A 249720-nucleotide genomic window follows, 5' to 3' on the forward strand; every position below is an offset into this window, starting at 1 on the left:
AGATCATGCAACAGTCTCTTGACACAGGGGTTGTACCGACAGACTGGAAAATTGCAAACGTAATACCGATCCACAAAAAGGGAGACAAAACCGAGCCAGGTAACTACAGACCAATAAGCCTGACTTCTATTATATGGAAACTTATGGAAACTGTAATAAGATCCAAAATGGAAAATTACCTATATGGTAAAAGTATCCTGGGAGACAGTCAGCATGGTTTTAGGAAAGGGAGATCGTGTCTAACTAACCTGCTTGACTTTTTTTGAGGATGCAACATCGACAATGGATAATTGCAAAGCATATGGCATGGTTTATTTAGATTTTCAGAAAGCTTTTGACAAAGTCCTGCTAAAAGATTAATTCTCAAATTGAATGCAGGTGGGATTCAAGGAAATGCATGCACATGGATTAGGGAGTGGTTAACATGTAGAAAACAGATTAGAGGAGAAAACTCAAAATGGAGCGAGGTAACCAGTGGTGTACCACAGGGATCAGTATTAGGTCCTCTGCTATTCGTAATCTACACTAAGGATTTAGATTCTGGTATAGTAAGCAAACTTGTTATTTACAACAACACAAAAATAGGAGAAGTGGCAAACACTGTTGCAGCAGCAAAGGTCATTCAAAATGATCTAGACAGCATTCAGAACTGGGCAAACACATGGCAACTGACATTTAATACAGAAAAGTGTAAGGTACTGCACGCAGGCAATAAAAATGTGCATTATAAATATCATAATATGACACCTATTGAAACAGAAGTGCAGCGCTTAGAACACATATACAAATAGAACTAATCCACTCTTCTATTAAACTGTGAACTTAGTGTTTGATTGAATCCATCTCTGTGTTTGTATAGCCTGGAAGCAGGCATCAGTGCCTTGCATAGCTGCACACACTGCCATAATTCACACTGACCACAAGAGGGAGCCAGAGCACCACTGCTGTTTATAATGTATTAACACAGTAATAAGACAATTGACATAGGCATCAGTTACCTCCCCAGTCAGCCCAGTTCTCCCATTGTTAACACAAACCTCCTCACATCCAGTCATCTAAACACTACAGTGTGGTCTGTGTCTGTATATGAGCAATACTGAAATTGAAGAAGGAATTTATGAAAAATACCAAGGAGTTTATGTTGACTCAGAAATGTCGTCATCTAGACAATGTGGGGAAGCTATAAAAAAGGCCAACAAGATGCTCGGATATATTGTGAGAAGTGTTGAATTTAAATCAAGGGAAGTAATGTTGAAACTTTACAATGCATTAGTAAGACCTCACCTAGAATATTGTGTTCATTTCTGGTCACCACATTACAAAAAGGATATTGCTGCTCTAGAAAGAGTGCAAAGAAGAGTGACCAAAATTATCCCGGGTTTAAAAGGCATGTTGTATGCAGACAGGCCAAAATAATTTAATCTATTCAGTCTTGAACAAAGAAGACTACGCGGCGATCTGATTCAAGCATTAAAAATCCTAAAAGGTATTGACAATGTCGACCAAAGGGACTTTTTCGGCCTGAAAAAAGAAACAAGGACCAAGGGTCACACGTGGAGATTAGATAAAGAAGCATTCAGGAGGCACTTTTTTACACAGAGAAGTGTGAGGGTCTGGAACCAACTCCCCAGTAATATTTTTGAAGCTGACACCCTGGGATCCTTCAAGAAGCTGCTTGATGAGATTCTGGGATCAATAAGCTACTAACAACTAAATAAGCAAGATGGGCCAAATGGCCTCCTCTTGTTTGTAAACTTTCTTATGTTCGAGAAGGGGGAGTATTTAAATGCTGTCCAAATGCTCACTGACATTAATCGATAAACTTGACCTTGTTATAATACAAGTTAATACAGACAGCACAGTGAGTCTTTAGAGCAAGGTCAATTCTAGCACATCATGATAATACAATACACACATTTGTGATTTGTTTCCCCAAAGTTGGAGAGTAATTCATTAGTAGAAGTGAAAGATGAGAGATGGTCCAGGTTCAATAACCAGTTTAATGTAGGGAGCACACAGTAAAGTAAAAGCAGGGTTTGCCATAACGCCTCCAGCATCCCATCATGCCTCTTGGTTTACCCACAATATGCAAGTAACAATTACCTGGGAAAGAGCAACGTGCTTCTGAATGGCTAAACCGATGACATTATAGAAACAATCAGGCACTTTCTCCTTTACTAAATATGCAATGCAGAAGAAAGAAGAAATACATGAATCCTCCCTTGCCTGTTAAGAGTTCTTTGTTGTCAATAAAAAAGTGCTTTTTGAATGATTTCAGTGGTGGCAGTTTGACAAGAATACATGTCATGTGAAATAAACCAGTCCAAAACGAGACATTGATGCTAATAGTTTTATTGCTTAAAAAGCTTTACAGAAAGAGACAGGCTTTTACCCAGTTTCATGTAACAGCAGATAGTGTTGTTTTGGCAGGACAGCATTTATACTGGTCAACAGTTGGAGCATTTGTTGTCATGAATGCAAATAAAGAGATTTTTAAATAATTGAGAGATGAAGAAAATCTCTATATAAACACAATGTTTTTGTCAGTCTGTGAACAAGGCCTGTCACGGGACACTTGTGACATCACAGGGTGGCTGTGAGGAGCTGGGAGAAGAAAGGAGTCTACTGGTCAAACCTGACTCGGTGCAGTGATTATGAGCTGGGGCAAATCAATCAAGCACGCTCTCCAAGTAACGCTTTGTATATGTGCCCATGTGCAGCTGTGTTTCTATTCAAACATGTGTGAGCATGTGATCTCACTGAGAATCTGAGACTACATGTTAAATAAGGACACCTTTCCATACTTTCCATATTATATATCCTTGAAGAGATTGACCAAATGCACAACAGAGAGCAGCTGTTTTAAACAAACTGGGAATGGCCTGATAGAAATAAGTATGGGTGCTGTAGCTGTGTGTTTGGAGAGGGACCACAACAGAAAGGTTACAGCCATGCTACAAAAGAAGGTTGCTGGTGTGTTTAAGCTTTGCTTGCAGGTCTGCTGTCAGGTAAACTCCAGCACTGTGATCCCTGGGCGCTGCTGCTTCTCAGTAGTGCTGGCATCGCCTGCAGTGGTAGGTACGCCAGTCTGAAACCAATTGAAGACATTATCAGCAACCTGGGCAGAAAAGCTATTGTTCTGATCCATACCCTACAGAGCATTGCACAGCTAGGTAATGGGATTGTGGGGTGGTAATGGTCAGCATTGTCTAATAATATAGACAATCAGTGTCACACTGAGCTGCAGAATTGAACTCCCTCCCATGTGTAGACAGCATCCTCCACACTCTTTGTATTGCACTCCTTTGAATTACAAATTTGAGTAAAGCTTTGTGTAATTCAGCATGCAATTTCACAATCCCAAAGGGTATGGAATCAACTGCTAAACTGTGGAGCCACCACAACCTCGCAATATAATCCTATCAATAAAAAACACGGAAACCCTCTATACTAGTTCAAATGCCAAACATGCTTCTGAGGTTTTATTCAGAGCAATCCTAGATCAAAGCTCCTTTGTTTTAACCCCTGCTTTTATATTTTGTTTCACTGAAATGACAAAAGCATACTCACAGCGTGCGCAGCGGTACCCATGATGGTAGTAGAAATAGTAGTGATAGTGATGAGCTACACAAAAAAAGAAAAGATAATTAGGAACAGTCTATTTTTAACACAGAGCTTCTTAAACCCACTGCCTTCCACACTGTAGCCCAGAACTCAACCCCCTGAGCTACCCAGGGACAGTGGCCCAGTGGTTAATGAAAAGGGCTTGATACCAGGAGGTTCACATCCCGGCTCAGCCACTCACTCACTGTGTGTGACCCTGAGCAAGTCAAAACGTAAAACTGGAGTCCTATTGTAAGTGACTGCAGCAGAAGTTGTTGATGCATAGTACACCCCCTAGTCTCGAAGGCACTTTGGAGAAAAGCGACTGCTAAAAGACTAATGAATAAAAAAGTAATACTCAGATCCACAAGCATGCACATTGCCTTCCACTCTGCAGGGCACCACTTTCTCTAAACACTGAGCTATCAAACCCATTAACTCCTATACTACAGCCCAGCACTAACCACTAAACTGCTCAAACCCACTACCTTCCACACTGCAGCTCTGCACTCTAGTCACTGTGTCACTGAAGCCTCTCAGCAAAGCTACACTGATAAACAATTCATACCCTGATTGAAAATAATAAATAAAACCCACTGATTGCTGCATAAAATAAAGTAGAATCCATTTACTTACCATAGTAGCATCTGTACCTTACTGTGAAAGATACAAGTGATATATTGAGTTCAATCCATTTGAAGTCACTGCAGTGGCTGCTTTGTACAAGAATGGGGCCTCAGTAGTGTATTAGAGAGCTATATATTTCAAAGGAGTGTCTCTCTATTTGTACATTTCTATTATTGGCAAAATCCAAAGACAGGGCTCCTTCTTTATATCCCCTCCCACAGGATACAGAACACCTCACTAGGTGAGTATGTATTAAATAAAGATGGCATTTCATATTAAGAGCAGCTAATTCATACTATTATACAATAATACCCCATTCCATATTCTCAACATCAGCTGTAGGAGGCCCCATTGTTAACATGTATTCATTTCTTGTGACGCGCACAGTACATGTGTATTGTATTGTAGTGTACAGTCACATTTTTATTAAAATATCAGATTCACACTTACCACGAGCACAGATGCTATAATCTGGAAATGAAATAAACATACACCATTAAATACAATTTAAAAATATATATACAATTCATTTCTACATATTAATGTACCATAATAAAATAAAATACTTACAACAGTAAGCTGTTCCAAAGAAAAAGAAAAACAGAAACAGTGGTTATTGGATTTAATAGTTCACTTTATATTCATGTTTGAGTTCCATTTACTGGAATGTTTTCTGTTCCTCTGAGAATATAGGTTGATTTTGATAGCTGTTACAGGCTTAATGAAGACACCAAGGGGCACATTTCAAAGTGTTTCCTCCAGTCTGTCCAGAACTATGAAACCACTCCATGGTAGAATATGTTGTAATACTGAAGTGTTTCTCAATGTCTTCAGTCAATTGACCTTCAGTCTACAATCCATGCAGTTCACCCAAACCAGGAGCCAGCTCCAGAGAGACACACACTTACTTCTGTAGTATCTTTTGGACAGGGCATCCTTCTTCACTACCATGGACTGTGTCAGGACCACTTCAGAATCCACTTCAGGAGACAGAAAGCACGTGAAGATCATTAAACAAACAGTAGGTTGCATCCCTTCTATTTAAACACAGACCATGTTGAGGAACTCTCCAAATCTGGATTAGGATTTCAATGTACATTAAAGAAGATTGCTGAACAGTAAGGAGCTTCAGATTTCATTTTGTTAGAGTGTGTGTTACAATGTTTTCACCTGAGTTCAGGAGCTGCTCTTCAGTTCTAGTTGCCTGTCTTAGATATATGTACATAATATAGGCTGAATCAGTCAAAGTGTCTTTATAGAAGAGCCAGTGACTGGATCACGCTTCCTTCTGCTTTCAATTCACTGCTATGCACTAGATGGTGATGGCACTTACTAACAGAAAGATATTTCAGTCTGCATTACATATGAAAAGAATCACACAGACTTATGCACAAAACAACTGTGGTCAACTATGAAAGGCGCTATATAAAATAAACATTGACTGATAAAAAGGTAAGGGAACAAGACAACCTTTTAGTCAAGTTATTATATCTCAGTTGGGCGATCCTTCTTACTGACATTTAAGGTGATCAATTAATACAATACGTCTTATTAAAGGTGCTGCATCAACACATTTAAATGCACATGTTAAATGCAAACAGATGAAATATTTTCAAAGTGTATATCCCTCAAGCTTTGTGTTTTCCTCTTCCACTTCAGTGTGACAGACAGACAGACAGACAGACAGGCAGACAGACAGACAGACAGGCAGACAGAAACACACTCAACAGAAGAAGCTATAGGCCATCTGTACTCACTGTCAGCTCTTTTCTCCATCATATTGTCTCCTATCAGGTAAAACAGAAATAGGTTTATACAGTTAGACGTACATTAGGAAACAGATCTGGGCATTTTGTGTTAGTGCCAGTAGAGAAACAGCAGCTAAATGTGCTCAGATTCACTGGGGTTTGGCCTTAAGTCTATCATCTGTAATTCACAATGTGTTCCTCTTGAAGGTTTAACGTTGTACCCACACACTACCCAGACGTGCTTTTCAAAGGACTCACCCAACTCCCGCTCTCCTTTGAGTCCATCACTGTCCAGTTCAGCATCACTGTCACCTGAATCCTCTGCCTCTGGAACAGGGAGAAGAGAGCTTCATGAAGCAATGAAGGATTCCCTCCTGCAGTGCATAGCTTCATAGGACACTCAACACAGGGAGGCAGAGAGTGCCCTATTACATTGCAATGCAGAGCTGTGAGGTTTAACCAGGAGATTTCTGGATATACAGTAGCCCTTGATGTTATGCATGATTAGCGATGTTTAGTCAGGTTGAGTTTCTAAACAAATTGTGTGGTCTGTGCAGGACTGTGCTTTTTTGTCATTGCTTAACTTAAATCCTGCAAATAAGAAGCTTTCTTTCTTTCTTTCTTTCTGTTTGTTTCTCTTTCTTTCTTTCTTTCTCTCTTTCTTTCTTTCTTTTTCTTTCTTTCTTTCTCTTTCTTTCTTTTTCTTTCTATCTTTCTTTCTTTCTTTCTTTCTTTCTTTCTTTCTTTCCTTACCCAGCGCTCTCTTGTTCTCCAGTGCTCCTTCCTGCTCCTCTGAGTCTTCCAAAGTGTTGCTGAGATCTGTAAACACAGGCTGTGGTTACATTTTTAATGAGAGCAGTCCTGTGTTGTATCCAGTGCTATGAAAGGAATGACAGCATGGAATGGAGAATGCAAACGGACCGATTAGGAAAACTGGGATTTTTTAAAATTTTATTAAGATTTTTGTATCTGTATTGAAAACATGTAATTATGGTCATAAAATTCTGCACTTTTGTTAATAACTGCAACAGTGTAGAATAGTTGAATTAATATTATATAAATAAACCACTTTAAAGTGCCACATATTATATAAGGCAAGGAAATGTAATAAATCAACTTGCAGTAAACAGTTTGCATTTTTAATATCTCTTAAATAAATTATTATATTAAATATGCTGTATAAAAAGTGGTTTGAATATTAGCACAATAAATGAAAGAGCAGGTCTATATGTTTCAAGGATATGTATATTTTGTGAAAAAGGTAAATCAAACTGAATGAACATTTTAAAATCTCAGTGTATTTTATTCACACCCTGCAATGGTTTATTGAAGAGATGAGCAGGAGGCAAGATCGACTCGAAGGGAAATTTCAAATGCAAACCTTGATTTGTTTCCCCCCCCCCAATATATTTAAATATTTACTGTTTATGACTGTTTCATTTCTAATAAGTTCTTATAAATGATAAGAAACGATGAGTTGATTTGGCTATTCACGTGGATAAGCCACAGCTGCATTTTACAGTACCAGGGAATCCTTCTGGTCTGAAGCAGCCTCTTAATAAGGGGTCCCCATGGTGGGAGGTGGTTGATGCAACACATGGGAGTTTTCAAGTTCTTTAAATGCTGTGTCTTATTCTAGTGGAGTACAGGCTCATCAAATCAATCCCCAAGACAAGTAGACAAACCTCTGTGTTGAGAATATAGGATTGAGTTCTGGAAGAATGGATCTTACCCAGTTCTCTCTTGCTGGCCTGGTAATCATCATCTCCCAGCTCTTCAGAGTCATCAAGGAGGCTCCTTGCATCTGCACACAGAGGAAATGGAGGGGGTGGAATCATTCTTTTAAATGGCAATGTACAAATTAAGAACAAAGAAGGATATTCTTATGGTAAGTTGATTATTCAATGATGCAGCATTGAGGAAAAGCCTGCCTTCTCCACTATGTTATCTCATGGAAGACTGTCTGCTATCTCCCTACCCTTCTGTTATTCTGATGAAAGTCAGTCAATGCCATCTCTTCCCCCATTTATTTTACGTTGAAGGCAATCAATGCAATCCCTCCCTCCCTCCCCATGTTACTCAGAAGAAAGGCAGTCTTACCAGCCCCTGACAGAAGACATGCTGTCAGGACCGAGAGGAGAATGGCTCTTGTAGTCCAGGCTTTCATCTTGACAAGGTGCTGATGCTGCTTTTCCACTCTTCAGCTGCTCTGGTCCCTCCACCCTGCTCTGTTTTATACCCTCTCCCAGGCAAATACACTCCTTCACCACTAAACCCTCATCAAGAACCCTTTCTTTTTCAACACTGTGATACTGTGTGATGCCCTCCTCTTCCAAATTTCAATACTTCACTTGAAAACTATTTCCTCTATACCCTATGATCCAAATCTATTGACACAGTGTCAGTGATCTCCATTGTTCTCTTAACACAGTGCAGGATCAGTGCTGGGGTCAGCAGGTGCAGACAGGGGGCCCCATATACAGTATTAAAGGCAAAAGAATGATTAGTTATCAGTCATGCAAAATGAAGCATTCTCTGGAATTTCATATCTACAGTACAGTACTGCAAACACCTGGCTCACAAACATGTTCATTATACCAGGTGTTGTGGTTGAGCTGCTTCTTTCATTAGCAAATCAGTCAGCTGCTGTACGGTGTGGAGTGCATGTTTCTTATTGAAACATTTCACAATTGTATTACTAAGTCTCTTTTTAGAAGGAAAAAAGTAGGATTGAAATACACAGTGGGTGTGAGAGAAAGACCTTGGTGTTGTGATAGACTCATTTCTACCAGCAACGGGGAAGCAATCATAAAGATGAAGACTAATCCCGGGGCTTAAAGGAACGAGCTGTGAAGAGGGTACTGAATTTGTTTAGCTTGAACACAGAACAATTAGGCAGACTTGACTGAAGTCTTTAAAAACTTGAAAGGTGTTGACAAAGTTAATCCAAACTAATACCTCAAGCATAGCACTGACACCAGGGTCAGAGGGCACTGTTGGAAATTAAGTGTGGATAGCCATAGGACAGAGGGTAGGAAACACCTTCTCACAGAGTATGGTGAGGGGATGGAATGGGTTACCAAGTCATGTTGTTAGGGCTGGGATCCTTTAAGACCCGACTTAACAGGTTTGAGATCAATCAGCTGCTGCACTGATGGGCCGAATGCCCTCCCTGGTTCTGTGTTCTGAATTCTGGATCTCCAGTGTGCTGGCATTGATTGGTAACTCCTCTCCAGAGTCAGTTGTTTTCCTTGTACACTCAACCAACCCTAAATATGCTGAGAGAACAGTTGAGGGAACTAAATCAATTCAGTCTGGAACAAAAAAAAGACTAGAGACTAAAGCTTTTAAAAAGTTGGAGTTAACTGTAGTCACTCTTTCAAGCACAGCAGAGAGACCAGGACTAGAGTACACAGTTATAAGTGGAGACAGACTTAGGACAGAGGTTAGGAGACACATCTTCTCAAAGTAAGTTACTTAACCTCCTTGTGCTCCGTCCTTCGGATGAGATGTAAAACCAAAGTCCTATTGGAAGTGACTCTGCAGCAGAAATTGTTGGTGTATAGTTCATTCCCTAGTCTGTGTAGTTGCTTTGGATAACAGCGTCTGCTAATTGACACATTTATTATTACACCCAGTGTCAAAAAGGGCTCGGGTTGATGTGCTCCTCCAACTGGGCAACATCCCTTGCAGTGGAGTTAACAAACAATCAACAGACAAGGGAACTGAATCTATTTAGCATGGAACAAAGAAGGATTAGAGAAGACACTTCTCACAGAGTTGGGAGTGTTTGAAATGGGTCACTAGAATGGTGCTGCTGCAGAGTCATTAGGATGTCTTTAAAAGCCAACTAGATGAAAGCCAGGGATCAGTCAGCTACTAGAAAAGTATTGATGCATTAAATTCCCTGATTTTGTTCATAACTTTTCTTATATTATTAAATCAATGCCCTATTGTAAGTGACTGCATATAATGCACAGTTCACAGCCTACCTCTGTAAAGCACTGTGAGATGGTGGTCCACTATGAAAGGTGCTATATAAAAATAAAGATGTTATTATTATATTATTACAAGCTAAAAAGATTATTATTTATTTATTTCTTAGCAGACGCCCTTATCCGTCTTACAACATTTGGAATTCAAAGAGAAAGAATAAATATGGTGTTTAACTTGTAATGCAATATATGAACATGTGAGCCTCCACACCTTGCATTACACTCAAATGCAGGTGCATAAGCTTCTATATGAAACCAAAGGAGTAACTGCACCTGCACAGAAAACAGCACATACTCAAGTATAAGCGCATGCGTCAATTCCTAGTGAGTATACGGTAATAAAACTAAACCTGATCTCACTGCTAAACATTACTACAGTACTAGCTTCAATAGTTCCTTTAAACAAACCTCTCCCAATTCCAATAATATGACATTATTAGTACATAAATAGGTTACTTTTTAATTAACCAACCATTAAGAACACAATGAACAATGTTTGATAGTTTTAATGAGCTCGTTGCTAACAGTTACTAGACTAAACAAACAGCACTTCAAATGAAGCGTGACCACTGCTCCCACTGAACACCTGATTGTGCATTTCAAAGGAACTTTGATGGATATCACATCACTGATGCATGTGCTGAAATATGGAAATATAAAAAGCAAATGTGTCACCAGTAGTTCAATTGCTTTTTGAGTAATGGCTTCTTTCTTGCCACCCATCCATACAGGCCAGCTTTGTGTAGGGACCGGCTTATTGTTGATGTGCGATACCATTCCTGTTATTCTACATTGCAATTATCGGTTAACGCTGTGTCTGTGTTCCTATGAACAAAGTGAAGGAAAAGGCATTTTCATATGAACATCTTTTTATTCTACGTCCTGTACAAAACAAGCCTCAGTGCTGCTGGTCTTTCTCACCTCCTGTAGCCTCACACTGGAGCATTGCATCCACTTCTACCTCCCTGTCAATCACCATCATGACTGCCGTTCTGCCTTTGCATTGTTCTAATGCAAACATCCATTTCTCTACTGCAAACATGCTTAGAAACCAAGCCAGGAGACTTGCAGTCTTAGCAAAGTGTCTAAGGAATGTCTTTTTGTTACCTGATACTGTACTGTGAGAACGGTTTTGAAGGAAACGGTCAACGCAGAATACAAGTTTCAATGTGTCAAATACAATGAGCAGACAAGCGACTGCAGCAGGATAGCCTGCTTATTCTCAAAGCAGTTTCATTTAAACACGTGATTTACACAACTCAAACTTTTTAAAGTGCAGCAATATGTTTTTTGTACAAACTCCACCTGTGTAATAATCATTAGCAACAACACTGGAAGCTTACTTGTGCAACGTCACGTGAACTGTAGATATAAATCCAATAACATCCCTTGTAGTATTAAAATACATTTGTAATGGTGTGGCTCTCCCTATTGTATGTATCCTGTGCAAACTCATCTCTGCTCTTAAATAATAACCTGTATTAGTAAATGTTTATAACCAGTATGAGCGACCGTTTCCTAATTCCGTTTAACCATCAGCTGAACAAAGTACTTTATTTAGAGACTCAATCTAGAGACTCAATAAAATGATACAATTCAGTTGACACCTTACTGTGTTGTATTTACTTCCTCCAACTTCAACCCTTAATTGAACTTGTGGAACCACTCGGGTCCAAAATCTTACAGCGGATTGGTGCAGGCAGGGTGCTGCTGCCGCCCCTTTATTCACACAGTGAGGTCTGGAAAGATCGTGTAAATGTGTGTGTGTGGAACAAGAAGGAAACGGGACTAAAGCAAAAGAACGAGCAGCGAATGCGCCGCGACTGTACCAAAGACAAACTCAACAGCACTGGAGCGGAATACAATGAAACCATTTATCTAACAATAGATTCGCAGTCAAACAGTTCAATCAAACACTGAAACCCCATGTGCTGCTGCCTGTATGTTGATATTAAATCACAAATCATTATTCTAACCCTCTGCAATATGGTCTGTGACTGTCTCAGTGGGACTCTATACAAGACATCACTTTACCAGAAGGATACCATTGAAGGCTCTTAAATTAGACTGGCTAAGATTTACCAATCTAGTACTTTATTAATTTCTAGACTACCTATTTAAATATATAAAATAATACAATGCCTTGATTAGACTCCTTCTAGCCAATATTAGGACAGAACTGTGTTATTAACAACGCTTATAATAATCAAACACTTTAAAACGTGTCCGAAGAGAAATTCTAACCAAGATCTTTCCAACAGAAGGTAGTTTAAGGTGCTGGATTGACCAAGCAATACCACACAATAAAATCAATCTTACCTTGAAATATTAAAGGCTGTTTAATGTCTGCATCTGCAGCGTTTATACACCCTCGCACAGCTTTCAGCTCGTTCTCTGATATTTCCAATCTCAGCTTCATACTTTCATTCTCTTTCTCCTTTTTTTCCATTTCCACTCTGAATTCAGTGAATTTGCTGCCGACAGCTTTAGTAATCGCACACAAGACGGTGTGTAGAGCCGCTTTCACTGCGTGCTCGATGGTAGAGGCGAGCTCGTCTTGAAAGAGCGACACGGACACGCTGACGCGTCCATCTTCACTGGTTTGAGTTTCACACTGGTCTAGCGGAATCCTCTTTTCAATCAGAAACACCGCCTGCGGTTTGTATTTAGTAATATTTATTTTTTACTGTAGCCTTCCCATTCAAATATATTCATCACTTCTTCTGGTGTGATAAAGAAAGAACACAAACAACATGCTTTGCAAGGAGTAACTTTACTTTGGTCTTTCAGAATCGCGCAGAGCTCTGCTGGAGCTTCAACGCGTTTGTTTCTCAGTAAATCATCTCATTGAAAAGCTCGACTTGTCTGTAGCTGCGACTGACGCGCTCCGCTCTGTGTGTGAAATTCAACACAGAAAAGGGATGCTTTCCTTTTCACGGAACTCCGTGCAGGTAATAAACAAACACAAAACTCACAAATTATTAGAAAACATTTCATCCCAGCCTAAATCCTTTAAACAGCAGGAGACAGCGTGTTGTAAAATCATCACTGACTGCAGCCACCTCTCCACACAAACAAAACAAACCTCTCTATTTCCTGAACTGAAATGAAAGCGTCACTAGCAGAAGGCGGGTCTGGTTGGAGTCATCGCTTATTATTGGCTGTAGAAACACTCTATCCCCAGCATGTGAGCCTGATTGGCTGTAGAAACACTCTATCCCCAGCACGTGAGCCTGATTGGCTGTAGAAACACTCTATCCCCAGCACGTGAGCCTGATTGGCTGGCCTCCCTGTCGGAGGCGGTTATGAAACTGGATGCCAGAGTTCGCCATGTTGGCTCTTTCAGCGCTGTGTTCAATGCGATGCATTCAGGCGCGTTAAGTAAGTGAGCCGCTCAGAAAGCACACGGAGCTGAATTTAAATGACTTAACGCTCTGCTACAGGAGAGCGCTGAGCGACTTTTAAAAATGGAGAATAATAATGATTTGCTTGTTTGTGTTTCTGAGGTGATGGTTGATGAAATGGCCCCGTGTGAAGTTACTGTCCCCTGCTGGACCTCGCTGAGTTCGGCGCTCTGTTTGGACTGAACCTCATATCTGTCTGTGTTTAATACCGACAATACCGACGTTAATAATGAACATTATAAATAATATTAATACCACAAACCTAATAATAATACATTAATAACTATAAAACAGCTCTACATTTAAAAAAGAAAAATGAAATTAAATAATACAAATTCGAAAACAACCATTTGTGGAGTAGTGGTTAGGGCTCTGGACTCTTGACCGGAGGGTCGTGGGTTCAAATCCCGGTGGGGACACTGCTGCTGTACCCTTGAGCAAGGTACTTTACCTAGATTGCTCCAGTAAAAACCCAACTGTATAAATGGGTAATTGTATGTAAAAATAATGTGATATCTTGTAACAATTGTAAGTCCCCCTGGATAAGGGCGTCAGCTAAGAAATAAATAAATAATAATAATTTTTACATTATTGTCTACATGCATCATCTCAGATAATTACAGTGTCATTTATCAGACCCTTCGGCGTTGTCTTTTGAAGAATTAAACCTGCCAGATCGAACGCAGACTAACATTCAATTAATCAATCTATCTATTAATCATATATATTTTCTATAGCGCCCGATATGCGCTTCACAAAATCTACTTAAAAACAACAAAATATCTAATTGTAAGCCTGGTCGAACAAAATAAGTCTTCAGTGTAATTTTAAACAAAGAGCGCTTTCCACGATTTAAGATGCTTTAGAGAGACAGAATATTGGAATTGGCAGCCGAAACTGGGGGATAAAACTACCTGTGATCAAAGTGGGCAGAAAAGTTGCATACTTTGCATACCGTATTTGGGAGAAAAGAAAACGGATCATCTCTGATTTGCAACGTTTCCATGGTTCGGCCCGGCCACTGCCGTGTGACAGGTTAAAACGATGTTCAGTTTTTTTTTTTCTGCTGCTTGGTAATTCAGTCATGAGACAGCTGTAGCAGAGTGGCGCAGCGGAAGCGTGCTGGGCCCATAACCCAGAGGTCGATGGATCGAAACCATCCTCTGCTAGCTTGTTTTTCTTCTGTTAGCAAAGTAGTTTTATTTAATATTAACTGAAGCAATTAATTAATATTACATATCGTAATCAAGGATGATATAATGCGCAAAGATACTTGTCTCATAAGAGCTGAAATAAATTATAGCGCTTTGATATTTACTAACGGATTGTTTAGAAATGTACGTAAGTATATTACAACTATTCTAAAAAAGAATGTTATCTCGAAAAAGTAGGCTTGACAAGCCGAAATTGCTCAGCTGGGAGAGCGTTAGATTGAAGATCTAAAGGTCCCTGGTTCGATCCCGGGTTTCGGCAAACAACAAGACGATATTGGTTTTGTATTATTTTGAACTAAAAAAAACAGAGCACATTAATTCTTCAGCGTAATTGGATGAAATAACATCGTATCAGAGTGCCATTTTCTAATGTGATTAAGAAATGCAAAAAACATCGTCCCTGGGTGGGCTTGAACCACCAACCTTTCGGTTAACAGACGAACGCGCTAACCGATTGCGCCACAGAGACCAACCTGTTAAGCAGCCAAAGCATACGGGAGTGATGAGCAAGGCGAGATACTGCAGAACGTGATCGAGGGAGCAGAACTCATCAGAACCATGAGATCACATCTAAGAAGAAATCAACACGGGGCAGGAAAGTCTATGTAATCGATTATGGAAGCACAGCATATGTCGTTTTGTTAGATAACACCCTGGGAGACAACAGAGCAGTGTGTGTAAATAGCTACAATGGAAACCATATACTTACGACTTAATTTTGATACAGAACTGTGGTCATGTGTAATCTGTTTTCATTATGATAAGAAAACTACAGTTCAGTGGATTATATTTGGAATCTTTGGTTCTGTCATTCACTTTTTTCTCAAATAAGATGACAAATTAATAGCTCAGTTGGTTACAGTGAAAGACACCTCGAAAAGTCAGCCCGGCTAGCTCAGTCGGTAGAGCATGAGACTCTTAATCTCAGGGTCTCTGAATGGAGGCGTGGGTTCAAATCCCACTTCTGACAGTTGACTTTTACTTATTTTTAAAAATAATAAATTTCAGCACTCAATACCATTTTAATTTCCATTTTAAATCGGACTAAAATAGTGTTCCTAACACAGATTGCATTTTTGTTGTAAACAGACTACTTGTTAACGTCACTGAAAAATATTTTGTGTCCAAACATGTTATTTAACTTGATTGTTTTAAAATTCCAAATAACATATTACTTTGAAAAACATCTCCGTCGACCACTGGATCGTGGTCTCAGGCTGGGACGTGGACCATTGAGAACAGTATAAACCATCTATTACTAGACGCAGCTTACAGGAGAAATGCCCTCGTTTAACATGCTAGGATGATCGACTTCGGCATTCTCCAACTGCTGTTTACATTTTCTAACACGTTATGAGGAAGAACAATATTTTGGTGTCCAAACATGTGTTATTTAATTTGATTGTTTTAATATTCCAAATAACATATTACTTTGAAAAACATATATTTTTTAATACAGTCCTATTTGAGTATTTAAAATATGGTTATATTCAAATGCCAGAAACGGTGTGTTAATTTAACGGAGCGCCTAACGCCGCTCGGAACGTTCGCATTTTTAAATCCTAACGGTCTCTCCTCAGCTGAGCGGAATGTTCACGAGCCGGTTGCCTAGCAGCGTCTCCCCCTCCTTCTCTGCCCCGTTCAAATTTAGCTTCGTTATATTAGCGCAATTCTTTACTTACTTTTACAAATTAGCTTATTAGGGGCTTCGTGTTTTTAAGATGGTTCAGGTGCAGTCCGGACAGACTGACTGGAGCATCATTACAGTATACCGCACTGCGCTCAGCTCAGTGTGGCCGCTGATACACAAAATAATGAACGACTGTTTAAATAAATCACATGTATTGCTTTTTAATGCTAAATATGTATCTGGTATTCTAAGTATTATCAACAATTAATAATTCAGCTCTATTCATATTCAGAATGTAATACAGTATTAAAACTATCAAACTGACTGGAAACATGGAACACATTAATTGCGATCGATTCGATACCAATAGGATTACATAAGAGCTGTTGTGTATAGACAATGTCATAAACGCCGAAATGAACACGGACGGTCTTTATTAAGGGCTGAATCGTTTAGATGTTCGAGAGATCTAGGTGTACTGGACAAATCTACTGGATTTTTTCCAAATCGTAAGTGTACCGCCTGTGATAATACATTTAAAACTAAGAAAATGCACAAGCCATACAACGAAAAAAAAGAGTACAGTATCTTACAAGTGATTGTGCTTCAGCTCATGTCATTAATGTGATTTCTTGTCCTAGCCATTTGCAATATGATGGTAAAACTACTAGACAGTTACAATTGCGCATTAATGAGCGAACATAAAAGTTCAATTAGGAGAAAATATATTCATCCACCACTAGCAAGACATTTTGTAGATGCCAAACATTCCGTTTCAGATCTTAAATTCTGTGGCATACAAACATTTTCAAGATCGCAGTGGTGGTAATGTCACGGGTGACGAATGTGTTGATTATTATTTTATTCAGTGTTATCACTTATGATTTTTGAATTTTAATTGGATTGGTTTTCCTTTTTTTGCACAGTTTGTTTATTTGAATTATTGTTTTATTTTTGAGCATTAGATGCATTTTAATGTGTATTTGTTCACTTAACCATACGTCATCCACTCTCTGGTCCAGACCTCCTCTTAGGGCTCCTGTCGAGACGCCTGTTTGGGCAGCCCGCTCCATAGGGTGCTGCGCTTCAGCTGAAGTCCTCAGGAGAGATCCTGATATCCTGACATAAACCACGAACGCAAAGGTTCTTGTCAGTACCTCTTTTCAAATGTCTTCATTCGCCAAATTCCGCAGTCCTCCCAGAGTGAGTCTACGGAAAAAAATAACAAAACGAAACTGACACTGTCCGTGCACAAAAAACCCCAACCACTCGCTGTCTAATCTCGTCTTCTTTATTTTCGTTTACTTCCCTCAGCTTCTCTCTCTTTCCTATTCCGGTATCTCCTCGTTCCATGCTCCCAGTCTCTTAGTTCCTCACCCTTTTTATACCTCAAAGCCCTTCTAATTCCAGGTGTGTACAGGTACCTGCAATTGTTTGGGGCGGGACCTGAGGTCCGTGTGCACAGTGCTTCTGATAAACAAAACAAAAAATACTTTAATTACGAACTCCGTTTCACCCGTGCACCAAACAAAACAGACAAATAATAATCAACACAGCAAAAACACAGTGCAAAGCAAACAGAAAATTATGAAAATTATGAAAAGAAAAAAAAAACGATCTAAATAAAATGTTCACACACGATCTAAATAAAATATTCACACAATACTAATTAATACGTGCAGAAAATAAATAAATAAACACAGGCATATGATTCCCAGCCAATACAACTCTGTTTATGCCCACGTTTCAAATAATGAAATTTCTAAAAGCAAATCGTATTGTTTTATGTTTTCTTTACTTTAAAAGCTGAGAATCAAACACACTTCCGACAACTTCATAGCCCTGCTGGCTACGAACAAGTATTGAGTCGGCTGTTTCCCATGACCCTGGTGATACCGCGTGTTTTCCTAGTATCAGCGTCGGCATTACCATGTGTTTGGCATGCTTGCTGTACACTCTAGCATTGCATAACAAGCTGCCATTACAGCTGGACTTCGTGGCGCAACGGCAGCGCGTCTGACTCCAGATCAGAAGGTTGCGTGTTCAAATCACGTCGAGGTCAAAGCCGCCTTTGTTTATATTCCGCACTATTTCATTTTTTAACGTGTTTGAATTTGACTGTTTCCGGACATTTATTTATACAATTTAGCCTATACAACATATTGATTGTATAGCGATCAAACAGATATTTATTGTATTGCGATTCATTTGTATGTTTCATTTGATACAGCACAATAAACTAAAGTGAATCCAAAATTACTGTTGACCAGTCTTCATTGACACAGTTGGGTAATAAAGTCATATTAACACTTCCTTGCATGAGATAGTGAAAATGTGTGTAACCTTTCAGTAAGTATTTTAAATTCATTTGGGAAGGTTTAAGATTGTGAAGAAGTTTAAATATGCTGCGTATTTGCGCATTGGGAACTTTGCATAATGACGTTTTTATTAATGACACTTTCTTACGGACAGTAGTCAGGGTGATGATACAAGACCAGAGCCAATAAACCTGCTATTTGCTTGTCCTTTCACTACCATATTCTATTGTGCTTGTTCAGAATACGCGTGAATCCTGAAAACATCTCGTTAATATTTAAACAAAGCCAGCAGTCACTTTATTGATCACCCTGTGGATTAACCGCTATTGGAATACAGATGATTGTGTTAAAGATGTTAATAGACTTTCTATGTACACGTTTTAGAGCTAAGCGTTTCTTGAGGCAGTTCAAGCGCGGCACTTTCAGGCAACCAGTTCCAGTGTTTGCCTTTTGGACTTACTCTGGAAGGAATACAAAAAAAAAAAAAAAAAAAAAAGCATTTGTTGAGAACCGCATTTGGGAGAAAACTTAACAGTTTCGAAATTGTAAAGGCTTCGGATTCTATTATAGTGTTGCCGAGCTGTTGAACGTTTTTCATTACAGGTTTACTGGATTGCCAAAAAGAATGCTATCTCGAAAGATCAGTCTTGTCACGCCGAAATAGCTCAGTTGGGAGAGCGTTAGACTGAAGATCTAAAGGTCCCTGGTTCGATCCCGGGTTTCGGCAAACAACAAAACGATATTGGTTTTGTATTATTTTGAACTAAAAAAAACAGAGCACATTCATTCTTCAGCGTAATTGGATGAAATAACAGCGTATCAGAGTGCCATTTTCTAATGTGATTAAGAAATGCAAAAAACATCGTCCCTGGGTGGGTTTGAACCACCAACCTTTCGGTTAACAGCCGAACGCGCTAACCGATTGCGCCACAGAGACCAACCTGTTAAGCAGCCAAAGCATACGGGAGTGATGAGCAAGGCGAGATGCTGCAGAACGTGATCGAGGGAGCAGAACTCATCAGAACTTGAGATCACATCTAGGAAGAAAGCAACACGGGGCAGGAAAGTCTATGTAATCAATTATGGCAGCACAGCATATGTCGTTTTGTTAGATAACACCCTGGGAGACAACAGAGCAGTGTGTGTAAATAGCTACAATGGAAACCATATACTTACGACTTAATTTTGATACAGAACTGTGGTCATGTGTAATCTGTTTTCATTATGATAATAAAGCTAGAGTTCAGTGGATTATATTTGGAATCTTTGGTTCTGTCATTCACTATTTTCTCAAATAAGATGACAAATTAATAGCTCAGTTGGTTACAGTGAAAGATCCCTCGCAAAGTCAGCCCGGCTAGCTCAGTCGGTAGAGCATGAGACTCTTAATCTCAGGGTCGTGGGTTCGAGCCCCACGTTGGGCGTCCTTTTTAAATACAAATTGAAGATGTTTCTTCGAGACAACGGAGCAAAGTCTGATTCTGTTCACATTGTATACAGTATTGCAACAAAATTACTTATTGGTCATTGTCAAATAGCAATTGCTATTGTAAAATGCGTGCATCGTTTATAGCTATAACGATATTGAAATAAATCATGTTACTTTTTTGGGTTGACTTCAATCCGTTTCTTTTTTTTTAGAATTGTCTTAACATCATTCATGGAGCATCAGTTGGTATGTGCGTAATAAACCCAATCGGGCCTTGATACGACCATCTAGTTTGTGCTGAAATAAATAATGCGGTTTTCTACATGAACAAACGCAGCTTGTCACAACGGCCGAGTGGTCTACGTCGCCAGACTCAAGGACTCTGTCTTTCTAAAGAATTGTGTGTTCTGGTCTCTGAATGGAGGCGTGGGTTCAACTCCCACTTCTGACAGTTGACTTTCACTTATCTTTAAAAATAATAAATTTCAGCACTCAATACCATTTTTATTTCTATTTTAAATCGGACTAAAATAGTGTTTCTAACACAGATTGCATTTTTGTTGTAAACAGACTACTTGTTAACGTCACTGAAAAATATTTTGTGTCCAAACATGTTATTTAACTTGATTGTTTTAAAATTCCAAATAACATATTACTTTGAAAAACATATCCGTCGACCACTGGATCGTGGTCTCAGGCTGGGATGTGGACCATTGAGAACAGTATAAACCATCTATTTCTAGACGCAGCTTACAGGAGAAATGCCCTCGTTTAACATGCTAGGATGATCGACTTCGGCATTCTCCAACTGCTGTTTACATTTTCTAACACGTTATGAGGAAGAACAATTTTTTGGTGTCCAAATATGTGTTATTTAATTTGATTGTTTTAATATTCCAAATAACATATTACTTTGAAAAACATATATATTTTTTAATACAGTCCTATTTGAGTATTTAAAATATGGTTATATTGAAATGCCATAAACGGTTTGTTAATTTAACGAAGCGCCTAACGCCGCTCGGAACGTTCGCATTTTTAAATCCTAACGGTCTCTCCTCAGCTGAGCGGAATGTTCACGAGCCGGTTGCCTAGCAGCGTCTCCCCCTCCTTCTCTGCCCCGCCCTCTCGCCTTCTCTCGTTGTACCAGCTAGGAGTTCAAATTTAGCTACGTTATATTAGCGCAACTCTTTACTAACTTTTACAAATTAGCTTATTAGGGGCTTCGTGTTTTTAAGATGGTTCAGGTGCAGTCCGGACAGAATGACTGTAGCATCATTACAGTATAGCGCACTGTGCTCAGCTTTGTGTGGCCGCTGATACACAAAATAATGAACGACTGTTTAAATAAATCACATGTATTGCTTTTTAATGCTAAATATGTATCTGGTATTCTAAGTATTATCAACAATTAATAATTCAGCTCTATTCATATTCAGAATGTAATACAGTATTAAAACTATCAAACTGACTGGAAACATGGAACACATTAATTGCGATCGATTCGATACCAATAGGATTACATAAGAGCTGTTGTGTATAGACAATGTCATAAACGCCGAAATGAACAGGGACGGCCTTTATTAAGGGCTGACTCGTTTAGATGTTCGAGAGATCTAGGTGTACTGGACAAATCTACTGGATTTTTTCCAAATCGTAAGTGTACCGCCTGTGATAATACATTTAAAACTAAGAAAATGTACAAGCCATACAACGAAAAAAAAAGTGTACAGTATCTTACAAGTGATTGTGCTTCAGCTCATGTCATGTGATTTCTTGTCCTAGCCATTTGCAATATGATGGTAAAACTTCTAGACAGTTACAATCGCGCATTAATGAGCGAGCATAAAAGTTCAATTAGGAGAAAATATATTCATCCACCACTAGCTAGACATTTTGTAGATGGCAAACATTCCGTTTCAGATCTTAAATTCTGTGGCATACAAACATTTTCAAGATCGCAGTGGTGGTAATGTCACGGGTGACGAATGTGTTGATTATTATTTTATTCAGTGTTATCACTTATGATTTTTGAATTTTAATTGGATTGGTTTTCCTTTTTTTGCACAGTTTGTTTATTTGAATTATTGTTTTATTTTTGAGCATTAGATGCATTTTAATGTGTATTTGTTCACTTAACCATACGTCATCCACTCTCTGGTCCAGACCTCCTGTTAGGGCTCCTGTCCAGATGCCTGTTTGGGCAGCCCTCTCCATAGGGTGCTGCGCTTCAGCTGAAGTCCTCAGGAGAGATCCTGATATCCTGACATAAACCACGAACGCAAAGGTTCTTGTCAGTACCACTTTTCAAATGTCTTCAATCACCAAATTCCGCAGTCCTCCCAGAGTGAGTCTACGAGAAAAAATAACAAAACGAAACTGACACTGTCCGTGCACAAAATAACCCCAACCACTCGCTGTCTAATCTCGTCCTCTTTATTTTCGTTTACTTCACTCAGTTTCTCTCTCTTTCCTATTCCGGGATCTCCTAGTTCCATGCTCCCAGTCTCTTAGTTCCTCACCCTTTTTATACCTCAAAGCCCTTCTAATTCCAGGTGTGTACAGGTACCTGCAATTGTTTGGGGCGGGACCTGAGGTCCGTGTGCACAGTGCTTGTGATAAACAAAACAAAAAAAATACTTTAATTACGAACTCCGTTTCACCCGTGCACCAAACAAAACAGACAAATAATAGCACACAGCACAGCAAAAACAGTGCAAAGCAAACAGAAAATTATGAAAATTATGAAAAGAAAAAAAACGATCTAAATAAAATGTTCACACACGATCTAAATAAAATATTCACACAATACTAATTAATACGTGCAGAAAATAAATAAATAAACACAGGCATATGATTCCCAGCCAATACAACTGTGTTTATGCCCACGTTTCAAATAATGAAATTTCTAAAAGCAAATCGTATTGTTTTATGTTTTCTTTACTTTTAAAGGTGAGAATCAAACACACTTCCGACAACTTCATAGCCCTGCTGGCTACGAACAAGTATTGAGTCGGCTGTTTCCCATGACCCTGGTGATACCCCGTGTTTTCCTAGTATCAGCGTCGGCATTACCATGTGTTTGGCATGCTTGCTGTACACTCTAGCATTGCATAACAAGCTGCCATTACAGCTGGACTCCGTGGCGCAACGGTAGCGCGTCTGACTCCAGATCAGAAGGTTGCGTGTTCAAATCACGTCGAGGTCAAAGCCGCCTTTGTTTATATTCCGCACTATTTCATTTTTTAACGTGTTTGAATTTGACTGTTTCCGGACATTTATTTATACAATTTAGCCTATACAACATATAGCGATCAAACAGATATTTATTGTATTGCGATTCATTTGTATGTTTCATTTGATACAGCACAATAAACTAAAGTGAATCCGAAATTACTGTTGACCAGTCTTCATTGACACAGTTGGGTAATAAAGTCATATTAACACTTCCTTGCATGAGATAGTGAAAATGTGTGTAACCTTTCAGTAAGTATTTTAAATTCATTTGGGAAGGTTTAAGATTGTGAAGAAGTTTAAATATGCTGCGTATTTGCGCATTGGGAACTTTGCATAATGACGTTTTTATTAATGCCACTTTCTTACGGACAGTAGTCAGGGTGATGATACAAGACCAGAGCCAATAAACCTGCTATTTGCTTGTCCTTTCACTACCATATTCTATTGGGCTTGTTTAGAATATGCGTGAATCCTGAAAACATCTCGTTAATATTTAAACAAAGCCAGCAGTCACTTTATTGATCACCCTGTGGATTAACCTCTATTGGAATACAGATGATTGTGTTAAAGATGTTAATAGACTTTCTATGTACACGTTTTAGAGCTAAGCGTTTCTTGAGGCAGTTCAAGCGCGGCACTTTCAGGCAACCAGTTCCAGTGTTTGCCTTTTGGACTTACTCTGGAAGGAAAACAAAAAAAAAACAAAAAAAAAAAAAAAACATTTGTTGAGAACCGAATTTGGGACAAAACTTAACAGTTTCGAAAAGCATTTGTAAAGGCTTCGGATTCTATTATGGTGTTGCCGAGCTGTTGAACGTTTTTCATTACAGGTTTACTGGATTGCCAAAAGGAATGCTATCTCGAAACATCAGTCTTGTCACACCGAAATAGCTCAGTTGGGAGAGCGTTAGACTGAATATCTAAAGGTCCCTGGTTCGATCCCGGGTTTCGGCAAACAACAAGACGATATTGGTTTTGTATTATTTTGAACTAAAAAAACAGAGCACATTCATTCTTCAGCGTAATTGGATGAAATAACTGCGTATCAGAGTGGCATTTTCTAATGTGATTAAGAAATGCAAAAAACATCGTCCTTGGGTGGGTTTGAACCACCAACCTTTCGGTTAACAGCCGAACGCGCTAACCGATTGCGCCACAGAGACCAACCTGTTAAGCAGCCAAAGCATACGGGAGTGATGAGCAAGGCGAGATGCTGCAGAACGTGATCGAGGGAGCAGAACTCATCAGAACTTGAGATCACATCTAGGAAGAAAGCAACACGGGGCAGGAAAGTCTATGTAATCAATTATGGCAGCACAGCATATGTCGTTTTGTTAGATAACACCCTGGGAGACAACAGAGCAGTGTGTGTAAATAGCTACAATGGAAACCATATACTTACGACTTAATTTTGATACAGAACTGTGGTCATGTGTAATCTGTTTTCATTATGATAATAAAGCTAGAGTTCAGTGGATTATATTTGGAATCTTTGGTTCTGTCATTCACTATTTTCTCAAATAAGATGACAAATTAATAGCTCAGTTGGTTACAGTGAAAGATCCCTCGCAAAGTCAGCCCGGCTAGCTCAGTCGGTAGAGCATGAGACTCTTAATCTCAGGGTCGTGGGTTCGAGCCCCACGTTGGGCGTCCTTTTTAAATACAAATTGAAGATGTTTCTTCGAGACAACGGAGCAAAGTCTGATTCTGTTCACATTGTATACAGTATTGCAACAAAATTACTTATTGGTCATTGTCAAATAGCAATTGCTATTGTAAAATGCGTGCATCGTTTATAGCTATAACGATATTGAAATAAATCATGTTACTTTTTTGGGTTGACTTCAATCCGTTTCTTTTTTTTTAGAATTGTCTTAACATCATTCATGGAGCATCAGTTGGTATGTGCGTAATAAACCCAATCGGGCCTTGATACGACCATCTAGTGTGTGCTGAAATAAATAATGCGGTTTTCTACATGAACAAACGCAGCTTGTCACAACGGCCGAGTGGTCTACGTCGCCAGACTCAAGGACTCTGTCTTTCTAAAGAATTGTGTGTTCTGGTCTCTGAATGGAGGCGTGGGTTCAACTCCCACTTCTGACAGTTGACTTTCACTTATCTTTAAAAATAATAAATTTCAGCACTCAATACCATTTTTATTTCTATTTTAAATCGGACTAAAATAGTGTTTCTAACACAGATTGCATTTTTGTTGTAAACAGACTACTTGTTAACGTCACTGAAAAATATTTTGTGTCCAAACATGTTATTTAACTTGATTGTTTTAAAATTCCAAATAACATATTACTTTGAAAAACATATCCGTCGACCACTGGATCGTGGTCTCAGGCTGGGATGTGGACCATTGAGAACAGTATAAACCATCTATTTCTAGACGCAGCTTACAGGAGAAATGCCCTCGTTTAACATGCTAGGATGATCGACTTCGGCATTCTCCAACTGCTGTTTACATTTTCTAACACGTTATGAGGAAGAACAATTTTTTGGTGTCCAAATATGTGTTATTTAATTTGATTGTTTTAATATTCCAAATAACATATTACTTTGAAAAACATATATATTTTTTAATACAGTCCTATTTGAGTATTTAAAATATGGTTATATTGAAATGCCATAAACGGTTTGTTAATTTAACGAAGCGCCTAACGCCGCTCGGAACGTTCGCATTTTTAAATCCTAACGGTCTCTCCTCAGCTGAGCGGAATGTTCACGAGCCGGTTGCCTAGCAGCGTCTCCCCCTCCTCCTCTGCCCCGCCCTCTCGCCTTCTCTCGTTGTACCAGCTAGGAGTTCAAATTTAGCTACGTTATATTAGCGCAACTCTTTACTAACTTTTACAAATTAGCTTATTAGGGGCTTCGTGTTTTTAAGATGGTTCAGGTGCAGTCCGGACAGAATGACTGTAGCATCATTACAGTATAGCGCACTGTGCTCAGCTTTGTGTGGCCGCTGATACACAAAATAATGAACGACTGTTTAAATAAATCACATGTATTGCTTTTTAATGCTAAATATGTATCTGGTATTCTAAGTATTATCAACAATTAATAATTCAGCTCTATTCATATTCAGAATGTAATACAGTATTAAAACTATCAAACTGACTGGAAACATGGAACACATTAATTGCGATCGATTCGATACCAATAGGATTACATAAGAGCTGTTGTGTATAGACAATGTCATAAACGCCGAAATGAACAGGGACGGCCTTTATTAAGGGCTGACTCGTTTAGATGTTCGAGAGATCTAGGTGTACTGGACAAATCTACTGGATTTTTTCCAAATCGTAAGTGTACCGCCTGTGATAATACATTTAAAACTAAGAAAATGTACAAGCCATACAACGAAAAAAAAAGTGTACAGTATCTTACAAGTGATTGTGCTTCAGCTCATGTCATTAATGTGATTTCTTGTCCTAGCCATTTGCAATATGATGGTAAAACTTCTAGACAGTTACAATCGCGCATTAATGAGCGAGCATAAAAGTTCAATTAGGAGAAAATATATTCATCCACCACTAGCTAGACATTTTGTAGATGCCAAACATTCCGTTTCAGATCTTAAATTCTGTGGCATACAAACATTTTCAAGATCGCAGTGGTGGTAATGTCACGGGTGACGAATGTGTTGATTATTATTTTATTCAGTGTTATCACTTATGATTTTTGAATTTTAATTGGATTGGTTTTCCTTTTTTTGCACAGTTTGTTTATTTGAATTATTGTTTTATTTTTGAGCATTAGATGCATTTTAATGTGTATTTGTTCACTTAACCATACGTCATCCACTCTCTGGTCCAGACCTCCTGTTAGGGCTCCTGTCCAGATGCCTGTTTGGGCAGCCCTCTCCATAGGGTGCTGCGCTTCAGCTGAAGTCCTCAGGAGAGATCCTGATATCCTGACATAAACCACGAACGCAAAGGTTCTTGTCAGTACCACTTTTCAAATGTCTTCAATCACCAAATTCCGCAGTCCTCCCAGAGTGAGTCTACGAGAAAAAATAACAAAACGAAACTGACACTGTCCGTGCACAAAATAACCCCAACCACTCGCTGTCTAATCTCGTCCTCTTTATTTTCGTTTACTTCACTCAGTTTCTCTCTCTTTCCTATTCCGGGATCTCCTAGTTCCATGCTCCCAGTCTCTTAGTTCCTCACCCTTTTTATACCTCAAAGCCCTTCTAATTCCAGGTGTGTACAGGTACCTGCAATTGTTTGGGGCGGGACCTGAGGTCCGTGTGCACAGTGCTTGTGATAAACAAAACAAAAAAAATACTTTAATTACGAACTCCGTTTCACCCGTGCACCAAACAAAACAGACAAATAATAGCACACAGCACAGCAAAAACAGTGCAAAGCAAACAGAAAATTATGAAAATTATGAAAAGAAAAAAAACGATCTAAATAAAATGTTCACACACGATCTAAATAAAATATTCACACAATACTAATTAATACGTGCAGAAAATAAATAAATAAACACAGGCATATGATTCCCAGCCAATACAACTGTGTTTATGCCCACGTTTCAAATAATGAAATTTCTAAAAGCAAATCGTATTGTTTTATGTTTTCTTTACTTTTAAAGGTGAGAATCAAACACACTTCCGACAACTTCATAGCCCTGCTGGCTACGAACAAGTATTGAGTCGGCTGTTTCCCATGACCCTGGTGATACCCCGTGTTTTCTTAGTATCAGCGTCGGCATTACCATGTGTTTGGCATGCTTGCTGTACACTCTAGCATTGCATAACAAGCTGCCATTACAGCTGGACTCCGTGGCGCAACGGTAGCGCGTCTGACTCCAGATCAGAAGGTTGCGTGTTCAAATCACGTCGAGGTCAAAGCCGCCTTTGTTTATATTCCGCACTATTTCATTTTTTAACGTGTTTGAATTTGACTGTTTCCGGACATTTATTTATACAATTTAGCCTATACAACATATAGCGATCAAACAGATATTTATTGTATTGCGATTCATTTGTATGTTTCATTTGATACAGCACAATAAACTAAAGTGAATCCGAAATTACTGTTGACCAGTCTTCATTGACACAGTTGGGTAATAAAGTCATATTAACACTTCCTTGCATGAGATAGTGAAAATGTGTGTAACCTTTCAGTAAGTATTTTAAATTCATTTGGGAAGGTTTAAGATTGTGAAGAAGTTTAAATATGCTGCGTATTTGCGCATTGGGAACTTTGCATAATGACGTTTTTATTAATGCCACTTTCTTACGGACAGTAGTCAGGGTGATGATACAAGACCAGAGCCAATAAACCTGCTATTTGCTTGTCCTTTCACTACCATATTCTATTGTGCTTGTTTAGAATATGCGTGAATCCTGAAAACATCTCGTTAATATTTAAACAAAGCCAGCAGTCACTTTATTGATCACCCTGTGGATTAACCGCTATTGGAATACAGATGATTGTGTTAAAGATGTTAATAGACTTTCTATGTACACGTTTTAGAGCTAAGCGTTTCTTGAGGCAGTTCAAGCGCGGCACTTTCAGGCAACCAGTTCCAGTGTTTGCCTTTTGGACTTACTCTGGAAGGAATACAAAAAAAAAAAAAAAAAAAAAAAAAAAACATTTGTTGAGAACCGAATTTGGGACAAAACTTAACAGTTTCGAAAAGCATTTGTAAAGGCTTCGGATTCTATTATGGTGTTGCCGAGCTGTTGAACGTTTTTCATTACAGGTTTACTGGATTGCCAAAAAGAATGCTATCTCGAAACATCAGTCTTGTCACACCGAAATAGCTCAGTTGGGAGAGCGTTAGACTGAATATCTAAAGGTCCCTGGTTCGATCCCGGGTTTCGGCAAACAACAAGACGATATTGGTTTTGTATTATTTTGAACTAAAAAAACAGAGCACATTCATTCTTCAGCGTAATTGGATGAAATAACTGCGTATCAGAGTGGCATTTTCTAATGTGATTAAGAAATGCAAAAAACATCGTCCCTGGGTGGGTTTGAACCACCAACCTTTCGGTTAACAGCCGAACGCGCTAACCGATTGCGCCACAGAGACCAACCTGTTAAGCAGCCTAAGCATACGGGAGTGATGAGCAAGGCGAGATGCTGCAGAACGTGATCGAGGGAGCAGAACTCATCAGAACCTGAGATCACATCTAAGAAGAAAGCAACACGGGGCAGGAAAGTCTATGTAATAGATTATGAAAGCACAGCATATGTCGTTTTGTTAGATAACACCCTGGGAGACAACAGAGCAGTGTGTGTAAATAGCTACAATGGAAACCATATACTTACGACTTAATTTTGATACAGAACTGTGGTCATGTGTAATCTGTTTTCATTATGATAAGAAAACTACAGTTCAGTGGATTATATTTGGAATCTTTGGTTCTGTCATTCACTTTTTTCTCAAATAAGGTGACAAATTAATAGCTCAGTTGGTTACAGTGAAAGACACCTCGAAAAGTCAGCCCGGCTAGCTCAGTCGGTAGAGCATGAGACTCTTAATCTCAGGGTCGTGGGTTCGAGCCCCACGTTGGGCGTCCTTTGTAAATACAAATTGAAGATGTTTCTTCGAGACAACGGAGCAAAGTCTGATTCTGTTCACATTGTATACAGTATTGCAACAAAATTAATTATTGGTCATTGTCAAATAGCAATTGCTATTGTAAAAAGCATGCATCGTTTATAGCTATAACGATATTGAAATAAATCATTTTACTTTTTTGGGTTGACTTCAATCCGTTTCTTTTTTTAGAATTGTCTTAACATCATTCATGGAGCATCAGTTGGTATGTGCGTAATAAACCCAATCGGGCCTTGATACGACCCCCTAGTGTGTGCTGAAATAAATGTAAACCCCCCCTCTACCAGGGTCCTCGTGTTTTGTTCTCTTTCTTTGAACACGCTCACACAGGGGTCTGGGGTTCTTTTCAGGGTCTCGGTTTATTCACCAAAATTAGTAAGAAAGAAGAATTGGAGAGAGAGGTAACACAAGGGAAGGGTACAAATGAATAGAGCAGGTAAAGATAGAAATAGGGTTTTGTTTTAAAGATAGGTGAACAATCTTATACAGAGGAAGAGGGTGGTGGCGGCCTCTGTAAGAAACAGATACACATTATCATTCAGGGCCTGCCATCTCCCCACATGTTACATCATCTCTTGTCAAACAGTCAAATTTAACATGTTCTATACACACATTTAACTAAATCAATAATAGCGAAATCTTACTTTTATTACGTGAAAGTATACACACCCGCTATTTCTCTTTTCAGGTTTCCAAGAAACTGTGCGCAACCGCTGCTTCAACATACAGCTCTTTCTCCATCCAGAGATATTCGCGCTCTGCCGAAACTGTTCTGATGCCCTCTCTTTTAACTCGGTGCCTTAAAGGGATAGTCCTGCATTTGGCCGATATAAAAAAAACACTTGCTTTTAACCACCCGGTCACACTCTCTCCTGCTATTAGTCAGAGTCCTCTATGACTATCCTAGCCCTGGGACCTGAGAGCTTCTCTACAAGCACCTGTTCCACTTCACAAAGTACTTGCGCAATGAACTCACGGTTAGTAACCTCCAGACCACCTAGTGCTGTTTGTGGCTGTCTAAATGGATTTCTATGCATGCCCGCCCTAGTCCTTGAGGATCTCCTAGGAGCGGGTTTGGGTGCGACCCCTGTAGCTGACTCAACACATTTCTGCCTGGCCGCGCTCGTGGTCTCTACCGGTGTCACTACAGGAGGTTGACCTATTACTGCACCCTCATTCTCTGATGAATCAGACTCCATCCCCACCTTTGGTTGAGGTGGTAGCACTGATTCTGCCTTTCCGTTATTTCCTGCAAAATCATTACACGCCCTTAACTCAGACTGATGGACTCTCCTAACCTTTCCTTCCCCCACTGACACTATAGTACACGTAGTACCCTGTATCTCTGTGATCTTATACACATCAGGACCCCAGGCATCCTGTATCTTGTTGCGCCCTAGCGGTCTACTCCTCACATACACGTATTGACCTAGTTGAAGGGATGTGGGCATCACTTTTTCATTGTGACCACGCACTCTATTCTCAGCTTTCAGACGGAGATACTCCCCTGCTTTTCGGTGCGCATCCCTTAACCTTTCCTGATGCACGCACAACCAATCAGTCACTGTACTAGCCTCCTGTTCCTCAGTTTCACCCAAAATGGCATCTACCGGCAACCTCGGATTTCTTCCAAACAACAGTACATACGGTGAGTACCCTGTTGATGCATGCAGAGTCACATTATACGCATACAACAGCTCAGGTAAGTGTTCTGGCCACTTTTTCTTCTTCTCAGGAGGCAGAGACCTAAGGAGATCGTGCAAGGTTCGATTAAATCTCTCACATTGCGCATTACCCTCTGGATGATGGGGTGTCGAGCGCGTCTTTTTAACTCCGTACAGTCTGCATAGCTCTGAAATGACTTCACTCTCAAAATTTCTACCCTGATCTGAGTGAATCCTTTCAGGTACTCCATATCTCTGAAACCACTCTCTCACTAATGCTTTAGCGGTGGTCACTGCTTTCTGATCCCTTGTGGGAACAGCCTGAGTAAACTTTGTAAACACATCTGTCATAACTAGAACATGCTCTCTACCATCACTAGCTGGTTCTATCATAGTAAAATCAATGGCGAGTACTTCTAGTGGACGGGAGGCTAGGAAGTTGGTCATCGGTGCCTGTACACGTGGGTGAGGTAACTTAGAAAGCGTACAGCGGTGACACTGCTTCACCCACTTCTCTACATCCCCCCACATTCCTACCCAGAAACACCTGTTTTGCAACAAACTCCATGTCCTCTCTATTCCCTGGTGTCCCATTTGATCATGCAGACTCCTCAAAACTGTGTCTCTCAGAGACTCGGGCAACAGCAACTGACGTCTCTCACCAGACCTAGTATCCTGCACTACGCGATACAGCAGCCCATCTTTCTGTTGAATTTTATCCCACTGCTTCAGTAGCAACTGAGCAGTGCGGCTTAATCTTTTCCGTTCCCTACTGTCCGGTTTTCTGTTCATATCCCAGTACTTTGAAAACTCCCTCAACGCTGAATCGGAGGTCTGAAACCGCTTTAAATCAACCTTTGAGTAGCCTGGTAAGGCTGGCGTCTGTGCCCCTGGCGCCATCTGCTGGCAGTTTACATCCTCATTTGTCACCAATTGCATCTGCTTTACATCTAAAATAGAGCACAGGCCTACACACAATTCTGGTTCAACAGCGCTTCCTCTGTATTCTACCTGAAACAAGCTAACGTCACCTTCATCTGGGTCTCTCTCCTGGGTTTCTCCCCCCACAGGATAACGGGACAGTGCGTCTGCAGCTCTATTACTCTTACCGGGTCTGTACTTTACAGTGAAGTCAAACAGAGCTAATTGAGCTACCCACCGCTGCTCTATAGCCCCCAGCTTAGCGGTTTTCAGATGGCATAACGGGTTGTTGTCCGTTAACACAACAAACTTAGACCCTATCAAGTAACTCCTAAATTTCTCTGACACTGCCCATTTAAGAGCTAGCAACTCTAACTTCATGCTACTGTAATTACGGTCATTTCGCTCTGTGGGTCTTAACCTCCTACTAGCATAAGCTACTACCCGGCGCCCACCTTCCTGTTCCTGCGAGAGTATTGCACCTAATCCTTGGTGACTGGCATCAGTCTCCACTACAAAAGGCCTATTGTAGTCAGCAAAACCTAACACTGGGGCTTTTGTCAAACACTGCTTCAATTCCATGAAGGCTCGTTTACAGTCTGCTGTCCACAGCTGTCCAAACACCTTGGGCTCAAGCTTAACAGCACCCCGACTATTGCAAACGTGCACCAAGTCATGCAATGGTCCTGCAATCTTTGCAAAGTTATGAATAAACCTCCTATAATAACTAGCAAACCCTAGAAACGACCTTAACCCTTTCACAGAGTTCGGCGTTTCCCAACTTCCCACTGCCGACACTTTTTCAGGGTCAGTAGAGACTCCTGCCGCTGAAACTAAATGACCCAAATATCTCACCTCAGTCTGCAGACAATGGCATTTCTCTGGTTTCAGTTTCAATCCTGTCTCCTTTAGTCTAGCCAATACAATATACAATCGGTGCAGGTGCTCCTCAAATGATGTAGAATAAACCAATACATCGTCTAAATAAACTAGCAGTATTTCAAAGATCAAATCACTCATAGTAGCTTGCATTAACCGCTGGAACGTAGCGGGAGCGTTGCACAGACCAAATGGCATTCGGGTATATTCAAACAAACCAAACGGAGACACAAACGCTGTTTTCTCCTGATCCTTATCATGCATCGCTACTTGATGATATCCGCTAGCCAAATCCAGGGTTGAAAAGAACTGTGCCCCATGCAGAGCATCAAAAGATTCATCTATTCTTGGAAGTGGGAACGCATCTCGCTTGGTTTTAGCATTTAACTTCCTATAATCAACACACAGCCTCATTTTCCCATCTGTCTTCCTAACCAGTACAATGGGCGACGCGTATGCGCTGGAACTGTTCCGTATTATGCCCTTCTCTAATAGCTGTTTGATGTGATTTTTTACTTCCTGATATTGCAGGGGGTGGATCCGCCTGTATGGCTGAGCGACTGGGACGTCATCGATTAACGTAATCTCATGCTTCACAGTATCACAGTATCCCAAATCCTCATCACTAACTGCAAAAACATCAACATATTTCCTCAACAACTGCTCTAGACGTTGTTTTTGTTCCGGCGTCCCTCCTATCTTTACCTGCTCAATCATCGATTCGGTACCCTTATCACCAACTGCACTGTTCTGATTACACACCACGATCTGATCTACATTGGCCAAAATCCTGTGAAATTGCGGCTACATCTTTAACAACAAGAAACCCACAATTTGGTAAAACATTTCCCATGGCCTCAACATCTAATTCTAAGTAGCCCAAATAAGGGATTTCTAACCCATTTGCTGCTGTCAGGCGAAGCCACCCTGCAGTCTGTAACAAATCAGTTCCATCCGACAGAAAATGTTCCCTGAAGAACGTCTCTGATACTGTACTAACCTGACTCCCAGTGTCTAACAGACACGGCACCAATACCTGACCAATCTTAATGTTAACTATAGGGCATGTCCCTACTGCTCGTTGTATGACCTGCTCCTTCATCGCTCCCGTTCTGTTAGTGGAGCCAAATAATACCCCTGACGTATCTCTACTCTCTACTGTGCTAGACACTGCATCTCCCGCTATCATAGCACTTTCAATCAAAGCTGATATATTTCGTTTTGCTGGCCGCTGCGGGCAATCTTTAGCAATGTGGCCCTCCTCCCTACAACGAAAACAAATCGGTTTCCCGTCATCTGTATATTTGGGACGCTCTTTTGCAGTTGACTGCACCCCCTTACGACTGCTACCTAATGCTAAGCTCGTTACAGCCTCGGTCAGCTTCTCTAGTGCTTTGCCCTGGCTCTCCATTGCTTTCACCACGTCCTGAAGTGTTACTGTCCCTGCCTCTCTCTCTCTCACTGTCACCCCAGACACCTGAGAGTCAGTACTGACATCCACTACACTGGTCGCAACCGTTTTAGAAACAAAAGGTTTATCCTCCTCCTCAGCCCACAATGTTGCTTCCTCACGTACTTCTAAGAAGGTAATTTGAGGTTTCTCCCTCACAATTCTTTTTAAAGCTTTTCTCAGGGACGTATCTCTGATCCCCTCTACAAACTGGTCACGTAAAACATTTTGTTCACAACGCTCTTTTGCCAAGCGTCTCTGCACACTACCAAACAACTGTGAAAGCACATGTGAATACTCACGTATGGTCTCACTGTCTTTTTGCTTCCGTCCATAAAAAATTCTCCATGATTGAGGCACGGATCTCTTTTCACCAAATACCTCCACTAGAACGCCTAACATCTTCCCCGGTCCCAATGACGCAGTTACCGTACGCATTTTGATTTCCTCTAGTGCGGACCCCTCTAACAGGGACATGATAAAATCCACCTGCTCGTCTTCCGACATCGACCTGGCCCGTACTAAACGTTCAACTTCAGCGACAAACTCATCAACCGGTCTATCATCGCCCCTCCGCCCTGTGAAAGGGCGAATTTTCCTTTCCCTTGGGATATACAAATATGGACGCGGCGGGGCCGATTGCACCCCCCTGTCTAAAGCCTTTATTGCCTCCATTGCTTCATTGTGCCTACCCCTCAATTCCTCTAACTGTTCTTCTACACTTGCCATCTTAACACGATGTCTATCACACTCACAGTTTTTTTTTTTTTTTTTTTTTCCTTTTCAATTATTTTCAGCTACACCTAGAATACTACAATCCTTAGCTAAGTAATCACGACACAATTATTTCAGTCTTTACTTTAGAAATACACAGTCCCTTTTTTCTTCTGTAGTCCCGGTCCTACTGCCACCTCGCTGTCCTCTTCGGCCTCCGCTGAATTTCCCGCGCCGCTCGCCAACTCCGATCACCTCAGACCCTCGGCAGCCCGGTCCTTTCGTCCGACACTCCAGTCTATCACAGCCTCACGGTCTCCTTCACGACGTCTGCTCTTCACCGTCCAATCCACCCTCTAACACCGAGACCCCACTCCTGGTACCAAATGTAAACCCCCCCTCTACCAGGGTCCTCGTGTTTTGTTCTCTTTCTTTGAACACGCTCACACAGGGGTCTGGGGTTCTTTTCAGGGTCTCGGTTTATTCACCAAAATTAGTAAGAAAGAAGAATTGGAGAGAGAGGTAACACAAGGGAAGGGTACAAATGAATAGAGCAGGTAAAGATAGAAATAGGGTTTTGTTTTAAAGATAGGTGAACAATCTTATACAGAGCAAGAGGGTGGTAGCGGCCTCTGTAAGAAACAGATACACATTATCATTCAGGGCCTGCCATCTCCCCACGTGTTACATCATCTCTTGTCAAACAGTCAAATTTAACATGTTCTATACACACATTTAACTAAATCAATAACAGCGAAGTCTTACTTTTATTACGTGAAAGTATACACACCCGCTATTTCTCTTTTCAGGTTTCCAAGAAACTGTGCGCAACCGCTGCTTCAACATACAGCTCTTTCTCCATCCAGAGATATTCGCGCTCTGCCGAAACTGTTCTGATGCCCTCTCTTTTAACTCGGTGCCTTAAAGGGATAGTCCTGCATTTGGCCGATATAAAAAAACACTTGCTTTTAACCACCCGGTCACATAAATAATAAGGTTTTCTACATTAACAAACGCAGCTTGTCACAATGGCCGAGTGGTCTAAGGCGCCAGACTCAAGGACTCTGTCTTTCTAAAGAATTGTGTGTTCTGGTCTCTGAATGGAAGCGTGGGTTCAAATCCCACTTCTGACAGCTGACTTTTACTTATTTTTAAAAATAATAAATTTCAGCACTCAATACCATTTTAATTTCCATTTTAAATCGGACTAAAATAGTGTTCCTAACACAGATTGCATTTTTGTTGTAAAAAGACTACTTGCTAACGTCACTGAAAAATATTTTGTGTCCAAACATGTTATTTAACTTGATTGTTTTAAAATTCCAAATAACATATTACTTTGAAAAACATCTCCGTCGACCACTGGATCGTGGTCTCAGGCTGGGATGTGGACCATTGAGAACAGTATAAACGATCTATTACTAGACGCAGCTTACAGGAGAAATGCCCTCGTTTAACATGCTAGGATGATCGACTTCGGCATTCTCCAACTGCTGTTTACATTTTCTAACACGTTATGAGGAAGAACAATTTTTTGGTGTCCAAATATGTGTTATTTAATTTGATTGTTTTAATATTCCAAATAACATATTACTTTGAAAAATATATATATTTTTTAATACAGTCCTATTTGAGTATTTAAAATATGGTTATATTCAAATGCCAGAAACGGTGTGTTAATTTAACGAAGCGCCTAACGCCGCTCGGAACGTTCGCATTTTTAAATCCTAACGGTCTCTCCTCAGCTGAGCGGAATGTTCACGAGCCGGTTGCCTAGCAGCGTCTCCCCCTCCTTCTCTGCCCCGCCCTCTCGTCCTCTCTCGTTGTACCAGCTAGGAGTTCAAATTTAGCTTCGTTATATTAGCGCAACTCTTTACTAACTTTTACAAATTAGCTTATTAGGGGCTTCGTGTTTTTAAGATGGTTCAGGTGCAGTCCGGACAGACTGACTGGAGCATCATTACAGTATACCGCACTGCGCTCAGCTTTGTGTGGCCGCTGATACACAAAATAATGAACGACTGTTTAAATAAATCACATGTATTGCTTTTTAATGCTAAATATGTATCTGGTATTCTAAGTATTATCAACAATTAATAATTCAGCACTATTCATATTCAGAATGTAATACAGTATTAAAACTATCAAACTGACTGGAAACATGGAACACATTAATTGCGATCGATTCGATACCAATAGGATTACATAAGAGCTGTTGTGTATAGACAATGTCATAAACGCCGAAATGAACACGGACGGTCTTTATTAAGGGCTGACTCGTTTAGAAGTTCGAGAGATCTAGGTGTACTGGACAAATCTACTGGATTTTTTCCAAATCGTAAGTGTACCGCCTGTGATAATACATTTAAAACTAAGAAAATGCACAAGCCATACAACGAAAAAAAAAGAGTACAGTATCTTACAAGTGATTGTGCTTCAGCTCATGTCATTAATGTGATTTCTTGTCCTAGCCATTTGCAATATGATGGTAAAACTTCTAGACAGTTACAATCGCGCATTAATGAGCGAGCATAAAAGTTCAATTAGGAGAAAATATATTCATCCACCACTAGCTAGACATTTTGTAGATGGCAAACATTCCGTTTCAGATCTTAAATTCTGTGGCATACAAACATTTTCAAGATCGCAGTGGTGGTAATGTCACGGGTGACGAATGTGTTGATTATTATTTTATTCAGTGTTATCACTTATGATTTTTGAATTTTAATTGGATTGGTTTTCCTTTTTTTGCACAGTTTGTTTATTTGAATTATTGTTTTATTTTTGAGCATTAGATGCATTTTAATGTGTATTTGTTCACTTAACCATACGTCATCCACTCTCTGGTCCAGACCTCCTCTTAGGGCTCCTGTCCAGACGCCTGTTTGGGCAGCCCTCTCCATAGGGTGCTGCGCTTCAGCTGAAGTCCTCAGGAGAGATCCTGATATCCTGACATAAACCACGAAAGCAAAGGTTCTTGTCAGTACCTCTTTTCAAATGTCTTCATTCGCCAAATTCCGCAGTCCTCCCAGAGTGAGTCTACGGAAAAAAATAACAAAACGAAACTGACACTGTCCGTGCACAAAAAAAAACCCAACCACTCGCTGTCTAATCTCGTCGTCTTTATTTTGGTTTACTTCCTCAGCTTCTCTCTCTTTTCCGGTATCTCCTAGTTCCATGCTCCCAGTCTCTTAGTTCCTCACCCTTTTTATACCTCAAAGCCCTTCTAATTCCAGGTGTGTACAGGTACCTGCAATTGTTTGGGGCGGGACCTGAGGTTCGTGTGCACAGTGCTTGTGATAAACAAAACAAAAAATACTTTAATTACGAACTCCGTTTCACCCGTGCACCAAACAAAACAGACAAATAATAATCAACACAGCAAAAACACAGTGCAAAGCAAACAGAAAATTATGAAAATTTAAAAAAAAAAAAAAACGATCTAAATAAAATGTGCACACACGATCTAAATAAAATATTCACACAATACTAATTAATACGTGCAGAAAATAAATAAATAAACACAGGCATATGATTCCCAGCCAATACAACTGTGTTTATGCCCACGTTTCAAATAATGAAATTTCTAAAAGCAAATCGTATTGCTTTATTTTGTTTTCTTTACTTTTAAAGCTGAGAATCAAACACACTTCCGACAACTTCATAGCCCTGCTGGCTACGAACAAGTATTGAGTCGGCTGTTTCCCATGACCCTGGTGATACCCCGTGTTTTCCTAGTATCAGCGTCGGCATTACCATGTGTTTGGCATGCTTGCTGTACACTCTAGCATTGCATAACAAGCTGCCGTTACAGCTGGACTTCGTGGCGCAACGGCAGCGCGTCTGACTCCAGATCAGAAGGTTGCGTGTTCAAATCACGTCGAGGTCAAAGCCGCCTTTGTTTTTATTCCGCACTATTTCATTTTTTAACGTGTTTGAATTTGACTGTTTCCGGACATTTATTTATACAATTTAGCCTATACAACATATTGATTGTATAGCGATCAAACAGATATTTATTGTATTGTGATTCATTTTTATGTTTCATTTGATACAGCACAATAAACTAAAGTGAATCCGAAATTACTGTTGACCAGTCTTCATTGACACAGTTGGGTAATAAAGTCATATTAACACTTCCTTGCATGAGATAGTGAAAATGTGCGTAACCTTTCAGTAAGTATTTTAAATTCATTTGGGAAGGTTTAAGATTGTGAAGAAGTTTAAATATGCTGCGTATTTGCGCATTGGGAACTTTGCATAATGACGTTTTTATTAATGCCACTTTCTTACGGACAGTAGTCAGGGTGATGATACAAGACCAGAGCCAATAAACCTGTTATTTGCTTGTCCTTTCACTACCATATTCTATTGTGCTTGTTCAGAATACGCGTGAATCCTGAAAACATCTTGTTAATATTTAAACAAAGCCAGCAGTCACTTTATTGATCACCCTGTGGATTAACCGCTATAGGAATACAGATGATTGTGTTAAAGATGTTAATAGACTTTCTATGTACACGTTTTAGAGCTAAGCGTTTCTTGAGGCAGTTCAAGCGCGGCACTTTCAGGCAGCCAGTTCCAGTGTTTGCCTTTTGGACTTACTCTGGAAGGAATACAAAAAAAAAAAAAACATTTGTTGAGAACCGCATTTGGGAGAAAACGTAACAGTTTCGAAAAGCATTTGTAAAGGCTTCGGATTCTATTATGGTGTTGCCGAGCTGTTGAACGTTTTTCATTACAGGTTTACTGGATTGCCAAAAAGAATGCTATCTCGAGACATCAATCTTGTCACGCCGAAATAGCTTAGTTGGGAGAGCGTTAAACTGAAGATCTAAAAATCTAAAGGTTCTCAGGCTGGGATGCGGACCATTGAGAACAGTATAAACGATCTATTACTAGACGTAGCTTACAGGAGGAATGCCCTCGTTTAACATGCTAGGATGATCGACTTCGGCATTCTCCAACTGCTGTTTACATTTTCTAACACGTTATGAGGACGAATACAAAGTTTGACACTTTCCTTGTAAGTGGGGGTAAGCACAAGTTATTTTCAGATGTAATGTCTTTATTTAAGCTCAGTCTAGTCCTGCGTAGTGAAAATCACATTACTGTTTAAAGTGTTCTTAAATTGTTTTAACATTAGCAGTGATCCATTTGAAATTTGCTTAATGATTTAAACAACTGAACTTATTGTCAGCTCGGTGCTGAGAAGAAAACACTCCCACTCCTCCTGGTGGATACCGAGACCAATCCCTTCAAAACATGTTTCCCTCTGGAAATGATCCTTTCAAATATAGTCTTATCTTTTATTTGCAGTCCGTCACCCCCAGCTGGCAAGCTCTACTTCATATGATACAATGACTGGGCAACAACGAGGTGTTCCATTAACAATACAAACTAACTTGAGACAGCCAAGTCGTTAAAGCATACCTTAAGAGTGTCATGTGATACAAAAGCAAGTTTTGGCATTTTTGCATTGCCTGCCTCGCCAAACAAGCTCGAGCCACAGCACACAGCGCTGCTGCATCGGGACACAGAGGTGGATTTTAAAGCGACTGAATCAACGAGCTGAGACTACTTTTTGAAAAAAATGAAAACATGCCTCTCGTCGAAATATATGCTATTTAATTAAAAAAATGTTTTGAATTTGCAAATGGCAGACTACATTGCCTTGCCCCCCCCCCCCCCCCCCCCCACAAAAAAAACACAATCTGAATTGCTCATATCAAGCTGCGATGTAGCCTATGAGAATCGCAGACACAATTCGAGGGGAATTAGCTCAAATGGTAGAGCGCTCGCTTCGCATGCGAGAAGTAGCGGGATCGATGCCCGCATTCTCCAAATAGTTTTAACGTATCTGCGTATTTAGTCCCAACGCATTATGGAGATAAATACAAAGTGTGACAATTCTTTGTAACAGAGACGAATTTGTAATATTCCCCAGACTGAAAAACTGCAGTGCACCGTCCGTCGTATGTCTTCCGAGAAGCACAAAGGGAGATTATTTATTTATTTATTTATTTATTTATTTATTAGCAATTAAAGAGTTTGTATTAATTGAGAATAAAAATAAATGGCTTGAAGTTTGTTTCATTTGTAACGTGTTTATAATGAAATATCGGTTTTTGTGTTTTTAACAATCATTGTACTGTATACTAGCTACTGCTGCATGTCCATGATTTTGTTCCTCAGCTTCCCATATGGTCTAGCGGTTAGGATTCCTGGTTTTCACCCAGGCGGCCCGGGTTCGACTCCTGGTATGGGAACGTTCTTGTTATTGTCATTTTGTTACAGAACTGTGGTCATGTGTAATGTGTCTTCAATATGATAATAAAGCTACAGTTACTCGATATATATATATATATATATATATATATATATATATATATATATATATATATATATATACAGAATGATGCAAATGTATTTGACTCTATTCACATTCCCATCGCGTGGAACCATCGCAGTTTGTTTTTAAATTATATTAATCCCTGGTCAAGACAAAGTCTCTCTGGGGTGGGACGATCATTAGAATGCGGATGTAAGGTCTCCGGTCCCATCATAGAAGCAAGATAGTTTATTCACCAATAAATACCTACACATTTATTTATGTTTCTTTTGTTGGTAAATTAACACATTATTGCATTCTGTCATGTCACGCTGTGCACTCTAGGATTGCATAACAAGCATGCACTACGCCAGGACTTCGTGGCGCAACGGTAGCGCGTCTGCCTCCAGATCAGAAGGTTGCGTGTTCAAATAACGTCGAGGTCAAAGCCGTCTTTATTTCTATTCCACTATATTTCATTTTTTAACGTGTTTGGATTTGAATGTCTCCGGAGATTTATTTATACAATTTAGCCTACACAACATATTGATTATAAAGCGCTACTTCCTGGGGGGGAGGGGGGAGTTCAGTTCAATCAAGTTCCAGTCTCTCTGCCATTATCTTGCGCTGCTGTGTTTGTTCAGGTAAAAAGGGCGTGACCAGAGTGGTATGGGCAATCCCGTTAGGTAGCTTGCATGTCAATCTCTCCTTCTTTTCTATTTATACACCCAGCACTGCTTCCGCCCTTCGTCTGTGTTTGTTTTTGGTCTGTGTTTGTTTTTTTTGTTGTTCGCTCCTTTCACTGCAGGTCATTTCTCTGCTCAGCGCTGGTAGACAGTATCAGCTATTTTCCTACCTGCTCAGGTGATTCTTTTCATCATTCAGCTTTTGTATTTTTCTGCAGGAGCTCCATCGTTAGTCTTTTCTGCTCCCTCCAGTCTCCAGTGCAGCTACAGCGCCGTTCAAAGCGCAGCGTCATTCTCAGCTTGCTCTGCGTTTTCATCAGAAAGACTGTTCCGACGTCACCGCTGCACTGCAACTCTTTCACACCGGCGCCTCACAGACCATGGTTACCACGGCAACGCCTCATCGAGTGACTACTGGGAGTGGTAAGTTGCCATGGCGACCAGGCAGCTTTAACAGGCAATGCGAGCCTGTGCCTCACTACTGCAATCTTCTGGCTCCTGCTGCTGCGCTTTTGCAACATGAGAGCTTCAACTCGCCGAATTATGACATCTAAATACTGCAGGCTCCTCTTCTAGACCTACGTTAACTTACTTATATCATCACTAACTGTTCTAAAGCAAACATTTTATCCATTGACACGGATTTTAATCGCAATAACCAAATATATGCTACCCTGCTTCACTGAAGCCAATAGTTTCAATTCCAATCGCAACCTCGAGATGGCAGCATAACACCACAAACTACATAATTTAAACTGATTTGCTATCGCTGCGAATCTCGCACACTCCAAACTTTCTATCAATTCCTGCAGTTCGTTGTCTTTCCGAGGGATTCTCAGTCCCGTCCTGCCTCAACCTCTTTTGCTTCATATATTAACTTGATTATTTCAAATCAAAACCCCTCCCTTCGAGGATCTGGTCATGAAGCCATGCTTATCTGCTTTCTGAGATGTTAAGAATCCACCGTCACATTAATTTTCCAGCTTCCTTGCATCAGGCCATTCCTGCAACCTTCTTGCTCCCGGATTTGCACTTCCTCATTTGCCCCCAACTTCATCAAGGCACTTTATACAACTTTCAAAGTCCATTTCATTCAATTTGAGCTTCCAGGCACATACGGAAACTATGTCCTACGATTATCAACATTTCAGTCAAGTGTCGTCCAACACCGCAATAGACAATACACTCTTAGACTGCTCCTGATCAAATCAATAGGTTTTGCAGCAGCCTCCGAGCAACGCATTCTCATCCTCTCAGGTTCTGCAGAGGCCTCAGATCTACGCATTCTTCATCTCTGCCCAAAGGCAGACCCATCTCCGACATCATCTTAAACGCCTTAACTCTCAAATACCAATTTCCACTGCATTCAGCTGCTCTCTGCTCTCTACAGCAGGCCACTGCACACTACTGACAGCATTCCATCGTTTCTCTGTTTCTGTCTGTCCTAAACGGAGGGGGTTCTCTGTTTTTGTCTCTCCTAAACGGACCCGAGACACTTTTCCTAAGCTCTCCACGCTGCCCAGCTGACAGCTTAGCTGCCTGAGGATGCCGCACTGAGTTGCGAAGGATCTGTCCTTTTGTCCTGTTGGTCCCCTTCCTGTCTCTTGTTCCACTAAATGCCCAGCAGCCAGAGGATGCTGCTTGACCCGTCGGGAGCGAGTGTCAGATTGTTGTATGTTATGTGTTTAAACTTTGCTCTTTCTCTCTCACTTTTACGTCACACCTCTCAAGCCCTCGTAGGCAACCAGTGAAATGTGAGGTGATGTGAATAGAGACAAATACATTGCATCATTCTGTGTATATATATATATATATATATATATATATATATATATATATATATATAAATAATTTCAAGTAACTGTAGGTTTATCATTATAATGAAAACACATTACACATGACCACAGTTCTGTAACAAAATGACAATAACAAAGACTTTCCCATACCGGGAGTCGAACCCGGGCCACCTGGGTGAAAACCAGGAATCCTAACCGCTAGACCATATGGGAAGCTGATTAACAAGCTCCTGGACATGCAACAGTAGCTAGTATACAGTACAATGAGTAAAAAACCACTAATTCATTACAAACATGTTACAAATTAAAGCAAACTTCAAGCCATTTATATTTATTCTCAATTAACACAAACTCTTCAATTGCTAAAAAATATAAAAAAATCTCCCTTTGTGCTTCTCGGAAGGCATACGATGGAGGGCGCACTGCAGCTTTTCAGTCTGCGGGAATATTACAAATTAGCAGACTGCTTTAAAATACACATGTAGGGCGGGCGACTCTGTTACAAAGAATTGTCACACTGTATTTATCTCCATAATGCGTTGGGACTAAATACGCAGATATATTAAAACTATTTGGAGAATGCGGGCATCGATCCCGCTACTTCTCGCATGCTAAGCGAGCGCTCTACCATTTGAGCTAATTCCCCTCGAATTATGCCAGTGATTCTCATAGGCTACATCGCAGCTTGATATGAGCAATTCAGATTGTCAGATTTTTGGCAATGTAGTCTGCCATTTGCAAATTCAAAAAATAAATGGATTAACTAAATAGCAAATATTTCGACTAGAGGTGTTTTCAATTTCTTTAAAAAGTAGTCTCAGCTCGTTGATTCAGTCACTTTAAAATCCACTTCTGTCCCAATGCAGCAGCACTGTGTGCTGTGGCTCGAGCTTGTTTGACGAGGCAGAAATTAAAATGGTATTGAGTGCTGACAAGAGTTTGGTATCAGCTGTTGATTTCCTTGAAAATCTTTTATAATAAAATGAACACATTTATTCATTTTAAAAATAAGTAAAAGTCAACTGTCAGAAGTGAGATTTGAACCCACGCCTTTATTTGGAAACCAACACACACAATTCTTTACAGTCCTTGCTTGTGCTAGAGTGCTGAAGCAAGGTAGTTTTTGTAGTTTGACAGGTTGGTCTCTGTGGCGCAATTGGTTAGCGCGTTCGGCTGTTAACCGAAAGGTTGGTGGTTCAAGCCCACCCAGGGACGATGTGTTTTCCATTTCTTAATCACATTAGAAAATGGCACTCTGATACGTTGTTATTTCTTCCAATTACACTGAAGAAAAAAATGTGCTCTGTTTTTTAGTTCAAAATAATACAAAACAAAAAAATTCTTGCTGTTTGCCGAAACCTGGGATCAAACCAGGGACCTTTAGATTTTCAGTCTAACGCTATTTCGGCTTGACAAGACTCCATTTTCGAGATAACATTATTTTTTAGAACAGCTTTAATATAATTAAGTACATTTCTAAACAATCCGCTAGTAACAAATATAATCTCAAAGCGCTATAATTTATTTATGGAGATAGAATATCCTTTTTGATTCACATTGTAATAGTTTTTGATCGAGATCACCACCACCGCGATCTTGAAATGATTTTTTGTATGACACAGAATTTCAGATCTGAACCGGAATGCCTGGCATCTACAGGCATCTACAAGAACTCTGTCTTTCCAAAGAATTGTGTGTTCTGGTCTCCGAGTGGAGATGTGGGTTCAAATCCCACTTCTGACAGTTCAATTTTACTTATTTTTAAAAGGAATAAATGTGTTCATTTTACTATAAAAGATTGTTTCAAGGAAATCAACAGCTGATACCACACTCTTCTCAGCACTCAATACCATTTTAATTTCCATTTTAAATCCGACTAAAATAGTGTTCCTAACACAGATTGCATTTTGTTGTAAACAGACTACTTGTTAACATCACTGAAACATATTTTGTGTCCAAACATGTTATTTAACTTGATTGTTTTAAAATTCCAAATAACATATTACTGAAAAACATCTCCGTCGACCACTGGATCGTGGTCTCAGGCTGGGATGTGGACCATTGAGAACAGTATAAACCATCTATTACTAGACGTAGCTTCTAGCTTACTCTAGAAATGATCCTTGCAAATATAGTCTTATCTTTTATTGGCAGACCGTCGCCCCCACCTGGCAAGCTCTTCTTCATATGATACAATGACTGGGCAACAACGAGGTGTTACATTAACAATACAAACTAACTTGAGACAGCCAAGCCGTTAAAGCATACCTTAAGTTTGTCATGTGATACAAAAGCAAGTTTTGGCATTTTTGCATCGTCTGCCTCGTCAAACAAGCTCGAGCCACAGCACACAGCGCTGCTGCATCGGGACACAGAGGTGGATTTTAAAGAGACTGAATCAACGAGCTGAGACTACTTTTTGAAGAAATTGAAAACATGCCTCTCGTCAAAAAACTTGCTATTTAATTAAAAAAATGTTTTGAATTTGCAAATGGCAGACTACATTGCCTTGCCCACCCCCCCCCCCCCCCCACAAAAAAAAAAAAATGACAATCTGAATTGCTCATATCAAGCTGCGATGTAGCCTATGAGAATCGCTGCCACAACTCAAGGGGAATTAGCTGAAATGGTAGAGCGCTTTGCTTAGCATGCGAGAAGTAGCGTGATCGCTGCCCGCATTCTCCAAATAGTTTTAACGTATCTGCGTTTTTAGTCCCAACGCATTATGGAGATAAATACAAAGTGTGAGACGCCCGCCCTACATGTGTATTTTAAAGCACAGTCTCCTAATTTGTAATATTCCCCAGACTGAAAAACTGCAGTGCGCCGTCCATCGTATGTCTGTCCATAGAAGCAAGATAGTTTATTCACAAATAAATACCTACACATTTATTTTTGTTTCTTTTTTTGTTAAATTAACACATTATTGCATTCTGTCATGTCACGCTGTGCACTCTAGGATTGCATAACAAGCATGCACTACGCCAGGACTTCGTGGCGCAACGGTAGCGCGTCTGACTCCAGATCAGAAGGTTGCGTGTTCAAATCACGTCGAGGTCAAAGCCGTCTTTATTTCTATTCCACTATATTTCATTTTTTAACGTGCCTGGATTTGAATGTCTCCGGACATTTATTTATACAATTTATACAATTTATTGATTATATAGCGACAAACAAATTTCAATCAAGTTCCAGTCTCTCTGCCATTATCTTGCGCTGCTGTGTTTGTTCAGGTAAAAAGGGCGTGACCAGAGCGGTATGGGCAATCCCGTTAGGTAGCTTGCATGTCAATCTCTCCTTCTTTTCTATTTATACACCCAGCACTGCTTCCGCCCTTCGTCTGTGTTTGTTTTTGGTCTGTGTTTGTTTTTTTGTTATTCGCTCCTTTCACTACAGGTCATTTCTCTGCTCAGCGCTGGTAGACAGTATCAGCTATTTTCCTACCTGCTCAGGTGATTCTTTTCATCATTCAGCTTTTGTATTTTTCTGCAGGAGCTCCATCGTTAGTCTTCTCTGCTCCCTCCAGTCTCCAGCGCAGCTACAGCGCCGTTCAAAGCGCAGCGTCATTCTCAGCTTGCTCTGCGTTTTCATCAGAAAGACTGTTCCGACGTCACCGCTGCACTGCAACTCTTTAACACCGGCGCCTCACAGACCATGGTTACCACGGCAACGCCTCATCGAGTGACTACTGGGAGTGGTAAGTTGCCATGGCGACCAGGCAGCTTTAACAGGCAATGCGAGCATGTGCCTCACTACTGCAATCTTCTGGCTCCTGCTGCTGCGCTTTTGCAACATGAGAGCTTCAACTCGCCGAATTATGACATCTAAATACTGCAGGCTCCTCTTCTAGACCTACGTTAACTTACTTATATCATCACTAACTGTTCTAAAGCAAACGTTTTATCCATAGACAAGGATTTTAATCGCAATAACCAAATATATGCTACCCTGCTTCACTGAAGCCAATATTTTCAATTCCAATCGCAACCTCGAGATGGCAGCATAACACCACAAACTACATAATTTAAACTGATTTGCTATCGCTGCGAATCTCGCACACTCCAAACTTTCTATCAATTCCTGCAGTTCGTTGTCTTTCCGAGGGATTCTCAGTCACGTCCTGCCTCAACCTCTTTTGCTTCATATATTAATTTGATTATTTCAAATCAAAACCCCTCCCTTCGAGGATCTGGTCATGAAGCCATGCTTATCAGCTTTCTGAGATGTTAAGAATCCACCGTCACATTAATTTTCCAGCGTCCTTGCATCAGGCCATTCCTGCAACCTTCTTGCTCCCGGATTTGCACTTCCTCATTTGCCCCCCACTTCATCAAGGCACTTAATACAACTTTCAAAGTCCATTTCATTCAATTTGAGCTTCCAGGCACATACGTAAACTATGTCCTACGATTATCAACATTTCAGTCAAGAGTCCTCCAGCACCGCAATAGACAATACACTCTTAGACTGCTCCTGATCAAATCAATAGGTTTTGCAGCAGCCTCCGAGAAACGCATTCTCATCCTCTCAGGTTCTGCAGAGGCCTCAGATCTACGCATTCTTCATCTCTGCCCAAAGGCAGACCCATCTCCGACATCATCTTAAACGCCTTAACTCTCAAATACCAAGGCTGCCTGACCCTTCGGGAGCGAGTGTCAGATTGTTGTATGTTATGTGTTTAAACTTTGCTCTTTCTCTCTCACTTTTACGTCACCCCTCTCAAGCCCTCGTAGGCAACCAGTGAAATGTGAGGTGATGTGAATAGAGTCAAATACATTGCATCATTCTGCAGTAACATTGCAGCAGTAACTGTAGGTTTATCATCATAATGAAAACACATTACACATGACCACAGTTCTGTAACAAAATGACAATAACAAAGACGTTCCCATACCGGGAGTCGAACCCGGGCCACCTAGGTGAAATCCAGGAATCCTAACCACTAGACCATATGGGAAGCTGATTAATGAGCTCCTGGACATGCAACAGTAGCTAGTATACAGTACAATGATGGTAAAAAACCACTAATTCATTACAAACACGTTACAAATTAAAGCAAACTTCAAGCCATTTATATTTATTCTCAATTAACACAAACTCTTCAATTGCTAAAAAATATAAAAAAATCTCCCTTTGTGCTTCTCGCAAGGCATACGATGGAGGGCGCACTGCAGTTTTTCAGTCTGCGGGAATATTACAAATTAGCAGACTGCTTTAAAATACACATGTAGGGCGGGCGACTCTGTTACAAAGAATTGTCACACTGTATGTATCTCCATAATGCGTTGGGACTAAATACGCATATATATTAAAACTATTTGGAGAATGCGGGCATCGAGCCCGCTACTTCTCGCATGCGAATCGAGCGCTCTACCATTTGAGCTAATTCCCCTCGAATTATGCCAGTGATTCTCATAGGCTACATCGCAGCTTGATATGAGCAATTCAGATTGTCAGATTTTTGGCAATGTCTGCCATTTGCAAATTCAAAAAATAAATGGATTAACTAAATAGCAAATATTTTGACTAGAGGTATGTTTTCAATTTCTTCAAAAAGTAGTCTCAGCTCGTTGATTCAGTCGTTTTAAAATCCACCTCTGTGTCCCGATGCAGCAGCACTGTGTGCTGTGGCTCAAGTTTGTTTGACGAGGCAGAAATTAAAATGGTATTGAGTGCTGACAAGAGTTTGGTATCAGCTGTTGATTTCCTTGAAAATCTTTTATAATAAAATGAACACATTTATTCATTTTAAAAATAAGTAAAAGTCAACTGTCAGAAGTGAGATTTGCACCCACGCCTCCATTTGGAAACCAAAACACACAATTCTTTACAAAGTCATTGCTTGTGCTAGAGTGCTGCAGCAAGTTAGTTCGCTTTCAAGTCGAAAATTACCATCAAGGAATGGGACATTGCCGTCAGGCAGTAGGGATTGGCTGAGCTTTATGTCAAAGCTGCCGATAGGCCTCCGCGCAAGCTGCCGTGTAAGCCCGCCCCCCTGGGAGCTTACTATACGCAGCGCGCGGAGAGTCACTTCCTCTTTTGCCTTCAGCATCAGTAGCGGTAGGACTTAGAGCTATTTAACTGATTGTACTCACTAAAGCTCAGGCTTGAGAAGCTGGTTTATCCCCTTCTCCGTGTTTATTTCAGTCATACTCTCCGGAGTTATTATTGTTTATTATTATTGTTATTGTATTATTATTTAGGATTATATATTGTTTAACATTATATATTCCTTTTCGCTTTGCTTCGGCATCACGTTCTTCATGGTCTCCCCGTCTTTCCTCTGTTCTTAATTATTATTGTGTGGGTTTTTTGTATATATATATTTTGTATATATATTTATATTTTATTGTATATATATATATTGTTATATATATTGTATATTGTGTGTTCGGACGCGTGTTGCGTTGGCCTTGGCCCACGCGCATTTTGCATCCTCGGTCTAGCTTAGGCTAGACCGTGTGTGTGTGCGGGTAGTCTGCTCTGCAGTCTTCCCCCGCGCGGCGCGTTCCCACCACGTGGTATTGCACTACACTCCCTTACCTTCTGCAGCGTCCACAAAAAAAAAAAATCCCTTCACTATACAGAGGAAGACAACCACCAACGTGCAAAATCCACAGCACCTTTCAGGTAGGTATTGCACAGCATCAGACACTGTACCAGCACTTAGCGTCTCCGCTTGGCGGGTCAGCTGACGCTTAGGCGTCTGTGCTAGCGTTCCACGCTCGGTACTCGCGCATCAGCGCTCGCGCTCCGGCGCTTTTGGTGTCAGCGCTTGTGCGCTTGGTGCAGCGCTTCGGCGCTTTGTGCAGCGCTTCTGCGCTTGGTGCTTAGTGCTTCTGCACTTGGGGCTCAGTGCTCGACGCTCGACGCTTCGGCGCTAGGTGCTCGACGCTCGGTGCACGTTCCATCAGCTCTTGGTGCTCGGTGCTCGACACTCGGTGCTCGACGCTCGACGCTTCGGCGCTCGACGCTCGGTGCTCGACGCTTGGCGCCTCGACGCACGCACCCTCGACGCTCGACGCACGCACCTCGGTGCTCGACGCTTCGGCGCTTGGTGCTCGACGCACGCACCCTCGACGCACGCACCTCGGCGCTCGACGCGGCGGCGCTTGACGCACGCACTTCAGGTGCTCGATGCTTGGTGTCTGACGCTTAGGCGTCCGACGCGCGCACCTCGGCGTTTGACGTGACAGTGCTCGACGCACACTCTTTGGTGCTTGACGTCAATACTAGACGCTTCGGCGTTCTACTATGTCTGGGTTCCACCGTTGCGTGACCTGTCAGGCCAAGTTGCCTGCCAGCGACCCTCATGAAGACTGCGTCGCATGCTTGGGGCCGGACCATGCCGCATCTGCCCTGGCAGATAGGGCATACTGCCAGCTATGTGCAGGGTTTCAGACACGCACCCTTCGCCAGAGAGCGAGGAAGGCAGTTGGAGGTCGTTCCCCATCCTTGGGCTCGTCCCACACCGTCTCGGCCCCACCGTCATCGATCGTGTCGCTGCCGGCGACGTCTCAGCTCCCTCTGAGCCCATCTTCCCAGCTTACAGCTGGTCAGAGATCTCCAGCCAGGCGTGCTCGGGAAAGTTCCCGTTAGTCCCTCCTCTCGCGGGGCACGCCCCCGTCGGGAGTCTCGATCCAGGTCTCGATCGCCTTGCCGGAGAAGGCACTCTCGCTCCCCTCTGAGGGGTAGGCGTTACCAGGACACATCTGGGGTGGCTGAGCTCACCTCCAAGATGTCACAATTTATGGAGCTCATGATGGGACAACAATCCCTCCTTATGACCCTATCAAATGTGGCGCCTCGGGCCCCAGAGCTAGTAACCGGACCCAGCACTAGTCAGCTGACGGTTCCTCCACCAGTGCCCCAGGAAGTAGAGTGGGACGCAGATGCTGTCTCAAGGGACGCATCTGATGCAGACCCGCTCTTTGAGGACACAGAGCCTGAGGTGGCATCCCAGCACTCTGGGCAGGACGACCCTGAAGTGCTGGATACTAATGACCCTATCTGGTCAGTGGTGGAGAGGGCAGCCCGTCACTTAGGCGTGGATTGGCCTGCGTCAGAGCCAACACGACGCTCTTTATTTGAGTTGCCATCGGCTCCGCCGCTTCAGTCCAGGATGCTCCCGGCATTCCCGGATTTTATTAAGGAGGTGCAGTCCACCTGGGGAGCCCCGGCCTCCGCCCCGGCGACTTCTCGCAAGGCTTCGGCTTTTACCATGCACGGGGCGAGCGAAGCTGGATTAGCGTCCTTTCCGCCAGTGGGCGCCGCGTTCGCCGTGCTAGTAAAGGCGCCGACATTATCGGGGCTGGCTAAGGACCATTCCTGCCCTAACAGGCTGTGTAGGATTACGGAGGCCCACCTAAAAAAGGGTTATGCCGCGGCTACAGAGGCAGTTAGACTGTCTAACGTGGCCAGCCTCCTGACACTCTACCAGGCGGCGCTGATTCGCGACCTGCCTGAGTCCCCATCTGTCGGACTTAGAACCGAGCTGGGTGCAGTTGCACAGCTTTTGGTTAAGCTGGCTCAGCTGAATGTGCGAGCACAGGGCAGGAGCATTGCTTCCCTTGTAGTGGCAAGGAGGCAGCTCTGGCTCTCACAGGCCAGTGTACAGGAGCCTGATAAGGCCCCGTTGCTAGATGCTCCTATATCCCCGGGGCACACGTTTGGCCCAGCGGTGGAGGAGATGCTGCAACGCTCCGTCAAGGCGCGTGAGGCGTCGCAGCAGTTGGCTAAGATGTGGCCAAGCAAGCCTTTCCAGCCAAGGCGGCCGCAGGAGCGCCAATGGCGCAGGGCGCCGCCGCAGCAGCAAGTGCACCCACAGGGCAGTAAAACCGCCCCTTTGGGGGTTTCAGCACGCAGCCAACCTGCGTTTGCAAGACCGCAGCGTGGAGGGTGGCGCCCCAGAGGAGGTAGCAGACCACGCCCTCGTGGCTCTGGTCAGGCCCCTCGTGAGCGAGTGCAGCCTAAGCAGCCCTGAGAAACCCTGGCAGCCATTAACCCACCCCTACACTGTTACACAGCTTCTGTTCTGGCAACAATGCACCAACGACATCTGGGTGCGCAAGACTATACTCACCGGGTACACCCTTCAATTCCGGTTAACCCCCCCCCCCCCCCCCCTTCAGGGGAGTGGGGGTAACTGCAGTGAAGGACTCGGTTCAGTCCTCAGCTCTAAATGCAGAAATACAGGCATTGCTCAAGAAGCGTGCCATTCAACTAGTAGACCCTGCTCTGACCGACCAGGGGTTCTACTCCAAGTACTTCCTAGTGCCAAAAAAGGACGGCGGGCTCTGCCCTATTTTAGATCTGCGACTACTGAACAAATACCTACGGGTGTTGTCGTTCAAGATGCTTACGCACAGGCACATTGTCCAGTCTGTCCGGCAGGGCGACTGGTTTACCACCGTAGACCTCACAGATGCATACTTTCACGTTCCCATCTGTCCGGGTCACAGGAAGTACCTACGTTTCGCATTTCAGAGCAGGGTCTACGAGTTTTGTGTCCTGCCATTCGGCCTGTCTCTAGCTCCTCGAACCTTTTTGAAGTGTATGGACGCCATTTTAGCCCCCTTGCGGGCTCAAGGCATCCGACTGCTGAACTATCTGGACGACTGGCTCGTCTGCGCGCAGTCAAAGGAGCAGTTGGCACAGCACACAGTGATGGTTACAGACCATCTTCAGCGGCTAGGTCTGAAGGTCAATTCAGAAAAGAGCCGCCTCGTGCCGAGCCAACAGACCGAATTCTTGGGTCTGCATCTGGACTCTGTGTCCATGGAAGCGACCCTGTCGACACAAAGAGTTGCCTCACTGGAGCGGTGTCTCTCCCTATTCAGGTTGAGAGAAACAGTCAGCATGGAGCTGTGTCAGTGCATGCTGGGGTTGATGGCTGCTGCCTCGCAAGCCCTTCCTTTGGGCTTACTACACCAGAGACCTCTGCAGGCCTGGTTCAATGCCTTCGCGTTGCATCCGCGGAGAGACAAACACCGCAGGTTGAGGGTATCCCGAACCTGCTGGGAAGCACTGCGCTGGTGGAAAGTTCCGTCGAACATCCGCCAGGGTGTACGCTTGGGTCCCATCTTCCGAAGGGAGGTTATTACGACCGACGCTTCCAACCAAGGTTGGGGAGCAGTCTGGAACGGGTCGGGGACTCGCGGAGTGTGGTCAGGACCCTGGAGGTCGGCCCACATCAATGCTCTGGAACTCAGAGCGGTGGACCTTGCCCTGCGGCACTTCTTGCCAGTGCTTCTAGGCAAGCACGTGTTAGTGCGGTCAGACAACACCACGGTAGTGGCGTATATCAACCGCCAGGGCGGCTTGCGGTCCCCCGGTCTTCACCGGTTGGTAACACGGCTGTTGCTTTGGGCTCAACCGCGTTTAGCCTCTCTGCGGGCGGTTCACCTACCGGGCAGAGTCAATTACGCAGCGGATCTCCTGTCCAGAGGAGGTCCTCTTGCAGGCGAATGGCATCTTCACCCTCGGGTGGTAGAGCGAGAGACCACGCACTGCCCCCTATGGTTCTCGGTGAAGGACCTCGACAGCCCCCTAGGAGTCGATGCACTGGCTCACGAATGGCCGCCAGGGCTCCTGTACGCATTTCCACCGATTCCGATGCTCCCCGCCTTCTTGGAGAAGGTCAGGGTAGAGCAAGCGACAGTGATCCTGATCGCTCCTCGGTGGCCTCGGAGGATATGGTTCCCGAGTCTAGTGCAGTTGTTGCACGGTCGCCCGAGGGAGCTCCCTCTGCGAGCGGACCTGTTGTCCCAAGCCCAAGGAGGGCTATGGCACCCGAACCCCAAGCTCATGCAGCTATGGGCTTGGCCCCTGAGCGGGAGCGCCTGTCAGCCTTAGGGCTTTCGACGGCGGTTATATCCACCATTCAGAGTGTGAGAGCGCCCTCTACTCGGTCGCAATATGCGTATAAGTGGCAATTGTTTCAGAGTTGGTGTCTGGCTGAGGGCCATGACCCGGTCTCCTGCCCTATGGCAGTGATATTACAGTTTCTGCAGAAGCTGTTAGATGAGGGTAAGTCTCCCTCTACACTTAAAGTGTATTTGGCCGCTATTTCGGCTTGCCATGTACGCATTGACGGGTTATCACCTGGTTGCCATTTCCTGGCATCTCAGTTCCTAAAGGGCGCAAGACGCTTGCGGCCTCCAAGGTCGACCAGTTTACCGTCTTGGAGCCTTGATGTGGTGCTAGAAGCCCTTACCAAGGCACCGTTCGATCCTCTCCACAGTGTGGATATGAAGTTCGTGTCTATTAAGACTGCGTTTTTGCTGTCAGTGGTATCAGCAAAACGTGTGGGCGAGTTACATGCACTCTCGGTGCATCCATCATGTACTCGTTTCGCAGGAGACGGTTCTAAGGTCTCCATGCGTCCAAATCCGGCCTTTTTACCCAAGGTCCTGCCTCAATATCCCCGTTTCACATGAACCAAACAGTCGAGTTGATGGCGTTCCATCCTCCTCCTTTTTCTTCCCCAGAGGAAGAGCGGTTACACATGCTCTGCCCTGTGCGGGCATTGAGGTGTTATATTGATCGCACAAAGACTGTGAGGCAAACAGAACAGCTGTTCATATGCCATGGTTCTAAAACTTTGGGTCAGCCGCTGTCTAAGCAACGCCTTTCTCATTGGATAGTGGATGCTATTCAGTTAGCATATGATACTATGGGCCTTCCGCCACCAGGGCAGTTGAAGGCACATTCCACTAGGGGTATGGCAACATCCTGGGCCCTCTTTAGAGGGGTGCCGATGTCTGACATTGGCGCTGCAGCCAGTTGGGTTACAACTCATACATTTACGAGGTTCTACCGGTTAAATGTACTGGAATCCTCTGCTCCGTCATTTGGAGCATCTGTGTTGCACTCTATGACGCCTCAGGTTGCGGACGTCTAGAGTGGTTGACAATATGGTGTGACTATTCCACCTTGGGACAGGTGTCATTGCGAGCATAGACGCTGAGGCGCAGCTCCGCATATGTGTAGATCTACTGCCTACGCAGTTGCGTTATGACGTAAGGCTGTCCTACTGCCGAGAATCCTCTCTCGCGACGGCTTGGGTACACTGTTCCCATACCTTGATGGTTATTTTCCACTTGAAAGGGAACGATAGGTTGCGGATGCAACCCCGGTTCCCTGAAAGAGAAAATAACCATCAAGCCGCCAGGTCGCTCTGGAGGCCTTCACGGCCTGAAGGGCAAAAGAGGAAGTGACTCTCCACGCGCTGTGTATAGTAAGCTCCCAGGGGGGCGGGCTTACACGGCAGCTTGCGCGGAGGCCTATCGGCAGCTTTGACATAAAGCTCAGCCAATCCCTACTGCCTGACGGCAATGTCCCATACCTTGATGGTTATTTTCTCTTTCAGGGAACCGGGGTTGCATCCGCAACCTATCGTTTTATTGGATAACACCCTGGGAGCTCGACAGAACAGTGTGTATGCATATTGCTAAAATGGAAACCAAATATACACGATTCAAATGGGAATCGTATTCAGATTTTAAGCACAAATTAGATAGACTTCACAGTGCAAAGGAGGAAGGCAGACAATGCAAATGAGGCAACTGGCTCCTACTTTTTAAATCATACGAGAAACTTGAACCCAATTAAGCTTTTAACCGCCTGCAGTCTGGAATGAGTTTGAAATGTTGTTGTAACACCTCACTGGGCAACAGCAATTGCATTATATGAAAGCTCCTGTTAATTTGTCAGCGGCACAGCTACCGGTGCCACTCAGAGTTGGAGGGAGACGGTCGGCCACTTGCCCATAAAACAATACTTTCAGGGATCATTTCTATAGCGATTTGCTAGCAAAATGCGTTTTTAAAGTGTTTGGACTCGCTATCCACGAGGAAGAGTGAGAGTGTTCGCTTTTGAGCGTGAAGGAGACAGTGAGTGTTGTTTTTGGCCAACTGCTCCCTGTTATTGATGACCCCTCCAGTGTTCCTTAGGGGGCTGGAGGAAGCGGACACGTTCTGAGTGGGTATCTTGCCTAAAGGTACTCAAGACGAACTACAGTTGCAAAGCACTGCTGCTTTTTCGACGATTGATTAAAACTATCAATCTGACTGAAAACACGGATCACATTAATTGTGATCGGTTTGATACCAATAGGCTTACATGACAGGTATTGTGTATAGACAAAGTCATATACACAGAAATGAACACGGACAGTGTTTATTAAGGGCTGACTCGTTGAAACGTTCGAGAGATCTCGGTGTACTGGACAAATATACTGGATTTTTTCCATGTCGTAATTGTGCCGCCTGTGATAATGCGTTTGAAACTAGAGATAATGTGAGACAATGTCTGTTACTGGCGGATTGTTTACAAATGTACTCAATTATGTTACAACTTTTGTGTCTACGAAACATATCTGTAACATTTATGTAATGCCTGTGTGGTTTTTTCATGAAGTTAATTTGCTAACAGACTGTTCTGATTTGTTTCTAACCGTGAAGCGATCGCTCTGTTTGCCGTATATTTTCTTTCTGTAAGAGGAGTGTCCTTGTGATCCCATATAGAATGCGACGAAACAGGTCGCCCTCCTTAATATAAACAGATAAAGAATAAGTTCACGCACACCCCAGGTGATTTACTGCAGCGTCAGACATTGGAGGTTCAGCAGTGTACTGCAGTGTTGGGCAAAGTCGACGGTGTCAGTCAGGATGGCCGAGCGGTCTAAGGCGCTGCGTTCAGGTCGCAGTCTCTCTGGAGGCGTGGGTTCGAATCCCACTTCTGACAAACCTTTTTGTTCATTTATTTCTTAAAACGTCCACCGAATGCTTTGTAATTTGATTTGTTTTTCTTGTTAGTATTCGAATCACAAGGTCGTTAAATGAGAGAAAGTCACCGCAAGCCTGCACCTCACCACATCCTTCACACTGTTAAACTGCCTCATTATGACGAGGCCTCTAATTATGCCTTTCCGATACTTTGAATGTGTTATTGTTGAGTTTAACATGAGAACATCTTAGTAGAACAATCATAATGTCCGCAGGACTTATTTTCCTCGGCTTCTAGTAACAAGCTTTGAGTGTGTGGCCGGTTAGCTCAGTTGGTTAGAGCCTGGTGCTAATAACGCCAAGGTCGTGGGTTAGATCCCCGTACGGGCCACGGCTTTTCTTCTTTAAAGAAACCACAGCATTTGTAATGGTGCCAAAATGAACAATCTTTAACAAAATGAACCGAAGCGATATGAAGTACAACCAGTAATATTTCAGACTTCCTGAGCTTTAAACATGTATTAACAATGAACACATACAATCAATTAAAAACAAAGCTTACGTAGTGGGCAGGATTCGAACCTGCGCGGGGAAACCCCAATGGATTTCTAGTCCATCGCCTTAACCACTCGGCCACGACTACATGCTCGCTCGGTTGTTTGTGAAAATCTCCAAAAGAAGTAAACGAAACCCGCAGTAATGCTGTAGATGGCAGTATAGGCTAACTAATGAACCGAAGTCAAATGCCTTTGTTGAAACTGTCAGATTTGTACAAGGCAAGCACACGTGGGAAATGTAAATACAATATAATTTTTGTTAACGTTCATAATAATGAATACATCTTTATTTCAAAATACGTAGCTATTTAACTGATCTTTTCAAAAAAACACCCCCATCCACAAAACAAAGTAGTTATTTATTTCAACTGAAAAATTGACTTGCTTCATGGCTGTTCCCAGAGCACTCGAGCACGTTCTGGCTAGCGTGAGCGGACTTAGCAGATAACAAGATCTACAAAATATCACATGCTAATAAAACATACCATAATTATGTTCGTTTTTATTATACATGGTGACTTACAGAGACTAGGGTGTGTGAACTATGCATCAGCTGCAGTGTCACTTACAGTTACATCTCACCCGAAAACGGGGCACAAGAAAGTTAAGTGACTTGCTCAGGGTCACACAATGAGTCAGTGGCGGAGGTGGGATATGTATCGGGGGACCTCCTGGTTACAAGCCCTTCATCTTTAAACACTGGACCATGCAGCCTCCTATAACAAAATCACACCCCAGATTTGACTCCCACCCACAATCCCTGGCATAGAAGGCCAGTGCCTTATCCATTAGGCCACAAGGGCTGACACGATAAACACAGTTGGTAGTACTAAAGAAAGAGGGAACAATAGTATCGTGGTTTAATACATCATATCCAAGCCATCGTTGGTGTTCAAACACAGCAGAGTGTTACATTGGGAAAGGGCCGTACTTTTCAGTACGTATTTGATATTCATGTGGGAAGATTTAAGATTGTGAAGAAGTTTAAGTATGCTGCGTATTTGCGCATTGGGAACCTTACATAATTAGGTTTTTGATTAATGCCACTTTCTTACGGACAGTAATCAAGGTGACGATACAAGACCAGAGCCAATAAAGCAGTTATTTTCCTGTCCTTTCATTACCATATTCTAGTGTGCTTGTTCAGAATATGCGTGAATCGTGAAAACATCTTGCCAATATGTGAACAAAGCCAGCATTCACTTTATTGATCACCATGTGTATTAACCGCTATTGGAAAACAGATGATTGTGTTAAAGATGTTAATAGATTTTTAATGTACACGTTTTAGAGCTAAACGTTTGTTGAGACAGTTCAGGCGCTGTAGCAGTGTTTAACTATTTCCTGGATGTTTGCCTTTTGGTCTTACTCTAGAAAAAGTAATAATAATACTAAAAAGTAGGCAAAACCATTTTTTGAGAAACCGCATTTGGGAGAAAAACTAACAGTTTGGAAACGCATTTGCAAAGGCATTGGATTCTATTGTGGTGTTTCCGAACTGTTGAACGTTTCTCATTACATGCAGGTTTATTGGCTTGACAAAAAGGCGATTGACGAAAAGAATGCTGTCTCGATAGAAAAATCGCGTCAAGCTGAAATAGCTCAGAGTTAGACTGTAACTGTCTCTGCTTCGATGCTGGGTTTTTGCAAACAGCACGACTAGGGTTTTTTTTTTTTTAATTAATTTTTTGAATTAAAAAAACAGCACATTTTTTCTTCAGTGTAATTGGAGGAAATAAAAACGTATTATAGTGCAATTTTCTAATGCGATTAAGAAATGCAAAAAGCATCATCCCTGCGTGGGCTTGAAACACCAACCTTTCGATTAACAGCCGAACGTGCTAACCGATTATGGTGTTTTATTGGATAACACCCTGGGAGCTTGACAGAACAGTGTGTATGTATATTGCTAAAATGGAAACCAAATATACACGATTCAACTGGGAATCGTATTCAGATTTTAAGCACAAATTTGATAGACTTCACAGTGCAAAGGAGGAAGGCAGACAATGCAAATGAGGCAACTGGCTCCTACATTTTAAATCATACGAGAAACTTGAACCCAATTAAGCTTTTAACCGCCTGCAGTCTGGAATGAGTTTGAAATGTTGTTGTAACACCTCACTGGGCAACAGCAATTGCATTATATGAAAGCTCCTGTTAATTTGTCAGCGGCACAGCTACCGGTGCCACTCAGAGTTGGAGGGAGACGGTCGGCCACTTGCCCATAAAACAATACTTTCAGGGATCATTTCTATAGTGATTTGCTAGCGAAATGCGTTTATAAAGTGTTTGGACTCGCTATCCACGAGGAAGAGTGAGAGTGTTCGCTTTTGAGTGTGAAGGAGACAGTGAGTTTTGTTTTTGGCCAACTGCTCGCTGTTATTGATTACCCCTCCAGTGTTCCTTAGGGGGCTGGAGGAAGCGGACACGTTCTGAGTGGGTATCTTGCCTAAAGGTACGCAAGACGAACTACAGTTGCAAAGCACTGCTGCTTTTTCGACGATTGATTAAAACTATCAATCTGACTGAAAACACGGATCACATTAATTGTGATCGGTTTGATACCAATAGGCTTACATGACAGGTATTGTGTATAGACAATGTCATATACACAGAAATGAACACGGACAGTGTTTATTAAGGGCTGACTCGTTGAAACGTTCGAGAGATCTCGGTGTACTGGACAAATATACTGGATTTTTTCCATGTCGTAATTGTGCCGCCTGTGATAATGCGTTTGAAACTAGAGATAATGTGAGACAATGTCTGTTACTGGCGGATTGTTTACAAATGTACTCAATTATGTTACAACTTTTTTGTCTACGAAACATATCTGTAACATTTATGTAATGCCTGTGTGGTTTTTTTCATGAAGTTAATTTGCTAACAGACTGTTCTGATTTGTTTCTAACCGTGAAGCGATCGCTCTGTTTGCCGTATATTTTCTTTCTGTAGAGGAGTGTCCTTGTGATCCCATATACAATGCGACGAAACAGGTCGCCCTCCTTAATATAAACAGAAAAAGAATAAGTTCACGCACACACCAGGTGATTTACTGCAGCGTCAGACATTGGAGGTTCAGCAGTGTACTGCAGTGTTGGGCAAAGTCGACGGTGTCAGTCAGGATGGCCGAGCGGTCTAAGGCGCTGCGTTCAGGTCGCAGTCTCTCTGGAGGCGTGGGTTCGAATCCCACTTCTGACAAATCTTTATTGTTCATTTATTTCTTAAAACGTCCACTGAATGCTTGGTAATTTGATTTGTTTTTCTTGTTAGTATTCAAATCACAAGGTCGTTAAATGAGAGAAAGTCACCGCAAGCCTGCACCTCACCACATCCTTCACACTGTTAAACTGCCTCATTATGACGAGGCCTCTAATTATGCCTTTCCGATACTTTGAATGTGTTATTGTTGAGTTTAACATGAGAACATCTTAGTAGAACAATCATAATGTCCGCAGGACTTATTTTCCTCGGCTTCTAGTAACAAGCTTTGAGTGTGTGGCCGGTTAGCTCAGTTGGTTAGAGCGTGGTGCTAATAACGCCAAGGTCGCGGGTTCGATCCCCGTACGGGCCATGGCTTTTCTTTTTTAAAGAAACCACAGCATTTGTAATGGTGCCAAAATGAACAATCTTTAACAAAATTAACCGAAGCGATATGAAGTACAACCAGTAATATTTCAGACTTCCTGAGCTTTAAACATGTATTAACAATGAACACATACAATCAATTAAAAACAAAGCTTACGTAGTCGGCAGGATTCGAACCTGCGCGGGGAAACCCCAATGGATTTCAAGTCCATCGCCTTAAACACTCGGCCACGACTACATGCTCGCTCAATTATCTGTGAAAATATCCAAAAGAAGTAAACGAAACCCGCAGTAATGCTGTAGATGGCAGTATAGGCTAACTAATGAACCGAAGTCAAATGCCTTTGTTGAAACTGTCAGCTTTGTACAAGGCAAGCACACGTGGGAAATGTAAATACAATATAATTTTTGTTAACGTTCATAATAATGAATATATCTTTATTTCAAAATACGTAGCTATTTAACTGATCTTTTCAAAAAACACCCCCATCCACAAAAACAAAGTAGTTATTTATTTCAACTGAAGAATTGACTTGCTTCACGGCTGTTGCCAGAGCACTCGAGCACGTTCTGGCTAGCGTGAGCGGACTTAGCAGATAACAAGATCTACAAAATATCACATGCTAATAAAACATACCATAATTATGTTCGTTTTTATTATACATGGCGACTTACAGAGACTAGGGTGTGTGAACTATGCATCAGCTGTAGAGTCACTTACATTTACATCTCACCTGAAAAACGGAGCACAAGAAAGTTAAGTGACTTGCTCAGGGTCACACAATGAGTCAGTGGCGGAGGTGGGATATGTATCGGGGGACCTCCTGGTTACAAGCCCTTTATCTTTAACCACTGGACCACACAGCCTCCTATAACAAAATCACACCACAGATTTGACTCGCACCCACAATCCCTGGCATAGAAGGCCAGTGCCTTATCCATTAGGCCACAAGGGCTGACACGATAAACAAAGTTGGTAGTACTAAAGAAAGAGGGAACAATAGTATCGTGGTTTAATACATCATATCCAAGCCATCGTTGGTGTTCAAACACAGCAGAGTGTTACACTGGGAAAGGGCCGTACTTGTCAGTACGTATTTGACATTCATGTGGGAAGATTTAAGATTGTGAAGAAGTTTAAATATGCTGCGTATTTGCGCATTGGGAACCTTACATAATTAGGTTTCTGATTAATGCCAGTTTCTTACGGACAGTAATCAAGGTGACGCTACAAGACCAGAGCCAATAAAGCAGTTATTTTCCTGTCCTTTCATTACCATATTCTAGTGTGCTTGTTCAGAATATGCGTGAATCGTGAAAACATCATGCCAATATGTGAACAAAGCCAGCATTCACTTTATTGATCACCATGTGGATTAACCGCTATTGGAAAACAGATGATTGTGTTAAAGATGTTAATAGATTTTTAATGTACACGTTTTAGAGCTAAACGTTTGTTGAGACAGTTCAGGCGCTGTAGCAGTGTTTAACTATTTCCTGGATGTTTGCCTTTTGGTCTTATTCTAGAAAAAGTAATAATAATACTAAAAAGTAGGCATTAACCATTTTTTGAGAAACCACATTTGGGAGAAAAACTAACAGTTTGGAAACGCATTTGCAAAGGCATTGGATTCTATTGTGGTGTTTCCGAACTGTTGAACGTTTCTCATTACATGCAGGTTTACTGGCTTGACAAAAAGGCGATTGACGAAAAGAATGCTGTCTCGATAGAAAAATCGCGTCCAGCTGAAATAGCTCAGTTGGGCGAGCGTTAGACTGTAACGGTTCCTGCTTCGATACCGGGGTTTTTGCAAACAGCACGACTAGGGGTTTTTTTTTAAATTAATTTTTTGAATTAAAAAAAAAACAGCACATTTTTTCTTCAGTGTAATTGGAGGAAATAAAAACGTATTATAGTGCAATTTTCTAATGCGATTAAGAAATGCAAAAAGCATCATCCCTGCGTGGGCTTGAAACACCAACCTTTCGATTAACAGCCGAACGTGCTAACCGATTATGGTGTTTTATTGGATAACACCCTGGGAGCTCGACAGAACAGTGTGTATGTATATCGCTAAAATGGAAACCAAATATACACGATTCAACTGGGAATCGTATTCAGATTTTAAGCACAAATTTGATAGACCACAGTGCAAAGGAGGAAGGCAGACAATGCAAATGAGGCAACTGGCTCCTACATTTTAAATCATACGAGAAACTTGAACCCAATTAAGCTTTTAACCGCCTGCAGTCTGGAATGAGTTTGAAATGTTGTTGTAACACCTCACTGGGCAACAGCAATTGCATTATATGAAAGCTCCTGTTAATTTGTCAGCGGCACAGCTACCGGTGCCACTCAGAGTTGGAGGGAGACGGTCGGCCACTTGCCCATAAAACAATACTTTCAGGGATCATTTCTATAGCGATTTGCTAGCGAAATGCGTTTTTAAAGTGTTTGGACTCGCTATCCACGAGGAAGAGTGAGAGTGTTCGCTTTTGAGTGTGAAGGAGACAGTGAGTGTTGTTTTTGGCCAACTGCTCGCTGTTATTGATTACCCCTCCAGTGTTCCTTAGGGGGCTGGAGGAAGCGGACACGTTCTGAGTGGGTATCTTGCCTAAAGGTACGCAAGACGAACTACAGTTGCAAAGCACTGCTGCTTTTTCGACGATTGATTAAAACTATCAATCTGACTGAAAACACGGATCACATTAATTGTGATCGGTTTGATACCAATAGGCTTACATGACAGGTATTGTGTATAGACAATGTCATATACACAGAAATGAACACGGACAGTGTTTATTAAGGGCTGACTCGTTGAAACGTTCGAGAGATCTCGGTGTACTGGACAAATATACTGGATTTTTTCCATGTCGTAATTGTGCCGCCTGTGATAATGCGTTTGAAACTAGAGATAATGTGAGACAATGTCTGTTACTGGCGGATTGTTTACAAATGTACTCATTTATGTTACAACTTTTTTGTCTACGAAACATATCTGTAACATTTATGTAATGCCTGTGTGGTTTTTTCATGAAGTTAATTTGCTAACAGACTGTTCTGATTTGTTTCTAACCGTGAAGCGATCGCTCTGTTTGCCGTATATTTTCTTTCTGTAAGAGGAGTGTCCTTGTGATCCCATATAGAATGCGACGAAACAGGTCGCCCTCCTTAATATAAACAGAAAAAGAATAAGTTCACGCACACACCAGGTGATTTACTGCAGCGTCAGACATTGGAGGTTCAGCAGTGTACTGCAGTGTTGGGCAAAGTCGACGGTGTCAGTCAGGATGGCCGAGCGGTCTAAGGCGCTGCGTTCAGGTCGCAGTCTCTCTGGAGGCGTGGTTTCGAATCCCACTTCTGACAAACCTTTTTGTTCATTTATTTCTTAAAACGTCCACCGAATGCTTTGTAATTTGATTTGTTTTTCTTGTTAGTATTCGAATCACAAGGTCGTTAAATGAGAGAAAGTCACCGCAAGCCTGCACCTCACCACATCCTTCACACTGTTAAACTGCCTCATTATGACGAGGCCTCTAATTATGCCTTTCCGATACTTTGAATGTGTTATTGTTGAGTTTAACATGAGAACATCTTAGTAGAACAATCATAATGTCCGCAGGACTTATTTTCCTCGGCTTCTAGTAACAAGCTTTGAGTGTGTGGCCGGTTAGCTCAGTTGGTTAGCGCGTGGTGCTAATAACGCCAAGGTCGCGGGTTCGATCCCCGTACGGGCCATGGCTTTTCTTCTTTAAACACAGCAGAGTGTTACTATTATTATTATTATTATTATTATTTATTTCTTAGCAGACGCCCTTATCCAGGGCGACTTACAATCGTAAGCAAAAACATTTCAAGCGTTACAATACAAGTAATACAATAAGAGCAAGAAATACAATAACTTTTGTTCAAGTAAAGTACAAGTTTGACAAACCACAATTCAATAATACAGCAGGTAATAGTGACAGTTACATCAGTATATGATTAAATAGTGATAGTTACATCAGGATGTGAGTAAATACAAAGTACTACAGGTTAAAAACTTGGCAGATTACAGTATTCTGAGGTACAGGATTAAATGCAGTAAAATAGGGGCTGATAAGAGCAAAATAAAGCACATTTACATGAAGGGTGATAGTGTCCCAGGATACAAACAGAGGAGTTCTACAGGTGCTCTTTGAAGAGGTGAGACTTAAGGAGGCGCCGGAATGTGGTCAGGGACTGGGCAGTCCTGACATCTGTAGGAAGGTCATTCCACCACTGCGGAGCAAGGGTGAAGAAGGAGCGGGCTTTGGAGGCAGGGGAGCGTAGCGGTGGTAGAGCTAGTCTTCTAGTGCAGGCGGAGCGGAGAGGTCGAGTGGGGGTGTAGGGAGAGATGAGGGTCTGGAGGTAGCTGGGTGCAGTCTGGTCAAGGCATCTGTAGGCTAGTACAAGAGTCTTGAACTGGATGCGAGTGGTGATCGGGAGCCAGTGGAGCGATTGGAGTAGTGGACTAGCGTGGGCGAAGCGAGGCAGAGAGAACACCAGGCAGGCAGCAGAGTTCTGGATGAGCTGGAGCGGACGGGTGGCGGACGCAGGGAGGCCAGCCAGGAGGGAGTTACAGTAGTCTAGGCAGGAGAGTACCAGGGCCTGGACCAGGAGCTGGGAAGCATAGTTGGTGAGGAAGGGTCGGATTCTTCGGATGTTGCTCAGGAAGAATTGTCAAGTGCGTGCCAGAGTGGAGATGTGCTGGGAATAAGAGAGGCAGGGGTCCAGGGTGACTCCGAATCTTAGCTGAGGAGGAGGGAGAGAGTGTGGTAGTTTCCAGAGGAACAGTTGTTACAAAAAAGTTAGTCTATAATATTAATCCTAACAGAAACAATAGGCTTCCCAGCCATCAGCTTGGAAGCAGAATGGAGATCAAATCGGACGAATAACAAGTGCAAAATGGAATGCGGAAATCAATGTAAAGGCAGTTTAAATAAGAGCAGCTGCAATACATTAAATAGAGTTATATTTAAGAGCAAGTAGTAACTGCAGTAGAGTATTTAATTATGGATGGACCAAACTTGCAGGTCGCCACTGTCACATTTTCCAGGAAATCACGGCTAATACTGAGAAAGAAAACAGATGAGAACCTAACAGAAAACTAGTGAAAAACACTGCATTGATTACCTGAACTTGTCAAATGTAGCCTACTGAATTGCTGAATTGTTGGGGGGAGAATGGCGCATCCAGCTGAGGCGCTTCATCTGAAATGCAGCGTGTGCCCTATAGCCTGGAGATCGCTGGTTCCAATCCAGACTATGCCATCTCCGAGGGGGCGGCGCACAGTTGGCCGACTGCTACCCGGGTTGGGTTGTCTTAGGTCAGCTTGGTAATCATTGTCTCAACAAGCTCCAGCAACTCCTGTGGCGACCGGTTGCCTGCGAGTTGTGGGCGGAACTGCGTTTCCTCCAACACCGCTACAGCCAGGTGCGGTTGTCTTTGCTGTTGCAGTGTGACAAGAGGAGGGTGGCTGACGGCGTTTGTTTCAGAGGATGCGCATGATGAGTCTTCGTTCTGCCGAGTCGATACGGGAAGTTGCAGCAGCGCCATAAACAAAACAATTGGATATTCCAAATTGGGAGATTTTTTTAAATATTACAACAAAAAAATTAAATAGTTAAGCTTCAAAAAATCTATTTTTGACTGAGCGAGTTAAGTGTGTATGGTAACCTGACAACACAACACGTTGAAAACACAGAAAAGACGCTGAGAAAAAAAAAAGTTTCCTATTTTCTGTTTAATTAAGAAAATACAATAAAAAAAGATTATTCTCTTACTTGTCTTCCTGCCATATCGTCTCTTTTTTGGTCAAATATTGAATATATTCGTATTCAATTTCAAACGACTGTTCTTTGTTCCCATGATGCATCTGTGATGGGCTGGGTTTTAGCGATCAAGATAATTTCTGATATTTTACAGTGGCTGGACTTTATAATAATAAAAAAATGAAAAAGGGTAACGAGCGACAAATGCATTAATTTCTGTCGATTTGTTCTATTTTAATGGGTTATAATTTTACAAATTTAAAAGACATTCATTAAGAAAAGATAAAACTAATTTAATAACCTTTAAAAATTATGTTTTTATTGACAGAAATATATTTGATGTATGTGTGTTTGGCATGAAATCAAATAAAGTCCCATTGGATTTTGCTTGAAAAGAGGAAACACAAAAGGTGTTTTTTTTAGGTTTTTTTTTTAAATAAAGCATTTATTCAACATGTTTTTTTTTACAAAAATACATAAAAATACAACACAATACAACACGGAATGTTTTTTTTTTTTTTTTTGTTAAAAGAATGACAAAAGTTAAAATATTTTTTCGTTTTTTTTTTCTGTTTGTTGTTGGGCTGCCATCTTGGTAAGAGCTTGTCAATTGTCGCATGTGAACACATTCCCTACCAAAATGTCCAGTACAGTACAGTACCGTGCTGTTAGATTAGACTGGACTGTATTGCATTAGCTGGCTCTCATATCTCCAGTACAGTACCGTGCTGTTAGATTAGACTGGACTGTATTGAATTAGCTGGCACTCAGATCACCAGTACAGTACCGTGCTGTTAGAATAAACTGGACTGTATTGCATTAGCTGGCTCTCATATCTCCAGTACAGTACTGTGCTGTTAGATTAGACTGGACTGTATTGCATTAGCTGGCTCTCATATCTCCAGTACAGTACTGTGCTGTTAGATTAGACTGGACTGTATTGAATTAGCTGGCTCTCAGATCACCAGTACAGTACCGTGCTGTTAGATTAGACTGGACTGCTGTTTTTAAAATCCATAAAATGTTGTAAATCTTAAATTCCTGAGATCTAACACTTATGAAAATGAATGAACAAAATAAACAAATAAATACATAAATGAAAAAATCAATACACAACTTTATAAACAAATTCCTAAAATTACACAAATTCAGTCAATCCAACACCTTTAAAAAAAAAGTACAAAGTAACACAGTAACGCAGGTCTATAGGAAACTCAACACTGCAGAGCTGCACAGAGCAGGTCTATAGGAAACTCAACACTGCAGAGCTGCACAGAGCAGGTCTATAGGAAACTCAACACTGCAGAGCTGCACAGAGCAGGTCTATAGGAAACTCAACACTGCAGAGCTGCACAGAGCAGGTCTATAGGAAACTCAACACTGCAGAGCTGCACAGAGCAGGTCTATAGGAAACGCAACACTGCAGAGCTGCACAGAGCAGGTCTATAGGAAACTCAACACTGCAGAGCTGCACAGAGCAGGTTAAAAGGAAAGAGAGATCAACACTGCAGAGCTGTACAGAGCAGGTCTATAGGAAACTCAACGCTGTAGAGATGCACAGAGCAGGTCTGTAGGAAACTCAACACTGCAGAGCTGCACAGAGCAGGTCTATAGGAAAGACAAAATTTCATTTTTTTATATAAATTTTTCGATTAGTTCCTTTTAAAACAGTGCTTTCCCTGGGTCTCTCTCAAACGCTTTCAATGAGACTCCCTATTTCACAGCAGTTTCAATAAGACTCCCTATTGCACAGCAGTTTCAATAAGACTCCCTATTGCACAGCAGTTTCAATAAGACTCCCTATCGCACAGCAGTTTCAATGTGACTCCCTATTGCACAGCAGTTTCAATAAGACTCCCTATTGCACAGCAGTTTCAATGAGACTCCCTATCACACAGCAGTTTCAATAAGACTCCCTATTGCACAGCAGTTTCAATAAGACTCCCTATCGCACAGCAGTTTCAATGTGACTCCCTATTGCACAGCAGTTTCAATGTGACTCCCTATTGCACAGCAGTTTCAATAAGACTCCTTATTGCACAGCAGTTTCAATAAGACTCCCTATTACACAGCAGTTTTAATGAGACTCCCTATCGCACAGCAGTTTCAATAAGACTCCCTATCACACAGCAGTTTCAATAAGACTCCCTATCGCACAGCAGTTTCAATAAGACTCCCTATCACACAGCAGTTTCAATAAGACTCCCTTTTGCACAGCTGTTTTAATGAGACTCCCTATTGCACAGCAGTTTCAATGAGACTCCCTATTGCACAGCAGTTTCAATAAGACTCCCTATTGCACAGCAGTTTCAATAAGACTCCCTATTGCACAGCAGTTTCAATAAGACTCCCTAATGCACAGCAGTTTCAATGAGACTCCCTATTGCACAGCAGTTTCAGTAAGACTCCCTATCACACAGCAGTTTCAATGAGACTCCCTATCACACAGCAGTTTCAATAAGACTCATTATCGCACAGCAGTTTTAATAAGACTCATTATCGCACAGTAGTTTCAATAAGACTCATTATCGCACAGCAGTTTCAGAGCAGAGCTGGTCTATAGGAAACTCAACACTGCAGAGCAGTGATTGAATCGTAATATCTTTTCAATATAGACTTTAAGGGGAAATTCACAAATGCTCTTCACATGGTTTCAGGAAAAAGAAAGTGAAGGGTGAGAGTGAGGGAGAGAGAGAGGAGAAAGAGGGACGCATCTGGACAAACGCCTCTGGATTTCCCGTTTGCTTCTTTCAAACAATCCAACTTGTAACAACGAATAGTGGAGTCTTCGTTTTCATATTTCTCCCAGTAGTCTTGCTCTTTAACTTTTGTCAATGTGGACTCAGCTTCGTAACTTTTGGTTTGACTTTTATCTGGACTGATGTAACTGTTGTCTTGCTGTTGTCCTTTCTTTCCATCCAAGCCTTTAGATTTGTCCGAATTCCCACCGCTTGCCTTGCCCGATTTGGGGAACCACCATCTCTTTCTGGTGCTGAAGGTGTAAGTGACGCGGGCTCTCGGATAGTAAGGCATCATGGGGCAGGGAGCGAAATCGATTTCTCTCAAGAACCTCAAATCTAGACCTTTCCTCTCCTCGGGACCGGCGCAGAGGAGCTCGGAGCTGGAGATCCAGACCTGACGGAACCATTCCCAAAGAGGGCGGGCCTGGCAGGAGCAGCTCCAGGGGTTTCCGTTGAGTCTGAGGAACTGCAGGGACGAGAGATCGGAGAGGGCCGAAGCAGGGAGGTCTGTTAGGGCGTTGTTGAAGAGGAAGAGGGAGGTGAGGTGACCCAGGTCAATGAAGGCTTTGTGGTTGACCTGTCGCACTCGGTTCTCGTGGAGGAGGAGCCTGTCCAGGTTGACCAGCCCTCTGAAGACATTTTCAGACAGGACTCGGATTTGGTTGCCGTGGAGGAAGAGGTGAGTGAGATTCACCAGGTCTGAGAAGAGATTGTCCTGAGAGGGGGAGAGAGAGGGAGGGGGAAGGGGAGGGACAGAGATTGATATTTGGCACATGAAAATTCAGTACTACCAAAAAGTTGTATGTTAAATTATGAAATTAAAATTATTTGTGTTATAGCTCTCCTGTATGTATCTGCCTCCTGTCACCCCTTCCCCCCCAGGAGCAGGGTTGAGACAGACTGTATTAGATAGGTAGAGGGGGCTATCCAGGAGCAGGATTGAGACACACTGTATTAGATAGGATAGAGGGGGCTATCCAGGAGCAGGGTTGGAGACACTCTATATTAGATAGGATTGGGGGGGGGCTCCAGGAGCAGGGTTGGAGACACACTGTATTAGATAGGATGGGGGGCTCTTCAGGAGCAGGATTGAGACAGACTGTATTAGATAGGATGGGGGGCTCTCCAGGAGCAGGGTTGGAGACACACTGTATTAGATAGGATGGGGGGGGGATGGGGGGGGCTCCAGGAGCAGGGTTGGAGGCGCACTGTATTAGATAGGAGGTTTCTCTCTCTCTCTCTCTCTCTCTCTCTCTCTCTCTCTCTCTCTCTCTCTCTCTCTCTCTCTCTCTCTCTCTCTCTCTCTCTCTCTCTCTCTCTCTCTCTCTCTCTCTCTCTCTCTCTCTCTCTCTCTCTCTCTCTCTCTCACCTGGATGTGTTGCAGCAGGTTGTCCTGCAGGTAAAGGAACTGCAGGCTGTAGAGTTTTTTGAAGATGTTTCCGGGCAGGGTCCCCAGCTGGCAGCGGTATATGTGCAGGCTCTGCAGCTTGTCCAGCCCCCGGAAGGAGTCAGGATGGAGGGTGCGCAGGGAGGGGTTATCCCCCAGGTCCAGCTCCTCCAGATCTCGCATGTCGCTGAAGGAATCGGGTTTGATGGTGCTGATGTTGTTGGAGTAGAGCCACAGGACCTGATGAGAGGGAGAGAGAGAGGTGGGGGAGGGAGAGGAAGATCATTTTCAAGCTCAATTTCGAGTTACAGTCAAACCTGTATTAAGAGACCTGCACTCAAGGGACAGTCAAATAGTGTCTCTTAAAAGAGGGACCCCCCCATACATTTTCTATTTGTCTCCGACATCCTACCTTCCTGTAATTATATATGTATGTTTAAAAAACTCTGTAAAAAACTACATATATGAACAAAATAAGTACTGGAATTGAATTACATTTAGATTATTGTGTGGGCTTGCAAGTTGTTGTTTCGGAGGACAAAAGCTTGAGTGCGTTTGTCTATCTCCAGCCTCTCCCAGCCGAGAAGGAGTCACTGCGGGGGAGATCGCAGCAGCAGCAGCAGCAGTGGTGAGGCAGACATAGTCTTAAAAACAATTTATAAATTGGGGGAGAAAAGGGGGTTACAAATAATTGTGAAGTGTGAACAGGGCAAGACGAAGCTGAAGGACTGCGCCCGCAGCTCTGTGATGCGGTTGTTTTGGAGGAATACTCTCTGGCTGTCGTAGGGAATGCCGGCCGGCACCGCCGAGAAGTTCTGAGACTGGCAGCTGACCATCATCGGGGAGGGGTAACAGACTCACAGCCTGGGGCAGGAATAGGCAGGGCTAGGAGAGCAGACTGCCAGCCAGAGCAACAGCCAGACAGACACCGAGCCTGAGTGGGGAGAGAGAGGAGAGAGTGTGAGAGAGGAGAAGGGAGGGGAGAGAGATAGACTGATAGATAAACAGAATGACAGACAAGACAGAAAGGCAGATAAACCAATATACAGACAGATTTGAAGTCATGTCTCAATGAACATTTATTCAGTTGTCTGTCATAGATCTCTCTAAGAGTGACCCCTGACCCCGAGTGACCCAATGATATAATATTCTCAGCACATAACAGAACTGACTGGGCGAACAGTCACTCAGAGAGAGGCTCGGAAACTTTGGTGACATTTATAGAGGAACCCGAATACTCGGAAAAACAGGAACGCCTTCTATAATTCAGGGAAGACAATGAATAGAGGAGAACACTGTCAATGTGTGTGTGTGTGTGTGTGTGTGTATGTCTCTCAATGTGTGTCTGTGTCTCGGTGTGTTTCTATCTCAATGTGTGTGTGTGTGTGTGCTTCAGTGTGTGTGTCTCAGTGTGTGTCTCTCTCAATGTGTGTGTGTGTCTCTCTCAATGTGTGTGTGTGTCTATTTCAATGTGTGTGTGTGTCTCATTGTGTGTGTGTGTGTCTCGGTGTGTGTCTCTCTCAATGTGTGTGTGTGTCTCTCTCTCAATGTGTGTCTCAGTGTGTTTCTCTCTCAATGTGTGTGTGTGTCTCAGTGTTTTTCTCTCTCAATGTGTGTCTCAGTGTGTTTCTCTCTCAATGTGTGTGTGTGTCTCAGTGTGTTACTCTTGCAATGTGTGTGTGTTCCAGTGAGTGTATGTCTCTCAATGTGTGTGTGTCTCAGTGTGTGTCTCTCTCAATGTGTGTGTGTGCTCCAGTGTGCGTATGTGTGTCTCTCAATGTGTGTGTCTCTCTCAATGTGCGTGTGTGAAAGCCTGAACACATTTCACTCCAGATTAGCACTCTCACACAGCAGCACATCAGCAGCACGGTGGAAATGACTTCATCAGGAACAAGAAGCCGCTTTATTTATGGTGGATCTGTTGACCTACAAATCTGATTATAATATTTTATTATCTTTAACAATAATAGGGGACTCCCGAGTGGTGCATCCTGTAAAGGCACACCCTGGAGTGCAGAATGCACTGTTTCAAATCAGGGCCTATGCCATCGCCAGCTGTGGCCAGGAGCTCCTAGGAGGTACCTAGGGGATTCCTAGAGGATTTCCAAGGGGCTCCCAGGGACAGTGCACAATTAGCAGAGTGCCACCCAGGCAGGGGGGCTCAAGTCAGCTGGGTAATCACGGTCTCACCGCACACCAGTGACTCCTGTGGGTGGCCAGACGCCCGCCTGCCTGCCTGCCTGCCTGCCTGTGAGCCGGCTGTGTTACACTGGGCTTGCAGTGTGAAAGAAAGAAACAAAAAAACAAAGAAAGAAGAAAGTGGACAGCTTGACTTGACAGCTTGAAGTACGGTGTTGTTTCAGAGGACTAAAGCTTGAGTGCGCTTGTCTGTCTCCAGCCTCTCCCAGCCGAGGAGGCATCACTGCGGGGGTGGGGGGGGGGGGGAGGGGAGGTGTGGAGGTGGGGTGGTGTGGGGGGTTGTAGAAGCAGTGAGACAGGGGCTGTCTTAAAAACAATTGGGCATTCCAAATTGGGGAGAAATCACGGGGTAAAAATAATTGACGATTCCAAAAGAAAAAGAAACTAAACTTTGATATGCTTTGATGTTAACATTTAAGGGGGTGACTGCTTGAAAAGGCATCTGCGACGGGGGACTGCCCCGTCTTTATGAACGTGGTTGGGACTGGCAGGGAGGGGGTTAAATTCCTCCGTGCCAGGAAAACATGTGAGAATGTGGCTGGAGCCCTAATTGAATAATCAGCAATTATTGATTAATTGGGCTCCAGCCACAGGGGATAAAAGCCAGGGGAGAGGCCCTGGCTAGGGGGAGTGTTCTAGAAGGAGAAGAAACAAGACTGTTTTGTGTGTGCTGTTTTTCTGTTTGTTTGTTTTTGAATCCAGTGAAGGCAACGCCCAGCCTGGAAACCTTTATTTTTGTAAATTTTGCTTTTTTTGTTTTGTGTTTATTTTATGTTTAAAACCTTTTTGTTTGGCCCTTGTGTCGGTTTATTTTGTATTTTTGTTTATTAAAAACGTTATTTTTGAACGTTGAAAATGTCTCTGAGTCTCAACCTCGGTCATTTCCTGTCACAGCATCCCTCAGACAAACGGTTATAAACTTCTATTTATCTTTTAGTCTACAGAATTCCAGTGATTAATTTGTTGATTCATTCATTAGTTCATCCCTTTACACTTCCAAACGAGTCACTCGTTCTCGCTCTCCCTCTTGCTGTTCTTTCTCTCACTTCCTTTTCCTCCCTCCCTCTCCCTCCCACTCTCTCAGTAGTTTGTTTAATTTATTTATTTACACATTCATTCACAATTTGAGTGATTCACTATTGCCCTGCAAGCTGTTTGAAAACCAAAATGATTGATTTACATCATAGACACGCAAACACAGAGACGCAGAGACACAGGTGCACATTCTGAAACACGCACACAGTGACTCATGCACAGAGAAATACGCACACTGACACACAGAGAGACATGAACACGCGTACACACAGGGAAACACACACACACTCACTGAGACACGAACACACACACACACACAGAGGGTATACAACTTAATAATTAGCTTGTCAGCTTGTAACCTGCTGATGAAGCCCTATGGCATAAACTTCAGTAAAAAAAGACTATGCCAGTTTCAATAAGACTCCCTATTGCACAGCAGTTTCAATGAGACTCCCTATGGCACAGCAGTTTCAATGAGACTCCTATGGCACAGTAGTTTCAATGAGACTCCTGTGGCACAGCAGTTTCAATGAAACTCCTATGGCACAGCAGTTTTACTGAGACTCCTATGGCACAGCATACATTCTACTGTTTAGCAGACTCTGATATTTTATTTCTTAGCAGACACCCGTATCCAGGGTGACTTACAATTGTGATATTATTATTTACATACAATTACCCATTTATACAGTTGGATTTTTTAATGGAGCAATCTAGGTAAAGTACCTGCTTGCTCAAGGGTACAGCAGCAGTGTGTGTGTCCCCACCTGGGACTGAACCCATACAAGAGCCTCCGGTCAAGAGTACAGAGCCCCCCTGACCACTACTCCACACTGCTGCTCCAGATATTGATTGCGACATCTGAAATCGATGAAATTGATTAAGCATGTCTGAAATCTCTTTATAATACACAGCAGCAGATACTGATATGGATTGAGCATGTCTGAAATCTCTTTAAAATACACAGCAGCAGACCCGGATATTGATTAAGCATGTCTGAAATCTCTTTATAATACACAGCAGCAGACCTGGATATTGATTGAGCATGTCTGAAATCTCTTTATAATACACAGCAGCAGACCGATATTGATTGAGCATGTCTGAAATCTCTTTATAATACACAGCAGCAGACCCTGATATTGATTGAGCATGTCTGAAATCTCTTTATAATACACAGCAGCAGATACTGATATGGATTGAGCATGTCTAAAATCTCTTTATAATACACAGCAGCAGACCCTGATATTGATTGAGCATGTCTGAAATCTCTTTATAATACACAGCAGCAGACCCTGATATTGATTGAGCATGTATGAAATCTCTTTATAATACACAGCAGCAGATACTGATATTGATTGAGCATGTCTGAAATCTCTTTATAATACACAGCAGCAGATATTGATATGGATTGAGCATGTCTGAAATCTCTTTATAATACACAGCAGCAGACCCTGATATGGATGGAGCATGTCTGAAATCTCTTTAATACACAGCAGCAGACCCTGATATTGATTGAGCATGTCTGAAATCTCTTTATAATACACAGCAGCAGACCCTGATATTGATTGAGCATGTCTGAAATCTATTTATAATACACAGCAGCAGATATTGATATGGATTGAGCATGTCTGAAATCTCTTTATAATACACAACAGCAGACCCTGATATTGATTGAGCATGTCTTTAATCTCTTTATAATACACAGCAGCAGACCCTGATATTGATTGAGCATGTCTGAAATCTCTTTATAATACACAGCAGCAGACCCTGATATGGATTGAGCATGTCTGAAATCTCTTTATAATACACAGCAGCAGATGCTGATATTGATTGAGCATGTCTGAAATCTCTTTATAATACACAGCAGCAGACCCTGATATTGATTGAGCATGTCTGAAATCTCTTTATAATACACAGCAGCAGACCCTGATATTGATTGAGCATGTCTGAAATCTCTTTATAATACACAGCAGCAGACCCTGATATGGATTGAGCATGTCTGACATTTCTATCAAACGGAAAAACGACTAAAAATAAGGAATACTAAAAGACCATGTTCGCAAACTCAAAACAAGCGATACAAAGAAATACATACATAGACCAAACCCGTATATTTAATAATATAATATAGATTTTGTTGAATATATATGTGAATGATCAAATATATAACATTTCAAAGTACATAACTGAATATTTGAAAAGAGATGAAAAAAAAAATAAACAAACGAAGTCTATCTGCTCATTTATGTTATTAGTTGCTCCTCACTGCGTGTTAAACTTAACAAAGACTTAAAATAAATGACAATAAATAAATAAATAAAACACATCATTGTCAATGTAAATCCATACTTCTATAAGATTCAGTATTTATTTTTACTTACCTTTGACATTTCGAGTACGGGAACCGCTTCGTAAATTCGACCGAGTCCCCATTTCTACTCTGTGCCGGGTGTATTCGTGTGCGGCGCTGCTGCTGCTATCTCTCCGCTGGAGTCTGGTGCTCTCTTTCGGCTCGACTGCGCCTATTATAGAGGGCCACTGCCTACGAAGCACTTGGGGGCTGCGACGGGAAACCCACACGGGCCAAGCCGGGGCATTGTGCGCTAAAGGCGGGGGACAAAACCCGGCACTGTGCCCGCTGACGGAGCTCAGAAGCGAGGGAGGGAGTGGGGAGGAGACTCCGAGGAGGTCTATAAAAGTTCAATTTCTCCGCTAAATATCAAAAGAAAAGAGGAAGGGATGAATGAAGAAAGGATGAAAAGAAGACGTCTGCGTCAATTTTTTTAATGCTATTCCAAATTAATACGGATCTTATTTTTTTACTTTGAAGGTTCTGCGATCTAAGACACGGCTCACACCGCCGTTCACTCGCAGACTGACAGGCGCTCCGATACGGCAGGAAAGTTATAGGGGAGCCACTGCAGGATTGAGGCTCTCTTTAGGACCATCGGTTAACAACTCCTGCACTAGATGGATGGACAGACAGACAGCTAGCAAGCAACTACTTTACCTCTTAGATTGTTCCAGTAAAAACCCAACTGTATAAAAGGGTGGCAGAATTTGTATACATTTGTGATTCTTGAAATGTGTATTATTATTATTATTATTTTATGTAGGCTGTGTGTGACAACTGTAAAATAAATAATAGGCTACTAATGTAAAAATAATACTGCTGCCTCTGTGTGTGTGTGTGTGTGTGTGTGTGTGGGTGTGTGTTTGTGTGTGTGTGTTTTGTACTGGTAATAGACAGGACTGTTTCTAGCCTTTTGGGGGCCCTAAGCAGGATTTGGTTTGCCCACCCCCCGCCCCCCGCCCCCCGCCCCCCCAGTAGCCCACTCCACTTGGCACGACATCAAAACAACATAGGCTTAAGACTACTGTCTTTCTTGAAACGTTTGTATGAGCACACATATGTACGAGCAAACATACAATGTACAAATAAACATTTAGATTTTTACTGAGGCAAAAAAAAAAAAAAAATGAACAAACCTCTTGCAGATCCTGTTCATGTTACAAAGGTAAAAGTTATCATCTTACAAAGCCTGGAGACTGTTCATGTAAAGTGCAAAGCAATATTAAGTCTCTTGGATGATGATGTTAATGTTAAAATTTGATGACCCATATTATTTCAAAGATTAAAACTAATTGTCTCCCAGCAAAACCACAGCAATCTACAATGACCATATTCACACTGTCAGAAATATGTAATTTTAAAAGGACAAGAATATAACATCAGTATTAATAAGTAGATGGGTTCATACCTTTATTGACTTGCATTTGGTTCACTGCTACTTAAGTTGCCTTACACTGCTGGGACTGGTAACTGCTGCTGACCGGTAAGACTGGTGCTGATACTGCTGGGACTGGTGCTGACACTGTGACTCGTGCTTTGAACGAGTTTAGCACACAGTTTCTCACTCAATTCTAATATTCTTTTGTCTGTATAAATCGATGATAGGAAGTAGTACAGTACTTCAGGCGGGGGAAACCGGTCGCAGAGGTCCCGGTACTGCCTGGCGCACAGGCCGGGTCGCTATAGATGCAAATACACAGCCCGAGATTATAGTAATGTGAAGAAATTAAAAATAACATTTTATATATATATATATATATATATATATATATATATATATATATATATATATATATATATATATATAAATTTTACATTCTTAAAAAAGAAAGTGGGTACATTTTTTATTATTATTTTGGTCTTCAAAATTAAGAATTGAGTCGATTTTTACCGAGGGCCTCGGCTGCCTCAATGTGTACACTGTGACTACGCGCCTGGGCACAGCCAGCATGCAAGAAAGCTACAGCAATAAAAACGGAGCTAAATCAAATAATACAATACCTTTCTCATGTTGTTTTTCTTCCTCAGTTTTTTTCTTTTTACGCTTCTTCTCGCCAGATTGGTACATTCTTGATCTTTTTTCAGTCATAATTTGTTCGCAATCCTCAAAGAAGCCACCGGAGGCAGATATCACCGTGTAACAATTATTATTATTTTTTTTTGGTTCCTGGGTAGTAAGTGTTATTTTCTAATTGCTTATGCCTCAAAAGTATAGAAAATGGCTATTATTCCCCACAAACTTTGCTTTTGTGACCAGGACAGTGATATTTTGAAATGTACCTTTTTTCCAGAACATTCCAAATAGATTCAGTGCTGAGTAAACTTGGAGTAACTTCTAGAACTTTCTAGAACTTTCCAGTAATATAAATAGTAGTATAAATACAGGGGCCTTAAGCCCACCAGTTACGTTTAGTTCCAGCTGCCTAAGTGGATACATATCTGCATTTTTCTGAGATGGCATCAAGAGGCTGCAAGCATCCGGCAGACGCATTTTGCTATGTCTGCGGCCAATTTATCAAGACAAGAGTGAAAACGTACTCCGTGGAAGCATCTGCTAAGATGTGTGAGGCCTACAAGGCTTATTTCGGCATGCCTGTCGGGGATCAAGACAAACCCTGGGCACCTCATTTCACCTGCGAGCACTGCAAAAAAACTCTGGAAGGTAAGATGGACAATTGTTGCTCTGAATTTTATGTTATAAAATTTGTTAAAATTTTTTAAATTGTATAAGTTTTTAATTTTAAAATGTTTTACAATTTTCAATGTTATTGAATAAATATATCATATATGAAAAATGTTGCGAGAATCTCTTACACATTAGTCATGGGTGAAATAAATCTATTTTTGTAGGATGGTACAGAGGGGAAAAGAGAGCCATGAAGTTTGCTATGACAAGAATTTGGCGGGAACCCACTGACCACTCAAGCAACTGCTACATCTGCATGGTGGACCCTTCCAAATGTCGGACTGGCAAGAATGCACCTGCTATCACGTATTCGGACCTTCCTTCATCCATCGCCCCGGTGCCACACTGCCATGAGCTCCCCGTACCCACTCCTCCGGAGAGAGAGCAGCCGTCTTTAGAAGTAAAGAGAAGGGTCTTTCAGGTACCTTCAAGACTTCTTCCCTAAGCTGTCTGAGGCAAAGTTCAAACCCGGTGTCTTCGTCGGACCACAGATAAAGAAGATCCTGGAGTGCAATGAATTCCCCAAGAAGCTCACTAGTAAGGAGAAAGCGGCTTGGAACAGCTTTGTCGCAGTGGTTCGGGGCTTTCAGTGGTGGCAGTTTGACAAGAATGCATGTCATGTGAAATAAACCAGTCCAAAACGAGACATTGATGCTAATAGTTTTATTGCTTAAAAAGCTTTACAGAAAGAGACAGGCTTTTACCCAGTTTCATGTAACAGCAGATAGTGTTGTTTTGGCAGGACAGCATTTATACTGGTCAACAGTTGGAGCATTTGTTGTCATGAATGCAAATAAAGAGATTTTAAAATAAGTGAGAGATGAAGATAATCTCTACATAAACACAATGTTTTTGTCAGTCTGTGAACAAGGTCTGTCACGGGTCACTTGTGACATCACAGGGTGGCTGTGAGGAGCTGGGAGAAGAAAGGAGTCTACTGGTCAAACCTGACTCGGTGCAGTGATTATGAGCTGGGGCAAATCAATCAAGCAGGCTCTCCAAGTAACGCTTTGTATATGTGCCCATGTGGAGTTGTATTTCTATTCAAACATGTGTGAGCATGTGATCTCACTGAGAATCTGAGACTACATGTTAAATAAGGACACCATTCCATACAATGTAAAGACCTGCTTCATGAGAGGCAGGGAATCACCCAATAGAAAAATAATGTTGTCTCTATTATATATCCTTGAAGAGATTGACCAAATGCACAACAGGGAGCAGCTGTTTTAAACAAGCTGTGAATGGCCTGATAGAAATAAGTATGGGTCTGTAGCTGTGTGTGGGGAGAGGGACCAGAACAGAAAGGTTACAGTGATGCTATAAAAGAAGGTTGCTGGTGTGTTTAAGCTTTGCTTGCAGGTCTGCTGTCAGGTAAACTCCAGCACTGTGATCCCTGGGTGCTGCTGCAGCTCAGTAGTGCTGGCATCGCCTGCAGCGGTAGGTACGCCGGTCTGAAACCAATTGAAGACATTATCAGCAACCTGGGCAGAAAAGCTATTGTTCTGATCCATACCCTACAGAGCATTGCACAGCTAGGTAATGAGATTGTGGGGTGGTAATGGTCAGCATTGTCTAATAATATAGACAATCAGTGTCACACTGAGCTGCAGAATTGAACTCCCTCCCATGTGTAGATAGCATCCTCCACACTCTTTGTATTGCACTCCTTTGAATTACAAATTTGAAAAATAAGCTTTGTGTAATTCAGCATGCAATTTCACAATCCCAAAGGGTATGGAATCAACTGCTAAACTGTGGAGCCACCACAACCTCTCAATACAATCCTATCAATAAAAAACACGGAAACCCTCTATACTAGTTCAAATGCCAAACATGCTTCTGAGGTTTTATTCAGAGCAATCCTAGATCAAAGCTCCTCTGTTTTGTCCCCTGCTTTTATATTTTGTTTCACTGAAATGACAAAAGTTCCACAGGAGATTGAGGTCAGTGGACCCTTCTTCTCAACTCAAAGCCAACCCTGACATAATGACCTCCCACAGAGAACTACTGTACACACACCATAAAACAGCAGCAATCCCATTCATCAGATCTCCTGGGATTATTTGTGGAGTTGGTTACTCCAGCATGAGATCACACACATGTAATAAGTTTAAGTATACATTTCTTGATTGCAGGAGACAGGTTAGACTTTCCTCTTTCCAATAAGTTACGAATGGCCTCAAATCGATCAATAGTTTGAGACAATGCTGTAGAAAGATGAATCATAAACTCATCTTGATATTTCCAGTTGAAGGATTATGATGGATGGCATCTGTTATAAAACTTATTCCAACAATTCTGTGTCTCTCTTGGAGTTCCATCCATATTTGACCTGGTCGACCTCATGTTCTAAACTGTTATGGAATGACACTTGGTTTTCCATTTCAAATTGTTCTAATATATCCCACAACCAATGTATACAGAAATAATAAGGCATACTCACAGCGAGCGCAGCGGTACCCATGACGGTAGTAGAAATAGTAGTGATAGTGATGAGCTACACAAAAATAGAAAAGATAATTAGGAACAGTCTATTTTTAACACAGAGCTTCTTAAACCCACTGCCTTCCACACTGTAGCCCAGAACTCAACCCCCTGAGCTACCCAGGGACAGTGGCCCAGTGGTTAATGAAAAGGGCTTGTTATCAGGAGGTTCACATCCCGGCTCAGCCACTCACTCACTGTGTGTGACCCTGAGCAAGTCAAAACGTAAAACTGGAGTCCTATTGTAAGTGACTGCAGCAGCAGTTGTTGATGCATAGTACACCCCCTAGTCTCGAAGGCACTTTGGAGAAAAGCGACTGCTAAAAGACTAATGAATAAAAAAGTAATACTCAGATCCACAAGCATGCACATTGCCTTCCACTCTGCAGGGCACCACTTTCTCTAAACACTGAGCTATCAAACCCATTAACTCCTATACTACAGCCCAGCACTAACCACTAAACTGCTCAAACCCACTACCTTCCACACTGCAGCTCTGCACTCTAGTCACTGTGTCACCGAAGCCTCTCAGCAAAGCTACACTGATAAACAATTCATGCCCTGATTGAAAATAATAAATAAAACCCACTGATTGCTGCATAAAATAAAGTAGAATCCATTTACTTACCATAGTAGCATCTGTACCTTACTGTGAAAGATACAAGTGATATATTGAGTTCAATCCATTTGAAATCACTGCAGTGGCTGCTTTGTACAAGAATGGGGCCTCAGTAGTGTATTAGAGAGCTATATATTTCAAAGGAGTGTCTCTCTATTTGTACATTTCTATTATTGGCAAAATCCAAAGACAGGGCTCCTTCTTTATATCCCCTCCCACAGGATACAGAACACCTCACTATGTGAGTATGTATTAAATAAAGATGGCATTTCATATTAAGAGCAGCTAATTCATACTATTATACAATAATACCCCATTCCATATTCTCAACATCAGCTGTAGGAGGCCCCATTGTTAACATGTATTCATTTCTTGTGACGCGCACAGTACATGTGTATTGTATTGTAGTGTACAGTCACATTTTTATTAAAATATCAGATTCACACTTACCACGAGCACAGATGCTATAATCTGGAAATGAAATAAACATACACCATTAAATACAATTTAAAAATATATATACAATTCATTTCTACATATTAATGTACCATAATAAAATAAAATACTTACAACAGTAAGCTGTTCCAAAGAAAAAGAAAAACAGAAACAGTGGTTATTGGATTTAATAGTTCACTTTATATTCATGTTTGAGTTCCATTTACTGGAATGTTTTCTGTTCCTCTGAGAATATCAGTTGATTTTGATAGCTGTTACAGGCTTAATGAAGACACCAAGGGGCACATTTCAAAGTGTTTCCTCCAGTCTGTCCAAAACTATGAAACCACTCCATGGTAGAATATGTTGTAATACTGAAGTGTTTCTCAATGTCTTCAATCAATTGACCTTCAGTCTACAATCCATGCAGTTCACCCAAACCAGGAGCCAGCTCCAGAGAGACACACACTTACTTCTGTAGTATCTTTTGGACAGGGCATCCTTCTTCACTACCATGGACTGTGTCAGGACCACTTCAGAATCCACTTCAGGAGACAGAAAGCACGTGAAGATCATTAAACAAACAGTAGGTTGCATCCCTTCTATTTAAACACAGACCATGTTGAGGAACTCTCCAAATTTGGATTAGGATTTCAATGTACATTAAAGAAGATTGCTGAACAGTAAGGAGCTTCAGATTTCATTTTGTTAGAGTGTGTGTTACAATGTTTTCACCTGAGTTCAGGAGCTGCTCTTCAGTTCTAGTTGCCTGTCTTAGATATATGTACATAATGTAGGCTGGATCAGTCAAAGTGTCTTTATAGAAGAGCCAGTGACTGGATCACGCTTCCTTCTGCTTTCAATTCACTGCTATGCACTAGATGGTGATGGCACTTACTAACAGAAAGATATTTCAGTCTGCATTACATATGAAAAGAATCACACAGACTTATGCACAAAACAACTGTGGTGAACTTTGAAAGGTGCTATATAAAATAAATATTGATTGATAAAAAGGTAAGGGAACAGGACAACCTTTTAGTCAAGTTATTATATCTCAGTTGGGCGATCCTTCTTACTGACATTTAAGGTGATCAATTAATACAATACGTCTTATTAAAGGTGCTGCATCAACACATTTAAATGCACATGTTAAATGCAAACAGGTGAAATATTTTCAAAGTGTATATCCCTCAAGCTTTGTGTTTTCCTCTTCCGCATCAGTGTGACAGACAGACAGACAGACAGACAGACAGACAGACAGACAGACAGACAGACAGACAGACAGACAGACACTCAACCGAAGAAGCTACAGGCTTTCTGTACTCACTGTCAGCTCTTTTCTCCATCATATTGTCTCCTATCAGGTAAAACAGAAATAGGTTTATACAGTTAGACGTACATTAGGAAACAGATCTGGGCACTTTGTGTTAGTGCCAGTAGAGAAACAGCAGCTAAATATGCTCAGATTCACTGGGGTTTGGCCTTAAGTCTATCATCTGTAATTCACAAGGTTTAACGTTGTACCCACACACTACCCAGACGTGCTTTTCAAAGGACTCACCCAACTCCCGCTCTCCTTTGAGTCCATCACTGTCCAGTTCAGCATCACTGTCACCTGAATCCTCTGCCTCTGGAACAGGGAGAAGAGAGCTTCATGAAGCAATGAAGGATTCCCTCGACTGCAGTGAACAGCTTCATAGGACACTCAACACAGGGAGGCAGAGAGTTCCCCATTACATTGCAATGCAGAGCTGTGAGGTTTAACCAGGAGATTTCTGGATATACAGTAGCCCTTGATGTTATGCATGATAAGCGATGATTAGTCAGGTTAAGTTTCTAAACAAATGTGTGGTCTGTCCAGGACTGTGCTTTTTTGTCATTGCTTAACTTAAATCCTGCAAATAAGAAACTTTCTTTCTTTCTTTCTTTCTTTCTTTCTTTCTTTCTTTCTTTCTTTCTTTCTTTCTTTCTTTCTTTCTTTCTTTCTTTCTTTCTTTCCTTACCCAGTGCTCTCTTGTTCTCCAGTGCTCCTTCCTGCTCCTCTGAGTCTTCCAAAGTGTTGCTGAGATCTGTAAACACAGGCTGTGGTTACATTTTTAATGAGAGCAGTCCTGTGTTGTATCCAGTGCTATGAAAGGAATGACAGCATGGAATGGAGAATGCAAACAGACCGATTAGGAAAACTGGGATTTTTTTAAATTGTATTAAGATTTTTGTATCTGTATTGAAAACATGTAATTATGGTCATAAAATTCTGCACTTTTGTTAATAACTGCAACAGTGTAGAATAGTTGAATTAATATTATATAAATAAACCACTTTAAAGTGCCACATATTATATAAGGCAAAGAATTGTAATAAATCAACTTGCAGTAAACAGTTTGCATTTTTAATATCTCTTAAATAAATTATTATATTAAATCTGCTGTATAAAAAGTGGTTTGAATATTAGCACAATAAATGAAAGAGCAGGTCTATATGTTTCAAGGATATGTATATTTTGTGAAAAAGGTAAATCAAACTGAATGAACATTTTAAAATCTCAGTGTATTTTATTCACACCCTGCAATGGTTTATAGAAGAGATGAGCAGGAGGCAAGATCGACTCGAAGGGAAATTTCAAATGCAAACCTTGATTTGTTTCCCCCCCCCCCAATATATTTAAATATTTACTGTTTATGACTGTTTCATTTCTAATAAGTTCTTACAAATGATAAGAAACGACGAGTTGATTTGGCTATTCACGTGGATAAGCCACAGCTGCATTTTACAGTACCAGGGAATCCTTCTGGTCTGAAGCAGCCTCTTAATAAGGGGTCCCCATGGTGGGAGGTGGTTGATGCAACACATGGGAGTTTTCAAGTTCTTTAAATGCTGTGTCTTATTCTAGTGGAGTACAGGCTCATCAAATCAATCCCCAAGACAAGTAGACAAACCTCTGTGTTGAGAATATAGGATTGAGTTCTGGAAGAATGGATCTTACCCAGTTCTCTCTTGCTGGCCTGGTAACCATCATCTCCCAGCTCTTCAGAGTCCTCAAGGAGGCTCCTTGCATCTGCACACAGAGGAAATGGAGGGGGTGGAATCATTATTTTAAATGGCAATGTACAAATTAAGAACAAAGAAGGATATTCTTATGGTAAGTTGATTATTCAATGATGCAGCATTGAGGAAAAGCCTGCCTTCTCCACTATGTTATCTCATGGAAGACTGTCTGCTATCTCCCTACCCTTCTGTTATTCTGATGAAAGTCAGTCAATGCCATCTCTTCCCCCATTTATTTTAGGTTGAAGGCAATCAATGCAATCCCTCCCTCCCTCCCCATGTTACTCAGGAGAAAGGCAGTCTTACCAGCCCCTGACAGAAGACATGCTGTCAGGACCGAGAGGAGAATGGCTCTTGTAGTCCAGGGTTTCATCCTGACAAGGTGCTGATGCTGCTTTTCCACTCTTCAGCTGCTCTGGTCCCTCCACCCTGCTCTGTTTTATACCCTCTCCCAGGCAAATGCACTCCTTCACCACTAAACCCTCATCAAGGACCCTTTCTTTCTCTACACTGTGATACTGTGTGATGCCCTCCTCTTCCAAATTTCCATACTTCACTTGAAAACTATTTCCTCTATACCCTATGATCCAAATCTATTGACACAGTGTCAGTGATCTTCATTGTTCTCTTAACACAGAGCAGGATCAGTGCTGGGATCAGCAGGTGCAGACAGGTGGCCCCATATACAGTATTAAAGGCAATAGAATGATTAGTTATCAGTCATGCAAAATGAAGCATTCTCTGGAATTTCATATCTACAGCACAGTACTGCAAACACCTGGCTCACAAACATGTTCATTATACCAGGTGTTGTGGTTGAGCTGCTTCTTTCATTAGCAAATCATTCAGCTGCTGTACAGTGTGGAGTGCATGTTTCTTATTGAAACATTTCACAAATGTATTACCAAGTCTCTTTTTAGAAGGAAAAAAGTAGGATTGAAATACACAGTGGGTGTGAGAGAAAGACCTTGGTGTTGTGATAGACTCATTTCTACCAGCAACAGGGATGCAATCATAAAGGTGAAGACTAATCCCGGGGCTTAAAGGAATGAGCTGTGAAGAGGGTACTGAATTTGTTTAGCTTGAACACAGAACAATTAGGCGGACTTGACTGAAGTCTTTAAAAACTTGAAAGGTGTTGACAAAGTTAACCCAAACTAATACCTCAAGCATAGCACTGACACCAGGGTCAGAGGGCACTGTTGGAAATTAAGTGTGGATAGCTATAGGACGGAGGGTAGGAGACACCTTCTCACAGAGTGTGGTGAGGGGATGGAATGGGTTACCAAGTCATGTTGTTAGGGCTGGGATCCTTTAAGACCTGACTTAACAGGTTTGAGATCAATCAGCTGCTGCACTGATGGGCCGAATGTCCTCCCTGGTTCTGTGTTCTGAATTCTGGATCTCCAGTGTGCTGGCATTGATTGGTAACTCCTCTCCAGAGTCAGTTGTTTTCCTTGTACACTCAACCAACCCTAAATATGCTGAGAGAACAGTTGAGGGAACTAAATCAATTCAGTCTGGAACAAAAAAAGACTAGAGGAGACTAAAAAGCTTTTAAAAAGTTGGAGTTAACTGTAGTCACTCTTTTAAGCACAGCAGAGAGACCAGGACTAGAGTACACAGTTATAAACTGAGTGGAGACAGACTTAGGACAGAGGTTAGGAGACACATCTTCTCACAGTAAGTTACTTAACCTCCTTGTGCTCCGTCCTTCGGATGAGATGTAAAACCGAGGTCCTATTGGAAGTGACTCTGCAGCAGAAATTGTTGGTGTATACTTCATTCCCTAGTCGGTGTAGTTGCTTTGGATAACAGCGTCTGCTAATTGACACATTTATTATTACACCCAGAGTCATAAAGGGCTCGGGTTGACGTGCTCCTCCGACTGGGCAACATCCCTTGCAGTGGAGTTAACAGACAATCAACAGACAAGGGAACTGAATCTATTTAGCCTGGAACAAAGAAGGATTAGAGAAGACACTTCTCACAGAGTTGGGAGTGTTTGAAATGGGTCACTAGAATGGTGCTGCTGCAGAGTCATTAGGATGTCTTTAAAAGCCAACTAGATGAAAGCCAGGGATCAGTCAGCTACAAGAAAAGTATTGATGCATTAAATTCCCTGATTTTGTTCATAACTTTTCTTATATTATTAAATCAATGCCCTATTGTAAGTGACTCTGCATATAATGCACAGTTCACAACCTACCTCTGTAAAGCACTGTGAGATGGTGTTCCACTATGAAAGGTGCTATATAAAAATAAAGATATTATTATTATCTTATTACAAGCTAAAAAGATTATTATTTATTCATTTCTTAGCAGACACCCTTATCCGTCTTACAACATTTGGAATTCAAAGAGAAAGAATAAATATGGTGTTTAACTTGTAATGCAATATATGAACATGTGAGCCTCCACACCTTGCATTACACTCAAATGCAGGTGCATAAGCTTCTATATGAAACCAAAGGAGTAACTGCACCTGCACAGAAAACAGCACATACTCAAGTATAAGCGCATGCGTCAATTCCTAGTGAGTATACGGTAATAAAACCAAACCTGATCTCACTGCTAAACATTACTACAGTACTAGCTTCAATAGTTCCTTTAAACAAACCTCTCCCAATTCCAATAATATGACATTATTAGTACATAAATAGGTTACTTTTTAATTAACCAAACATTAAGAACACAATGAACAATGTTTGATAGTTTTAATGAGCTCTTTGCTAACAGTTACTAGACTAAACAAGCAGCACTTCAAATGAAGTGTGACCACTGCTCCCACTGAACACCTGATTGTGCATTTCAAAGGAACTTTGATGGATATCACATCACTGATGCATGTGCTGAAATATGGAAATATAAAAAGGAAATGTGTCACCAGTAGTTCAATTGCTTTTTGAGTAATGGCTTCTTTCTTGCCACCCATCCATACAGGCCAGCTTTGTGTAGGGACTGGCTTATTGTTGATGTGTGAATGCTGACTCCCACCTTAGACACAGAACTTTGCAGATCTCTCAAGGTCATTGGTGGCTTCAGTGACATCCCGAACCAGTTTCCTGCTTGTCCAGCTGCTCAGTTTGGGAGAGCGACCTGATCTGGGTAGTGTCTGGGTGGTATGATGCATCTTCCACTTCTTAATGATGGCCTTCACTGTGCTGAGAGGGATAATCAGAGCCTTTGAAATGTTCTTGTACCCTTCTCTGTGCCTCTCTACCACTTTATTCCTGACTTATTTCGAAAGCTCCTTGGTCTTCATGGTTGCTTTGTTGGTTCACTATGCGAGTTGCAGCTTGAAAGTCTTTATATGCCTGAATGTAATTATCTACAAGTTAAACCACTTTGAGTACATACAAGCTAAAACTATTTCACTAATTTTGTGACCTTTAACTTTATCAATGTGGAGTAGTTTGTGTAGATTCTACATGTAAAGTCTAATTTGAAAGCGTCGTGGAGTACGCTCAGGTGCCAACAAAATGTGAAAACTTTGCAGGGGGGTGAATACTTCTGCAAACCACTGGAATTGCTTAATAAAAATGTCTTGTGCAAAATGCTTTTTCGGGTTCCCATTCGCTCAGTTTATTTTACTTGAGAAAACCTGGCTTTCATCAGACGTCATGTAAATGAAGGAGAAAGGTGGGGGTTGCTATATAAATTAGCCATGTGTAAAGTTCTTGTGCTGTTTTCGCAGATTGCTCATGAAAATGTTGTTTCCATGCACAGAGAACTGGTACACGAGAGAATCTAAGATGATGTAATAAAGCTGTGATTTCTAAATACCTTGTGCCTGTTTGTTTAATAGAGTCCCCCAGAGAGAGAGAGGGGAGTATTCAACACATCAGGAGCAGAAATCACCTTGTTAAGAAGCAATGGTATGCAGCCCATTAAAGTGCTAAAAGGTCTCTGGCGCACCCTGCTGGAAACAGTATTGATTTTCCACTTCAAGCTGCCCGCATGATAACTGTGGTATACTGTGCTGCGTCTTGATGTACCGCAGATTCACCATGGTATCAGGGAAGATTCCACACAACACACTGCAAGAGGCTGAGCAATGCAGGAGGAAAAAAAGAGAAACTTGCACTCATAATAACAATCTATTTAATATGCTCAACAACATGATGAACACAGATTTTGGTGAGTTTTTGATCTGAACAGATTGTGATTAGGGGTGACCCTATTTATCAAGCAAGTTTATTCTTTTGTTTTCAGTTAATATTTCTGTATTTAGTCGAATGCACTCCTGTTGTTTAGGTGTCCCCAAGTGTCTGCATTTCTGAGAATGTTCTCAAGTCCTGTAAGAGCCTGCAACTGACTTAACATCTTCACACTAAGTGCAGGGATAGGATTACACATATGTGTGAATGTTATGGTGTCTTGTGCGGTTTCCTAACTGACTGAATCTCTCCCCACACTCAGTACAGTGATAATGTTTCTCTCCTATGTGAATGCACTGGTGTGAATGAAGATTTCCTAACTGTGTAAAACTCTTATCACTGGTCTGTATGTGAGAAGGTTTCTCTCCTGTGTGAACGCGCTGGTGTCTTTTAAGCAGTGATATATGATTGAAACTCTTCCTACAATCAGCCCAGGAACACGGAGTCCCTCCTCTGGGATTTCCCTTGTGAGTTTCAGGAGTGTCTAATTGACAGGAACTCTTCCCACCTTTAATAGAATGAGGCAAGGTCTTCAAGTTGCCCTGGGTTTCAGAATTGTTAAAACATACAGAATGTGGCGTCTCTGTACTCTACACAGTAAGTGGGTGTCTGTCTTGTAAGGAAGGTATTGTAACTGAGTGAGTTCTCAATGTCTTCACATTTTCTTCTTGGGGTGTTGTTTCTCTGTGTTTCTTGCACTGTGGTTTGCCTCTAGAAGCATTTTTGCACTGGGGTGATAGAGTGGAGTCGCGTTCTCCTTCATCTACTTTAGAAGCTAAAGAAAGAAAGAGAAGAGAGACAAAGGTTATTGTACAGCATTCTTCCACATGCACTGTTCTGAACACAAGCGAATGAGCAGTTCAGTGATTGGTTGCTTGAGATGAGGTGGATTTATTCACCAGTTAGTGTCCCGCAAGTTTCAGTCACAGCAAAAATGATGTCAACATGTCAGCCAAGTGGAAAATGAAAAACATCCTTTTTTTTAATGTTTAAAATGGAATATTTTAAATCGAGCCAACAGAGCATCATGAAAAATCCTATTTAGTACCTGCATTTTGATAGTACTGCAATGTATCTAACATTTAATTTGTTTTTTGATAATTAATAATTAATATAGAAATTATCTGTTGAGCTGGTCTGCTGTACAGAACACCTCCACACACATTCTTACTGTACTGTGACAATAATAACACAGCAATGCTTACTGTGAGACACACAAAAGTGAAATGTGGCATTGCGAGCAAACATTACAGTCCTCGGGATAGTTGCAGTGAGATGAGCGTTTAAAAATGATATTGTATTTGCATAAAGTGTAAGAAATAAAATAAGACTCATGTTGGTGATCCTGCTGCATACATTCTCCACAGAAATTCTCTACTGAAATGTTTCTTCTGGTGACGTTGAGCAACCCGACTGGATTTGGCATCACCCAGTGATGGGACATGTGATCCCTGCAGCTCTGTAAAGCTGTGGGAGCAGAACTGCAAACAGCCTACCAGGAATGAGGAAAGGCAAAGATCTAACACAGGGGTGTCCATCCAGAAACAGGAGTATCACTTTATATAACTGAACCTGTTCAATGTGGAGTGGAATGGCCTCCAGGAGCGTGATTGGACACCGCTGATCTCACAGCATTCTAAAGAGGCGTGGCAGCGGCTGCACATCTAGCAGGTGCCTCAGGAGCAAGCACAGTGATGTCCTTGTTGACATAGTGGTTGGGCAGCTCCCCTTGGTTAAAATATGAATCTCAAGCACACTGCTGGTGTTCAGTACCAGTTTCTGCAGGATGAATAGGCAGCTCAATGCTGCTTGTTTTGTAGGATTACCTCTAAATCCCAGTTCACATTCAGATGGAGAGTCATCACACAGGTTGGATCCCAGCTTGTTGTTCTCCTCAAGTGTACAGACATGATTTTCATGAGGAAGTTCCTCTGCGATGGGGACACATTCCTGCTCTATGAATTCCTCTTTAATAGGAACACATTCCTGTTGAGGGACCTCTTCATCTTTAACACATGCCAGCTCTGTAACCTGCATTAGACTTGCACAGCACTCCTGCTTCTATCTTTGGCCCTTCCTGTGCTTCAGATTCAGGGATAGCGTGGCTCTCTTTGGGATCTGTGGGAAACAAAACTGTATACAATTAGATCTCTTACTTACCAGCTAGGTTTGTTAGTTGCTTTGATCAGGGATTTAAAGTTACTGTTCCTCAGTTATTTCGTATAGGGGTGAGCCGGTATAATAGTTTGGTGGTTTAGGTACATGATGGCATTGATACCATTCCTGTTATTCTACATTGCAATTATCGGTTAACGCTGTGTCTGTGTTCCTATAAACAAAGTGAAGGAAAAGGCATTTTCATATGAACATCTTTTTATTCTACGTCCTGTACAAGACTCAGTGCTGCTGGTCTTTCTCACCTCCTGTAGCCTCACACTGGAGCATTGCATCCACTTCTACCTCCCTGTCAATCACCATCATGACCACCGTTCTGCCTTTGCATTGTTCTAATGCAAACATCCATTTCTCTACTGCAAACATGCTTAGAAACCAAGCCTAGAGACTTGCAGTCTGAGCAAAGTGTCTGAGGAATGTCTTTTTGTTACCTGATCCTGTATTGTGAGAACGGTTTTGAAGGAAACGGTCAACGCAGGATGCAAGTTTCAATGTGTCAAATACAATGAGCAGACAAGCGACTGCAGCAGGATAGCCTGCTTATTCTCAAAGCAGTTTCATTTAAACACGTGATTTACACAACTCAAACTTTTTAAAGTGCAGCAATATGTTTTCTGTTCAAACTCCACCTGTGTAATAATCATTAGCAACAACACTGGAAGCTTACTTGTGCAATGTCACGTGACCTGTAGATATAAATCCAATAACATCCCTTGTAGTATTAAAATACATTTGTAATGGTGTGGCTCTCCCTATTGTATGTATCCTGTGCAAACTCATCTCTGCTCTTAAATAATAACCTGGATTAGTAAATGTTTATAAGCAATATGAGCGATCGTTTCCTAATTCTGTTTACCATCAGCTGAACAAAGTACTTTATTTAGAGACTCAATCTAGAGATTCAATAAAATGATAGAATTCAGTTGACACCTTACTGTGTTGTATTTACTTCCTCCAACTTCAACCCTTAATTGAACTTGTGGAACCACTCGGGTCCAAAATCTTACAGCGGATTGGTGCAGGCAGGGTGCTGCTGCCGCCCCTTTATTCACACAGTGAGGTCTGGAAAGATCGTGTAAATGTGTGTGTGTGGAACAAGAAGGAAACAGGACTACAGCAAAAGAACGAGCAGCGAATGAGCCGCGACTGTACCAAAGACAAACTCAACAGCACTGGAGCGGAATACAATGAAACCATTTATCTAAAAATAGATTCGCAGTCAAACAGTTCAATCAAACACTGAAACCCGATGTGCTGCTGCCTGTATGTTGATATTAGATCACAAATCATTATTCTAACCCTCTGCAATATGGTCTGTGACTGTCTCAGTGGGACTCTATACAAGACATCACTTTACCAGAAGGATGCCATTGAAGCCTCCTAAATTAGACTGGTTAAGATTTACCAATCTAGTACTTTCTAGAATACCTATTTAAATATATAAAATAATACAATGCCTCGATTTGACTCTTTATAACCAATATCAGGACAGAGCTGCGCTTATTATAATCAAACACTTTAAAACGTGTCTTAAGAGAAATTCTAACCAAGATCTTTCCAATAGAAGGTGGTTTAAGGTGTTTGATTGACCAAGCAATACCACACAATAAAATCAATCTTACCTTGAAATATTAAAGGTTGTTTAGTGTCTGCATGTGTAGCGTTTATACACCCTCGCACAGCTTTCAGCTCGTTCTCTGATATTTCCAATCTCAGCTTCAGACTTTCATTCTCTTTCTCCTTTTTGTTCCATTTCCACTCTGAATTCAGTGAATTGCTGCCGACAGCTTTAGTAATCGCGCACAAGACGGTGTGTAGAGGCGCTTTCACTGCGTGCTCGATGGTAGAGGCGAGCTCGTCTTGAAAGAGCGACACGGACACACTGACGCGTCCATCTTCACTGGTTTGAGTTTCACACTGGTCTAGCGGAATCCTCTTTTCATTCAGAAACACCGCCTGCGGTTTTTATTTATTAATATTTATTTTGTACTGTAGCCTTCCCATTCAAATATATTCATGACTTCTTCTGGTGTGATAAAGAAAGAACACAAACAACATGCTTTGCAAGGAGTAACTTTACTTTGGTCTTTCAGAATCGCGCAGAGCTCTGCTGGAGCTTCAACGCGTTTGTTTCTCATTAAATCATCTCATTGAAAAGCTCGACTTGTCTGTAGCTGCGACTGACGCGCTCCGCTCTGTGTGTGAAATTCAACACAGAAAAGGGATGCTTTCCTTTTCACGGAACTCCGTGCAGGTAATAAACAAACACAAAAATCACTAATTATTGGAAAACATTTCATCCCAGCCTAAATCCTTTAAACAGCAGGAGACAGCGTGTTGTAAAATCATCACTGACTGCAACCACCTCTCCACACATGAACAAAACAAACCTCTCTATTTCCTGAACTGAAATGAAAGCGTCACTAGCAGAAGGCGGGTCTGGTTGGAGTCATCGCTTATTATTGGCTGTAGAAACACTCTATCCCCAGCATGTGAGCCTGATTGGCTGTAGAAACACTCTATCCCCAGCACGTGAGTCTGATTGGCTGGCCTCCCTGTCGGAGGCGGTTATGAAACTGGATGCCAGAGTTCGCCATGTTGGCTCTTTCAGCGCTGTGTTCAATGCGATGCATTCAGGCGCGTTAAGTAAGTGAGCCGCTCAGAAAGCACACGGAGCTGAATTTAAATGACTTAACGCTCTGCTACAGGAGAGCGCTGAGCGACTTTTAAAAATGGAGAATAATAATGATTTGCTTGTTAGTGTTTCTGAGGTGATGGTTGATGAAATGGCCCCGTGTGAAGTTACTGTCCCCTGCTGGACCTCGCTGTTCGGCGCTCTGTTTGGACTGAACCTCATATCTGGCTGTGTTTAATATCGACAATACCGACGTTAATAATGAACATTATGAATAATATTAATACTACAAGCCTAATAATAATACATTAATAACTATAAAACAGCTATACATTTAAAAAGAAAAATGAAATTAAATAATACAAATTCGAAAACAACCATTTGTGGAGTAGTGGTTAGGGCTCTGGACTCTTGACCGGAGGGTAGTGGGTTCAAATCCCGGTGGGGACACTGCTGCTGTACCCTTGAGCAAGGTACTTTACCTAGATTGCTCCAGTAAAAACCCATCTGTATAAATGGGTAATTGTATGTAAAAATAATGTGATATCTTGTAACAATTGTAAGTTCCCCTGGATAAGGGCGTCAGCTAAGAAATAAGTAAATAATAATAATTTTTACATTACTGTCTACATGCATCATCTCAGATAATTACAGTGTCATTTATCAGACCCTTCGGCGTTGTCTTTTGAAGAATTAAACCTGCCAGATCGAACGCAGGCTAACATTCAATTAATCAATCTATCTATTAATCATATATATTTTCTATAGCGCCCGATATGCGCTTCACAAAATCTACTTAAAAACAACAAAATATCTAATTGTAAGGCTGGTCGAACAAAATAAGTCTTCAGTGTAATTTTAAACAAAGAGTGCTTTCCACGATTTAAGATGCTTTCGAGAGACAGAATATTGGAATTGGCAGCCGAAACTGGGGGATAAAACTGCCTGTGATCAAAGTGGTCAGAAAAGTTGCATACTTTGCATAAAGTATTTGGGAGAAAAGAAAACGGATCATCTCTGATTTACGACGTTTCCATGGTTCGGCCGGCCACTGCCGTGTGACTGGTTAAAACGATGTTCAGTTTTTTTTTTTCTGCTGCTTGGTAATTCAGTCATGAAGCAGCTGTAGCAGAGTGGCGCAGCGGAAGCGTGCTGGGCCCATAACCCAGAGGTCGATGGATCGAAACCATTCTCTGCTAGCTTGTTTTTCTTCTGTTAGCAAAGTAGTTTTTCTAAAAAATTAACTGAAGCAATTAATTAATATTACATATCGTAATCAAGGATGATATAATGCGCAAAGATACTTGTCTCATAAGAGCTGAAATAAATTATAGCGCTTTGATATTATGTTACTAACGGATTGTTTAGAAATGTACGTAATTATATTACAACTATTCTAAAAAAGAATGTTATCTCGAAAAAGGAGGCTTGACAAGCCGAAATTGCTCAGCTGGGAGAGCGTTAGACTGAAGATCTAAAGGTCCCTGGTTCGATCCCGGGTTTCGGCAAACAACATGACGATATTGGTTTTGTATTATTTTGAACTAAAAAAACAGATCACATTTATTCTTCAGCGTAATTGGATGAAATAACAGCGTATCAGAGTGCCATTTTCTAATGTGATTAAGAAATGCAAAAAACATCGTCCCTGGGTGGGCATGAACCACCAACCTTTCGGTCAACAGCCAAACGCTCTAACCGATTGCGCCACAGAGACCAACCTGTTAAGCAGCCAAAGCATACGGGAGTGATGAGCAAGGCGAGATGCTGCAGAACGTGATCGAGGGAGCAGAACTCATCAGAACTTGAGATCACATCTAAGAAGAAAGCAACACGGGGCAGGAAAGTCTATGTGATCAATTATGGCAGCACAGCATATGTCGTTTTGTTAGATAACACCCTGGGAGACAACAGAGCAGTGTGTGTAAATAGCTACAATGGAAACCATATACTTACGACTTAATTTTGATACAGAACTGTGGTCATGTGTAATCTGTTTTCATTATGATAAGAAAGCTACAGTTCAGTGGATTATATTTGGAATCTTTGGTTCTGTCATTCACTATCTTCTCAAATAAGATGACAAATTAATAGCCCAGTTGGTTACAGTGAAAGGAACCTCGCAAAGTCAGCCCGGCTAGCTCAGTCGGTAGAGCATGAGACTCTTAATCTCAGGGTCGTGGGTTCGAGCCCCACGTTGGACGTCCTTTTTAAATACAAATTGAAGATGTTTCTTCGAGACAACGGAGCAAAGTCTGATTCAGTTCACATTGTATACAGTATTGCAACAAAATTACTTATTGGTCATTGTCAAACAGCAATTGCTATTGTAAAAAGCATGCATCGTTTATAGCTACACCGATATTGAAATAAATAATCTTACTTTTTTGGGTTGACTTCAATCCGTTTCTTTTTTTTAGAATTGTCTTAACATCATTCATGGAGCATCAGTTGGTATGTGCGTAATAAAACCAATCGGGCCTTGATACGAGAACCCTAGTGTGTGCTGAAATAAATAATGCGGTCTTCTACAATAACAAACGTAGCTTGACAGAATGGCCGGTTGGTCTAAGACGCCAAACTCAAGGACATTGTCTTTCCAAAGAATTGTGTGTTCTGGTCCCTGAATGGAGGCGTGGGTTGAAATCCCACTTCTAACAGTTCACTTTTACTTATTTTTAAAAGGAATAAATGTGTTCATTTTACTATAAAAGATTGTTTTAAGGAAATCAACAGCTAATACCAAACTCTTGTCAGCACTCAATACCATTTTAATTTCCATTTTAAATCAGACTAAAATAGTGTTCCTAACACAGATTGCAATTTTTGTTATAAACAGACTACTTGATGAAGTCACTGAAAAATATTTTGTGGCCAAACATGTATTTAACTTGATTGTTTTAATATTCCAAATAACATATTACTGAAAAACATCTCCGTCGACCACTGGATCGTGGTCTCAGGCTGGGATGCGGACCATTGAGAACAGTATAAACGATCTATTAGTGGAAGTAGCTTACATGAGAAATGCCCTCGTTTAACATGCTGGGATGATCGACTTCGGCATTCTCCAACTGCTGTTTACATTTTCTAACACGTTATGAGGACGAATACAAAGTTTGACACTTTCCTTGTAAGTGGGGGTAAGCACAAGTTATTTTCAGATGTAATGTCTTTATTTAAGCTCAATCTAGTCCTGCGTAGTGCAAATCACATTACTGTTTAAAGTGTTCTTAAATTGTTTCAATATTAGCAGTGATCCATTTGAAATTTGCTTAATGATTTAAACAACTGAACTTATTGTCAGCTCGGTGCTGAGAAGAAAACACTCCCACTCCTCCTGGTGGATACCGAGACCAATCCCTTCAAAACAGTTTCACTCTAGAAATGATCCTTGCAAATATAGTCTTATCTTTTATTGGCAGACCGTCACCCCCAGCTGGCAAGCTCTACTTCATATGATACAATGACTGGGCAACAACGAGGTGTTACATTAACAATACAATCTAACTTGAGACAGCCAAGCCGTTAAAGCATACCTTAAGTTTGTCATGTGATACAAAAGCAAGTTTTGGCAAAAAAATTGAAAACATGCCTCTCGTCGAAATATTTGCTATTTAATAAAAAAAATGTTTTGAATTTGCAAATGGCAGACTACATTGCCTTGCCCCCCCCCCCACAAAAAAAAGACAATCTGATTTGCTCATATCAAGCTGCGATGTAGCCTATGAGAATCGCTGACACAATTCGAGGGGAGTTAGCTCAAATGGTAGAGCGCTCGCTTAACATGCGCGAAGTAGCGGGATCGATGCTCGCATTCTCCAAATAGTTTTAACGTATCTGCGTATTTAGTCCCAACGCATTATGGAGATAAATACAAAGTGTGACAATTCTTTGTAACAGAGACGCCCGCCCTACATGTGTATTTTAAAGCACATTCTCCTAATTTGTAATATTCCCAAGACTGAAAAACTGCAGTGCGCCGTCCATCGTATGTCTTCCGAGAAACACAAAGGGAGATTATTTATTTATTTATTTATTAGCAATTAAAGAGTTTGTGTTAATTGAGAATAAAAATAAATGGCTTGAAGTTTGCTTTCATTTGTAACGTGTTTATAATGAAATATCGGTTCTTGTGTTTTTACCAATCATTGTACTGTATACTAGCTACTGTTGCATGTCCATGATTTTGCCCCTCATCTTCCCATATGGTCTAGCGGTTAGGATTCCTGGTTTTCACCCAGGCGGCCCGGGATCGACTCCCGGTATGGGAACGTTCTTGTTATTGTTATTTTGTTACAGAACTGTGGTCATGTGTAATGTGTCTTCAATATGATAATAAAGCTACAGTTACTCGAAATATATATATATATATATATATATATATATATATATATATATATATATATATATATATATATACAGAATGATGCAAATGTATTTGACTCTATTCACATTCACATCGCGTGGAACCATCGCAGTTTGTTTTTAAATTATATTAATCCCTGGTCAAGACAAAGTCTCTATGGGGTGGGACGATCATTAGAATGCGGATGTAAGGTCTCTGGTCCCATCATAGAAGCAAGATAGTTTATTCACCAATAAATACCTACACATTTATTTATGTTTCTTTTGGTAAATTAACACATTATTGCATTCTGTCACGTCACGCTGTGCACTCTAGCATTGCATAACAAGCATGCACCATGCCAGGACTTCGTGGCGCAACGGTAGCGCGTCTGACTCCAGATCAGAAGGTTGCGTGTTCAAATCACGTCGAGGTCAAAACCGTCTTTATTTCTATTCCACTATATTTCATTTTTTAACGTGCCTGGATTTGAATGTCTCCGGACATTTATTTATACAATGTATTGATTATATAGCGACAAAACTATTTCAATCAAGTTCCAGTCTCTCTGCCATTATCTTGCGCTGCTGTGTTTTTTCAGGTAAAAATGGCGTGACCAGAGCGGTATGGGCAATCCCGTTAGGTAGCTTGCATTTCAATCTCTCCTTCTTTTCTATTTATACACCCAGCACTGCTTCCGCCCTTCGTCTGTGTTTGTTTTTGGTCTGTGTTTGTTTTTTTGTTATTCGCTCCTTTCACTACAGGTCATTTCTCTGCTCAGCGCTGGTAGACAGTATCAGCTATTTTCCTACCTGCTCAGGTGATTCTTTTCATCATTCAGCTTTTGTATTGTTCTACAGGAGCTCCACCGTTAGTCTTCTCTGCTCCCTCCAGTCTCCAGCGCAGCTACAGCGCCGTACAAAGCGCAGCGTCATTCTCAGCTTGCTCTGCGTTTTCATCAGAAAGACTGTTCCGACGTCACCGCTGCACTGCAACTCTTTCACAAAGGCGCCTCACAGACCATGGTTACCATGGCAACGCCTCATCGAGTGACTACTGGGAGTGCTAAGTTGCCATGGCGACCAGGCAGCTTTAACAGGTAATGCGAGCCTGTGCCTCACTACTGCAATCTTCTGGCTCCTGCTGCTGCGCTTTTGCAACATGAGAGCTTCAACTCGCCGAATTATGACATCTAAATACTGCAGGCTCCTCTTCTAGACCTACGTTAACTTACTTATATCACCACTAACTGTTCTAAAGCAAACGTTTTATCCATAGACAAGGATTTTAATCGCAATAACCAAATATATGCTACCCTGCTTCACTGAAGCCAATAGTTTCAATTCCAATCGCAACCTCGAGATGGCAGCATAACACCACAAACTACATAATTTAAACTGATTTGCTATCGCTGCGAATCTCGCACACTCCAAACTTTCTATCAATTCCTGCAGTTCGTTGTCTTTCCGAGGGATTCTCAGACCCCTCCTGCCTCAACCTCTTTTGCTTAATATATTAACTTGATTATTTCAAATCAAAACCCCTCCCTTCGAGGGTCTGGTCATGAAGCCATGCTTATCAGCTTTCTGAGATGTTAAGAATCCACTGTCACATAAATTTTCCAGCTTTCTTGCATCAGGCCATTCCTGCAACCTTCTTGCTCCCGGATTTGCACTTCGTCATTTGCCCCCAAATTCATCAAGGCACTTAATACAACTTTCAAAGTCCATTTCATTCAATTTGAGCTTCCAGGCACATACGGAAACTATGTCCTACGATTATCAACATTTCAGTCAAGAGTCCTCCAACACCGCAATAGACAATACACTCTTAGACTGCTCCTGATCAAATCAATAGGTTTTGCAGCAGCCTCCGAGCAACGCATTCTCATCCTCTCAGGTTCTGCAGAGGCCTCAGATCTACGCATTCTTCATCTCTGCCCAAAGGCAGACCCATCTCCGACATCATCTTAAACACCTTAACTCTCAAATACCAATTTCCACTGCATTCAGCAGCTCTCTGCTCTCTATAGCAGGCCACTGCACACTACTGACAGCATTCCATCGTTTCTCTGTTTCCGCCTGTCCTAAACGGAGGGGGTTCTCTGTTTTTGTCTCTCCTAAACGGACCAGAGACACATTTCCTATGCTCTCCACGTTGCCCAGCTGACAGCTTAGCTGCCTGAGGATGCCGCACTGAGTTGCGAAGGATCTGTCCTTTTGTCCTGTTGGTCCCTTTCCTGTCTCTTGTTCCACTAAATGCCCAGCAGCCAGAGGATGCTGCCTGACCCGTCGGGAGCGAGTGTCAGATTGTTGTATGTTATGTGTTTAAACTTTGCTCTTTCTCTCTCACTTTTACATCACCCCTCTCAAGCCCTCGTAGGCAACCAGTGAAATGTGAGGTGATGTGAATAGAGTCAAATGCATTGCATCATTCTGTGTATATATATATATATATATATATATATATATATATATATATATATATATATATATATATATATATAATTTCAAGTAACTGTAGGTTTATCATCATAATGAAAACACATTACACATGACCACAGTTCTGTAACAAAATGACAATAACAAAGACGTTCCCATACCGGGAGTCGAACCCGGGCCGCCTGGGTGAAAAACAGGAATCCTAACCGCTAGACCATATGGGAAGCTGATTAACAAGCTCCTGGACATGCAACAGTAGCTAGTATACAGTACAATGATAGTAAAAAACCACTAATTCATTACAAACACGTTACAAATTAAAGCAAACTTCAAGCCATTTATATTTATTCTCAATTAACACAAACTCTTCAATTGCTAAAAAATATAAAAAAATCTCCCTTTGTGCTTCTCGGAAGGCATACGATGGAGGGCGCACTGCAGTTTTTCAGTCTGCGGGAATATTACAAATTAGCAGACTGTGCTTTAAAATACACATGTAGGGCGGGCGACTCTGTTACAAAGAATTGTCACACTGTATGTATCTCCATAATGCGTTTGGACTAAATACGCAGATATATTAAAACTATTTGGAGAATGCGGGCATCGATCCCGCTACTTCTCGCATGAGAACCGAGCGCTCTACCATTTGAGCTATTTCCCCTCGAATTATGCCCGTGATTCTCATAGGCTACATCGCAGCTTGATATGAGCAATTCAGATTCGGGAGTCTCGATCCAGGTCTCGATCGGCTTGCCGGAGAAGGCATTCTCGCTCCCCTCGGAGGGGTAGGCGTTACCAGGACACATCTGGGGTGGCTGAGCTCACCTCCAAGATGTCACAATTTATGGAGCTCATGATGGGACAACAATCCCTCCTTATGACCCTAGCAAATGTGGCGCCTCGGGCCCCAGAGCTAGTAACCGGACCCAGCACTAGTCAGCTGACGGTTCCTCCACCAGTGCCCCAGGAAGTAGAGTGGGACGCAGATGCTGTCTCAAGGGACGCATCTGATGCAGACCCGCTCTTTGAGGACACAGAGCCTGAGGTGGCATCCCAGCACTCTGGGCAGGACGACCCTGAAGTGCTGGATACTAATGACCCTATCTGGTCAGTGGTGGAGAGGGCAGCCCGTCACTTAGGCGTGGACTGGCCTGCGTCAGAGCCAACACGACGCTCTTTATTTGAGTTGCCATCGGCTCCGCTGCTTCAGTCCAGGATGCTCCCGGCATTCCCGGATTTTATTAAGGAGGTGCAGTCCACCTGGGGAGCCCCGGCCTTCGCCCCGGCGACTTCTCGCAAGGCTTCGGCTTTTACCATGCACGGGGCGAGCGAAGCTGGATTAGCGTCCTTTCCGCCAGTGGGCGCCGCGTTCGCCGTGCTAGTAAAGGCGCCGACATTATCGGGGCTGGCTAAGGACCCTTCCTGCCCTAACAGGCAGTGTAGGATTACGGAGGCCCACCTAAAAAAGGGTTATGCCGCGGCTACAGAGGCAGTTAGACTGTCTAACGTGGCCAGCCTCCTGACAGTCTACCAGGCGGCGCTGATTCGCGACCTGCCTGAGTCCCCATCCGTCGGACTTAGAACCGAGCTGGGTGCAGTTGCACAGCTTTTGGTTAAGCTGGCTCAGCTGAATGCGCGAGCACAGGGCAGGAGCATTGCTTCCCTTGTAGTGGCAAGGAGGCAGCTCTGGCTCTCACAGGCCAGGGTACAGGAGCCTGATAAGGCCCCGTTGCTAGATGCTCCTATATCCCCGGGGCACACGTTTGGCCCAGCGGTGGAGGAGATGCTGCAACGCTCCGTCAAGGCGCATGAGGCGTCGCAGCAGTTGGCTAAGATGTGGCCAAGCAAGCCTTTCCAGCCAAGGCGGCCGCAGGAGCGCCAATGGCGCAGGGCGCCGCCGCAGCAGCAAGCGCACCCACAGGGCAGTAAAACCGCCCCTTTGGGGGTTTCAGCACGCAGCCAACCCGCGTTTGCAAGACCGCAGCACGGAGGGTGGCGCCCCAGAGGAGGTAGCAGACCACGCCCTCGTGGCTCTGGTCAGGCCCCTCGTGAGCGAGCGCAGCCTAAGCAGCCCTGAGAAACCCTGGCAGCCATTAACCCACCCCTACACTGTTCCAGAGCTTCTGTTCTGGCAACAATGCACCAACGACATCTGGGTGCGCAAGACTATACTCACCGGGTACACCCTTCAATTCCGGTTAAACCCCCCCCCCTTCAGGGGAGTGGTGGTAACTGCAGTGAAGTACTCGGTTCAGTCCTCAGCTCTAAATGCAGAAATACAGGCATTGCTCAAGAAGCGTGCCATTCAACTAGTAGACCCTGCTCTGACCGACCAGGGGTTCTACTCCAAGTACTTCCTAGTGCCAAAAAAGGACGGCGGGCTCTGCCCTATTTTAGATCTGCGACTACTGAACAAATACCTACGGGTGTTGTCGTTCAAGATGCTTACGCACAGGCACATTGTCCAGTCTGTCCGGCAGGGCGACTGGTTTACCACCGTAGACCTCACAGATGCATACTTTCACGTTCCCATCTGTCCGGGTCACAGGAAGTACCTACGTTTCGCATTTCAGAGCAGGGTCTACGAGTTTTGTGTCCTGCCATTCGGCCTGTCTCTAGCTCCTCGAACCTTTTTGAAGTGTATGGACGCCATTTTAGCCCCCTTGCGGGCTCAAGGCATCCGACTGCTGAACTATCTGGACGACTGGCTCGTCTGCGCGCAGTCAAAGGAGCAGTTGGCACAGCACACAGTGATGGTTACAGACCATCTTCAGCGGCTAGGTCTGAAGGTCAATTCAGAAAAGAGCCGCCTCGTGCCGAGCCAACAGACCGAATTCTTGGGTCTGCATCTGGACTCTGTGTCCATGGAAGCGACCCTGTCGACACAAAGAGTTGCCTCACTGGAGCGGTGTCTCTCCCTATTCAGGTTGAGAGAAACAGTCAGCATGGAGCTGTGTCAGTGCATGCTGGGGTTGATGGCTGCTGCCTCGCAAGCCCTTCCTTTGGGCTTACTACACCAGAGACCTCTGCAGGCCTGGTTCAATGCCTTCGCGTTGCATCCGCGGAGAGACAAACACCGCAGGTTGAGGGTATCCCGAACCTGCTGGGAAGCACTGCGCTGGTGGAAAGTTCCGTCGAACATCCGCCAGGGCGTACGCTTGGGTCCCATCTTCCGAAGGGAGGTTATTATGACCGACGCTTCCAACCAAGGTTGGGGAGCAGTCTGGAACGGGTCGGGGACTCGCGGAGTGTGGTCAGGACCCTGGAGGTCGGCCCACATCAATGCTCTGGAACTCAGAGCGGTGGACCTTGCACTGCGGCACTTCTTGCCAGTGCTTCTAGGCAAGCACGTGTTAGTGCGGTCAGACAACACCACGGTAGTGGCGTATATCAACCGCCAGGGCGGCTTGCGGTCCCCCGGTCTTCACCGGTTGGTAACACGGCTGTTGCTTTGGGCTCAACCGCGTTTAGCCTCTCTGCGGGCGGTTCACCTACCGGGCAGAGTCAATTACGCAGTGGATCTCCTGTCCAGAGGAGGTCCTCTTGCAGGCGAATGGCGTCTTCACCCTCGGGTGGTAGAGCGCATTTGGGACTGGTTCGGCACAGCGCAAGTCGATCTCTTCGCTTCACGAGAGACCATGCACTGCCCCCTATGGTTCTCGGTGAAGGACCTCGACAGCCCCCTAGGAGTCGATGCACTGGCTCACGAATGGCCGCCAGGGCTCCTATATGCATTTCCACCGATTCCGATGCTCCCCGCAGAAGGTCAGGGTAGAGCAAGCGACAGTGATCCTGATCGCTCCTCGGTGGCCTCGGAGGATATGGTTCCCGAGTCTAGTGCAGTTGTTGCACGGTCGCCCGAGGGAGCTCCCTCTGCGAGCGGACCTGTTGTCCCAAGCCCAAGGAGGGCTATGGCACCTGAAACCCAAGCTCATGCAGCTATGGGCTTGGCCCCTGAGCGGGAGCGCCTGTCAGCCTTAGGGCTTTCGACGGCGGTTATATCCACCATTCAGAGTGCGAGAGCGCCCTCTACTCGGTCGCAATATGCGTATAAATGGCAATTGTTTCAGAGTTGGTGTCTGGCTGAGGGCCATGACCCGGTCTCCTGCCCTATGGCAGTGATATTACAGTTTCTGCAGAAGCTGTTAGATGAGGGTAAGTCTCCCTCTACACTTAAAGTGTATTTGGCCGCTATTTCGGCTTGCCATGTACGCATTGACGGGTTATCACCTGGTTGCCATTTCCTGGCATCTCAGTTCCTAAAGGGCGCAAGACGCTTGTGGCCTCCAAGGTCGACCAGTTTACCGTCTTGGAGCCTTGATGTGGTGCTAGAAGCCCTTACCAAGGCACCGTTCGAGCCTCTCCACAGTGTGGAAATGAAGTTCGTGTCTATTAAGACTGCGTTTTTGCTGTCAGTGGTATCAGCAAAACGTGTGGGCGAGTTACATGCACTCTCGGTGCATCCATCATGTACTCGTTTCGCAGGAGACGGTTCTAAGGTCTCCATGCGTCCAAATCCGGCCTTTTTACCCAAGGTCATATCCCCGTTTCACATGAGCCAACCAGTCGAGTTGATGGCGTTCCATCCTCCTCCTTTTTCTTCCCCAGAGGAAGAGCGGTTACACATGCTCTGCCCTGTGCAGGCATTGAGGTGTTATATTGATCGCACGAAGACTGTGAGGCAAACAGAACAGCTGTTCATATGCCATGGTTCTAAAACTTTGGGTCAGCCGCTGTCTAAGCAACGCCTTTCTCATTGGATAGTGGATGCTATTCAGTTAGCATTTGATACTATGGGCCTTCCGCCACCAGGGCAGTTGAAGGCACATTCCACTAGGGGTATGGCAACATCCTGGGCCCTCTTTAGAGGGGTGCCGATGTCTGACATTTGCGCTGCAGCCAGTTGGGTTACACCGCATACATTTACGAGGTTCTACCGGTTAAATGTACTGGAATCCTCTGCTCCGTCATTTGGAGCATCTGTGTTGCACTCTATGACGCCTCAGGTTGCGGACGTCTAGAGTGGTTGACAATATGGTGTGACTATTCCACCTTGGGACAGGTGTCATTGCGAGCATAGACGCTGAGGCGCAGCTCCGCATATGTGTAGATGTACTGCCTACGCAGTTGCGTTATGACGTAAGGCTGTCCTACTGCCGAGAATCCTCTCTCGCGACGGCTTGGGTACACTGTTCCCATACCTTGATGGTTATTTTCGACTTGAAAGGGAACGATAGGTTGCGGATGCAACCCCGGTTCCCTGAAAGAGAAAATAACCATCTAGCCGCGTGGTTGCTCTGGAGGCATTCACGGCCTGAAGGGCAAAAGAGGAAGTGACTCTCCGCGCGCTGCGTATAGTAAGCTCCCAGGGGGGCGGGCTTACACGGCAGCTTGCGCGGAGGCCAATAGGCAGCTTTGACATAAAGCTCAGCCAATCCCTACTGCCTGACGGCAATGTCCCATACCTTGATGGTTATTTTCTCTTTCAGGGAACCGGGGTTGCATCCGCAACCTATCGTTTTATTGGATAACACCCTGGGAGCTCGACAGAACAGTGTGTATGCATATTGCTAAAATGGAAACCAAATATACACGATTCAAATGGGAATCGTATTCAGATTTTAAGCACAAATCTGATAGACTTCACAGTGCAACGGAGGAAGGCAGACAATGCAAATGAGGCAACTGGCTCCTACTTTTTAAATCATACGAGAAACTTGAATCCAATTAAGCTTTTAACCGCCTGCAGTCTGGAATGAGTTTGAAATGTTGTTGTAACACCTCACTGGGCAACAGCAATTGCATTATATGAAAGTTCCTGTTAATTTGTCAGCGGCACAGCTAACGGTGCCACTCAGAGCTGGAAGGAGACGGTCGGCTACTTGCCCATAAAACAATACTTTCAGGGATCATTTCTATAGCGATTTGAAAGCGAAATGCGTTTTTAAAGTGTTTGGACTCGCTATCCACGAGGAAGAGTGAGAGTGTTCGCTTTTGAGCGTGAAGGAGACAGTGAGTGTTGTTTTTGGCCAACTGCTCGCTGTTATTGATGACCCCTCCAGTGTTCCTTAGGGGGCTGGAGGAAGCGGACACGTTCTGAGTGGGTATCTTACCTAAAGGTACGCAAGACGAACTACAGTTGCAAAGCACTGCTGCTTTTTCGATGATTTATTAAAACTATCAATCTGACTGAAAACACGGATCACATTAATTGTGATCGGTTTGATACCAATAGGCTTACATGACAGGTATTGTGTATAGACAATGTCATATACATAGAAATGAACACGGACAGTGTTTTTTTAAGGGCTGACTCATTTTAATGTTGGAGAGATCTAGGTGTACTGGACAAATATACTGGATTTTTTCCATGTCGTAATTGTGCCGCCTGTGATAATGCGTTTGAAACTAGAGATAATGTGAGATAATGTCTGTTACTGGCGGATAGTTTAAAAATTGTCTCAATTATGTTACAACTTTTGTGTCTACGAAACATATCTGTAACAATCATGTAATGCCTGTGTGGTTTTTTCATGAAGTTAATTTGCTAACAGACTGTTCTGATTTGTTTCTAACCGTGAAGCGATCGCTCTGTTTGCCGTATATTTTCTGTCTGTAAGAGGAGTGCCCTTGTGATCCCATATAGAATGCGACGAAACAGGTCGCCCTCCTTAATATAAACAGAAAAAGAATAAGTTCACGCACACACCAGGTGATTTACTGTAGCGTCAGACATTGGAGGTTCAGCAGTGTACTGCAGTGTTGTGCAAAGTCGTCGGTGTAAGTCAGGATGGCCGAGCGGTCTAAGGCGCTGCGTTCAGGTCGCAGTCTCTCTGGAGGCGTGGGTTCGAATCCCACTTCTGACAAATCTTTTTGTGTATTTATTTCTTAAAACGTCCATCGAATGCTTGGTAATTTGATTTGTTTTTCTTGTTAGTATTCAAATCACAAGGTCGTTAAATGAGAGAAAGTCACCGCAAGCCTGCACCTCACCACATCCTTCACACTGTTAAACTGCCTCATTATGACGAGGCCTCTAATTATGCCTTTCCAATACTTTGAATGTGTTATTGTTCAGTTTAACATGAGAACATCTTGGTAGAACAATCATAATGTCCGCAGGACTTATTTTCCTCGGGTTCTAGTATCAAGTTTTGAGTGTGTGGCCGGTTAGCTCAGTTGGTTAGAGCGTGTTGCTAATAACGCCAAGGTCGCGGGTTCGATCCCCGTAAGGGCCACGGCTTTTCTTCTTTAAAGAAACCACAGCATTTGTAATGGTGCCAAAATGAACATTCTTTAACAAAATGAACCGAAGCGATATGAAGTACAACCAGTAATATTTCAGACTTCCTAGCTTTAAACATGTATTAACAATGAACACATACAATCAATTAAAAACAAAGCTTACGTAGTCGGCAGGATTCGAACCTGCGCGGGGAAACCCCAATGGATTTCTAGTCCATCGCCTTAATCACTCAGCCACGGCTACATGCTCTCACGGTTTTACGTGAAAACAGCCGTATTTTTGTCAAAAGAAGTCAACGACACCCGCAGTAATGCTGCAGATGTCAGTATAGGCTAAATAATGAACCCAAGTCAAATGCCTTTGTTGAAACTCTATCAGATTTGTACAAGTCAAGCACACGTGGGAAATAATAATACAATATCCTTTCTGCCAACGTTCATAATAATGAATACATCCTTTTTTCAAAATACGTAGCTATTTAACTGATCTTTTCAAAACACCCATACACAAAAGCCTTATTTCTACTGAAAAACTAACTTGCTTCATGGCTGCTGCTACAGCACTCGGTCACGTTGTGCCTAGCGTTAGCGGACATAGGAGATAAGAAGACCTACAAAATATCACGCGCTGCAGTTTTTCAGTCCGGGGATTATTACAAATTAGCAGACTGTGCATTAAAATACACATGCATGGTGGGCGTCTCTGTTACAAAGAATTGTCACACTTTGTATTTATCTCCATAATGCGCCGGGACAAAATACGTAGATACTTTACAAATATTTGGAGAATGCGGGCATCGATCAAGCTACTTCTCGCATGCTAAGCGAGTGCTCTACCATTTGAGCTAATTCCCTTTTAATGGTGCCAGGGATTCTCATAGGCTTCATCGAAGCTTGATACGAGCAAATCAGATTGTCAGTTGTTTTTCATTTTTATTTTGGCAATGTAGTCTGTGATTGCAAATTAAAAAAAATAATTTAATTAACTAAATAGCAAATATTTCGACTAGAGGTATGTTTTCAATTTCTTTCAAAAGTAGTCTCAGCTCGTTTATTCAGTCGCTTAGAAATCCACAATCTGTGTCCCGATGCAGCAGCGCTGTGTGCTGTGGCTCGAGCTTGTTTGACGAGGCAGACGATGCAAAAATGCCAATACTTGCTTTTGTATCACGCGACAAACTTAAGGTATGCTTTAACGGCTTGGCTGTCTCGAGTTAGTTTGTATTGTTAATGTAACACCTCGTTGTTGCCCAGTCATTGTTTCATATGAAGTAGAGCTTGCCAGTTGGGGGCGACGGTCTGCTAATAAAAGTTAAGACTATATTTGCAAGGATCATTTCTAGAATGAAACACGTTTTGAAGGGATTGGTCTCGGTATCCACCAGGAGGAGTGGCAGTGTTTTCTTCTCAGCTCCGAGCTGACAATGAGTGTTGTTATCGGGAACCTACTCGCTGCAAGGAATGACCACTTCAATCTTCAGTCGGGGGTTGCTGAAGGAAAGGGACACATTTTGAGTGTGTATCTCATTCCGGTAGAAACGTAGAAAAAAGAAACCATCAATCCCACAATTGTTCAGTTGTTTAAATCAATAACCACATTTAAATTGATCATTGCTAATGTCAAAACAATTTGAGAACACTTTAAATAGGGCTTGACTAATATAAAAATATAGCAATGTCTTTTGCACTATGCAGGACTAGATTGAGTTTAAAATAGACATTACATCTGAAAATAACTTGTGCTTGCCCCCACTTACAAGGAAGCTGTCAACCTTTGTATTCGTCCTCATAACGTGTTAGAAAATGTAAACAGCAGTTGGAGAATACCGAAGTCGATCATCCTAGCATGTTAAACGAGGGCATTTCTCATGTAAGCTACTTCCACTAATAGATCGTTTATACTGTTCTCAATGGTCCGCATCCCAGCCTGAGACCACGATCCAGTGGCAGTCGGAGATGTTTTTCAAAGTAATATGTTATTTGAAATATTAAAACAATCTTTAGTTAAATAACACATGTTTCTACACAAAATATTTGTCAGTGACTTCGACAAGTAGCCAGTTTACAACAAAAATGCAATCTGTGTTAGGAACGCTATTTTAGTCCGATTTAAAATGGAAATGGTATTGAGTGCTGACAAGAGTTTGGTATCAGCTGTTGATTTCCTTGAAACAATCCTTTATAGTAAAATGAACAAATTGATTCATTTAAAAAATAAGTAAATGTGAATTGTCAGAAGTGGGATTTGAACCCACGCCTCCATTCGGAGACCAGAACACACAATTCTTTGGAAAGACAGCGTCCTTGAGTCTGGCGCCTTAGACCACTCGGCCATTCTGACAAGCTGCGTTTGCTTTAGTAGAAAACCGCATTATTTCATTTCAGCACAGACTAGGGTTGTCTATTGTATCAAGGCCCGATTGGGTTTATTACGCACATACTAACTTGCTCCATGAATGATGTAATGACAAGTGTAAAAAAAGAAACAGATTGAAGCCAACCCATAAAAGTACGATTCTTTATTTCAATATCGGTATAGCTTTAAAGGATGCACGCATTTTACAATAGCAATTGCAATATGACAATGACCAATAAGTAATTGTGTTGCAATACTTTATACAATGTGAACAGAATCAGACATTGCTCCGTTGCCTCGAAGAAACATCTACAATTTGTATTTAAAAAGGACGCCCAACGTGGGGCTCGAACCCACGACCCTGAGATTAAGAGTCTCATGCTCTACCGACTGAGCTAGCCGGGCTGTCGGGAGAAAGTTTCTTTCTTTGAGGCGGGGTGAGAGAGGAAGTACCGACAGGTGCGTGGGACCTGAGATTCGGTGTGCTGCTGCTGCTGTAGATGAGTGTTCTGGAGACGCGCTGTGTCTGTGTCTGCGGTGTTACAGCCGTGTGAGTATATTCCAAAAGTAAAGTGTTGGATAATTCGAGAGCTAGTCTGTTGAATAAAGCTCTGAGACGTGTGGTTAAATCCCGGTCTCATCAATTTTGTTTTGTTAGATTAAAAGTGTTCCAGCAGCAGGTAAATGTCCCCACACCTTTTGGTTCTGTTTACTTATGCTACACCGCTGCTAAACCTGAACGTTGCTGCTAATTATCTTAACTAAACTTGTATTGTTGTTGAATTGCTCTATTATAGCTAAACCTATAATGTTGCAGCTAACGTTCCCTAATACTGTTAAAACGTGTGTGTATTAACAATCTGGCTTTTGTTGTTGTACCCTTGCTGAGAAGAGCTGTTTCCAATCATCTAGCACTCTTAAAGAAAAGTGTAATCGCTGCTATATGTTGGTCTAATACCCCATGCTTTTAAAATGTGGCTATTGGCTGGCTTTATTCCATTTCCCCTCCTTGTTTTTAGTACAACTTTAATACATTTTATTGTTAGTTATTTGAACTGATTTATGTGAATCATGGATCATTGTAATAAAGCTTTGTGAATTGTTATTCTGCCTTTGTCATTCTGTTGTCATTCCTATTCCAAACATTTAAATTAATTTTTAGTAGTGTCGGTATTAGGACTCTCACTGGGTGTCACTGGGTGTGGCTGCTACAATCCCATATAGAATGCGACAAAACAGGTCGCCCTCCTTCATATAAACAGAAAAAGAATAAGTACACACACACACACGAGTTGATTTACTGCAGCGTCAGACATCGGAGGTTCAGCAGTGTACTGCAATGTTGTAAAAAGACGTGTCTAATTCAGGATGTTTGAGCGAGCTATGGCGCTGCGTTCAGATCACAGTTACCCTGGAAGCGTGGGTTCGAATTCCATTTCTGACAGCTCTGTTTGTTCATTAACCACTCGGCCACGGCTACATGCTCTCACGGTTTTCCTTGAAAACAGCCGTATTATTGTCAAAAGAAGCAAACGACACCCGCAGTAATGCTGTAAATGGCAGTATAGGCTAAATAATGAACCCAAGTCAAATGCCTTTGTTGAAACTCTATCAGATTTGTACAAGTCAAGCACACGTGGGAAATAATAATACAATATCCTTTCTGCCAACGTTCATAATAATGAATACATCCTTATTTCAAAATACGTAGCTATTTAACTGATCTTTTCAAAACACCCATACACAAAAGCCTTATTTCTACTGAAAAACTAACGTGCTTCATGGCTGCTGCTACAGCACTCGGGCACGTTGTGCCTAGCGTTAGTGACATAGGAGATAAGAAGACCTACAAAATATCACACGGTGCAGTTTTTCAGTCCGGGGATTATTACAAATTAGCAGACTGTGCATTAAAATACACATGCATGGTGGGCGTCTCTGTTACAAAGAATTGTCACACTTTGTATTTATCTCCATAATGCGCCGGGACAAAATACGCAGATACTTTAAAATTATTTGGAGAATGCGGGCATCGATCCCGCTACTTCTCGCATGCTAAGCGAGCGCTCTACCATTTGAGCTAATTCCCCTTTAATGGTGCCAGGGATTCTCATAGGCTTCATCGCAGCTTGATACGATCAAATCAGATTGTCAGTTGTTTTTTATTTTTATTTTGGCAATGTAGTCTGTGATTGCAAATTAAAAAAAAAAAAAATTTAATTAACTAAATAGCAAATATTTCGACTAGAGGTATGTTTTCAATTTCTTTCAAAAGTAGTCTCAGCTCGTTTATTCAGTCGCTTAGAAATCCACAATCTGTGTCCCGATGCAGCAGCGCTGTGTGCTGTGGCTCGAGCTTGTTTGACGAGGCAGACGATGCAAAAATGCCAATACTTGCTTTTGTATCACGCGACAAACTTAAGGTATGCTTTAACGGCTTGGCTGTCTCGAGTTAGTTTGTATTGTTAATGTAACACCTCGTTGTTGCCCAGTCATTGTTTCATATGAAGTAGAGCTTGCCAGTTGGGGGCGACGGTCTACTAATAAAAGTTAAGACTATATTTGCAAGGATCATTTCTAGAATGAAACACGTTTTGAAGGGATTGGTCTCGGTATCCACCAGGAGGAGTGGCAGTGTTTTCTTCTCAGCACCGAGCTGACAATGAGTGTTGTTATCGGGAACCTACTCGCTGCAAGGAATGACCACTTCAATCTTCAGTCGGGGGTTGCTGAAGGAAGGGGACACATTTTGAGTGTGTATCTCATTCCGGTAGAAACGTAGAAAAAAAGAAACCATCAAGCCCACAATTGTTCAGTTGTTTAAATCAATAACCACATTTAAATTGATCATTGCTAATGTTAAAACAATTTATGAACACTTTAAATAGGGCTTGACTAATATAAAAATATAGCAATGTCTTTTGCACTACGCAGGACTAGATTGAGTTTAAAATAAACATTACATCTGAAAATAACTTGTGCTTACCCCCACTTACATGGAAGCTGTCAACCTTTTTATTCGTCCTCATAACGTGTTAGAAAATGTAAACAGCAGTTGGAGAATACCGAAGTCGATCATCCTAGCATGTTAAACGAGGGCATTTCTCATGTAAGCTACTTCCACTAATAGATCGTTTGTACTGTTCTCAATGGTCCGCATCCCAGCCCGAGACCACGATCCAGTGGCAGTCGGAGATGTTTTTCAAAGTAATGTATTATTTGAAATATTAAAACAATCTTTAGTTAAATAACACATGTTTCTACACAAAATATTTTTCAGTGACTTCGACAAGTAGCCAGTTTACAACAAAAATGCAATCTGTGTTAGGAACGCTATTTTAGTCCGATTTAAAATGGAAATTAAAATGGTATTGAGTGCTGACAAGAGTTTGGTATCAGCTATTGATTTCCTTGAAACAATCTATAGTAAAATGAACATATTTATTCATTTAAAAAATAAGTAAAAGGGAACTGCAGAAGTGGGATTTGAACCAACGCCTCCATTCGGAGACCAAAACACACAATCGTCCTTGAGTCTGGCGCCTTAGCCCACTCGGCCATTCTGACAAGCGGCGTTTGGTATAGTAGAAAACCGCATTATTTCATTTCTGCACAGACTAGGGTTGTCTATTGTATCAAGGCCCGATTGGGTTTATTACGCACATACTAACTTGCTCCATGAATGATGTAATGACAAGTGTAAAAAAAGAAACAGATTGAAGCCAACCCACGAAAGTAAGATTCTTTATTTCAATATCGGTATAGCTTTAAAGGATGCACGCATTTTACAATAACAATTGTTATATGACAATGACCAATAAGTAATTGTGTTGCAATACTTTATACAGTGTGAACAGAATCAGACATTGCTCCGTTGCCTCGAAGAAATATCTACAATTTGTATTTAAAAAGGACGCCCAACGTGGGGCTCGAACCCACGACCCTGAGATTAAGAGTCTCATGCTCTACCGACTGAGCTAGCCGGGCTGATGGGAGAAAGTTTATTTCTCTGAGGCGGGGTGAGAGAGGAAGTACCGACAGGTGCGTGGGACCTGAGATTCGGTGTGCTGCTGCTGTAGATGAGTGTTCTGGAGACGCGCTGTTTCTGTGTCTGCGGTGTTACAGCCGTGTGAGTATATTCCAAAAGTAAAGTGTTGGATAATTCGAGAGCTAGTCTGTTGAATAAAGCTCTGAGACGTGTGGTTAAATCCCGGTCTCATCAATTTTGTTTTGTTAGATTAAAAGTGTTCCAGCAGCAGGTAAATGTCCCCACACCTTTTGGTTGTGTTTACTTATGCTACACCGCTGCTAAACCTGAACGTTGCTGCTAATTATATTAACTAAACTTGTATTGTTGTTGAATTGCTCTAATATAGTTAAACCTGTAATGTTGCAGCTAACGTTCCCTAATACTGTTAAAACTTGTGTGTATTAACAATCTGGCTTTTGTTGTTGAACCCTTGCTGGGAAGAGCTGTTTCCAATCACCTAGCACTCTTAAAGAGAAGTGTAATCGCTGCTATATGTTGGTCTAATACCCCATGCTTTTAAAATATGGCTATTGGCTGGCTTTATTCAATTTCCCCCTCCTTGTTTCTAGTCCATCGCCTTAACCACTCGGCCACGACTACATGCTTGCACGAGTATTTGTGAAAATATCCAAAAGAAGTAAACGAAACCAGTAGTAATGCTGTAGATGGCAGTATAGGCTAACTAATGAACCGAAGTCAAATGCCTTTGTTGAAACTGTCAGATTTGTAGAAGGCAAGCACACGTGGGAAATGTAAATACAATATAATTTTTGTTAACGTTCATAATAATGAATACATCTTTATTTCAAAATACGTAGCTATTTAACTGATCTTTTCAAAAAACACCCCCATCCACAAAAACAAAGTAGTTATTCATTTGAACTGAAAAATTGACTTGCTTCATGGCTGTTGCCAGAGCACTCGAGCACGTTCTGGCTAGCGTGAGCGGACTTAGCAGATAACAAGATCTACAAAATATTTCATGCTAATAAAACATACCATATTTATGTTCGTTTTTATTATACATGGCGACTTACAGAGACTAGGGTGTGTGAACTATGCATCAGCTGCAGAGTCACTTACAGTTACATCTCACCCGAAAACGGAGCACAAGAAAGTTAAGTGACTTGCTCAGGGTCACACAATGAGTCAGTGGCTGAGGTGGGATTTGTACAGGGGGACCTCCTGGTTACAAGCCCTTTATCTTTAACCACTGGACCACGCAGCCTCCTATAACAAAATCACACCTCAGATTTGACTCGAACCCACAATTCCTGGCTTAGGAGGCCAGTGCCTTAGCCATTAGGCCACAAGGGCTGACACGCATCACACATTTGGTAGTACTAAAGAAAGTGGGAACAATAGTATCGTGGTTTAATACATCAAATCCAAGCCATCATTGGTGTTCAAACACAGCAGAGTGTTACATTGGGAAAGGGCCGTACTTGTCAGTACGTATTTGACATTCATGTGGGAAGATTTAAGATTGTGAAGAAGTTTAAATATGCTGCGTATTTGCGCATTGGGAACCTTACATAATTAGGTTTCTGATTAATGCCACTTCTTACGGACAGTAATCAAGGTGACGATACAAGACCAGAGCCAATAAAGCAGTTATTTTCCTGTGTGCTTGTTCAGAATATGCGTGAATCGTGAAAACGTCTTGCTAATATGTGAACAAAGCCAGCATTCACTTTATTGATCACCATGTGGATTAACCGCTATTGGAACACAGATTATTGTGTTAAAGATGTTAATAGACTTTTAATGTACACGTTTTAGAGCTAAACGTTTGTTGAGACAGTTCAAGCGCTGTAGCAGTGTTTAACTATTTCCTGGATGTTTGCCTTTTGGTCTTACTCTGGAAAAAGTAATAATAATAATAAAAAGTAGGCAAAACCATTTTTTGAGAAACTGCATTTGGGAGAAAAACTAAGAGTTTTTCTTTAACTGATCTTTTCAAAACACCCATACACAAAAGCCTTATTTCTACTGAAAAACTAACGTGCTTCATGGCTGCTGCTACAGCACTCGGGCACGTTGTGCCTAGCGTTAGTGACATAGGAGATAAGAAGACCTACAAAATATCACACGGTGCAGTTTTTCAGTCCGGGGATTATTACAAATTAGCAGACTGTGCATTAAAATACACATGCATGGTGGGCGTCTCTGTTACAAAGAATTGTCACACTTTGTATTTATCTCCATAATGCGCCGGGACAAAATACGCAGATACTTTAAAATTATTTGGAGAATGCGGGCATCGATCCCGCTACTTCTCGCATGCTAAGCGAGCGCTCTACCATTTGAGCTAATTCCCCTTTAATGGTGCCAGGGATTCTCATAGGCTTCATCGCAGCTTGATACGAGCAAATCAGATTGTCAGTTGTTTTTTTATTTTTATTTTGGCAATGTAGTCTGTGATTGCAAATTAAAAAAAAATAATTTAATTAACTAAATTGCAAATATTTCGACTAGAGGTATGTTTTCAATTTCTTTCAAAAGTAGTCTCAGCTCGTTTATTCAGTCGCTTAGAAATCCACAATCTGTGTCCCGATGCAGCAGCACTGTGTGCTGTGGCTCCAGCTTGTTTGACGAGGCAGACGATGCAAAAATGCCAATACTTGCTTTTGTATCACGCGACAAACTTAAGGTATGCTTTAACGGCTTGGCTGTCTCGAGTTAGTTTGTATTGTTAATGTAACACCTCGTTGTTGCCCAGTCATTGTTTCATATGAAGTAGAGCTTGCCAGTTGGGGGCGACGGTCTGCTAAGAAAAGTTAAGACTATATTTGCAAGGATCATTTCTAGAATGAAACACGTTTTGAAGGGATTGGTCTCGGTATCCACCAGGAGGAGTGGCAGTGTTTTCTTCTGAGCACCGAGCTGACAATGAGTGTTGTTATCGGGAACCTACTCGCTGCAAGGAATGACCACTTCAATCTTCAGTCGGGGGTTGCTGAAGGAAGGGGACACATTTTGAGTGTGTATCTCATTCCGGTAGAAACATAGAAAAAAGAAACCATCAAGCCCACAATTGTTCAGTTGTTTAAATCAATAACCACATTTAAATTGATCATTGCTAATGTTAAAACAATTTATGAACACTTTAAATAGGGCTTGACTAATATAAAAATATAGCAATGTCTTTTGCACTACGCAGGACTAGATTGAGTTTAAAATAGACATTACATCTGAAAATAACTTGTGCTTACCCCCACTTACATGGAAGCTGTCAACCTTTGTATTCGTCCTCATAACGTGTTAGAAAATGTAAACAGCAGTTGGAGAATACCGAAGTCGATCATCCTAGCATGTTAAACGAGGGCATTTCTCATGTAAGCTACTTCCACTAATAGATCGTTTGTACTGTTCTCAATGGTCCGCATCCCAGCCCGAGACCACGATCCAGTGGCAGTCGGAGATGTTTTTCAAAGTAATGTATTATTTGAAATATTAAAACAATCTTTAGTTAAATAACACATGTTTCTACACAAAATATTTTTCAGTGACTTCGACAAGTAGCCAGTTTACAACAAAAATGCAATCTGTGTTAGGAACGCTATTTTAGTCCGATTTAAAATGGAAATTAAAATGGTATTGAGTGCTGACAAGAGTTTGTTATCAGCTGTTGATTTCCTTGAAACAATCTATAGTAAAATGAACATATTTATTCATTTAAAAAATAAGTAAAAGGGAACTGCAGAAGTGGGATTTGAATCAACGCCTCCATTCGGAGACCAGAACACACAATCGTCCTTGAGTCTGGCGCCTTAGCCCACTCGGCCATTCTGACAAGCGGCGTTTGCTATAGTAGAAAACCGCATTATTTCATTTCTGCACAGACTAGGGTTGTCTATTGTATCAAGGCCCGATTGGGTTTATTACGCACATACTAACTTGCTCCATGAATGATGTAATGACAAGTGTAAAAAAAGAAACAGATTGAAGCCAACCCACGAAAGTAAGATTCTTTATTTCAATATCGGTATAGCTTTAAAGGATGCACGCATTTTACAATAGCAATTGTTATATGACAATGACCAATAAGTAATTGTGTTGCAATACTTTATACAGTGTGAACAGAATCAGACATTGCTCCGTTGCCTCGAAGAAATATCTACAATTTGTATTTAAAAAGGACGCCCAACGTGGGGCTCGAACCCACGACCCTGAGATTAAGAGTCTCATGCTCTACCGACTGAGCTAGCCGGGCTGATGGGAGAAAGTTTATTTCTCTGAGGCGGGGTGAGAGAGGAAGTACCGACAGGTGCGTGGGACCTGAGATTCGGTGTGCTGCTGCTGTAGATGAGTGTTCTGGAGACGCGCTGTTTCTGTGTCTGCGGTGTTACAGCCGTGTGAGTATATTCCAAAAGTAAAGTGTTGGATAATTCGAGAGCTAGTCTGTTGAATAAAGCTCTGAGACGTGTGGTTAAATCCCGGTCTCATCAATTTTGTTTTGTTAGATTAAAAGTGTTCCAGCAGCAGGTAAATGTCCCCACACCTTTTGGTTGTGTTTACTTATGCTACACCGCTGCTAAACCTGAACGTTGCTGCTAATTATATTAACTAAACTTGTATTGTTGTTGAATTGCTCTAATATAGTTAAACCTGTAATGTTGCAGCTAACGTTCCCTAATACTGTTAAAACTTGTGTGTATTAACAATATGGCTTTTGTTGTTGAACCCTTGCTGGGAAGAGCTGTTTCCAATCACCTAGCACTCTTAAAGAGAAGTGTAATCGCTGCTATATGTTGGTCTAATACCCCATGCTTTTAAAATATGGCTATTGGCTGGCTTTATTCAATTTCCCCCTCCTTGTTTCTAGTCCATCGCCTTAACCACTCGGCCACGACTACATGCTTGCACGAGTATTTGTGAAAATATCCAAAAGAAGTAAACGAAACCAGTAGTAATGCTGTAGATGGCAGTATAGGCTAACTAATGAACCGAAGTCAAATGCCTTTGTTGAAACTGTCAGATTTGTAGAAGGCAAGCACACGTGGGAAATGTAAATACAATATAATTTTTGTTAACGTTCATAATAATGAATACATCTTTATTTCAAAATACGTAGCTATTTAACTGATCTTTTCAAAAAACACCCCCATCCACAAAAACAAAGTAGTTATTCATTTGAACTGAAAAATTGACTTGCTTCATGGCTGTTGCCAGAGCACTCGAGCACGTTCTGGCTAGCGTGAGCGGACTTAGCAGATAACAAGATCTACAAAATATTTCATGCTAATAAAACATACCATAATTATGTTCGTTTTTATTATACATGGCGACTTACAGAGACTAGGGTGTGTGAACTATGCATCAGCTGCAGAGTCACTTACAGTTACATCTCACCCGAAAACGGAGCACAAGAAAGTTAAGTGACTTGCTCAGGGTCACACAATGAGTCAGTGGCTGAGGTGGGATTTGTACAGGGGGACCTCCTGGTTACAAGCCCTTTATCTTTAACCACTGGACCACGCAGCCTCCTATAACAAAATCACACCTCAGATTTGACTCGAACCCACAATTCCTGGCTTAGGAGGCCAGTGCCTTAGCCATTAGGCCACAAGGGCTGACACGCATCACACATTTGGTAGTACTAAAGAAAGTGGGAACAATAGTATCGTGGTTTAATACATCAAATCCAAGCCATCATTGGTGTTCAAACACAGCAGAGTGTTACATTGGGAAAGGGCCGTACTTGTCAGTACGTATTTGACATTCATGTGGGAAGATTTAAGATTGTGAAGAAGTTTAAATATGCTGCGTATTTGCGCATTGGGAACCTTACATAATTAGGTTTCTGATTAATGCCACTTCTTACGGACAGTAATCAAGGTGACGATACAAGACCAGAGCCAATAAAGCAGTTATTTTCCTGTGTGCTTGTTCAGAATATGCGTGAATCGTGAAAACGTCTTGCTAATATGTGAACAAAGCCAGCATTCACTTTATTGATCACCATGTGGATTAACCGCTATTGGAACACAGATTATTGTGTTAAAGATGTTAATAGACTTTTAATGTACACGTTTTAGAGCTAAACGTTTGTTGAGACAGTTCAAGCGCTGTAGCAGTGTTTAACTATTTCCTGGATGTTTGCCTTTTGGTCTTACTCTGGAAAAAGTAATAATAATAATAAAAAGTAGGCAAAACCATTTTTTGAGAAACCGCATTTGGGAGAAAAACTAACAGTTTGGAAACACATTTGCAAAGGCATTGGATTCTATTGTGGTGTTTCCGAACTGTTGAACGTTTCTCATTACATGCAGGTTTACTGGCTTGACAAAAAGGCGATTGACGAAAAGAATGCTGTCTCGATAGGAAACGCGCGTCAAGCTGAAATAGCTCAGTTGGGAGAGCGTTAGACTGTAACGGTCCCTGCTTCGATACCGGGTTTTTCTAAACAGCACGACTAGGGTTATTTTTTCTTAATTAATTTTTTGAATTAAAAAAACAGCACATTTTTTCTTTAGTGTAATTGGAGGAAATAAAACGTATTACAGTGCCATTTTCTAATGCGATAAAGAAATGCAAAAAGCATCATCTCTGCGTGGGCTTGAAACACCAAAATTACGATTAACAGCCGAACGTGCTAACCGATTATGGTGTTTTATTAGATAACACCCTGGGAGCTCGACAGAGCAGTGTGTATGCATACAGCTAAAATGGAAACCAAATATATACGATTCAAATGGGAATCGTATTCAGATTTTAAGTACACATTTGATAGACTTCACAGTGCAAAGGAGGAAGACAGACAATGCAAATGAGGCAACTGGCTCCTACTTTTTAAATCATACGAGAAACTTGAACCCAATTAAGCTTTTAACCACCTGCAGTTTGGAATGAGTTTGAAATGTTGTTGTAACACCTCACTGGGCAACAGCAATTGCATTATATGAAAGCTCCTGTTTATTTGTCAGCGGCACAGCTACCGGTGCCACTCAGAGTTGGAGGGAGAGGGTCGGCCACTTGCCCATAAAACAATACTTTCAGGGATCATTTCTATAGTGATTTGCCAGCGAAATGCGTTCATAAATTGTTTGGACTCGCTATCCACGAGGAAGAGTGAGAGTGTTCGTTTTTGAGCGTGGAGACAGCGAGTGTTGTTTTTTGGCCAACTGCTCCCTGTTATTGATGACCGCTCCAGTGTTCCTTAGGGGGCTGGAGGATGCGGACACGTTCTGAGTGGGTATCTTACCAAAAGGTACGCAAGACGACCTACAGTTGCAAAGCACTGCTGCTTTTTCGATGATTGATTAAAACTATCAATCTGACTGAAAACACATATCACATTAATTGTGATCGGTTTGATACCAATAGGCTTACATGACAGGTATTGTGTATAGACAATGTCATATACATAGAAATGAACACGGACAGTGTTTTTTTAAGGGCTGACTCATTTTAATGTTCGAGAGATCTAGGTGTACTGGACAAATATACTGGATTTTTTTCCATGTCGTAATTGTGCCGCCTGTGATAATGCGTTTGAAACTAGAGATAATGTGAGATAATGTCTGTTACTGGCGGATAGTTTACAAATGTACTCAATTATGTTACAACTTTTGTGTCTACGAAACATATCTGTAACATTTATGTAATGCCTGTGTGTTTTTTTTTTCATGAAGTTAATTTGCTAACAGACTGTTCTGATTTGTTTCTAACCGTGAAGCGATCGCTCTGTTTGCCGTATATTTTCTGTCTGTAAGAGGAGTGTCCTTGTGATCCCATATAGAATGCGACGAAACAGGTCGCCCTCCTTAATATAAACAGAAAAAGAATAAGTTCACGCACACACCAGGTGATTTACTGTAGCGTCAGACATTGGAGGTTCAGCAGTGTACTGCAGTGTTGTGCAAAGTCGTCGGTGTAAGTCAGGATGGCCGAGCGGTCTAAGGCGCTGCGTTCAGGTCGCAGTCTCTCTGGAGGCGTGGGTTCGAATCCCACTTCTGACAAATCTTTTTGTTTATTTATTTCTTAAAACGTCCATCGAATGCTTGGTAATTTGATTTGTTTTTCTTGTTAGTATTCAAATCACAAGGTCGTTAAATGAGAGAAAGTCACCGCAAGCCTGCACCTCACCACATCCTTCACACTGTTAAACTGCCTCATTATGACGAGGCCTCTATGCCTTTCCAATACTTTGAATGTGTTATTGTTCAGTTTAACATGAGAACATCTTGGTAGAACAATCATAATGTCCGCAGGACTTATTTTCCTCGGGTTCTAGTATCAAGTTTTGAGTGTGTGGCCGGTTAGCTCAGTTGGTTAGAGCGTGGTGCTAATAACGCCAAGGTTGCGGGTTTGATCCCCGTACGGGCCATGGCTTTTCTTCTTTAAAGAAACCACAGCATTTGTAATGGTGCCAAAATGAACAATCTTTAACAAAATGAACTGAAGCGATATGAAGTACAACCAGTAATATTTCAGACTTCCTGTGCTTTAAACATGTATTAACAATGAACACATACAATCAATTAAAAACAAAGCTTACGTAGTCGGCAGGATTCCAACCTGCGCGGGGAAACCCCAATGGATTTCAAGTCCATCGCCTTAACCACTCGGCCACGACTACATGCTCGCACGGTTAGTTGTGAAAATATCCAAAAGAAGTAAACGGCTCCCGCAGTAATGCTATAGATGGCAGTATAGGCTAACTAATGAACCCAAGTCAAATGCCTTTGTTGAAACTCTGTCAGATTTGTACAAGGCAAGCACACATGGGAAAAGTAAATACAATATACTTTCTGTTAACGTTCATAATAATGAATACATCTTTATTTCAAAATACGTAGCTATTTAATCCTAACAGAAACCATAGGCTTCCCAGCCATCAGCTTGGAAGCAGAATGGAGATCAAATCGGACGAATAACGAGTGCAAAATGGAATGTGGAAATCAATGTAAAGGCAGTTTAAATAAGAGCAGCTGCAATACATTAAATAGAGTTATATTTAAGAGCAAGCAGTAACTGCAGTAGAGTATTTAATTATGGATGGACCAAACTTGCAGGTCGCCACTGTCACATTTTCCAGGAAATCACGGCTAATACTGAGAAAGAAAACAGATGATAACCTAACAGAAAACTAGTGAAAAACACTGCACTGGTTAACTGAACGGGTCAAACGTAGCCTACTGAATTGCTGAATTGTTGGGGGGAGCGTGGCGCATCCAGCTGAGGCGCTTCATCTGAAATGCAGGGTGTGCCCTATAGCCTGGAGATCGCTGGTTCCAATCCAGACTATGCCATCGCCGACAGGAACGCCGAGGGGGCGACGCACAGTTGGCAGAGTGCAACCCGGGTTGGGAGGGTTTAGGTCAGCTTGGTAATCATTGTCTCAACAAGCTCCAGCAACTCCTGTGGCGACCGGTCTCCTGCGAGTTGTGGGCGGAACTGCGTTTCCTCCAACACCGCTACAGCCAGGTGCGGCTGGCTTTGCTGTTGCAGTGTGACAAGAGGAGGGTGGCTGACGGCATTTGTTTCAGAGGATGCGCATGATGAGTCTTCGTTCTCCCGAGTCGATACGGGAAGCTGCAGCAGCGCCATAAAAAAAACAATTGGATATTCCAAATTGGGAGATTTTTTTAAAATATTTCAAAAAAATAAATTAAATAGTTAAGCTTCAAAAAATCTATTTTTGACTGAGCGAGTTAAGTGTGTACGGTATCCTGACAACACAACACGTTGAAAACACAGAAAAGACGCTGAGAAAAAAAAAAAGTTTTCTATTTCCTGTTTAATTAAGAAAATACAATAAAAAAAAGATTATTCTCTTATTTGTCTTCCTGCCATATCCCCTCTTTTTTGGTCAAATATTGAATATATTCGTATTCAAATTCAAACGACTGTTCTTTGTTCCCATGATGCATCAGTGATGGGCTGGGTTTTAGTGATCGCGATAATTTCTGATATTTTACAGTGGCTGGACTTTATAATAATAAAAAAATGAAAAAGGGTAACGAGCGACAAATGCATTAATTTCTGTCAATTTGTTCTATTTTATTGGGTTATAATTTTACAAATTTAAAAGACATTCATTAAGAAAAGATTTAATAATTTAATAAAACTAATTTAATAACCTTTAAGAATTAAGTTTTTATTGACAGAAATATATTTGATGTATGTGTGTTTGGCATGAAATCAAATAAAGTCCCATTGGATTTTGCTTGGAAAGAGGAAACACAAAAGGTGTTTTTGTATACATAAAAATACAACACAATACAACACAGAATGTTTTCTTTTTTGTTAAAATAATGACAAAAGTTAAAATATTTTTTCGTTTTTTTTTCTGTTTGTTGTTGGGCTGCCATCTTGGTAAGAGCTTGTCAATTGTCGCATGTGAACACATTCCCTACCAAAATGTCCAGTACAGTACAGTACAGTGCGGTTAGATTAGACTGGACTGTATTGAATTAGCTGGCTCTCAGATCACCAGTACAGTACCGTGCTGTTAGATTAGACTGGACTGTATTGAATTAGCTGGCTCTCAGATCCCCAGTACAGTACCGTGCTATTAAATTAGACTGGACTGTATTGAATTAGCTGGCTCTCAGATCTCCAGTACAGTACAGTGCTGTTAGATTAGACTGGACTGTATTGAATAAGATGGCTCTCAGATCCCCAGTACAGTACCGTGCTGTTAGATTAGACTGGACTGTATTGAATTAGCTGGCTCTCAGATCACCAGTACAGTACCGTGCTGTTAGATTAGACTGGACTGTATTGAATTAGCTGGCTCTCAGATCCCCAGTACAGTACCGTGCTATTAAATTAGACTGGACTGTATTGAATTAGCTGGCTCTCAGATCTCCAGTACAGTACAGTGCTGTTAGATTAGACTGGACTGTATTGAATAAGCTGGCTCTCAGATCCCCAGTACAGTACCGTGCTGTTAGATTAGACTGGACTGTATTGAATTAGCTGGCTCTCAGATCACCAGTACAGTACCGTGCTGTTAGATTAGACTGGACTGTATTGAATTAGCTGGCTCTCAGATCCCCAGTACAGTACCGTGCTGTTAGATTAGACTGGACTGTATTGAATTAGCTGTCTCTCAGATCCCCAGTACAGTACCGTGCTGTTAGATTAGACTGGACTGTATTGAATTAGCTGGCTCTCAGGTCCCCAGTACAGTACAGTGCTGTTAGATTAGACTGGACTGTATTGAATTAGCTGGCTCTCATATCTCCAGTACAGTACCGTGCTGTTAGATTAGACTGGACTGTATTGAATTAGCTGGCTCTCAGATCCCCAGTACAGTACAGTGCTGTTTTTAAAATCCATAAAATGTTGTAAATCTTAAATTCCTGAGATCTAACACTTATGAAAATGAATGAACAAAATAAACAAATAAAAATACATAAATTAAAAAAATCAATACACAACTTTATAAACAAATTCCTAAAATTACACAAATTCAGTCAATCCAACACCTTTAAAAAAAAGAAAAAAGTACAAAGTAACACGGAACAGTCCATTATAGTTAGTATAGGGGGTGATTGGTCTAAGGCTATTGTGCATATTATTATTATTATTATTATTATTATTATTATTATTATTATTATTATAGTATTATTACTAGTCCAAACTCCCTCACCCCTCTCTTTGACTGCACCTAAATGGACCAGTCCCTTAAAAAAAAAAGTCATTTTCCACTGAAATTAAATAAAATACACACAATTTCAAACTAAAAAGAAAACAGTTTCAAATTGTAACACCTGAAACACATTTCGTGTATATATATATATATATATATATATATATATATATATATATATATATATAGGGAATTTCGTAGCAATTAAGAAAGTCAAAGAGAGAGAGAGACATCACTGGGAAAAAATGGCAAAACACTTTAAAAGAAGTGTAATTTGTAATTCATTATGAACAGAGCTGCACAAAGCAGGTCTATAGGAAACACAACACTGCTGAGCTGCACAGAGCAGGTCTATAGGAAACTCAACACTGCAGAGCTGCACATAGCAGGTCTATAGGAAATTCAACACTGCAGAGCTGCACAGAGCAGGTCTATAGGAAACTCAACACTGCAGAGCTGCACAGAGCAGGTCTATAGGAAACTCAACACTGCAGAGCTGTACAGAGCAGGTCTATAGGAAACTCAACACTGCAGAGCTGCACAGAGCAGGTCTATAGGAAACTCAACACTGCAGAGCTGTACAGAGCAGGTCTATAGGAAACTCAACACTGCAGAGCTGCACAGAGCAGGTCTGTAGGAAACTCAACACTGCAGAGCTGCACAGAGCAGGTCTATAGGAAACTCAACACTGCAGAGCTGCACAGAGCAGGTCTATAGGAAACTCAACACTGCAGAGCTGCACAGAGCAGGTCTATAGGAAACTCAACACTGCAGAGCTGCACAGAGCAGGTCTATAGGAAACTCAACACTGCAGAGCTGTACAGAGCAGGTTAAAAGGAAAGAGAGATCAACACTGCAGCGCTGTACAGAGCAAGTATATAGGAAAGACAACATTTCATTTTTTTATATAACTTTTTAGATTAGTTCCTTTTAAAACAGTGCTTTCCCTGAGTCTCTCTCAAACACTTTCAATGAGACTCCCTATCGCACAGCAGTTTCAATGAGACTCCCTATCACACAGCAGTTTCAATAAGACTCATCCTATTTCACAGCAATTTCAATGAGACTCCCTATTGCACAGCAGTTTCAATAAGACTCCCTGTCACACAGCAATTTCAATGAGACTCCCTATTGCACAGCAGTTTCAATAAGACTCCCTATTGCACAGCAGTTTCAATAAGACTCCCTGTCACACAGCAGTTTCAATAAGACTCCCTGTCACACAGCAGATTCAATAAGACTCATTATCGCACAGCAGTTTCAATGAGACTCCCTATTGCACAGCAATTTCAGTAAGACTCCCTATCACACAACAGTTTCAATGAGACTCCCTATCACACAGCAGTTTCAATAAGACTCCCTATTGCACAGCAGTTTCAATAAGACTCCCTATCACACAACACTTTCAATGAGACTCCCTATTACACAGTAGTTTCAATAAGACTCCCTATTGCACAGCAGTTTCAATAAGACTCCCTATCACACAGCAGTTTCAATGAGACTCCCTATCACACAGCAGTTTCAATAAGACTCCCTATTGCACAGCAGTTTTAATAGGACTCATTATCGCACAGCAGTTTCAATAAGACTCATTATCGCACAGCAGTTTCAGAGCAGAGCTGGTCTATAGGAAACTCAACACTGCAGAGCAGTAATTGAATCGTAATATCTTTTCAATATAGACTTTAAGGGGAAATTCACAAATGCTCTTCACATGGTTTCAGGAAAAAGAAAGTGAAGGGTGAGAGAGAGGGAGAGGGTGAGAGTGAGGGAGAGAGAGAGGAGAAAGAGGGACGCGTCTGGACAAACGCCTCTGGATTTCCCGTTTGCTTCTTTCAAACAATCCAACTTGTAACAACGAATAGTGGAGTCTTCGTTTTCATATTTCTCCCAGTAGTCTTGCTCTTTAACTTTCGTCAATGTGGACTCAGCTTCGTAACTTTTGGTTTGACTTTTATCTGGACTGATGTAACTGTTGTCTTGCTGTTGTCCTTTCTTTCCATCCAAGCCTTTAGATTTGTCCGAATTCCCCCTGCTTGCCTTGCCCGATTTGGGGAACCACCATCTCGTTCTGGTGCTGAAGGTGTAAGTGACGCGGGCTCTCGGATAGTAAGGCATCATGGGGCAGGGAGCGAAATCGATTTCTCTCAAGAACCTCAAATCTAGACCTTTCCTCTCCTCGGGACCGGCGCAGAGGAGCTCGGAGCTGGAGATCCAGACCTGACGGAACCATTCCCAGAGAGGGCGGGCCTGGCAGGAGCAGCTCCAGGGGTTTCCGTTGAGTCTGAGGAACTGCAGGGACGAGAGATCGGAGAGGGCCGAAGCAGGGAGGTCTGTTAGGGCGTTGTTGAAGAGGAAGAGGGTGGTGAGGTGACCCAGGTCCCTGAAGGCTTTGCGGTTGACCTGTCGCACTCGGTTCTCGTGGAGGAAGAGCCTGTCCAGGTTGACCAGCCCTCTGAAGACATTTTCGGACAGGACTCGGATTCGGTTGCCGTGGAGGAAGAGGTGAGTGAGATTCACCAGGTCTGAGAAGAGATTGTCCTGAGAGGGAGAGAGAGAGGGAGGGGGAAGGGGAGGGACAGAGATTGATATTTGGCATATGAAAATTCAGTACTACCAAAAAGTTGTATGTTAAATTATGAAATTAAAATTATTTGTGTTATAGCTCTCCTGTATGTATCTGCCTCCTGTCGTCCCTCCCACCCCCCAGGAGCAGGATTGAGACACACTGTATTAGATAGGATAGAGGGAGCTCTCCAGAAGCAGGATTGAGACACACTGTATTAGATAGGATAGAGGGAGCTCTCCAGGAGCAGGGTTGAGACACACTGTATTAGATAGGATGGGGGGGATGGTGGGGGGCTCAAGGAGCAGGGTTGGAGACACACTGTATTAGATCGGATGGGGGGGGGGCTCCAGGAGCAGGGTTGGAGGTGCACTGTATTAGATAGGAGGTCTCTCTCTCTCTCTCTCTCTCACCTGGATGTGTTGCAGCAGGTTGTCCTGCAGGTAAAGGAACTGCAGGCTGTAGAGTTTTTTGAAGATGTTTCCGGGCAGGGTCCCCAGCTGGCAGCGGTATATGTGCAGGCTCTGCAGCTTGTCCAGCCCCCGGAAGGAGTCAGGATGGAGGGTGCGCAGGGAGGGGTTATCCCCCAGGTCCAGCTCCTCCAGATCTCGCATGTCGCTGAAGGAATCGGGTTTGATGGTGCTGATGTTGTTGGAGTAGAGCCACAGGACCTGATGAGAGGGAGAGAGAGAGGTGGGGGAGGGAGAGGAAGATCATTTTCAAGCTCAATTTCGAGTTACAGTCAAACCTGTATTAAGAGACCTGCACTCAAGGGACAGTCAAATAGTGTCTCTTAAAAGAGGGACCCTCCCATACATTTTCTATTTGTCTCCGACATCCTACCTTCCTGTAATTATATATGTATGTTTAAAAAACTCTGTAAAAGACTACATATATGAACAAAATAAGTACTGGAATTGAATTACATTTAGATTATTGTGTGGGCTTGCACGTTGTTGTTTCGGAGGACAAAAGCCTGTGTGCGTTTGTCTATCTCCAGCCTCTCCCAGCCGAGAAGGAGTCACTGCGGGGGAGATCGCAGCAGCAGCAGCAGCAGTGGTGAGGCAGACATAGTCTTAAAAACAATTTATAAATTGGGGGAGAAAAGGGGGTTACAAATAAATGTGAAGTGTGAACAGGGCAAGACGGTACCTGTGTCTGGAAGCCGAAGGACTGCGCCCGCAGCTCTGTGATGCGGTTGTTTTGGAGGAACACTCTCTGGCTGTCGTAGGGAATGCCAGCCGGCACCGCTGAGAAGTTCTGAGACTGGCAGCTGACCGTCATCGGGGAGGGGTAACAGACACACAGCCTGGGGCAGGAATAGGCAGGGCTAGGGGAGCAGACTGCCAGCCAGAGCAACAGCCAGACAGACACCGAGCCTGCGTGGGGAGAGAGAGGAAAGAGTGTGAGAGAGGAAAAGGGAGGGGAGAGAGATAGACTGATAAACAGAATGACAGACAAGACAGAAAGGCAGATAAACCAATATACAGACAGATTTGAAGTCATGTCTCAATGAACATTTATTCAGTTGTCTGTCATAGATATCTCTAAGAGTGACCCCTGACCCCGAGTGACCCAATGATATAATGTTCTCAGCACATAACAGAACTGACTGGGCGAACAGTCACTCAGAGAGAGGCTCGGAAACTTTGGTGACATTTATAGAAGAACCCGAATACTCAGAAAAACAGGAACGCCTTCTATAATTCAGGAAAGACAATGAATAGAGGAGAACACTGTCAATGTGTGTGTGTGTGTGTGTGTGTGTGTGTATGTCTCTCAATGTGTGTGTGTGTCTCAGTGTGTGTCTATCTCAATGTGTGTGTGTGTGTGTGTCTCGGTGTGTTTCTCTGTGTGTGTGTGTGTCTCAGTGTGTGTCTCTCTCAATGTGTGTGTGTGTGTCTCAATGTGGGTCTTGGTGTGTTTCTCTCTCAGTGTGTGTGTGTCAGTGTGTTTCTCTCTCAATGTGTGTGTGTGTCTCAGTGTGTTTCTCTCTCAATGTGTGTGTGTGTCTCAGTGTGTTTCTCTCTCAATGTGTGTGTGTGTCTCAGTGTGTTTCTCTCTCAATGTGTGTGTGTGTCTCAGTGTGTTTCTCTCTCAATGTGTGTCTCAGTGTGTTTCTCTCACAATGTGTGTGTGTCTCAGTGTGTTTCTCTCTCAATGTGTGTTTGTGTGTCTCAGTGTGTTTCTCTCTCAATGTGTGTGTGTGTCTCAGTGTGTTTCTCTCTCAATGTGTGTGTGTGCCCAGTGTGTTTCTCTCTCAATATGTGTGTGTCTCAGTGTGTTTCTCTTGCAATGTGTGTGTGTTCCAGTAAGTGTATGTCTCTCAATGTGTGTGTGTCTCAGTGTGTGTCTCTCTCAATGTGTGTGTGTGAAAGCCTGAACACATTTCACTCCAGATTAGCACTCTCACACAGCAGCACATCAGCAGCACGGTGGAGGTACCTAGGGGATTCCTAGAGGATTTCCAAGGGGCTCCCAGGGGACAGTGCACAATTAGCAGAGTGCCACCCAGGCAGGGGAGCTCAAGTCAGCTGGGTAATCACGGTCTCACCGCACACCAGTGACTCCTGTGGGTGGCCAGACGTCCGCCTGCCTGCCTGCCTGCCTGCCTGTGAGCCGGCTGTGTTACACTGGGCTTGCAGTGTGAAAGAAAGAAACAAAAAAACAAAGAAAGAAGAAAGTGGACAGCTTCACTTGACAGCTTGAAGTACGGTGTTGTTTCAGAGGACTAAAGCTTGAGTGCGCTTGTCTGTCTCCAGCCTCTCCCAGCCGAGGAGGAGTCACTGCGGGGGGGGGGGGGGGGGGGGGGGAGGCGGGGGGGGGGTTGTAGAAGCAGTGAGACTGGGGCTGTCTTAAAAACAATTGGGCATTCCAAATTGGGAAGAAATCACGGGGTAAAAATAATTGATGATTCCAAAAAAAAAAGAAACTAAACTTTGATATGCTTTGATGTTAACATTTGAGGGGGTGACTGCTTGAAAAGGCATCTGTGACGGGGGACTGCCCCGTCTTTAAGAACGTGGTTGGGACTGGCAGGGAGGGGGTTAAATTCCTCCGTGCCAGGAAAACATGTGAGAATGTGGCTGGAGCCCTAATTGAATAATCAGCAATTATTGATTAATTGGGCTCCAGCCACAGGGGATAAAAGCCAGGGGAGAGGCCCTGGCTAGGGGGAGTGTTCTAGAAGGAGAAGAAACAAGAGTGTTTTGTGTGTGCTGGTTTTCTTTCTGTTTGTTTGTTTGTTTTTGAATCCAGTGACGGCAACGCCCAGCCTGGAAACCTTTATTTTTGTAAGTTTTGCTTTTTTTGTTTTGTGTTTATTTTATGTTTAAAACCTTTTTGCTTGGCCCTTGTGTCGGTTTATTTTGTATTTTTGTTTATTAAAAACTTTATTTTTAATGTTTAAACTGTCTCTGAGTCTCAACCTCGGTCATTTCCTGTCACAGCATCCCTCAGACAAACGGTTATAAACTTCTATCTATCTTTCAGTCTCCAGAATTCCAGTGATTAATTTGTTGATTCATTCATTAGTTCATCCCTTTACACTTCCAAACGAGTCACTCGTTCTTGCTCTCCATCTTGCTGTTCTTTCTCTCACTTCCTTTTCCTCCCTCCCTCTCCCTCCCACTCTCTCATTAGTTTGTTTAATTTATTTATTTACACATTCATTCACAATTTGAGTGATTCACTATTGCCCTGCAAGCTGTTTGAAAACCAAAATGATTGATTTACATCATAGACACGCAAACACAGAGACACAGGTGCACATTCTGAAACACGCACACAGTGACACATGCACAGAGAAATACGCACACTGACACACAGAGAGACATGAACACGCGTACACACAGGGAAACACACACACACTCACTGAGACACGAACACACACACACACACACAGAGGGTATACAACTTAATAATTAGCTTGTCAGCTTGTAACCTGCTGATGAAGCCCTATGGCATAAACTTCAGTAAAAAAAGACTATGCCAGACTCCCTATGGCACAGCAGTTTATATGAGACTCCTATTGCACAGCAGTTTCAATGAGAATCCTATGACACAGCAGTTTCAATGAGACTCCCTATGGCACAGCAGTTTCAATGAGACTCCTATGGCACAGCATACATTCTACTGTTTAGGAGACTCTGATATTTTATTTCTTAGCAGACACCCGTATCCAGGGTGACTTACAATTGTGATATTATTATTTACATACAATTACCCATTTATACAGTTGGGTTTTTAATGGAGCAATCTACGTAAAGTACCTGCTTGCTCAAGGGTACAGCAGCAGTGTGTGTGTCCCCACCTGGGACTGAACCCACACAAGAGACTCCAGTCAAGAGTACAGAGCCCCCCTGACCACTACTCCACACTGCTGCTCCAGATATTGATTGAGCATGTCTGAAATCTCTTTATAATACACAGCAGCAGATACTGATATTGATTGAGCATGTCTGAAATCTCTTTATAATACACAGCAGCAGACCCTGATATGGATTGAGCATGTCTGAAATCTCTTTATAATACGCAGCAGCAGACCCTGATATTGATTGACATCTGAAATATCTTTATAATACACAGCAGCAGACCCTGATATTGATTGAGCATGTCTGAAATCTCTTTATAATACACAGCAGCAGATCCTGATATTGATTGAGCATGTCTGAAATATCTTTATAATACACAGCAGCAGACCCTGATATGGATTGAGCATGTCTGAAATCTCTTTATAATACACAGCAGCAGACCCTGATATTGATTGAGCATGTCTGAAATCTCTTTATAATACACAGCAGCAGACCCTGATATTGATTGACATCTGAAATCTCTTTATAATGCACAGCAGCAGATACTGATATGGATTGAGCATGTCTGAAATCTCTTTATAATACACAGCAGCAGATACTGATATTGATTGAGCATGTCTGAAATCTCTTTATAATACACAGCAGCAGACCCTGATATGGATTGAGCATGTCTGAAATCTCTTTATAATACACAGCAGCAGACCCTGATATTGATTGAGCATGTCTGAAATCTCTTTATAATACACAGCAGCAGACCCTGATATTGATTGACATCTGAAATCTCTTTATAATACACAGCAGCAGATACTGATATGGATTGAGCATGTCTGAAATCTCTTTATAATACACAGCAGCAGATACTGATATTGATTGAGCATGTCTAAAATCTCTTTATAATACACAGCAGCATACCCTGATATTGATTGAGCATGTCTGAAATCTCTTTATAATACACAGCAGCAGACTCTGATATGGATTGAGCATGTCTGAAATCTCTTTATAATACACAGCAGCAGACCCTGATATTGATTGACATCTGAAATCTCTTTATAATACACAGCAGCAGATACTGATATGGATTGAGCATGTCTGAAATATCTTTATAATACACAGCAGCAGACTCTGATATTGATTGAGCATGTCAGAAATCTCTTTATAATACACAGCAGCAGACCCTGATATGGATTGAGCATGTCTTTAATCTCTTTATAATACACAGCAGCAGACCCTGATATGGATTGAGCATGTCTGAAATCTCTTTATAATACACAGCAGCAGACCCTGATATTGATTGACATCTGAAATCTCTTTATAATACACAGCAGCAGATACTGATATGGATTGAGCATGTCTGAAATATCTTTATAATACACAGCAGCAGACCCTGATATGGATTGAGCATGTCTGACATTTCTATCAAACGGAAAAACGACTAAAAATAAGGAATACTAAAAGACCATGTTCGCAAACTCAAAACAAGCGATACAAAGAAATACACATAGACTAAACCCGTATATTTAATAATATAATATAGATTTTGTTGAATATATATGTGAATGATCAGATATATAACATTTCAAAGTACATAAATGAATATTTGAAAAGAGATGAAAAAAATAAACAAACGAAGTCTATCTGCTCATTTATGTTATTAGATGCTCCTCACTGCGTGTTAAACTTAACAAAGACTTAAAATAAATGACAATAAATCAATAAATAAAACACATCATTGTCAATGTAAATCCATACTGCTATAAGATACAGTATTTATTTTTACTTACCTTTGACATTTCGAGTACGGGAACCGCTTCGTAAAATCGACCGAGTCCCCATTTCTACTCTGTGCCGGGTGTATTCGTGTGCGGCGCTGCTGCTGCTATCTCTCCGCTGGAGTCTGGTGCTCTCTTTCGGCTCGACTGCGCCTATTATAGAGGGCCACTGCCTACGAAGCACTTGGGGGCTGCGACGGGAAACCCACACGGGCCAAGCCGGGGCATTGTGCGCTAAAGGCGGGGGACAAAACCCGGCACTGTGCCCGCTGACGGAGCTCAGAAGCGAGGGAGGGAGTGGGGAGGAGACTCCGAGGAGGTCTATAAAAGTTCAATTTCTCCGCTAAATATCAAAAGAAAAGAGGAAGGGATGAATGAAGAAAGGATGAAAAGAAGACGTCTGCGTCAATTTTTTAATGCTATTCCAAATTAATACGGATCTTATTTTTTTACTTTGAAGGTTCTGCGATCTAAGACACGGCTCACACCGCCGTTCACTCGCAGACTGACAGGCGCTCCGATACGGCAGGAAAGTTATAGGGGAGCCACTGCAGGATTGAGGCTCTCTTTAGGACCATCGGTTAACAACTCCTGCACTAGATGGATGGACAGACAGACAGCTAGCAAGCAACTACTGTACCTCTTAGATTGTTCCAGTAAAAACCCAACTGTATAAAAGGGTGGCAGAATTTGTATACATTTGTGATTCTTGAAATGTGTATTATTATTATTATTATTTTATGTAGGCTGTGTGTGACAACTGTAAAATAAATAATAGGCTACTAATGTAAAAATAATGTGATATCGTCATCTCAACACTTAACGTGTCATGAGTATATCTTGTTATTTTCCTTGTATAACACTGTACAACTGCTGCCTCTGTGTGTGTGTGTGTGTGTGGGGGGGGGTGTGTGTGTGTGTGTGTGTGTGTGTGTGTGTGTGTGTGTGTGTGTGTGTGTGTGTGTGTGTGTGTGTGTGTGTTTTGTACTGGTAATAGACAGGACTGTTACTAGCCTTTTGGGGGCCCTAAGCAGGATTTGGTTTGATGACCCATATTATTTCAAAGATTAAAACTAACTGTCTCCCAGCAAAACCACAGCAACCTACAATGACCATATTCACACTGTCAGAAATATGTGATTTTAAAAGGACAAGAATATAACATCACTATTAATAAGTAGATGGGTTCATACCTTTATTGACTTGCATTTGGTTCACTGCTACTTAAGTTGCCTTACACTGCTGGGACTGGTAACTGCTGCTGACCGGTAAGACTGGTGCTGATACTGCTGGGACTGGTGCTGACACTGGGACTGGTGCTGACACTGTGACTCGTGCTTTGAGTTTAGCACACAGTTTCTCACTCAACTTTAATATTTTTTTGTCTGTATAAATCGATGATAGGAAGTAGTACAGTACTTCAGGCGGGGGAAACCGGTCGCAGAGGTCCCGGTGCTGCCTGGCGCACAGGCCGGGTCGCTATAGATGCAAATACACAGCCCAAGATTATAGTAATGTGAAGAAATAACATATATATATAAATTTTACACTCTTAAAAAGAAAGTGGGTACATTTTTTATGATTATTTTGGTCTTCACAATTAAGAATTGAGTCGATTTTTACCGAGGGCCTCGACTGCCTCAATGTGTACACTGTGACTACGCGCCTGGGCACAGCCAGCATGCAAGCAAGCTACAGCAATAAAAACGGAGCTAAATCAAATAACACAATACCTTTCTCATGTTGTTTTTCTTCCTCCGTTTTTTTCTTTTTACGCTTCTTCGCGCCAGATTGGTACATTCTTGATCTTTTTTTCAGTCATAATTTGTTCGCAATCCTCAAAGAAGCCACCGGAGGCAGATATCACCGTGTAACAATTTTTTTTTTTTTTTTTTTTTGGTTCCTGGGTAGTAAGTGTTATTTCCTAATTGCTTATGCCTCAAAAGTATAGAAAATGGCTATTATTCCCCACAAACTTTGCTTTTGTGACCAGGACAGTGATATTTTGAAATTTACCTATTTTCCAGAACATTCCAGATAGATTAAGTGCTGAGTAAATTTGGAGTAACTTCTAGAACTTTCTAGAACTTTCCAGTAATATAAATAGTAGTATAAATACAGGGGCCTTAAGCCCACCAGTTCAGTTTAGTTCCAGCTGCCTAAGTGGATACATATCTGCATTTTTCTGAGATGGCATCAAGAGGCTGCAAGCATCCGGCAGACGCATTTTGCTATGTCTGCGGCCAATTTATCAAGACAAGATTGAAAAAGTACTCCTTGGAAGCATCTGCTAAGATGTGTGAGGCCTACAAGGCATATTTCGGCATGCCTGTTGGGGATCAAGACAAACCCTGGGCACCTCATTTCACCTGAGAGCACTGCAAAAAAAACTCTGGTAAGATGGACAATTGTTGCTCGGAATTTTATGTTATAAAATTTGTTAAAATTTTTAAAATTGTAAAAGTTTTTAATTTTAAAATGTTTTACAATTTTCAATGTTATTGAATAAATATATCATATATGAAAAATGTTTCGAGAATCTCTTACACATTAGTCATGGGTGAAATAAATGTATTTTTGTAGGATGGTACAGAGGGGAAAAGAGAGCCATGAAGTTCGCTATCCCAAGAATTTGGCGGGAACCCACTGACCACTCAAGCAACTGCTACTTCTGCATGGTGGACCCTTCCAAATGTCGGACTGGCAAGAATGCACCTGCTATCACGTATGCGGACCTTCCTTCATCCATCGCCCCAGTGCAACACTGCCATGAGCTCCCAGTACCCACTCCTCCGGAGAGAGAGCAGCCGTCTTTAGAAGTAAAGAGAAGGGTCTTTCAAGTACCTTCAAGACTTCTTCCCTAAGCTGTCCTAGGCAAAGGTAAAAGCCGGTGTCTTCGTCGGACCACAGATAAAGAAGATCCTGGAGTGCAATGAATTCCCCAAGTAGCTCACTAGTAAGGAGAAAGCGGCTTGGAACAGCTTTGTCGCAGTGGTTCGAGGCTTCCTGGGCAATCACAAGGCCGAAAACTATGTGGAACTGGTTGAGACTCTGGTGAAGAACTACGGCACAATGGGCTGTAGGATGCCCCTCAAAGTCCATATCCTTGATGCTCATCTTGATAAATTCAAGGAGGACATGGGAGCGTACTCAGAGGAGCAAGGCGAGAGCTTCCACCAGGATATAATGGACTTTGAACGCCGCTACCAAGGACAGTATAACGAGAACATGATGGGAGACTACATTTGGGGGCTGATTCGTGAAAGTGATTTACAATATAATCGTAAATCTCGAAAAACTACTCACTTCTAAATCTTTTGTAGTCATTGTTGTATTACTTTAGTATAAATACATGTTAATTTGGATTCATATGTTGTTTTTTTCTGAATTTATTGAACCAAAAGACACAAATTCGTCCGTTTTCTCATTGGAAAAAGGTAAATTTCAAAATATCACTGTCCTGGTCACAAAAGCAAAGTTTATGGGGAATAATAGCCATTTTCTATACTTTTGAGGCATAAGCAATTAGGAAATAACACCTACTACCCAGGAACAAAAATTGTGTTACATAGTGATATCAAGACGACGGAACAAGCCTGCTTGCTGCTACAAAAGCGGCACTATTCTGAACTTTACCAATGCGTTAGGAATAGACACCATTCATTTATTCATGCTTTTACATATCAACTAATTGCATTCCGCATTTACAGAACATACATAATTATCGTGAACATTTGATATAATCAAACAATCAAAAAATTCCACTGACTCACACTGCTTTCACTTTTTACCATTTACTTCTTAGCCCTTAGCTTGCGTCTCAATGCGTGATGACGTTTGTTTTGTTGACTCAGTTGCCATGGGAACGTTTAAAACTCCGCGACAAACTTTACTCAAATGCACAGCTGTACAGAACACACCCCCTCAGGCATGTGCTGTCTATTCACGGGAGCAGACTACTGAACCAGTTAGTTCAGATGATCGCTGGATACACAAGAAACAATCTGACAATTTCACAAATAAACCCGTTTGTGTTCAATTCTATGAGAGGTGGAATGTAACAAAAATGTGAACTGCAAAAGCCGGAGCGTCAAACATCAACGACAAAGTTCAACATTTGAATTGAAGTAACAGCTGTCAAATAGACAAAACTAAACATTCGAAGATAATATGCCAAATTGAAAATGCTCAACACACTAATTGAATTAATTATACATAAAATAATGAATGTAATTAAGCTCAATAATTGAAATGGGAACTTCAAATCTTAAATAAATTGATTACAATTCAAATTTCCAGCACGCCCTCCGATTTGTGTTTAGTCTGTTCTAAATCAATACTGCGCGTTGTATTTCAGGTTAAGCGCTGTGCTTTCCATTTGCCACTTGGTCATTCTATTCCCCGGGACTGCCCCTGTCATGGCAAATCTGACATGCTAAAGAGATGCTTTGCACTGTTTCTTAAATCAAGTGGCCTCAAACAAATTGTCTACTTTAAAATCTGCTTAGCCTACCTATCAGTCTGGTGAAATTGTAAAAATTGGTAATTGACTTGTGGATGTTAACATCAGAACTCGAGCTGTCATTCTCGTCCCCTCAAACTGGCGCAGGCAACACATCTGCCTGGATTCCTGCATGATATAAATGTGTTTCTTCATTTGCGCGGCCTGCTTTTTATTATTCATTGGGGTTTGTTTACTACACGCCTCCATAGCTGAGCCTTTAATCAGACAGTCATTGTCGGTGACAGTCCAGTTTGTTCCGCACGTACTTCTGCCAAACTTAAATTCAAAGTACAATCTTCTAAATGGGTTATTATTATTATTATTATTATTATTATTATTATTATTATTATTATTATTATTTATTTTAATTAACGTACTGATTGAAAATTAGAGGACTAATATGAAAGAGGTGCGCGCATCAATTGCAGCTAATTAGCTCCCATTAGCACCTGAACCTCTTTATAAACCCATTGCGCACTAAGGAACACCAAACCCAACTACTGGCGGGTTTGTTTTTATTATTGTTTCTTTATAACGGTGAAAGAAGTTCACGGTCGGGGCTGCCTTGGATTTAATGATGCCGTGTTGTCTTAGATTTGGGTAATTGTTGATCTTTTCTCTACTTTAGAAACGTTCATTTTATTGTGTGTTTCTCACTTGCTTGTTTTTTTTTTTTCAATGCAGAATAACATTGCTGTTAGCAGTGTTAGTCACTGAAGTTTGGACGCAGAACCCCCCTCTAGGTACGATAACGGTCGCTTCAGCACATCTGTTCTTTTAGCTTCCTGTTTATTTGCCGGTTGTGTGTTTTCATGTATCGTTGTTTTCTGCAGGCTCGGTGAGGACAGAATGTCAAGGGAGTGTTATGATGATGATGTTGGAGAAGTCTTTTGTTGGAAAGTATTTTCGTATCAATGTGATTGGTGAGTGATCAATTTTCTTGAATGGAAAGCTTTTGATGTATAAAGCCTGTTGACTCGTAATGTAATAACCTGAATTAAGTACAGAGCACTCCTGCACTGTATGGCATCAACCAGGCTTCGTTTTTTTTTTTTTTTTTTTCAAATACAGGGTAGGAAAGTCTTGCGTTAGCTTTAAAAGTGTGTTGCTGATCACACTAAATAATAGACCTGTGCTGCTACAACCTTAGTCAGATTTGTTGACTGCAAGTGCGCAGAATTAGAAATCATCATTTACGCTAAATCTATTGTTCCGAATGGGCGTATAATTCTACAAATATAAATAGTTTTAAAAAAAAAATTGCGAAAAATAGATGGGACGGGGTGGTGGGCGTGTTCACTTTGTTTATATCTCTACATTGTTTGATCATGTGTACAGTTTCTTAAAAGGCCAACTGAATTTCTTTCCATAGACAATAAGGGGGCGCTTCTGTCCCTCTCTCCAAGACTGGCTGCACAGTGTGGATATAGCTTAACTGTTGACTTCTTGGGAAATGCCAAGTTCCTTGCTTCTGTGCTGAGCTGCTTTGCTCAGAACACAGTGAGTCTTCATTTTATTTCTTGTAAACCTGTTTCTAATGGTGACATGCTGGGACTAACTTTAGCCTTTGTTTCCAGAATGATGAGACCTACAAGCTGACGGTACAAATCAGTGTCTTCTCAAACAGTGCTATGACTTCAGCTTCCTCCTATGTTCAGAGCATGACATGCCGCTATTCTCCATGGGTGGAGAGGGAGATTCTGTGTGAGAGAAACTACATGGAGGTAAGGGCTGTCAGGATGTGATAATGCTGTTCAGTATAACTTGTTGGGTTGTGTGGGTATTTTAATTGTAATTACAGAAGTGCTTCACTCATGACTAATTTCAATTTTCTTTAGGTTTCTGTGAGAAGAGGTGTGCCACTTATTGAGCCAAACTTTGTTCAAGATGATCCTGATTGGTCCCTTGCATACCCTGAGGTAGAATCATGTGACTTTGCATTTGCTTCATTCACATCCCCTTGGTCTTGCCTAATTGAGGTCTAATCTACTGTCTCATCTAGTTGAAGCAAAATCTAACGGCCCCCTTAACTTTAACCTGTCTCCCAAGAGGGTGGTCATATTGGAATTGTGTAACATCTAAGGCATTGGCTTTGTATACATATATTCTGTGATTTGTTGTGGTAAAACATGATTGTGGTGAAGTTAACACTTTCTTGTCAGTGTGTAAGCCTTGTATTTCAACCACTTAGGTAGTGGCTTCATATGTGCAGGGTTATAAACTCTTCATGATAAATGTGTCCTGATACCTTTTTTGAAGTCTGCTGTATAGGAGCAATTTCAAGTATTATCCTAAAGTTTTGGTACACTGATATTAAGGTCCAGTACAAATGAGTGGCTACAAACTCTGCCTGTATCCCATCCAGACCACATGCTTTCACGTAGTCTCTTTCGTACGCAGTTGTATTTGAGGATTTACTCTGTTCCATTAGGGGCGTTTGATCATGTAACGGTTTCAGTGATACATTGTTAAAATTTCACCCTTCAGTTTTAGTTCATGTTTATTAAACAAGCCATCTGCTGTGACAAATCCTTTAGACTGGGGATGCTTTGTGTTCAAACTCCCTATTCTAATGAGGTTTTCTCTTTGCTAGGCAACTGCTGCTGACAACAGCATCTGGAAAATTGTGTTCCATCTCCCAGCAAATAGAAAGACAACCATGACTGTTGCTCAGGCCATGACAAATGGCTATGGCATAAACACTACACCAACTCGAATTCTGGTTAGAGCTGCATACAACTCCACAGAAAGCCAGCCTCGGGTGGTAAGTAGTCTAGGCTTCATTGTTCTCTAGTACAGTATATCCAGACTATGAAGGTAGACAAGTCTTGCTTTTGTTTTAGTAAAATTCCCCCTCCCCTCTAACAGATCCAAACTGTACCAATGGCTGTGCTAAGGTCAACCACCTTTTATAAGCAAAGATGGATGGTCATGATGGTGGACACTGCAGTTACATGTCCTACTGGTGAGTAAGCTTATGGAGGGTAACGGTGCTCAAGAACTGTTCTACGTTTAAGTGAATTTTCTATACCAAGTCTGTGGTGTTCCTTTCTGTCAGATGGAACAGCCTTCACAGAACAGATGATTACATGGAATGTTCCTCGTGTTCTGCCTCCTCTTGTTCCAACACCACAAATTACTACCCTTGATGTTCAAATGGGAGTTGATGGCCGCAAGCTTGACCCTGCAACGATTCATAATAGAGATTATAAACTGGATGTCGGTCCCCAGCTAATCACTGTAAAAATTCCTGTGGGAGCTGATGGTGGATATTACAAGGTATGTAGAAGTTCAACATCTTCTAAATCCTTCTCATTTTAATTCTTTCCTCCTAAGATGCTTCTGTGCTTTCAGAGCCATGTATTGGACAACACCTATGTGATCTCTTACTCTATTGAACCAATGCTGGAGCATACCTGGCAAGATGGGCCTGAGAAGACCAAGTACACAGTACTTCATCCAATAACCACTCCTTTCATGCCTCGGCCACCAGTTGTCACAAACAGTATGTAGAACTTGTCCACATGCAGTAAATCAAAGGGATTTGTTGCAGTGCTCCACTTCATAGCCTTCATTTAACTGCGTGCTTTAATTTCAGACACTGTTCCTAAAGCCAGAGTGTTCAATGTGACCCTGGGGACATTCCTGCCTGATGTGGAGCTGGTCAAAATTATAGTTGGATCGGAGACATTAACTGTGCCAGAAGCCAACCTAAAAGGTTATAATGTCCAGGAGCATGTCTTTCCCAATGGATCCAAGACCTACACTCTCCAGGTGCCATTTGAGGACCCCAATGTGAAGCAAAAGGTAACATCCCACCTGTTCAACCATCCAATTGCCCTTTGAAAACACTTGCTTCTTGTGGATGTGTTGCTTGCTGTCTGACTTTGGGCTTAATCCTACAAACCCTTGCTTTTCTTTCAGGTAACTCCTCCAGACACCAGAACCTACATTCTGCCCCTGACCTACTTGCTGAATATAGTGCCAGAGAATACACCCTTTACTCATCCTGCTGTAGTTGAAGCCATTCTCAAAGACATCAGTAAGTGCCTGACTGTTTGTGATCTACAACTACCCTTTTCTGACCAATCCAGTCCATTGCCCTGACAACTGCTCTTCCTCTTGCAGTTCTACCTACAGTAACTGGCTACTGTGATGGTGCTGCATTCTATACCATGGTAACATATGGCAACATGGGTCGCAACTGGGTTCCTTTTGTGGGCTCAAGAGAACTTGGTGGAAGTCTGCTTGCCCTGTACAAGTATAATGCCAACGCTACCAATTTCTGGATGACTGTGCCATACAATTCAGTTGATGCCACATATGAAGTAAGTGATGGAACTTTAATGTGTTTTTAGTTGTCTTGGGTTCAACACATTACTGACCTGATGTATTGTCTCTGTAGGTGATCAGTTCTTCGGGCATCAGAAGCAGGCTTGACTTGACCTTGAAGGATGTTGGCACCATGGTTGTGGTGGCTGACTTTTCTCTGTCCTGCAGTTTCCCTACAAAGATGATTGGTAACTCTCCTGCAGACCAAGCATTCTTTATAATAGCTGTTTTTGAGTTTGGCCAAAGGTTGCATGGAGTGGTATTGAAGCTATAATCTGTTTCCTTAACCTGGATCCAAATGCTGTGTTTCAGATTGCTTCACCAATGGAACTATGGCAGCTCTCGCTGTGAAAGTGGAATCTGTCCCCAGCTTGTCTCCAAGTCAACTAACTCTAAGGGATCCGAGTTGCCGGCCTCTTCAGTCTGATGCTATCAATGCGGTTTTCTACTTCAATGTCAACTCCTGTGGAACAACTAGAAGGGTTAGTATTGACACATTTTAAAACCATATTTTGAGGCGGTTCAACATATTGACAAGTTGGCCACAACACCCCTGGATCACTCTGGGGAGCCATGGTGACCGGTGTTTCTATCAGCTGAATTACTTGCATGAGTTGTGTACATTTGTATTGAACTGCTTGTCCAGTTGACAAAGGTGCTGCGACACATGACTCTTGGTTATGGCATTGCATGTGCTGCCTATAGACCTTTTGGGTCAATGGCAGCAAACTGGAAGGAGCGTACTAACTGGGGAAGATCCCATGGTTAGTACGTAGGATGGGACTAAACTAGTACACGAGTTAATACCAATTGCAGCTCAAGAGTCGCCAGCTGTGTATTCAAATGTGTATTTGCAACAAATCCAAAATAACTGCTGTTGCCCTCCTAGAGGTTACTAAAACAATACCAAATTAGTCTAGCAGTTTCTGTAGACAGACTTGTGGTATCATACTAACTGTAACAAACATGAGGTCCCAATAGTGTTCAATTATGAAATTGCAATATTCATAACCAACGCTTTTTTTTTTTTTTTTTTAAATTGTGAAATTGGTACAAAATTAGTACACAGCTGGGGATGATCCTGAGTACCATATTAACTAGTCTACAACTTGGTATGCAGCTCCATACTAAATCTACAAGTTCATTGCAACCTGAGCCTTTTGATTCTCTTCCAGTTTGACAACAACCTCCTGACTTATGAGAATGAAGTGCTGTTCACATCTTACCGGTAAGGATTGCAATCAAATTGAGTATCCTTGTGGTTGAGGCTGAAACTCTCCTAACCCCATCTCCTCTTTCCAGGTTGAGAGTTGCCTGTCACTATCTGGTCAATGACACCAAGGTAGTGCAGTTCTTGTACCAGAATAATCCTGCACCTGTAGTCCAGCCTGGCTTGGGGGACCTTGCAGTCATCATGTGGCTTGCATTGGGTAGGACTTGGCAATTGAAATAATATAGATGCTCTAGTAGTGTGTTTCCACCTATAAAATTCTCCCTTGCATCTCTGCAGATTCAGCCTACAACGACTTCTATGGAGCTCGGGATTACCCTGTTGTGAAGTACTTGCGTAGACCCTTGTATTTTGAGGTAGAGCTCCTGTACAGCAGGGATCCACAGGCTGAATTGTTTTTGGAGAACTGCTGGGCAACCTATTCTGCTGACAGGAATAGCTCTCCAAAGTGGGATGTTGTTGTGGACAGGTAAGATGCTGGAATATGATATTGCTGCTAAAAAACCTAGGAATTGGAGTTGTGGCTGATGTGCTCCTGACCTACTTTCTCTTTCTAGCTGTGAGAACTCTGCAGATGAGTACTTGACCATCTTTCACCCAGTCTCCAGCAATGCAAGAGTGCTGTTCCCTTCCCATCTGAAGAGGTTTGAAGTGAAAATGTTTTCCTTCACAAGCGGCCGGGATGCACTGAAAGGACAGGTAAAGTGGAGTGTTGGGATGGGGATCTTGTACCCCAATGCATGGTTTGGATTGCTTTGCAAGCAGCAATTAGTCGCTGTTCTCAAATCTTTAGTGAGTTGGAATGAAAACATGTAACTACACTTTTGCAAGAAATACTTGCTATGATGCAATATATTTGTTTTTCAATTCAGTAATCCTCATTGGATGATGGTACTGCCTGATCTATTGATGCTTGTTTTACTTGACAAGGTGTGCTGTCTTTCAGATTTACTTCCACTGCGGTGTTGTGATATGTGATTCAAACCGGCCATCAGACAGCCTCTGTAGCAGACGGTGCATTCCAGGGAAACAGAGGCTTGGTAAGAGCTCTGTCTGTTGGGGGGAGGGGGGACATTTTGCATGCATTTTTGTCCATTTGTTTTGATGGACTCCTCCTAATTCCTCCTGTAGGTCGCAGTGCTGAAGGGATGGATGGTGGTGCAGTAAAGGCATTTGTGTCTTCTGGTCCAATTGAGCTGAAGAGAGATGGATCCCTTCACTTTATGCCTAGAAGCGGTAATATGCATGATGTGAACACAATTTGCAGTTAAAGTAAAATATATAACTATCTCTTTCTTCCACTAACTATTTCTTTCTTCTTTTGCAGGCCAATTCAATGTGTGGTCCCTTCTGGGAGCTGCAATGGGTGTGTGTTCAGTGGTTGTCTTTGTAGCTGGAGTTGTATATTTTTGGAAAATGCCCAAAAGTGTGTATTGATAAATAAAAATCTTGCTGTAAAGACTGTTTTGGTTGGGGGTTGTGTTTTTTTTTTTTTTTTTTTTTTTTTTTGGTGGGTGCTTGACTAATTCTACATAGATTATAGATTGTATGTCAGAATGGCCATATTAATGGGATTCTCTCTTCTTACTGCATTGCATGCTTTGCTTGTGTCCTGATCAGGCCATTCTTAATATGGTGTGTTATTCAAGGACTCTTCACTAATTCACTGTGTGAACCCCGGGGGCAAAGACTTTCCTTCTCCATTGAGTTGTAACCATCTTTATGTTCCTTTTTGCTTTGACATGCTGCTTTCAGTATGCAAGTTTAGGGTGAAATTATCAACACACCATATATTATACCTTGTTCTAGCATCACAAAAAGTGTGTAGATTTATATGGGCTGATTGTTGTTGGGTTTTTTTTTTTTTTGTTATGAATGCAAGTTTGTATTCATTTTGTTCACTGCAGTTAATACGTCTTTTACTGGAAGTGGTCCCTGGTGAGATCTCCAAGTAAGGTATTAGTTTAACTTTTTCAGTTTTAACACTGTGTACAAATGAGTGTTCATATATTTTTTTTTTCTTTCTCTCAAGTTATTGGTTAAACAAACCATTACTTGGCAACATGTTCTCTTCATGTTTGTTTTCACTGTGGTTTATATAGTCTTTTACTGGATAAACTCATTTTACAAAACTCGTTCCATAACAAACCGGTACACCCGATGCGGGGAATCTTTAGATCTGCGCACCAGTCCGAACCAGAAGTTCCATTCTTTGAGCTGCTTGGTAAAACAGGAGGACTATATATAATATATATATATATATATATGTATATGAGAGAGCTGAGTTATTGGAACTGAATTCTCTACACCCGCTGGCAACCCCTTGTGTAATGTGTTTATACTATATAGAGGACGCTGAGTTTGATGCAAGACTCGGTCAGCCACATTAATATTATTAAACCTGCTCGCAGACTCCCTGGTGCCGTCACTCTGAATGCTCTTTGAAACAGACTGGGTTTGTATTTATATTCATGTTGGGTTAATCAGAGATGATTATCGGCGGCCCGTCTGTAGTACTAACGGAGATTTTAATAGCACAGTTTATACCGCTCTGTGCCGCGCCGTCCCGTTTGTAACACGGTACGTGAACTGCATTCTGCTAAACAAAACATCACAACAGCAGCAGCTCCATCTACTGGACAAAACCCAGACATGCACGTTGAAACAATGATCCAGTTCAATATCTACAAAGCCTAAACAAGAAACTATTAGCAAAGCCCCGAAAAAGAAATTTATACAAGACGGTTTAAAATCAAATGTTTAATTGTTAATCTAACCATTTTTAGTTACTGTGGAACTACTTCTCTCAGTGGAAGGTGACACAAATAAAAATGATTAAAATAAGGTTTAAAGTGTTATTTATTTACCAATAATAACACACTCCTAGACCCATTTTAATAATAGAAATAATACACTCCAGGGTCTGTGTGTTATCATTAGATATATCACCACTTCCTAAACAATCCGCTAGTAACATAATATCAGAGTGCTATAATTTATTTCAGCTCTTATGAGACAAGTATCCTTGCGCATTATATCATCCTTGATTACGATATGTAATATTAATTCATTGCTTTCAGTTAATATTTTAGAAAAACTACTTTGCTAACAGAAGAAACACAAGCTAGCAGAGGATGGTTTCGATCCATCGACCTCTGGGTTATGGGCCCAACATGCTTCCGCTGCGCCACTCTGCTACAGCTGAGATAATTTGTTTTCTTTTCTTCCACATACGGTATGCAAATTATGCAACTTTTCTGCCCACTTTGATCACAGGCAGTTTTATCCCCCAGTTTCGGCTGCCAATTCCAATATTCAGTCTCTAAAGCATCTTAAATCATGGAAAGCGCTCTTTGTTTAAAATTACACTGAAGACTTATTTTGTTCGACCAGGCTAATAACTGCAACACCAGCGTCTGCTGTTCAACTACATACAACACTCTCCAACCTTCTGCAATCTGTTCATCACTACATGGCCACACCCTTAGCCCCAGCGACCAAATCTTCATTTACCACTGGATGGAAAACATTTACAACTTTCTGCACTCAAAACAAAATACATCCCATTCCGATTTAATGAACTCGGATTGTAGCCTCCATTGCCCATGCAAGGGATTCTCTTCACTTTGCCGTCGCTACCGTTAAAGCCTCTGGAATTCAGTATTTCTGCCACCTCATCTCCGTCCCTTCTCCAATACTCCTATCCATCCCATCAGTTTGCTGACACTCAGAGAGATCCTCAAGAGCCCCCCCCCCCCCCCCCCTCCCCCTCCCCCTCCCCCTCCCCCCCCTGCTGCTCCCTCCTGGCTTCCTATATCAATAGACATCCTTCACTCTTTAATCTCTACCCCCAGGAAAGGCTGTTCTGTCCATTCAATGACCTGACCATGGAAGTACTATGTCTAACTGCTCTTGTGAAGCACTTCCTCTGCAGGACTCCTGAAGGAACAGAGTGCACCCTGTGAACTTACCATGACAGCATCAGTGGGGAAAAAAGGCAACAGTTACCAGGACATCAACGGGAATTCAATGGATAGACGGAACGTTAAGCCATTTCAACCATGAGGTCTTGTGAACCATTCCTTGCACCCAGCTACTGGACTTTGGCCAGCTGTAGTAATTTTACTACAGAATACTACACCTTGCAGTAAAAAAACAAACACAGCCTGGTCCCAGAAGCAGACCCCAACCCACGGCATTTCCTCCTTTCAATCAGCTGGTGTTCCACTAAACTCCACACTCTCCTCTTCCAGTCGGCCTGCAGCTTCAGGGAGCATGCCTTCACTCTTTCCACTCGCTCTTCTTATTCTACTGCCTGGTCTTCCATTCCACATTCTGTGCCCAGAATCAGATCTCTCTCACCTCATATAACCTTCAGCACCTCCTTGCCTTTATCACAGACCTCAGGCTATCGCTTAACCTCACCCCTTCCTCCATCAGGAATGATCTCTCAGGTATCCAGCACCAGTTCCGCCTCCAGCCCCCCTCCTTCTACTTTAACCCAGCACTATTTCCGCTTCCTTGTCTGTGTTTGTTTTTTGTTCCTCCTCCTCCCCACCTCTGCTCTTTTTCTATATCGCACTGTCCGCACAGGGCTCCCTCAGAGGGGGAAGTGAGTCTCACTCCCCCGGCTGTCCGGGTCGGCCTCTCGTCTCAACCACTGCCGCCCGGCTGTTCCTCGCTGGCCTGAGGGGACCCCGGCCACATCCTATTCTTCTGCTGCTTATGCGCTAGCCTTCCAGGCCTCAACCTTGCTGTCCCATCTCCTCTCTTCCATTTTAGGTCCCCCTCATGCAGTAGGCTTTTGTCCTGTCCTTTTGTCCTGTTCGTCCCCTTCCTGTCTCTTGCTCCACTAAACGCCCAGCAGCCAGAGGATGCTGCCTGACAAAGTGGAAAGTGTTTATATCTAATCCTTTGCTCTTCTCGTGTCTCCCTCTCTACGTCGCCCAGCAGCCAGAGGATGCTGCCTGACCCGACGAGAAGGGAAAACTCTTCGTCCACCCTATCTCGTCCTGCTATCAGTATCTAACCTCAATGTTACTAAGCACCATTCCCAAACTCCATCCCTCAATCTCGCCATCCCTCTCAAACTCGTCTCACTCTTAAACTCTCAAATCTCGCCCCCTCTCAAGCCTCGTAAGCAACCAGAGAAATCTTCTCAACTTGTTTCCCTCTCAATATCGCTTCCTTGTCTCACTCTCAATTTCGCCTCCTCTCAAGCCCTTGTAGGCAACCAGTGAATTCTTTTCAGCTCTTAACAGTTGCATATTTCAGGATAGCTTTGACAGTTTATGAATAACTTGAACACTGTAACAGTTTAAGAGCCGAAAACAATTAAAAAAGGTCTAATTACGCAAAGTGTAAGTTCAATTAACGGTCTAAGTAATTGAGAGCTCTGTTGGAATGAAAACCAGCAGACACAGTTGGCCCCCAGGCCCGGGGTTGGGAACCACCGATCTAACGGATTTCCAGGTGAATAGGTTCATGATTTGAAGGCTGGACCTGCAAAGGTTCAAGAGCGCCCTCTTTTGGAAATACCAGTATCTTGGATGGGCACAGAGAATAGATAATTGGCTGCCCAAAAATAGCATGCCAGTATCAGATTGTAATTCCTATATGAAAACATACCTATCATTAATTTTGCATTTAATGCAAATTATTAGCAAACAGCATTTATAAATAAAATAAAATACCTTTAAGTGCGTTGCTCCGGCTGGTCGGTTAATGGAGTTAAAATTCTTGAGTTGGGGGGGCACAAAGAATTTACATAAATCTTGCAACCAAAATTCCCCAGATATTTCCTTTATGATATCTTGGAGGGGGCTATAAAAAGAGAAAGGATCAAAACTCACCATCTTTTCATGCACATTTCTGGTCCCCGGAGAGATCTTAATAAATTCCAATTGCTCAATATACCGAGATCACTGGTTAAAAGGTAGGTACGTTTTTAGTTGTGTTATAAGATTATATATATATATATATATATATATATATATATATATATATATATATATATATATAATCCATGTAATTTCCACAATGTGATGGTTTATCATATTTTGCCTAGAATAATATTAAATATAATATTTTATAAAATATTATAAAGATGAAGTAGTATACAGTTTGAACACATTAGAAGCTGTTCAAGGACGCACATTTTAATGACTAGTCAACCAGCTAAAAAACATTATTTGATTTGCCTGTCTTTATTTTGAACAAAGACAATAACGTTTGCAGACAGCATGTTAGTGTTCTGTTCAGCGAGAAGTACTGAATAACTGTTTGCACTGTTCCGTGTTTGTTTTCAGCTCATTGAAAGATGACATTCTACAATGGCATTTATCCATTTTACCCTCAACAAAGGATGCCCTTCTTCTTCAGCCTCAGCCAGCTCATAATCATGCTGGTGTTTTTAGTCCTTGCTTGCAGTTTCCTTGTTATAGTAACAGTCATTTCTTATAAGAAAATACTGTTTCCAACTAAACCGACACATGCACCAAAATGTGAGTGTAACATAGCTATGTAACACAATTTTTGTTCCTGGGTAGTAAGTGTTATTTCCTAATTGCTTATGCCTCAAAAGTATAGAAAATGGCTATTATTCCCAACAAACTTTGCTTTTGTGACCAGGACAGTGATATTTTGAAATTTACCTATTTCCAATGAGAAAACGAGCGAATTTGTGTCTTTTCGTTCACATAAAGTCAGAAAAAAACAACATATGAATCCAAATTAACATGTATTTATACTAAAGTAATACAAAAATGACTACAAAAGATTTAGAAGTGAGTAGTTTTTCGAGATTTACGATTATACTGTAAACCACTTTCACGAATCAGCCCCCAAATGTAGTCTCCCATCATGTTCTCGTTATACTGTCCTTGGTAGCGGCGTTCAAAGTCCAGTATATCCTGGTGGAAGCGCTCGCCTTGCTCCTCCGAGTACGCTCCCATGTTCTCCTTGAATTTATCAAGATGAGCATCAAGGATATGGACTTTGAGGGACATCCTACAGCCCATTGTGCCATAGTTCTTCACCAGAGTCTCAACCAGCTCCACATAGTTTTTGGCCTTGTGATTGCCCAGGAAGCCCCGAACCACTGCGACAAAGCTGTTCCAAGCCACTTTCTCCTTACTAGTGAGCTTCTTGGGGAATTCATTACACTCCAGGGTCTTCTTTATCTGTGGTCCGACGAAGACACCGGCTTTGACCTTTGCCTCAGACAGCTTAGGGAAGAAGTCTTGAAGGTACTTGAAGGCTGCTGACTCCTTATCTAGAGCTCTGACAAATTGTTTCATAAGGCCCAATTTGATGTGCAGTGGTGGCATCAGCACCTTCCGGGGGTCCACCAGTGGCTCCCACTTGATGTTGTTCCTCCCCACAGAGAACTTGGTCCGCTGTGGCCAGTCCCGCCTGTGGTAGTGCACCTTGGTGTCCCTGCTGTCCCAAAGGCAAAGATAAAACCGCCTTTGAGACCCATGAGGAATGCCACCATTTTGAAGTCTCCTATGACCTCCCAGCCGTACTCATCATACTTCAAGGTGTCCAGCAAGGTCTTGATGCTGTTGTAATCCTCTTTGAGGTGCACCGAGTGAGCCAGGGGAAGAGACGGGTACTTGTTACCATTATGGAGCAGCACGGCTTTGAGGCTCCTTGATGAGCTGTCAATGAAGAGGCGCCACTCATTCTGGTTACAGACGATTCCGATTGCCTCAAACAGACTGGTCATATTGTGGCAGAAACACAAAATTCACATTCTGACCAGGTTCCATAGTGTAGTGGTTATCACGTCTGCTTTACACGCAGAAGGCCCTGGGTTCGATCCCCAGTGGAACCATCGCAGTTTGTATTTAAAATACGACTCCCAGGTCAAGACAAGGTAGTTCTGGGTTTGGCCCATCATTAGATTGCGGATGTAAGGTCTCTGGTCCCATCATAGAAGCAAGATAGTTTATTCACAAAAAATATATACACTTTTATTTATGTTTCTTTTGTTGGTAAATTAACCCAATACATTATTGCATTCTGTCACGTCATTAGATGAGCAAAGCCCCTTTGTGCCAGTGCGCATTCAGAGGAGACGCGCTGAGAAAATCCGTCATCTGTGTCACTCAGTACTGCCAGCTTTCCCTCGTTGGTGATATATTGGTCAGCATAGCTGCTTTCCAAGTAATTGACCCGAGACGATTCCCAGCCAGTACAACTGTGTTTATGCCCACGTTTCAAATAATAAACATTATAAAAGCAAATCGCATTGTTTTATGTTTTCTTTACTTTTAAGCTGAGAATCAAACACACTTCCGACAACTTCATAGCCCTGCTGACTACGAACAAATATTGAGTCGGCTGTTTCCCATGACCCTGGTGATACCGCGTGTTTTCCTAGTATCAGCATCGGAATTAGCATGCGTTTGGCATGCTTGCTGTGCACTCTATCATTGCATAACAAGCATGCACTACGGCAGGAATTCGTGGCGCAACGGTAGCGCGTCTGACTCCAGATCAGAAGGTTGCGTGTTCAAATCACGTCAAGGTCAAAGCCTTCTTTGTTTCTATTCCACACCATTTAATTTTGTAATGTGTTTGCAAATACTAGTTTGGAAGAATTTAATGTACAGCAAGTAATAATTGATACCTTTAAGCTGAACAGGCATTTAAGAATTAACAACGAAGACATAAAAAGGGACACAACGCCAACAGAGTTCAAGCCCATCACCTTAACCACTTGGCCACGACTACTTGGTGCAACGTGCCAAGATCTATAAACACAGACCACATATATCACAGACCAAGAACAAATACACACACACTGTTTTAAATAAAACTGACGAAACCATAATCCCTGGTTTAGGAGGCCAGTGCCTTATCCTTTAGGTGACTTCCAGATGGATAGCAGTCAGCGAGACAATACACGACCAGAAGAATAAATGTGTTCATTTTACTATAAAGATTGTTTCAATGAAATCAACAGCTGATACCAAACTCTTGTCAGCACTCAGTACCATTTTAATTTCTTTTTTAAATCGGACTAAAATAGCGTTCCTAACACAGATTGTATTTTTTGTTGTAAACAGACTACTTGTTGAAGTCACAGAAAAATACTGTGTGTCCAAACATGTATTTAACTTGATTGTTTTAATATTCCAAATAACATATTACTTTGAAAAACATCTCCGTCGGCCACTGGATCGTGGTCTCAGGCTGGGATACGGACCATTGAGAACAGTATAAACGATCTATGACTGGAAGTAGCTTACATGAGAAATGCTCTCGTTTAACATGCTAGGATGATCGACTTCGGCATTCTCCAACTGCTGTTTACATTTTCTAACACGTTATGAGAACGAATACAAAGTTTGACCCTTTCCTTGTAAGTGGGGGTAAGCACAAGTTATTTTCAGATGTAATGTCTTTATTTAAGCTCAATCAAGTCCTGCGTAGTGCAAATCACATTACTATATTTTTTATATTAGTCAAGTCCTATTGAAAGAGTTCTTAAATAGTTTCAACATTATCAATGATCAATTTGAAATTTGCTTATTGATTTAAACCAGTATGAGATGCACACTCAAAATGTGTCCCCTTCCTTCAACAACCCCCCGACTGAAGATTGGAGTGGTCATCACTAGCAGCCAGCAGGTGCCCGAAAACAACACTCATTGTCAGCTCGGTGCTGAGAAGTGGCAAGCTCTACTTCATTAATATGATACAATGACTGGGCAACAACGAGGTGTTACATTAACAATACCAACTAACTTGAGACAGCCAAGACGTTGAAGTATACCTTAAGTCTGTCATGTGATGCAATAACAGGTTTTAGCATTTTTGCATTTCCTGCTTCGTCAAACAAGCTCGAGCCACAGCACACAGCGCTGATGCATCGGAACAGAGGTGGATTTTAAAGCGATTGAATCAACGAGCTGAGACTACTTTTTGAAGAAACTGAAAACATACCTCTCGTCGAAAAATGTGCTATTTAGTTAATTTATTTATTTATTGAATTTGCAAATGGCAGACTACATACATGGGAATAAATATAAAAGGCTTGAAGTTTGCTTGCATTGGGTTGCATACATTTAATTGTGATTACAGACTTTTCTGCCGTGTTGCTTTCTTCTTAGATGTGGTCTCAGGTTCGGTGGAGCCGATTGGTCTCTGTGGCGCAATTGGTTAGCGCGTTCGGCTGTTAACCGAAAGGTTGGTGGTTCAAGCCCACCCAGGGACGATGTTTTTGCATTTCTTAATCACATTAGAAAATGGCACTCTGATACGTTGTTATTTCTTCCAATTACACAGAACAAAAAAACCGCTCTATTTTTCAGTTCAAAATAATACAAAACAAAAATAGTCTTGCTATTTGCCGAAACCCGGGATCGAACCAGGGACCTTTAGATCTTCAGTCTAACACTCTCCCAACTGAGCTATTTCGGCTTGACAAGACTTGCGTTTTTTGTCACCCCAGTAAACCTGTGTATTATGAGAAACGTTCAACAGCTCGGCAACACAATAGAATCCGATGCCTTTACAAATGCGTTTCGAAACACTTAAGTTTTCTCCCAGATGCGGTTTTCAGCCGAAACGGGGGGATAAAACTGCCTATGATCAAAGTGGGCAGAAAAGTTGCATACTTTGCATACCGTATTGGGAGAAAAGAAAACGGATCATCAAATTGATCAATGCTAATGTTAAAACAATTTAAGAACACTTTACATAGGCCTTGACTAATATAAAAATATAGTAATGTGATTTGCATTACGCAGGACTAGATTGAGCTTAAATAAAGACATTACATCTGAAAATAAATTGTGCTTACCCCCACTTACAAGGAAAGTGTCCAACTTTGTATTCGTACTCATAACGTGTTATAACATGTAAACAGCAATTGGAGAATGCCGATGTCGATCATCCTAGCATGTTAAACGAGGGCATTTCTGACGTAAGCTACTTCCACTAATAGATCGTTTATACTGTTCTCAAAGGTCCGCATCCCAGCCTGAGACCACGATCCAGTGGCCGACGGAGATGTTATTCAATTTAATATATTATTTTTAATATTAAAACAAGTTAAATACATGTTTGGACAAAATATTTTTCATTGACTTCAACGAGTAGTCTGTTTACAACCAAATGCAATCTGTGTTAGGAACGCTATTTTAGTCTGAATTAAAATGGAAATTAAAATGGTATTGCGTTCTGACAAGAGTTTGGTATCAGCTGTTGATTTCCTTGAAACAATCTTTTATAGTAAAATGAACACATTTATTCCTTTTAAGAATAAATAAAATTGAACTGTCAGAGGAGGATTTGAACCGACACCTCCACTTGGAGACCAGAACACAGAATTCTTTGGAAAGATAGAGTCCTTAAGTCTAGCGCCTTAGACCACTCGACCATCTTGACAAACTGCGTTCATTACAGCAGAAAACCGCATTATTTATTTCAGCACAGCCTAGTGTTGTCATATCAAGGCCCGATCGGGTTTATTACGCACATACCAACTGTTGCTCCATGAATGATGTAATAACAAGTGTTAAAAAAGAAACGGTTTGAAGCCAACCCACAAAAGTAAGACTATTTATTTCAATATCGTTATAACTATAAACGATGCACGCATTTTACAATAGCAATTGCTATATGACAACGACCAAAAAGTAATTTTGTTGCAATACTGTATACAGTGTGAACAGAATCGGATATTGCTCTGTTGCCTCGAAGAAACATCTACATTTTGTATTTAAAAAGGACGTCCAACGTGAAGCTCGATCCCAAAAGAGAGCGGAATGTTCATCAATGATCAAGAACAGCTACAGTGAAGTAGCATTCAAGTCCCGCTTCGCGCTCAGAAGAAAACACTGTAACTCCTCATTATGGTTAGCGAGACCAGACACTAGAAACGCATTTCACTAGAAACAAACTATAGAAATGATCCCTGAAAGTATAGTCTTAACAAATATGTGGGTAAAACAACTTCCCTACTCCCGGCATGACGGTGTCTGATTCGGTTTCCTTTCTAGTATCACACTTGTTCATAGTAATGTTAATAATTGCCAATGCGTTTCAAACACAAAATTCACATTCTGACAAGGTTCCATAGTGTAGTGGTTATCACGTCTGCTTTACACGCAGAAGGCCCTGGGTTCAATCCCCAGTGGAACCACTTCTGTTTGTTTTTACAATATGACTCCCTGGTCAAGACAAGGTAGTTCTGGGTTTGGCCGATCATTAGACTGCGGATGTAAGGTCTCTGGTCCCATCGTAGAAGCAAGATAGTTTATTCACAAAAAATACATACACTTTTATTTATGTTTCTTTTGTTGGTAAATTAACCCAATACATTATTGCATTCTGTCACGTCATTAGATGAGCAAAGCCCCTTTGTGCCAGTGCGCATTCAGAGGAGACGCGCTGAGAAAATCCGTCATCTGTGTCACTCAGTACTGCCAGCTTTCCCTCGTTGGTGATATATTGGTCAGCATAGCTGCTTTCCAAGTAATTGACCCAAGACGATTCCCAGCCAGTACAACTGTGTTTATGCCCACGTTTCAAATAATAAACATTATAAAAGCAAATCGCATTGTTTTATGTTTTCTTTACTTTTAAGCTGAGAATCAAACACACTTCCGACAACTTCATAGCCCTGCTGACTACGAACAAATATTGAGTCGGCTGTTTCCCATGACCCTGGTGATACCGAGTGTTTTAATAGTATCAGCGTCGGCATTACCATGTGTTTGGCATGCTTGCTGTGCACTCTAGCATTGCATAACAAAAATGCACTACGGCAGGAATTCGTGGCGCAACGGTAGCGCGTCTGACTCCAGATCAGAAGGTTGCGTGTTCAAATCACGTCGAGGTCAAAGCCTTCTTTGTTTCTATTCCACACCATTTAATTTTGTAATGTGTTTGCAAATACTAGTTTGGAAGAATTTAATGTACAACAAGTAATAATTGATACCTTTAAGCTGAACAGGCATTTAAGAATTAACAACGAAGACATAAAAAGGGACACAACGCCAACAGAGTTCAAGCCCATCACCTTAACCACTTGGCCACGACTACTTGGTGCAACGTGCCAAGATCTATAAACACAGACCACATATATCACAGACCAATAACAAATACACACACACTGTTTTAAATAAAACTGACGAAACCATAATCCCTGGTTTAGGAGGCCAGTGCCTTATCCTTTAGGTGACTTCCAGATGGATAGCAGTCAGCGAGACAATACACGACCAGAGGAATAAATGTGTTCATTTTACTATAAAGATTGTTTCAATGAAATCAACAGCTGATACCAAACTCTTGTCAGCACTCAATACCATTTTAATTTCTTTTTTAAATCGGACTAAAATAGCGTTCCTAACACAGATTGTATTTTTGTTGTAAACAGACTACTTGTTGAAGTCACTGGAAAATACTGTGTGTCCAAACATGTATTTAACTTGATTGTTTTAATATTCCAAATAACATATTACTTTGAAAAACATCTCCGTCGGCCACTGGATCGTGGTCTCAGGCTGGGATACGGACCATTGAGAACAGTATAAACGATGTATGACTGGAAGTAGCTTACATGAGAAATGCTCTCGTTATACATGAGAAATGCTCTCGTTAAACATGCTAGGATGATCGACTTCGGCATTCTCCAACTGCTGTTTACATTTTCTAACACGTTATGAGAACGAATACAAAGTTTGACCCTTTCCTTGTATGTGGGGGTAAGCACAAGTTATTTTCAGATGTAATGTCTTTATTTAAGCTCAATCAAGTCCTGCGTAGTGCAAATCACATTACTATATTTTTTATATTAGTCAAGTCCTATTGAAAGAGTTCTTAAATAGTTTCAACATTATCAATGATCAATTTGAAATTTGCTTATTGATTTAAACCAGTATGAGATGCACACTCAAAATGTGTCCCCTTCCTTCAACAACCCCCTGACTGAAGATTGGAGTGGTCATCACTAGCAGCCAGCAGGTGCCCGAAAACAACACTCATTGTCAGCTCGGTGCTGAGAAGTGGCAAGCTCTACTTCATTAATATGATACAATGACTGGGCAACAACGAGGTGTTACATTAACAATACCAACTAACTTGAGACAGCCAAGACGTTGAAGTATACCTTGAGTCTGTCATGTGATGCAATAACAGGTTTTAGCATTTTTGCATTTCCTGCTTCGTCAAACAAGCTCGAGCCACAGCACACAGCGCTGATGCATCGGAACAGAGGTGGATTTTAAAGCGACTGAATCAACGAGCTGAGACTACTTTTTGAAGAAACTGAAAACATACCTCTCGTCGAAAAATGTGCTATTTAGTTAATTTATTTATTTATTGAATTTGCAAATGGCAGACTACATACATGGGAATAAATATAAAAGGCTTGAAGTTTGCTTACATTGGGTTGCATACATTTAATTGTGATTACAGACTTTTCTGCCGTGTTGCTTTCTTCTTAGATGTGGTCTCAGGTTCGGTGGAGCCGATTGGTCTCTGTGGCGCAATTGGTTAGCGCGTTCGGCTGTTAACCGAAAGGTTGGTGGTTCAAGCCCACCCAGGGACGATGTTTTTGCATTTCTTAATCACATTAGAAAATGGCACTCTGATACGTTGTTATTTCTTCCAATTACACAGAACAAAAAAAACCGCTCTATTTTTCAGTTCAAAATAATACAAAACAAAAATAGTCTTGCTATTTGCCGAAACCCGGGATCGAACCAGGGACCTTTAGATCTTCAGTCTAACGCGCTCCCAACTGAGCTATTTCGGCTTGACAAGACTTGCGTTTTTTGTCACCCCAGTAAACCTGTGTATTATGAGAAACGTTCAACAGCTCGGCAACACAATAGAATCCGATGCCTTTACAAATGCGTTTCGAAACACTTAAGTTTTCTCCCAGATGCGGTTTTCAGCCGAAACGGGGGGATAAAACTGCCTATGATCAAAGTGGGCAGAAAAGTTGCATACTTTGCATACCGTATTGGGAGAAAAGAAAACGGATCATCAAATTGATCAATGCTAATGTTAAAACAATTTAAGAACACTTTACATAGGCCTTAACTAATATAAAAATATAGTAATGTGATTTGCATTACGCAGGACTAGATTGAGCTTAAATAAAGACATTACATCTGAAAATAAATTGTGCTTACCCCCACTTACAAGGAAAGTGTCCAACTTTGTATTCGTACTCATAACGTGTTATAACATGTAAACAGCAATTGGAGAATGCCGATGTCGATCATCCTAGCATGTTAAACGCGGGCATTTCTGATGTAAGCTACTTCCACTAATAGATCGTTTATACTGTTCTCAAAGGTCCGCATCCCAGCCTGAGACCACGATCCAGTGGCCGACGGCGATGTTATTCAATTTAATATATTATTTTTAATATTAAAACAAGTTAAATACATGTTTGGGCAAAATATTCTTCATTGACTTCAACGAGTAGTCTGTTTACAACCAAATGCAATCTGTGTTAGGAACGCTATTTTAGTCTGATTTAAAATGGAAATTAAAATGGTATTGAGTTCTGACAAGAGTTTGGTATCAGCTGTTGATTTCCTTGAAACAATCTTTTATAGTAAAATGAACACATTTATTCCTTTTAAAAATAAATAAAATTGAACTGTCAGAGTGGGATTTGAACCGACACCTCCACTTGGAGACCAGAACACAGAAATCTTTGGAAAGACAGAGTCCTTAAGTCTAGCGCCTTAGACCACTCGACCATCCTGACAAACTACGTTCATTACAGCAGAAAACCGCATTATTTATTTCAGCACAGCCTAAGGTTGTCATATCAAGGCCCGATCGGGTTTATTACACACATACCAACTGTTGCTCCATGAATGATGTAATGACAAGTGTTAAAAGAGAAACGGTTTGAAGCCAACCCACAAAAGTAAGACTATTTATTTCAATATCGTTATAACTATAAACGATGCACGCATTTTACAATAGCAATTGCTATATGACAACGACCAAAAAGTAATTTTGTTGCAATACTGTATACAGTGTGAACAGAATCGGATATTGCTCTGTTGCCTCGAAGAAACATCTACATTTTGTATTTAAAAAGGACGTCCAACGTGAAGCTCGATCCCAAAAGAGAGCGGAATGTTCATCAATGATCAAGAACAGCTACAGTGAAGTAGCATTCAAGACCCGCTTCGCGCTCAGAAGAAAACACTGTTACTCCTCGTTATGGTTAGCGAGACCAGACACTAGAAACGCATTTCACTAGAAACAAACTATAGAAATGATCCCTGAAAGTATAGTCTTAACAAATATGAGGGTAAAACAACGTCCCCACTCCCGGCATGATGGTGTCTGATTCGGTTTCATTTCTAGTATCACACTTGGTCATAGTAATGTTAATAATTGCCAATGCGTTTCAAACACAAAATTCACATTCTGACAAGGTTCCATAGTGTAGTGGTTATCACGTCTGCTTTACACGCAGAAGGCCCTGGGTTCGATCCCCAGTGGAACCACTTCAGTTTGTTTTTACAATATGACTCCCTGGTCAAGACAAGGTAGTTCTGGGTTTGGCCGATCATTAGATTGCGGATGTAAGGTCTCTGGTCCCATCGTAGAAGCAAGATAGTTTATTCACAAAAAATACATACACTGTTATTTATGTTTCTTCTGTTGGTAAATTAACACAATACATTATTGCATTCTGTCACGTCATTAGATGAGCAAAGCCCCTTTGTGCCAGTGCGCATTCAGAGGAGACGCGCTGAGAGAATCCGTCTTCTGTGTCACTCAGTACTGCCAGCTTTCCCTCGTTGGTGATATATTGGTCAGCATAGCTGCTTTCCAAGTAATTGACCCGAGACGATTCCCAGCCAGTACAACTGTGTTTATGCCCACGTTTCAAATAATAAACATTATAAAAGCAAATCGCATTGTTTTATGTTTTCTTTACTTTTAAGCTGAGAAACAAACACACTTCCGACAACTTCATAGCCCTGCTGACTACGAACAAATATTGAGTCGGCTGTTTCCCATGACCCTGGTGATACCGAGTGTTTTCCTAGTATCAGCATCGGAATTAGCATGTGTTTGGCATGCTTGCTGTGCACTCTAGCATTGCATAACAAGCATGCACTACGGCAGCACTTTGTGGCGCAACGGTAGCGCGTCTGATTCCAGATCAGAAGGTTGCGTGTTCAAATCACGTCGAGGTCAAAGCCTTTTTTGTTTCTATTCCACACCATTTAATTTTTTAATGTGTTTGCAAATACTAGTTTGGAAGAATCTAAAGTACAGCAAGTAATAATTGATACCTTTAAGCTTGAGAGACATTTAAGAATTAACAACGAAGACATAAAAAGGGACACGACACCAACAGAGTTCAAGCCCATCACCTTAACCACTTGGCCACGACTACTTGGTGCAACGTGCCAAGATCTATAAAAACAGACCACATATATCACAGACCAAGAACAAATACACACACACACTTTTAAATAAAACTGACGAAACCATAATCCCTGGTTTCGGAGGCCAGTGCCTTATCCTTTAGGTGACTTTCAGATGGATAGCAGTCAGCGAGACAATACACGACCAGAGGAATAAATGTGTTCATTTTACTATAAAGATTGTTTCAATGAAATCAACAGCTGATACCAAACTCTTGTCAGCACTCAGTACCATTTTAATTTCCATTTTAAATCGGACTAAAATAGCGTTCCTAACACAGATTGCATTTTTGTTGTAAACAGACTACTTGTTGAAGTCACTGAAATATTGCGTCCAAACATGTGTTATTTAACTTGACTGTTTTAATATTCCAAATAACATATTACTTTGAAAAACATCTCCGTTGGCCACTGGATCGTGGTCTCAGGATCTATTACTGGAAGTAGCTTACATGAGAAATGCCCTCGTTTAACATGCTAGGATGGTCGACTTCGGCATTCTCCAACTGCTGTTTACATTTTCTAACACGTTATGAGGACGAATACAAAGTTTGACAATTTCCTTGTAAGTGGCGATAAGCACAATTCTTTTCAACGTCCTGTCCCTGCCTATTGGCTGAGCGTCGCAGAACAAGCAGGGGTGGCACTTTCAAATATCAAACTGTACAGTCAGACGCGGAGCATTTAGCTTGTTTGTTTTTACGCTACTGACTGTCTCTGTTGAACCGAATACTGTTTTGTTTTTAGCCTTATTTTTATTTTCATCGGCAGACGCGCTCTGGATGCAAGTACAGTGCTGACATGTCATTTCCTAAAATAATATTAACCGAGGTTTCGGGTAAATATATAAAGAAAAAAGGGAGTGTATATTTTACCACTAGTACAACAAGACCATGTACGGAATTAAAATGAATGGACTATAGAATAGTCTTTTTGGGGTTTTTTTTGGAACAATTTAAATGGGTTAAAAGCAAACAAGATTATCCATAAACTAACGTTAACAGAAAATAAATATAAAAAGAGAATTTCGACAAAAGCTAAAACACCACACGAACACTTGTCATGTGACACATTCTATATTGGCTTGCTAGCTTGCAATTGGCTGCTAGTCCACTGAGCGCTGGTTTAACATGTACAGGTGTTATATACCAGCGCCAGTAGGCACTGAGCGCTTTTCACCTCCAGCGACAGTGTGTCACTGACGCTGGCCTGCGTATCGGGTGCCAGGTGTGCGGAGGCACATCCAGTCACTGTGCTTCACATCACTCCCAGCTTCGGGTGCATAATGACGTTTTTAGTAATGCCACTTTCTTACGGACAGTAGTCAGGGTGATGATAGAAGACCAGAGCCAATAAACCTGTTATTTGCTTGTCCTTTCACTACCATATTCTACTGTGCTTGTTCAGAATACACGTGAATCCTGAAAACATCTCGTTAATATATAAACAAAGCCAACAGTCACTTTATTGATCACCCTGTGGATTAACCGCTATTGGAACACAGATGATTGTGTTAAAGATGTTAATAGTCTTTCTATGTACACGTTTTAGAGCTCAGCGTTTCTTGAGGCAGTTCAAGCGCTGCACTTTCAGGCAGCCAGTTCCAGTGTTTGCCTTTTGGACTTACTCTGGAAGGAATACAAAAAAAAAAAAAAAAAACATTTGTTGATAACCGCATTTGGGAGAAAACTTAACAGTTTCGAAACGCATTATTATTATTATTATTATTATTATTATTATTATTATTATTATTATTATTATTATTAAGCCATTGTAAAAGCAGGTCATTTTATATTTAAGCCTGTGCTCTTATCTCAAACCATAGCACTTCTGTGGTGAAACTTATAATTCTAGGGGAATTAGCTCAAATGGTAGAGCGCTCGCTTAGCATGCGAGAAGTAGCGGGGTCGATGCCCGCATTCTCCAAATAATTTTAATGTATTTGCGTATTTAGTCCCAACGCATTATAGAGATAAATACAAAGTGTGACAATTCTTTGTAACAGAGTCGCCCGCCCTACATGTGTATTTTAATGCACAGTCTGCTAATTTGTAATATTCCCCAGGCTGAAAAACTGCATTGCGCCCTCCATCGTATGCCTTCCGAGAAGCACAAAGGGAGATTTTTTATATATTTTTTTTAACAATGGAAGAGTTTGTGTTATTTGGGAATAATTATAAATGGCTTGAAGTTTGCTTGCATTGTTTTGAATACATGTAATTGTGATTACACTTTCCTGCCGTTGCTTTCTTGATGAGGTCTCAGTTTAATAATCACTCCCGTATGCTTTGAACTCCAATCGGTTGGTCTCTGTGGCGCAATCGGTTAGCACGTTCGGCTGTTAACCGAAAGGTTGGTGGTTCAAGCCCACCCAGGGACGAAGCTTTTTGCATTTCTTAATCACTTTAGAAAATGGCACTCTGATACGTTGTTATTTCTTCCAATTACACTGAAAAAAAAAGTGTTCTGATTTTTATTTCAAAATAATACAAAACACATATATTCTTGCATGACTTGCGCAGGGTCACACAATGATCGAACCAGGGACCTTTAGATCTTCAGTTTAACGCTCTCCCAGCTGAGCTATTTCGGCTTGACAAGCTTCCTTTTTGAGATAACATTCTTTTTTAGAACAGCTTTAATATAATTAAGTACATTTCTAAACAATCCGCTAGTAACATATATAATCTCAAAGCGCTATAATTTATTTATGGAGATTGAAGATCCTTTTTGATTCACATTGTAATAGTTTTTGATCGAGATTACCACCATTCCGATCTTGAAATATGTTTTTGTATGCTACAAAATTTAAGAAGGCAGTGTATATTTTAGCACTACTACAAGACCATGTACGGAATTAAAACGAATGGACTAAAGAATGGTAATTGTTTTCTAACAGTTTAATTGGATTAAAGCAAACAAGATTATCCATGAACTAATGTTCACAGAAAATGAACATAAAAAGAGAATATTGACAAAAGCTGCCGCTAAGCACTGTGGTTGAAAGTGAAAACGTAACCGCCTAACATTTTTTCCACTAGAAAGCAGAATTGCAGAAACGTTAATCTGTTAACGCTACTCTCGAGAGACTGCGGTTGCAGAGACACACAGTTCGTTTTTAATAAAACATTGATGAAACCACAATCCCTGGTTTAGGAGGCCAGTGCCTTATCCTTTAAGTGACTGCGGCACTTTCATATGGATAGTAGTCAGCGTGACAATACACGACCAGAGGGAAGAAAGCAGTGGTTTCCCTGTCATTCCATTGCCATATTACATTGTGCATGTTCAGAATATGCGGGAATCCTGAAAACAGCATTGTAATATGTGAACAAATCAATCACTGAATTTAATTAACACATGGATTAACCGCTATTAAGTGTTACATTTTTTAATTAACTTGCAAAGCAAACATTTTAGAGTGACTTGTCAGCACTGTGCTTGCATCCAGAGCGCGTCTGCAGATGAAAATAAAAATACGGCTAAAAACAAAACAGTATTCGGTTCAACAGAGACAGTCAGTAGTTTAAAGACAAATAAGTTAAATGCTCCGTGTCTATCTGTGTAGTTTGAATTTTGAATGTGCTACCATAATGGATTACATAGACTTTCCTGCCCCGTGTTGCTTTCTTCTTAGATGTGGTCTCAGGTTCGGCTGAGTTCTGCTCCCTCGCTCACGTTCTGCAGCATCTCGCCTTGCTCATCACTCCCGTATGCTTTGGCGATTTAACAGTTTGGTCTCTGTGGCGCAATCGGTTAGCGCGTTCGGCTGTTAACCGAAAGGTTGGTGGTTCAAGCCCACCCAGGGACGGTGCTTTTCGCATTTCTTATATATATATATAAAAATATATTTTTGTGCAAATGATTCACATCACCTCACATTTAAAAGCCTTTTTTTGGGTTGGCTTCAATCCGTTTCTTTTTTTTACAGTTGTCATTACATCATTCATGGAGCAACAGTTGGTATGTGCGTAATAAACCCAATCGGGCCTTGGTATAAGCCTAGTCTGTGCTGAAATAAATAATGCATTTTTCTGGTGTAATAAATGTAGCTCGTCAGGATGGCCGAGTGGTCTAAGGCGCCAGACTCAAGGACTCTGTCTTTCCAAACCCTACTTCTGACAGTTCAATTTGGCTTATCTTTAAAAGCAATAAACGTGTTCATTTTACTATAAAAGAGTGTTTCAAGGAAATCAACAGCTGATACCAAACTCTTGTCAGCACTCAATACCATGTTCATTTCCATTTTAAATCCGAATAAAATAGCGTTCCTAACACAGATTGCATTTTTGTTGTAAACAGACTACTTGTTGAAGTCACTACTTGTTGAAGGAATTGTGGGAAATGTCGTTTTAAGACCTTGAAATATACCTTTGCTTCTATACCTGATCCCACATTTCCCACAATTATTTTCAACGTCCCGTCCCTGCCTATTGGCTGAGCGTCGCAGAGCATGCAGGGGCGGCGCATTTAAATTTCAAACTTGTACAGACAGACACGGAGTATTTCGCTTATTTGTTTTTAAGATACTGACTGTCTGTTGAACAATACAAACTAACTTGAGACAGCCAAGCCGTTAAAGCATACCTTAAGTCTGCCATGTGATGCAATAACAAGTATTGGCATTTTTGCATTGTCTGCTTCGTCAAACAAGCTCTAGCCACAGCACACAGCGCTGCTGCATCGGGACACAGAGGTGGATTTTAAAGCGACTGAATCAACGAGCTGAGACTACTTTTTGAAGAAATTGAAAACATACCTCTCGTCAAAATATTTGCTATTTAGTTAATTTATTTATTTTTTGAATTTGCAATTGGCAGACTACATTGCCGACAATCTGAATTTCTCATATCAAGTTGCGTTGTAGCCTATGAGAATCGCTGGCATAGCTCAAGGGGAATTAGCTCAAATGGTAGAGCGCTCGCTTAGCATGCGAGAAGTAGCGGGATCGATGCCCGCATTCTCCAAATAGTTTTAATGTATCTGCGTATTTAGTCCCAACGCATTATGGAGATAAATGCTTGCATTGGTTTGAATACATGGGGTAACCAGCTAAATGGTGGAGAAGAGAGAGAGAGAGAGAGAGACAGAGAGAGAGAGAGAGAGAGAGACGCGACCTGGGAAATGTTTGAGCTGATGTTTTTTTTTTTTTTTTTTTAGTAACCCAGCTAGCACAGGACGGCTAGTCGATTTGCTAGCGGAGCTTAGCATAGTTATACATAGCTGACTAGATCTCAAAAAGTGACTAACGTTACAAATATTGGTGTAGCCGTTTTATAAAAGCAATAAGTCACAGCCAAGGCGTTATTAGGTACGAGGCGCAGCCCAGTCTTTAATCTATTTTAATGCAACCATAAACTCTACTCCTTGTACCTGCTGTGCTCGACCCTGCCACTGCGTCATCTTCTTCAGTGGGCTCCCTAGGCTGAGGTGGCTGATTAACACTGGCATCCTGACGTCCCTCGCTCTCCCTACTACCAGCCGGCCTGCGGAACATGTCCGTTATTTTTGTGCATTTTGCGGCATCTGCCTCGAGAGACCGTTGCCGTTTGTCTCTATTCTTTTATGCACCACTCTTTCTTTTTCTCTCCATTTTTTACACTGACACTCATCCACTAGTGATGTGCAGTTCACGAACGAATCGTTCTTTCCGGTTCAAATAAACCTGCGTAAACAATCTTAATGCGGTCTACATTGATTGGTTTGTATCATTGAATCAGTGAATCAAATGAAAGAAATGAATCGATTCACCAAACTGAACTGAATCAAATGACTCGAGTCACAAAAAAGAATCAAACTGCCCATCACACTCATCCACTATCAATACAAGATGATCAAACGAAAGACGAAATCTGGCTGACCAATCACGTTCTAAGAAAATCCGGGCAAGTCCAATCAGGGAATGGCCACTCATTGCTCCCCCCCCCCCCTTAGATATTGCGATATTGGATCTACCCAATGACTGGTGTAGTAATGTGTGTGCGCGCGAGAGAGAGCGAGACTGCCAAGTTAATAACAGCGTAATTCTCAGCATGTAATGGGAAGGATAAAAAAAAAAAAAAAATATGACTCAAATGTAGACCAGCGGCCCACGCAGGTCCAAACAGACCGGCCCACCGGGGATTCTCCCGCACTTCCCGATGGCCAGTCCGCGCCTACTCCTCCTGGATGTGTTGCCTTAGTGTCAGGACTCTCTCTCTCTCTCTCTCTCTCTCTCTCTCTCTCTCTCTCTCTCTCTCTCTCTCTCTCTCTCGCTCTCTCTCTCTCTCTCTCGCTCTCTCGCTCTCTCGCTCTCTCGCTCTCTCGCTCTCTCTCTCTCTCTCTCTCTCTCTTATTATTATTATTATTATTTATTTCTTAGCAGACGCCCTTATCCAGGGCGACTTACAATCGCAAGCAAATACAAATACATTCAAGTGTTACAATATAAGTCATACAATAAGAACAAGAAATACAATAATTCTCAAGTGTGACAAACCACAATTCAATAATACAGCAGATAATAGTGAAAGTTACATCAGGATATGATTAAGTAGTGATAGTTACATCAGGATATGATTAAGTACAAAATACTACAGATTAAACACTTGGGAGATTACAATATTCTGAGGTACAGGATTAAATGCAGTAAAATAGGGGGCAGATAAGAGCAAAATAAAGCATATTTAAATGAAGGGTGATAGTGTCCCAGGATACAACAGAGGAGTTCTACAGGTGCTGTTTGAAGAGGTGAGTCTTAAGGAGGCGCCGGAATGTGGTCAGGGACTGGGCAGTCCTGACATCTGTAGGAAGGTCGTTCCACCACTGCGGAGCAAGGGTGGAGAAGGAGCGGGCTCGGGAGGCAGGGGAGCGTAGCGGAGGTAGAGCCAGTCTTCTAGTGCAGGCGGAGCGGAGAGATCGAGTGGGGGTGTAGGGAGAGATGAGGGTCTGGAGGTAGCTGGGTGCAGTCTGATCAAGGCATCTGTAGGCTAGTACAAGAGTCTTGAACTGGATGCGAGCGGTGATCGGGAGCCAGTGGAGCGAGCGGAGTAGTGGAGTAGCGTGGGCGAAGCGAGGTAGAGAGAACACCAGGCGAGCAGCAGAGTTCTGGATGAGCTGGAGCGGACGGGTGGCGGACGCAGGGAGGCCAGCCAGGAGGGAGTTGCAGTAGTCTAGGCGGGAGAGTACCAGGGCCTGGACCAGGAGCTGGGTAGCATAGTTGGTGAGGAAGGGTCGGATTCTTCGGATGTTGCTCAGGAAGAATCTGCAAGTGCGTGCCAGAGTGGAGATGTGCTGGGAATAAGAGAGGCAGGGGTCCAGGGTGACTCCAAGGTTTTTAGCTGAGGAAGAGGGAGAGAGTGTGGTAGATTCCAGAGGAACAGAGATAGAGAGATCAGAGGAGGGGGAGGAGGAGGGAAAGAAAAGGAGGTCAGATTTAGAGAGGTTGAGTTTGAGGTGATGCGAGCGCATCCAGGAGGAAATAGCAGACAGACAGGTAGAGATACGGGAGGAGATGGTGGAGTCAGAGGTGGGGAAGGAGAGGAAAATCTGAGCATCATCAGCATAGAAATGGTATGAGAAACCATAGGATGCGATGAGGGGGCCCAGGGAGCGGGTGTAGAGAGAGAACAGGAGAGGACCCAAGACTGACCCTTGGGGGACTCCAGTCAAGAGAGGGTGAGGTGTGGAGGTTGCTCCACGCCAGGTTACCTGGTAAGTGCGGTTGGAGAGGTAGGAGGAGAACCAGGCCAGAGCAGTGCCAGAGATCCCCAGGTCAGCAAGAGATGATAGTAGAATAGAGTGATCAACAGTGTCAAAGGCAGCAGAGAGGTCGAGGAGAATTAGGACAGAGGAGAGAGAGGCAGCTCGGGCACACTTAAGTGAGTTGGTGACAGAGAGAAGGGCGGTTTCAGTGGAGTGAGCAGAGCGGAAGCCAGATTGGAGAGGGTCAAGCAGAGAGTGGTTGGACAGGAAAGCAGAGAGCTGGCGGTGTACAGTCCGCTCGAGGGTTTTGGAGAGGAAGGGTAGGAGGGAGACAGGACGGTAGCTCTGGAGGGAGGTGGGGTCGAGGGTAGGTTTTTTGAGGAGGGGAGTGATAGAGGCTTTTTTGAAGGCAGAGGGGAAGATGCCAGAAAGTAGAGAGGTGTTGAGGAGGGAGGAGATGAAGGGGAGTAGAGCAGGAGCAGCAGCTTGAAAGAGGTGAGTGGGGAGGGGGTCCAAGGCACACGTGGTGGGTTTGTGACCCTGGAGCAGGGAGGAGAGGTCAGAGTCTGAGAGGGGCAAGAAGGTGGAGAGGGAGGGCGAGTTAGTAGGGGATGTAGTGGGTGTAGGGGTTGGAGCAGGAGGGGGTGCGGGGGAGGGAGAGGTGTTAAAGAGTTTGCGGATATCTGAGATTTTAGAAGAGAAGAAGGAGGCAAAGTCGTCAGGGGAGATAGAGGAGGGAGGAGGAGGGGGGGGAGGGTTTAGGAGGGAGGAGAAGGTAGAGAATAGTTTACGTGGGTTGTTAGTGGAGGCTTGGATTACAGATTGGAAATAAGCACATTTAGCAGAGGAGAGAGTAGAGGAGAAGGAGGAGAGAAGAGTGCGGTAAAGGTCTAGGGCAGCAGGGAGTTTGGTTCTCTTCCATTTCTTTTCAGCAGATCGCAGTGTGATTCTTGCCGAGCGGAGCACAGAGGAGAGCCAGGGATGGGGAGGGGAGGGGCGAGCGGGTCGGGAGGTGAGGGGACAGAGGGAGTCGAGGGAGGAGGTGAGTGAGGAGAAGAGGGTGGAGGTAGCAGAGTCTACGGATAGTTGTGAAAAGGAGTCGATAGGAGGGAGGTGAGAGAGAGCAGTGGAGGCAAGGACAGAGGGGGAGAGAGAGCGGAGGTTACGGCGAGAGGTGACAGTGGGGGTAGGAGGAGCAGGGAGAGGGGGGAGAGACAGAGAAAAAGAGATGAAATAGTGATCAGAGAGGTCCAGGGGGGTGACAGAGAGGTTGGAGGGGCAGCAGGCCCTGGAGAAGGTGAGGTCCAGTTGACGGCCAGCTTTGTGGGTAGGAGGGGACGGAGAGAGACAGAAGTCGAAGGAGTGAAGGAGAGGGAGGAATCCAGCAGAGTGGCTGGGGTTGGAGAGATGGATGTTGAAGTCACCCAACAGGACAGTCGGGGTAGACAGAGAGGGGAGGGAGGAGAGTAGATAGTCGAGTTCATCCAGAAAGTGAGTGAGAGGCCCAGGGGGGCGGTACAAAACAATGAGCAGGAGTTGACAGGGAGAGGTTAGTTGGACTGCATGAAATTCAAAGGTACACTCTCTAATTTTTTTAAAAAATAAGATACGATACTACAGGATTAAATACAGTAAAATCGGGAGCAGATAAGTGCAAGTTAAAGTGCATTAAGGGCAGAGTGCTATATTGTCCACAAGGGGAGAGCTGAGTTTTACAGGTCCTGTCTGAAGAGGTGTGTCTTGAGGAGGTGCCAGAAGGTGGTCAGGGACTGGGCAGTCCTGACATCTATAGGAAGGTCGATCCTCCACTGCGGGGCGAGGGTGGAATCTGCAGTATCAGTAGTGTATCCTACAGATGTCAGGACTGCCCAGTCCCTGACCACATTCCGGCGCATTTAAATGTGCTTTATTTTGCTCTTATCTGCATTTAATCCTGTACTTCAGAATACTGTAATCTGTCAAGTGTTTAACCTGTAGTATTTTGTATTTAATCATATCCTGATGTAACTATCACTATTTAATCATATCCTGATGTAACTATCACTATTATCTGCTGTATTATTGAATTATGGTTTGTCACACTTGAACAAAGGTTATTGTATTTCTTGCTCTTATTGTATTACTTGTATTGCAACACTTGAAATGTATTTGCTTACGATTGTAAGTTGCCCTGGATAAGGGCGTCTGCTAAGAAATAAATAATAATAATAATAATAATAATAATAATAATAATAATAATAATAATAATAATAATAATAATAATAATAATAGTTACTTTGAAAGACACTAAACCAGAGTTTAAAGCATTCGTTATTTAAACCAAAACCAGTGTATAAAGTGTTTTTGTAAGACAAATAAAACACAAATGCACCGAGATTTGAACAGCTCGCTAGATTCAGAGTGCTAACCATTACACCATGAAACCACCCATACAGTTCCCCCATTGCAGGGACTCTCGTCAATGTTTCGTCAAAACACCAAACAGCACAAACTGCACTACACTCTGTGACCACAAGAGGGAGAGAGAGAGAGCGTAATAAAATGATGCTCTTTAATCCAGAGCAGTGGTTCTTAACCTGGGGTCCTCAGAGACAGTCCAGGAGGTCCACAGGAAAAAAACTTGAAACTTTTCACTCAACATTAGTAATGTGCAAAATCAAAATGTTTGCTTCTTGAATTGATTTGATTTCACAAAGTTTATGATGGATCTGTTAACCTGCAGCTCTGATTTTAATATTTTACAATTAATAATTATTTATACTGTGTAACAAAGCTACATAATCACAGCCGTGGCTAAGATGAATGGTTTGAGAGAAGGGAGAAGAGAGAGAAATAGCTGTGTTTGTACAAACTCAACACAAAGAAAACTATATTCTATTTTTTCGTTTTGCTTGCAAGATCAACTTTTTTCAGTTTTTTTTCTGAATGGCAAAGAAACTGCATCAGCTGAAAATGAGTTTAAACATAAGAGCACTGCTTTATAGCCCTGTGAGTTTAACAAGTTGTCTGAATTTAACCTGTCTGGTCAGGCTCTGAAATGGATGGAGTCTGACTTGTTAGATAGAAAACAAAGTGTTAAAATAAGCAATAGTGAATCAGCGTTTAGGATCTGTACTATGGGGGTCCCACAGGGATCTATATTTGGGCCTTTGTTATTTAGTCTCTACATTAATGATCTACCTTTGGTCTGTCCAGAAGATCAACCACAAGAGGAGACTGTAGTGTCTTGACATCACACTACGTTTGCACAAACAGCTTGCTCAATTAAGGGTGCCATGTTCTGGAATACGCTACCAGACTTTATGAAAAGTATATCAGACTACAAGAGTTTTTTTTTTTTAATAGAACTGAAAAAATGGTTGAAACAGGACCAACTTTGTGACCATGTCTAGTCCCCCTCCATTTGTTGACATTAAATAATAATAATTTAATGTTTGAGAGCTGCCCTTCATGGCAACAGAATCCACAACAACAATGACTTTTATCAGCATCTTCATCTGGGCACTTGTCATCTGCATTCAGGGTAAGAATCATTTAGAAAAACACTTTCATCAATTTGTGGGGCTATTCTTAATATATAAGTGTAAAACAGGGGCAAACTAATGGAAAATAAATTAAACTTCAATAGAAAAGGCTTTCATTTAAATGGGTTTTCATTAGTTAATTCACTGATGTACTATATTGTCACAGACTCCCCACTAATTTAGTCTCATTCCAAATGAAAGAAAGCTGGTTTTTCCAATCTTTCTCAAAACAACATGTCAATACAAGAGCCATGTGTTTCTCAGTGAGCTGGAATCGCCATGGCAATGGAGTGTGATCAGTCACTGTGTGCACCCTTTCACAAACATCAAACAAAATCAATCAATAAAGAAATCAATACACGAGTGTGATGGAAATATAATGAGTTCTGGTTGTAAATCTCCCTCTTGACCTGTGAGGATACAAAGTAGCGAAAGGGAAAGGCTTTGGACGGGTTGGCCTGACAGTTCATTCCCTGGGTCGGGAAGTCAATCAGCCTGGAAAAAGACGAGACTCCAGTGCGGGAATGTATTGACCTGGAAGGTAAACGAGGTAGCAGCTGCAGGCAATAGAATCAGCTGCAATCGTTTACCAAGGGGTCATGCATAACCGCATAAAAGGGGCTGGAGAATCTTTTCCTTCGTTTTTGGTTTTGAAATAGACCCAGAAGGACCCGTGCACTGTGTATTAAGAATATCGTGAGTTTTTGTTTTGTTTGTCTTGTCTATAATTGCTATTTGTGTGTTTATAGACAGCTAACACGTTCTGGAGCTGTTAGTAAGAGCCAGCACTGAACCCGGAACAGCACTGCACTATTTGTCACTCTTTAACCTGTATCACCCACCACGAGCACTACAGCACGCACCCAGGACTGATGACTGTGGTTGTATATTGTGGGAGAGATGCTGTGTTTATTGTTTAGGGCTGCAATCCCTGTTACTGTACTCCGTGTTTTACGCATCGCTTATTATTTGGTCACCAGACCTGGATTATAACTAAAAATAAAACGTATATTTTTCCATACCGGATTACAAATCTCGTCCGTTTATTCCTGCACTGCATCACCTCTGCACCTGTTCATAATCAGCAACCACTTTGCCACAAGGAGTTTGATACCTTTTCCCCTGGCTTGTTAAATATCATTCTGATTGACATAATGAAAACGCACTCCTAGCAGCTTGCTCAAGGTACATCTTGAAAAGGCCTGTGAAAGACAGTGAAGTAGATGTCCAATTTATAACAGTAAGAAGCAGTCAAAATGTGACCAATGAAAAGAAAAATGACAGGTCCATTACTTCTACAGCAGCAGCAGCAGCACGTGGGAAGGTATACCACTAGGGGTAGGGCACTACATACCCTTTAATACACAATAGCATTGAAATGATGACAGAAACAGAAATATTACTGTCAGTTTAGACAAACAGATCAGTTATATTAGACAGCAGTGATATACTGAGAGCTTTGACTGGGGGAAAAATAGAAGAAAACAGTCAAAGTGAACCCGACCCTATCAATCGCACTGGTGCTCACTCACGGCTCAGATCTCCTCTATCTGTGACAGCAGCAGCAGCAGCAGGATTTGTAGAAAGGAAGCTGCTTTGTATACCGGTGCCTGCCTCACTGCTCCAAACACTTTGAGACACACAGTATTGATGAGTCACTGCTCAGCCCTTTCAGAGTCACTGAAACACACAGTACAATGATGCCATTGCTTCTACTGCTGGGGACACGGGGGCTCTTTGCTCAAGGTGATAATTAAATAGTTATTTATAAATCTGAAAGCTTGACTGGAGTTCATTTTAAACAGAACTTTTCATTGAAGTAAATCTGTCTAGCCGCTTCTGTACATTTTGTTTGTATTCTAACACAACACTATTTAATTTGACTCTTGCATTATTATTTTATAATCATTTTTTGTTGTATTTTTTCTCCAGAGTCCAGTGCAGACGTTGTTCTGACTCCGTCTCCAGCAGCTCAGTCTGTTCTCCAGGACACACGGTCTCTATCCGCTGTACAGCCAGCAGCTTTGTTAGTACCAGCTCCATCCACTGGTACCTGCAGAAACCTGGAGAAGCTCCCAAACTCCTGATTTATTCTACTTCTAACCGTCACTCTGGGACTCCAGCTCCATTCAGTGGCAGTGGATCAGGGACACAGTTTACACTGAGCATCAGTGGAGTGCAGGCTGAAGATGCAGGAGATTATTACTGTCAGCAGGGCAATAGCTACACATTCACACAGTGATACACGTCCGTACAAAAACCTCCCTCAGCTCTGCAGGAACTGCTCTGGCTCATAGACAGTAACCACAGGGGCTGAGGCTGAGAGCAGCTGCAGAGCTGCTACAGTCGGACTGCACAGAGCTGGGTTTGATTAGGCTGTGTCAGTGGTATAGCCTGGATTCAAACCAGCGCTCTCCGGGCTATAGGGCACAGCCTGCACTCCGGCACAGTGCCTTTGCTGAATGCTCCACTCAGGAGCCCCTGAATTTTATGATTTTTAGAAGATTTTTTTTTTAATTTTATTAAGTAAGCAATATTAATAAAATCATTTCAGTATGAATGTAAAATGTTATTTAATGACAGTGATGACATTTGAATGTGTCCAACGTGAAAGGTCATTTAAAGAAAGACCAGGTCAATGATCTAGTCTTAGAGCCCACCGTGGGGGACATTAGTGCTGCTATTACTTAACAATGTGAGGAAGTAAACAAGAATCTATTTGCTTTACTTCATTCTTTTTCTTGTTTTCATCATTTAAAAACCTGCATACAGAAGAGATGTGTTCATACTCAGAAAAGTAGTCCAAAGAGTTTGATGATAAAAGCAGCATTTTAATGACAAAGAGCAATTAATTTGACCTCCGAGAGACACACAGCAGATATTAATAGTGACCACAAGAGGGAGCCAGAGCACCACTGCTGTCCATAATGTAACAACACAGTAATAAGACTATTGAAATAGGCAGTAGCAGTTACCTCCCCAGTCAGCCCAGTTCTCCCATTGTTAACACAAGGCTCCTCACACCCAGTCATCTAAACATTCCAGTGTGGGTCTGTGTCTGGAGGAAGGAGCTGCTCACAGTGATGCATGCAGGGAAACACTGACTCTAAAATCTCAACCTGCAACTTCCACCCCTGACACTTCTAGTATATTTGTTGTCTTACATTTGATTTCTATAAGAATCCAGACTGACGCAGATAGTCAAAGTAAACAGCTTTTATTTCCCTAATCAAATACAGCTCATCGCTTAGCTTGTCCCCTGCTTGTTGTGTTATCTGGTTTTACACTTTGAATTTGCACAGGGTGGGGCTAGCAGCAACACACAGTCTAAAAGCGCATCTACATTTACTCTATTACAGCTGCCTTGTGCCATTCTATGCAAAATAATTAACAATAGCAGTTTATTTCCTCCTTCAAAGGGTTTACCAGGAGAGCTGCTCTATGATACAGCTGTAGCTCATAGCAATCGATGGAGCTGAATTCAGCATTCCTGGACTTCCAATAAGAGCATTTACACTGTGTCCTAAATTTGCATTGCGCATTTTACTTTGTAGTTTGGACATATCATTTTTTAATAGCTCTATTTATATAAAAAAAACAGTGTTGAACATGAGCACTCAGATTCTGATCCAATCAGAAATGATCTCTTTCGTATTACAATGTGAGTGTGTGTCTCAGTCACGTCAAGTCATACAAACAGCATTTCAAGAGGAGCGAAGCGATAAAAAAAGGCGCCAAGTTAGAAGCAAAAATTATGTGAATCTTGGGCCCCAGCACCTTTCCAAGTGTGCCTTTTTGCTTGACAAGATTGGCCTAATTGCTTCTCCTAACTTGGATTTTTGCATTTGAGATCACCCCTTTAAACAGCTGTTTGTCTAACTTGTTTTTTTACATTGACAATGTTTTTGTCATGGGATATATTTAATATAGGGAGGCAATGGGTACCTATCTGTTATTAATACTAGCCCGATCAGCTAGATTAGGATAGGGAGATTGTAGAAGGTAACAGAGCTGTACATTTCTACGAGGAATCTGTGCACTCTGATTCTGGGGCCCTGTGCCGATCTCGGAAGGTTTGATCAGGAGAGTCAGCCTAGAACTTTTAGTCTTTTTCGAAAAACAGATTTAAGGGGTGGTGTAAAGTAGACAGAGATTGGGTGTTTGAAATACTATACCAGAGTTGCCAGGTCTGTGGTTTTCCCGCGGAATTGGGCTACTTTAAAAAGACAGCCGTGGGAAATATTTAGGAGTCGCTGGTTGCTACTTTTTGGGCTACTTTCAAGAGGTCTCGTGGTTTTTTGGGCTAGTTTACTTTATACATATAAAAAAGAATAACTTTATTAAAAATGAATAAACTTTTGCAGCCTACCCGCCGCAGTGCACACAAACTATGTAAAACTGTGTTTCCCAATAAAATAACATATTGCGCATGACCACAACCACCACTGCGCATGACCATGCGAGTGAACAGGCATGAGAGACGAACGATTGTGTTAATTGACAGTGAAAAGCAGCCATTTTAAGAAACAGGGTAGAAACATCGAAACCGCTAAAAAGCAGGAAAAATAAAGAAGTAATCTAAATACTGAAAAAATACTGCAAAGACTGAGAAAGAAAAAGGGTTACAAGAATGGATTAGCCGTGTACCTGGCGATGACTCAAAAGCAGCGTGTAGGTACTGTAAATGTGAAGTGCGAGCACATCACAGCGATCTGTTAGCTCACAGTAAGACAGAGAAACATATTAGAAATGCAGCTCCCTATTCAAATACAAGAAGCTTATTTGACACGGGATTTAAGAAACAAGTTGACAATTCCATTAAAATATGTGAGTTGAAGCTGGCAGCCCATATTGCTTGCCTTTCCAGCATCCTCACCGTAGATCATTTGGGATGCATAGTCAGGGAAGTTGTACAGAAGGATATTAGTCTTCATAGAACAAAATGCTCAGCACTTATAAAATGTGTCATCGGGCCCATTGTTCATCAGGAGATGCTTGAAGACATCGCCAAAGAGCCATACTCTCTAATTGTGGACGAAAGCACAGACATCAGTGCAAACAAGCAACTCTGTGTGGTGTTCAGGTACTTCAGCAGAAAACTTGATCGTATCGTGACATCGTTTGCCGGGATTGTTAGCTTGCCAGCCGGTGATTCTCACAGCATTGCAACAGCCTTGTTCAAATTCTTAAAGGAAAACAAACGAAGTGGAAAGATGCATTGGTCTGGCAACAGACGGTTGCAATACAATGTGTGGGAAAAATAATTCGGTACTAACAAAGTTAAGGGAGGTGAATCCAAAAATTGTGTACATCAAGTGTGTTTGTCATTCACTGCAGCTCTGTGCATCAAAAGCAATGGACGTACTTCCTCGAAACATCGAGTACATGGTATCACAGACGTACTCGTGGTTTTCCCACAGCACTCAGCGTCAAAAGAAGTACCGCGATCTCTATGCCACCATTAATGTTGGAGAAGCCCCGCTGAAGATTTTGCAGCTTTCTGACACAAGATGGCTTGCAATTAGCCAGTGTGTTGATCGAGTGCTTTCTCAGTACGAAGAGCTAAAGTTGCACTTTCAGCTTACAAAGGACACTGAAAGGAATTACAATGCTGAACTGCTGAACCAGATGCATTCAGACCGCGTAAACAGAATGTATCTGGTTTTTCTTCAGCCCCTCATCACTGAGGTCAACAGAATAAACAAACTGTTTCAGCTTGACAGTGCCAATCCAGCGAAACCTCTTGCTGATTTAATGACATTTTACCGCAGTTTGATCCAACGAATCATGAAACCTCACGATTTTCCAACATGGTCATCTGTAATGGATTTTGACATAACGTCCGACAGAAACAGCTTGCCACTTTCAGCAGTGGACTTCGGGATCAAGTTCCAGTTAGAACTGTCAGAATCAAAGATCGAACCTCAGAAAGCAGAGGATATCAAACGCAGATGCAGAGATTACATGTTCGAGTTTCTGAAAGAGATCAAACAAAGATTGCCTCCCAATATCCAGCAACTTGAGTCACTTACCGTTCTCAGCCCAACTGTTGTACTCAGTTCCAAAAAGCCACAGCTGGCAAATATATCATTTTTGCCGCTTTACAATGGAGATCTTGGCAAACTCGAACAGCAATGGCGAGCTTTGAACAATGTACACTGGGAGCACACTGAAGACAGCCAAATTAAAGAGTTCTGGGTTGAAGTGGCTAAACACTCCGATGCAGCTGGTGATAAAGATTTCACTGAACTTGGTCTTTTTGCCTTATCTCTTTTAGCCCTACCATTTAGCAATGCATCAGTGGAACGTGCTTTTTCACAAATGGCCCTAATCAAAACCAAACTAAGGACCCGCATGCAAGAGAAATTGTTGGAAAACATTCTTAGGGTCAGAGCATATATGCAGCGTAATAAGTGTTGCTGCAACCAATTTCAGCCATCCAAAGCAATGCTGTCACTGTTTACAGGCGACATATATGAAGCAAATAACGCAGAAGATGGTGCAGACTCAGAGGAGCTTTTTTGAAACTTATATATATATATATATATATATATATATATATATATATATATATAAAAGTAAAAATGTTTTATTTGGTACATACTTTTTTCTTTGTACATTTAAAATTGACTTGAGATACACCTGCGTGATGATAACAGCTGGCCCTTACACGAGGAGTTTGAAGGTAAGAGGTTAAAAATGTTTTTTATGTGTTATTTCAATGCATGGGGCATACTTTCAATTAACTTAACTTTTTTGTGTTTGCAAAAAAGAGCCAACAACTTGCCTTTTTTTAATTTGTTAGGTGTATTTAATTGATGTGGCTGTTTAATTGATTTAAATGATGTGATCATCTAATTAGATTGGTGGCATAACTTTAAAAGATTGAACTGTTTTCTTCTTTGGGAAACAGTAGCAGCATTGAAGGATAGGGCTACATGTTAATGGTAATAAGCTTGGTTTCAGTAAAAAAACAAAACAAATTAGGCTAGTTTTGGGCTAGTTTTGAAGTGACTTTGGGCTATAAACACTGTAGAAATCTGGCAACCCTGTACTATACAGAGTATAATGGTCCTGATCCCATTCTGGTTGCGAAGACCAGGGAGTCAAGTTGTTTATTGCTGAGGGGGGGGAGGGAGGGTTAGGTCGGTCAGGGTGTCTCGGCTCACCGCGCACCAGCAACCCCTGTAGTCTGGCCCGGCGCCTGCGGGCTTGCCTGTAAGCTGACCAAGAGCTGCGTTGTCCTCCGACGCTGTAGCTCTTGGGTGGCTGCATGGTGAGTCTGCAGTGTGAAAAAAGCGGTCGGCTTGACGGCACACGCTTCGGAGGACAGCGTGTGTTTATCTTCGCCCTCCTGAGTCAGCACAGGGGTGGTAGCGGTGAGCCGAGCGTAATGAAATAATTGGCCATTCCAAATTGGGAGAAAATAATAAATTATTGGCAACGACTAAGTTTATAAAAAAAAAATAAAAAAAGCTTGCCTATGTTGAGAGTAATTGAACATGCAAATGGGAAAGGCTTGCCTAGGTTGCAAGAGAACCCAGAGAGTCATTTGTTAGATTGGGTTGCAGGAGAAACCAGAGAGCAGTTGAATGCACAATAAGCTTGTCAAGGTTACAGGAGTTTTCTGGGAGTAATTGTGTGTACGATAACCTTGTTTGTTGATTGTAAATGAGAGAGTAATTGGAAATAAACTCATTGATTATATGTTGCATCACAGATCTGCTGTATAAAAATAGAATAAATGAATAAGAGTGATTGAATATTAACTCCAATATATCGGAGGACAAACCCACCGATTAGCAATAAAGATCATTTTAAATCTGTGTATTAGAAATAAATGAATAAGAGTGATTGAATATTAAGTCTAGTATATTGGCAGGGGGGGGGTAAGCCTGCCGATTCGGAATAAAGTCATATTCCCCAATAGATGTCATATTAACCCTGTAGACCCCAGATTAAATACAGAACCCTCCTGTAGATTCCTGAGAATTTTGACCAACAGTGGCGATTCCACCTAAGTTTGATTCAAATAAACATAACTAAAAAAAAACAAGTAAAATGTATAATTACAGGTTTTATTAATTCTAAACAGGACAAATTATTCTTTGAAACAACACCAGCCTTGACAGTTTGTGCAAAGCAGACAGCAGAGTGAAGAGATGGGTAAGACGAAAGGGCTTCCGGGTCGCGTCCGTCACTGAACAGAGACGAGAAGGAAGGAGGGGCTTCTGTTCCATTAACCAGTAAAATGAGAAAAGGCGGAAAAGAAGGCGGGGCTTCTAGTCCGGCAGCCAGTAAGAAGGCAGCTGCCATCCTGTTGGTCAGGAAAGAAGGAGCTCTCAGCCTAGCAGTCTAAAGGGGAGGAGCTACCGCCAGCCAAGTTACCAGAGAAGGAAGCGGAGCTCTCAGCCCAGCATTCTCAGGGGGAGGAGCTACCGCCAGCCCAGGAAGGGGGAATGGCAGTCATGTCAACCAGAGGGGGCGGAGCTATGGTTCCCACGGGGAGAGAAAGTGAGCCTGTCGGAGCGTCTGGAGCCGACAGCACCCCTGCCTGAGTGGCCGTTTGCCCCAGCAGCAGCAGAGTAGTGGCTGTTGTCACCACTAGCAGCAGTGTGGCCACTGCCACCACCACCGCCAGAGCGGGCGTTGCTGACCCTATGCCCTGCACTGCAGCCAGATGGGTTAGTGCTGCTACATGGGGACATGGGGCTTAAGAGAAAATGTGGTGGTTAAACGGGCGCCTTCTAACAGAAGCCCAGGGGGCAACAATAGGATAAAATTAGAGACAGCGGTTAGCAGACGGCAGGGCGTCCAGGTTAGAAAAGGCAGCCATGTCCGTCTGGTATTTGACAGGTGTCAGGGTCGGGGTTGGCTGGACTCTAACTTTCCCACCCCCCCCGCCCAGAGGTTAAACGTTATTAGGAGGGAAGTTAGCCTTTTCTGTCGGAACGGCTTTTGTGAAAGTGGGAGGAATATGATCAGGCTGTTGTCAAATGACTGGGCTTTTAAAAGAGAACCGAGTGCCAGTAAGTGCCAAAGTCATAGTCTTCAAAGTAAAGTGTCAAAATGCTTGAGTGATGTTATGGGAAACATATAAAAGTTCAAAATGTATGTGAATTGTTTTTGAAAAAAAAAAAAGTACCAGAAAACTCTGACTATTCAAAAAGGTCGCTGTAAGAGATAGCCGTCTCTTTTAAAGAAGAACATAACATTAAGTTTCATATTGCACACACTATAGCTTCTAGAGGGAGAGTGAATTAGAGGACTGGGAATGTTAATCAAATCTCTTAACTGTTTCATCGATTTTTACCTACATAATTGGGTACAATTTGGTTTCGACAAACAAACCTACAATAAATTGAACTGTGTTTGGGGTCTCAAGCTGTGTTGTACGGGCTGTGTGAGAATGGAGAGAAAGATGTCCAGCTGCATTCTGGGACTACAGGCTCTCACCACACAGACACACACACACACACACACACACACACTCATTTGAATGCCCACTTTTTAAATAATATACTTTGAAAACTTAGAAGTGATTAGGAAGAAAATAACATGAATTTGGTGATTGATTTTGCATAGAATTAATTAACACATGAAGCATTTTGTTATAAGAATCATTTAAATTGTTTATTTCTTACTTTTGATAAACAATGAAAGACCTTGGCTGTTAACTCAATCTGGTAGTTATGGACATGTTCATTAAATTACATTGAAGTTTTACCCAATTAGCCAAATTTGATAAATTACTGTGGATGGTCTTTAGGAGCAGGTCCATTACGATGTTTATCTACCAGTACCATTGAGAAAGATCCATGAGAATAAATGCAATTCATATTACAAAAATAAAAAGTAATCTGAACATTTGAAATGTAAGACACATTGACATTGTAATAAGAAAACAAGTTTTACTTTAACCATTAACTAATTAATGGCTTGTAGACTGAGATTATGGAAAAGCTAATGATTAAAAACTATTTACAAAAGGGGCCTTGGGCAGCAAATTTGACGGGACCACGTGAAATTATAGACACATGTGGCGAGGGGAATATTATGGTTTGTAAAAACAAGGAAACAGCCGACATATAAATGGTTTCATGCGGATTAGTGCAAATTGTTTAAAGGCTGATATTGTCTAGAATACATTCTAAATTAAAGTCGTAGACCTATATTTCAATGGGGAGGTTGGGGCAAAAGGCATGCAATATATATTTAAGGTTTTCAAATATTAACAAAGAATAAATCCTTCACTTGATTTTTCATTTCAGAAGCTGCTGTTCTGTGTGCATTGGTGAGCCTGCTAGCAGTCACTGAAATGCACCCTTGGCCAGATCCCTGTGTTCCCTCAATGAGAGATCAACAAGCCGATTACTGCTTTGCTATGAACTAAGATCTGGTGGAAGCAGTGATTAACAAATGAGGAGAACTCCACAGTGATGTTAATAGAGGGGAAGCGAGAACCCGCAATTGATACAGGCAGTACCTCCAGAACAAAATACTGATGAACAAAAACGCATAAAACCTGCTGCTTTGCCAAAGATTGGAGATGTCAAATCCCTAAAGAAAGAGGAACACGGAGGCTGGGTAACGACTTCATTCAAAGATTGGAGATGTCAAATCCCTAAAGAAAGACGAACATGGAGGCTGGGTAATGACTTCATTCAAAGATTGGAGATGTCAAATCCCTAAAGAAAGACGAACATGGAGGCTGGGTAATGACTTCATTCAATATCCATTGTTGTTGAAAAATTCCTATTGGGGGTGGGGGGGGGGGGGAATCGGACATTCCCTTTAAGGAGTTGCGAATTCATCCCTTCAATGCAAAACACACTGGAACTTACTGGTTGCAATATACCACACAATAAACTTGGACCACTCTCAATGTGTTTCAGCTTTCATTTCTGAAACAAAAACCCATTATTATTGCCACGACCACGACCAAAATCACTGATACCACATAGTCCACAGACTACTCCAGGATCCGCAAATAGACTTGTGTTTACTCGTTTCGAAAAGACTACTGTTGAAAATGTTCAAATAATCAATGCTGACTGTGCTTATTAATGTTGATAGTTGGAAAAATATGCTAGAAATGTATTGTTTAAACGACATTAGGTCTAACTCGAAAGTTATCCAGGGTGCCGTTTCCCAAAAGTAACTCGACCATCGTAACAGCAACGTGTCAAATCTGATGTGTTTCCCAAACACCGTCGTTAGTCAAGGATCTCATGAATAGCATTGTGGGTTCACGAGTGGTCTGGGGTAATTGCGAGGAGACTTTGTGAGCACACAAGGGCTGCGGAGCACCACTTGAAGTGTGTGTGTTGAGGGCATCAAACATATACATTCTGGTTTAAGTTTAATAATTCTTGCTTTGAACAGTATATCGCGTTGCTTTGTGTTGAATTTATTGCATTTATAACACATAAAAAGGGTAATTTTATTAAGAATAAAAAAGACCAGTATTTAATTGTATCGTTTTGAAGCCAGGTTACCTTCAATTGCAATGTGTAAAATAAAGACGCATTATATGAGGGCAGAAGTACAAAGTTTAGTAATACAAAGTGTACATAAGATCATGATTTAAATGGAAATTGAAATAATATCTGGAAGATGCTGTTATCACAATACATAATGGTTACTCCCCATGACCCTATAAAGGATTAAGTGGTTATGGAAATGGATGGATGGGTGAGGGTTACTTGGATATACTGAACGGAGACATCACCACCAGGGGCCATAAGAAAAAAACAAACTATTATTATCATTGCGCTGTAAGCCTAACCTACCTGCATTCTATATCTGGGATGGATTGAACTTATTATTACCAGTATTAGACCTATTATTATTTCATTACTTATCTTTATTAATAGACAACATTGATCTATATTTATAAACAAAAGTGCTAGTAGTTTATATCTTTAATTTACTTATTTGTATATAGAGCTTGTTTTTACTGTACCGTCAGTTCAGGAGAGTCCAGTTAAGAAGAGAAAGATTGAGTTTGGCACGGTTGTTTTGTATCCCTTTTCACTGTAATAAACCCTCCATGCTTGATTCAAGTGGCCTGTTCGCATTTATATAACCCATGCCTGGTTGTCTAATCTTTTTAAACCCTTACAATATTACAGTATATTAACAATACAAATTTTTATTTCTGCTTGTTCATTTTCCAAAGTTTCCTCGTCTATATAATTGCCAGGTCTCATAATCGACGGTCTCCAATAGGCGCTGGTCTGCTCGTGAGTTTTGTAAATAAATGCCTGGCCGTTTAATAGAAGTTTCATGGTATGTGTTAATGTCCATTTAACTGCTGTTAAATACTTTTGTAAATGTCCGGCTACAGAGATTAGCACTGTCTCTCAGAGCCGGCCTTAGGGCAAGGCAAGCAAGGGGACCGCCTAGGAGGGCCCCACCCCCAAATTGTGTATATGACGTCTTGAAATGAATCCCGATTCAGACTCTTCACAATAATCACCTCCAAAATATATTGATTTCTGCTGACCAATTTACTGTATGCACAGACTGACAAAGTGGATGTATTTCCTCATGTGTGTACTTGTTCTGCCATAACGGCCCTTTTATTGAAGGATGGGTCCTGATCATGACATGCTTTTTTTAATTAGTAAAAAAAATACTTTAAAAAAAAAAAAAAAAAAAAAACTCAAGCAAAAAAGTAAAGCTACAAAAAGGACCCTTCAGTATGGCATTCACACAGCGATATTACAGGCTCAGCTGCAATTTGGCAGCATACCTCCATTTACATAGAAGGCAGATCATGCAGTGTTAAAACATGCTGCCGGTGTGTCACACTTCAAAAGAATATACTGTATGTTGTACACATTAAATAGGGATTCGTTTTTTAAAAAACAAAAACATTCTGTTCTTCAAATCTGCAAGAGCACAAAACAAAGTCTACCGGTAACTCACATTTCAGTATGTTGCTTAGACAAGTTAAACTGACAGTTTGTTTCAAACTTTTTGTGCCATGTAATGATACACATAAAACAGTAGGCTACAGTATTCTAATTAAAAAATAAACCATTTTAGCCAGAACTCTCTAACTTATTCTAATAAATTAAACTTTGTTTTATAATATAAAGCAGAAATGCTGTTAACATATGGTATTTTTAACAGTATTTGTGTTTTTATCATTTATATTCTGAGGTGAAATTAAATATTTAAGCTATTTATTACCCAACCTGTGACATAAAATATACAATATAGTAGCCTACGCTGGTCAGACAGTTGGTTTCGAACTTCAGCCCCGTGTCATCAGCTGCAGATGTGGGCAGGACCAGATTTCAGAACACGAAAAAATAAGGGGAGTTTTAGGACTGTACCAGTAACATCTATTACATACATTATAGGGTGTTACATACTGTCCTATATAAAATGTGGTGTCTGTTCACACTGAGAAAAATCTGCTTCACACCGGCACTGTGCCGCCACTGAACCACCTTGAGAGTGTCGCTGCATTTACCAGGATTTCCCATTGACACAAAGTGATTCCGCATCAGTGCCGCCACAGACACAGTGATTTGCTTCAGTGTAGACAAGTATGTGAAATGAACCTGGATGCTAATGTGGAGCCCTGCTATCTGTTCTCAGCCTCTCAGTCACACTGTGGCCATCACTGAGTGTAGAATGACAATGTCACAGCTAGTCAGTCACTCACCTGCTGGACTGCACTCTGAATGTGAGCTCTCGTCGTCCTGTCCACCTCCTTGCGTGCTGTTGGGAGAGCCTTCCTCTCCAGAGCCTTGCTTTCTCGCATAGATTCTCTCCAGCACCACGCTACACTCCCGCAGGTGTACCGGACCCAGCTCAGTGGGGGCTGCTTTCAAGTCTTCGGATTCTTCCTTCCCTGGTTTCAAGAGTACCTCCTCTTTCAGGGGCTCCAGTTTAATATGCACCATTTCCAGCACCTCTTCTTTGATAGGAACTGGTTCTTCTGTCTGGGAGATCTCCAGTTCGTTGCGCTCAGCTTTAATTCCAGACACCACTGGCTTGATGCTGTCACAGGGCGTCTCACAGAGCTCCTGTTTAATGGGGAGGGCAGCCAGTCCAGTGAACTCCAGTCTAATGGGGACCAGTTCAAGTTTAGGGAGCTCCTCTTTAATCGGGACAGATTCCATCGTCACATTGTCCAAGGCATCAAACGTGGTTCTGCTTGGTAACTGTCAGAAAAAAAAAGAAAAAAAGATTAAGGGCTGGTTTCATATCACAGACCCTGATTAGCATTAATGCTGAGGCATGTCTACACTGAAGCAAATCACTGTGTCTGTGACGGCACTGATGTGGAATCACTTTCAGTGTCAATGGGAAATGCTGGTAAAATGCAGAGACTCTTTATTCTGTCACTGACCCGTCTCTCGAGGTGGTTCAGTGGCGGCACAGTACCGGTTCTGAAGCAGATGTTTCTCAGTGTAAACTGCAATGCCACAACAGACACTGCATTTTACATAGAACAGTATGTAACACCCTATTATATTTTTAATGGACGTTAATGGTACACTCCTAAAAAAAACATTTTTTTGTGTTTTGAAATAGGGTTCAACCCGCTACGCTCCCCTGCCTCCCGAGCCCGCTCCTTCTCCACCCTTGCTCCGCAGTGGTGGAACGACCTTCCTACAGATGTCAGGACTGCCCAGTCCATGACCACATTCCGGAGCCTCCTTAAGACTCACCTCTTCAAACAGCACCTGTAGAACTCCTCTGTTGTATCCTGGGACACTATCACCCTTCATTTAAATGTGCTTTATTTTGCTCTTATCTGCCCCCTATTTTACTGCATTTAATCCTGTATTTCAGAATATTGTAATCTGCCAAGTGTTTAACCTGTAGTAGTTTGTACTTAATCATATCCTGATGTATCTATCACTATTATCTTCTGTATTATTGAATTGTGGTTTGTCACACTTGAACAAAAATTATTGTATTTCTTGCTCTTATTGTATTACTTGTATTGTAACACTTGAATGTATTTGTATCTGCTTGCGATTGTAAGTCGCCCTGGATAAGGGCATCTGCTAAGAAATAAATAATAATAATAATAATAATAATAATAATAATAATCTGCAGCAGGGAGCCGAAGTTCAAAACAAACAAACTGCAGTGTACAAAAATGAGGGTCGATAGAATAAAAGAAGTCATTTTTAAATTACTAAATGATGCTTTAATCATGTCAAACTTTGTGTAGATCAACTTATTTAAAAATGGATTGATTTGATCGATTGCTCAAAGTAGGTGTTAATCCCCAGGGATCCTAGAAATCTGTTTATAACAGAATACTGTGGAAAAATGCGGAATTTGCATTTTGGCAGAGAATTTGTATTTTTTACATTTTGTGAAGAATGCAAAGAACATCTATGAACCCCACCAACTGAATGAGTTGTAAATGTTTTAATGTAAGCACCAGTAACACTTCTGCAATGTGCACATCATCACCCTGTTGTGTTTGATCAACCGCTACACCTACACTCTACAAGAAGCCTGGGAAAGTACTGGACGTACTTCATTCATCCCGTGGGGATAAAATAAAATAAGGGTTTTGGAGGTTGCCTGTGCTTTGAAGTTTCGGTTAGGATTGTTAGGATTATGGTGAATTATAAAAAAAAAAAATCATGTGATGAACGAATAGCAACTGCCCACCAGCGTCGAGTATGTGGGGGCCGTGAGACCTCAGCCCTCCTCGGGCAAAGTCAGCATTTTAAAAGGGGGCTCAACCCCCCCCCTGTGTTTTGAGACATGTCAGGGCATCCCTGCTGATCACAAATGAAAAGAAAAATGGTTTCACATTACTAGCGTGAAATACATTGAAAGCACTTAGAACAAAATACCTATACAGTTTGTATACACAGCAATGCAGTCGAATACGTTTGCCTAGAGATTTATTGGTATAGTACTTCTGACAGATATATCTTATAGTCAGTCTGACATACATAACCAACCCATAAATAATTCTTTAAAAAAAATCTTATAACTGCTGTGACTACATTTTCACCATTCTGGTGTTGTGTTCACGTTCATGGGTTCTTTGTTAAAGATCACTTAACTCTGTTATTTTACGGTCAAAACTACAGATATATATCTATAGATAGATCTAGAGCTACAATCAGCAGAGTTCAAGTGAGATTTCGGTCCATCATCTTGGGTGATGATAAGAACACGAGAGAGTACACATAGTTCTATATGTCTCTGGAGGGGTTCCAGTTTAGTAATACACACCATTTCCAGCACCTCTTCATTCACAGGAAGGGGTTCTTCTGTCTGGGAGATCTCCAATTCATTGCGCTCAGCTTTAATCCCAGACACCTCCGACTTGATGCTGTCAGATGGCATCTCACAGAGCTTCTGTTTAATGGGGAGGGAAGACAGTCCAGAGAACTCCAGTCTAATGGGGACCAGTTCAAGTTTAGGGAGCTCCTCTTTAATCGGGACTGATTCCATCTTTAAACTGTCCACAGTATCAAATGGGGTTCTGCTCGGTAGCTGCCAAAAATAAAAAAAAAGAAAGATTATAAGTACTGTCAAAGAGGTTTAAGTGGGGGCTCCTGACAGGCACACCCAGTAAAAGCGCTCGCCCGAGTGCAGTGGATTTGTATTTCACTTTCAGACACCAGAATTTAAGGTGGACTTAAAAATACCAGAATTATTCTGATCTGACTCTTAAGGTGGATTTCACTTTTAAATCGCCACAAAACATGAAGATGTTTAATTTAAATTACTGATTGCGCATGCGTCTATTCAAAAACACTCCTGCAAATTCGGCGAGTTTTCGGTTTAACCCTGAAGCAGAAATCGTGTTAACCATTGACATACACACACACACACACATATATATATATTAAAAAAAACATGGATTACATTGTCAACGTGTAGTTTATACTAACGTTTCAGAAAATGCGCAAACATTTGACTACATGTTGTATTCACACACAAACAGGAAACAGGCTGCTCTCGTACAAGCAGTGTTATAGATTGGGGGGTTTCCACAAACGATTAGATTCACACTGTGTATTACTTCTAAATGAACACACTTTATTGAAAATCACACATCTGGTACCACGAACTCAGCTCTTCCCAGAATCCCGCTCTCCAACATTTTCCTACCAGACCCCATCTCCCTGTAACAAAGGTTCCCACCGAGTAAGCGCTACAATTCATTGAATCACCAGACTGTTACATTTGCTTAGTTGCAGGTTAGTAATATTACGAAAGCACACAATTACTTTAATTGCTTGTTCTTATATCACTGACCAATATAAATCCAGGATTTTATGAAATGGTTAGCAACTCACCCGCTACTAATCTTCAAAACTCAAACCCGCCGCAATACTTACGCTTTAAAATGATGCGTCCGGGAGTGCTTTGCTTCTGATTGGTTACTTGCGAGTCTGAAATGTTTAATGGAACATTTGATTGGCCAGATTATTTGACAAAAAAGAAGGTGGGGAAAGACCCGAAAGAATTCAGGTGTGTCTGACTTGCGGTTAGAACTACCCACTGAAATGCATAGAATTGTATAAAATATTGTATAGAAGAAAAGAGGCTGTATCAAACTACCGATATTTAATATTTTTTTTTAATTTTGCAAGATTCGTACATATACAATATTTTAATACTAGTGTTTCCAAAGATGGTTTATTCAAGTTTTTCATGGCAATGCAGTGTTGGTGATACAGAATGAGACTTGAGTTTAAAATATGTCTGCCTTGAGCAAGTGCAGGTCTGTGTCCCTCCTGACCGAATCATCTGACGAGCATAAACAAATAACCACTAAACCTACTGCTGCCCCTCGTCAGCGGAGTCCAATGACATATCTAGCCCTTTATCATTCATTACACAATACAACTGAGATCGGCTGTTTTAATAACGGTGTGTGGATTTGTGGGGGGTCGTCAGAAGGCAGGGTCAGGACACAAGGTATGATTTAGATTTATTTGAATTTGAGCTCATTTCTGTTTCTTTACGTGTTTATTTTCCCTTCAGTATAAAGTTTGCTTTTCAGGTTGTGTGTGTGTGTGCGTGTGCGTGCGTGTGTGTGTGTCGTTTTATGGCCGTGCACATGCGTTTCTTATGTTTTATTTGTTCTTACCCCGTGGTCAGTTTTGGTGTCGTTTAAATTTGGTATTTAGGCTACCGAAAGAACAATACAGACGAGAATCTTGTATGAAGTTTGTCCGACCACCCGCAATTATCGAAATAAATAAAGTAATATGTAAATATTGGAATGAATAAATAAATACGCATGGGAATAAATACATTTATGTCGATATTTATGTATTCAGTCATTCATTTTAAGCAATGCTTTTTTCCTCGTGTAGCACTATTCCGGTATTAGTTACTATGAAACATACTAAACCACCACAGCTTTTCGCTTACGGCCATACCACCTTGAGAACGCCCGATCTCGTCTGATCTCGAAAGCTAAGCAAGGTCGGGCTTGGTTAGTACTTGGATGGGAGACCGCCTGGGAATACCATTTCCCCACATATATCGAATAATTTTCTCACACTTGCGCCAACTAGAAAAAAATTATACATTTTATTTTAACATTTAACATGAAACTTTTAACATAAGTAAATGCTATGAACTCAATCCATCCTGCCCTTTTCCCATGTGTGTTCGAGTTTGTTAAAACATAAAAAATTACATTATTTTTCAGTTTAATAAATAGACATTGTTGTGGAATTACGTGATTTCAAAGACATTGAGATTCAATGTATTATCAGTATATCCTGCTAAGAAATAAAAAGTATATCAGCCTATATATGTACAGTAAAATGGTACATGGATATTTAAATATGCTTTTCTATTTTCTAGCTGCCATGAAAACTTATTGGTGTTCCTTAAAAAGAAAAAGCAACAAATCCAACATTTGGAACAGACGGCATCTTGAGGAGAGAAGAAGAAAGTCAATAAGAAATGTAAGTGGTTTTACTATACGGTTGCAATTAAGGACAAATATTTTAACACATTGAAATGGTCTTTGTTTTTGTTAACTTTTTCTTAACTCAAATTTTGAAAGATAAAAGTCAAACCATGAGGTAAAATATTACGAATTAACAAACTGTCTTAAGAATTGTATAATTGTTGATGTAGACCTGACTTGGAACCTTAAAAGTTTTGCTGAATGTATCGGACACTACTTCAAATAGTCCACATTGTATTGGACAGGAATAAGCAATATAAAAATGTCAGACGCATGGAGAGGTGTCATTCAATAGTTGAAATGCTTTGTAAAAGAAAATGTCAAAATGAAATTTGTTTATTGCTAATTTTTCCAGAAACTACAACGTCGTCTCCAAGTCCTGTCAACAGCTGAGAACAGTAGTTAGGCCCAGGCGATGGGCATCACCAGCATTTAAAGAGGTGAAGAAACACCTTGACTTACAATCCAGGGCGAGAAGCCCACAGACAAAACCCCCGAAAAATGGGGTCATACTTAATTAGAGAGCATCCTGAACTTGAATCAGCCTGGATTACTCGGGAGAAATGAGCAGTATTCAATCAAATATGTCATGATAACAAAAAACTCCAAGTCCCATAAGCAAGTTGATAAGCCCTCAGCTCCAAGCTAGTGCCACTGGAAGCAAACCCTGTCACTTGTTTCTCTAGATCTAACTCTGGACAATGCAAAATTGAAGAAACATGGCGGTTTGATTACAACATAATTTCTCATTTTTTGTTGACCCTTGCAAGGTCATAGGTCGAAGGAGAAATTAAAAAAAAAATAACAACCATAGTTTCTGCACTCAGCATGTCAGAAAAACCCAGGTGATTTTTTCTAGTAAAATCTGCACTGGTTGAGTTGGTATGGAATGACCCATATATTAACATGGTGTGCACCTCAAATAGATGGAAGATTGGGTGCTTTAGTCTTCTTTTTCTAACTTGGATTATAACTTATAATAATAAAAATGATGTTATCTCAATTTCAGACACATTTTTAAATGAGGAACTCAGAAGTCCCTGAATGAATTCTTATTTTTTATTCAGGATCAGCACATCAGCGTTATTGAAGGCAGTTTATTCTTTATTGTCTTGCCTCCTGTGTCATCCTTGTTACCCACCTGGTCTCCTTCATTCCTTATGTGTGCAGCAGCTCCCTGGCACACATGTCTCAACACTTATGGGCCAGTTCATTATGAACAGGCAGATTTCTAATGCCCCTCCTAGAGAGCAGGAAAGCACTGAGAGGCTAAACATAAAACTACAGGAAGGATAATCTAACTGTACTGTGAGTCACCCAACCCTATCAAGTCCCACCTGTGTTCACAGCTCAGATCTCATAGAACTGTCTGTGACACTTATTGAAACAGAAGTGCAGCGCTTAGAACATATATACAAATAGAACTAATCCACTCTTCTATTGAACTGTGAACTTAGTGTTTGATTGAATCCCTCTCTGGAAACAGGCAGCAGTGCCCTGCCAAGCTGCACACACTGCCATCACTCTGTCACGTTTTCACTTTTCATGTTCTCTTTTTATTGTATTATTCGCTCTGCACACACTCTTAACTCAGGGGAGACGTTGAGGAGGACAGAGATATTTAAAAACTCCTAGTGGTTTATGTTTGAGCACTGGACGAGCGGTATGTCCATAAAACCTTTATTTAATCAAGAAAATCATGCAGACTCATTTATTTGAAGTTGTACGAATCAGAGCAACATCAGTGCCCCTTCGGTTTATTAAAATGCCTTTAATATTGGTTTAGTAGTTTGCGCATACCACTAAAACCCAAAAACATGTAACAATAATTAGCAATCCTAAGTTTATTACAAACTCAGCATTTAATACTTCAATAACATAATACAATTATATGTATTTAGTGCAGCCCTCGGGCCGGCTAAGCACAAAGCCTACAAGCACCCACTGCTATGTTTTAGCACATTCAATATAAGACTCTCAATACTAAAACATGGTTTCAAAACCTCATAGCAATATAACCAATACATGCAAGATACAATATTACCATTAATATGCTTACCTTCTATTATGAGGAAGAGTAGCGTGAACAAAAGAGAAGGACTGTCCTGTGGAGATCTACAAAGGATGGACCACGTGGCTCTGCAAAGCTGAGTCTTGGTTGTGGTGGTTTTAGTGTGATCAGCCCAGGGTTTTTATACAATTTTTGTCCCATTGAAAGCAATGGGAGGCCCCAATTAGTTCCAATCATCAATCTTCATGGACAGTCCTTATCTCTTAGCGAACAGTAATCTCTAAGGAATTCAACCAACTCTTCAGACCCACTTGGAGTCATATGTCAGTAAATCAACACTGGCCCATGATCTCATCCACTCATCCTTGGCCCCCTCCTTTATTTAAAAAGTTTAGGTAAAGCAGAGATCACACAATCCTTGCTATTTTGATTCACTACTTAATATGTGTGCATTATAAAAAGGAGTGGTGTTTAAATATATGCAACACCAATAATTGTGTGTAATATAAAAAGAGTGGTGTTTGAATATATGCAACACCAACAGTTTATATCATAATATAGCAGTTATAGTTATAATGGTTATAATTGATTACATGAACTTGGCTTTCAAAAATATATTCCCTCATGTCATCTCACTCAAATTAGTTTCCTTCTTTCCTTACTGGTGTATGTTTAGCCGGTATTATCGGGAACTTTCATTCTATATCTTTTTAGTGTAGAGTTTTCTTCTCATGGAAAACCTAACTATTTTACTGAGCTGTGAAGTTGTAATGTATTTTTCTCCTATGGGCCCCAATTGCCTGAACTCAATTGACATCCAGATGACCCTGTATGTTTCAGCTATACTCATACTGGCTAAATCCAGTTTGTTAAAGACACCTCTTCCCTTGCCAAGTTTGGTAGTGATGGATGTTTCTATAAATCTCCTTACACCTATGTCTTGCATGCCTCCTCTGCCCTTCGACTAGCTATTTTAGGTGTTAAGACCATCCATTCTAACTCCCTATTTTTGCAGTCCAGCCCCTGATACTATAAGCCTTCTGATAAGAAAATTCCGGCTTCTTCCCACCAAAGAGGCCTTCCAGCAGCTAATACTAATCTCTCCAAGGGCAGGCTGATAGAGAGTTCAAGAAGACAGGTCACATAGAGTTTATTCTTCTAAAACCTATCTCCTGCTTTTATTCTTCATTATTTATTCAATCCTTTTATTTTGTATGTTTACCACAACTTCTTTTTATGCTGCGTCTTTTAACTTCAGAGTCAAACGAGTACCTTACTTCTTATAACGTATGGCTGCTAACCTTATTACTTTCTGCTAGCAGCAACATAGCAGCAATGTTACAATAGGATTTTATTCAATTTTTCTGTTCTCTATTTGTGGTGTATCTTCTGAAATGCTTATTTTTCTTAAGTTAGAGTCTGTTTTTTACTCTAAGTTGTTCTTACTCACCTACTTATTTTAAAACTGAATTACAAGCAGAAACCGACTCAAAGCGAGGTCTTTTAATCCCTTTCTGTTTTTCTCTTTCCCTTTAGAATACTCCTAACTCCTTTTTCCTTTATATTCGGAAAGTATAATTCTTGAATGTAAGCACACAGTAATTCTTTTCATTGAATTAGGACTCAGTTTTCAACTATGCTCATCTTGATAGAAAACAGCTTCAGGTATGCTATCATATTAAGCAAAGTGAATCATATGATCTTATACATAAAAATTGTTCATAGTACACTATTATTTAAACTAAATATAATTACCACTACCTATGATTACATGTTACCACAACAACCTATACCATTTAAAACAAGCATATTAACATACATCTATTAGTACAGCATTATTCTGTATTCAAGATGAAAAGTGTTAACAGAGATTTTAGCACTAAATTCTGGGAATCGTGCCAATTTTAATAAGAGACTGCTCAAGGCCGGCCAGTGTATCAAGTTGTACCAGATTCTGTTATACGGTCTTACAGAGAGAGAGCACTTTACAGTATTCGTTACAGACTAAAGATTATTCAAACATTACAAATGGTTACAACACATATCATCTCATTAATACATTTCATTTTTAAATCATCCAGTCCATGTCCAATGTTTCAGCTCGTTCCCAGCAGGACTCCACTTCTGTCTTGGGTTCAGCTCGGGTCGGCTCTGCAAACACCACAATACCTATTTTGCTCTACATTATTAGTGGGCAGACTTAATACAACTGAATCTGAATCAATCGAGGAGCCGTGAACTCTAGCCACTGAAATTCTCCATGCAAAGGAATCCAATTTCTTACTACACATAATAACTGGTTCGGGGTCACCCGTGACAACTCACACTGACCACAAGAGGGAGCCAGAGCACTACTGCTGCCCCATACTGTAACACAGTAATAAAACAATTGAAATAGGCAGCAGCAGTGAGCTCCCCAGTCAGTCCAGTTCTTCCATTGTTAACACAAGGCTCCTCACACCCAGTCATCTAAACACTCCAGTGTGGTCTGTGTCTGGAGGAAGGAGCTGCTCACCGTGGTGTAGTTTACATGTATGTGTCACGGGTAGGGTGTCCACGGTAACCTGTATGATACCAAGAGATTTTGTCGACTACGTCACCTTGGGTTTGGGAAGGACAAGGACCTTCATGGCCGAGAGGAAATAGAATTTGCCCCACGCGGCTTGGCAATTTTGAGTGAGTATTTAGGGCGCTGGCCTAAATCTTCTATAACGCTGGTTTGTGGACTGACCACGACCTGCGTTCCCTCTGCCTGCCGGTCGGGCTCGGTTACCTGCTGGTGTGCCCTGAGGGCGATGCCTTAGGTCACCCAGTGGAGCTGTGGGGACTGGGACTGTTTGTGTGACAGTCCGAGTCTGGGGAGCTCGCCAGCGGCTCGACCTACCCCAGGCAGAGGCACGGGGAGGGAGCAATGCGGCCACCTGACTGGATGCCTAGCGTTCCTTTTGGGAACTTTGCAAAATCTCCTCCACTGCTGGCCCAAACGTATGACCTGGGGATATGGGCGCGTCAAGCAGCGCGGCCTTATCCGCATCAGGGACCCTGGCTTGAATGCCATAGCTGTCTACGAGCCACCACTAAGCTAGCCAGGCTCCGGCCAAGGGCTTGCCCTTGGAGACCGGAGACTTGCAGCAGTGTGCTGGACAGGAAGCGCAGCTCCATGGCCACAGGCCCGGGGAGTGGGGCTTCACGCAATACACCATCTAAATACGTGGTCAGCACACTAGCTGTATTAGCCAAGCGAGTTGCTTGCGCTTCTGCTGCGTAGGCTCGCTTCAAATGTGTCTCCGTCACCCTGCATTGGGGGTTCGGGCACGCCGGGTCTTTAATAAGACCACCCACCGGCGGGGCCTTAACCAGGGCTGCAATGGTGGAGTCTACCAGGAGGCGAGCGATGCGGCCTACTTCAGCACACTGAGTCCCGAGGCCTGGTGGTCCCAGGAGGAGCGTACCTCCTCCAAAAAATGTGGGAAGGCTGGGAACCTCTAGGGGCGGGGAGCAAGCGCCTGCTTCCGGAAAACGGACCAGCGTGGTTCTGATGCTGGCATCCAGGGGAACTGCAGGAAAGCTGCAGCACGTCCCACGAGTGCCGAAATGGAGCTGGACAGCGGGGTGGTACTGGCTTCTGAGACACTCTCAGAACCAGGCTCTTCCTCGGCAAGGGTCTCACCCACTTGCATCTCCGAGGAGAAAGAAGCCCCGTCGCCCGAGGCCGCTATAGATAGCGTGTCCTCCTGTACCAGCTGAGATGACCCTGCCCACCCCTCCTGCACTCCCATGGGAGAGGGGGGGGTATGGCGATTGGGGCTGCGGGACCTGGACAGGGGAAGAGCTCCAGGACCTGGGTCATCTTGGCCTTGAGATCCATAATGTCCATACAGGGATGAGACATAGGCCTGGCCTTGTGCATTAGCACTGAGGCACTGTTTGCACTGCAACGAACACTGGCAAGTGTTAGCATAGTGTATACAACCACTATTGTTGCAGCAAGGCTATTAACCTTGTGCACCTTGTGCCGAGTACCCTGTTTACACTGGGTACTGCGCAGCACTGTGAGCTATATGCTAGGTTGACCAGTGCCTACGCAATTAGCGCAACGTGCACCACATGTACTGCTTGCACTGTGCGTCCCAGGCACCGTATCTATGTGAACTGCGTACCATGCGTAATCACACTAGAGTGGTAGAGGTATCAGCACGCATGCACACGTGTTCTGTGTGATCCGAGCACTGCACACTCCGAGTACTGAGGGCACTAAGTGCACCGTGTATCGTGCAGCGTTGTTGTGCACTACCACTGAGGCGCTGGGCACCGTGTGTCGCATATTAAGCACCTGTGCCCCGAGATAATAACATCACGGGCTAACCGTGCGCCGCGGTACCGCAGCACCAGGGAGGCCGCTACGCAATGTGCCTACCCTAACCGCGTGGTCAACACACACACCTGGTCAGCGCGTAGCGTGTACCGGGGGGGACGCAGGGCCGAAGCCACGGTGGGCGAGTATAAGCAGACAATAAACACAGTGAAAAATAGTACACTGTTTGTTTACAGCATTGCAAACACCTTGCTGCCTAGAGAGCACACACACCACAAACAATACATTCAAAGTAATACCGATAAATATGACACACAAATAACATTAGTTTAAATTATTATTATTCAACATATACATCATTCAATAATAATAATAATAATAAAATAGGCTTCTAATCAATAAACTGCATTTCTGTTATTACTTTGGAAGAGAATTCAATTGCTGAATATTTGTAGGAGGCACAGAAAAGAACAAGACACAGCAATTATTTGACACATGAAGGGAAGCAGGGATTCAGGATTTAACTGTGGAAAATTAGCAGAGAACAGAACATACAGTGCAATAATGAAGTGCTTTCGAGAAACTCATCAATATAATGAGATCTGATTGGGACAAAGCAATTCCACACTCAGTGCAGTAATGAAGTGAACCTTTATACGCTTTGGATTCCAAACTAATCTCAACAGAAGACTTTGCTCTTGTTATTATTAAGTACGATTTCATCAACTCTACTTTACTTGTGTGTGCAGGCTAGCTTTAACCCTACCAGGACACCTGTCCTTGGCTGTAATAATATGACTATAGTAGCTTATCCACCTGGCTGAAAACCAGAGAATCCAGCGCTGTTATGGATTTTTTTCAGCTTTAGCACAAACCAGAGGTATTTACAGATACTGTAAAAAGATCACAGAATGAGTGCAATAAGGAGCCCAGCTAGAAGAGATTGAAAATCAACAGGATGAATAAACCTTGTTTGTTTGTTTATATTCTTTCATTATTTTTTTTAATTACTAAAAGGAAAGGGGGTGTCTTCTGTAATGGGGCAAGATTATCACTTTATTCTATCTTTCATTTTCTAATATTATTTAAGGTTGTTGTTTTTTTGTTGTTGTTTTGTTTTGTTTTTTGCTGATAGTAATCCTATACACGCATTTACAAGTACAAGGAAAGCTCACCAGAGGGCACCAAAACATTACTTATGTGGAAAAGGCCTCAACATGGCTGTCCAGGGTATTCTGTTGGGAATGGTAATGGACAGAATCCACCTGTCAGGAACTTCAGTATTAAAGCGACCACACTCCAGGATAAATTACCCTGAGAGGGATACCTGCATCATAAATATACAGTAAAATAGACTATACAATAAAAATAAACTCAAGTACAATTTATACTGGGTACTGTACAATACAATTGACTCAGATGTCTACTGTCAACAAAAGACCTGCTGCAATGTACTGCCATTTTGTAAAGGTTTGAACTGTATAACAAAAATAAATCTTTGAATGTCTAACAAACATGAATGAATTAATTTAGAAACAATCAGTTATTTCATAATACTTACACTGTATCTGAAGCCATTTGGACTAGGTTGCACTGACATTCAATTTAAATGTTTAGTTAAAGTTTAAATTGCAGTGTTTTTTTCAACCTTTACCTGTTGATCCATGTTATTACTTACAGTACCAGTATTGTCCTATTCATTTCAGTGGACAATGGCGCTTCATGAATTAAGCAATAATTCACTAGAACTGTGTCGTTAAGGATTACTCAAATACCAGTGGAAGTAAATGTAATCAAATGCTTCTTAAATAACTTTGAATATCTACCAATATATATTTTTTGAGTGAGCAGAAATGATTTTCATTGGTAGTGTAATGGGCAGTACTGTGTGTTGCACTGTCGTTATGGATTCCGTCCCCTGTCGATGAGATGAGATGAGGATAAAAGCTCTATAACCACAATGCAGACCAGCTCTTTGCTTGCTTGCTTGCTGTGGGTCGGGTCGCTGGTTTGGACTCATCCTCTGCCCTGTTAATTACACAGGCATGCTTGTCATACCTCTGATTGACTAAGCAGGTACTGTATTAGAGAGATGTGGTCATTTAGATTTTAAACACAAAAATGCAAGACACACAATGGTTTCCTGCATCTCTGTCAGACACAGGACACCCCTATTTCCCTTAGAGCGCCCCCATCAGCAGAGGGGGTGGAGCAGCAATGCTCTATTGCAGTTCCACTAGCATTTTATTGAGACATTATTACAAGGCTCTACATATCCTGTTCAGGAGCAGGTTATGATTATGGCATATTGTATCCAATCAGAGTGATCTCTGAAGGTATTGTAGCAAACCAGCTATTTTATGAAGGAGACTGGAAACTGGAGGGTAATCTAAATAGACACCCAGGCTTTTTATTACACAACAGCAAAAATAGCTGCTGAGCAGCATGACACAAAGTAGGTACAAATAAAACACTTACTAAAAGAAAATGAGTTGTACAAATCTAAACCTTGCACACTGTAGAAAAACTGGCTGCAAAGGTGGTCCATCTTTTGCAAACCTACACAGTTGAGCTGATTGAATTCAGTTTCATTTGCCTGGTGAAGACAGCCATATCCTTTTACGATTTATATTAAAGGGTAAGCATTAAGCAATTATTATTATTATTTTATCTCACATGCATTGCATGTATTACCATAAGGAACTCACGCTAAGTTTTAGAAATAAGAGAGAGTTTTGTTGAATGTGCTGAAATAGACCATTGGGTACTTTAGGTGACGTGTTCTTGGCCTGCTTGTCGGCCTTGATTAACACATATATACATGTATTAAAGTGTTAACGTTGATATCTGTTAAGACACTGGACTGCCCAGTGTGTCTTTCAGCTGGGGATACGACGTAGCCTGTAGCTACTCTATCCAATATTTAACTGTTAATAAACCGAACGAGTACTAATCATACTCCGATTCGTAAAAATCTTTAAATACATGAGTCTGTCAATTTCTTGAGTTCTATATTAGTCATCTGGATATACTGCGGGTCCAGAGCACAAACTACACCCCACTGGAAGTAATAACATCTCTGTCCTCCTAACGTCTCCCCTGAGATAAGAGTGTATGCTGAGCAAATAGAAAGAGTACGTAAAGAAATCTGAACACGCAGATTTCGTGGCATTTGACAAGGGTTCACGCTGCAGTCCGAGATTCAGCCCCGGGTTCCAGTCTGGAGGGCTAGGTGACGCAGACAGTGGGCTGATTCAGCAGCCTCAACCCTGCTGAATTTACACCACCTCTTCTTCCTTTCATGGGGAACGGGATGAATGTAATGTCTCACAATGCTGCTGGTGCTGATTTTCTGTATGAGGACTTTCTGGAATTCACTTGTGAAATTCAGCATGAGAATAAGCTGGTCACTGCAGGGTTTAACATGGATGCTGGGCAGTTCCTGGCAGGATGCAGGGCACGTGGCCTCACCTGCAAATTGGTCACATAGCCTTTTATGAGAGCTCTGTCCAAAAATTAACATGTTTTGGAAATAAATGCCAGGTATAGGAAGCTTGTTAATAAGATTAGGGAGTGGCAGACAGCTGGCATGTTAGGAGTGAGGTACAGAGATACAGAGGTGAATGCCAGACCTGTTCTTGAGAAACTCAGAGCAGTCTAGTTCAGAGTTTGATGAGCTGACTGGGCAGGCTGTATAATGCTGTAACAGAGCATTTAAAGGGGTCCCAGATAATCACCCAAATTACTGTCCTATATTTACAACTGAGGAAATATTTTGAACAGAAAAGTTACCTGACAGCGTAAAACACCAACATCTTTAAGTGTATATTTAATATGGGCACAGATGGCAGTAACTGGATGAATGGAAACTTGTTAAACTCAATGAAAAACAAGCGGGCACAACAGCAATTGACTTCAAAGCTTCTTTACATTTGGACATATATGGGAATCAGTAACCATTAAATAGAAGTATGACGACAATTCTCACAATGATTACTCTCATCAGCAACTGATACGACAGGGAAGGCAATCACATGCAACAAAGTTAGTGCAACAGAAATACACAGTAACCATAAGCTAGTCAGTAGGCTAGTTGTGTGTTAGTTGCACTAATAACATGCAGGTGATCCAATCAGTCAAAACAACAACGACAACATCAAAAAAACAATATCCTTTATATCCAAGCATGGGGAAAAAACCTTCATAAGTGCACTGTGTGGAACAAACAAAAAAAAATACAAGAAAAAAGAAGAAAGTTTCCGTTATTCCCAGAAAATCTCCTCTGACTCATTTCTGAGGGGCCTGGAGGATCGATTGCACAACACTTTTGACCACATCCGGGTACCACACTGCAGCGCAGTACTCCCCAGCATGTGTGCAACGTGCAGACCCTGCAAGAGGACAGTTCTGGATATCCGGGTACCACACTGCAGCGCAGTACTCCCCAGCATGTGTGCAACGTGCAGACCCTGCAAGAGGACAGTTCTGGATATCCACTTTGGGACAAATAGCCTGGCTCAGGGACAATCCCCTTAAGACATCCTATGCGGGAGTTAATCGTGGCAGTTAGGAGAGCTTCTCCCCACAAACGTTTTATTGCTGTAAGTTCAAGTTTGCCTGCACCCAGTGATTATGCATCAACGTCTAGAGTTGTGAAAGAAGCCAACCGGATTTCTTCACCACTCCCTGTTGACATGGTGAATGTACTGTTCCTCAGAAGCAATCACTTTGTTGGGAGAATTGGTGTTTGAATACTCAATTAAAGATAATGAATTAATACATGTGTGTAATGGGTTAACTGAGTTACAAACTTCTTCCAAATGAGTTCAAGATCACAGAGAGAATAACTGAATGATAAAACACGCAACACCACTATATCTTTTATCAATTTTATCAAAAGCTAGTAATTAAACATACGGTACAGAAATAGAAAAGCAGGTTAATTATCAAAACAGCATCAATCAGTACAGCAGTCTCTATAATCAACAACTGTCACGTGATAGCTCAGCTTCAGTGTAAGTATCAATTACATATAAAAGCAAAGCTTCATAAACTATCCTATAAATTGTAATAATAATAAAAAAATAACAACTGAGTCAATAACTAATATAATTAAATGGCAGTATAACTGAATGAGTAAATATGTGGGTATAAGTTCAGTAAATTCGAATTAATCGGATATTACCAAATAGTAATTCATTCTTTATCAATCTGATGTTAAAATGTTCTTTAATTAGAACCACGGAACAAAATACTTAACACCCCAAATCTATCATGCATTCAACAGCTCTAGATATAATTCTCTTTCAGTTTAGTTATTAAATTATAATCCTCAGATAGCAAAATAGACATTTTGTTCTAAAGCACTCCTAGCTGCACCGCTCGACAGAACACAAATTTGAACTTTACTGCAAACATACATTTATAACGTTTTCCAAATATGATTTCTGCAATTTTCTATTCTTTGGTTTAACTGGGAATACTCCATTTCTGTTGTGGAGTGGATGCAACAGCAGAGTGTGGTTGAGGTTCTTTCTTCAGTCTTTGTCCCCATGTGTAGATTCTTGCTGTACAATTGATTGTTCTGGTGGGCCAACCCAGTCAATTGCTGTAGAGTTATCATGTTCCTGGTCAGACAACCCAGTCAATTGCTGTAGAGTTATCATGTTCCTGGTCAGACAACCCAGTCAATTGCTGTAGAGTTATCATGTTCCTGGTCAGACAACCCAGTCAATTGCTGTAGAGTTATCATCTTCCTGGTCAGACAACCCAGTCAATTGCTGTAGAGTTATCATTTTCCTGGTCAGACAACCCAGTCAATTGCTGTAGAGTTATCATTTTCCTGGTCAGACAACCCAGTCAATTGCTGTAGAGTTATCATTTTCCTGGTCAGATAACCCAGTCAATTGCTGTAGAGTTATCATTTTCCTGGTCAGACAACCCAGTCGATTGCTGTAGAGTTATCATTTTCCTGGTCAGATAACCCAGTCAATTGCTGTAGAGTTATCATTTTCCTGGTCAGACAACCCAGTCAATTGCTGTAGAGTTATCATGTTCCTGGTCAGACAACCCAGTCAATTGCTGTAGAGTTATCATGTTCCTGGTCAGACAACCCAGTCAATTGCTGTAGAGTTATCATGTTCCTGGTCAGACAACCCAGTCAATTGCTGTAGAGTTATCATCTTCCTGGTCAGACAACCCAGTCAATTGCTGTAGAGTTATCATGTTCCTGGTCAGACAACCCAGTCAATTGCTGTAGAGTTATCATTTTCCTGGTCAGACAACCCAGTCAATTGCTGTAGAGTTATCATTTTCCTGGTCAGATAACCCAGTCAATTGCTGTAGAGTTATCATTTTCCTGGTCAGACAACCCAGTCAATTGCTGTAGAGTTATCATTTTCCTGGTCAGATAACCCAGTCAATTGCTGTAGAGTTATCATTTTCCTGGTCAGACAACCCAGTCAATTGCTGTAGAGTTATCATTTTCCTGGTCAGACAACCCAGTCAATTGCTGTAGAGTTATCATTTTCCTGGTCAGACAACCCAGTCAATTGCTGTAAAGTTATCATTTTCCTGGTCAGATAACCCAGTCAATTGCTGTAGAGTTATCATTTTCCTGGTCAGACAACCCAGTCAATTGCTGTAGAGTTATCATTTTCCTGGTCAGATAACCCAGTCAATTGCTGTAGAGTTATCATTTTCCTGGTCAGACAACCCAGTCAATTGCTGTAGAGTTATCATTTTCCTGGTCAGACAACCCAGTCAATTGCTGTAGAGTTATCATTTTCCTGGTCAGATAACCCAGTCAATTGCTGTAGAGTTATCATTTTCCTGGTCAGACAACCCAGTCAATTGCTGTAGAGTTATCATTTTCCTGGTCAGACAACCCAGTCAATTGCTGTAGAGTTATCATTTTCCTGGTCAGACAACCCAGTCAATTGCTGTAGAGTTATCATTTTCCTGGTCAGATAACCCAGTCAATTGCTGTAGAGTTATCATTTTCCTGGTCAGACAACCCAGTCAATTGCTGTAGAGTTATCATTTTCCTGGTCAGATAACCCAGTCAATTGCTGTAGAGTTATCATTTTCCTGGTCAGACAACCCAGTCAATTGCTGTAGAGTTATCATTTTCCTGGTCAGACAACCCAGTCAATTGCTGTAGAGTTATCATTTTCCTGGTCAGACAACCCAGTCCTTTAATTTATTTATAAACGTTCTTTTTTCTTCAATAATAATCCAATCGTTGAGGGTTCTCTTCAATTTTTTTTTTTTTTTTTTTTGTTATTGGGTGCTTTGCTGGATGTTGTTAGAGCTGCTGGTTAAAGGTGTTGACGTGAGCTCCCTTTTTCTCTGACTGACTAACTTGACTTGAAACAAAGAACTGCTCTTCTCTGACCTTGAAGAGAGCTACACATACAAAAACACTTTGAGTTTCTGCTCTCAGAATTTGGGCCCTCAGATTGATGTCTTTGTTGTCATGGGAACGGGGCTAGCAGAGTGCTCGGGTAATTGGAAAGATGCTGCCCTGCTTATTTATGACCTTCAGTTCAGATCCACAGCTGCTAGTTCAACTACTCCATGTTTAACCCTTTAATTACTCCTGTGGGCCGACAATTTGTTTCTGAGGAACAAGCAACCTGTCGCAAGGTTCTTCAGACCAGATGGCAAAAACTATATTTCTGATTAGATTTGTAATTTTCTTCACCATTATTTTCAATCTTAAATGTTTTATTTATTTATATATATTTTTAGGGATTATAACTGTTACTGTTTTATATTATTATTATTGTTCATTTATATTTTATTTAAGTTATTTAACTTTTTATACTCCCTTGTCAGATGAAGCTGCCCTTTATTCATAAGTCTTGTAATACAGCTTGCTATGATATAGAAAAAAGTGCTACACCATACAAACTCAGAGAAAAAAAAAACAGTGTTAATAGTATAACATATATTTAGTATATGCTTTTTTCTATATTTTGTAGTTAAATACTTTCAAATGTATACAGCAAGATAATAGAAGCTAGGCTTAAATTGAGTCAAATAACAATTTGTATGAAGTGCTTATTTATTCAGCACTGCCATAGTCAATGTTTCACTCCAACATAAAGATATATTGAAAAACAAACAGAAGCTTGTGATAACTAAACTAAACTAATAATCCATTCTGGCGACAATCACACACTGACTAACCCCAGTCAGTGCAAGGAGGACACCTGTCTAAAGGTTCACTGTCATAATGAGGGTGCTTTTCATTCCTACTGGTTACATGACTGAGCAAGACGCTTCACTTCCAAGCACACTTATGCTCGTTTTTGGACCAATCGAGAACCCGGTTCCCAAGACCTTTGCCTCAATTCCCTCCACTCCTATAGAAGCCCCTGTGTCAACTCCCAGCCCAACCTTCACACCTACAGGGCCTACTGATGCAGAGGCACTTGCCAGCTCGCCCCGGACCATTGCAGAAGCTCCCAAAGCACTGACTTCAGCACGTGCTGCTGCACTGCTGCCCTTGGCTTCTAATTGAATCTCACGGAATACTACCTTGGTAGATTCAGCTTCCATTTCTATAAAACCTCCAATTTTAGGAATCGTCATGGTAAGGTGACTTCCAGGCACATGTTTGTCCAAGTGTAACCCAAATGGACTATATTTCAATGAAGCTGGTTTATTGTGGATCACAATGCCTTCTTTGTGTTGCATATTAACACATTTAATTGAGACACTGCCTTCTTCGTCTGTAAAAAAAAGAGATAGTTATTTATTTTTTATCACATTTTTATTAGGTTTTAATGATAACAAACAAAATACACACAATAATGCATGCAAAATGTGGTACAGTACATAGGGGTTAACATAAGATAAGATAAAACAAATACATGAATACATAAATACATAATAGAATAAAATAAACCTTAGGGAGTGAGGGCTCCCACACTTAAAATAAAAACATGAATTATAAGGACCGCAGATGGCCTACACCAGTGGCACAGAGGATCAGTAGTGATTTTCATCTGAAACCATCAATATGGAGTAGCATCAAATCTATGTGCAAGTTGAAAGTGAATCAGTTGATGTGCTACATTTTTAGAGGATGTAAAAATATGATCCCAAACTCTGTCCCAGTCAGGGCTGATGCCCAAAGCCCTGGAGAGAGGAAAATGAAGAGGGAATTAGCCATGTTTATCTTGTAGTGAGATTGTTTAAAATATGGGATGTATTGAATGTGATCTGTACAGACACAGGTGTGTCCCAAAGGTATGAGATTTGAAAATATCTTCTGACCCATGTGGGGAAAAAATACTGTACAAGATAGAGAAGTCATGTGACTTGGGTTTCCTGAAAACAAGCGCAGCGCTGTGGAAATAAACCAAAATGTATCCAATGTATTGTTTCCTTACATAGTAGATCAAACTACATTATCTGAGGTCTGCTATTGCCAATTTCGACATGTCACTGAGACCATAGTTTCACTCGGAGTGATTCCTGTTTCAACCTGCATCCTCTCCTTTCAATTTTACACATATACTTTTAAAGTAAACAAAGCTTTCATGCACATCCATATATTTCTATTGGTTTATAAAAATGTGGTTTGTTATTTTTTTTTTTTTTAGAAAACTAACCCAGTGGACTCAGTAAAGCCAAGAGGGCAGAAATGACGTCTAATGTTGAAACCGAGGATGAGACCATCAGTGGAAAGTCAGGAAACCCTCATGCTTTGAAAGTGACAGGGAAAGACCAGACCTTGACCACGGTAAAAAATAAAAGTGCTGCATAGTTTGTGAATTCCTAATATCGGTCTGAAGAGAGTTAATAGACAATCGTGTGGTTGTGAAAGTGCAGATATATGTCATTTTTTCATATTACAGATGAAGACGATTCGGACAGCTTGGTGTCAAAAATAAGTCAATAAGAAACCAACCTGCACCCCCCAGCATCAACGCCACGAGCGCCTCAGTGTAAACACGGAACATGATGCGTTTCATCTAGATTGTTGCTGTGTGAATCGCATCCTGAAGGGAAAACATTGGAGTTCACTTTGAGTGTCTTATCTGATGATAAATTATAAGACGCTATTGCAATCTCTATTTGGTTTGGAAGGAATACCAAGGTTGCAGATATCGTAAAGTACAGATCATTTTGTGTACGTGGACGGCGGCTTCCATGTTTCCCTGTTTAGAATTCAGGAAGTACTCAAATGTTAAGATCGGTATCTCTTCATCAAAGGAGTCCTGCCTCAGAGAGACCACGGCATGCAGTTAAAACACAATGAAGCAGCATGTTTTGATGCAGGAGTGGCTAACGATTGCTCAACATGCTTGCATTTCCTTTACATATTGAATTCTGTTGGCAAATCTTGTGCGTAGCCTCTTGAGTGGGTAATACAGGGAACGAAGGCATTGTATTATCTTGTAAATGGTGTAGACTGATTTGGCCTTTGCTTGTGTTTGAAAACCATTTTTTTCTGTCTGAAAGGTGAGATATTGGTATATTGGTAGTGATGGAGTTTTTTTCTTTGGTGTAGTACACCTCTTGGTGATTCGAGTGTCCTAGTACGCAGAAGCAGGTCACCTCAGTGAACTCCAAGCATGAGGCTATGCAGTTTGTCACCCACAAACAGAACCGTTACAAATTTACTGAGCTTAGTAAGTATGCTGCTTCTATTGCTTTCTTTTATTTTAACCCCCTCGCCCGGTTTGGAATATCCAGTTGTTTTTAAGACCTTGTTTCAACGCTGCAGCTCCCGTGTTGACTCAGGAGAGACGCAGACAGGCGTGCACGTCCTCCGAAGCGTGTGCCGTCAGCCAGCCTGTCTTCGTACTGCGAGTCGACAGCGAAGCCAGCCAGACCGTTCGTGTCACAGGAAACGAAGTTCTGCTGACAACTCAGCCAACCTGCAGGCGCCCGGGCCGGCACAGGAGGCGCTGGTGAGCGACGAGACAAGGATTACCCGGCTGACTTCAATCCTTCCCACCCAGCCTAGGAGGCGATGGCACAGCCTGGATTGGAACCAGCGATCGCCACACAGGGAGCTCCCTGCAATTCAGGTGACACCGCATGAGCCCCTACTGCTTTAATTTCAATGTAAATGTAGATTTACAGCTTTTTATTTGTGCTCCATCACAAAACACTTTTGTGCGTGTGCCTTAACATCTTCAGAAATGAATGACGTCAGGTTTTGATGTAATCGCAGATTCAGTGTGATTTTGTATGCAGATTTGATTTATATTTATTGAGTGTTTTTTTATTTATTTTTCTTTTCTGTAGCTTCTCCAACACCACTACTGATTTGTAGCAGGAAAAGGTCAAGGGGCTTGCGTTTACCGTCTGCTTGTATCCTTGAGATCATTTCTCCAGTGAGTGAGAGGTACAAGGTAAATTCCTGCTATTAATATATATATATATATATATATATATATATATATATATATATATATATATTGCCTCGCGCCTCCTCGTCACTATGAACAGCTGACCGTTGTTTTCCGTGTCGTTGCTGTGTAACCATTTCAACAGTTACCTGTGAGTATTTAATTAGCATAACCCTTTTCCTCGCGCTAGGTGATGTTGTTGTTTATATAGTTGTTATTTTGTGTTAGTTAGTCAGCTTGTTTTTATTATTTTTATTTGTTTATTTAGCAGACGCCTTTACCCAAGGAGACTTACAGAGACTAGGGTGTGTGAACAATGCATCAGCTGCAGAGTCACTTACAACTACATCTCACCCGAAAGACGGAGCACAAGGAGGTTAAGTGACTTGCTCAGGGTCACACAATGAGTCAGTGGCTGAGGTGGGATTTGAACCGGGGACCTCCTGGTTACAAGCCCTTTTCTTTAACCACTGGACCACTCAGCCTCCCACTGCTAATGTTCCGTTCTTGTCAGCTAACTAGCGGGATCATTTGTTCTCAGTCGTCGTTTGTTTTCTACCCCTGTTAAATTCTTAGCTTATGTCACATCCCGTATATTTAGCGCAGTTCTGTGTAACGTTGTTAGGTTAATGTTAGTCTAGCAGGGGTCTGTTAGTTATCTTTCTTATTTGTGTTTTCTTCTCTGTTGTAGTTTCACACCCACCACACGGCAAATCAATGTGCTGAAAGTCCAAACGTCTTGTGTGGTGAAGAAGGAGGAGGGAGTTTAGCTGCCTGTCAACCTTGAGCAAGGACGACACTCTTGGGATGACAGAACAGCGCTCCTAATGAGAGTGAGGTCATCGCTTTACACGTGGTGCGGGTAAGGGGGTCATCATGGGATAAGAACCTTGTTTAATACACAGATCTTCATGATGCTGATTATATATTTATAGAAATATATGCTGATATAGTCACGCAAAAATTAAACTGTTAGTAATTTTAAAATGCCTAAGTTCCAGAAAAAAAAAAGATGTCGCAGGAATTAAAAAAAAAATAAAGTAACATTTATCTTGGATAATCTTTCAGAGGAATGTTCTGATGAAACTGGAGTCCGTGACGGAGAAACAGTCGGAGATTTTAACCCTTCTAAGAGCAAGGCAGATTTCTAATGGAGCTGTTGATTGTGAGATAATGAAATCGTCCATGCAGCGCTGTAAGGGAGTTAGAGGAATTGTTTGTACGCTTAGAAGAGGAGCACAGATACACAAAGAACATGGGGAGAAAACAGCAGGTTTTATAAATAACAAGTAGGAATAGAATGATCCTGGTGGACTCCCTTTCTATTGCTTCACATGTCACGTGAAGTATTAGTTTTGGATGCATTTATAATAAACCTCATATGACCTCTCCATACCTTTGTCTGTATTGTTGTGTACCCGGAGCTTTTGATATCTCCAGAATACTCTCATGTAATTGGGTTAGTTGTGTGGCTGTGTTTTTCGAAGGGGTCGCTGCTGTAGGAGATGAAGATCGGGAGATTGGCGGGTAGGATAGTAGGGAGTACATTTACAAGAGGGAACCTAATTAACTGGAATAAACTAATGTTGTGTCGTTGGCAATGCTACCTGAAAGCAGTGCCAATGTTATTACATAACATTAGTTACGAACGTTCTCGTAACATTTATGAAAACGTTCCAAAAAAATGTTCTTTAAACATGACTTAATGTTATCCTGACTTTCGAATAACATTCTCATAACGTTCTGGAACATCATTGTGTTCGCTGGGTTACTATAAAATCTATTACTGACACCTTGTGGTCATGATACGCAACTGCACGTCATCACATTTCTTATTGAATTTCTGCAAGTGTGTCACGTGATACTAGTTTCGTGTTGTTTGTATACTCTTGTATACAACAGCATTTATTTACTTTAACAACATAGAACAGTATAAACATTCTGCATGGACAGATGTGATCGCACAGTTTCGTTTTTCCAAAGCTGGTAAAGGATTTATTCGTGACTTAGGGCAGTACATGTGCTTATTAGAGTGACTGTATTTTGTTTATGACTGTAAGTAGCACTGGATAAGGGCGTCTGCTAAGAAATAAATAAATAAATAAATAATAATAATAATAATAATAATAATAATAATAATAATAATAATAATAATAATACTTACAGCGCATCGACTCCAACAACACGGGTGTAAAAAAAACCCTCATGAGTGTGTGTGTGTGTGTGTGTGTGTGTGTAAACATGTGTTTGCCTCTGCAGAAATACAACTGCAATACTCTGGGAAATGCATAACCATTATCTAAGAAAACAATGTGAAACAACTGATTTGGAAACAGGTTAACAACGCGAATGTAGTCGCATTTATTGAAATGTTCTTTAATCAGCAACACTATGCCTCTCTTATTCCCAGCACATCTCCACTCTGGCACGCACTTGCCAATTCTTCCTGAGCAACATCCGAAGAATCCGACCCTTCCTCACCAACTATGCTACCCAGTTCCTGGTCCAGGCCCTGGTACTCTCCCGCCTAGACTACTGCAACTCCCTCCTGGCTGGCCTCCCTGCGTCCGCCACCCGTCCGCTCCAGCTCATCCAGAACTCTGCTGCCCGCCTGGTGTTCTCTCTGCCTCGCTTCGCCCACGCTACTCCACTACTCCGCTCGCTCCACTGGCTCCCGATCACCGCTCGCATCCAGTTCAAGACTCTTGTACTAGCCTACAGATGTCTTGACCAGACTGAACCCAGCTACCTCCAGACCCTCATCTCTCCCTACACCCCCACTCGACTTCTCCGCTCCGCCTGCACTAGAAGACTGGCTCTACCTCCGCTACGCTCCCCTGCCGCCAGAGCCCGCTCCTTCTCCACCCTTGCTTCGCACTGGTGGAACGACCTTCCTACTGATGTCAGGACTGCCCAGTCCCTGACCACATTCCGGCGCCTCCTTAAGACTCATCTCTTCAGACAGCGCCTGTAGAACTCCTCTGTTTGTATCCTGGGACACTATCACCCTTCATTTAGATGTGCTTTATTTTGCTCTTATCTGCCCCCTATTTTACTGCTCTTAATCCTGTACTTCAGAATACTGTAATCTGCCAAGTGTTTAACCTGTAGTACTTTGTATTAATCACATCCTGATGTAACTGTCACTATTTAATCATATCCTGATGTAACTATCACTATTATCTGCTGTATTATTGAATTGTGGTTTGTCACACTTGTACTTTGCTTGAACAAAGTTATTGTATTTCTTGCTCTTATTTTATTACTTGTATTGTAACACTTGAAATGTATTTGCTTACGATTGTAAGTCGACCTGGATAAGGGCGTCTGCTAAGAAATAAATAATAATAATAATAATAATAATAATAACTATGCAGGGAATGCGAGTCAGCAGTTTGGTGGTTAACACGCGCTCACAGACACGGCTCAGTGGTGGGCGGGTCTAATGTGTGCGCGCTCTTCTTTGCTGGTTTCTTTTTCAATCAGGTCCGGTCTGCCTGTATGTAATAGAGCCTCAGCCCTCGTTTCAAGTATTGTGTTATTTTTATAATACGGATCTACAATATGTCTGGAAGAGGCAAAGGTGGTAAAGGACTTGGGAAAGGAGGCGCCAAGCGGCATCGCAAAGTGCTCCGTGATAACATCCAGGGCATCACCAAGCCCGCTATCCGCCGCCTGGCTCGCCGTGGAGGAGTGAAGCGAATCTCCGGACTGATCTATGAAGAGACCCGCGGGGTGTTGAAGGTGTTCCTGGAGAATGTGATCCGGGATGCCGTCACCTACACTGAGCACGCCAAGAGAAAGACCGTCACCGCTATGGATGTCGTGTACGCTCTGAAGCGCCAGGGTCGCACTCTGTACGGATTCGGAGGTTAAGGATATTCATTGGCTGCATTTGAACACAAAGGCTCTTTTCAGAGCCACCCACAATATCAACCACGAGTTTAAATCCGTTTACTAATCATTCACTTTCTACAACATGAGGAGTTGCTTTTTGGGTTAGGGTGTTAGTTATATATTTATGCATGTTGTTTATATATGTATCTGCGTAAACTCTGAATTCCAATGACATTGTATGTATAATATGCGTTTTGAGAGTTATTTTTTTGTTTAAAGAAAGTTTGCATTAATAAAGTACGGATAATGTATTAACGAGCTAATTTAATTAAGGTAGTATGTTGATGTAAACTAGGGAAAGAGGTATTGTTCTAAACTTGAACAGTCTTAAGCAAAAACACCGCTGCTTAACTTTAATATTAACAAACTGCTGATACCGCAGAACTAGCGGTGTGTTCACTGGAAACCCCTTCCAGCTCTCCTAACAGGAGGCTGCCTGTCACCGGGGGAATGCGCTGCTCAGATCTGCGGGATTATACAGCGGGTGTCGAGGCCGAGTGGGTAAGACGATGGACTGGGAATCCATTGGGGTCTCACCGCGCAGTTTCCAATCCTGCAGACAACGTGTAAATATCCATTTTGTATTATTCCGTGCCATTGTATAATCGCAATGAAACCATAGATAGGATGTCTATGAATGTTTTCATGTGGGCAAAAATCTGAGCCTGTGTTACTGAACCTCATCCCGAGGATACTCGGGTTAAAACAGGCACGGTGGTCTGAAAATCTACAGCGATATTTCGGTTATTTGTACTTTGGGGGGGAATGTTTTAATCAAACTGTTTTATAATGTAAATAAATTATTGGAACATATAATTTAAATTGGTATCATTGCAGATATAACTACCTTTACACAATGTAAACAAACTGGACAGTCAACAATATCGACTTTCTAGTTAACTGAAGTGCCCAGAACTCTAAACTGTAAACTAAAACCTATGAATTATAACAACTCGAACACGACTGTAGGGCAGTGTGGTTTTAAACACCTCTAAACGGTTACATTTTGTTACAGCTGTCTTCCAATTTAAAAATGCGCGCCAAGAGGAAACAAGACAAACCGCAGCAGAACAGCGCCAAACCAGAAACAGCGGGCAGGGAATGATACAACCAATCAGAGGCATGCAATAAGAGTCTGCACGCCCTCCTCCACTATGACGTCTTTTAACATTCTAACTAGTATTGCACCGTTCTGTCCAATCACGAATGAGCCGGTGTGTATAATAGCAGGAGAGCGGCCGCGCATTTATTGTTGTGATATTCTGAACTACAGTGAAGATGTCTGGAAGAGGAAAGACTGGCGGTAAAGCTCGTGCTAAAGCAAAGACTCGCTCCTCCAGGGCAGGACTGCAGTTCCCAGTCGGCCGTGTTCACAGGCTACTGCGGAAGGGAAACTATGCCCAGCGTGTGGGCGCTGGAGCCCCGGTCTATCTGGCCGCTGTGCTCGAGTACCTGACTGCTGAAATCCTGGAACTGGCCGGGAATGCCGCTCGGGACAACAAGAAAACCAGAATCATCCCGCGTCACCTGCAGCTCGCTGTCCGCAACGACGAGGAGCTCAACAAGCTGATGGGAGGCGTCACCATCGCTCAGGGCGGAGTGCTGCCCAACATCCAGGCCGTGCTGCTGCCCAAGAAAACCGAGAAGCCAGCCAAGAAATAAATCACCCGGACGCCGCTTTTACATCTTATAAACCCCCAAAGGCTCTTTTAAGAGCCGCCCACTTTTCTATAAAAGCGCATCGAATCGGTTTATTTTTATTATCTGAAAAATACCGAATGGTGACAATTGAAGCAATAAATAGTTAGTTTGTATTTGTGTGTGGCAGTGCAGCGCTGCCATGTCTGTTTGGAGCGATATCAAACACACGCCTCGCCTCAGCGCGTGTAGATCACGTTCCCACATTAATGCCACGTTCTTTACAAAGAGACAATCTGATACAATATCAATTGACTGCTTTACTTTGTTTTCGATCGAGCTACCTTGAAACATGCTTCTAGTTGGAAATCCACCCCCTCCCGTGTTTGTGTTTTATTGCGGGGATATACACCCACTCTTGGGTCCAGAAAATTGTCCCATCAGGAAATTGTATTTTCCGTGTTTTGTTTTTTGTTTGTTTGTTTAAAGTCTGATTATAGTTTTTGAATTGGGCTATTTTCTTTAGTGTTAAGGGTACATGCTTGGTTTATGTATTTTCTCTCGTCATAAATAAGTATTGCTTGCCATTGCTGAGCGTTTCTCCGTTACAATTTTAAACACAGACTGCTTAATCTGAATGGAATGCATTTCTTATACTGGGGATAAGCAATGTTGTCCTGAATGACTATACTGTATTTATTAAAAAAAAAAAAAAAGGCGCCAACAGCTCAGAAACAATAACTGCTTAACAGAATGCGCGCGCGCAGAATTCAAATGTTCCAATCAATCATTGAATCTGGAATATAGCCAATGAGGAACAGAGACCCGCCCTTCGGATCTCATAGCCTATCAGAGCAGCTCAGTTCCTATATAGTCTCTGGTATCGGCTGCTTGTGCCATTTACAGATTTATTTATAGTGTGTAATAGAGTTTGAAAATGGCAAGAACCAAGCAGACCGCACGTAAGTCCACCGGTGGAAAGGCGCCCAGGAAACAGCTTGCTACCAAGGCTGCTCGAAAGAGCGCCCCCGCTACCGGCGGCGTGAAGAAACCTCACCGTTACAGACCTGGCACTGTGGCTCTGAGGGAGATCCGCCGCTATCAGAAATCCACCGAGCTGCTGATCCGCAAACTGCCCTTCCAGCGGCTCGTCCGAGAAATCGCTCAGGATTTCAAGACCGACCTGCGCTTCCAGAGCTCCGCTGTGATGGCGCTGCAGGAGGCTAGCGAGGCTTACCTGGTCGGGCTCTTTGAGGACACCAACCTGTGTGCCATTCACGCCGAGAGTCACCATCATGCCCAAAGACATCCAGCTGGCCCGCCGAATCCGAGGGGAACGCGCTTAAACTACAAAACCCTTCAAATACAGCGAAACTTAAAGGCTCTTCTAAGAGCCACCACTTCTCTGAAAGTGTTATATTCCAATTTTAAATAAACAGCTGTAGTTTACACGGTAAGTGTTATATGTGTAAGTTTCGCAATTGGAACATGTTAACATTATATTATGAGTGCTTTTCGCTTTTCCTTCCCAACGTTGTGTTTCTTTTAAACCATCAAATCTATCTAGATGGAAAGAGAGGCTACATTTCAGGCCAAAATAAAAATCTGATATCAGATATAAAAGAAATGACGTTAATATCCTTAATCAATTTCATCGTCATTATATTTAATTACGTGCTGAAACATCACAGAAATGCCTCGTTTATTATAGGCGGAATTTCGGGAGGTGAACCGGCTCGGACTCGCTCAGCTTGTTCGGTGTGTAACAGGAACAGCTTCGAGTCTTTTTCTCAGAATCAGTTTGTTCTGTTTCTGTTCTAGCATCTTGGCTGACAGCGATGTGGGGATGATGGGGTTTGTGCTTGGTGATGTTTTTTCAGTCGGCAAGTTCAAACCAGTCTTTATATCATATGAAAAATAGCAACATTAATAAAATTGAGTCAAATACACAAAAACAATCTCGCTGTACAGTACAGACCATCGTAAATCGAGTGTTTATTGTAGTTTGCCAGTATTGCAGATACAGTTGTCATTGATCTAATGTATGTGTACAATGTGATAATTTTAATTGTAAGTCGCCCTGGTTAAGGGCGTCTGCTAAGAAATAATAATAAAAATAAAAGTATTGAACAATGTGACGTTTCCAAATCTAACACGAAATACTGTACAACTGCATTATGGCTTTTGATAGACTTTTACGACATCATTTCGTAGTTTATTTGATTACATGTCAAATAAAATATCTAAATGAGGTTATTAATTATTTTAAAGGTTTCAATCATAGAATTCGAGATAATGTAACACCTTTGTCCACAGCTGTACCTGCGGGGCGGCGCCATGTTTCACCGTCTTGGACTGCTCGCCGAGGAGACCGGGCTGTTCCACCGAGAAAGCGGAACACGTTCCACGGCAGCACATTCCACACATCGCCCTGTGTTTACAAGGACAACCTGCTCTTTTAGAAAGATGTTTTGGCTCTGAAAAGAGCCTTTGGGTTCACTGTCGCATCGTCGCTTTAACTGATCACTTCTTTTTAGGAGCCGCCTTCTTCGCTGCGGGTTTAGCTGCCTTGGTTACTCTCTTAGGTTTAGGCGCTGCCTTCACTTTCTTCGGGCTCTTCTTCACGACCTTTTTAGGCTTGGCAGCCGCTTTCTTCGGGCTCTTGGGCGCCTTCTTTACAGCTTTCGGTTTCTTCGCTTTCGTAGGAGTCTTCTTGGGTGTCGCTGCTTTCTTTGCCGAAACCTTTTTCGTTGTTTTCTTGACAACCACTTTCTTTGCCGCTGGTTTCTTTGGAGCTGCTTTCTTCTTGGCCGCCTTCTCCTTGGCTTCAGCTGCTTTTTTGTTGAGCTTGAAGGAGCCCGAGGCGCCGGTGCCCTTGGTCTGTAGCAGGGTCTCCTTGGTCACCAGGCTCTTGAGGGCTCTATTGACGTGGGAGTTGTTTTTCTCCACATCGTAGCCGCCGGCCTGCAGGATCTTCTTGAGCGCCGCCACAGACAGCCCGCTGCGCTCCTTGGAGGCAGACACAGCCTTGACGATGAGCTCCGACACGCTGGGACCCGATTTCTTGGGCTTTGCCGCGGTCTTCTTCTTGGGAGCTTTAGCCGGAGCAGGAGCGGCTGGTGCTGGATCAGTTTCTGCCATTTCTAATATTTCAACGCGGAGAAAACTCACACGTAATACTGAACTGTTCTGTGCGTCACAGAATGCGGTCAGAAAGGCGGAGAGCGGAACTTATCCGCGGGATGAGAACCGTGTAGACTCAACTGACCCGCAGGCAACAGATTCATTATGAAAACGTCCTGTCTTGTGTTTTCACGCTGCACAAAATATACAATTTGACAGTGAAATTGGAACAAATGTACACAAACAACCGGGGGTATCAAAACAGAAGGGTTGTGTTTACAATATAACGTATTCTTTAACCAGGACCTTTATTGCATTTTTAATTGAGGTGACCAAACCTGCAAAATCCTCCAGCGAAACCAAACTGCTCGCTCTGTACTTCGCTAGATTTTTTTGAATATAAGATGACAATTGTATCATTTAAAGTAACTGTATGATTGGTTTCACAAACGAGAAAGCTAGGCAAACACAACTTAAGTTTGAAGCGTGAAGTTTGTAAAACTGGACATTTAATCACCTTTATGTGCGGTGCGGTTAACACACTGCAGCCCGTTCTGCCGGATCATCCCCTTGTAATCGATTGGGAGAATTACTTTGTTGAATTGTATTTCTCTTCATCCCTGACCCACACTTGTTGCAACAATTTAAGTACCCTGGCATCAGCACGGCATTCTCTGAGTAGTTTAAATATTTCATTAGTAGTGTACTTCATAGGCAATGCCACCTCTTCCTCCTGGTGAGGAAAACAAAGGTTATTTTTTCCACTGTGTGTTTGCCTCTGCAGAAATACAACTGCAATACGCAGGGAAATACATAACCATTATGTTGGAAAACAATGTGTAAAAACTTATTTGGAATCAGGTTAAAGGACATTTCCATAAATACATTCACATTCGCGTTGTTAATCAGCAACACTATGCAGGGAATGCGAGTCAGCAGTTTGGTGGTTAACACGCGCTCACAGACACGGCTCAGTGGTGGGCGGGTCTAATGTGTGCGCGCTCTTCTTGGCTGGCTTCTTTTTCAATCAGGTCCGGTCTGCGTGTATGTAGCAGAGCCTCAGCCCTCGTTTCAAGTATTGTGTTATTTTTGTAATACGCATCTACAATATGTCTGGAAGAGGCAAAGGTGGTAAAGGACTCGGGAAAGGAGGTGCCAAGCGGCATCGCAAAGTGCTCCGTGATAACATCCAGGGCATCACCAAGCCCGCTATCCGCCGCCTGGCTCGCCGCGGAGGAGTGAAGCGAATCTCCGGGCTGATCTATGAAGAGACCCGCGGGGTGTTGAAGGTTTTCCTGGAGAATGTGATCCGGGATGCCGTCACCTACACTGAGCACGCCAAGAGAAAGACCGTCACCGCTATGGATGTGGTGTACGCTCTGAAGCGCCAGGGTCGCACTCTGTACGGATTCGGAGGTTAAACATTTGGACACAAGGACACGACCACAAAGGCTCTTTTAAGAGCCGCCCACCTTTTCATTTAAAGAGTTTAATTCTAAAACAAGCTCAATTTAGTACAACGCTAAGATCTTCAAAAGAATAAATCACATTTTTCAGAATGTTTTATATTGTTATCTCCAAGTGTTTTCTTTGTTTTAAAATGGCTATTTAGACCTATTTCACGCTGTGTAACGAGAGTATTTTAGGCTTAAAAGTTAAGTGTTGGATTTTTAACTACACAAATCCAGAAAAAAATAAAATTAAAATAAGCATTTCAGTGAATAAATCAATAAAATCAATTAATTGAATGGAATTGTATTTTAAAAGTGAACATTTTCAGTAATAATGAGAAAATACGAGCTCGGTTTTATCCGATTGCTTGCAGAATTAAAGTCAGATAAGATAAAAAAAAGTCTTATCTAATTTTATTTTCAGTACATTTTGTAATCAGTATAATAAATTAAAAGCAGCAAATCCTGATTCAGCTTTGACCTCCACGGTGTCGTCTTAATGAGCACAAAAAGTGACTTGGGTTTGATTATATTTCTATATTTAAGACGCATCGGGTGTGGATTTCAATACTGCTGTATACTGAGTTCTTCATGTATTTAATAAATGAAAAACAAAAGACCTAAACTAACCGCTCAAGAAAAAAGGCGCCGAATTCAAACCTGAACTCGAGAGAAAGAGAGATCTCAGCTCGCGGCAAAGTCACCACCCCCTCTGTTGCGTATCCAGTGAACAACCAATCACATCGAAGTACTCAGTCACCCGGGAGCGTTGCTAGGTTACCAGGTCAACATTCTCACTCTAAATGGTTTTTTAGTAGTAATTTGCATACAGACTCTATAAATACTGGGGCTCTGGGGCTGGTTACTCATTCATCTTTGAAAAAGCATCAGAGAAGGAAAATGCCAGAACCGAAAGCTGCACCCGCGCCGAAGAAAGGCTCCAAGAAGGCTGTTGCCAAGACCCAGCCTAAGGGAGGGAAGAAGCGCAGAAAGACCAGGAAGGAGAGTTACGCGATCTACGTGTACAAAGTGCTGAAGCAGGTCCACCCCGACACCGGCATCTCTTCCAAGGCGATGGGCATCATGAACTCGTTCGTCAACGACATTTTCGAGCGTATCGCCGGCGAGTCGTCCCGCCTGGCTCACTACAACAAGCGCTCCACCATCACTTCCCGGGAGATCCAGACAGCCGTGCGCATCCTGCTGCCGGGAGAGCTGGCCAAGCACGCCGTGTCTGAGGGCACCAAGGCCGTCACCAAGTACACCAGCTCCAAGTAAACCGAGACCGTCCCTGCTCCGTCTTTACAACACAAAGGCTCTTCTGAGAGCCACCCAAATACCGCAAAAAGAGTACAATTCTCATTTCAGTTCTCTGCACATTTTTAAATGGAAATGTTTAAGGTAAGGAGACTTACGTATTTATTTGGGAATACATTTAGTTTTAGTTTCATAAACTTAAATGTTTATCCGGTTTTATGAATTTTATTTTTCTTGTAAAAATCGATTCGAATCTGTTTAATTTCGACGGAAAAAATTGAATATGGATTGTTTCGACAAAACTGCGAATATTACAAGAAACATTACATTTGAGTTAAAATAAGCGTTCTTAGTTATTGAACAATATGCTTTTGTTGGTATCTCATTTATTTCATGTATATCGTTGCCTCCACTGGGATGCATTCTGTTGTACTTTGCAATTCAAAGGTTTGGTTGTGCATTGTTCTAAATCGAGAGTAGAACTGAGGCCAGTTTGAATTTCAGTGTTTACATTCATATATTATGTTTGTTTTTTTATTAATCCAGTGAAATGCACTGCCCAACTCTCAGTGTGTTCATAAACCTTGATTTAAAAAAATAAAAAAATAACTGCTTGATAATGTTAGTTGTCCAGTTTGTTTACATGCTCTCCATTTGCAAGCAGCAGCGCTTGCTGGAGCATCTTGAGAAACGCAGCCGTCTGTTTAAGTGAGATAGAGAGATCTCAATGACACGACACGTGATCTTCGTTCTGTTTGCACCAAGATCACCTCGAACAACGAAATGGACCTGGATCAATATGGAGATCGAGAGATTCGCCTGTAACAGAACTCCCATAGGCTATACTGCAGAACTTGTCTATTGCCATTGTGCTTTTTCTTTCTCCACTAGATGGCACTCTTCTTTCATTTGTAACGTCTTTATCTTTGGTTCATTAATAAAGAAACGGATGCCACTCTTCCTTGTAAGTGGGGATAAGCACAGGTTATTTTCAAATGTAATGTTTTTATTTAAGCTCATCTAGTCCTGCGTAGTGCAAATCACATTACTATATTTTTTAATCAGTCAAGGCCTATTTAAAGTGTTCTTAAATTGTTTTAACATTAGCATTGATCAATTTGAAATTTGCTTATTGTTTTAAACAACTGAACAATTGTAGGCTTGATGGTTTCTTTTTTCTGCGTTTCTCCCAGTATGAGATACGCACTCAAAATGTGTCCCCTTCCTTCAACAACCCCCGACTGAAGATTGGAGTGATCATCACTAGCAGCGAGCAGGTACCCAAAAACAACACTCATTGTCAGCTCGGTGCTGAGAGGAAAACACTCCCACTCCTCCTGGTGGATACCGAGACCAATCCCTTCAAAACATGTTTCACTCTAGAAATGATCCTTACAAATATAGTCTTAGCCTTTATTAGCAGACGTCGCCCCCAATTGGCAAGCTCTACTTCATATGATACAATGACTGGGCAACGAGGTGTTACATTAACAATACAAACTAACTTGAGACAGCCAAGCCGTTAAAGCATACCTTAAGTTTGTCGTGTGATACAAAAGCAAGTTTTTGGCATTTTTGCATTGCCTGCCTCGTCAAACATGCTCGAGCCACAGCACACAGCGCTGCTGCATCGGGACACAGAGGTGGATTTTAAAGCGACTGAATCAACGAGCTGAGACTACTCTTTGAAGAAATTGAAAACATACCTCTAGTCGAAATATTTGCTATTTAGTTATTATTATTTTTTTTTTTTAAGTTGCAATTGGCAGACTACATTGCCAAAGACAATCTGACTTGCTCGTATCAAGCTGCGATGAAGCCTATGAGAATCTCTGGCACCATTAAAGGGGAATTAGCTCAAATGGTAGAGCGCTCGCTTTGCATGCGAGAGGTAACGGGATCGATGCCTGCATTCTCCAGATAGTTTTAACGTATCTGCGTATTTAGTCCCAACGCATTATGGAGATATATACAAAGTGTGACAATTCTTTGTAACAGAGACGCCCGCCCTACATGTGTATTTAAAAACAGTCTCCTAATCTGTAATATTCCCCCGACTGAAAACTGCAGTGCGCCCTCCATCGTATGCCTTCAGAGAAGCACAAACGGAGATTTTTTAATATATTTTTTTAGCAATGGAAGAGTTTATGTTATTTGGGAATAAATATAAATGGCTTGAAGTTTGCTTGCATTGGTTTGCATACATGTAATTGTGATTACACCCAGAGACGGTGTTTTTTTTCATTTTCTTAATCCCATTAGAAGATGGCACTGTAATATGTTATTATTTCCTCCAATTACACTGAAGAAAAAAATGTGTTCTGTTTTTTAGTTCAAAATAATACAAAACAAAAATATTCTTGCTGTTTGCCGAAACCCGGGATCGAACTAGAGACCTTTAGATCTTCAGTCTAACGCTCTCCCAGCTGAGCTATTTCGGCTTGACAAGCCTCTGTTTTCGAGATAACATTCTTTTTTTAGTACAGTTGTACTATAATTAAACAGATTTCTAAACAATCCGATAGTAACATATATAATCTCAAAGCGCTATAATTTATTTCAGCTCTAATGAAAGACAAGTATCCTTGCGCATTATATCATCGTTGATTGCGAAATGTAATATTAATTAATTGCCTTCAGTTAATATTTTAGAAAAACTAATTTGCTTACAGAAGAAAAACTAGCAGAGGATGGTTTCGATCCATCGACCTCTGGGTTATGGGCCCAGCACGCTTCCGCTGCGCCACTCTGCTACAGCTGCCTCATGACTGAATTACCAAGCAGCAGAAAAAACTGAACTCATCGTTTTAACCAGCCACACGGCAGTGGCCGGGGCGAACCATGGAAACGTCGCAAATCAGAGATGATCCGTTTTCTTTTCTCCCAAATAAGGTATGCAAAGTATGCAACTTTTCTGCCCACTTTGATCACAGGCAGTTTTATCGCCCAGTTTCGGCTGCCAATTCCAATATTCTGTCTCTCTAAAGCATCTTAAATCGTGGAAAGCGCTCTTTGTTTAAAATTACACTGAAGACTTATTTTGTTCTTCCATGCTTACAAATAGACATTTTGTTGTTTTTAAGTAGATTTTGTGAAGCGCATATGGGGCGCTATAGAAAATATATATGATTAATTAATTAATTAATTAATTGATTGATTGATTGATTGATTGATTGATTGCTCTTATTGTATGACTTGTATTGTAACACTTGAATGTATTTGTATTTGCTTGCGATTGTAAGTCGCCCTGGATAAGGGCGTCTGCTAAGAAATAAATAATAATAATAATAATAATTAATTGATTGATTAACTGATTGAATGTTATCCTGCGTTCGGTCTGGCAGGTTTAATTCTTCAAAAGACAACGCCGAAGGGTCTGATAAATGACATTGTAATTATTTGAGATGATGCATGTAGACAATAATGTAAAAATGGTTGTTTTCGAATTTGTATCATTTAATTTCATTTTTCTTTTTAAATGTAGAGCTGTTTTATAGTTATTAATGTATTATTATTAGGCTTGTAGTATTAATATTATTCATAATGTTCATTATTAACGTCGGTATTGTCGGTATTAAACACAGCCAGATATGAGGTTCAGTCCAAACAGCGCCGAACTCAGCGAGGTCCAGCAGGGGACAGTAACTTCACACGGGGCCATTTCATCAACCATCACCTCAGAAACACAAACAAGCAAATCATTATTATTCTCCATTTTTAAAAGTCGCTCAGCGCTCTCCTGTAGCAGAGCGTTAAGTCATTTAAATTCAGCTCCGTGTGCTTTCTGAGCGGCTCACTTACTTAACGCGCCTGAACGCATCACATTGAACACAGCGCTGAAAGAGCCAACATGGCGAACTCTGGCATCCAGTTTCATAACCGCCTCGACAGGGAGGCCAGCCAATCAGACTCACATGCTGGGGATGGAGTGTTTCTACAGCCAATCAGGCTCACATGCTGGGGATAGAGTGTTTATACAGCCAATTAATACGCGATGGTTCCAACCAGACCCGCCTTCTGCTGGTGACGCTTTCATTACAGATCAGGAAATAGAGAGGTTTGTTTTGTTTATGTGTGGAGAGGTGGTTGCAGTCAGTGATGATTTTACAACACGCTGTCTCCTGCTGTTTAAAATATTTAGGCTGGGATGAAATGTTTTCTAATAATTAGTGATTTTTGTGTTTGTTTATTACCTGCACGGAGTTCCGTGTAAAGGAAAGCATCCCTTTTCTGTGTTGAATTTCACACACAGAGCGGAGCGCGTCAGTCGCAGCTACAGACAAGTCGAGCTTTTCAATGAGATGATTTACTGAGAAACAAACGCGTTGAAGCTCCAGCAGAGCTCTGCGCGATTCTGAAAGACCAAAGTAAAGTTACTCCTTGCAAAGACTGTTGTTTGTGTTCTTTCTTTATCACACCAGAAGAAGTGATGAATATATTTGAATGGGAAGGCTACAGTACAAAATAAATATTAATAAATAAAAACCGCGGTGTTTCTGATTGAAAAGAGGATTCTGCTAGACCAGTCTGAAACTCAAACCAGTGAAGATGGACGCGTCAGTGTGTCCGTGTCGCTCTTTCAAGACGAGCTCGCCTCTACCATCGAGCACGCAGTGAAAGCGGCTCTACACACCGTCTTGTGCGCGATTACTAAAGCTGTCGGCAGCAAATTCACTGAATTCAGAGTGGAAATGGAAAAAAAAGGAGAAAGAGAATGAAAGTGAAGCTGAGATTGGAAATATCAGAGACCGAGCTGAAAGCTGTGCGAGCGTGTATAAACGCTACAGATGCAGACACTAAACAACCTTTAATATTTCAAGGTAAGATTGATTTTATTGTGTGGTATTGCTTGGTCAATCCAGCACCTTAAACCACCTTCTATTGGAAAGATCTTGGTTAGAATTTCTCTTCGGACACGTTTTAAAGTGTTTGATTATTATAAGCATTGTTAATAACACAGTTCTGTCCTGATATTGGCTATAAGGAATCTAATCAAGACATTGTATTATTTTATATATTTAAATAGGTAGTCTAGAAATTAATAAAGTACTAGATTGGTAAATCTTAACCAGTCTAATTTAAAAGCCTTCAATGGTATCCTTCTGGTAAAGTGATATTTTGTATAGTCCCACTGAGACAGTCACAGACCATATTGCAGAGGGTTAGAATAATGATTTGTGATCTAATATCAACATACAGGCAGCAGCACATCGGGTTTCAGTGTTTGATTGAACTGTTTGACTGCGAATCTATTGTTAGATAAATGGTTTCATTGTATTCCGCTCCAGTGCTGTTGAGTTTGTCTTTGGTACAGTCGCGGCTCATTCGCTGCTCGTTCTTTTGCTTTAGTCCTGTTTCCTTCTTGTTCCACACACACACATTTACACGATCTTTCCAGACCTCACTGTGTGAATAAAGGGGGCGGCAGCAGCACCCTGCCTGCACCAATCCGCTGTAAGATTTTGGACCCGAGTGGTTCCACAAGTTCAATTAAGGGGTGAAGTTGGAGGAAGTAAATACAACACAGTAAGGTGTCAACTGAATTGTATCATTTTATTGAGTCTCTAGATTGAGTCTCTAAATAAAGTACTTTGTTCAGCTGATGGTAAACAGAATTAGGAAACGGTCGCTCATATTGCTTATAAACATTTACTAATGCAGGTTATTATTTAAGAGCAGAGCTGAGTTTGCACAGGATACATACAATAGGGAGAGACACACCATTACAAATGTATTTTAATACTACAAGGGATGTTATTAGATTTATATCTACAGGTCACCGGACATTGCACAAGTAAGCTTCCAGTGTTGTTGCTAATGATTATTACACAGGTGGAGTTTGTACAGAAAACATATGGCTGCACTTGAAAAAGTTTGAGTTGTGTAAATCACGTGTTTAAATGAAACTGCTTTGAGAATAAGCAGGCTATCCTGCTGCAGTTGCTTGTCTGCTCATTGTATTTGACACATTGAAACTTGTATTCTGCGTTGACCGTTTCCTTCAAAACCGTTCTCACAATACAGTATCAGGTAACAAAAAGACATTCCTCAGACACTTTGCTAAGACTGCAAGTCTCCTGGCTTGGTTTCTAAGCATGTTTGCAGTAGAGAAATGGATGTTTGCATTAGAACAATGCAAAGGCAGAACGGCGGTCATGATGGTGATTGACAGGGAGGTAGAAGTGGATGCAATGCTCCAGTGTGAGGCTACAGGAGGTGAGAAAGACCAGCAGCACTGAGGCTTGTACAGGACGTAGAATAAAAAGATGTTCATATGAAAATGCCTTTTCCTTCACTTTGTTCATAGGAACACAAACACAGCGTTAACCGATAATTGCAATGTAGAATAACAGGAATGGTATCAATGCCATCATGTACCTAAACCACCAAACTATCATACCGGCTCACCCCTATACGAAATAACTGAGGAACAGTAACTTTAAATGCATGCTGCACATTATTGAACACAGCAGTTTGGAGGGTTTATTTTGATACAATCAAAGCAACTAACAAACCTAGCTAGTAAGTAAGAAACCTAGCTAGTATCTAATTGTATACAATTTTGTTTCCCACAGATCCCATAGAGAGCCACACTATCCCTGAATCTGAAGCACAGGAAGGGCTAAAGATAGAAGCAGTTTACACACAAGAGGAGTCCTTTGAGCAGGAGTGCTGTGCAAGTCTAATGCAGGTTATAGAGCTGGCATGTGTTAAAGATGAAGAGGTCCCTGAACAGGAATGTGTTCCTATTAAAGAGAAATTCATAGAGCAGGAATGTGTCCCCATCGCAGAGGAACTTCCTCATGAAAATCATGTCTGTACACTTCAGGAGAACAAGAAGCTGGGATCCAACCTGTGTGATGACTCTCCATCTGAATGTGAACTGGGATTCAGAGGTAATCCTACAAAACAAGCAGCATTGAGCTGCCTATTCATCCTGCAGAACCTGGTACTGAACACCAGCAGTGTGCTTGAGATTCATATTTTAACCAAGGGGAGCTGCCAAACCACTATGTCAACAAGGACATCACTGTGCTTGCTCCTGAGGCACCTGCTAGATGTGCAGCCGCTGCCACGCCTCTTTAGAATGCTGTTAGATCAGCGTTGTCCAATCACGCTCCTGGAGGCCATTCCTCTCCACATTGAACAGGTTCAGTTATATAAAGTGCTACTCCTGTGTCTGGATGGACACCCCTGTGTTAGATCTTTGCCTTTCCCCATTCCTGGTAGACTGTTTGCAGTTGTGCTGCTCCCACAGCTTTACAGAGCTGCAGGGTTCACATGTCCCATCACTGGGTGATGCCAAATCCAGTCGGGTTGCTCAGCGTCACCAGAAGAAACATTTCAGTAGAGAGTTTCTGTGGAGAATGTATGCAGCAGGATCGCCAAAATTAGAGTCTTATTTTATTTCATTTTTAAAAGCTCATCTCACGGCAACTATCCCGAGGACTGTAATGTTTGCTCGCAACGCCACATTTCACTTTTGTGTGTCTCACAGTAAGCATTGCTGTGTTATTATTGTCACAGTACAGTAAGTATGTGTGTGGAGGTGTTCTGTACAGCAGACCAGCGAATCAGTTTCAGCTGGGAGGGGATTCTGGGAATCGTGGTTTTACTGGATCTTTGCTCTACAGATATTTTACACAACAACATTTGATTAAAAAAAAATGAGTTGTGGAAAAACCAAACCACTCCAGCCCTACATAGTTCTGCATGTCGTTTGTCTTCAATACAGCTAGAATAAAAAGACAAGGTGCAGTGCGTGGGATTGCAAATGGAATTTCTATATGAATTATTAATTATCGGAAAAAAAATTAAATATTAGATAAATTGCAGTACTATCAAAATGCAGGTACTATCCACCTCATCTCAAGCAACCAATCACTGAACTGCTCATTCACTTGTGTTCAGAACAGTGCATGTGGGAGAATGCTGTACAATAACCTTTGTCTCTCTTCTCTTTCTTTCTTTAGCTTCTAAAGTAGATGAAGGAGAACACGACTCCACTCTATCACCCCAGTGCAAAAACTCTTCTAGAGGCAAACCACAGTGCAAGAAACACAGAGAAACGACACCCCAAGAAGAAAATGTGAAGACATTGAGAACTCACTCAGTTACAATCCCTTCTTTACAAGACAGACACCCACTTACTGTGGAGAGTACAGAGATGGCACATTCTGTATGTTATAATAATATTGAATCCCAGGGCAACTTGAAGACCTTGCCTCATTCTATTGAAGGTGGGAAGAGTTCCTGTCAATTAGACGCTCCTGAAACTCACAAGGGAAATCCCACAGGAGGGACTACGTTTTCTTGGGCTGATTGTGGGAAGAGTTTCAATCATATATCACTGCTTAAAAGACACCAGCGCGTTCACACAGGAGAGAAACCTTCCCACATACAGACCAGTGATAAGAGTTTCACACAGTTAGGAAATCTTCATTCACACCAGCACATTCACATAAGAGAGAAACCTTATCACTGTTCTGTTTGTGGGAGGAGATTCAGTGACTTAGGATCCCTTAAAAGGCACCAGCGCATTAACACAGGAGAGAAACCTTATCATTGTGCTGTTTGTGGGAAGAGATTCAACCAGTTAGGACATCTTAAAAGACACCATAACATTCACATAGGTGTGTAATCCTATCCCTGCACTTAGTGTGAAGAAGTGAAGTCAGTTGCAGACTTACAGGACTAGAGAACATTCTCAGAAATGCAGACACTTGGGGACAACTAAACAACAGGAGTGCATTTGACTAAACACAGAAATATTAACTGAAAACAGAAGTGGCTTGATAAATCTGGTCACCCTTAATCACAATTTGTTCAGATCAAAAACTCACCAAAATCTGTGTTCATCATGTTGTTGAGCATTCTGATTGTGTTACATCACATTAGTAATATATTAAATAGATTGTTATTATGAGTGCAAGTTTCTCTTTTTCCTCCTGCACTGCTCAGCCTCTTGCAGTGTGTTGTGTGGAATCTTCCCTGATACCATGGTGAATCTGCGGTACCTCAAGACGCAGCACAGTATACCACAGTTATCATGCGGGCAGCTTGAAGTGGAAAATCAACACTGTTTCCAGCAGGGTGCGCCAGAGAGCTTTTAGCACGTTAATGGGCTGCATACCATTGCTTCTTAACAAGGTGATTTCTGCTCCTGATGTGTTGAATACTCCCCTCTCTCTCTAGTACTGGTCACTCTGCTGTGCTTGAAAGAGTGACTACAGTTAACTTCAACTTTTTAAAACCTTTAGTATCCTCTAGTCTTTTTTTTTGTTCCAGACTGAATTGATTTAGTTCCCTCAACTGTTCTCTCAACATATTTAGGGTTGGTTGAGTGTACAAGGAAAACAACTGACTCTGGAGAGGAGTTACCAATCAATGCCAGCACACTGGAGATCCAGAATTCAGAACACAGAACCAGGGAGGACATTCGGCCCATCAGTGCAGCAGCTGATTGATCTCAAACCTGTTAAGTCGGGTCTTAAAGGATACCAGCCCTAACAACATGACTTGGTAACCCATTCCATCCCCTCACCACACTCTGTGAGAAGGTGTCTCCTACCCTCTGTCCTATGGCTATCCACACTTAATTTCCAACAGTGCCCTCTGACCCTGGTGTCAGTGCTATGCTTGAGGTATTAGTTTGCGTTAACTTTGTCAACACCTTTCAAGTTTTTAAAGACTTCAGTCAAGTCCGCCTAATTGTTCTGTGTTCAAGCTAAACAAATTCAGTACCCTCTTCACAGCTTGTTCCTTTAAGCCCCGGGATTAGTCTTCACCTTTATGATTGCTTCCCCGTTGCTGGTAGAAATAAGTCTATCACAACACCAAGGTCTTTCTCTCACACACACTGTGTATTTCAATCCTACTTTTTTCCTACTAAAAAGAGACTTGGTAATACATTTGTGAAATGTTTCAATAAGAAACATGCACTCCACACCGTACAGCAGCTGACTGATTTGCTAATGAAAAGAAGCAGCTCAACCACAACACCTGGTATAATGAACATGTTTGTGAGCCAGGTGTTTGCAGTGCTGTACTGTAGATATGAAATTCCAGAGAATGCTTCATTTTGCATGACTGATAACTAATCAATCTATTGCCTTAAATACTGTATATGGGGCCACCTGTCTGCACCTGCTGACCCCAGCACTGATCCTGCACTGTGTTAAGAGAACAATGGAGATCAGTGACACTGTGTCAATAGATTTGGATCATAGGGTATAGAGGAAATAGTTTTCAGGTGAAGTATGGAAATTTGGAAGAGGAGGGCATCACACAGTATCACAGTGTAGAGAAAGAAAGGGTCCTTGATGAGGGTTTAGTGGTGAAGGAGTGCATTTGCCTGGGAGAGGGTATAAAACAGAGCAGGGTGGAGGGACCAGAGCAGCTGAAGAGTGGAAAAGCAGCATCAGCACCTTGTCAAGATGAAAGCCTGGACTACAAGAGCCATTCTCCTCTCGGTCCTGACAGCATTGCTTCTGTCAGGGGCTGGTAAGACTGCCTTTCTCCTGAGTAACATGGGGAGGGAGGGAGGGAGGGATTGCATTGATATTCTCAACACAGAGGTTTGTCTACTTGTCTTGGGGATTGATTTGATGAGCCTGTACTCCACTAGAATAAGACACAACATTTAGAGAACTTGAAAACTCCCATGTGTTGCATCAACCACCTCCCACCATAGGGACAAATCAAGGTTTGCATTTGAAATTTCCCTTCGAGTCGATCTTGCCTCCTGCTCATCTCTTCAATAAACCATTGCAGGGTGTGTATAAAATACACTGAGATTTTAAAATGGTCATCAGTTTGATTTACCTTTTTCACAAAATATACATATCCTTGAAACATATAGACCTGCTCTTAATATTCAAACCACTTTTTATACAGCAGATTTAATATAATTTATTTAAGAGATATTAAAAATGCAAACTGTTTACTTATATGTTTACCGCAAGTTGATTTATTACAATTCCATTCCTTATATAATATGTTGCACTTAAAGTGGTTTATTTATATAATATTAATTCAAGTAGTCTACACTGTTGCAGTTATTAACAAAAGTGCAGAATTTTATGACCATAATTACATTTTTTCAAAACAGATACAAAAATCTTAATAAAATCCCAGTTTTGCTAATCGTCCGTTTGCATTCTCCATTCCATGCTGTCATTCCTTTCATAGCACTGGATACAACACAGGACTGCTCTCATTAAAAATGTAACCACAGCCTGTGTTTACAGATCTCAGCAACACTTTGGAAGACTCAGAGGAACAGGAAGGAGCACTGGAGAACAAGAGAGCGCTGGGTAAGGAAAGAAAGAAAGAAAGAAAGAAAGAAAGAAAGAGAGAAAGAAAGAGAATGAAAGAAAGAAAGAAAGAAAGAGAGAAAGAAAGAGAATGAAAGAAAGAAAGAAAGAAAGAGAAAGTTTCTTATTTGCAGGATTTAAGTTAAGCAATGACAAAAAAGCACAGTCCACATAATTTGTTTAGAAACTCAACTAATCATCGCTAATCATGCATAACATCAAGGGCTACTGTATATCCAGAAATCTCATGGTTAAACCTCACAGCTCTGCATTGCAATGTAATGGGGAACTCTCTGCCTCCCTGTGCTGAGTGTCCTATGAAGTTGTGCTCTGCAGTCGAGGGACTCCTTCATTGCTTCATGAAGCTCTCTTCTCCCTGTTCCAGAGGCAGAGGATTCAGGCAACAGTGATGCTGAGCTGGACAGTGATGGACTCAAAGGAGAGCGGGAGTTGGGTGAGTCCTTTGAAAAGCACGTCTGGGTAGTGTGTGGGTACAACGTTAAACCTTCAAGAGGAACACATTGTGAATTACAGATGATAGACTTAAGGCCAAACCCCAGTGAATCTGAGCACATTTAGCTGCTGTTTCTCTACTGGCACTAACACAAAGTGCCCAGATCTGTTTCCTAATGTACGTCGAACTGTATAAACCTATTTCTGTTTTACCTGATAGGAGACAATATGATGGAGAAAAGAGCTGACAGTGAGTACAGACGGCCTATAGCTTCTTCTGTTGAGTGTGTTTCTGTCTGTCTGTCTGCCTGTCTGTCTGTCTGTCTGTCTGTTACACTGATGCGGAAGAGGAAAACACAAAGCTTGAGGGATATACACTTTGAAAATATTTCACCTGTTTGCATTTAACATGTGCATTTAAATGTGTTGATGCAGCACCTTTAATAAGACGTATTGTATTAATTGATCACCTTAAATGTCAGTAAGAAGGATCGCCCAACTGAGATATAATAACTTGACTAAAAGGTTGTCCTGTTCCCTTACCTTTTTATCAATCAATACTTATTTTATATAGCGCCTTTCATAGTTGACCACAGTTGTTTTGCGCATAAGTCTGTGTGCTTCTTTTCATATGTAATGCAGACTGAAATATCTTTCTGTTAGTAAGTGCCATCACCATCTAGTGCATAGCAGTGAACTGAAAGCAGAAGGAAGCGTGATCCAGTCACTGGCTCTTCTATAAAGACACTTTGACTGATCCAGCCTACATTCTGTACATATATCTAAGACAGGTAACTAGAACTGAAGAGCAGCTCCTGAACTCAGGGGAAAACATCGTAACACACACTCTAACTGTTCAGCAATCTTCTTTAATGTACATTGAAATCCTAATCCAAATTTGGAGAGTTCCTCAACATGGTCTGTGTTTAAATAGAAGGGATGCAACCTGCTGTTTGTTTAATGATCTTTACGTGCTTTCTGTCTCCTGAAGTGGATTCTGAAGTGGTCCTGACACAGTCCATGGTAGTGAAGAAGGATGCCCTGTCCAAAAGATACTACAGAAGTAAGTGTGTGTCTCTCTGGAGCTGGCTCCTGGTTTGGGTGAACTGCATGGATTGTAGACTGAAGGTCAATTGATTGAAGACATTGAGAAACACTTCAGTATTACAACATATTCTACCATGGAGTGGTTTCATAGTTCTGGACAGACTGGAGGAAACACTTTGAAATGAGCCCCTTGGTGTCTTCATTAAGCTTGTAACAGCTATCAGAATCAACTGATATTCTCAGAGGAACAGAAAACATTCCAGTAAATGGAACACAAACATGAATATAAAGTGAACTATTAAATCCAATAACCACTGTTTCTGTTTTTCTTTTTCTTTCGAACAGCTTACTGTTGTAAGTATTTTATTTTATTATGGAACATTAATATATAGAAATGAATTGTATATATATTTTAAATTGTATTTAATGGTGTGTGTTTATTTCATTTTCAGATTATAGCATCTGTGCTCGTGGTAAGTGTGAATCAGATATTTTAATAAAAATGTGACTGTACAGTACAATACAATACACATGTACTGTGCGCATCACAAGAAATGAATACATGTTAACAATGGGGCCTCCTACAGCTGATGTTGAGAATATGGAATGGGGTATTATTGTATAATAGTGTGAATGAGCTGCTCTTAATAAGAATGCCATCTTCATTTAATACATACTCACATAGTGAGGTGTTCTGTATCCTGTGGGAGGGGATATAAAGAAGGAGCCCTGGCTTTGGATTTTGTCAATAATAGAAATGTACAAATAGAGAGACACTCCTTTGAAATATATAGCTCTCTAATACACTACTGAGGCCCTATTCTTGTATAAAGCAGCCACTGCAGTGACTTCAAATGGACTGAACTCAATATGTCACTTTTATCTTTCACAGTAAGGTACAGATGCTACTATGGTAAGTAAATGGATTCTACTTTATTTGATGCAGCAATCAGTGGGATTTATTTATGATTTTCAATCAGGGCATGAATTGTTTATCAGTGTAGCTTTGCTGAGAGGCTTCAGTGACACAGTGGCTAGAGTGCAGAGGTGCAGTGTGGAAGGTAGTGGGTTTGAGCAGTTCAATGACTAGAGTGCAGAGGTGCAGTGTGGAAGGTAGTGGGTTTGAGCAGTTCAATGACTAGAGTGCAGAGCTGCAGTGTGGAAGGTAGTGGGTATGAGCAGTTCAATGACTAGAGTGCAGAGCTGCAGTGTGGAAGGTAGTGGGTTTGAGCAGTTCAATGACTAGAGTGCTGGGCTGCAGTGTGGTTTAGTTGTTTTGACTAGCTCAGTGGTTAGTGCTGGGCTGTAGTATAGGAGTTAATGGGTTTGATAGCTCAGTGTTTAGAGAAAGTGGTGCCCTGCAGAGTGGAAGGCAATGTGCATGCTTGTGGATCTGAGTATTACTTTTTTATTCATTGGTCTTTTAGCAGTCGCTTTTCTCCAAAGTGCCTTCGAGACTAGGGGGTGTACTATGCATCAACAACTGCTGCTGCAGTCACTTACAATAGGACTCCAGTTTTACGTTTTGACTTGCTCAGGGTCACACACAGTGAGTGAGTGGCTGAGCCGGGATGTGAACCTCCTGGTATCAAGCCCTTTTCTTTAACCACTGGGCCACTGTCCCTGAGTAGCTCAGGGGGTTGAGTTCTGGGCTACAGTGTGGAAGGCAGTGGGTTTAAGAAGCTCTGTGTTAAAAATAGACTGTTCCTAATTTTCTTTTCTTTTTTTGTGTAGCTCATCACTATCACTACTATTTCTACTACCGTCATGGGTACCGCTGCGCTCGCCGTGAGTATGCCTTATTATTTCTGTATACATTGGTTGAGGGATATATTAGAACAATTTGAAATAGAAAAACAAGTGTCATTCCATATCAGTTTAGAACATGAGGTCAACCAGGTCAAATATGGATGGAACTCCAAGAGAGACACAGAATTGTTGGAATAAGTTTTATAACAGATGCCATCCATCATAGTCCTTCAACTGGAAATATCAAGATGGGTTTATGATTCATCTTTCAACTGCATTGTCTCCAACTATTGATCGATTGAGCTCATTCATAACTTATTGGAAAGAGGAAAGTCTAACCTGTCTCCTGCAATCAAGAAATGTATACTTAAACTTATTACATGTGTGTGATCTCATGCTGGAGTAACCAACTCCACAAATAATCCCAGGAGATCTGTTGAATGGGATTGCTGCTGTTTTATGGTGTGTGTACAGTAGTTCTCTGTGGGAGGTCATTATGTCACTGACCTCAATCTCCTGTGGAACTTTTGTCATTTTAGTGAAACAAAGTATAAAAGCAGGGGTCAAAACAGAGGAGCTTTGATCTAGGATTGCTCTGAATAAAACCTCAGAAACATGTTTGGCATTTGAACTAATATAGAGGGTTTCTGTGTCTTTTATTGATAGGATTGTATTGAGAGGTTGTGGTGGCTCCACAGTTTAGCAGTTGATTCCATACCCTTTGGGATTGTAAAATTGCATGCTGAATTACACAAAGCTTTACTCAAATTTGTAATTTAAAGGAGTGCAATACAAAGAGTGTGGAGGATGCTATCTACACATGGGAGGGAGTTCAATTCTGCAGCTCAGAGTGACACTGATTGTCTATATTATTAGACAATACTGACCATTACCACCCCACAGTCTCATTACCTAGCTGTGCAATGTTCTGTAGGGTATGGATCAGAACAATAGCTTTTCTGCCCAGGTTGCTGATAATGTCTTCAATTGGTTTCAGACTGGCGTACCTACCGCTGCAGGCGATGCCAGCACTACTGAGAAGCAGCAGCGCCCAGGGATCACAGTGCTGGAGTTTACCTGACAGCAGACCTGCAAGCAAAGCTTAAACACACCAGCAACCTTCTTTTGTAGCATTGCTGTAACCTTTCTGTTCTGGTCCCTCTCCCCACACACAGCTACAGCACCCATACTTATTTCTATCAGGCCATTCCCAGTTTGTTTAAAACAGCTGCTCCCTGTTGTGCATTTGGTCAATCTCTTCAAGGATATATAATAGAGAAAACATTGCTTTTCTATTGGGTGATTCCCTACCTCTCATGAAGCAGGTCTTTACATTGTATGGAAAGGTGTCCTTATTTAACATGTAGTCTCAGATTCTCAGTGAGATCACATGCTCACACATGTTTGAATAGAAACACAGCTGCACATGGGCACATATACAAAGCGTTACTTGGAGAGCGTGCTTGATTGATTTGCTCCAGCTCATAATCACTGCACCGAGTCAGGTTTGACCAGTAGACTCATTTCTTCTCCCAGCTCCTCACAGCCACCCTGTGATGTCACAAGTGTCCCGTGACAGGCCTTGTTCACAGACTGACAAAAACATTGTGTTTATATAGAGATTTTCTTCATCTCTCACTTATTTTAAAATCTCTTTATTTGCATTCATGACAACAAATGATCAAACTGTTGACCAGTATAAATGCTGTCCTGCCAAAACTACAGTATCTGCTGTTACATGAAACTGGGTAAAAGCCTCTCTCTTTCTGTAAAGCTTTTTCAACAATAAAACTATTAGCATCAATGTCTCCTTTTGGACTGTTTTATTTCACATTAATATAGATTAGGACTAGCAGAGGACCTAATACTGATCCCTGTGGTACACCACTGGTTACCTCGCTCCATTTTGAGGTTTCTCCTCTAATCAGTACTTTCTGTTTTCTACATGTTAACCACTCCCTAATCCATGTGCATGCATTTCCTTGAATCCCTACTGCGTTCAGTTTGAAAATTAATCTTTTATGCGGGGCTTTGTCAAAAGCTTTCTGGAAATCTAAATAAACCATGCCGTATGCTTTGCAATTATCCATTGTCGATGTTGCATCCTCAAAAAAATCAAGCAGGTTAGTTAGACACGATCTCCCTTTCCTATAACCATGCTGGCTGTCTCCCAGGATATTGTTACCATATAGGTAATTTTCCATTTTGGATCTTATTATAGTTTACATAAGTTTACATATAATAGAAGTCAGGCTTATTGGTCTGTAGTTACCTGGTTCGGTTTTGTCTCCCTTTTTGTGGATTGGTATTACGTTTGCTATTTTCCAGTCTGTTGGTACAACCCCTGTGTCAAGAGACTGTTGCACGATCTTGGTTAGCGGTTTCTTAAATAACTTGTTTCATTTCTTTGAGTTCTATTGAGAGGATCTCATCCGGCCCAGGGGATTTGTTTATTTTAAGAGCTCCTAGTCTCTTTAACACTTCTGCCTCTGTTATGCTAAAGTTATTTAAAACTGGATAGGAACAGGTCAACATGTGGGGCATGTTGTCCGTATCCTCCTTTGTAAAAACATGTGAAAAGCAATCATTTAATATATTTGTTATTTTTGTTTTCTTTGTCTATGATTTTTGCCATTTGTATCTCTTAGACATTTAACCTCCTATTTGAATTATTATTATTTATTTCTTAGCAGACGCCCTTATCCAGGGCGACTTACTATTGTTACAAGATATCACATTATACAGTATTTCACATTATACAGATATCACATTATTTTTACATACAATTACCCATTTATACAGTTGGGTTTTTACTGGAGCAATCTAGGTAAAGTACCTTGCTCAAGGGTACAACAGCAGTGTCCCCCACTGGGGATTGAACCCACAACCCTCCGGTCAAGAGTCCAGAGCCCTAACCACTACTCCACACTGCTGCCCCAAGAATATTGAATATTCTCTTGCTGTTATAATATTGAAAAAAAAACATTTTGGAATTGGTTTTAGCCCCCTAAGCAATGTTCATTTGTATCTGTCTCTCTTGGCCTGACAATGTAGAAACATATAGAGAATGTATGGGATAATAAACATCACTGCTGTTTCTCTTAAAGCGTGTTTATTTATTTCTAATACTGGACCCTGTCTTAATACTGTATTACATTCTGAATATGAATAGAGCTGGATTATTAATTGTAGATAATACTTAGCATACCAGATTCATATTTAGCATTAAAAAGTAGTGCATTATTTTGTGTATCAGCCGTCACACGAAGCCGAGCGCAGTGCGGTATACTGTAATGATGCTCCAGTCAGTCTGTCCGGACTGCACCTGAACCAGCTAAAAAACACGAAGCCCCTAATAAGCTAATTTGTAAAAGTTAGTAAAGAATTGCGCTAATATAACGAAGCTAAATTTGAACTCCTAGCTGGAGCAACGAGAGAGGGCGAGAGGGGCGGGGCAGAGAAGGAGGGGGAGACGCTGCTAGGCAACCGGCTCGTGAACATTCCACTCAGCTGAGTAGAGACCGTTAGAATTTAAAAATGCGAACGTTCTGAGCGGCGTTAGGCGCTTCGTTAAATTAACACACCGTTGCTGGCATTTTAATTTTGAAGAAAAATATATTTTAAATACTCAAATAGTGCTGTATTAAAAAAAAAAAAAATACTTCAGTTCCAGACCGTTTTCCAACAAATAAAATGAGTTACGTATTTATAATAAGTATATTTGTTATGATATTAAGACTAAACAAATGTGCTACACTTTGGTGTATAATTTATTTATCTATTAAATGTTGTAGTATTTCTTTTTTTTTAATATTGTATTGTTTTCACAAAATAACATCCATACATTATCAATTCATCTGCTAGAGTAATCAAATCACAAATATTACTCGTCAGTAATTCATACACAGACACGCTGTGGTAACTTCAAGAAGTTAAAATGTAAGGCTGGATTCAAGTTTAACCAAATAAATAAGTAAATACATTAATACTAACATGAAACAAAAATACGTTTTGGTAGCTCATACGTAGGCTTATTTAAAATACAAAATGCGACCTGTTTTAGAAATTGATTTATATATTACCTGCCATTTAAATCTAAATTATATTTAAAACTGTTTGAGGGGCAGACTAGCATAGATGATTTCTAGAATCCATTAATATGTACACCACATTAGCACTCCGAGAAACATAGAAATTGATAATTTGTAAAGAATTAGCTGTGGGATTATAATCAGAATTATGGATGCATGAGTTTTTGATTAAAATATACTCACATGTATTTGTTTCATGTTGTAATGTATTTATTAATTTCATTTGAACCCTTTGCTGGTGCCACGGCTTGTCTCTGTATCAATTCACTGATATTTGAGGTTTTGTTTAGTACACACTAGCAGGTGATCTGATAATCTTATTGATGTTATTTTGTGAAAACAATAACACGTTAATACTGTGCTACAAAAAATGACTCGCCGTGTTGTAACTTGTGCGGTTGATGTCACGGGTTGTCATGGCAGCGCCGATCATCACGGGAGGGGTTATCCGGGACAAACGCTTCCTTCGCTGGGTCGGAGAAACGCTGGAGTTCCGCTGGCTTCCGAGGTATCCAACCCGAATATCTAAATCAATACAGTGACAACAAAGGAATGTGACATATAAACCTAATGACTACATTAATGAAGCAGTAATACACGACAGGGTGTGTGTGTTATCATGAGGTAATATCACCACGCCTTGGGTGCGTTGGGAGGCACTAGACCAGGGGTGCACAATTCCGGTCCTGGAGGGCTGGATCCCTCCTGGCTTTTGTTCCAACTGTGTTCTAAGTTACTTAATTAGACCAATAATTGGTAATAATTGGTCCAATTAAGTAATTTAGGGCAAGGTTGGAACAAAAGCCAGGAGGGATCCGGCCCTCCAGGACCGGAATTGTGCACCCCTGCACTAGATAAAGTCGAGTTCTTCAACCGTCCAGGAAGTGGTGATATATCTCATGATAACACACAGACCCTGGAGTGTATTATTGCTATTATTAAATGGGTCTAGGAGTGTGTTGTTGTTGGTAAATAAAGAAGACTTTAAACCTTATTTTAATAATTTTTATTTGTGTCACCATCCACTGAGAGAAGTAGTTCCACAGTATCTATTATTATTATTATTATTATTTATTTCTTAGCAGATTAACAGATTAGGTTAGATTAACAATTAAACATTTGATTTTAAACTGTTTTGTATAATATTTTCTTTTTCGGAGCTTCGCTAATAGTTTCTTGTTCATTCTTTGTAGATATTGAACTGGATCATTGCCTCAACTTGTATGTGTGGGTTTTGTCCAGTAGATGGAGCTGCTGCTGCTGCTGTTGTGATGTTTTGTTTAGCAGAATGCAGTTCACATACCGTGTTACAAACGGGACGGCGCTGCACAGATACCACCCTAGACTGCTACAACACGGCCCCCTTTTATGTGACACAGAACACCAATCAGCAATTGGCATTTTAATCGCGTCCGAATTCTGGGACTTTCCAGCACATTCCTTGCTGTTGCCCTCAACAAAGATGGCGACCGTCCTTTCGGGACTTCCGCCCCAAAGGTGGAACTGCTACGTCACACCATGTCTGTTGGGGCCTTCTAGGCTGGCTCACAGCCCCCTGGCGGCTGGGAGGATGGATTACAGCACGGGATCGCTTTATCTCGTCATAGGAAGGTGTTCTTATTTTAGTTTATTTAGGTATGTGTAATTATTAGGGTTTATGGATTGGTATGTGCTCCTTTTCTATGCACGGCACCCTCAAGTGGTAGTTTTCTTTATAGCTAATGAATTATAGAATTCAGTGTGGAAAGTAAACAATAAAAATAAAGAACACAGATGACACAGTGAGGAGGAGGAGCAGCAAATACAGATCAACTGAAGACAATTAGTTTCTACTTTTGAATGGAGTTCCTGGTATGGAACATATTGCTGTATTGGAAGGATTTTCCACTTGTTTTATTACTGGATGTAAGTAAATAAAAGTTTATTGTATTCTGAAGATTAGAAAGTTTATACACCTGGAATTATTCTTGAAGTTAAGAGCTGGAAGTGATGTGAAGCACAGTGACTAGATCATGAGTCGTAATGTAGAGGATATCCAACAAGTGGGAAAATCATTTATGAAGCCACCACAATGTAAACTTAAAGAGACAAGAGAATCTGGCAGGGAGAAGAGCCCAACATAAGGGAAAGTGGACAGGCCTGGCTTTGGAGGTTAACTTTGTACCAGCTTTTGTTTTCAAATGAAGTTAGTTTAAAACATTTCAACACGACACCCCCCTCATGCATTACTATTTCTACACACAAGGCTTCAAAATAATTAACAGTTAAACATATATTCATAAATGAGTGAAGCAGGGCTCTAGTTTGTTTCTTGTTGAAGCCTGGTTCATGACCATACCTAATTGTATACTGAAATAGAATTTATATATGAAAATTGCTACCTAATACATATTTAATAAAAAGGGACAAATGAGGGGGGTGCTGTCTTCCTTAAATTTTATCTTCATGCTAAATAACTGAAGGTATAGTAATTGCCCTGTTACTGTTCAATATAAAAATAGGGTTACAGTTCAATGGAGGAGGAAAGTCTGTGGCACTGCCACTTAAATTGAATGTTTGGTTCTACATGGTACAATAAACGTACCATGTGTTGCGCATTAATTGGGCAGCACGGAAGCCTGGCCAGGTTCCAAATACATTTCGAGGTTCTTATTCGCTGGAAGCGGCAGCGTTGTTAATGGAAAGATTGTTTTAGACAAGTATAAATAGTACCTTTGTTACGCAATAGGAGGGTGCTGCTTACTTGCCTTGTGAGTTCCTGTCATCTCCTTAGTTCCTGTTTAGGGACTCTATTCCTTGTTTTTGAAAAGTCCGCGGCGTTCTTTTTCCCGGGGAGTTTTGCCATGGTAGAGCGATCCTGTTTACCTTCGACTGTCGTTCTTGTTGGAAGTTGATTTGTTTTTTTGTTTTATCAGCAAGTGCTTTGTTCCAGTTTCAGGCTGTATTAGCCGGTGTTGTTCACCTTTGCTGCCCACGATCGCTAAAGCCTGGAGCCGGCTTGTAATGCACCACTTTGCTGACGGTGTTGGTTTTTCGAGTGCATGTTCATAGTTTTTGTGGATTACTGGTCATCGTCTTCTGAGAGGATCTTCAAGCAAGCGGGTACCCAGGAGTTTGGTGAGATCGTTGGTTTTTATTTTTGTTGCGGGACTGTTTTGTTTTTTGTTTTATTTTGTTACTTTGTTCTCGCAGTGGATATTTTGCTGGCTTGTTTATGTTTTGTTTTTTTGCTCGGAACTTCTTTTCCATCTTGTTTTGTTGAACAGTTTCAATTATTTTAGCCAATAAATGTTTAAGGTTATCCTGTGTTTCTATAGTGTATTTATTGGGGGATCTCGCGTCCTTGATGCACTGTCGCTTCGCCCTTCCCCTTGTTAATAATTTGGGTATATTTGATACAGGGAGGTACTCCCGCCGTTGGGATTAGTTTTGTGCTAAGAGCGAGACGTTACAAGTCTTTGCCCCCAGGTTCACATAGTGAATCAGTGAAGGGTCCTTGAATAACACACCACATTGAGAATGGCCTGATCAGGCCAAAGGAAAACATTAAATGCAGCAAGGAGGAGAGAATCCCATTGACATGGCCATTCTAACATACACCAAGTGTAGAATTAGTCAAGCACAAAAAATAAGCTTTTACAAGTAAGATTTTTATTTATCAATACACACTTTCTGGCAGTTTCCAGAAAAATACAACTCCTGATGATATAAGTAAGTTAACGTAGGTCTAGAAGAGGAGCCTGCAGTATTTAGATGTCAGAATTCGGCGAGTTGAAGCTCTCATGTTGCAAAAGCGCAGCAGCAGGAGCCAGAAGATTGCAGTCGTGAGGCACAGGCTCGCATTGCCTGTTAAAGCTGCCAGGTCGCCATGGCAACTTACCACTCCCAGGAGTCACTCGATGAGGCGTTGCCGTGGTAACCATGGTCTGTGAGTCTTTCTGATGAAAACGCAGAGCAAGCTGAGAATGACGCTGCGCTTTGAACGGCGCTGTAGCTGCGCTGGAGACTGGAGGGAGCAGAAAAGACTAACGCTGAAGCTCCTGCAGAAAAATACAAAAGCTGAATGATGAAAAGAATCACCTGAGCAGGTAGGAAAATAGCTGATAGATGGCCTTCAGTGAAAGGAGCGAACAACAAAAAACAAACACAGACGAAGGGCGGAAGCAGTGCTGGGTGTATAAATAGAAAAGAAGGAGAGATTGACATGCAAGCTAACTAACGGGATTGCCCATACCGCTCTGGTCACGCCCTTTTTACCGGACCAAACACAGCAGCGCAAGATAATGGCAGAGAGACTGGAATTTGATTGAAATTTGTTTGTCACCATATAATCAATAAATTGTATAAATAAATGTCCGGAGACATTCAAATCCAAGCACGTTAAAAAACAAAATAGAGTGGTATAGAAACAAAGACGGCTTTTACCTCGACGTGATTTGAACACGCAACCTTCTAATCTGGAGTCAGACGTGCTACCGTTGCGCCACGAAGTCCTGGCGGAGTGCACAGCGTGACATGAAAGAATGCAATAATGTGTTAATTTACCAACAAAAGAAACAAAAATAAAAGTGTATGTATTTATTTGTGAATAAACTATCTTGCTTATACGATGGGACCAGAGACCTTACATCGGCAATCTAATGAGAGGAAAACCCCAGATAGACTTTGTCTTGACCAGGGATTAATATAATTTAAAAACAAACTGCGATGGTTCCACGCGATGGGAATGTGAATAGAGTCAGTTATATATATATATATATATATATATATATATATATATATATATATATATATATATATTTCATTTAACTGTCGCTTTATTATCATAATGAAAACACATTACACATGTCCACAGTTCTGTAACAAAATGACATTATCAAAGCCATAACCATACCGGGAGTCGAACCCGGGCCGTCTGGGTGAAAACCAGGAATCCTAACCGCTAGACCATATGGGAAGCTGAGCAGCAAACTCATGGACATGCAACAGTAGCTAGTATACAGTACAATGATTGGTAAAAACCACAAAAACTGATACTTCATTACAAACACGTTACAAATGAAAGCAAACTTCAAGCCATTTATATTTATTCTCAATTAACACAATCTCTTCAATTGCTAAAAAATATATTAAAAAATCTCCCTTTGTGTTTCTCAGAAGACATACGATGGAGGGCGCACTGCAGTTTTTCAGTCTGGGGAATATTACAAATTAGCAGACTGTGCTTTAAAATACACATGTAGGGCGGGCGACTCTGTTACAAAGAATTGTCACACTGTATGTATCTCCATAATGCGTTGGGACTAAATACACAGATACATTAAAACTATTTGGAAAATGCGGGCATCTATCTCGTTACCTCTCGCATGCTAAGCGAGCGCTCTACCATTTGAGCTAATTCCTCTTGAATTATGCCAGCGATTCTCATAGGCTACATCGCAGCTTGATATGAGCAATTCAGATTGTCCTATAAATTTTGTATTGGCAATGTAGTCTGCCATTTGCAAATTCAAAAAATAAATTAACTAAATAGCAAATATTTCGACTACAGGTATGTTTTCAATTTCTTCAATAAGTAGTCTCAGCTTGTTGATTCAGTCTCTTTAAAATCCACCTCTGTGTCCCGATGCAGCAGCGCTGTGTGCTGTGGCTCGAGCTTGTTTGACGAGGCAGGCAATGCAAAAATGCCAAAACTTGCTTTTGTATCACATGACAAACTTAAGGTCTGCTTTAACGGCTTGGCTGTCTCAAGTTAGTTTGTATTGTTAATGTAACACCTCGTTGTTGCCCAGTCATTGTATCATATGAAGTAGAGCTTGTCAGTCGGGGGCGACGGTCTACAAATAAAAGCTAAGACTTTATTTGCAAGGATCATTTCCAGAGTGAAACATGTTTTGAAGGGATTGGTCTCGGTATCCACCAGGAGGACTGGGAGTGTTTTCTTCTCAGCACCGAGCTGACAATGAGTGTTGTTTTCGGGTACCTGCTCGCTGCTAGTGTTGTTGAAGGAAGGAGACACATTTTGAGTGCGTATCTCATACTGGTAGAAACGCAGAAAAAAAGAAACCATCAAGCCTACAATTGTTCAGTTGTTTAAATCAATAAGCAAATTTCAAATTGATCAATGCTAATCTTAAAACAATTTAAGAGCACTTTAAATAGGCCTTGACTAATATAAACATATAGTAATGTGATTTGCACTACGCAGGACTAGATGAGCTTAAATAAAGACATTACATCTGAAAATAACTTGTGCTTACCCCCACTTACAAGGAAAGTGTCAAACATTGTATTCGTTCTCAAAACGTGTTAGAAAATGTAAACAGCAGTTGGAGAATGCCGATGTCGATCATCCTAGCATGTTAAAGGAGAGCATTTCTCATGTAAGCTACTTGCAGCCATAGATCGTTTATACTGTTCTCAATGGTCCGCATCCCAGCTTGAGACCACGATCCAGTGGCCGACCGAGATGTTTTTCAAAGTAATATGTTATTTGGAATATTAAAACAATCAAGTTAAATAACAGATGTTTGGGCACAAAATATTTTTCAGTGACTTCAACAAGTAGTCTGTTTACAACAAAAATGCAACCATGTGTTAGGAACACTATTTTAGTCAGATTTAAAATGGAAATTAAAATGGTATTGAGAGCTGACAAGAGTTTTGTATCAGCTGTTGATTTCCTTGAAACACTCTTTTATAGTAAAATGAACACATTTTATTCCTTTTAAAAATAAGTAAAAGTGAACTGTCAGAAGTGGGATTTGAACCCACGCCTCCATTCAGAGACCAGAACACACAATTCGTTGGAAAGACAGAGTCCTTGAGTCTGGCCCCTTAGAACACTCGGCCATCCTGACAACCTGCGTTTATTATAGTAGAAAACCGCATTATTTATTTCAGCACAGCCTAGGGTTGTCATATCAAGGCCTGATCGGGTTTATTACGCACATACCAACTGTTGCTCCATGAATGATGTAATGACAAGTGTATTGTCAATAGAGCAGTTAGCAGTTGTGCCAGTCCCCTTGCAAAGTGAGGTGGAACCCATTTAAGGGTGGGCATATAATAGTGGTCAGTCTACAGGAACCAGGGACTGAGGCAGATAGGCAAGTTCCTGCTTCAAGTAATCTTTAATTAACTACATTTGGTAACTTTGTAAGGTGGTGTTTGAATTAGCTGAGTTGGTGTGTGATTAGTACCAGGTGAGTGGTTTAATTGAATAGAAGTTGTTTTGCTATCTGATTGGTTTCCACGCAGTTGTTTTTTATATATTAAGCAGCCTATTTTAGCGCCAGCTAGAAGCGCCAGCCAACTGAAGAGCCTCAACAAAAGAGCCGGGAGTCTAGCTGTGGGAGTCCAGCAAGGGGAGGCCTGCACTGAGACGCTGTTAAAATAGATCCAAACCTAACGGGGCTCTAGAAGAAGCTATCTACTAGTCAGGTCTGTACCCTCCACCCTACTGCTCCTACTGTGCCTTTTGTCCTGCTTGTCCTGCTATGACTGTCTCTCACATCCCTGTTCTGTCCTCCCGTCCTCGTCCTCTGCCCTCCCTCCGCTGCTGCTCCTCCAACCCCTCTAACCTCATTTCTCTGCCTCTCCCCCCCTCCCGCACACTCTCTGGTGCACTCTGGAACTGTCACTCTTCTGCTAACAAAGCTGATTTCATATCTGCCTTTGCCTCCCACCTCTCGCTGGATTTCCTTGCTCTCACTGAAACCTGGCTGTCCCCTGATAACACTGTTACTCCTGCTGCCCTGTCCTCTCTCTACGTCCTGTCCCATACCCCGTGTCTCACTGGACGGGGAGGTGGGACG

At 41.6% G+C, this 249720-nt stretch overlaps 5 protein-coding genes, 4 long non-coding RNA genes, 63 other non-coding genes and 2 pseudogenes across 80 annotated transcripts; 49 read left to right on the forward strand and 25 right to left on the reverse strand.

The window, feature by feature from the left end:
• The first annotated feature begins 14474 nt into the window (after positions 1–14474).
• trnam-cau (transfer RNA methionine (anticodon CAU)) lies at positions 14475–14546 on the forward strand. The gene has a single exon. It is a non-coding gene; the product is annotated as a tRNA-Met (tRNA).
• Positions 14547–14777: 231 nt separating this feature from the next.
• On the forward strand, positions 14778–14850 carry trnaf-gaa (transfer RNA phenylalanine (anticodon GAA)). Its single transcript has one exon. It is a non-coding gene; the product is annotated as a tRNA-Phe (tRNA).
• A 3361-nt stretch (positions 14851–18211) lies between these two features.
• trnaw-cca (transfer RNA tryptophan (anticodon CCA)) lies at positions 18212–18283 on the forward strand. The gene has a single exon. It is a non-coding gene; the product is annotated as a tRNA-Trp (tRNA).
• Positions 18284–19193: 910 nt separating this feature from the next.
• On the forward strand, positions 19194–19266 carry trnaf-gaa (transfer RNA phenylalanine (anticodon GAA)). Its single transcript has one exon. It is a non-coding gene; the product is annotated as a tRNA-Phe (tRNA).
• A 136-nt stretch (positions 19267–19402) lies between these two features.
• On the reverse strand, positions 19403–19476 carry trnan-guu (transfer RNA asparagine (anticodon GUU)). The gene has a single exon. It is a non-coding gene; the product is annotated as a tRNA-Asn (tRNA).
• A 414-nt stretch (positions 19477–19890) lies between these two features.
• On the forward strand, positions 19891–19963 carry trnak-cuu (transfer RNA lysine (anticodon CUU)). The gene has a single exon. It is a non-coding gene; the product is annotated as a tRNA-Lys (tRNA).
• A 3141-nt stretch (positions 19964–23104) lies between these two features.
• trnaw-cca (transfer RNA tryptophan (anticodon CCA)) lies at positions 23105–23176 on the forward strand. Its single transcript has one exon. It is a non-coding gene; the product is annotated as a tRNA-Trp (tRNA).
• A 1118-nt stretch (positions 23177–24294) lies between these two features.
• Positions 24295–24368, reverse strand: trnan-guu (transfer RNA asparagine (anticodon GUU)). The gene has a single exon. It is a non-coding gene; the product is annotated as a tRNA-Asn (tRNA).
• A 414-nt stretch (positions 24369–24782) lies between these two features.
• trnak-cuu (transfer RNA lysine (anticodon CUU)) lies at positions 24783–24855 on the forward strand. The gene has a single exon. It is a non-coding gene; the product is annotated as a tRNA-Lys (tRNA).
• A 3145-nt stretch (positions 24856–28000) lies between these two features.
• Positions 28001–28072, forward strand: trnaw-cca (transfer RNA tryptophan (anticodon CCA)). Its single transcript has one exon. It is a non-coding gene; the product is annotated as a tRNA-Trp (tRNA).
• Positions 28073–29191: 1119 nt separating this feature from the next.
• Positions 29192–29265, reverse strand: trnan-guu (transfer RNA asparagine (anticodon GUU)). The gene has a single exon. It is a non-coding gene; the product is annotated as a tRNA-Asn (tRNA).
• Positions 29266–29679: 414 nt separating this feature from the next.
• On the forward strand, positions 29680–29752 carry trnak-cuu (transfer RNA lysine (anticodon CUU)). Its single transcript has one exon. It is a non-coding gene; the product is annotated as a tRNA-Lys (tRNA).
• Positions 29753–36446: 6694 nt separating this feature from the next.
• Positions 36447–36557, forward strand: trnal-caa (transfer RNA leucine (anticodon CAA)). The gene is made up of 2 exons: positions 36447–36484; positions 36512–36557. It is a non-coding gene; the product is annotated as a tRNA-Leu (tRNA).
• Positions 36558–39241: 2684 nt separating this feature from the next.
• Positions 39242–39313, forward strand: trnaw-cca (transfer RNA tryptophan (anticodon CCA)). The gene has a single exon. It is a non-coding gene; the product is annotated as a tRNA-Trp (tRNA).
• A 2308-nt stretch (positions 39314–41621) lies between these two features.
• Positions 41622–41693, forward strand: trnae-uuc (transfer RNA glutamic acid (anticodon UUC)). Its single transcript has one exon. It is a non-coding gene; the product is annotated as a tRNA-Glu (tRNA).
• Positions 41694–44378: 2685 nt separating this feature from the next.
• trnae-uuc (transfer RNA glutamic acid (anticodon UUC)) lies at positions 44379–44450 on the reverse strand. The gene has a single exon. It is a non-coding gene; the product is annotated as a tRNA-Glu (tRNA).
• Positions 44451–45378: 928 nt separating this feature from the next.
• Positions 45379–45452, forward strand: trnan-guu (transfer RNA asparagine (anticodon GUU)). The gene has a single exon. It is a non-coding gene; the product is annotated as a tRNA-Asn (tRNA).
• Positions 45453–47225: 1773 nt separating this feature from the next.
• trnaw-cca (transfer RNA tryptophan (anticodon CCA)) lies at positions 47226–47297 on the forward strand. The gene has a single exon. It is a non-coding gene; the product is annotated as a tRNA-Trp (tRNA).
• A 1825-nt stretch (positions 47298–49122) lies between these two features.
• On the reverse strand, positions 49123–49194 carry trnae-uuc (transfer RNA glutamic acid (anticodon UUC)). Its single transcript has one exon. It is a non-coding gene; the product is annotated as a tRNA-Glu (tRNA).
• A 7814-nt stretch (positions 49195–57008) lies between these two features.
• LOC131705603 (small nucleolar RNA U3) lies at positions 57009–57223 on the forward strand. The gene has a single exon (XR_009310553.1). It is a non-coding gene; the product is annotated as a small nucleolar RNA U3 (small nucleolar RNA).
• A 678-nt stretch (positions 57224–57901) lies between these two features.
• On the forward strand, positions 57902–57983 carry trnal-cag (transfer RNA leucine (anticodon CAG)). Its single transcript has one exon. It is a non-coding gene; the product is annotated as a tRNA-Leu (tRNA).
• A 298-nt stretch (positions 57984–58281) lies between these two features.
• On the forward strand, positions 58282–58355 carry trnai-aau (transfer RNA isoleucine (anticodon AAU)). Its single transcript has one exon. It is a non-coding gene; the product is annotated as a tRNA-Ile (tRNA).
• Positions 58356–58525: 170 nt separating this feature from the next.
• trnas-aga (transfer RNA serine (anticodon AGA)) lies at positions 58526–58607 on the reverse strand. Its single transcript has one exon. It is a non-coding gene; the product is annotated as a tRNA-Ser (tRNA).
• A 2143-nt stretch (positions 58608–60750) lies between these two features.
• Positions 60751–60965, forward strand: LOC131705373 (small nucleolar RNA U3). Its single transcript, XR_009310329.1, has one exon. It is a non-coding gene; the product is annotated as a small nucleolar RNA U3 (small nucleolar RNA).
• A 678-nt stretch (positions 60966–61643) lies between these two features.
• On the forward strand, positions 61644–61725 carry trnal-cag (transfer RNA leucine (anticodon CAG)). The gene has a single exon. It is a non-coding gene; the product is annotated as a tRNA-Leu (tRNA).
• A 299-nt stretch (positions 61726–62024) lies between these two features.
• trnai-aau (transfer RNA isoleucine (anticodon AAU)) lies at positions 62025–62098 on the forward strand. The gene has a single exon. It is a non-coding gene; the product is annotated as a tRNA-Ile (tRNA).
• A 170-nt stretch (positions 62099–62268) lies between these two features.
• trnas-uga (transfer RNA serine (anticodon UGA)) lies at positions 62269–62350 on the reverse strand. The gene has a single exon. It is a non-coding gene; the product is annotated as a tRNA-Ser (tRNA).
• Positions 62351–64504: 2154 nt separating this feature from the next.
• LOC131705419 (small nucleolar RNA U3) lies at positions 64505–64719 on the forward strand. The gene has a single exon (XR_009310376.1). It is a non-coding gene; the product is annotated as a small nucleolar RNA U3 (small nucleolar RNA).
• A 678-nt stretch (positions 64720–65397) lies between these two features.
• Positions 65398–65479, forward strand: trnal-cag (transfer RNA leucine (anticodon CAG)). The gene has a single exon. It is a non-coding gene; the product is annotated as a tRNA-Leu (tRNA).
• A 298-nt stretch (positions 65480–65777) lies between these two features.
• trnai-aau (transfer RNA isoleucine (anticodon AAU)) lies at positions 65778–65851 on the forward strand. The gene has a single exon. It is a non-coding gene; the product is annotated as a tRNA-Ile (tRNA).
• A 4697-nt stretch (positions 65852–70548) lies between these two features.
• On the reverse strand, positions 70549–72869 carry LOC131705158 (reticulon-4 receptor-like 2). Its single transcript, XM_059007406.1, has 3 exons — positions 72804–72869; positions 72016–72273; positions 70549–71361 (listed from the first exon to the last, which is right to left on the reverse strand). The coding sequence occupies exons 1-3, from the start codon at positions 72867–72869 to the stop codon at positions 70549–70551; spliced, it is 1137 nt and encodes a 378-aa protein (XP_058863389.1).
• Positions 72870–88840: 15971 nt separating this feature from the next.
• On the reverse strand, positions 88841–95620 carry LOC131705354 (uncharacterized). 2 transcript variants are annotated; one of them, XR_009310325.1, is made up of 3 exons: positions 94853–95620; positions 92882–93173; positions 88841–91830 (listed from the first exon to the last, which is right to left on the reverse strand). It is a non-coding gene; the product is annotated as an uncharacterized LOC131705354 (long non-coding RNA). The 2 variants fall into 2 exon arrangements; XR_009310324.1 differs by having other exon boundaries at positions 92628–93173.
• A 1680-nt stretch (positions 95621–97300) lies between these two features.
• Positions 97301–97373, forward strand: trnaf-gaa (transfer RNA phenylalanine (anticodon GAA)). The gene has a single exon. It is a non-coding gene; the product is annotated as a tRNA-Phe (tRNA).
• Positions 97374–97996: 623 nt separating this feature from the next.
• On the forward strand, positions 97997–98069 carry trnak-cuu (transfer RNA lysine (anticodon CUU)). The gene has a single exon. It is a non-coding gene; the product is annotated as a tRNA-Lys (tRNA).
• Positions 98070–100067: 1998 nt separating this feature from the next.
• trnae-uuc (transfer RNA glutamic acid (anticodon UUC)) lies at positions 100068–100139 on the forward strand. The gene has a single exon. It is a non-coding gene; the product is annotated as a tRNA-Glu (tRNA).
• Positions 100140–100578: 439 nt separating this feature from the next.
• On the forward strand, positions 100579–100650 carry trnaw-cca (transfer RNA tryptophan (anticodon CCA)). Its single transcript has one exon. It is a non-coding gene; the product is annotated as a tRNA-Trp (tRNA).
• A 2156-nt stretch (positions 100651–102806) lies between these two features.
• On the reverse strand, positions 102807–102878 carry trnae-uuc (transfer RNA glutamic acid (anticodon UUC)). Its single transcript has one exon. It is a non-coding gene; the product is annotated as a tRNA-Glu (tRNA).
• A 5666-nt stretch (positions 102879–108544) lies between these two features.
• On the forward strand, positions 108545–108759 carry LOC131705604 (small nucleolar RNA U3). The gene has a single exon (XR_009310554.1). It is a non-coding gene; the product is annotated as a small nucleolar RNA U3 (small nucleolar RNA).
• Positions 108760–109438: 679 nt separating this feature from the next.
• trnal-cag (transfer RNA leucine (anticodon CAG)) lies at positions 109439–109520 on the forward strand. The gene has a single exon. It is a non-coding gene; the product is annotated as a tRNA-Leu (tRNA).
• A 541-nt stretch (positions 109521–110061) lies between these two features.
• Positions 110062–110143, reverse strand: trnas-aga (transfer RNA serine (anticodon AGA)). The gene has a single exon. It is a non-coding gene; the product is annotated as a tRNA-Ser (tRNA).
• A 1070-nt stretch (positions 110144–111213) lies between these two features.
• Positions 111214–111419, forward strand: LOC131705577 (small nucleolar RNA U3). The gene has a single exon (XR_009310529.1). It is a non-coding gene; the product is annotated as a small nucleolar RNA U3 (small nucleolar RNA).
• Positions 111420–112129: 710 nt separating this feature from the next.
• On the reverse strand, positions 112130–112240 carry trnal-caa (transfer RNA leucine (anticodon CAA)). Its single transcript has 2 exons — positions 112203–112240; positions 112130–112175 (listed from the first exon to the last, which is right to left on the reverse strand). It is a non-coding gene; the product is annotated as a tRNA-Leu (tRNA).
• Positions 112241–112587: 347 nt separating this feature from the next.
• trnak-cuu (transfer RNA lysine (anticodon CUU)) lies at positions 112588–112660 on the reverse strand. The gene has a single exon. It is a non-coding gene; the product is annotated as a tRNA-Lys (tRNA).
• Positions 112661–114807: 2147 nt separating this feature from the next.
• Positions 114808–115013, forward strand: LOC131705558 (small nucleolar RNA U3). Its single transcript, XR_009310511.1, has one exon. It is a non-coding gene; the product is annotated as a small nucleolar RNA U3 (small nucleolar RNA).
• Positions 115014–116169: 1156 nt separating this feature from the next.
• Positions 116170–116242, reverse strand: trnak-cuu (transfer RNA lysine (anticodon CUU)). Its single transcript has one exon. It is a non-coding gene; the product is annotated as a tRNA-Lys (tRNA).
• Positions 116243–119067: 2825 nt separating this feature from the next.
• Positions 119068–119273, forward strand: LOC131705533 (small nucleolar RNA U3). The gene has a single exon (XR_009310486.1). It is a non-coding gene; the product is annotated as a small nucleolar RNA U3 (small nucleolar RNA).
• A 1155-nt stretch (positions 119274–120428) lies between these two features.
• On the reverse strand, positions 120429–120501 carry trnak-cuu (transfer RNA lysine (anticodon CUU)). The gene has a single exon. It is a non-coding gene; the product is annotated as a tRNA-Lys (tRNA).
• A 2770-nt stretch (positions 120502–123271) lies between these two features.
• Positions 123272–123484, forward strand: LOC131705426 (small nucleolar RNA U3). The gene has a single exon (XR_009310383.1). It is a non-coding gene; the product is annotated as a small nucleolar RNA U3 (small nucleolar RNA).
• A 683-nt stretch (positions 123485–124167) lies between these two features.
• On the forward strand, positions 124168–124249 carry trnal-cag (transfer RNA leucine (anticodon CAG)). The gene has a single exon. It is a non-coding gene; the product is annotated as a tRNA-Leu (tRNA).
• A 294-nt stretch (positions 124250–124543) lies between these two features.
• On the forward strand, positions 124544–124617 carry trnai-aau (transfer RNA isoleucine (anticodon AAU)). The gene has a single exon. It is a non-coding gene; the product is annotated as a tRNA-Ile (tRNA).
• Positions 124618–124787: 170 nt separating this feature from the next.
• trnas-uga (transfer RNA serine (anticodon UGA)) lies at positions 124788–124869 on the reverse strand. Its single transcript has one exon. It is a non-coding gene; the product is annotated as a tRNA-Ser (tRNA).
• Positions 124870–129586: 4717 nt separating this feature from the next.
• LOC131705226 (reticulon-4 receptor-like 2) lies at positions 129587–131833 on the reverse strand (the record flags this gene model as incomplete). Its single annotated transcript, XM_059007560.1, has 3 exons — positions 129587–130431; positions 130870–131127; positions 131609–131833. Coding segments are annotated over 3 exons (1314 nt in total), but the record flags the coding sequence as incomplete, so codon positions are not given.
• A 9717-nt stretch (positions 131834–141550) lies between these two features.
• Positions 141551–148076, forward strand: LOC131705350 (uncharacterized). Its single transcript, XM_059007766.1, has 22 exons — positions 141551–141642; positions 141727–141785; positions 141876–141965; positions 142415–142542; positions 142620–142766; positions 142881–142961; positions 143636–143806; positions 143911–144007; positions 144101–144321; positions 144397–144547; positions 144641–144849; positions 144967–145084; positions 145171–145370; positions 145448–145562; positions 145687–145856; positions 146550–146602; positions 146677–146804; positions 146885–147074; positions 147163–147304; positions 147552–147645; positions 147737–147841; positions 147933–148076. The coding sequence occupies exons 1-22, from the start codon at positions 141617–141619 to the stop codon at positions 148040–148042; spliced, it is 2805 nt and encodes a 934-aa protein (XP_058863749.1). The 5' UTR covers positions 141551–141616; the 3' UTR covers positions 148043–148076.
• A 6293-nt stretch (positions 148077–154369) lies between these two features.
• On the forward strand, positions 154370–154442 carry trnav-uac (transfer RNA valine (anticodon UAC)). Its single transcript has one exon. It is a non-coding gene; the product is annotated as a tRNA-Val (tRNA).
• A 2314-nt stretch (positions 154443–156756) lies between these two features.
• trnan-guu (transfer RNA asparagine (anticodon GUU)) lies at positions 156757–156830 on the forward strand. The gene has a single exon. It is a non-coding gene; the product is annotated as a tRNA-Asn (tRNA).
• A 133-nt stretch (positions 156831–156963) lies between these two features.
• Positions 156964–157036, reverse strand: trnaf-gaa (transfer RNA phenylalanine (anticodon GAA)). Its single transcript has one exon. It is a non-coding gene; the product is annotated as a tRNA-Phe (tRNA).
• A 1301-nt stretch (positions 157037–158337) lies between these two features.
• On the reverse strand, positions 158338–158550 carry LOC131705448 (small nucleolar RNA U3). The gene has a single exon (XR_009310404.1). It is a non-coding gene; the product is annotated as a small nucleolar RNA U3 (small nucleolar RNA).
• A 139-nt stretch (positions 158551–158689) lies between these two features.
• trnav-uac (transfer RNA valine (anticodon UAC)) lies at positions 158690–158762 on the forward strand. Its single transcript has one exon. It is a non-coding gene; the product is annotated as a tRNA-Val (tRNA).
• Positions 158763–159390: 628 nt separating this feature from the next.
• Positions 159391–159462, forward strand: trnaw-cca (transfer RNA tryptophan (anticodon CCA)). The gene has a single exon. It is a non-coding gene; the product is annotated as a tRNA-Trp (tRNA).
• A 1635-nt stretch (positions 159463–161097) lies between these two features.
• On the forward strand, positions 161098–161171 carry trnan-guu (transfer RNA asparagine (anticodon GUU)). The gene has a single exon. It is a non-coding gene; the product is annotated as a tRNA-Asn (tRNA).
• A 134-nt stretch (positions 161172–161305) lies between these two features.
• On the reverse strand, positions 161306–161378 carry trnaf-gaa (transfer RNA phenylalanine (anticodon GAA)). Its single transcript has one exon. It is a non-coding gene; the product is annotated as a tRNA-Phe (tRNA).
• A 1301-nt stretch (positions 161379–162679) lies between these two features.
• On the reverse strand, positions 162680–162892 carry LOC131705447 (small nucleolar RNA U3). Its single transcript, XR_009310403.1, has one exon. It is a non-coding gene; the product is annotated as a small nucleolar RNA U3 (small nucleolar RNA).
• A 139-nt stretch (positions 162893–163031) lies between these two features.
• trnav-uac (transfer RNA valine (anticodon UAC)) lies at positions 163032–163104 on the forward strand. The gene has a single exon. It is a non-coding gene; the product is annotated as a tRNA-Val (tRNA).
• A 3239-nt stretch (positions 163105–166343) lies between these two features.
• Positions 166344–166417, forward strand: trnan-guu (transfer RNA asparagine (anticodon GUU)). The gene has a single exon. It is a non-coding gene; the product is annotated as a tRNA-Asn (tRNA).
• A 1357-nt stretch (positions 166418–167774) lies between these two features.
• trnan-guu (transfer RNA asparagine (anticodon GUU)) lies at positions 167775–167848 on the forward strand. The gene has a single exon. It is a non-coding gene; the product is annotated as a tRNA-Asn (tRNA).
• A 21539-nt stretch (positions 167849–189387) lies between these two features.
• LOC131705299 (uncharacterized) lies at positions 189388–196344 on the reverse strand. 5 transcript variants are annotated; one of them, XR_009310293.1, is made up of 3 exons: positions 196244–196344; positions 191478–191741; positions 189388–189427 (listed from the first exon to the last, which is right to left on the reverse strand). It is a non-coding gene; the product is annotated as an uncharacterized LOC131705299 (long non-coding RNA). The 5 variants fall into 5 exon arrangements; XR_009310295.1 differs by lacking the exon at positions 196244–196344 and adding an exon at positions 192551–192583; XR_009310292.1 differs by lacking the exon at positions 196244–196344 and adding an exon at positions 192290–192529.
• On the forward strand, positions 192661–210191 carry LOC131705300 (uncharacterized). Of its 2 annotated transcripts, none has more exons than XR_009310297.1 (3): positions 192661–193175; positions 194076–194179; positions 210125–210191. It is a non-coding gene; the product is annotated as an uncharacterized LOC131705300 (long non-coding RNA). The 2 variants fall into 2 exon arrangements; XR_009310296.1 differs by lacking the exon at positions 210125–210191 and adding an exon at positions 194540–194927.
• LOC131705481 (5S ribosomal RNA) lies at positions 193629–193748 on the forward strand (annotated as a pseudogene).
• A 198-nt stretch (positions 210192–210389) lies between the features above and the next one.
• LOC117969657 (uncharacterized) lies at positions 210390–215084 on the forward strand. Its single transcript, XR_004662629.2, has 5 exons — positions 210390–211156; positions 211252–211558; positions 211779–211885; positions 212574–212744; positions 214293–215084. It is a non-coding gene; the product is annotated as an uncharacterized LOC117969657 (long non-coding RNA).
• A 4660-nt stretch (positions 215085–219744) lies between these two features.
• Positions 219745–220612, reverse strand: LOC131705224 (histone H1-like). Its single transcript, XM_059007556.1, has one exon. It carries the CDS (start codon positions 220556–220558, stop codon positions 219941–219943), a length of 618 nt encoding a protein of 205 aa, XP_058863539.1. The 5' UTR covers positions 220559–220612; the 3' UTR covers positions 219745–219940.
• A 3838-nt stretch (positions 220613–224450) lies between these two features.
• Positions 224451–224656, reverse strand: LOC131705496 (small nucleolar RNA U3). Its single transcript, XR_009310449.1, has one exon. It is a non-coding gene; the product is annotated as a small nucleolar RNA U3 (small nucleolar RNA).
• A 1273-nt stretch (positions 224657–225929) lies between these two features.
• On the reverse strand, positions 225930–226001 carry trnam-cau (transfer RNA methionine (anticodon CAU)). The gene has a single exon. It is a non-coding gene; the product is annotated as a tRNA-Met (tRNA).
• Positions 226002–227299: 1298 nt separating this feature from the next.
• On the forward strand, positions 227300–239588 carry LOC131705287 (zinc finger protein 394-like). Of its 3 annotated transcripts, XM_059007682.1 has the most exons (9): positions 227300–228068; positions 229824–230144; positions 231222–233751; positions 234498–234563; positions 234949–235017; positions 235237–235266; positions 236008–236976; positions 237798–237851; positions 238810–239588. In XM_059007682.1, the coding sequence occupies exons 1-3, from the start codon at positions 227963–227965 to the stop codon at positions 231887–231889; spliced, it is 1095 nt and encodes a 364-aa protein (XP_058863665.1). In that variant the 5' UTR covers positions 227300–227962; the 3' UTR covers positions 231890–233751; positions 234498–234563; positions 234949–235017; positions 235237–235266; positions 236008–236976; positions 237798–237851; positions 238810–239588. The 3 variants fall into 3 exon arrangements, with proteins under 3 accessions (XP_058863665.1, XP_058863664.1, XP_058863666.1); XM_059007681.1 differs by having other exon boundaries at positions 236008–237851; XM_059007683.1 differs by lacking the exons at positions 227300–228068; positions 229824–230144 and adding an exon at positions 230154–230745 and having other exon boundaries at positions 236008–237851.
• Positions 239589–247755: 8167 nt separating this feature from the next.
• LOC131705581 (small nucleolar RNA U3) lies at positions 247756–247934 on the forward strand (annotated as a pseudogene).
• The last annotated feature ends 1786 nt before the right edge of the window (positions 247935–249720 follow it).

This window comes from Acipenser ruthenus, chromosome 35 (genome assembly GCF_902713425.1).
Source record: "Acipenser ruthenus chromosome 35, fAciRut3.2 maternal haplotype, whole genome shotgun sequence".
Taxonomy (NCBI): domain Eukaryota; kingdom Metazoa; phylum Chordata; class Actinopteri; order Acipenseriformes; family Acipenseridae; genus Acipenser; species Acipenser ruthenus.

Bases quoted from the DNA above. Each gene is read 5' to 3' on its own strand.
- LOC131705158 (XM_059007406.1), bottom strand. From the start codon at position 72,869: ATGGTCAGCTGCCAGTCTCAGAACTTCTCGGCGGTGCCGGCCGGCATT. The intron at 72,274-72,803 runs GTATTCCTCCAA...CCCTCTCATCAG, and splicing joins TTCCCTACGACAGCCAGAGA to GTCCTGTGGCTCTACTCCAA. The intron at 71,362-72,015 runs GTGAGAGAGAGA...TCCCCCTCTCAG, and splicing joins ACCTGCTGCAACACATCCAG to GACAATCTCTTCTCAGACCT.
- LOC131705350 (XM_059007766.1), top strand. From the start codon at position 141,617: ATGATGCCGTGTTGTCTTAGATTTGG. The intron at 141,786-141,875 runs GTACGATAACGG...TGTTTTCTGCAG, and splicing joins GACGCAGAACCCCCCTCTAG to GCTCGGTGAGGACAGAATGT. The intron at 147,842-147,932 runs GTAATATGCATG...CTTCTTTTGCAG, and splicing joins TCACTTTATGCCTAGAAGCG to GCCAATTCAATGTGTGGTCC.
- LOC131705224 (XM_059007556.1), bottom strand. From the start codon at position 220,558: ATGGCAGAAACTGATCCAGCACCAGCCGCTCCTGCTCCGGCTAAAGCT.
- LOC131705287 (XM_059007681.1), top strand. From the start codon at position 227,963: ATGAAAGTGAAGCTGAGATTGGAAATATCAGAGACCGAGCTGAAAGCT. The intron at 228,069-229,823 runs GTAAGATTGATT...TGTTTCCCACAG, and splicing joins ACAACCTTTAATATTTCAAG to ATCCCATAGAGAGCCACACT. The intron at 230,145-231,221 runs GTAATCCTACAA...TTCTTTCTTTAG, and splicing joins ATGTGAACTGGGATTCAGAG to CTTCTAAAGTAGATGAAGGA.